The 288,358-nt window shown below is 37.8% G+C and overlaps 2 protein-coding genes across 2 annotated transcripts; one reads left to right on the top strand and one right to left on the bottom strand.

Moving 5' to 3' along the window:
* The first annotated feature begins 3,623 nt into the window (after window positions 1-3,623).
* IL15 (interleukin 15) lies at window positions 3,624-20,995 on the top strand. The gene is made up of 8 exons (XM_058803878.1): window positions 3,624-3,729; window positions 9,157-9,277; window positions 18,048-18,148; window positions 18,571-18,652; window positions 18,806-18,847; window positions 19,691-19,834; window positions 19,973-20,104; window positions 20,229-20,995. The coding sequence occupies exons 2-8, from the start codon at window positions 9,224-9,226 to the stop codon at window positions 20,286-20,288; spliced, it is 615 nt and encodes a 204-aa protein (XP_058659861.1). The 5' UTR covers window positions 3,624-3,729; window positions 9,157-9,223; the 3' UTR covers window positions 20,289-20,995.
* Window positions 20,996-60,457: 39,462 nt separating this feature from the next.
* Window positions 60,458-229,533, bottom strand: INPP4B (inositol polyphosphate-4-phosphatase type II B). Its single transcript, XM_058803042.1, has 24 exons — window positions 229,468-229,533; window positions 201,591-201,800; window positions 199,933-199,977; window positions 181,117-181,235; window positions 179,093-179,209; window positions 151,131-151,181; window positions 147,924-148,003; window positions 142,189-142,300; window positions 140,494-140,566; window positions 135,301-135,448; window positions 128,864-128,994; window positions 125,725-125,829; window positions 122,381-122,489; window positions 117,011-117,188; window positions 112,121-112,333; window positions 107,706-107,850; window positions 98,419-98,591; window positions 96,731-96,854; window positions 95,695-95,812; window positions 93,886-94,026; window positions 91,243-91,340; window positions 87,488-87,600; window positions 85,499-85,653; window positions 60,458-60,635 (listed from the first exon to the last, which is right to left on the bottom strand). The coding sequence occupies exons 2-24, from the start codon at window positions 201,679-201,681 to the stop codon at window positions 60,503-60,505; spliced, it is 2,772 nt and encodes a 923-aa protein (XP_058659025.1). The 5' UTR covers window positions 201,682-201,800; window positions 229,468-229,533; the 3' UTR covers window positions 60,458-60,502.
* Between the last annotated feature and the right edge of the window lie 58,825 nt (window positions 229,534-288,358).

Raw genomic sequence — 288,358 nt, forward strand, 5'->3', positions numbered from 1 at the left:
GTAAATTGTGGAAATCACCGAGTCTCCACCTGTGTAAATACATGGAAGGGTTTGCAAGAAAGGGCTATATCAGCAGGAATTAAATTCTATCCTTCCCCTAAGCCACATAATATTGATTTTTAAAGATAGAAAACTAGCTGCAATGGGAGCTGCACAAAAATAGATGCTCCCTGGTAAACAGCAGGAGTCACTTCAGGAGGAATCCTGTGGTTAGAAAAAGCAAATTACAAGATGTTTTCTTTAATGTGGGTGTCTGGGAAGTGACAAGAAATAGCATAGTCTTTCATACCTGAGATTTTGGACAGCCTTTCATATCTGAGATTTTTATTTCTCAGGGGACATCACATCCACTGTTCTTCTGGAGCATGCCTACATGGACCACTCATCCATGTCTTGCATGTTCACTATTTTCTGTCTTCATTACACAGGATTTATAGACTAGCACCACTGTGTGTAGTTGCACTGTCACAAACTAAAATCCTTCTGAGGCAATGTATTTCCCTGAGTTTAAACAGGATTTAATTCCTTGATTTGCTTTCTTTCCTAAGGGTCACCTATCACTACTGGAACTCTTGTCTGTCCTCTACAGTCTCTTTAGCTCTTTCATACTGTTAAAGTCTCAACTTTTTGCCAGTGAAAAACATCTTTGCCTCTATTGATTAAAGTTCACTGTATACGGGTTTTATTTATATTTCAAATATTTCTGGATGTTACTCTTTGGTTATATTTGACTAAGTACTATACAAGTACACAAGACAAAAAAAGGCAAAGCAACCATGGATGCTTTGAGTCTCAACTCTTCAAAAATGTTTTTTTACAAAAACCTGTGCTTTTTTTCTCCCACATTTTCAACTCTGCAGAGAATGTAATAATGTATTGAGCATCTTTCGTCTATTATTTTAATACACACAAACTTTGATCATAGTGGCAAAAAGTTTTGGCTTACTGTGTATATTTTCATATATTCTCTTTATATACCCTAGACATCTGAAAGCAATGTGACAAAACTAAAGACAACTTTGAATTTGGTATGACTCCTAATTTAAACTAGTTGGAGAAATCCCTTTCTTTTGGGTAAATACACTGTGTTGTGCAGTGTCTCTTCAATTTTTAGGTTTAGAATACCTTCTGTGTACATGATAGCTAAATATCTTATTTTCTCTGTTTATACAGAAATTAGTTTTCAAGAGGGGTTTTATACTTCTGTCACAAAAGCTCTGATCCTTAAAGAGACATTTGTATTACAGCATAAAGCATAAGGCAAGAAATTTGATACAAATGGCACAGCTATTTTACTTCGGTATTAAAGATGAAAATAAAGGAAACTATCTTGATGGAATGCACATCATTACCAAGTTGCATTCCTCTTTCATGTTTCCAGTCTCCCAGGAGACTCAGTTTGATTATTATAATGTAAAATTTTGACCCTTCAGCTCACTGCTCTGGAATTTCAGTTGAGAAACACTTGGAAAATGCTTGCTGTGGGCTCCAGCCAGCCAGTGCAGAGGGTGTCCAGTCCTCTCTGTTCAAGGAGCACAGCACCTGATTTCACAGCACGTAATTTCTCTCATTAACACAGAGAGAAGTGACACAAGGATAACTTGAGAAACCTTTAGAGTGAAGGGATTCCTTTTGGGATGTTAGCCAGCTTGTTTTTATTTATAGTGAACTTTAATCAATTTTTAAAATAATTAATTTATATGTAGAATTTTCCTGTAATGCAATTTGAAGAGCAACTTTCTTAGGAAAACTTGTAGGCTGAAATACTGCAAATATTTTGTTTAAATAGAGTAGAATTTGCTCACGTGACACTTAAGATTATATGCTCCTAACACAACCCCAACTAAGAGCTGCACATTTCTCTGTGTTAGCTTTTTTCACAGATTCAGAAAGCTATTTTAGACATTTTATGCATTAAATGCCTTTCCCTTTGTTTTTCTTTTGCTGACTTAGCAAGTGATGTGGTTTTGCTTGGAAACACTTTCTCTTTAAATAGGAGTAGCTCATTCTTAGTGGCAATGGTTGATAAATGATAACATGCCAGAAATATTGTGCATGCTTCTGAAAGGCGCAATAACAATGTCCCTCCAGATGTGCCCAGAAATTAAACACCGGGTTTGCAATGCCAGTTTTTAATAAGCAATCTGAAGAGTCTATAATTTAGGAAACATTACAATTTAGTATGAAAAAAGAGAGACAGATTATAGCCCTGGACGAGCCATGGAGCAGAAGTTGCCCAGATTCTCAGAGGATACACATTCCCACCCAGTAACACGTTTAGTACATTACGTGTCCTATTACAGGATTAGCTGCTCCACAGAACTATTTCAGTCCTGAATATTGGTATGTGTGGTTACAGCACTGGTGCAGAGCAGATACCAAATTCAGTTGTGTGTGAACATGGTAATTTCCACAATTTAGCTGCTCCTTAGCGAGAATAATTGCCAGTATCTTGCCAAAAAGCCTGTGTCCACTATAAATTAAACCTGCATCTACAGGGTTTCTGTAGATGCATGAATTAGAAATAATTATAAGTTATTTTGCTTTTAATAATCTGAGAACAATTTCTGCTATAAATAAACACCTTGGTATGGCTAGTAGCAAGCAGATGATTATAAAATGTCTCCTGTGTAATTAGGGAGCACATTTTTGTGTAATTAAGACAAAGAATGAGAGTTAAATTATGAGGGAGTGCTGGTGGTATTGCCACCCTACTGTAATATAATGTATAGTGACATCTGCATTACTTTTATATACAAATAATGACATTTTTTGGAATAGCTTTTATATTAAGCTAGAAATATATTCTAAACTTCAAAAAGGCCAGCTTGTTTTTGTCCATTTGCTTATAAATTTCTCCTAGTTTAGAAAATTCTGTCAAATTTAGCATAGCAAAATTATCTCATCAAAAAGAAAAAAAATGGAAAACACTCAATTTTCTTTCAGATTTAAACAGCAGAAAATATGAGACACCTTGGGATCCAAGTCCAAGTACTTACATGTAATTACACATATACTTGGTGTTATTTACTCTCACTCTTTGAGCTGGAGTGAGCTGAATAAACAGGTATTTATGACCACACTTGTCTGAAAATAAGTGCTCTTATCACAAGGCAGTTAGTAATCCTTTGGTTTAAATATTTATCCAAGCTGATGTTTTTGCTGCAACGCTGGTGCTTTTCATAATCTGTCATTAGCTGTGGAAAGTCTGTATTTTTATTTTCTCTCGCTTGTACGACAGCTGTTGAAGACACAGAAGTCTTGTTTATGTTCATAAATAGATTTTTGGCATCTTTCTGTAACAGAGTGTGCCAACACAGTGAACTGACTGGCATTGTTTTATACGCAGTGTTGCTGAAAAAAACCATTATTTCACCGAGAAACAAGAAGGAAATGCCCAGCTCCAGAAACTCATCTCTTCCAAGGTCCATGCTCAGACAGCAATCAGGCAGCTGCCTTTGGTGTACTGCACTCGCTCCCTGCCTTCTAAATTGTAGGCATGTGTATTTCCCCACGGTGCTTTCTGCCAGGAAGCGGCAGCAGGAAATCCCTGCAGCCTGCTCTGTGTCGTGAGAACGACTTCCACCTTATTAGGTACAAAATTATTTATGTCACAACTGAAAGTAAAACAGGACGGAGGAGGGGGTGGAGCATTTGCTGGTGTCACTGGTGCGAACCTTGTCCTGGCTTCTGCGCCGTGTCGGCTTGCTGCTCTGCACCCCGAGACTTGTGAGTATTTCACAACTTTTGACATCCTCCTGCTTTCTTTTTTCTTCATTCGAAAAAGGACTGGACTTAGAGCTTAGCTTCTTATGAAATACATAGTTTAAATACTGTATTTAACCTTGCACTTGGCACCTGTTTCTCCGTTTCTGCTGCATTAGAGAAATCAGCAATTAGAGAAGACTGGTGCTAGCTCGTGAAAACTTGTCATTGTTTGCTAACAAATTCACTCAGCAAAAACGAGGAGAAAACAAAGCTACTGCTCTGAGCCTGTCCTGGTTAACTCTGTCCTGGTTAATATAACAAGGACAGAGGCAAAAATCTGGGAGAAAAGTTATTTACTTCTTAGTGTATATGGTTAAAAGAGCATTAAATGCAGGCAGAGAACAGAAAATTTGCAGGCAGTGGAATCTTGCTGAAAACAGTGACAGGGTTTCTCTAGATGACAGGAGTGTTATAGAGAGATTCCACTCAGTAGTAAACAAGAGTAAACATACGCACTGGTGAGTCTTGTTAAAAATAACACTTTCTACCTAGCCATAGAATCAGACTCATATGGGTTGGAAAAAAGGGAAAGATGTGGGGAACAGAAACTTGTCACAGATTGTAAAGTCACAACCTGCAAAATTGTATCTGTGTAAGTCTAATAGGAAATTCTCCTTCCCATGCACAATCACTACCTTGCAATTCCTTCTGCCTAAAGACGATACTTTTAGGCAGCTTACTTTTACGAGAGTCTTACACAGTGGAAAAAACTCCTGGTGATAATTATCACAGCATGTTTGGCTATACTTTCCAAGTAGTACATAGTATGCAGTACACAGTACACAGTACATAGTGAAGTGCTTCCTTTGTCTCTCAGGATGTTTAGTTCTATTTACAGTTACAAATTAATTTGGCATGTACCAGTTAAATGAAAACATACCATTTAGTTATTTTGTCTTGGAAAAAGATAATTATAGATTAACACAGTCTAAACAAACAATATTTATAGCTCAATAGAGGTGTTAAATTTGGGAGTCTACTGGGCTGTTTGAAGCTTCGAGTATGACTTTATATCTGTGCCCTGCTCTGCACCAGCACCAGAGGGCAGCCCCTGGTGCAGGGCCAGGCTCTGGGAATGGGGATATCCAGGGGTGTGAGAGAGTCTGGAGAAATGCAGGCTTGGCCATGACCCTATCACTCTCTACAAGTCCCTGAAATGAGGTTGTAGCCACTTGGAAACTGATCTCTTTTCCCCAAGTAACAAGTGATAAGACAAGAAGAAATAGCCCCAGATTGTGCCAGGGAAGGTTCAGATTGAATAATAGAAAAAGTTCCTTCACCTAGAGAGCTCAGCATTGGAACACGCTGTCCAGGGAAGTGGTAGGGTTGCCAACACAGAAGATCTTTAAAGGGCACGTAGGTATGGTGCTCAGGTTAATGTCTGGACTCAATGATCTTAAAGGTCTTTTCCAACCTAAACAATTCTATGATGTCATTAGGAATGCATTATGTCCTGCTGTCATTATGAATGTTTGAGTTCTCCGGGAAAAATAAGATCATGGTCAGATGCTGAGGAGATCAAAGGACCCTGCGTGATTCAATGTGAATCAAGCAAAAGCTGTTTACTGTGCTTCTAAACATTGTTTGTATTTACTTCTTATGTTGGTCTCCACAGTCACACATTGTTTAATTGGTAGCTCTACTTTGTCCACACAGTAAGCAAGCATCTCTTTCTTCATCTAGTTTTAGATGCTGTAAGTGTCATTTTACTCGGGTTGACACCCCTTTGTCTGTCAACTTTTCTGTTTCTTCCTCCTTCTTGCAACATCAGCTTTTTTATCCACAAAGGTGACCTTGTTCTTTAGTTCCAGAAGGTTAGGCTGGTCCATTTAGTGCATGTCCATTTTCCTGTAAATATGATCCTACAAGACCCATTCCAGGAGCCAAAACCCAGAAGAGCGAATACTCATGCATTCCTCTTTTTTTTTTTCTTTGAGGCTTTTCTGGGCACTTAAACACTCAAAATGAAAGAGTGATTTTAAAGGTTATTTTAACTACAATTCTCATAATTATAATGCATTCCCAATTCTCTACACCAAATTATACTGCTAGGCAAAACAAGAACATCCCAAACATGTACATTTGCTCTCCATGCATGCTAATTTTTTTCTAATTTTCAAAAGTATTTTAAAAGTAATGGCTTCAAAATGGAGGGAGGAAATCCCTACTCTCAGTTACTTGTTATCAGCTACTGATTTCTCAGAGTTTATGCAGTATTTCATGCTATAACCGATGAGGTGAGTCCTTAGTGGCAGCAGAGGGTGATCATTCACCCTATACTATCTTATATTGTTGATACAGCTGCTATACATTATATACACTCACCAACTCACCATACTCTATCTTACATTGTTGATACAGCTGCTGTACATCAGAACTGAACAATTGAATAGTTTACCAATTAACTCTAATGTCAGTGCTTAAATATTCTTCACCAAAAGATGGTGGATGGAACTTTTTTGCCCACCAAGGAACTGCTTTGAAAAGACTTGTATAAAAATATCTGTAGACTAAAAGGGTTGTGCTCTGTGGTAGTTAAAAGTCTTATACTGAAGTTGCTAATCCAGCCCACTCATGCTGAAATTTATCAAATTTTTGTAAGTAAAAATAAAAGAGAAGAATATTTCCTGGCTGCAATTTATTTCTGAGTGGATGGACCATCATATTCTAAGCTGCTGGTCAGAAATGATTCCCACTGCACCTTTCCCTGGCTGCAGTGTCTTCCAGAAGGCACTGAATGGCAAGTGTGGTAATTTTCTTCCCTAGAGTTTAAGCTGTAAATAAGGACAGTGTGGGAAAGCTTATTGTCTCTGCAGGAGAAAGAGCCTGATCTCATTGACTGTGCTGTGTCACTGTCTGCCGTGGACTGTGTTTGTGAAGATACAAATTGGACAGTGCTAAAAATCTTGTGAAAAACATATATAGTAGAAACCCCATTTTTGGTAAAAGAATAACAACAGTGATGAGGTTTACTTCACATATCTTAGAACTAATTTTACCTGTTAATATGTTGTTAGCATACCATTAACATTGGTTCTTTTTTGGTTGATAAGCAACATGATAGAAAGTTGGGCATGAGCTCTGCAGCCTCTTTTGGTGCTGCATTGGCTAATTAAGAATTATGGCACTTGTACCAGAGGGGCCTGCATGTATTCTGGTGAGTGACAAAACTGCTGTTTTCTTGTAAGGAAGAAGCCCTGACTTGCCCTTCCAGAACTAAGGAATTCTCTATGGGAATCAATGTGCCTGACTTCTGAGAGCTGCAGCTGGAAGCTTTCAGTGAGCTTGTGAGAGGAAAAGCCATCAACACAAGCACACTCATGTGGATAGCTTTTGAGCACTTATTGCTCAAAAGTAATGAATTCTCTCTGTTAGTGTAAGCCATAAAGCCACCCTGCCTCAGGCTGAACGTCAAATGAACCTCAGGCTGAATGCCATGAAAATAACAAAGACAGACGAGGCATGGCAACTAGAGCAAGGGTGTGTGGTGTGCTTATGAGAACACAGGAACGTGAGTCACAGCGGCTCTCGAAGGCTCAAGTGCTGCAGCCTTTGCCAGAAGAGAAATGAGAACAGTTCCTTTTCCTGATGGTGTGCTTAGGCAATGGTGTAGCTCCTGGAGGTTTTCTTTGTGCTGCTGCTTGTAAGGGTAAATAGGTCACTTGCTGCTTCAATTGCTGCTTCACATTCCTGAGGTTTGATTATGCTGGCGCTATGATTGGTTATAATCAGGGCTGTCAGTGCAGTGGAGAGGCTGGGCAGCACAGGGGGTGACAGGAGGGTGACAGCTCACCTGGGCTTGCACTGGGGATCCCAAGGGTAAACCTCACCTGCAGTGACCCACACTGGATGCTGGTGATGGCCAAAGCCATCAGACTGGGGTTCACACATGCTGCCTCACTGCTTACAGCTTTCTTTCGCTCATTTTATTTCATTTTCAATAATTTTTATTGAATAAAAAATGTCTACAGCCTAAGCTACACTATCTTAGAGTAATTACATGGGCACACGAAAAATTAGATTTTACACTGTCTAGAGTATATACTTTTTAATATATATATATATATATATAAAAATAAATAAATATTTATATATAAATATACATATATACATATGGGTATGTATACATGTATACATACATACACATATATATACATATATATATATATATCACTTACCAGCATATTACCCATTTTCATCTTGATCACGGATTAGTTAATTTTTCTCAAAAGGATAGGAAAAGGATAAGAAAAGAGGAATTTTACTCTACAAATGCAAAAATATTGGAGGAACCTAAATATTTGGGGCCCAGTCTGTGATATCTGGAGATAATTTTTTTATTTTTAAGTGGTTGCTTAGCAGTCTCTAGGATTGTCTGTGTTCACTTTAGCCCCCCATGTGTTCTGGTGCAGCTGTGAGGAACTGCAGCCCTTTTGAAATAAGCTCTGCAAGGACACATTTTTCTTCACGCTGTAACATCTTCCCTGGAGAAACCTGAGCTAGCATCTGAGCTAGCTGGCTACAGCAACCAGAAATATTTTCTTGGGGGGCATGAGGCATCCCATCCTAGGGGCAGATATGCAAAGTAACTAAAAGGGAGGATTTCTGGTGAGACAGAGCTCAGGAAACTATTGCTGCTTGTGAAAAATCTGCGTTAAGGAGTCTGCCCAAGTCACAGAAAGATGGTGAGATGGAGGCAAGGAGAAGACTCAGGGCTGCATCCAGCTGCCTTTGTCATTGAAACCAGGTTTTTTTTCTGTCATCTTGTGTCTCCTTTTCTCCACACCTTTTTGGTCAAACAAAGCCATTTATACAGGGGTTTGGTTTGGTTTGGTTTGGTTTGGCTTGGCTTGGTTTGGTTTGGTTTGGTTTGGTTTGGTTTGGTTTGGTTTGGTTTGGTTTGGTTTGGTTTGGGTTTTTCCAGGGGCTTGGTCCACTCTGTGAAAACAATCCATTTGGTTCACAAATGGTGTGTGAGAAAAAGGAAATTGTTACATCATACTCTGATTAAAGATTTAATACCTTTTTATGATTATGAATCCATGGGAAGGCAGTGAGCATGGGATTGAGTTTTCAGTAGAATATGCTTTAGTGATCATAAACCCTTCTACTTCTGCTACCCTCAAACTTTCTCCTTCCTTTCACTCCCACCATGTCTTGACTCCTTGCTGTGCTCTCCATCCAGTCATACAACTGAAATTCCACCTCTGGGCACCAGCAGCATCCCTGCTGTCTGCCCCTAAGCCTTTAGAATATATACAGGGGACTTGCAGAAGTTACTCACAAAATTTAAGAGACTTCCTGCTTCGAATCATCTTAATGGATAGGCTGAAAGCCACTCAGAAATCCATTGTGGCTTTATACTTACGTTTTTTTCCCCCCATGTAGGCCCCAAAATGTAGTTTTCTGAACCAGATGCTGTGCTTCTCTTCTGAGTAATGGTCCAGCAGGCAGAATGCTGGGGATGGCACAAAACTCTGCTGGAGCACTGAGCGGGCTGCAGAGCCAGGTAAGCACTTCTTAAACAACATGACATTCTTCTGAAAGTTCAGGAAACCTTGTAATGGGATTTTGCAACCCAATATGAAAAGTAGGTAATAAAGAAAATTTAAGGCTTGTAAACATCTCTGGTTTTTTAGATTAAATCCTTATACTCTATAATTTTAAGTTGTTTTTTTCCACTCCTTGATGTTCAGTTGTACCAGAATTAACTGTCACACTATAAATAGGTCTGGGGTTTTTTCATATTCATATTTTTCAGTTGACTTGTGACACAGCAAGTTCTGGCCAGCTTTTCTGCTCGGTCCTAATCCCTGTGTCTGGCTGATATTTCACAACACGTGAGGCCAAACCCCTGGTCCTTGAGAGTATTTACTACACTCTTTACTGTGTGAAATTTTAGCAAGGAGAGGCATTAATGTTCATTGGCTACAAGTCACATAGTTCTCTTATTCATGTTAATTCTTCTTTTGGTTGATGATTCTTATGTTAATTAGTCTATGCTCAGTCTTTCTCATCTTTTCTGCTGGCTTTCCAGTTGTTTTCCTGCAGAAGTCACAGAACCAATTAATCATCTCAAATTTGAGTTCATTACTGATTATCCAATAGCTTTGTGTGATTTCATGCAAAGTGCCAGAATGATTGCATCACTCTAAGCTTTTATTAAAAGCGAGAAAATACAGACCTCCTGATTCTGGAGAAAATTTTGGAACTCAAGTGTCACCAATAAAAGCTATGGGAAGTTGGAAGCAGGTCCTGAGTCACTGTCCTGAGCATGCCAGTTCTTCCACAATGATTGCCAGTAGTACATGGAAATAACCTAAGGTTATTTACTCTTCCTAGGCTGTGAAAAAAAATCAAAAGCATGACAAGCAAACAAGTCTTTATTTTCACTGAGAATTTCAAATGCACATTCAGCCAGTGGTGTTTTGACTACAGGAATTACTCTTGTAGCAAGATGCAGATGCAGGATTGTGTGACCATCAGAAAGCAAGTTTGCTTTGCCCTGTGGTCATGCTAATGTTATGACTTACCTATTTAAATGCTTTCATCCTCCATGATAAATTAAAACAAGTCTCATGTGTTCTGGAAGCAATTCTGTTTGCTCCCAAAGCCAGTGAACATTTTAAAATACAACTATACCACTGCCCCTTTTAAAGGTATATGTAAGTTTGGTATTTTTGCTATTAACTTATCATCTCTTAAATTAACAATTTTTTTGCTGTTTTTTATATTTATACACAGTGAATGGTGTAGCTATGAAGGTACAAACAAAAAGACAACATCCTTCTCAATAAGGCTGAGTTTCTAACAGCAGGTGTAACACACAGCCAGATGTAGCATATAGGTGTAACATCTATGTTGTGTCTCTTAAAAGAATTAAAAGTGAAGATTATTTGAAAATATAAATCATAGAAGAATAGTCTACTGTTAGGAAAAAAGCTGAGGAATTCCAACCACTAAGAATAAATATATCGTTGTGCACTCTGTGATTGATTTGTACAGATTTCTTTTCCTTTAAATCTTTAATAATCATTAAAGACTTGAACTATACAATGATTTCTAGATGAGTTAGCTTTTCTCTTGTTTTCAATGGAGATTATTTATATAAAATAGCCTTTAAAACTACTGCACAAAAGCTAACATAAGTACATTCTGCTATCAGAAGTCTCAGAACATTCTCAGAAGCTGAATGAAGATGGGTTCTGTCTCCAAGTTTCCCAGATGGTGGTGGGAACAAGAGGAAGACCATCAAACAGACATTTCCATAACTTAGGAAAAACGCAATTTTCACGATTTTTGCCAAGCAGAAATGGATGTAATATTTTCTGTTCCCTAGCTCCCCAGTGAGGATAACAAACAAAGTCTCTTCCATGGGTCATCTACAGTCCCCTGAGATCCTCCTGGCTACATATTTTGTCTGCTGACTGAATCACAGGCACGGTAGTGGAGTGATATCATATGGGTGTCCAGCACAGATTCTGAATCACTGTTCTTTCACAGCATTCAGTGGCAGTTATCCAAGCCAAGAAATAATACTTTCCTGAATGAAGTTATACTGGGGAAAGTTTATTCAAATTGGGGTTTTTTTTTCTTTCTTTTCTTTTTTTTCCTGGAGGAAAGAGAGAAAAATGTCACCATGGCAACTTACTTTCAAATGAAAGCATCTTCGAGTGTAGTGCAGTGTACTAGCACTTTTTTTTAAATTAAGAAAATCTCCCCCTCTAAATACAATCTACAAGCTTTACTTCACTCTGAGACAGATGATTAATTAAGTCCTTTTATAGGGAATGTGGGATTTTGTTGGATTCACTATAATCACAATCCCCCAGTATTTTCTAAGAGAGATCCTTAGGAGGTTAGACAGTGGTGGAGGGAGGAAAAGACCTCACAGTGGCATTTGTATGTACTGACTTAAGAAAAACAGGTACAGAAATAACAGTCACTTCAATGAATTCTGTTAGCTATAAAAAAGTAGAGTTTATAGGTATATAAATAAATAAATAAATAAATATTTGTCATGAGATTCTCTTTTCTACGCTCTCAGACAGCTTCCAACTAAACTTCTAAAGAAAAGGCTGCCATAAATGTAGCTATTTCTCCTGCAACATGACACAATGCACCAGATTATTTATGTCTCCCAATACTCTTTGCAAAATAGAGCTGTTAACCTTTATGTCTTGGCTGAATTCTTGCGTGGGTATTTTCTCCCTTGAATCCTAAGTATGCTTTTTTCCCCATCTCCTTCTCTCACATTCAAGCAAACTTTTCAGCAGAGAGCCTTGATTTGCATGATTTGTGCTTTTCTTTTCTCTCTCCTTAATTCCTCTGTAATTTTTACTCATTGAGCCAGTTTGTGCTTCCCAGAAATCTGTAGCTGCATACAAGTAGGGAGACTGCTCCTGTGCCTTCCCATTTCCCACAGAAACAAAGCAGATAGCTGCATGCTTTTCCTCTTTAATTTTGTTTTATTGCAATTCCAGACAAACACAGTGTTATTTAATGGGCTACAGCTTTTTGCCTGCAGTTATGCTCCTTTTGTTTCATACAAAAGGGATGTTTCTCACCTCATTGTCCTGTTCCACACAGTTAGAGATCAATCCCACTTTCCTGTTCCCTTGCTGCTATTCAGAATGAACACTTGTGCCATAATTTACATTATCTTAGACTTTTCAAGCATATTTTGGTGGATTCAGTCCTTCAAAGATACAACTCTCTGGGCTACTAAGGATGCCTGGTTTTAAACTTTTTTGTAGTAAATGATGTGAGTTTCATTTTGCATCATGATGCTAATGCAAAGGGGAAATGATAAAATAATATATTGACATTAAGGTCTGGAATCATATGAATCAGCTGCAAGATTTCTCACTCTATCTGCTGCTGATTTGCAGGTAAAATTGCCCATTTAGCTTGAGAGGTATGCTGTGGCATTTTGGACTTAAGTTTCTGTCTTAATGCACTTGTGACTGGAATAGAGTTGATTTTCTTCCAAGTACCTGGTACAATGCTGTGTTTTGGAACTGAGATGAGAATAATGCTAATAACACTTGGGTTTTAGTTGTTGATAAGTAGAGTTGATGCTGATACATGAGGACATTTTATCCTAAGATTGACCATTTTTGCTACCATCTTCAAGAAAAAAATTCTCAAAGTGCCAAATAAATTAGGACTAAATTTTTGTTTAGTCTGCAGAAAACAACTGATTCAACCAAGGTCAGACATAATCCAAATTCAGTGGTTTAATTTACTTAGCCATTCTGCCCAGCACTTCCCCCTGCAGAAGCTCTGATGAACATGGAGTTTTCCTATATAGCATTTCAGTTCAACTTTTCTCATGTTCTCCTTTCAAAAAAATTCCTTCTTTTTCCTTTTTCCTTCTTTCTTTTATTTTTTGGCAAAACTCCCACTCATCTCCTGCCCTCTTATAGCTGAAAATATCTCTCAGATTCATAGGATTTTATGGTTGCTGTAGATTATCTTGCATAATTTAAATGACACATGAATATTTCAAGTCTCATTTTAAACTGTGTGCAGTTTCAGGACACACAGGTCACAGTGAGGACAAAGTGGTTTTCTAGTAGTTTTTCTCCAGCTAAAGATGAGCAACTTGAAATAGTGCAAATTTATGTACTGTGCACTGGTGACAATTTTAAAAAAGAAAATAATTTGACTGAAACTATGAGCAAGATCCAATGTTGATAGTGAACTCAAGCTCTATATTGCACTCAGTAAAAGTGACTTTTAACCAGCAATGTGGTTCAATAGGGGCTACAAGTAATTCTCTGCCCTCTTTGGGACCTGAGGGGTTTGCCAGCACCTTTCCTGAGAGTTCAGTGCTCAAACCATATCCAAAGTATGGAGCATCCAAAAGCTGGAACAGAATACTTCATCTCAAAGCAGCCTATGACACCTGCTTTGCCCAGACTTAAATATCAGAAAACAAAATAGCCTTCATTTAATTAATGAAAACTAATTTTTATTTCTGTTTATACTTTAATTATTTTCTAAAGGATCGTTTTCTCTAATTCATATAACCAATTAAAACTTTTGCAAATGGAAAAATCTTTATTTAAACATCAAAAACTAAGAGAGGAGGGATTTGTTTTCTCTCAGCTAGATTGCTCAGTTTTGAAATGATGAAAATGTTCTCACAGTGCCTGGTGAGCTGAAAGAAAAACAAAGAGCTCAAACCCACATGAAACAGGTCAGCAGGCCACTCCTGTGGCCACTCTGATGCAAAACCTTTGCTAGCTGTCTGTGCAGCACCAGATAAAGATCAATAATGTCCTCCAGGCTCTGCAAACAAAAGGTAGAAAACCCAGTGGAACAAAAGTAGCAACTTGGAGGCTTAATGTCCAAGTGTAAAACAAATGATAGCATTAAATGTAGGCCAATCAATTGCAAGAAAAGCTTTCTGAGACAGCCTACAGTAGTGACGTGAATGCAGAATAGAAAAATCAAAAAATCAGTTAGGAAGGTTTTTTTCCCTGGGTCTGAAATGCTGCTGGACCTGTTCTGGCCAAAGCTTGGGAAACTTCAAGGTGTGTGTTCTGAGGAGCAGTCCAGTGCAATAGTTCAGAAATTCAACTGCTGCAGAGTAGGAGCAGAAATGAGTGGGCTTGGAGGCTTAGAAATGTGGAAGTTCCTGTGTAAAATTCTTCAGCGTGCACATTTCAGCCATACTCTGCTATGCTCATCAGCCAGTTTCAGTGTCCTGTGGGCACAAGGAACATTGGAGAAAGCTTGTGATCTCTTGAGCCTTCACATAATTTTTTTTTTTTGCATTGTTTGTATTGGCAACAGCTCTGGTTCTTGTTTGGGAGTGGGTGTAATCTATCAAAGTAGCTAAAATGTGCTGATATGTTCACTCTGACTTCAGACAGATGTAACACTACCACATTTTCTTCTGATTTTTTTCCTCTTCTGGAAATAGGCAACCCATGCTATCACTAAAGTTTCTTAAAAACCCCAAAGATTAATGCTTACATGTACAGAGTCAGCTGGCTCCTTGTTTCGAATGAAATAAGATTGATTTCTAGCTTTACCATTCAAAAATTATGAAAAAACATGCTAGAATGTTTCAAACTGCATCATGCCTCTAATCCAGGATCCAGCAAATTCCAGTAAAAGTATCACTGTAGGAGAGGGCCATAGATTATAATTCTTTTTAAAAAGCTCTGGAACTTGCCTAACTTCACAATTTTGAGAACTGCTTTTGCTATTTTTAGTCTTTTATCTATTACAAGTGTGTTACAGATCTCTATCAGTGTATGGTCTTGCAGTCTTTAAGCTGAGTATTTTGCTAAGGCTGAGATATTATCTGTCCAGCAGCTGTTCCTGTAACAACTGTTTTTATGGCCTCAGAGGTTTCAATTTTATGCATCAATATGACATAATTTATAATTTTTTTGCTGTTCAAGTTTCCATGTTTAATACCGTTCTAGTTGTTAATATCCTACCCTAAAAAGGCACAGAAATTTAATCCATAATTGTGTTCTCATTCCCTGTTGGGTATTTGTTGCTATGATAAAAATATCACAAATAATATTTACAAGGAGTGCCTAACAGCAAATGTATAGATCAGGACACATTTTGCTAAACAAACTTTAGTTTTGGCTCTATTTTATGTGTTTTATTAATGCCCTTTACTTTTTGAATATGTTTTTATTCTCACTGTTTATTTATCTGTGAGAACTTATTCTGAAAGGCCTTTTAACTAGTTATTACATATTGCCTCCTGAAGGGTGTCATTTGGGGATAAACGGTCAAATCTCACCACCTGTGCCTTACAAATGAGTTTTTTGCTCTGTGCTTTTTCTTTGCTGTGTATTTGAGCTAAATTATTTTTGCCACTAGCAAAATTCAGGGAGTCTCTGTGTCAATTGTGTTTGGCAAGCTAACCTAGCATATATAATTAGTATTATACGTCCTTGCATCAAGAAAACATTCAGCTGGTCTTTCACAATTTGAGGAGGGATTGATACCTTGAAAAGACTGACATTGCATGGAAGGATGAAAAGAGAAAGAAGCATGAATTAGCTTTCTTTCCTGGCTGGATTTTGCCACCTGGCAAATATAAGGTCTGTAGCCAAGTACAGGGCACATCTCCACAAGGAAACAGTCTGAGCTCTGGGCCTCAAGCACAATCTGCAAAAGAAAGTAAAGGTCAAAAGAAAATATTTAACTTCTTACATTTTATGTTCTGATGTTTTATGTATTGAGTGGAACAGCAACGACTCTGTGACCTTTCAGCAAAATTTTCAAGCAGGCATTACAAACTTTACTCTCTGGCATAAATGCCAATTATCAGGAACAGACAGGAGAAAGGACTGCCAAAGCAAATCAACAAGTAGCAAACAAAGAACATATAAATACAGAATGTGATATAAACTGAGAGAGGCTCCTGCCAGGCTGATTACTGAGAAAACTCCCTTGAAGGTTAGCACTTCCCTGACACAGGCAGAATAAGCCATGTAGGACAGTGCCATTCTGACACTAATTCAAACTCAGGGCTTTTTTTCTTTGTTTCCCTTCAATTGTTTCCTATAAGAAGCCTAAAGTAACTCAGGGATGAAAGAGCAGAGAGATTCTTCAGTGAATCTCCTTCTTTGGCTTTCAGCATTTACCCCATGACAAGGCAGCTAGAATATGTCTTCTCTCTAAAACTTACTCATAATCCATGAAAATTTGATCTCAAAATGACTTATTTAAGGGCTGAGTATATGGAAACATCTATCTAGTTCAGAAGTGCTACTTTATTTATGGGCTCCATTCCTCTTAAAGCCACTTCCATTAGTTTATGAAACCTTTACTCTCCATGGCTCCACCCCTGGAAAAAAAAATCACAGAAGAAGAATTGCTGCAACAATGCAAATGAGTGGGTGTAAAATTTTACAAGATGTAAACAGTACTTGGATGCAGATCTAAAAAGACCCCTACTTTATGCATGAGACATTTCTTAATAAAATGCCAAAGGACTGGAGGGAGCTGGAGGTGATGGTAAGATTTCAGAGGGAAATTTGCTGCAGTAACAGAGAAAAGAAGATTTAAAGTACTTTGATGCACAGGAAGCCAGAGAGAAAATGCTGAGGACATATATTTTTAGTACAGGGGAGAAGAAGAGACCGACTAAAATAATAATAATGAATAATGTGCAAGAAGTCTATTGTACTACAGAGTGAAATGAGAAATGGGAAAATAGATTGTTATGAGAGAGAGGTGTTTGAGAAGGCTGATTTCTCATGGGAACAAGGAAAGGGGGCTGATCAAGGAAAAAACTGTATGCTAGAAGTCAGGAAGTTGAGAGAAAATTTGAGAATAATCAACAATGAAGAAGGTTAGACTTATAGGGTGAGACTTATAGGGTGAGAGTTTTTGCAAATGAAGTCTTTTGAAAGACTCTCAGGACATTTCAGGATTTTGAAAGAAGTGGACATAAAGTTCTGGCAGGGACACATATTGAGGTCTGAGCCATCAGTTGTGAAGAAAACACTGGCAGTAGTTCCCCTTTTCCCACAAAAACTGGAAACAGTATCACCGGTTTCCAAATCCCTCATTAGATCTGAGTGCACTGTATGCTTCTGGTCATTTGTTTTCAGGAACAAGGAAGCAGATGAGGAATAAAGATATAAATAAAGAATAAAAACACAGTTCAAAATAAGGAGAAAAAAGAACCAAATGGCGTAGCCTGGAAAGAAATTTTCATATTTATGAATATCTTATCTCAAGGATTCAAGGAGACATTTATAAGCAAATATTAATAAAAAAGTTTAGATATATGGTATTTAGGCAGAAGCATGTAATTTTAACTGTCTGCATTTTCCATCACATGTAACTTAAATACTGTAAAAAACCACAAATATTTTCTCTTGAGCAACTTAGATTATTGCTTCTGTGACAGCCAAATCAGCAAAGTCATTGGCTGTATCTACTTCATTAAAGAAAGGTTTTTTCATTTGCTTACAGATTTGCTTCTTTAAAGAGAAAACAATACTAGTGTACCTTAGATATCACTCAAAGGTAACTGCTCTTAAAATGCTTAATTTAAATTCATTATTAAAAAACAGCATTCCTTTCCCAAACATTGTGTGTTCCACCAACTGTCTGGAAAAGTGATTTTGTATTTCTCCAAGCTACAAATCAGCTGGTCCTTCCAGCTACACACAACAGGGTTTTGTCTTTGTTGGAAGTCTTGGAAAATTGGTTAATTAAGTCAGTACTAAAGCAAAATTCTGTGGAATCAGATGGTGACAAGGCATCACTTTGGTTGTGTCTTCCAGAAAACACACCTGAAGAGTATTTGTCTGCAGTATCTGCTTCTGAACAGCCACTGCTTTTACCTTTTAAAGAATGGAATGGGACTAATCATCTTCTTCCTATGGTAAATACAGAGCTAATGTCAATCAGACAGTAGTTACAAATTATTTATTTTCACTATCACAGCTGTTACTTGTCTCCAGTCACTTCAGAGAGTGGATTTGGAATTTTATTTTTACACTTTAAAAGAATTTTAGGTATTTTACATCAGGTAATTGAACCTCTCTCTTGCATTATGTTCTATAAATCTGGCCTTCTGAAAAACCCACATTGTTTATACTGTGTGTGACATGAGATTCTGTTTTTATGTATCTGTGTGATTTTATGATTTTTCAAATCTGCTTGCTTGCCCCAAGCACTTACCATATGTATTTACATGTAAACACTGTATCTCTAATATCTTACAATGCTGAGTCCTTTATTCATGGTAAAGGTTGTAGATCCCTCCTGTTTATCCTGATGGTCACTGTGCTCCTTCTGTTCCAGTGCTTATGTTCCAAAGACAGAAGCAGGACGTTGCAAGTGGGAAGAAGTTCTGCAGGATTTGCAAGCCATCAAGACATCCAAAGTAAGTCCATGAAACAGTTAGCTTTTCATGTAATCCTAGAAGAAGCCTTAATAAAATATTTAGCACTGCACTCAGCTAGGAAGTGCTAGTGAGAGGGAGAGGGATGGTGTTTGTTAGCTAATGCTGATAATTACAACTCTTATTTTCTTGCAGGACATTGATGTCAGTTTATACACTGCCAACGCAGATGAGGATGTAAGTAAACTTCACATGTGACCACAACTGATGTTTAATGCGGTGCCTTCATGGCCTTACCTGAACTATCCCCTAAAGCAGACTTGTTCTAATTTGATAAATGTGTCTAAAATCAAATAATTTGCCTTGGAATTAATAGTACTTCTAATCAATGTGCTTATGATAAACAATGCAAGCAGGTATTAATTATCCTTATTTAATCATCTGCTGCTAAAGTTAATCAATTGAAAGGGATGATTGAGGCCATGTTGGGTGGGGCTTTGGGCATCCTGGCCCACAGAGAGGAGGCTCTGTGCACAGCAGAGAGGTTGGAAGTACAGGATATTTAAGGTCCCTTCCAACCCAAACTACTCTGTGATCGTGTGGTTCAAAGTCATTTTATCAAGGCAAACAATGCTAAAATAATTCTGGGATTCATTTTTTAATTAAGGCAACATTACCTGCTTCCTCTGCTCTCTTACCCATTCTGAATTCAGGTCTCTGAGTTAAAGTGTTAAGACTACTAAGCATACTATTAAATTAATTCCACTATGGTTAGTTATATGCCAGGTTCCTATCCTCGTTAATTATTTTCCTGTGTTCTTCATGTTTCACCCCATCTCAGCAAACTGCTTGCTCTTGTTGTTCTTAGCTCTCACAGCCCATCTCTGCAGATATTCAAATGTATTTGAATAGTAAGAAAAGATGCCCAGTAAGTAAAAATCAGTCTCTTTGTGGCTGATTTTATCTTAGATTACATCTCACTTATATCATACTTGTGGTTTAAATTAGATAATAAATTATGACCTACATTTGCTTATTCCTTTTTAATCATAAACTATTGCAACTGCATGTTTTTTTCAGGAAGAATGCCAGGAACTTGTAATGAGGTGCTTTTTCTTAGAGACAGAAGTGATATTTCAAGAATGTCGTATCAAAAATTGTAGTAAAACACAGGATGTGTGGAACATATGGAAAAATGGGAATGACAGCTTCGAAAAAAATAAGGTAAGCAGCACCAATTGTGTGTGGAAAAAGGGCAAATCAAAATGTTTATTGGATAGCAGAAATACCTCTTTAGTTACATAAACTGTGGGATGAAAACTAATGAGAAAAACTAATGCCCTTTTTTTTTCTTTTTTTCAGTTGGCTTCCACAAAATCAGAAAAATGCAAAGAATGTGAAGAATATGAAGAAAAAAATTTTACCGAATTTGTACAAAATTTTGAAAAGGTTATACAAAGGGATTGCAAACACTGGTCAAAAAGACATAAGCTGGTAAAGAATATTCTTACATGAACACCCTCAGAGAAATTAGATTATCACCAAAAATAAACCAGAAAAAAAAATTATAATCCTCTTGGCTATCTCTTAATATATCTGTTTCTATTGTGGTTTTCAGGTAAGCTCAATTACTTCTTCCTCCCAAGAACTCAAAGTCAAAATTAAAATATTTATGTGAAGACTCTTCTTTGCCCTTTTGTACAATGCTAGCATAAGGGCATTAAAAATTATCTCCAGTTTTCTCACTGGAAGAAATATCACAAAAAAGAAATAAATTATTTGCCACCATAAAACATCAAAACCAAAAGTTTATTACATAGTTTGCATGAAATAAAATGGGTCCTAAATTTTAATTTTTTCCTTAATTCAGTGGTGTGCACTGAATATGATTTTTCCTTACCTGATGTCATGTGCACGGGAAAGGTAACACCAAGTTACAACTCTGGACTTTAGTCAAAGAGATAAAGGGACTTTCCTTATTTCTGGCTTTGAGAGGGAAGCAGTACACTGATGATGGGGGAACCAAAGAACTGCTTTGCTCAGAATTTTCTTTATCTTGACTACTTTAAAAATCAATTTCCTAATTTAATATTGTTTTTCATTAACTCTTTTACCCGCGGCAAGTATGATAAATACTGTGAATTTGTCTTTCCAAAGAATATTGCTAAATCTGTGACCACTCAGCTTGTCACTCCGTCAGCCACTGGCCATATCCCTTTTATTTCATTTGACTTCCACCTGGCCCAGGTGCATCTTCTGGGATTAAAAGAGGCCTCTTGCTAACCTGGATCTCCAGCATTTCTGTTAGGGTTTACTTTTTCCTGAGAGCTAAGCAGCCATCTGAAAGCTTTACTACATCCTGAATCCAATTGTTATAATAAATGATCTGGCTGGTATAAAGGATGGACTAAATTAAGGCCAGCTTGTTGTTTGCAGTTTTTTGGTTTTGTGTGGTTTTTTGGCTTTTTTTTTTTTTTTTTTTTTTTTTTTTTTAAGTTAGGAAATTCCTATGTGTTCCAGGGGAAAAGTTTCAATATGAGTAAAACGCAGACAAATCTGATCTGACCTGTTAGTCCAGCAGGCAGAACAATGGCTACTTTTGAAGTAAACATCCCCAAGGTGAAGAAGCTGTGTCTTCTAAAAACGCTTGAGTTATTTGTGTGGCATTTACTAGCTAATATTTTCTAACTGCTGTTGGCAGACATTAAGGAAAATATTAATACTGTGTTTTCTCCAATGAATCCTTGTCAGTTAGGGGATTAAGGCGACTCATAGCAGAGTGTTTCTGTGTACAGAAGGAACAATAACTACCTTTTGACACCAGAAGAGAAGAAAAATGCTCTTCCATCAAAGTTCTGCCCTACATGGTTCTGTTTTCCTGATTTGCAATAATTTAAAATCTGCTTTTCCTTCCCATTCCTTGTACTTAGTATCCACATTTCTTGTCTATGTACTAACAGGACAATGCAAGATGATGTCTGACATCCTCTTCCTTCTTGCTGTTTTACTGGACCCTGAAGATAAATATGAGTTGTTTATCCATAGAATATTGCCTCTAGTGGCTCCCAAATGTTTGAGCACCTGTTGATCAGGTACTGTTCAGATGATTTCACAGACATTTTAAATTCTGAACTGCAGATACCTTTCTTGTTAGGACCTTCAGTGTTTTGAGGAAAATAAGAAAGAGGGAATTCTTTGCCTGCCGTGAGATAGCTGGGGGATCAACAGCAATTGCAGATTATTCATCTTGTTCGTATGACTGTGTGAGCAAAAACATAGTGTAGAAATATTTCATTCCAGCTCCATGGGGAAAAAGCTCAGACAATGATTATTTGAGTCAGCCAGCCCAACGTAGAGAGGAATGGAGGGAAAACAGGATATGTGATATATCTATATATATAGAGAGAGAGATTTCAGCAGGTGTTCTCCATGGATACAGCAGGAATTTCTGCACAGCATCAGGAGACTGATCAACACAACACTTAAAGGGACATTCTGTAAAGTCTAAAGGGTTGTATCTTCTCTAAAGGCAGAGAAGAAACAAACTTTTCTCGTATGAATTCGATGGAATTTTAGTCTCACGCACCTAGGCAGGAAAAGATGAACAAGTTAGCATTATTTCAACAAAAAACTCAATTCAGCACCTTGAAACTGTCTCCTTTCAACTATTTTCCCTCAACGTTGGAGAATTCACCTATTCTTATGAACAGACTTAATTCAGCCAATAATTAATAACTTAAAGACAAGAGGAAATAAATATTTTTCATAACCTCACCCTCTTCTACATGCTTATTTAATGTGGTATTTTCTTGACCAAGTCAAGCCAACCAGGAATCAAATGGCTTTGTAAAAATGGGGGGAAAGATGAGGCAGTACAATAAAGAGTGAGAAATCTGTTGAGATAACCGACTTATCTGTGCCATGAGATAAGCAGCTCACTGCCTCTAAAAGCTAAAAAACGTATAGGGAAAAAAGGAATGAAGTTGGAACATAAAAAGAAATCAGGGAAAGGTTTTCTGGGAATTTTCTTGAGAAATACCAACAGCTAAAAAAGCTTATTTTAACTTTAACATACAAATTAGTATCCTATACTGGTTTTCTTCCTTCTGAGTCCTCAACCATACAAACTTTTACCCTTTTTTTCTTTTCCTAGTGCGACTCAATACTCCTCGGGGCTTTTCATTTCACTACATACAGAACTGCTTCTGATGAACTGCTTTTACAAGTTTTACTAAAGGAAAACAAAGAAATGCAACTAAAACTTCTATGTCAAGATACTTTCTTGAAATCAAATTATAAAATACATTGACAGTGCTGCTGAAAGAGCCTTCATTAGACCCCAATACAGTATTTTGTTGTGAGGTGAAGGGAAGCCATCAGGTGTGGCTTTGTTTATTTAATGCCTTTCAGGGGGATGCAGCTGTATTCAGCTTTGCAAGATGAAATATTGAAAGTAGTAATCCTTACAGAACCTTAATGGCTGCTCTACCACACATGAGAGACCCTGATAAACTGACAAAAGGGAATTTAAGAGAAATTTAAAATATACTTATGTCATTGGAATTCAACACAAATAACAATAACATTAATTGAAACAGTGTAGCTGGGCCACAGATAAAACTAAGAAATCATTACTTTTAAAAGTTGTCTTTCCCTGCTCTTCTAAGAGTCACATATATCCTGCAGTTAAAAATGTATTAAAAGAAATCTATCTGGAAATCTATAGTCTTGCAGTAATGCAGGACATGTTACCAATCCCATTTTGGTGGCCTTTTGAGCCATTAGTTTCTCAGTGAGTGAAAATGTTCTCTATCAAGAAAAGAAAAAAATTTATTATTTCTTATGATTGATAGAAGCTACAATTTTTCAGTGGAGCACTGAGAAGCCAAACCCTAGCTTTGGTCAGTCTCAAGGCATTCAGGTGAGTTTATTCCTTAGCACATGGAATCCCCAATCCTCTGAGGCAGTGATACTGAGGAGCAGGTATTAATCATAATCCATTGTGACAACTGGGAATTTCTTCTCCTCACTAACCTCAGCTGTAGATTTTTACATGTTGTTTTCCAAGAATCTTCTTTTTCTGGTTGAAGATACCAAATGAGAGATTTTTTCCTTTGGTTTCCTTGGTAACTAATTCAAAGATTAGATCATTATGAATAGTTCCTGCAACTATTTCTGCAGCAAGCCTCCTGCTTTCATGTACCATTTATGACATTTTAAAGTTTTGACTGAAGTCTTCAGACATCGTTTCTCCCTCCATACTTCCTACTGCAGGCCAGTGACTGGGCTTTATTTTTCCCCAGACAATCTTCCTAGCAGCAGGTATCAGTCATTTAGATAAGTTAACTTAACCAAAATCCCCTAGCTGTACTGTAGTTTTATTGCATCACATAAATCCTTTTTAGGACTTCATCCTCCAGTATTTTTATACCACTGATAAATTATGAAGATCTGCTTGAGACAACTTAGAAAAAAATCATTGAATTTCTGAAGTTGTTTGTAAGTTTTAAGTTTCTCTAATTAAATTAATTCATTTTTCCTTGCTATTTAACCTCAAAGATATTTGTAAGGGTCAAAACTAGTCATCATCTTTCTAGGCCTGCTGACATAAATATGTAATTTCTCTACTTACCCTGCCAGTCCTTCTTTAAACACATAATTGCTCAGGTGTGATATATCCAATATTAAATGGCAGAAAGCAGATAATGCACATACTACATGTTCTTGTCAGCTGTGAACTGTAAATTGCAGAGATTCCTGATCACACTTCACTGCATAAAAATAACCTCTCCATTTATTATTCCATCCTCAGCATGGACTACTCAGCATATTCAGTGCACTGAGCACATTTTGGAGTTAATAAAAGATTAACTGTGACAAACTGAACATTTCAACCAAGCATCCAAAGGGAAAATCCCAGTTAAGCAGTGCAGCAAGTTCCATGCAGTCAAAGCACGCGTTCAAGTAACATCTTCCCAAACCACATGGCCAGGAGTAATTTGTAAGCTTTGCAATCAGGTTTACAAACTGGCTATAGATTCTCCCGTGCTCCCATTTCTGTCTCTGTGGTTCCAGAGAGGGTCTCTTACCAAAGCCAGAGTCAATGAACAAATGTCTGCAAAGCCATTACACTGCCTCAGCCAAAAGCACAAATGTGTTTTACCTGTTAATATCCTCTGACCATCAAGAGGAAACCTACTCTGAAAGATTAGCCTGAGATCTCAAGAGTGTTGGGGTCTTGAGCTGCACATTAGTCTTCAGTATTTCACTAGAACAGTTTAAAAAACACCAGATGGAAAAGCTTTGCCGCGTTCTGGCTCTCCACATGTTGGAGAATTTCCCAAATAACTTCTAAGAAATTAAAGGGGATAGATCACAGTAATAATTGCAGTAAATAGAATCTAGATAAGTCTAGATCAATGAACTTTATAACATCTTGTAAGTGTTCAAGTGATACCAAGTTTATTAAAAAACCTTCTTGAAGCATATGCAACTGTGCAACTTCTTTGATGGAACAGACAGCAGGTGATAAACTATTACCTAAACCATTAGCCTAAATCATAACAGTGTCTCTCTTTAAACCTTAGACATAAGGTTTATTATTTTCCATAAAACGCTTACTAAACAATCTGTATGAGAAAAAAAAAAAAAAAAGGAAAATAGTAGCACTAACAAAACCAGAAACAAAAAGGAAGGCATGATTGGGCTGTGATCTAGCAACAGGATGAAGGAAAAAAGACCGTGAAAAATAAGAAACTATTCCTTTTGTGGGGGGATAAAAGGGACAAAATTAGCAGCAATGACTCTACAGTACTTTGAATATTTAAAATGCTATATACTTCATGCATTTATGAGGTTGATTACAAAAATCACAAGAACAAGTAATAGGAATGTGGTGGGCAGACTAATCTTGGGACTTGGGAGTCAAATTACAAATGCCTACAGATGTCTGAGCCTTGATTTCCACTGTCTCCTGTGAATTGATTCAGCCCAGTACCAGCAGGACTACTTGAACAAAGAAATACTCTCCTATTTAATAGGAGATTGCATATTATGTACTGTAGTTACTGCTGCTCTTACTTCTATAATCATGGAGGCATATTCACAAATATAAAATTCACAATTTGTGGTGATAATCTATTTTGAGCTAATAGGCTAAACTCAAACATAGCTGTGTCCAGGTTTCCACAATAACCTTCTAAACTTCACTATTAGTAGAACGTACTGTTCCTTACCTACAGATGCCCACAACTCACTTAGCCCACATGAGTGATACAGATGTCAGACATTCCTCTATTTGAAGACTGCACTACTTGCCATAGAGCCACATAAATTATAAATTGTAGTTGATCTCTCAGTGGTCTTAAATTCTACTCGTATCAGGGGACTCCCTGTCAGAATAAAGAACAGTGCTTCTTGCTGCTGTCAGTTCTGATATTACAGCTAAGAGTCTTGGCCGTGTTATTTTTTGAATTGTGACAGGCCTGAGTACTAAAAGGAAATACAATGTGAGGTTACTTATTTTGTATTGAGACAGCACTCAGAAGGCAAGAAAAAGCAGAGGCATGTTCTGCTGGGCATTGCACAAGGACAGCATAGGTAGACAGACTGTCCTGAGGAGATTGCAGTCTCAGCAAGATTTACAAAGACTAGGGAGTCAGTGACATTCAGTACTGTGATTCTCTTTCTGGGTTTACTGATAAATGACTGCATATCTGACCTAAGTTATTTTATTTGATGAAGAGATATTTCAAATCACCAATACAAAGGAATGAATTTTGATAATCCAACAAACCCTAAACTTCAAGCCTCAGACAACATCAAAAATGCTGTTTCTTATACAGAACAATTACTGTGTCTGCTGGCTTACATTCAGTGATGAATACCTGGGAGCTGTGCTTAAAACAACTTGTATAACACCTAGAGGGGGCCCAACACAAAAAATTAATAGGCCATTCCAGGCATCCCTGTTCTAGAGACAAAAGTCAGACCAAAAGGAACACTGCAAGTCTTAGCAATGCACATATATCTGTAAAAAGAAACTTTCTATCCCTTTCCTGTTACCCCTAGTATTATAAACAGCACTGCTAGTCCAAGAGAGGCCATGGTTTTTTTGAAGTGCAAATAGAGAAAGGTCAGGTGTTTTTCATACATAGAATTTCATCAATCTCCTGTGCAGAGGAAAATGGCTAATACTGCAGCTGCAGCCAGATTCCAATGCTGTTAAACTCCTTGAAGCTCACAATTACCCCAAGGAAATTTTTGTTTGTCCAGTTTCATAAATCTCTGTTTTCTTTATGAACAACAACGTGAGCAGCTGGGCCTGAGCATGCGACTTTATGGTCAGCAGGGACTTTGCCAATGACCTTTGTGATCCCAGGAGGAATAAAACCAATGCATACATGAATTCCCCTGCTTTTCACTCTTCACCTCTTGTATCCCCTTAAATGCTGTACAAATCAGAAACATTGATTTCCCTCAATGCCTAGGTCAGCATCTGTTATGATTTAATTAAAAGCTTGCTCTCTGAGGGGGTTTCTCTCTGTGATGATACCCTTCCACTCTGTTATTTCTTAAACTGAATGAAGCAGTAAGCTTCAGGCTTTTAAAAATAAAATTTTCTATTAATTTCATCATTATTAAATCAGATTTCATTTTCTACATATGTTGATTTATCTCAGATGGTCCAAATCCTTGCTGAGGAGTGAGGTTTCCTCCTGTGACTTACCTGCTTCTGAAACCTACACACAGCTTAGTCACATTTAAGGGTAATTAAAAATATTCCAGTCTCATTCTGCAGCGCTGAGCAGTTTGTGAAACATGAAAACTTTCCAATTTGCACTATTTTCTCTCTCAACTCAATTGCTCTCTTTAGTTTAAAATATGTTTTACCCTTTTACTGATACCAAATCATAATATCAAAGCATCAAATTCAAAAGCCGGAGGAGGCTGTGAATAAGCTGCTCTCCTTTGCTTTTCATGTGCCCACAGCCAAATTCTTTAGAAGGTCCCACTTCCACAGTCAGGCTTAGCCTCTGCCCTCATTTATGCCATCAAACTCAGCTGAGCCAAATTCAACACAAAATCTTTATTTTATCCCTTTTGAAAAAGCAAGTGTGAGAAAATTAGAGGACTGCTTAAGTTATAAGATTAAGATTTCTCATCAAGACAAGTTGCATCATAAAGTTTGATAGTCAAAGCACAAATCAAACTACCAAAATATCTCATACTCCTTCTAGTTGTCACCTGAAGCAAACGGCTACCATGATTTTCACATTTTAAAAGAAAATAAAAAGATATTTTAAACTGGAATATAATGGAAAACCCACAACATCTCTCTACCCCATAGCCAAATATTTTAATTAAGGTTGTGGAACAAATTCTAAAAGGACAGCTTTGTGAAAAATAGAATTGTTTTCTTTCTCCAAGAACTTCTATGAAATGGTGTTGAACCAGATAGCAATTTATAGGGTTTGTTGGTTCTTTTACTACAAGTGTTACTTTTTCTCTGTCAATAAATAAAATCAATTGATGGAAGTATACTATCTTGTATGTTTGAAACACTATGCTTTATTAATAAATACTTTTCTGCGATCCAGAAAAAAAACCAAAAGGTTCTAAAAGAAATTAATTCTTTTGTCATGCCATGGTCTGGGGTTTTGTTAGTAGTTTGTACAGAATATAGATTTGGTATAAAGCATATTAATTGTGTGTGTCTGTGTGTAACTACATACATGTTATAATGTGCATAAACCTACCCACATTATAACATACAGCAGTGTGTCTGTATGTGTAATGCACATGGAGTAGTGTGGATAGAAAAACATGTAAACCACTGCTGGGTTTTGAAGTATTGGGAATTAACTCTGTTCCTTACAGGAAAAAAGTCACAGATAAAATTCTATAATATGCCGAGACATGCAGAGCTACATAAAAACTGAAATACTTTTTGCATTATGACTCCTATTCCTTTGAATGTTCCCAAACGTGAAGTCCTCGGGACACAGAAAGCCCTCATGACACACCTAGAATATGTCAAAAAGGGAATTATAAAAATAAAATAACTGCCCAAAGTATAGTGAGCAGTCCACTACTATTTTGAGGATGCTTAAGTCACTGGACAGTGTGAAAGAGCTATTCTGAATAACCTTAACCCACTTAATCTAACAAAAAAGTTTTCTAATTACCATCAGTGTAGCTCTCTGACTCTTGCAGAGCCAAAGTTAAACATGAAGCTTCACAGACTGGTAGTCTCTGTTAGCGAACTTTTCAAGCTGACATTTGAAACTTTAGATCTAGTCCAAATTTCCAAACAAAATTTGTTTTGTCAAACATACATTGAATGCTGTTATTTTTTTGCCAAAAATATTTTTGGGGGAAAAATGGTCTTCTGGGTTGTTTTTTAAAACTTATTTACAATATTTCAATGTATGAAACCACACTATACAACTGAACTTTAAATGCTTTACAGGGAAACTGAAAGCATACAGACATGACGACCATCCATCACTGGAATTTATTAAAATGAAATCAAGATTAGTATTTTGTCATTGTATTTAATTCAAAGCATGTTTTGGTTGCTCAAATCGTTAATGTGATGTAGTGAATCTGTTCTGATCTATTTCAATGAGCCTTCCACTGGATCTCATATACTGTGGAATTATGAGATGTTTTAATTGCTCAAACATAAAAATCCTTGAAAGGGTTTCATTTTCTTCACTTGTAGTTTTCATTTTCTGCCATAGACAATTCAAAGCATAGCCTAATTTCAGTTGTTCTGTGACTGAATAGGAATTGTTGTTCTGTACTTCATACATTCTACGCTTCATAAGTACAACCCTTGGCACTATTACAAATTAATGGGCTCGTTCTCACTGGTATTTATAAGATAAGAACAGAACTTCTTTGCACTGCATTTATATTCTATGGAGACTGCTTAAAAGTTTTTAAATAACAAAAATAAGAACATTTCTTTTCCTAGTATTCATCAAATTCCTCTGTCTCTCTAACAAATTATTTTCACTCATGATGTTTAAAAAAACCCCTCCAAACACAAAAATCCCCATATCAACATGCAAGCAGGAGGGCCCTGAATTAGCTCTCAGTATCCCAGAATTGGTAGTCTCTCTTGTGATAATGGTATTTATTTACCTGCCTGCAGCTGCATATCTAGACATCAGTAGTCCAAAAAAGTGAGTTGTAAATGACATTAATTGTGCATTTCCTCTAAATTGAAACACACAGTAAGTCACAGCCTCCCATCCCTAAGAGAATGGCGAGAAACATGCATTAGTGGAAAAGGTTCTTTTGTGAGTCAATAATTGCTGCTCTGAGTTAATGCCAAATGCTGCTGCAGACATTGGCAAGCCCATCTCTTTGAGTCAGGTATCAGCTCAGAAGAGAAGCAGTGACTCCACCTGAGGGGCAGCTAAATTCTAAATCTAAAGTTTGCATGGACTACATGAGATCACTCAAAGGAAAAGCATTTCTGACTCTGCAGATCCCACTTCTAACAAAGGCTGTGCTGATTCTGTCCCGCCTTTCAGCATTCCAGAAATAATTTCACTGTTCTCAATGAATGATAAAAACCCTTATGGAAACCAGATGCCTCGGATCAGGATCATCGGAATTGTTTGTAGGCCATTTTTAGCCTCTGCAACTTTCCAAGATAAAGAAAGTAGGATTGAGGCTCACACAGCCTCAGACACTCTATCCTGCTTACACTGGTGTTTTCTGCCTCTGAGAATCTGGAGCTCCATCTCTTTTGATGGCCTTTAAAAATAAAATATTGATTTTATCTCATGAGGAAGATAATGGATATGATTATTTATGTCCTCTAGGGATCTAGCACAACATTTTTGCCTAAAAAGTTCACTTAGTTCTGACATGTTTGAAAACACTGTCAATCTAAATTAGCTCTAATTTTCCTGGTTCTTTCACTGTTTAATATATTTTCCCATTAAGCTATTCTTTTGGGGCATGGATTTTATTTTCTTCTTTTTTCTATTGAGTCCCTGCCAATAGAAAAATATCTCTTCCATTTGGTGAGAACCTCAGGAGCCTACAGGCAGTAATAAAGACAAGGGTCACAAGCTTATGCAAAAATTTTATTTTTAAGAAAATATTTCCCCTGGAGTTGTCTTCTAAAAATTAGTACATATCAAATATTGCAGAGGAAAATAGGGAACATGTCTTGAATAACACCAGTTTCTTCTCATTTGTGTTTTACCCTTAAATATAATGCCCTCTGACACTATTGGCTTTGAACTGTATTTCTGTAGTATATGGTAGAAAAGTTATTTTGTGATGAAAGTTTAAGCTGCCTTGTGAAAAAAGACTATTTTCATGAAATTGAAGGGGGTCTTTAAAATTGAAGGTTAGAAGGATACTGTGTTATGTTCCAGAATAATCAATAACCTTAATTCTTACCATTTTAGCGCAGATCTTGAGAATCTTACACTTTCCTCCCCATTCCCTCTTCTCAAAATTACTCCTTCATGTGAGCTTCATAGTCCTGCTGTGCTTTATCTTCTACACTATGCATTTTCCCCACAAAATTCTGTCCCAGCATTTACTTCAAATGTATAAGCTTATTTCCAGAACATAATTAATAAAATATAAAAAAAACATCCTGACAGTCACATGCTGTCAGCCAATTTGAGGAAAAACTTTACCTCCACTATATGGCTAAAACCCCACTACCATTTTCCTACAATTTGTGGCAAGTCTCCTCTCTTTTGGATGGTCTCAACTCCTGCCCTCCGGTCTCCCCCACGAAAATTCAAACTGAAACAGTCATTGTCATTAGTCATTGTCACTTTCTGATGTGAAAGGGTCCATGGAGGAGTAGGGCATTCCATGGTGACCTAAATAGAAAACCAAGATGTCAGTTCTTGTAAAAGAAATTCCTGGAGTTCCCACTTCACATGGAGTTAATGTTTTGCAGGAGAAAAGGTGCACACACCGTGCAGAACGGGGACCAGTTCCTGAGGTGAATTATTATTATTATTCACCTTTGCTTGCCTTCACTGAAAATCCTTGCTTGATGGCCGCTGGCACCTACACAGAGAAAGAATGTAGGGCAAGACCTAATTCAGCCATCCCTTTTCAGATCAGGAGTGCTTGAGGTCGTTGGGAAGACCAGACCTCTGTCGACAGCTACAGAAAATGGAACAGAATCTTTAGTGCACCTTTTTCTGTGCAGGCTATTCTTTTCCAATGAGGTTATCTGTGTGACAAGTCTCTTCCAGTTGTCAGCTCCTCATGTGTCAGAGGCACTACCACACATGCATTGGTGTAGGATTTGGGCTGCCCTCTTTGATCTGATGCTTTTCAGGAACAGGTATTTATTTTTGGAAGATTCACTAGACTCGGTGAAAATCCAAAACTGTCAGTGCCTTCAACGTCTGCACTGAAATGCTGCTTTCCTCTGTAGCCTAGTTTCTACATGAAAATGTCTGATGAGACTGAAAACACTCAAATCCTGAAAACACATACTAAAACCTGAAACGCATATCACAAATTGAAAGGAGAATGGGTTTTTGTTGTTATCCTTTTATTGATTGCCAAACTCCATAGTTAACCTAATTTAGACAATTCTTGTCTTACTCTGAAGGCCACCAGAAGAAATTTTTGAGCACTAGTCAGTCGTGACTTCTCCTGAAAATCTGTGGTGAAGTCATGCTGGGAACAGAGGCTACCCATAAAATAAAAATACTTTATCGACGCCTTTAGGTAAAGAAAGATGGATTTTTATGCCATGGAATTCTTTCTAAAATCAGTGGGTGTTTGAGAAACACAAAGATTTTATTGTGTTTCAATATGAAGAGTCCCAAGGCTCCACTTGAGAAAGGAGGATACTTCTTTTCTGAATGTTGCTCCGCTTTGAGTCCCTATTAATTAGTAAGGAGAAATGCACTTTTCACATATGTTTCATTAAAAATTGTTACCAAGATTTCTGGAGGGATGCTTTTTTCTCTGTCACATCAGTAGCTTTTGCTGCCCATGTGCTGTATTGATCTTCTCCTGAGAATATTTATGGTATGTTTGGTATGACATTTCACTGCACAGATTTTGAAGATAATAAATTGTCAATTATTTGTTTTGTTGGGGAACCAAGGTTGAACAGCTTGATGGTCATACAAGGATTGAGAGATAATCTGATTTAATGTGCTGAGTGATAATTTTCAACATATTACCTAACATTTTCTCACTCATGTTCTTTGATAAAAAGAAAATAGCATTTTTGAGACAGTGAAAATTACATTTTCTGTATCAGTTTAGTGTGTTTTGTGAAACTAGAAGGATTCAAAAGTTATCAGACTAGTAAGCAATAGTAATCAATTAATTTAATCCAGAAAGATAACTGGTAGCATTCAAAGAGCAGTTAACACAATGAAAACATCTTAAATAAGGATTTGAATAGCCAAAATTGCCATTATAGAGTTGGCTGCAGAAAAAGGGATGAATGAGTAAAATAAGTATGTATCAAATATAATAGAGCCACAAGGTAAATTTGAAAAGTGGATTGAAAAGATTAGTGAAACACAGTCGGTGAATAAGACAAAGATTTTATATGAACCTGTTTATTTTTACTTTGGTTTTGCACATAAACCCCACAGCTGATTAGTTTTCATTTGGTGATCAAAAGCAGACCTTGTATGACTTTCACAGTGATTTTGTCCTCTCAGTTGCAGACATGGTACTAAGTGATGTTTTTAGCTTTCATAAGGGAATTTGCCTAGATAGATCCAAGCCTTTTTAGTGTAACCCATTTTCTTTTCAAGCCTGGCAACCTTTGAGACATGACAGAACATTTTCCATAAAAACAAACAAACAAACAAACAAACAAAAAAACAAACAAAAAACAGACCTCATTCTTTTTTTTTGGCAGATGGATTTTTATGTTTACTGTACTTCAGGAGCACAAGGTGGATATCACACCAAGAACTGGCTTTATTAACTTCATGAGAAAGATCCAGTGGTGCACTGCCAGGGCAAACTGCATAGGAGAGCTTTTTCTCCAAATTAAATAAAGGTGGAGGACAATGTCAGGCCATCAGGGCTGACCCCTTCACATGCCAGTGAGTCACGCATTGCAGAAATGATCAGTGATCTAAGTCTCCAGCTAAAGCAAGAATGTCAGCTCTTTAAAAGAAGGCCTGCCAGTGCTGTTGATAGACCAGGAAAGATGAAACCTGAAAGCCATGAAATACCAGGAGTTCATTTGAGACATGCCAGGATAATCTCAGAAAAGCTACTGAATAAAAACCAAGAGGAAATCAGTAGCTCCCTGGATATTCCAAAGATATTTAGATATTTCTCTGTCGTATTTATTCCTCAGTGTCTGCTCCAGTGTTTTTCACAGAGCAAATTCTCACTGCTGAACACAACTTGTGCCATGGCATTAACCCTGCTGCCCCAAACCCATGGAAGATTAATGCCTTTAACACTACAGTTTTTCCTGCCATTTCAGTAAAATTAGCCAACAGTTTCTGAGATTATTGGAGGGAAAAAACCAGACATGATTATATGAACCTTGCTTTTCTAGGAAAGCAGATTAAACCATTTTTAAAGGTGCCTGACACTCTGACCTGCAGAAAAACATTATAGCCCAGGCATCCAATATCACTGTGAACATATTAGTAAGGCATGAAAAGCAGTGGAGAGGAGCCTCTGTCCCACCTGCCACCTTGCTTGGGATTCACTATGTGATCCACAACTCTAAGAAATCTTGAGTGTTTCAGAGAAGGAAAATTATAAATAAAAATGCCAGAAACCAAGTTAGTATGAGAGGAAGGATTGTCTCAGGCATCTGACTGAAGTCCTGATACATGACAATTAATTGTAGGCATTATTTCAATGTGGAGACATCACTCTGCAGCCCCAAGATACTGATAGGCTCTTCTGAGATCAAACCCCCACCATTCTCCCTTGTCCTATTGTAAAATATCTCATATCTTCATAATTAAAGACATCTACCTATATTAAAACTCTCTACAGCCTTATTGACTTATCTATTGAAAAATAATACAAATGGAATTCTATAAATCCACATGGTTGTTTTCTGCCTAATCTGTGTAGCCCTTTGTTTAAATTCCCTACTTTCTATTAACTTCCATTTCGCACAGAAAACAGAACTGAGCAGTGTTTGTCTCTAAAAATTCCATATGTGTTCATTCCAGGATGGCAACCAATGTTTTTCCCAGAGCATTGATGTGATTACCTACAATTTATTAAAAAAAAAAAAAAATCACCAAAAAGCACAGCCTAAACCAGACTAAATATTTCCACACCCCTTTTGCATAGTTTAGCACTGTAGTTTTATAATCTGGTTTAAGTAATTCACATGAGACATTCTTGTTCAGACAAGCCCTTCTCAGGACCATGATTTCAGAACAATATAAGTGAAACAAATAACAAACTGAAGCAAGATTTAAACCTGCACAAAGGATGTCTGCTAGCACCAATCCATTTATCACCACCAGGTTCCCCTCCAAGCCAGCACACCTGATTTTCAGTTATGGAATTCTATAATCTTTACAGCGCCCACCAGATTCAAATCCCACTGGAGAGCCTGAACTTTATTTTGCCATGTGTAGTACTGAAATCAATCTGTTTCCAGGACACACACTTTCAAGAAGAAAATGTATGGAAATGAAATTGAACGAATTAAACAGATGTTGAATACTTTTGCGTTCAACAAAGTATTTCTATATGAGAAAATTTTGTAATATTTTTTAAACGTTCATTCCTCTGTTTGGAATCTATCCCAGCTACTTGCACAAATTCACTGTGTCAGAATTTCTTGGCTGAGTCATTTCAAATTTCTATATATTTTCCTAGTTGCAGTCACTTGATCTTCTTGACACTTACAGTAAGTATAGCAATCCAACTAAGTGGATTTACTGTCCTAGTTGAATCTAGTTTTCTAAGAATTATCACAACCAATTAAATGTGTCTTCCCCTTAGGCTCAGGGGTTGTCCAGCTTTGGTAGCTGGAATGGAAGGCTAGAAAGAGAGGAGACTGCAAGCTGAGCTCCTTGCTGGTGGAGGGATTTCATGCAGTGAGGCCCAAGAATGTGGTAAAATACAGAGTTATGTATTTTGCTTTAGAAAAAGAGGATGTACACATGCCAAATAAATAGAACAGCTCTGCTGTTACCAGTGAAAAGAGTGTCTATGCAATCTGAGTTGAATATGTTGTAATAATGTAATAGAGATTTATTAGTTCATCCAGTGCTGCATTCTCTAACTCACCCACATTCCTCTTTACCCACTTGGAAAATCCAAGTTCTAATATCAGTGAAAATCCAATATCCTGTCTCATAAGATCATATCACATCAAACTTTTCAGGTCTTAGTTGATTTTCCCCTTTGTGCAGTTATTTCTTATATCTTCTGTATAGTAGTAGTGATCTTATGCAGAACACACAGCACTGCATTGTTAGTTCCATAACATTTCCCTCTTGATTTGGAGAGCATCTAGGGAAACCCTGAAGACAGAAAATACCTTTATCTTCATTCTCACTTTTAATCCTACTCAGATCATGGTTCTGCACTGTCTCTACACCTTCCCCCTCAGTAAAAAGAATAACTACTTAATAATAACATTTCTATATTTTTGCAATATTAATACAAACTATAAAGACAGAAACTCGTGTAATTTGCATCACAAGAACAATTTTTGGAGTTAGTACAAAACTTGCCTTTATTTTATGCTATCCACTACTACTTCCTAATTTTTACCTTTTTTATTTCCTGAATCCTTAATACCTTTTTGCAAAGATGTTATGTTTCCTATAGTCTAATAGCAAGGCTCCATTCCTGCAATTCATCAGCCTCCATCAGACACTCACAATTTGGGCTTCTGGTTTCCTCATGGGAAGCAGTGATGAAGGAGTAAAATCTTTGAGGAGAAGGAATAAAACCAAACCCACGAGCAGGTGCATATAAGGCAGTGCTCCACCCATGTTTATCTAAGCAGCTTTTAAAAATTCACCTGTTGGGCTCTTGCTGTGCATCAGCTTTCACAGAACAGACTCTTTGGTTTCTTTGCAGTTTTGTACAATGTCTGAGGAACTTTCCCTGCCTCAGGAATGCCGTTCATCCATTATTTGTAAGCTTTCTTCCTCAATTACTTCCTGTGCTATGTTTTGTGTTGGACCACACGTTTTTATCACAGTGCATGCGCTGAGGGCCACGAGTGAGGCTTTAACAGGATAATACTCCTAATTAATGTGTGTGTGCTGCAGGAGGCTCAGCAGACATCCCTGTCTGTCAGGGAGGCAGTGCAGGTACTGAGCTGGGCTGGAGGGCAATGAGCCAGCCCCTGCACGGAGCGCAGAGCAGGAGCTGGAGAGAATTTGGAACCCCCAGCTGCCTGTCCTGACAAGCCACAGGGCTATCCAGCTGTACTAGACTACTGCAAATGGATTCTCTAAGTGACCTCAAAGCACTGGTTCACAGCACTCTGGGGAGAATGAATGGCATTGTTAAATTGTGCACAATTGGAGCAGCCACGGGTCAGTTACCCTCAGCTGCCAAATCTCCCCGTGGAGCATCACTTCCTATCAGCATCAGGGCTCACTTCAGCAAGCTCCCTCTTGACACACTAAGCCCTAAAAGAGAAAGAGGGGTGGGACTTATTGCACTCTGAGAACTTCACTTTTCTGATGAAACACCTAAAAAGTTATCCTGAAAAGCAAGGTTATTACAGTCACTTTGACCCTTGAAGAATATAGGTTGTCAGTATAATCACTTCTAACTGATAGCATCAAATATAGTTTATACCAGAAATTGTAATTCCATTTCACGAAGTTTTATCTCCCAGCAATGCAAAAGGACAAGTAATTAGCCTGTCATTTTTAAAATTGAAAAATATGTACTAGGCAATTGCTTCATTTAATTTAAAACCACAATATTGACAAAGAAAACAAAAGAAAGAAAATAATTAGTCTTAAAAGTGTGAGGTTTTTCATTGAACACCTGTTACCACCACCCCTCCAAAAAAATAAACCTGAACATGAGATCAACCAGAACTTTATTTTATATTTAAGCCAGAGCAGTTGTAGTAGATTCAGAAATTAGTATAAGTGTTGCTTCAAGTCAAGTGCAGAAAGTCTACAACAAGCATAAACACGATTTTCTCCAGCAACATCCCCAGAGATTTCAAACAAATGCATTGATTAATCCTTTGTGAATTCTATATGAAAATTAACAGTGGCAGAAGCCTGAAAGAGTCCTACAAGCCACTGATTTTTCATCAAAACAAATGAAGGAATGTAGAAATAATTTCACCTGCTGCTGTGTTGTTGTTTCTCATCATAAAGGTCCAACAAGTAAAAAGAGGTTTCCTGTGAAACAATATAATGTGCAAAAAGGATAATCCACTGAGTGGACACTGCCAACAAAAGCAGTTTGCTTGAAGTAACCACAGCCTCAGGAAACCATAATTAACATAAACTGTCTAGACTTAAATACAGCCTGATCAACACTGCATCTCCCCACATATTTAATTTACAGAAAATACTTGCTCGTTATATTAACTTCAGGTTATTAATTTATGCAGAGCAGCCAGCCAGGAAGTCTAAAGAGCCACATTTCTCACAAGGAAAAATCCACTGTTTTTATTCTTTCCCCTTGAAGCTCTGTTTCCTTTTTGGCTTAGATAGGCTGGGTAGAGATGGAGGAAACTCCATGAGGAGTGTTATTTCAAACACAGAAATATCCAGAGCTGGAATTTAAACGGGATATTTTAATATCCACTGTGTCTTTTCTGCTGGCATCATCTGTGGGGTGGAAAAGCAATTATTATTTTATAACTGGCATAGTAAGGCAGTGTTACTCGAGTGAAGGCCAGCTCTGACAGCACATACTGTCAGCTGGACATGAGGCCACAGCCAGCCCTAGGACATCTGCACTCTGACACTCTCAAAGTCTCTAATTCCTGCATGTACTCCTTAGAGCTCATGAAAGGTCTCAAACTGCACTCAGGCACTGCATTTTCAGCTCAGACTGAAAAGCTTATTATTTCAAGAGGATTAATTTGGTATTCAAACCACGATTACTCCTTGGATAGTTTTCCTTTTCAGTATGCTGAGTATATTTGTGGATTAACCTGATTCTTTATTATTATTGTTTGCTATGGGCAGCACTATTTAATTATTTTTATTAAGTCTCCACCTGAAAACCTCAGAGAATACTGCAATAAAGAAATGACACAATAAGAGTAAATCCATATACAGTTGGGAGTACATGATACAAGTTTGGTTTATGTCAGAAGCATACTACCAAGAACAATTCAATTCTGAGCTTCTTTTATAGTAGTTTCAGGAAAACTATTAAAAATGGAGTTAAATTATAAAGACAATTACCACACTTTGTGTATTTCACTTCGTACAAGTTACAGCTGGCAGCTCACAGCCCAATCCTGGTTTACACAGTTTGGTGCTCTTTGATGGAGACACTCTCAAATTTATCCTGAAATCGTCCTTTCCTGCATGGAAAAGTCATCACCTCACTCTGATGAAAGGACTCCTGAATTTGGTACTTATGTCACACCAATTCTCTGTAGTTTTTAAATCTTTTTTTACCTTTCCAAAATTTTTAAGGGAATGGAGTGGGAAAATTCAGCAGTATTAGTTATTTGGGTTATTTATGCTCTTTCTGGGAATTTTTACATCTAGTCAGTCTCTTCACTGTGGAAATCCACCCTGCAAGTGCTTTAAAAAGAAGTGGAAAGCTCTGTAATACCAAAAACAGTGCCTGTCAAACAATTACCAATTTTAGTTTGGCTTGTGGATAAAAAGAAAGTCATACACAGGCAGGGTGGTGGTCTTTGCCATGGACTCATTACCATGGTTATATAAAAAAACCCCAAATTCCTTCAATTCCCAACTCACAGATTAGGGAAGCGGTTTTGAGATTTGAGCACAAATCTAATATGTGCCACTTTCAAAACAAATGTTTTGAAAACAAAAACTTACAGAAGAATTGCAATATTTCCTTTTATCACAAAACATCAAGGCAGACTGGAAAAGAAGATCATCCCAGTTTTGGATATTTTGACCAAACTTCAAACCTGGCCTGAAAATCCATTTTGTTTTAGTATCATTTCTGCAGGCATTTTGGTACAAGGGGTCTCTCTTCAGTGAGCTTAATTTTCAATTGGAAGGCAAAGAAAGATCTTAATTTCTGAGCAGTGTCAGCAGGAGTTATCACAATACAAATTAAAGTGTCTGACTTATCTTAGGGGAAGAATGGTGGAATATTCCTCTGGAGTTCACACAATGGTTTATTGAATGCTGGCACATCTGAAACTCAGAACCAAAGAGTTTCCAGCTGGGCACTGCTCAGACCTAGCTACAGAGAGAGGGATTTTTTACAATAGTTCCCTTATGTGAATTCCACAGACACTTGTATCAAACTTGATTGACCATCATGTAGCCAGTTATCCCATATATCTCCAGAGGTTTGGCTATGGTTTATATTAGCAGAATCTCTATGTCCACAGATTCTGTGATTTCTGAATTTGCTTATTTGACTCCTGAGAAATTACACTATACTCTCAATAAAAATCCTAGTTCCAGAAAAATAAATTAAAGGGAAAATTCTATATGGCAAATGAAAAGCCAGGATTTGCAGCTGATAAAAGACAGAAAATGCTGCCCTGGTCTAGTAAAATAGATGACCTTGCCCGTGGCACAGGGGTTGGGAGAAGATGGTCTTTAAGGTCCCCTTCCAACCCAAAGCACTCTATGACTCAATGAAGCTGCAGCTGACACAGAACACAAAAGACTGTGGGAAATAAAGTGGAGTAAAAGGTCCCAAAGACAGCACTGACATTACAAATTGTCAAAACGTGGCACCCTCACTGCACAAAAGCATTAGTTGCCAAAGTGAAAAACTTTCTCTGCTGGCAGGTGATTTCCTAAAGCACACATTAGCATCTCATAAAGGCAGAGTCCTTTTCCAATCACCTTTCTTATCTTCTTCCCTCTTACTAGAATTCTGCTAAACCACCAGGGGTGTGGGGAGGCAGGAAGAAAACAGTCAAGAGAATACACTTGTCATATATACCCTTACCTTTCTTTTTTACCTTTGGACAACACTAATAAAAGAAAGTTTGTCATTGTTGCAATAACAGCAGCACTGCAGAGCAGTATCCAATGGTTCTACTTAGTCAGGTGGAATGTACTGACATTCTAAAGACTGTCTGAACACAGGTCCCCACATAATCTTTGATAATGCTCTCCATTCCATACAGGCCACTAAGACTTGATTGTTAATGCATAGAATCTTCAAAGACAGTGTTTCTTGACTAAAAATATTTAACCATTTAGCTTATTGTGTGGTTTGATCTCTGCTGGTCACTCTTCCCATCCTTACTCCCAAGGAAAGTCATTGAAAGGCATGATAAATTCACTTTTCAGCTATTAAAGTAAAAGTTTAGATCTTGTTGCCTTTACCAAATTTGTATGCAGATTTTATTCAATAAGGTCACTTATACATTTGTCCACCAGAAGAAAATCTGAAACAAGAATTAAATAAAACAGAGGATTCCCTGTATAGAAACTCCTACTTCATTGAAAACTGTTCTGATTTTGCCTGGTTTTTTTTTTTTTTTTTTTTTTTTTTTTTTTTTTTTTTTTACTGATTTGAAACAAAAATAAATGTGGCTTATAATGAGGATCTGTCACAGCCTTTTAAAAGGCTGTCTGTGTTAGTTAAAGCACTTTTTGAATCATGTTCAGCAATACAACCTGTGCAGGAATAAATGCTTAGGAGGGCTTGTTTGACAGTGAATGTGGCACCTGAGGCCAAGAGTGTATCAGCTATCACACTTTCAGCAGCATCAGGAAGATGGTTCTGTCTGTGAGCATGCTCAGGCTTGCACTCACATTAACGACACAACTGGTGAGGGAAGTTTTGTTCCACCAACAACTCACTGCTCTGACAAGGTGGTAGGCTCCTATTTTGTCCTGTCCTGGAATCTGATTTCTTTTCTCTGGCATGCACGGGTTCTAAAAATGCCTTGATTGCTTTGTGCCATGCTAGGTTTATGCACTGACCTCCCTCAGCGCAGACCAACAGGGAGGGGGAATCAGGGGCATCCACAGAAGAAGTTGCACAAGGAAACATTGCCATTTGCCGAATATAGGGCTTATGCACTGAGGAGTATATAAAAAACAACATAAAGAATGCAGTGGGATCACATTTAAAACAAAATCCAACTTAAATTGTTTATTCAGAAAAGCTGTCAGGAAATAAAACATTTAGCAGTGTGCACCATTAGCAGATACCTTTTCACCAGCTCCAGCTGACAGCAGCTATAGAATGCCAGGGGTATTTTTTTGCCACTGTTTACTCCCTTTAGGGAACCAGTAAGCTCAGAATACACCCTGGCCCAGTCTTTCTCCACTTATCCCACAGAAAACCAGAATTTGCAATATATTTTTTTAGCTTTGGGCATCTGTGTAGCAACATGGAATATGACCTCTAGTGATACACTTTCCCCTCAAACATCTTCCCCAGGCCATTCTGCTGTAGCTCATTTGTTTCCTGAGAGATTCACTGTCCACAGCATTCCAGGAAAATTCAGGCAGATATCAGGAAAATCTTTCCAAGATTAAACACTGAAAGTCACAGGGAAAATCTGACTGGATTTTTTGGGGGGCAGAGGAAGGATGCATTGTTTTCCCTTCTGTCTGACATCTCAATGGTGTGCCAGCAGGTTAAATACCACTCAGGAGTGAAAGGAGGGAGATGGGCTCTGTCAGCCCCCAGTTTTCTATGGTTCAGTATGCTCTCTCACCAAAATGAGAAGTTATTTAAGGATCATTCACAGCCTCTTAAGAAGAATAAAAATTGGTTCTATCTGCAAAACTCAGATCCACGATTCACATACTAGCAAGAGCTAGAGGTAACATGGACAAAGATTCAGAAATCTTTTCCAGGATCCTGCCCTAAGAAAACTTTGTTGGTATATAATATGAACTCCTACAAATACTGGTATCAGTTCAGTGAAAAACCTGAAAGTTGCAGGTAGTGGATGTGTATTTATGGCTCAGAACCAAGTAGGCAGAGAAATCAAACCATTCCCAGTGGTCTTAGATATAAACAATGAATGAGCTGTACTAATTAGCTTTCACTTACAAGTGCAAAGCAGGTTAATTAAAAATAAACTTTACTACATTACAGCACTGAAGACATCCCTCACCCTAATTCAAGTACAGATGAATGGATACAGCAAATTGGATCTATATGTGTTCACTGGGTTAATTAAAAGTCACGCATGCATCTGCAGAACCAGACAGAATTTTTTATTTCTACAACGGCTGCTGGCAACTTGGGATTAAGCAAAAGATGAAGAAAAAAATTGTCTGGTATCTGTTGAAGTTGAAAGATCCTTTACAACAGAAAATCTAAAACACTGCTGACATGAGAAATGTTGACTCAAGCAAAGCTTTCCACACCCTATCCTCTGCACTGCCTTTTTTTTCCTATGGAAACTGCTGTGTCTATAGTATGATAAAAGCCTGAAGGCATGAACTCATTCTGAATTAGTTTACTGTCAGCCTCTTATTTAGAAATGTCAGCAGCACTGAAAGCAAAATTACTAAGAAAATCTCTAATTCTTAGGATGATCTTGTTGGCAGAGGCTTTAAATACACCTTCAGCAGTATCGGATTCTCCCTCACCTTTCCTGGAATATTCTTTGAAGAGATCACAAATTATGCATTCCTTAATGTGGTATATAATCTCTTCATATGGGAACCATGTTTCGGGAGAAAGTGTTGAGCAGATCCCTTCTGTGTGGGGAAGCCCATAAATGACCTCATTCATCAAGAATTCAAGCACAGCCATGTCCCGACCTGCCTCAGAGGCAGCAATTTTATTGTACTTTACATTCCTCCTCCATCCCCCTTCAGTGGCACGAAATAATGATTTAGATGCAAGAAAACACAATGTGTATGAGGAAATTGTTGTCAAGAATGCTTCCTTCAAAACACTTTTGGCATACAAATGGTTGTGCTTCCACACTGGTGGCCCCAGGGCAGCACCAAGCAGGATATTGGAATACCTGCCTTGCAGGACAAGGAGGCTGAAGGTGGGAGGACAAACATTTCCACTGCTCGGGGACCCCTCAGTCACCTTCAGTCCAAGGAACCCAATGCAGCACCAAAATGGCATTCACACACTCACACATAGTCAATTCTTGCTGGATTTCTGCCATCATAATGTGAAAGGACCATCAATGTCCACAAGAACTGCAGGAGCTGAATCAAGCCCAAGAGTAAGAAGCGGGCACTTGTAAACTCTGTGCCAATCTTGGTTTTTCCAGTGAGCTATGAAATACAGGTGATGAGGCTTCTCTTCCAACAAAGCTAAAAAGTCTGTGCTGGCTTATTCATAAAGCTGAGGTAATTAAGCAGTAATTCCACTGATATTTCAGCTGCTACTTTTCCTGTAAAACCTGCTGAGAAATATAACATACCCCAGAATGAAAAAAACCCAAACCCAACAGTGAAAATGTGCTTCTTTAAAGTTGCACTCTTCACTTAAAAGAAAACTGTTGGAGAGTATAAAACTAATTCTAAGTACTATCACAAGTATAAGAGAAGAGTAAACTTTAATTATCTCACTGTTATAGTTTTCAATAAAGATTTATTAGCAATCAGTTCCAAATGACAGCAGTTTGAAATCTTCCAATGCTGAACTTAGGAAGAGGAAATATAAAATCTGTTTGATTCCAAGGGAAAGAAGATATTTTTAAACAAAACCACAGCTGCAAAATACCCTGCATAGTCACAAATTGAATCTTTCTGAAATTAAATAATAAAAAAAAGGCATGTATAAAACAAAATAATCTAAATAGAGGTGTTACCTCTCAAAGTATCACCAAGGATTTTGCTATTATTAAGACACTAGAAAAGGGTTCAGTATGATTTCAGACAGCTGGTTGGGAAAAGCAAAAGGAAATTTATTTTTAACTCCTCCCATTACTGTCTCTTTCCCAAATGGTTTGATCTTAGTGAAATGGTTGGAGTTGTCCTCCTAAATCATATGCTGGGGGCAATGTCATAAGGTCAAATGAGAATCCTCATGGGAAAAAAATCTTTCTTCCCCTCAAGTCCCTCTGTGCAGCACACAGACCCACCTGGTACCTCAGCTCTGCTGCAGCACTCGGGGAAAGGAGTGGGGTGTGCTTTCAGATGGCAGAACAGCAAAGATTCAGCACAAGCCATCAGAGTGGGGTGTGCTTTTGGATGGCAGAACAGCAAAGATTCAGCACAGGCCATCAGAGTGGGGTGTGCTTTTGGATGGCAGAACAGCAAAGATTCAGCACAAGCCATCAGAGTGGGGTGTGCTTTCAGATGCAGAACAGCAAAGATTCAGCACAAGCCATCAGAATTCCCCTTACAGAGCCACTGCTGGAGCAGAGAGGACAGACAGACAAGCAGCACTGCCCTCCTCTGAAAAGGAAGCAGTCAAGGAAAAGGCAGAGAACAAACAGGAAGCTTGCTCTCGATTGCTCTTTTTCATTCTGCAAGTGGATTTTTAAAACAGAAAGAGAAATAAAGGTACTCCCTTTTACATGCTACTAGGTTACAAAATAAAGGATTCTGAAGTTGTGAAAGTCCTGATTTTTCCTCGCAGAGTTGCCATCCCTGGCTGTGCTGCACAAGCACGTCTGATGCAATCCCTCTTGGAAATAGCAATTCCCTGCTGAAATGATCTATGCTCTGAGGCCATGGGCACAACACAATCCCCTCAGGGACCCCACCCTGACCTTGCCATGGCTCTGAAGGGAGCCTGTGTCTTCTCTCCAAATACTCACCACAGGAGTAGTGGGAAGACCCTGTGCAACAAGTTTCACTTGAGAGAGCTGATTTCTTTCCTTTTTTATTTTTTTCCTTTTTTAAATGGATCTCCTATTCAGCTCATCCTGTCAAGATGGAGCCTTTGCTTAGTGGAGGATTTGCCTCAACTGGCTGATCAATGGCAGCTTTCTCAGGAGGAAAACCACCATCACAACACCAGCTCCTCGAGGAGAAGGTCTCACGCCTGTCATGGCCTCACTGGGTGTCCGTAGGGCTCCTGCAGCCCCTCCACAGGCCTCTGACACAATTCGGAAGAGCTGCCTTCCTCAAAGATACTCTTCAGAGTTTCCCAAAGGACCCCCTCACACCTTCCAGAGGGTTCTGCTGTCCCTGCAGTGAGACAGCCCTGAGGAACTGTGGCAGGAGGCTCACAGACAGCTGTGCTGGCCTGCAGGGTGTCCCCACTGTGGGCAGTAACACAGAACTCTGGAAAACCCTCCCTGGAAATTATCTTACCAAGATTCACCAAAACACATTGGTTTTCTGGATGTTAACAACATTCCTGCCTGTCCATGTGTGATGCTGATGATGAAGAATGTCTCTGTGAGGAATTGAGGGAAGTGTCGCTGTGAGGAATTGAGGGAAGTGCTTGGACTGATGGTTTTCCTCCATGGTGGTGCTTCCTCTGGCCCCAGACCCAAGGAGATCTGTTGTTCCCCCTGTCAGAGGGTTTACACTCAGGGCGGCTTTCATTAGTGGTTACACCTGAAAAGTGTCTTGAAGGGCTGACAGAGAAACAAAAACCCCAACCCTACCTCTACGAAACCCAACCCTTCTACACTCCCAAGATGTTTAATATTCCCAAGGAGAATTGATTTTGTTTGGAATGATTGCTAGACCTGTCTGTTTAAGCAGCTAATTCTGTTGCAATGACTGAGAAGTAGGTGCCATTAAAAGAGCTTTTTTGGAAGTGCTGATTATTCACTACTCCACTGACAGGCAGCAGCTTCTGAAGAGAGAATCGCCCCATTTATCTTTCTTCCTTCAAGACAAAGGGAAGCCATTTTGGCAAGGAGGAGACCAAGGGGTATTTGGGGCAGCCAATGTATGGCTGTATATTTGAATGCCATTGCTTTTTATAGCCATGCAGATGTGAAAACTGCCAGCAAACTTTTTGTCAGCACTGCTGTGATTATTCTGTGATTTCAGTGCAAGTCGCAGCAACTCCTTACATTTCCTCCAAGCTCAGAGAAGCATGTCTCTGCAGAGAGGAATTCAGGATATGGTATTCAAGCTGCTGCTGTATTTGTCAGCTTAATCTCACAATCCAGATGCTTAAAGCAATGTGGCTGTTGGTTCTTTCCCTTGAAATAGCAGTCTTGCGTCCCCCTCCCACTGCTGCTCCAGTCACAGGGCTGGCAGGTATTCCACTGATGGCCATACCTGCTGTGCTGTCAGCCTTGCTTTCAATAACAATGATTTCTAACCTTTCCAAGTTAAAAAGCTTGACCTTATGGCTCAGCACAGGCTTTGCTATTGAATTAGCCCAGAGAGAGAGAGAGAGCGCCACTAAGTCCCTACATGTAGCTGAAAAGTATTTTATTTACCTTTCATTTAAAAACTTCCTTTCACCAAGTAAAAAACTAGATAAGCAATTTGACCAATAGCCAACTTTCAATATTACAGTCTTGTCTGCAAATAGATTGAGGGCTACAGTCATAAATTACTTACTTTTACTGTCACTGCAGAGTAAATGTTGCTGCTGGCTAAATTCAAGATGCGCTTCTTGATTATTAAAAAGGATTTTTGGTACTGAATTTTGGCAGACTGGCAACATAGTACAGACATATCGAGACAACCCCATGTTCACTTCCTTAAAACAGCATTTATCTTGCTTTTCCATACCTTGAGCATTCTTGAAAAAGCTTTTCTAACACATCTTAGGCTTCTCTGTATTTTTTTAACAACAGCTTTCTTTTCCTTTCCTCAGTTGAACAACACTGACAGCTGGCAGCTGCTGTGACTAGGATTCAGAAATCCTAACTTTGGCTATAGGTGTCTAATTTAAACTGCTTTTCAGAGCTCCCTATTTAGTCCCTTCCTAACTTAGATAAAGACTAATATCTTTAGAGGACAGGTCACACATTCCTTAAAGAATTGGATTGATGATGTTTCTGGCTGTGGCCATTTTTCTCCTGGGAATGTAAATGACAATTAGACTAAATATAGACAACAGAAGTGACATATAAACCAAGCCTCCACTTTAACATAAAATCCTTGATTATATATTTCAACCTGCTGTTTTTGAATTGCCTGTCCTAAAACTAAGGAGTACCTCACATGAACCTGGCATGAACTTGTGGAATTCACATTCTCTGAACAGAGAGAGACAATTATCTCTCTCAGGCTTTTTCCTGGAGAAGGACAGAGGGAAAACAGTTCTTATCTCATGTGCTGCTCCTGTTGTTTTGTGAATGTGTGGAATGTGTTGGAAGATTATTTACCTGAAGGACTGTGGTAATAGGATTCTGGTGTGAGTGTTTTGTTTTCTTTACCAATCTTTGCAAGCTGAGTCTGGATGGTTGGTCAGGAGACAGTCACAAGATTTTGCTCCATTGAGTTCTTGTTCAGTTTCAGTTTAGATGCAGTGTAATAAAGTATAGATTAATAGTATAATAAAGTAATTAATTAGCCTTCTGATATCATGGAGTCCCCCTCATCATCCCTCCTGCCAATGGGGAGAAATTTCCCTGATATGAGCTAAGCTGCACAAGTGCTCCTTCCTTTACCTAAATGTGGCCAAGCTTCATCTATTTCCCATGCTGTATAGCTTTGGGTTCACTAGGCAACACTGGATAAAATACCCACTTCTGGTGAAGAAGAGCCCATGAGAAGTCTTGCAGTGATTCCTACACGTCCCCCTGAGGAGTCTGTATGCACATGTGGGTATCAGTCACAGTCTCTGAGAAGAACTGAACATCCAATGGCCTTTGGATTTGTATTGCTCTCAGGTATATGGGATTATTTGGCCATACTTTATGAAGCATTGAGGAGTTCATTATTTATTCTGGTCTCAAGTCCTAGGAAACTCTATTGAATAAAGAAATAGGATCTGACGTGCCATAGACCTGCATAACTAATTTTCCCCATATCCATCTATTTGGACCATTGTTTGTCTTGTTCTCTTTGTTATAGTAAGTTCAGATATAAATAACTTGTTATAAAAGTCTTTACAGGGAAAAGGAAGTGAATGAGTTATCAACTACCTATAAATATACTAAAAAATATGGAATTATAATAAAGACCCATCTTATAAAAAACATGCCATTTTAAAATGTGGTAGTCTTAATGATAGCTAATTTATCAATGAGAGAAATGCAAAGGTTTAATTTTCTTTTGGAAACATTTTGATGAGGAATTTATCACAATTCCTCCAGCAGGTCAAATGAAATAAGGCAGCATTAAATTTAGATTGCAGTCTCAGAACTGTGATGGCAATGTGTTACATCTTGCATCATTTGCAAAATCTCAATGCAGTTAGCAACTAAGAAAACTGTGATCAGTTCCATTTTCACTGCTGAAGAATGTATCCCTACAGTGATGGTAATTTGCTGTAGAATAGAGACAAAAAGTGTTATGTCTGTATTCCCACTGGTGCACAATATATATATATATATATATATATATATATACAGTCATTGTTATGAAGAAAAATACATATTACTGTGCACTACACCTTTTCCCCTTTTGTTTTATGTCCTTTTCTAGACAGTGGAAGAGGATGAAGATTATCAGCCAATAAAAACTGTAGCAAACACCAGGCAAAGAGATAGAGGAGTTTGACATACAGCCAGCATCCCAAGGTCAAGCTCCTGGGACATGGATTGCTGTAGGGAAGCACAGAGTAAGAAAATAAGTATGAACATCCAGCTGCCTCAAATAAGAATAGATATAAAACTCTCCTATCTGCCTTGTGTGCTGATCTGGAATTTAAGTTGCCTTAATTGCTATTAGTCTTCATTTTGCTGTTTCAATAATGCACTAGAGAAATGGGAGATATTATGACACATTTTCTGTCAAACCCAGTCATGAACTGAGCAGTACACTGGGAGAAAATGATTGAGGAAACTGTTGAAGTGGAATAAAGCTTTTAGTACCATGCAAGAGGGCTGAGCTTGCAATTCTAGTTTTTAAGTTTGAAGTGTGCTGATAGAAATGCCAACATGCAGGATACTTAGTTTTCCTGACCAATTTGGCTAATTTTATAACTGTTTATATCTGCATCCTATCTAATTTCAGATGGAATGAGTAATATTTTTTTCCAAATAAGAAGTACATTACATACAGATTCTCCACTGACTTATGGCCCTAGCATGACCTGAAAAGAAGGACTTTACCAGTAAAACTGTATTAGTTATTCCCCATCAAAATATCAAACGAAACCTTCCAAACTTTATTGGAGGACCAGATAATTTTCTATTAAACATTACATTAAATGTGCACCCACAGATGTCAAGTTTAGCTATGTTCATCCTGCCTTGCAAGACACAAGCCCAAGTTAAAGAAACGCAATGGAAGTCAGAACAAAAAGTGTTCTATACCTGATAGATGAAACAAATGTGTATTTTGAAGAAGATAAGTGGCAATTATACCTGAAATTTCCTGAACTGCATTATCATGCAGAAGATTAGGTGGGTACTAGCTGGTCCCTTTGCCTCATGATTGCAATTATTTTGTTACAGGTTTCAGACTATGGTTCTCTCACTGGAATTCACATCATAACTTTGTCTTCTTAAAAAGTTTAGTGAAAACTCAATTGAAGACCTAAATTTTACAAGCTTTGGATAAATAGATGCTCTTCTTAACCTAGCCCCAAAAAGAATAATCTGCCATGTTTTCCTTACTGCATAATAAAATCTGAACTGATCCAGACCCCTATGTTTTACTGAAGCACTCCCTATTTGCAATTGGCATATCCAAGGCAGACCTCTCCCACAGAATTTTCTCCTGATGGATCTGATTCTTGCTCTTGAGGTATAACTTGACTCGTACACACTGTTTGCTGGGAATAACTGCACTTTTGCCTTAGTTTTTAAGAGTTCTCTGTTGAGCAATTCTGCAGGGCTCAAAGGGCAAAGTTATACAACAGTTCTCCTGAACCAGTTCTCCATCCATCTTCTCAAGTTACCAGATGAGCAATGAAAGCAGGAAGCTAGATTGTAAAACAAAATTCTGGCAGAGGAAAACTAAGTACTAAAAGCTTCCTTTTGGTGTCATAGATCTATATTGCTGATAGTGGCAGGGATTTATTGACACAGAGATGATTCAGATCGAGACTCACCAGAGTATTTAATCCATAGAAGGAACTTCTCATGTGTCTGGTTATCTTTTGTAGTATCTTTTTTGAGGACATGAACTCATATCTACTTATGTAGGTTATTCATTAAATCATGAATTACTAATTAGATCATAACTTAAAAAGGAGATAGGAGCAAAACAAAAGGCCAGCATATTTAGTAGGTCACAGGATTATGACAGTATTTATGATCCATGAGGCTGCAATCACAAACCATGAAAATACCTGAAGGCCATCTGATCCACACAGTTCCCTTCCTAGCTAAGGTGCATCCACCCTTCTCCCAGACCCACCTCCCCAAAGGAGAGCAATCTAAGTTAATCTGTGTGTGAGCCCAAGATCTTGTTTTCTTCCTTACTGAGGCTCCATGACCTGGTGGCTAAGGGCCCTATCAGCCCTTATCAGCAATCCATCAGCCTTTAGGGCTTTTTAAATTCTCGGTGCTCAAATGCTCAAAGCAGTGTGGATCTGCCTGCTGCAAGCGGAGCACACCTCGGAGTAAGATGTTTGTAGGCCCATCATTAAAAATCAGTGAACTACTAGTTTTCTAAGAAAAAAAAAGGAGTATAATCACAGCATAATTGATACTGAAATATTTAAAATATTTGAAGATGCTCCTCACAGAAGGATGTAAGGAGAATGAAAACCCTCATGCCAAAGATGTGCATTACTGGTACAGAAAACACCTTATACTAACACTAAGCAGTGCTCAGCTGAAAAAAGAATCCATAATTCGGAAATGTGCCTTTCAGAACACTAATCATAGAAAAGTTTTGAATTAATGTCATATTGTAATGAAAAGAAAAATCAATTGACTCAGCTCCAAAATGTTCCATTTAAAACCTGTCACATCATAGCAGTCTTCTTCTCCAGACACCTAACAGCTATGGGGGCTGCACCTCAAGCACAGAAATTAGTGGGAGTATTCTGTAATGCTGGCTTTGCAAAAGTCAGGATCCTATATTTTGTGTGCTTCATGCTCTTGGACATAGCAACGACATTTTCTTAACTCTACAATTTTCCCTTGTGCAAATGGCTGTTTGTGTGTCTGTTTGTGTGTGTGAGTGCAGACAATTAATAACTTGACAGGAATTTCAGTGCATTAGTAGCGCCAGAAGTTGTCATATTTTCATTTTAATGGTGTCCAAACAAATTATCTGTTAAAAATAAACTGCATGGTAGCACAATGGGAAGCAGAATTTAGCAGGCGGAAGATCAAAAGGAATTAAGTTCCAGAACTCTAGCCTATGTGCTTGTAATAATTTATTTGACTTAATAAGTTTAATGCCAAAGGGAATTGCATAGTGTGCACTGCTTTCCTGTTGATTTTTAAAAAGTGTGGGATCACATCTCCCCTGCTGATGTCCATTAACCATGCCATTGAATATGTGAATATAAACTGGGTGCTCCACTTTTTTGTTTTTTAAACTCTTACTCAGCATTTTATACCTAAGTACACTAACTGGATTCACACACAAAAAACCTGCTAACACCTACTACTCCCACCCATGAAATGATCACTTCTATTTCCCATACTGATATTAAAAAAGCAAAAACCTTGATTTAATTTTTTTAAATTAATTCTGTCTTTCAACAAAGCATGGAGGTGGTGTATCATGAGGTAAAGGTAGTCATTAAAAGTATTCATTTATACTAGATGATGTTATTTTGTGAGTTTGGGAGTTGTTTTTAATTCCTGCTGAAAATTACCTTGATTTGTATAAAATATTCCTGTTGAACAGTGTAAATAATTAACCTATTAAAACTTAATTAAAAGTACTTAGAAGCAAGTAATTTATATTTACATTAGGACTTGCAATCAACCTCTAAAATTTTCTTAATTTTTTCTTTATCTAAAATGCTTTGTAACCTTTGGATGTGACTACAGTTTTTATCTATCATAAAAAAAACATTAAACCTTGATGCATTGTTACACTCCTTACCTCCTCAGCTGAGCACTGTCCTCTTCCCCTGCTGTTGGCAGAATGTACAAAGTAGAACAACCATTTTTCCCTCAAAATCATTTTACCTTTATGAGAATGTTTGTGCACAATACCTGTTTGGCCAATCAGCAACAGCCTTGTTTGAAAAATAGGAAAAGCCAGACTGTAATATTTCATACCAGAGAAAAGTTAAATTCAAATAGAGAGTATTGAGAATCTACCTAGATTTAAGTAGGAAACCAGACTTAAGCTCCTATTTATGTGATGTTTTTTAAATGCTGGTAAGTGCCCAAAAAAGTTGGGTATTAGATCATACTAACAAACCCAGACCCCATTCAGATGTTTTTGAGTATTTTGCTCCACTAAAAATGTCCTTCTAAAGAAAGTGTGTTGATGGCATATATTTCCTTCTGTGCACAAGTTCATTAGCATCAGCTACTTATTATTATAATTTACAGGAAACTGCCATCAACTTCCTTGCCACGACCATGAGTAAGTTCTTCCTGTGTGGGGCCTTGTACAAACAAAATGTTTTTTGCAGTTCTGAACCAAAGTTCAGGAATGCTAATGATTCTGAAAACTCTCACAAAACCTGCTCCTTGGAGTTTCTCACCTCAAGTGCCCCATTTCTGGTTCTGTGCCTGTGAAGAATGACTTTAGGACCAGAACTTAAACCTTTCTGCCTCTAAAAGGAAACTACTGAGGAACAGTATCACCCAAGGGGTGAATTCTGCTCTGGTTATCTCTGGCAGTTGTTTAAGTCAGCAGTCCTGTAAACTGCAGCAATCAAAATTATTGTTCCATGAAAAATGGATATAACATGTAGGCTTTGCTGGGGAAAGAGAGCAGTATTCTTTCCTTGTTGTTCTGCTGTCATTCTCCCAGCTTTGCACCTGTGGTCTGGTACTGGTCTTTCCCATTTCTCTCTCTGTTTTTTCACCAGAAGCAACTTACTATTAGAGTCACCACATGTCACCACATGTAACATGGCACAAGCTAAAGCTTTGTTCATTGAGCCTATCTTTGGTGCCACACTTCCAATAGCAAAACTATTTGATTGCTAGAAATATCACAAGATCCATTTTTCAACTGATCATATGTCACTGCCCTTTCCTATCCTACAACATATAAAAATATTAAAATGTAAATATAACATGTATGTATATACATGTAAACAAACACATAGAAGAAATCTTTCAATTCAGCTTCTTATCCCAGCTTATTTAGAAGCAGTTTACATCTACACCTCTAATAATGTCAAGAATTTTCCCTGCAGCAGAGCAAGTGTACTTCTCATTTATGCCCTGGGCTAGGACTGGGCACAGACCGCCTACACAGAAATGCAAAGGGTCAGTTTAGTTAGGCATAGCAAACAGCACACAGTCTAGTTTGCATCTAGAACCTTCTTGTCCTTAATTACATGAAGCCCATCTGTCACATACCCATTGAAGGCTGTGATTTGTACAAGATTTGTCACTCACAGGAAAGCTCGTGCCTAGCAGAAGCAGCATTTGTGAATACATTCTGTTACTGGCAGCAATGGTCAGCCCAGTGTGGAACCCTGCAGACTGTGGTTCAGAAATATTATGTCATATACTCAAGCATGCTCTGAAGTAACACTGGAAAGGGAATCAGTGAAAACATATTTTTGCTATCATATTATTCTATCATCTCACTTCAGCTGTAGGTTCTTTCTCCATTTCTGTCTTACATCGTTGTGAGAAGAAAGTGGCTCCCAGTTTACGAGGAAAATAAAATCCATAAACATGCAAAGTGAGACAAAGTAATTTTAAAATACTTTAACTTTTATTAGTAAGAGACAAAACTCCTAGGCTCCTGTTGGCTGAATGCTAACAGCTTTTTAATTTATTTCCAAAGAAGCACTAATTCCCAGTGTTTTCTAAAGGTTATCAAGAACTCTGCAAGTAATTAAAATCTCACTAAATATATTTTAGTAAAACTAAAAATGCTAACAGAGATACTAAATTATGCAACCACCTTCTACTCATAGTACTGACAGTACAGATGAGCCACATTTTATCATATACCAAAACAGAAGATCCATTTGCTACATTTCAGCCAGCCATAGGGAACTTACCTTTCATTGTGGTGAGAGACCATATAATAAATCCAGATTCCAACAGAAAGTCAAGAAACAGCACAGAAGCAATCCATAATTATTTCCCAAGGAAATAATTTGCTGAGATGGTGAAGATGTGATACCAGACAAAGCATGACACATCACCTTTTTAAAAGTCTTCATTATGAAAAGCCTTGATCCCACCTGAATTAAAGATCAACAGTTATGTGAAAGGGATCTCCTTATGGACATGTGAATGTTTTGTTTGCTTTGAACTAGAAAATGCATGACCCACCTGGTTCTGAGATGAAAGTTATGGTAAGACTAAGAAGAATATGAACTATTAATTTTTGCCCATTGCCGGCTTTTAAATGTTATTTCAGAACTTTTCGTAAATCCTTGCTCCTAGAGGTGATGAGACCTGTGAGTGGGCTTCCCCCAACTGCTTTAGGAGGGAACACACTCTCATCAGCATGGACAATCCTCCCTCTGGGCAACACCACCGCAATGACAATGAAAAATGAATAACGAACAAAAAAGTCAGAAACATAAAAAATAAACATTAAATTTATTTAAATAAAAACATACACATAGTGTACAATGGACATGGCTTACAGACAGCAATGAAACAAAACTGATAAACCCTGAAATATAAAAAGCATTGAATTTCTATAGTTGTGCTTTGTTTCTCTGGACAAACACATGCTGCGGACTGAGGTCCTGTTAATGTTACTGATACACAGCCCTGTGTGCTCCAGAATGTAAGACAGGAACATCACAAGGAACAGCTACACAAAAGGAAAACAAGTACCAAAGTAATTTGGGATTTGAAGTTTTAAAGTCAGACGATTCATAAACAGAAGTGCTGAAAACTTTTAAGGCATTTTGCATGCATGGAAGGAGTAATCAAACACCACTGCAGCGTGGTTCAAATCTCACTGCTCTGAACCTGGCATGGCCAGGGCACTCTTTCAGCATAGACTCCAACTGTAACCTTTTTTCCCAGTCAGCACACAAATCCTGTGCCTTATGTTTCAGCTCTTTGGAATAGGGAGACACTGGTTCACAAGTGTCTTACAGTTCATTTATCCCGAAGTATTTGCTCATATCTGAGCAAACGTAAGTTTTTAACTTGGATCATGAGTATCATGCTGATAAGTCATGGCTGTTATATTACTTATTCAGATGCTATGAAAGAAAGAGAAAATGTTTGAGTCCTGCAGAGTGCAAGCCAAATGCTTGGCAGCACAACAGTTGAGGTGTTGTACAGCTAAGGGAAAAACCCCAGTGTTTTAAGGACTGAAGTCTGTGACTTTTTTCTCTCTAAAAAAGCATTTGTATGATTTTTTTTTTGTAAACACGCAATATACAAGGTAAGTTTGTGTTTTCGAGAACAGCAAATTACTTTAAAGCATTTCCATTGTAAACATCTGCTTTTAAGCTGCAAGGAAGTGAAAAGCAAGATGCAAACATGTCTCATGGCACTACCTATACAGTGCACTTCTTTATAATAAAAAAGAGTATAAATATAAATATCAATAGTTTCAAGTTTACAACATAACCAACTGACACAATGTACGTATAAGATTGTTAAGTGATTACATACATTAATTCACACAAGTAATTTTGCTGCATAGTTTTCAATGCAATTCCTTTCTTTATTACACTGGTTGATGTTCAGTGCATTTTATGCTTTTTTTAAAATGGACCAAAGGATTTCTTGGAACTTGTGTTTAATCTAGAAATAAAAATATTTTTTTCCTGAAACTTTTAATAGGCATATTATAGAGTAGGCTTCAGAATGGAGTGTTGCACTTCTTTATACCAAAATTGCTAGTGAAGATTTAGAATATCATTACAAGTTATTCCACTGCAACTAAGTGAATTTTCATCAGGAGAGATTGATTTAGACAAAAAATTGTTTGTTAATTTCCTCATTTCACTTATGTAATGCCAAAATTCAGACAGAAAAAAATTAACATTGCAAAGGGCTTCATTAAGGCTACTTCCCAGTTAATATTTTGTTTCAGCTGTCCTCCTAATTTTTTTTTTTTATAACACAGACATTGCTAGGATTCCATCAAAATACATTGCTTCACGTAGACAAAAATCACATAACATGATTAAAAATTTTTGCTTTCTAATTGCTCCATAAAAGCCAAAGTATGAACATTAATCAGAATGTATTTTAAATTCCTCAAAAGACTTAAAAAAAAAAAGACCTGCCTGCTTAATGTCAGTCATAAACATGTATTATAAACAATAGATAATATAATGTCACTTATAGACATGTATTATAACAATATTACAATCATTTCTGGGGAAAAAATACTTTAACATTCCTTTCCTTATGTTTTTAGTTATTTTAGACTAGCTCTCTATTTAGTCACTACTCTGTGGTACAAAACCCCCATGTAAGTGTGTGATGCATTGTACAAATACTGAAAGCTAGAAGCCCTTATTTCAGGATTCCTCGAGACAGATCCTGATTTGATTTCTACAAATAATATCATCTCTAAGACAAGATTTGGCTTTAGATGCCAGATGTATTTTTGAATTTTCGTCTTCTAGCCCTTGAGAACTGCCCTCCTCTAAAAGCAGATTATTTGATACCTTACAAAAGTTTTAAGACAGCAGTTATGGAACAGTTTTTGTGGAGCCACCATCAAAATCGCTCTGCTTATCTTATCCCTCTGCAAGACAAACAATGTAGTTTGCTCATAAAAATTAAGTTGTGCACTGAAATGCACAGTGAGCTAGAAGATAATGCGCAAGACCCCAGGGATGATTTAACTCCTCTGTCAGACACTCAAACAACGCACAGGGCTGGGAGCAGCTGCTACAAAGAGTAAATGTACTCCATGTAACACAACCATCAACCTGCAGCAAGCCCCTCTTTGTTCCTTCATAAAAGGCAAACCAGAAAACCCCAAAATTTTGAATCCATGGCCAGCTGATGGCACAGCCTTCGCCCACAAGGACCACAGTAGCCCCAGCAGGCACTGACCAAACAACAAAATCTTTGGGCCTGTTTTGCTACTGAAGCAACGAGGTTTTTCCAGGAGACTTGGAGCACTTCTGCAGGTTTTACAAAGCTCTCCTGACCTACAACAAGATGTTCCAATCCAAATATTAGTGAGAAAAATTTCAGCACTATTTAGCACAGAACTCAGGCAACTCTTCTGTAATGGCCCAAGCACGAGGCTTCACTGCAGCTGACTGATGTATTTGTGGTTTTGTCTAATTAATTATCTTTAGCAAATAAGGGATTTATTTAATTTCACAAGAACATACTGTGAATGGATGTTAAAACAAAAAGGATAGCAATCCAGTGCCATTTTTTCTTTCTCCTCATCAAATCCATGGCTTCAGTGTGAAAAACAATTTCAACACAAAAAAAACATGGTAGTGATAACAGCAATTTAGAGCCTGGGCAGGGTTAAAATGCTGAGGCAAAATCTTGAAAGACTATTTTCCTGACAAGAAAATCTAAAATAATTTCATATTTTTAATTTGACAGAATGCCAATGGGACTCAGATAAAGAAGTCTAGGTACCTATAGCACCCAGCAAAGAGCACCATCTCCACTGAGATTTTTACAGACAGTTTCAGAATTACTGTGCAATGGTTAGCACTCTCTATTGCATGCCTGGGGGTTATTTCAGAGACCCATAAGGAATTTATCACTATCTCTAAACTGCATATGTAGGGGTTTTTTAAGCTAATAATAAACATGTATATAGTGAGGGTTAGTGCAGCAGCCTGACAGAAGAAAAATTACTTTTCTAGGAAAGATTATGTTCCATAAATTCACAAAAAAGTTTCACACAGATCAGCTACATTATATTAATAGACAAACACTAATTTATGCACATATCCAGCCACCCAATGAGTATTGTCCACTTCTACTGGTACATGACAAGAAGAAATCAAGGCATTATGTTCTCATCAGTCTGAGCTTATCTGTGATGCATTGTCAACTCTTCTGACATATACTGAATACATTCCAAGAAAAAGGAAGCAATTAATGACAGCATATTATATAATAGAAATAAAAAACTAATGCACCAAAACACTACTTACATTATCTACTTTTCTTGGAAAAAATCATTCCAATTAGTTAATGTATTGTATAGGTGAATTTCTGGCTCCACTGAAGTCAATGAGTATTAGAACAAGGATCTCTTTCTGATGTTTTCCTACAAACTCCAAAGCCTGATCTTGCAAATACACAAGATGGATTTAATTTTAGGCAAATGATAGATCAGTTCCATGGATCACCCAAATAGAATTTGCAGAATCAGGCTCTTAAATTCTGTTACAGTTACAGATTTATACCCAGTAATGAATATTAATGGATTAAAAAGAAGAAATTGAAAGTCACGGTGTATAGAGATTTCTTTGACTTCCATAGGAGTAAGCAAACATTTACTTCTTTATCCATGGCAATTACAATTTCCTACAGATGCTCAAATTCCCAGGGTAGTTTCATTAGGCTACATTTCTTATACTTCTGCTCTAGATATAAAAAGAAGGCATTGCATAAAGGTCAGTAACCAGTGAATACTTGGGAATTTTAAATTGTATTCCTCTCTGGGAGGCAGAAGAAGGTAAATAGAAGTAAATAGACACATTTAGAAAACACAAATGTTCTTTGCAAGACAAATTTCAGTATTAACACCAGCTGGCAGAACATTAACATTCATTTTTAAAGCTGATAGCTTTTCATCCTAGAGTGTCTACCTGCAGCATTACAAATTTTATATAAATCAGCTGTTGTGGCTAACTAGTCCTAGTACAGCAGTTTACTCATAACATTTATTTTAGGCTTTCTAATAACATACAAGTTTTCAGAGTCTAAAGATACATTAACTCCTGTATATACAACTTATTTTCCCTAGCACAAAAGAAAATTTGCTTTTAAGGATTTACACTAAAGAGGAGGTGAAATTCAAGTCACATTACTTGTGGAATTAATCGCCCTGATTTCAGTGTGATCTATGTGAAAGTGAAATAAGTGGTATTTGGCTGGGGTACAGAAAACCAAGAGTGATACATCCAAATGAACTGCAGGGAATCAAAATGGAATTACTGAAATTACAGTCTGCAATTACTAAAAACACATTATGAAGTTACCATGCTTATGTAAAGAAGCTAATTGTAATTACCAAAATTATATTTAGCCCAGGTATTATCATTAGCATCTTTCATAAACATTTCTGTGAAGGGTTTAATCCTTAGTGATCAAGACCTCAGTGCTCTGCTGGTTACAGAAAACACCTTTTCCAGCAGTAAAATACCCCTTAAATCAAATCTCAGGGTTTGGTTTGGAGTCAGAATGCCACCTTCCAGATTACTAATCTCTGTTCCTACAGCAAATGCCATTTCCCTTTTTAATCTTCAATCAAATGACCCCAGAAACTAATTCCAACTGGCTTATGAGTCATACTAAGCTTCAATTTCACAAAGATAAGTTGAATATATTTGATTTTCAGAATATCCAGTCCATTGCTTTTTCATGGTTTTATTTCATAATGACTAATCAGATTAATTTCAGTGTAAAATGATAAAACCTGCTAAAAATAACACCTCCACAGGTCATACATTCCCAATTCATATGTCATAAACAGCAGTTGTTATATTCACTAATTAGCATGATACATGCTCCTGATTACACTTTTGTTAAACTTAGGTGTCAGCTTTTCCATATGTCCCCTCTGGAGGTCTGTAGTACTTTGGGAAAGCCATCAGCTGTATCATGTTGAATGCATACTTTCTGCATTTGACATTCTTCAGAACATTCTCTATGCGGCATCCTTCTCTAGTGAAAGGGGGAAAAAGTACAACTTCATGAAACATAGAATAAATAAATATGCTTTATTTGTTCATTGCAGAGTTTCAGCAACAATTGAAGTAAAAATAACAAGGATTCAACTCTACATTTTTGTTTTCCATGAGTGATGATACATCTTACAGAATTAAATCCAAGGCCAGGCCCAGTACAGTTATTGCCCTCAGAAATAGGTGATAAGATTTTCCATCCCCCCTAATATATCTGCCCTTGCGGTTTAAAGTTCAGTAAAAAAAATTAAATACTTTAATGATACATTTTGTTCTAATTCCAGAAATATATTTGCCTTTTAAACCTTTTCATACCTTTTTTTTCAATTGATTTGCTATATATGTGTGAGTATACATTGCCCTAAAATGCGCATTCTAGAAATAAGGAATTTTATTAAGTCTGGCCCTAGAGATTAGTGAAGGAAAGTTTCATCTCTGCTTCATTTGCTGTATGTTCAGCTTTGCAATGAAAAAAAGAGAGAATAGCTTTTCAAACAGCCCAATCCACCTCTCTGCTTTATAAAGGAAGGATGTTCGTTCACATACAGTACAAAAGTCACAAGTGCCAAAGTGGTGCATCAAGACATAAACAGGACTTTGTTAAAAAGAATATAAAAGTGTATTGAAAGCAAAAGCAACTAAAGCAACAATTACAAACAGGCTAATTTCATTACAAAACAGAACTTAGTATATTCTATTTACTCTACAGAAAAGGGTTAGTTGTAGCAAAGTAATAATAATTTATTAAACGAAAACAATCCCATCAGCTAGTTACAATGAAAAAACACAACGGAAGATAAGTCTCACAAACCATTGCCCTGCCATATTTGTCTAGGGGTTAGTTTGTGTTGTGCAAATTTTTATTTATTTTTTTTGTCAGACTAATTACTCTGGAAAGAGGGATTCAAGCATTCAGGATTCCACAACTTCTATACAGTGACAGCATTGTAAGTGGGCTTTCTTTGCGCTAATTACAGTGGGAAAGCTTTACCATGAACAGAAAGAGCAAATCAATTCACTCAATGCATAGTATACTTCTCGGAGTTCAGAAAAAAAGAATGAAAACACAGTACATTTCAGACATTGGAATCTTAAAGATGAATCCTTGGGGTCTGAGACTGTAGAAATATTACAACATGATTCTTTTTTTCTAGAGTTAGTTCGTTGCTGTTTGTAGAAAAGAAAGGAACACAAGTAAAGTTTATTGATATTTGGCTAATAGCAAAGCAAGACTTAAAATAAGCCACACAACCAGCAGGTGTGAGCTGACAAGCAGCAAGGCGACAGGATAGAAGTGTCGAGAAGTTGGCTTGTTATCAGTTAGACAGCCTGTTTCGGGATCATCCGATTCAGTCAGTGCTCCCTGGGTCTGTCTGCTGTTAAACAGGGAAGTTAGGAACAGATAGAACAGCATTTCAGCAGCAAAGAAAGCCAACACGCAGGCATTTTGACAAAATGAAAGTACACAGCCATTTTGAGGAAATAGATTTATCTAAGTACTTCCAGTATAACTTTTGTGTTCTACAGCTGACATGGGAAGCATGATCACTGGGCAGCTACTAACATATTAATGCTACTAGGTGCCTTGGAGTAGTATTCACAAGTGAACATTAAATCACTTCCACAATGAACTACACCATCACTAAAATCACCACACACACTGAACAGAAACAAAATAAGGAGGTTTAAAAAAAAAGTTAAGGAAGCAAAGAAAAAAAGATCATGAGTACGTCATAATGCAACACTGAACAAATAATGTCTCCATGGTGTTCACAGGCTTTTCAGTCCTGCTTCAGTACCTATTAGGAAGTTTATTGGCAGAAATGAAAAGGCCACACACTAACAACTATTCTAAAATAGTATTAAATGATGGTAAACTGACTTCAAAAATTCATCACTGCTGGTGACTCAAAGTCAATAGCAGTTCTTTTTATTCAGAGGCTTGCGCACATTCCTGTAAGTAAATCACCTTGTATCTTTATCAGTCAACACAGGGAGGAGCTAATCTACTTACAAGGAAGTTCTACTGAATCACACTGGATTGTGTGGTCCTTGTCCTACCAGAGCAACAGGGACACTTCCACTGCCAGGCTTTCCTTTTGTATTCTTGACAGATTCTCTATAAGTAAAATTACTCACACTGCAACCACACTTCTTCAATTCCTCTGAAGCTTACTTGCATACACTCAGGAGTCCTGTTTATAGACTTCCTTTGGGCAGCAAGGACTGGCAAGATGTTTTTTTTTTTTTTTTCTATTTACTATGAATATCCTATGATTAAAAGATAACTTGCCATTTTTAAATGTGGACTTGAGAATATCCAAATATATCAGATGCCAATGCAGTGCCCTTTCAGAAGCACATGTCACAAGTATGCTCTTGCTTTCAAGAGAGAAAAAGCTGGCAGACATTATCTTTACTGTCCCACAGCTGCAGGTAAGATGAAAAGGATACTCTGAAAACAGCAGCAGCCACATCACCTTACAGAAAGCCTGCCTTCTGACTTGTGTGTTAAAGGGCAACACTACATTTCTTAAGCTTGGATAGCAAGAGAGGTGCAAGAACTGCATTTGCAGGTGGAACCCTAGGCAAGGGGGGTTGATCAAAACCTTTCCTTGCCCAATTTCTCTTTTGAACAAGCCTTCCATAATAAGTTCTTAGTCTTATTCTTTGCTTTGAACTTCAGTCTGTATGTTACACTAATAAAGGGATCAATACATACTATTTTAAATAGCAAAATAAGAGATAAAAAAATAAAATCCCTGCTATTTTCATCTAGGTCAAAGTAATTGATGGTGGCAGGGTGTTTGCTGCTTTTGTTCTACAGATCTCAAGTGTCCATGGATAGAACTTGGGTAGAACTCAGACTTTGCTGTAGACATTATCTCAGAAACTATCAAGAAATTAAGCTAATTGCATGATTTATTGGCCTTGTCAACACTGAAATAAGTAATTCTGTGTTTCTCTATCAGACTGCCCCAGCTATGCCTCTGTCCTAGGGCCCACCTACAGAACTTCCTTCCTCTTTTGCTTACAGTGACATTACTATTTGTGATCAGCTGGGAGGACTAACTTTATTGTTCCCAGTTAATGTTGTCCTCCATTATGTATTTCTATATACTTTTTAAAGAACCTGCTGCTTGCTGGTTTTCCTTTTTTATTTTTTTTAATCTCCACAGCATCCCACAGGTTTGTCCCTTTGACACTGTGCCCTCACTCCCTTCCAACTCTTCAAGGTGAGCCTGCAGGTTTCAGCTTACTCCCCTTATGCCCACAACTCATGAGAAGTCCAGCTCAACCCTCCCAGTCCCATCTCTTCCTTCCCAGTCACAGAGTCCGGGTGATTTTTGTTTGCCCTGCATCCCTTCCATCACAGACATCATGTGTGCTCCCATGGCTGAGTGGATGCACACACCAAACTTTTTTCTTCTGGAGAAATCCATCTGGACAGCAGTAAAGTTGAGCATTCAGCAGCTTGCACAGCCACTGCATTAATCAGATTGATTGTTTACATCAATCTGGAGAGCCCTGGCTTTGCACACCAATGGTTCATTCCAAGCAGACTGAGTCACACACTTGCAGGTTGTTCCTACAGGGATGAACCCTCCTGCTTCTGTGGTGTGCCTTGCTCTGTTGGACTCCACATCTCAACAGTGTCTGGCTTTTATCCGCATTGCTACAAGTAACATTAGCTTCAGTGAGATTTATGCAGGAGTAGTGATGGAAATATAAATAAAAGCCATTTGTTCTCTTTTTTTTTTTCAACAGAAAAGCCTACAGTACATTTGTTCTTTGATATGCTGAAAAGAATGATCAGTGTCTTTTAACATAAAAAGTTTATCTTCCCCCCAGGAAAGCAACCGTGAACAGCTGATGCACAGGCACTCTGTTCCACAAATTAGTCACATCATTCAATGCATGATTCAATAAGATGTCCTCAAAATAGAGCAAGAGGATCCAAGTCCATTATTAGCTTCCTAAGAACAAGCTGAGCAGAATAGCTACACATGCTTTTAATTGAGGAGGAATATTTGATCAGGGTCAGATGCCTTGCTAGGGTGTGCCAATATTTCTCAGTGCAGTGCAGTGCCAGTGCCTTCCAACACACCCCAAAGTGTCCTCTGCAGTGACTATTGACCAAAGCAAAGGCCTACACCCAGCTGTCAGCACCATAACATTGCTTCCCCTGGCTCACCCAACCCTGGAGGAGTTTTACTGCACACAGCAGAAATCCCACTAGTGCCCTATCAGCTGGATTCATTTGGCTTCTGACTGACAGCACAACCAGAACTGAGTGCTAAGAGTGCTACATGCTAAGGTGTGAAGATACAGCCATAGTTTCAGACGTTATCTGCATCACAAATTGTACAGCAAAAGGAAGGAAGAAAACTTGCAAAATAACCAGTAAGTTTCTATTTTACAAATAATTTAAACAGAAGTAGTGAAACCTTCTAAGTTTGCAACATCTGGAGTCATGAACACCCCACTAACCTATTATACAATTTTTATTAATTTACTCTCAAGTTGTTCATTTGAGACCTCCAGCACAGCACAAACACATTGTAGCAGCCAAGGGTTCTGTATGATGTTTTATCATCCTAAACTCCTGCTAGGAGTTGCTACATGCTTATCAAATGAGAAAAAGGCAAAACAGCAGGTATTTTTTGTTCTTTCAAATTCAGCTGATAAATTATTTGGACCTCAAAGTAGTGAAGCAGAGATGATGAAAATGGTGTGAGGAAAAAGCCTCTCAAGTCCTTAAGAGAGTCAAGCACACACATGAGGGCACATTCTGGCTTTTGATTATCAGTCACACTGATGTCCCTGAGCAAGGTTTTTGGAGGAGATGATTTTCACATTTTGGGATGTATGCTTATTTTTTAGAACTTTTCCAGCTACAGATATTAGCAACACTGGAAATGTTGAACTCTTCTACACAATTTCTTCAGGTGGAATAAATAGGCAGCTTTCTATTAACAGGTGTCTCACGTGCTAGTGGTGACTACAGTTTGAATTCATGTCCTACTGCACTTGTACTTTATGGGAATTTCCCTTTTTTTTGTAGACAGATTCAAGCAAGGTTTTTCTGGTCCTGATGTGTTTTTCTTGTTAAACTTCCGTGCTGACACAGAAAAATAGCAAAAGTCAGTTGCTTCTCTAGAGTGCCATCTGGTAATAGTAGAGACATTTCTTCAAATAGAAAGGATTGCTAACAGTTCTCAGTCTTACACAATTTTGATAACTTACCTATTCCTTTTATTTCAAGAGAGTCAAGTTCATAAGCAGCTTTCAAGAAGCAGCTTCTCTTAAGAAGTTTTTGGAATGAAAGCATCCTAATTTCTACATGATACATGTTACTGGGATTGACTGAAACACTTCAGAGAATAATCACCTGTATCAGTGTACAGCACTACAGTTCAAGAAGGCAGCCTTAACTTTTTCAAAGAGAAAATGTGGGATCCTTGTGAACATCTCCTAGCCATTACCAAGCTGATGCACTAGCACATCTAGAAGAATAAAACATTATGCAGAAGGAAATAAACAGGTATCAGCCTAGTCCTGAAGGATTTCAATATCAGAGCAGAACTCAGATAAAACATATAAAGGAATATCGGGAAACAAAATTTTATTTTGAAATATGAAGTTGATGCAATAAACCTCCAACAATTTTTAAGAACAAAAAATGGTTCTGCATTGTTTCAAAATAGAAGCTAAGGGAGGGGAATCAGCAGAGACATCTTTTGTATCAATGATCTTTAAAATTATTCTTTTTCTGATACGCATTTAAAAACTTAAATTTTTTTCCCTCAAATCTACATGGCATTAAATAAAGTAGAAGATGCTAGAAATCAATTTTTGCTGCTTACATGATCCTATAATCTCAGCTCAAAACAACTAGAATTGCTGAAACTGATAAGCAGTCTTAGATCTAAGAATACTGAGAAATTCAGTCAGTGATTTAGAAAGCTGCTATTTAAACATACACAAAAAACCCAGACTGTTTATCAAATCTGTTTTATCAAATTGTCACACTAAACTCCCTCCTCCTGTTTTACCTTTTGTACTGCAAGTTTTTCCCTGCTCTTGTTGCTAGAATAGAAATCCTCTATTTCCCCACTCCTTTCTTCTCTCCTTGCTTGGTTGTAACACATGACTTTTCTAATGCATTATTTAGGAAATAAAAAGGAAAGTAGATCATACAATATGAGGCTTGACCACTGAGTTGGACCATGCAGCACATTCATGGTGCAGTCATGATGATAGGACACCTAGATCTTGAAAATCACCTATTGTGAAGTAACTGTGGGGTTTGGCCTCAAAACTATTACGGAGTTTCAGTCTGTACAGAGCTAAAAAATCAGTTTTGAGGAGGTGGTCAGAGACAGCAAGCTACTGGAGGCTCAGTGCTGGACAGGGTACAGGTTTTAAGCACTATTATGAACAGGCCTTAACAGTCCACTACAGAGCAACAGATTAATAAAGAAACCCTATTGCAGCAGTATTTAATAACAGGCAAGGAGACACTTGGTACTACAGCCACACAACCACATCCAGGAAAACCCTGTTGTCTTATGTGCTGACATGGACAGACAGGGATCCTTTGGAAGGAATGCTAAAGTCAAAATTCAATTTACACAGTTGCTCTTTTGCTCTGCTGTGTATGTGTTCTCCTTGAAGCCAAAATAATTACAAATGTGCAAATTTATGACCTATTTTATCAGCTTAGCTGTGCTTGGATTTCCCAGAGCAAGTGAAAGAGGCACACACCCTGCACTGCCGGCAACAAAACAGCACAACTCACTCCAGCTTTGGGCCATGGAAACATCTCCCAAATTTTTGGGTCACACAGAGCAACACCCCTATATTTGTCTATGTTTACTTTTTAACATACAATTAACTCCGAAGAACAGATGGGAAAAGGGCAGTTTCAAGCTTTATATCTAATATGCATAAAACATGGTACTGGGTAATATACATCTCTACCAGTGTTAATCTTAGCACTTTAGAAATATCTGCTGATTGCAGAAGAATTAATATTTTCCTTTTTGACTGATACAGAATGCCTTCAAGAATGTTTTTCCCTCAATGTTAAAGACTATCTATGTGGTAAAAAAATAACATTGACAAAATTATTATAGTGAAAATACAAGAAACATAAATAAAAAATTCCAGTTAGAATCACAATTTTTGTCACTGGTGCATTTAGGACACGTACATTAGCAGGCTAAATTCACCCTCAGCATCTGAACAGCAAAGCCAAGTTGACTTTCTGTGCCTGTGTCCCTTAATCTGCCAAAATGGACAGCAGATACTGCCCCATGGGCACAGTATCCTGGTCATGCCACCTCCCAAAGTGCCCTGGAATCACTTGAGAGCACACTTAATCTGCCAAAACTGCATCCGGAAACATTTAATAATTTCACTGAATAAAATGACTGAGATCATGTTCTAGCATCTATCCCCAGAGGTTTTCAATTTACAGCTGTGGCCAGAAGCTTCAAGTCCTGCAAAGTCATTGTGGTGACTGTGTGAGAGATTAGCTTCAGAACTGAAAAGTGATGGGTTTGCAGAGGAGATTCTTCTTTACCTGTCAAGACAGCAGAGCAGTTTCTGAAACATGATTTTCACCTCTACTATACTCCAAGGAAAGGATTTGCTATTTCATTCTGCTTTTTACCGATAGTCCTCTGTAGTATTACACATCAATTTTACAAAGGTTTCTCTGTCTATCAAAAAGTATGGTTCTAATAATCTTCCTGGACACTCTTCTATAAAGTACTAGGATTACATGTGTATGGGAATTTCTCAGGTCAAAGTTGCAAAATCTTTCCTGACAAACTTCTCTTACAAGGTGTCAAATTCAGTCTAATGTACAACCAACACTAAAGCAAATGTGGTCTGTATCTCTGTGCAGGAAAACAACCAAGCAAAACCCCACAGGTTTGACCTTCACTTAAGCTCTGAATAGATACAACATTTCCCTTCCATAAGGGTATGGCACTGGCATAATTGGTTAGTGAGTCACACTTGTTTCCAGACTGTTTCTGTCACAGCAAGAGAGTTTTACTGAAGATGTAGTTATACATTTAGCTCACATAGCACAGTGAAGCATAAATCCATGATAAATTCTTTCATATGTCAAATCAGGTTTGAATACTTTCTGTTGACCACGAAAATAAATCTTCGTGAGTCATCCTTTTTCTTTTGGCAAAAAATTTTTTAGTCTTTTTCCCCATGCTGAGGACAAGTAGCAAAGCTGATTTAAGAGGCAGAAAGGGCTTCCTACACTAGTTAACAGACATGTGTGAAAGATGAAGCTTAAAATCTGTTATTCATTTCTAGATGTTCAAATCTATGGGTAGGATGACAGAATTAAGGTCAGAGAACTGCTGGTGTAAACAGAACATCATTTAATCTATGTTGCATCCCTAATTTGGGTATTTTAAGGGAGGAGGGTGCTGAACAGCAGGAATTCTAAATTTGAATGTTGTGACTTGCTGGGTTTTTTTGCTTGCAACTTCATTTTGAGATATATGAAAGGAGGAATGCAACTGCTTTTCATTAATGACACCAAGTCACATAGTCTCTTTGTGGGATTAACCAAAGTGTGAGTCATAAACTACAGACAACTGCTAGTCTCTAAATAATTCAGCTAAATAATGCCAGTTCATTAAAAACTTTCACCTAACACACTGATACACTTTTTTAAAACCACAAAACCAGTTTGAGATTTTATCTGTTCTGATCCCAGCTGTTCTTTCAGCAGCACACAGTATGGGGGTATATTTATACAAAGTGAATTTGTGCACATATAGATTCCCCAGCCACAAAGAAAAATGCATCTAAGTCTGATTTTAGCTGCTACCAGGAAAAAAAATGCAGCCCTGTTTTGGTTAGGTAGGGAGCTAACCAAAACAACCTATCCAAAAAATGCATAGGCTGGGATGCAGACTGCAGCAACCTGAAAATTGTGTCCCAACATTACTACCAATAAACCATCTTCTCCTCCCTTCAGCAGGTAGATTTTAAGAGAACTTTGGAAAATGCAAGAAAAATCCCATTTGAATCAGAAACACACTATTTTTCCATGTACTTCCTTCAGGGCAAATGACAAGGCTGGATAAAACTCTAATTTAAATGCCTTGAATGCATTTGTCATCTTTTCTGTTAATAGGTACAATGTGGAGACTTAGAGAAATAAACCTTTCTACGAGAAATTAGGAGTGAATGTAATTCTTTCATCTTGTTTTGTTTCAGTATCTTTTTAGAAGATGGCTGAAATTTTGGAGTCTGTTCTTCACTCAAGTACCAAGAAGGAGAACTGAAACTGAAATCTTTTAAACAATATTGAATACAAGCATTTTCTCTTTGGTTGTTAAGCTGCATTTGTAAGGAAATCTTTATTTGAATGCTACTGCAGATTTGTTAAGAAGTTCATTGTATCTCACAAAGACAATATTAGCACAGATCCACTTTTTAAGCAAAAATACCACTGCACTGACAGGGAGAATAAAGAGATGAAAGCCCATACTGTTTTTCCCCCAGTATCAAGAAAAAAAAAAAAAAAAAAGACTTTCAGAAGATTTGAGATCACTAAAGACTAAAAATTCAATAAGCCATTTATTTACCTTCTGCATTCCTAAATCTTTGCTGGCAGAAAGGAGTAAATAATTTATAACACAGGTGCAAATACCTTCCTCTCTGTAATAACAGTACATTTTTCTCACTGTTACAAAGAGCTGAAGGACATGGTTTTGCTCAGTGCAGTAACAGTAATTGTCAGTTTGCCAAAGATCAAAGATGCAGTTCTCAGGATAAGCTCTATGAACTATGCTCAAGACTCCCTGAGCACAAGAGGAGTTCACTACACTGTCAGCAGCACTTAACCATGAGCTAAGTCTCTGACAGATGAAAAAAATGGCAATTTATTTCCTGACCTGGACTGAACTATCAGATACATATTAAGTTTTTTATAAAGTCAGTCTTTCTTGTGTTGCAGACTGTGTTCTCTCAAGCACATGACCAGTGGTGCTGAAACATTATCACCAGAGTTCAAACTACAATGCCTTGGGACCTTCTACAGAACCTGCCAATTCCTGAAACTTTGGAGTCTCTGGGTTTGAGATATTTTAAGTATGAATGTTCCCAAGCACATGTTCAGCTTGTTCACATGTGCAACTGCCAAGCAGAACAGCAATGAGGCTTTCCACATTTGGTGGCAATTGCAAACACTGGGATAAGAGGGTGTTTTCCTGTGAGAAATCCAAAACATAAAAAAAAAAAAAAAGGAACCATCCAAGATTTTGTGGGAAACATTCATCCATTATTATTTTCTTCTGAAGAAGCAGCATGCCAATAGCAATGTTGGAGTATTCCTTCCTTCCTTCCCCAGGATAGGACACAGAAGATAGCAAGTGGGTACCAATGTCTCACTGGGATGGTAGAGAGTGACCTTTGTCTGCAGTGCATTTTTCTACTCTATTATATGCACTGCTTATTATGTGCACTGGAAGGAAAACAGTTCAAGGTACATTTCAGAGTTTCATCATCTCACAGTGCTCCGACTTTAGCTAAACACTGCTCCAATTTTCCAGAAAAACCCTGTATTTTGAAATAACTACAAAATATTAGACTACACAGATTGAGGTTGTGCTGGGGGCAATGCCAGTGCCTCTGATTTTACACTCTCTTTATAAGAATACAGTTCTCAACTATATTCTTATATGTATATAAGATTACATTCTTATTACATCTGTATTACATTCATATATTCTGGTATGCTCATGTTTCTGGCCATGCCTTCTTCAGTCACTAGGAAAACCAATAACACTTATTCATATGCTTCAGGGGTTTGGATCAAATAAATACGAGCCAAAGGCCAGGTGTTCATACAGAAAAATCTACAGTGCAGCCAAAAAGCACATAGGTTGTTAATGAGAAACATTTCATCCTCTCCAAATGCCTGTAATGTCAGGCCTTAAGGAATTCCGCTTTCTTTTCAATTTCTAATAAATGCTAATGCCCTTCAATTATATTGCAACTCACTCCACGTTAACCTCATTAGGAATAATACTGCCTTTCCAGGTGAGTGAGGGATGTCAGCACTCACAGTCCTCTCTAGCACTTGCTCATGGCCAGGGGACTATGAAAAAGGGCAGCCACCCTCCAAAAACGTCTGAGCAGGCTGATTCTGTCCCTGGTTTTTGGATAATGTTGAGCTTCTATGTCTGTTGGACAGCACTTACAGGCTTCTGGTAACTAAACAATTTTGGTTTGGTTTTTTTTAAAGATCTCAACTACTCTTATAGCTTTATTCTCAATTACCCTTTATTAAAAACTTATTATCAGTTCATATCACCTTGTCAGAGCCTGGTTTACACATGGAAATTAGTCCACTTGTCCCTTTTTATTAGTATTTAATTCTGTGTTAAATACACTATTAATGTACAGCTACTGATAGCTTAAATAAAATCTATAAAACACAAAAGCTGCAATTAAACAGCAAAAGCAATTTTAAAAAAATTATCTTTGCTGAGCTACAGGCATCTCTTGTTATCTCATTAATGTACACAGGGGACAGGCCTTGTGCACTCTTTATGTGGTTCATAATATCCTTCCTACTCTCTTAGAACACTGGAGTTGGTTAAAGCAAGCACTCTGAATTCCTTGAACTATTTCCTTTGGTTTTCCAGCTTGCATGAATTGCTAATGATGGCAGATATGAGATTCAAATAAAGCTAAAGATATGTGAGTGCAGGCCAGCAGCTGCACTTGTCAGACAAGAATGCTCATCAAGGCAGACAGAGTATTTTGATGTATGAAATAATAAATGACATTTTCCCATGTATGGTGCACAGTAATGAAGCACATGCAGAACACTACAGAATATGAAAAATATTATAATCCTCCCCAAGATGGAATTGCTCACAGATAATGGAAATTTCAATGGAAAAGTAATGGGTTTAGATTTGACCAATAATGTTCTCTTGAGTGCAGAGTAATTTAACAACTGAAGAAGCAACAGACAACCTGAGGGCAAGGAAAGAGCTCTCTATCAAACACTTGCTTCCATAAACAGGACATACTTTATTTAGAAAGCTTCCTCTCCCTCCCATTCATTCAAATTATTAGCTGCATATTTTTACTAAGGAACACTGATTATAAGTTCTTTTTCAAAAATAAACACATCAAATCACAATGGTAGAAAAACTAGAGCAACATCTAATGAAATACTGAAAAAGTGTTCTTCAGTATAGAAGTATAACTTCTGCATATGTATCTACTCAAAATGGCTAAATATCTGCAGAATTTATAATGTTGCTGAAATTATGCAAGCTGAAGTAACTTTGTCTGGAATAGTTATCAAATAAATTTTTTCTATGAAAATAAACAAGAATTTAGCATAAGGGCACTATAACTCCATCACTTGATGGCTATTGCTATGTAAACAAGGAAAGTAACCAAAGTGGACTTCTACCCTTATTTCAAAGCATGCAGTAGTTATCATATGAATTGAGCCAACAAGCAGCCTATATCTTGTAGCAGCTAAAGTTTAAAGATTAACTTAACAGTACACATTTCGTTTCTTACCCATTTCTTCTTTCTAATAACTTCTGGTTTCCTTGACCTCATGATAATAAATAAATTAGTGTCTAGTGACAAGCATATGTTTAAAAGCCCAGCAGGTTCTGATGTCAGCAAAATTTTCCTCATGCTAAGTTTTGCCCTCATACCTTTATTTCACCTTCAGGTATTTACTATGACAACTACAGAATACACTTCTGAGATCTGATCCAACTCCTTTAAAAGGCAACATTCCCTAACCATGAGTGGCAAGTCTTTGGCTGCCAAATTTAACAGCCCAGGCTTCCTCTAGTTCTACAGAACATCCCCAGGATGATTCAGGGCCCCTAAATCAGGCTACTAACCATCCTCCCCAGGACAGTATTGGGAACTTGAGTCCTTAATTGGGATACAATAGGTATCTAAAGTTTTACAATAGATACAGCTTGATTGTAAGTGTTGCACTGAATTCAGTGGTCTTTGGAAATAACTTCTCCAATGCCAATCGCCCAATGTTTTTTCCCTCTCATCTTCAAAGAGCTTTATAATCTCCAGCCCATACTTGCACTGCCACTGTATCCCCTAAAAAATGAACCTCACAAGCCTAGATTTTATCTCCAGCACCACAGACATAGTCAAACATGATGGATAACAACATAAACTTTTGAGCTCACTTGATGACAGAGTACTTTTGAAGGACAGACTTGATTTTTGTCTATAGTGTAAATAAAAGAAAAACCAAGAGATTTATGAGACAGGAATTGTCAGGTTTGGGCTACATTATGATGTGGTACAGAACATTAGGCTTTGCAACAAGATGAAATGTATTTTATTTCTCTTTTGGCATTCCATACCCAATGGAGTATGGATAGCAAGCTTCAAGTTTTTATTTTTGCCATATAAGATCATTTGACTTTTTCCACTCCATTGTAGTATATGTTTAATTTAATAAACCTTATAATTAAAAAACCCCTTCTAGTTTATTCAAGGATTACAATTCAGAGGGGGTTAATTTAATTCCAATGGTTTTAACATCTGTGGTTTAAGTTGCAGAAAGCTTCCAAAGTAGCTATTGAAGTAATGTATTGCTTCATTTACAAAGGAAATTGGATGCCTAATGCATTTTGTGGTGCAATAATAATGAAGCTGTAGTATTTGCATAAAGCAGCCCACAGTAATACCAGGTGTAGGTCCTGTCTGAAGAAAGGCTTTTAGACTTTTTCTAGCCCAGTGTGGACACATTATTCCATCGGGTTACACATTAGCATAGAGATCAGTGAAATCCTCACCACAGAGAGCCACATTTGGGGAGGATGGATATCTCATCTGTGCCTGAAAAGCTGAATGCATGGGGAGAAGTTGCCTTTTAATTTAACTGTTGGTGTGGACTGTTAGTGGAGAGCAGACTGGCCAGAAAGGGCTGATGGCAGCATCATAAAGATCTGCATTCCCTTCCCTACTTGGCATTCAGCTGCTGGAGCTGCTCAGAGCAGGGCATGGAACAAGGCTCACCACAGACTTCTGACAGCCAATCTCTAGCCAGTGTCATTCACTTTGCTAGAGCTATTACAGTTTTAGTTCACATAAAATAAAAAATTATTATTATATGGCTTTTTGTTCATGAGTGTAGCATGTGTATCGGGCACAAGCCAGTATTTTGGAGAAGAAAAACACGTCAAAATTCAAGGCACTTGAGGAAGATGGTCATTGTTATCAACACAGTACTCACTGGACTGCACAGCTGGGACTATGAAACGTGTGAGTTTTGCTTTCCAAATGGCTTTGATTGGTCTGATCAGAGGATCAGTCTCTTCATCTTAACAACCTATTATTTGCTACAATGATCTCATCCTGATAATCATGATGACCATTTCTTCTTCTTTTGGGTATGAATTTATGTAGACCTAATTCAAAACTAGGAGGTGAACTCCAAATGGTGTTACTGTATTCGCTGCAACAACAAGCAAAGCAGAAAATTTCAGGGTTTAATCTGCTCAAGAGAGAAACACTCTCAGAATAGAACTATGTCTCAAAAATATCTGTCTTGTGTTTGAACATCTGTGTAAGCATGCAGGAGGTAATCTGTACTAAGTTCAAGTTCATTACCACCTCATTGCAAGTTTTTTAGATTGGAATTAAGTTAAGACTGAAATGAGTTTTTTTTAATCCCTATTGTGCTGCACCAAAGAAGATGCTTTGTGATAGCAGGAAGAATGATTGCCTTTAGGATAGAAAACATAAAATTTGAGATCTGTCACAAAAAGATTTTTAAAAAGTCTGCTAAGCCTACAAATACTTTTCTACACTACTGTACCCAGCATTGTCTTGCCAGTGAATACCCTTGGTGTAAAAGTAAGAAAATGTGTCTGATTTGAAAAATGTTACTGCACTCAAGTTTCTCTGAAAACCAAGAACAAGAGCTTGATCACATTGTGCGAAATGACCACATTTTCCTAGAGCTTCTATCCCACCAAAATTTTCATTTACAAACAAAGATCATCACATGAAGATAATAAACCTACAGGGCAACACAGGACATGAAAATCTCAAGTGTTTCAATTACCTTTTAATTGCCAATCAGAAACCACAGCAATGCAGAAATAAAGTACTCTAAAACCATTTTCCTGTCTTGGAAAAAGATTTGCAAAGTTTGTAAGCCATTTTAAATAGTTCGCTTCATTAAGTCATCTAATTAATCAGCAATGTGACAAATACAATTCTGCATTTGTATATAATCATGTGTGTGTGTGTGTGCATATTATGTGCACTATAACACAGACCAACATACTTAGAAAGCAAAGCTTTGGTGTATGCAATGTTGCCTTGTCAAGCATCATCAAAAGGTGATCTCAATCCCCTTTAGCCAGAAAAACATTTTATTGACTTTTGCTCTACTAGATTGAAATTATGCAACTTACAGTCAGACAGACAATAGCCACAGTCACAACACAGTATTCTGTATCTCCTGGAGAGCAAAGACAGCCTGAAGCATAAGGCTGTGCTCACACTAAGGATTTCATGGAATTGTGGGTGCCTCATCCCTGGAAGCATTCAAGGCCAGGTTGGATGGGGCTTGGAGCAGCCTGGGGTAGTGGAAGATGGCCCTGCCCGTGGCAGGGGGTTGGAATGAAGTGATGGTTAAGGTCCTTTCTAACTCAAGCCATTCCATGATTCTATGAAGCATTGTACTTTTCCCTCCACAAAAGAACAGAAGGATGTGAGCTGCTACAAGAGCACGACAGCATTTACAGAAGGCAGCGATGCAATTTAACAGGGGAAGAACAATCCTACAGAAGCAAAAGCAAAATACCTCTACCTGGCAGCACATCTTGGGCTTCTTGCATGGCACAGGAGAGAAAATAAACAGCATCATAGTGGTCTGATATGTGCCAACTTACTTGAAAAATAAATTCAAAAAGCATCTTCACACGGCAAATGAATGTCAAACTAACTTTAATGTGGCTATCTACAAATTTGCTGATAATATCATTGTGATAGCAAATTTTTACAGAGAAAGGTGACGTAGGGAGCAGCCTTCTCCCTGAGGCTACCACACAGCAGGAAAGCCAGAGAGGATTTTATTCAGGATGATGTTGAGGGTAGACTATCCATCAGCACTCAAAAGCTTACTCACCAGTTCAGCAATGTCCACAAGGCAGAGAGCCTTGAATTGTGCAGCCAGTATTGCTGCATTTGCTATGTCAGCATGAACCCAAGTAGCAAGAAGGAGTGTGAAAACAGAATTAGTACTATGCAGAAAAGTGAATGTCAGGTAATGAACATTATTTACAAGCTTTGCTATTGCACATTCAAGTACAGCAACAGGACTCTTATTTAAAGCAAAACAGCCTATGAGAAGAGGCCCTTTTAAAGAAAAAGTAGATTCAAATGAAATTTCAAACAAAGGAAGGACTATGATGTCATAAAGGACTTGGCACCTCTGTACTAGTTTTCTCCCACTTTAAAATTGAAAGAGATCCAAGAGCATTTCTTTCTCTTGCCCTTTGGTTGTCAATTATAAGCTTTTTAAATCAAAAAACATTTGACTTTAAAAAGTGCAAGTGGAATAAATACTCAAACCAGTTATAGCCAATATTATCAAAGCAGTCTCTTGTGGATTTTCAGAATCATTTAATGGATCTTTGAGAATGAGATATTGTTGTAGCTGCTTGCCTCTGCCTGATGCTACTTCAATCACTTCAAAACCAGCCAATAATGCCTCTGCAACAGTGCCAGTTTAGCCATTTTTATTTGCTTTCCTGAGGCTTTAATGTAACAGCCATTTAGGAGAAATAAACTTAGAACAGAGACCATGCCAGTCTTGGTTAAACACCATGAGCTAAAACCCTAAAAAAACAAAACCAAAACCATATGAAAAACACTCCACAACAAACTACTCTGGACCCTCACATATTTTACTTACCACACACCACAAGGCAGTTTGCTGGAAGTTGCAAACCTTTCTGAGCTGATTACTTTGTATTCTGTAGATGCTCTGCTATCAACAGTTATGAAAGAATTATAAAGGAATTTAAATTAAAAAACCACCAACTTTGGAATGATTGTTGCAAAACAAATATAAAAGCCAACACTATTTTGACAGGAATTATATATTTTCATCAGATTTTCAGTTCACCCAGAACACAAACTATTAACCAGATGATCCTACAACAGGGTTTCATAAAATACATGACTGTGTGATCAGATTGCACCTTAGTCTTTTCAATGTTTTAGTAATCTAAACAAGTTCCTCAAACCTGAAAAATGCTGACTGGAAAGGGGCTGAAGAGTAAATATATATATTTTTAAGGTCAGGTGTATCTCAGTGATCTATTGCAGATAATATGATGCCTTTTCAGCCTTTCTCTAGAAGCAAAGGGCACATGCTAGCTCTTGGTGTGAGGGGAAGGAACAGCAATCTGTACATATCCTCTTTGGGCACAGGGACTGAGTTCAGCTAAACTGAAATGTGGGATAAGAAGGCTCACACATTCCAGTGTTCCCACAAGGGTAAGGAGACGTGCAGCCAAGGGGAGGCTGTAGCATGAAATTAAAGCTGATGATACATCAGAAAACCCATAGGATGAATGAGAGGGACAGAAAAGGAAGGTTTCTTATCTATGTACTACACAACAATTTCACGGAACAGTAAGTGAAGTTCCTGAGTAGCACACACAGAGGCATTGTCTCCCTCAGTAAGAGGCAACCTAACAAAAGAGGCTGGTTCACATACCAAAGGATGTCATCCCTTAACAGAAGAGAGAGGGAGCAGTGATTCCCTTCCCACGCTCTGATCTCCGTGGTGTAAGGGACTTTAGATCTTGGCTAAGCCTTGCCTGGAATCACAAGACTCTGCAGAGGCAGAAACGTGCTCTGGCACCTTCCTGGGGCATTAGGAGCATCTCCAACAGAGCAGAAAAGCCAAGGGCTTTTCCCACTGCTGGAAGACAACACACACATGGCAGCTTCCAGGCTGGGGAGAGGAGACAGGCTGGCAGGGAAGCAAACCCATACCAGGGCACGGGAGCAGATGCACAGCCAAAGCAGTGCCCAGGGATTTCGGCATTAGGGGTTTGGTTAGAACCACAGGACAACTGCAGCACCACTAAGCCCCAGGGCTGCAGAAACTACTTTAACTGTTCTATCATTAAGAGTCAGCTGTGGAGCTGGCTGTGCACTTTAGCAGGACTCCAACATTTCCTTTGCATTAACTTCCTTATAAACATGTGCTTTCTATTCATACAAATTATAGTAGAGACCTCCACTACTAAGAATGCAAATTCCCCAAATTATCTCCCAGCTTTATCTCTGGATGATCCAGAGAATAGGATAGCAATATAATACTGCTGCCTCCATTCCTGGGTTTAGTTCCAGCTGACTGCAGACAACATCATGAAAGTAGGAAATACATAATAGGTACATAATGATCCAAATGGAAACTCCTCTGGTCACTGCACTGCAAACAGCTACCAGGACTTGTATTGCAGGTTAATACTGAGAAACAACTTGTTGCTGCCAGGGATTCCAGTGAAAGGTCACCAGTGGCTGCTGTAATGGTAAGGATACACTTACAAAATGTCACTCACCAAACCAGAGCTGCCACAGAAAGCAACAAGTGGAAACTACTGCTAAAACTAAGCTGAGAAAAGCCACTGTCAGAAGAGTTTCTATAAAAATACCACACACTAAGATGTTACTGCAAGAGACTAAGAAACAGGGAAATGCTCATTGGAAAAAGAAAAAGCAGCAGACTGAAGGGAGAAAACCCCCATACATCAAAGACAGTTCCTCAAATTATGGTTATAAAATATGGGGGCTGATGATGACACAAAATTACATCTCTCCTTTTATTTTGGCATCCAATATGATTTTAGATTCTCTCCCTAAAGAACCCGAGATAGAAAAATTCAGATCCAGTGTCTGAAGCTGAATAGGACCCTAATTATTTGAAAGCACAATTGTATAACAGAATGTGCCTGGTCACCTTATGAATGCATCATAATAATAAATGGAAAAAGATAATGTGGAGATTGAATGCTGAATTCTCTCATGTCATGTACATCTTAAGCACTAGGCTAGCCCCCCGAGATGGTGGCTGGCCCTGAGCCAGTGTTCCATCCCAAAGGATGGGACTTAGGAAAAAAAACTGAAACCAGGCTGCTGTACAAGAAAAGATGATTATCTGAGCCAGAGAGCATTCCTACAATAGGAAACTAAGTTTATGAAGGGATCAAGGGAGTCTGAAATGAGAGGAAAGATAAACCTAGAAATGTATTTATCTGCTTCCTTTACAAGGCAGCCAGAGCTATAGCCTGACACTCCATCACCTTTCTCCTGAAGGAATGCAGGATCTGCTATCACAAAACCACCTTGTTTGGAAGAGCAGCTGGTTGCTTCTTCCTTGTGTGCCCCCTCCAACCTTTGGACAGTCTGTAGGTTGCTGGGACTGCAGACAGGAAGTCATGAGCCCTCCCTATCCAAGTTATATTACTCTGAGAAGAACACTGGTTTAGAGGCCAGTAACTTCGGGAAGAAATTTCATGTTTGATAGCTTTAACTAGCTATTGTGTGCTACTACTGCCCTCTTACTCTCATTTCCTGCTTCTTTCTTATCTAAATTTTAGACTTGGCAGTGTTGTTCTTCCTGAGATTTAGCTGAACATGGCCAAAGCCATGGTAATTCAGCTGTAGGAATTGGATTTTCAACAGATAATGAACATGCATACAGGACTTTTCCCACACACTCTTCCAGGAAATTTAATTAAAGTGAAATATAACAGGAAGAAACCTGGTATTACTCAGTCTGGTGATTATAAAACATCTGGTTGTTGATCTCTGCTAAGACCAAGTTTTTCATGGAAGCTCTTAATAAGCAATAAAGCACTAAATGAATGAGAAAATTAATGAAGTTTTCCATAAGCAACTAGAAAAACCTCAAAAGTGAACACCAAACAACATTTTACAATAATCTAACTACTTGCATGCTAGCTTTGTCTAATCACAACAGGTGAATTCAGTTTTAGAAAACAAGATGGATGGCAGTTCAAAGCACCAAAACTGGACCTTACTGTTACTTAATGCCCAGGCTCCTATCAGTACATCAGGTGATGCAAATCATCTACAGCTCCCACCTCCAAATAGAGATGTTAAGTTTCTAAAGAGCCATATAGAATGATGTAAAAATCTATACTGGAAGTCAGGCTTGCCTTTTTAAAAGTTTTGTTTGCACTGTGCTTATACTTTTAAATGTAAAAGGAAAAGGTGGAGGAGGTCAGATGGGCTGGGAAAAAGTTGGAGGAGAACTTGTGGCTCCTCTTGTGTGTGACTCCTCATGTGCTGCATCTCCTGCCACAAGCTCACAGGGGCAGGGTGAAAGCTGGGAGATGGGTGAAGGGCACAGAGGGATTTGCACATGGATCATCCCTGCCTCTAATCCTGGCCCTTTGCTCCTCCTTCCTAGTCCATGTAGCAATTACAGCTCTGGTGTTTGGTACAGGCTCTTCCCTGGCCAACACCCAGAACACCTGAAAGTGCCTGATTAAAGAGATGTTACAGCTATTCCTCCTCCTCAACTCACTCATTTTTAATGTCCTCAAACAGCTCTTTAAAAAAGGAGATATTTTCTTTATAATTGGCTCATCAAAAGCCCAATACTTGTTGTCCAGATCATTCATTCTTTGAACTCGTGCTTCAGGGAGATTTTTGATAGGCAATTTATCTAAGACACCCTGAAATATCCTTAACCGTTTCAAGTGGAAACAGTGTGTGGCACATTGAGTCAAATTTTGTATTCAATGTCAGAAACACGTGACGGGTGTTGTGCCCAGCTCAGAACAATGATAAGGCTGACAGCATGGAGGATTCACCATAGACAGTGGATTTGTCATGGCCTTTGTTACTGCTTTGAGGCTTTATTGGAAACATGCCCAATGACAGGAGATCCTGAGGTTATTCATACCCACAGCCTCCAAAAGGGATCCTGTCACTGAAACAATAAAGCTAAATAGAGTCACAAAAGAAATAAATTTTAAAAAGGGAAAAAAATCTATTTTTTTTACAGAGCTACTTCATTATGCGTTGCCCACCAGTCCATCCTCCCTTAACAGTAGTCAGCTCTAAAGACCAAAAAAATAGAATCATGTGACAGATACTGCAATGAACTCAGGTAAACCAGTTTTGTGCCTCTCTGTCTCTTGGAATAGACTTAACACTGAATGATAGGAAACATTCAGGTATGAGTGAAGGGAAAAATAAGAATATTGATGCCTGCAAAAAGAGAATTGGAAGTGGCAGAGACATTATAAACAGGATTTTAATACGATGTGAATTACAAGCACTTGATACAGAGGGGATGATATATTGATTTTCCTCATTCTGAACTATGCCTGTCACTAAGATCAATGGAAGTCACAAACCTATATCAAGGAAATTATAATATGTGGAATTATTTATAGAATGGCTGCTGCAGGTACACATCAATTGCAGCATCATAATGGCCAGACTTATGACTGAGGACAAAGCCATCTATTACATATTGTAAATGATAAAGTGTGCATTGCCATCATTGCTTCATTTTCCACATTTTTCGTAAGTGAAAGAAAGAACTAATAGAAGGATTCTTGTACAGCCTTTTTTTATAAAGAAGCAACAGACATTGTAGAGTTTATCACTAAAAGACAACAATTCCACTTACAAACTAAGTCATTAAAAGAACAGCTACAGGCAGTATTTTCCAAAACAGTGTTATGCAATGTACACCAAAGCAAATATGCTGAAACTCTGGGAATCACTTCTGGATTGCTCAAAATTCTGGGCACCCTGAAGAAGCTGAAAAGCAGCGGCACACAGGAGTCCAGCATCTCCAAGCTGCTGGTGTCAAGAAAGCATGAACCTGTAAACACCTGCTTCCCTTTTCCACTGCAAAAGCTCTGTCACCACTGGCAGACAAAGAAAAAGTCTAATGGCTACACAGGCACCTTTATAATTTTCATATCTCAAAATTATGGCATTTCCAATAAAGTCTGCTTTTGAATCACCATTTACTTCTACAGCTCACTTAGTTTCACAGCAGTCTCTACCTCCCACTGTTAACTCTTACAAGAAGCCTTTCAAAGGTCAACTCAAACTGTTAGGATTCTAGATGGTAAAATTGAATTTTTCATGTCTACTTGTTCTTCTGAAAGGCTTAAAAGCAATTTGTGGCAATCAGCACAAAGGGATTTGATTGACAAAGTTTAACAAAGTGATCTAGAGAAGATTCATTGGGAAAAAAACTGCTAAAATTGCAAATTAAATGGCAAATAGTTTTTCTCTGTCTGCCCTTGAAGGAAAATAGGTTCTCTTCTTAGATGTGAAAATTTGGAATTCGGGAAGGAAAAAGAGGAATTTGGCTGGGGTTTTTTTATATTTTATTTTTAAACCTCTAGTATTGTGTTAGACTGATAGCAACCAGCATAGTTAGAAGATTTATTTCTTTATTATCCTGATGGTGCAAATTATTTTGTATGCTACTGCCACTACTGCAAAGCCTTTGCTTTAGTCCTCAGACAATCCTATCACCCAAGTCAATGTAACTCATTTTTCACCTACTTTAATTCAGTTCTGAAATTCATATACAGGGTAAGAGCAGGATAAAGCTTTTGTCGGTTTGAAACTACAGCATAACTGATAGATTTTACATTTTTGTAATGGTGCTTCAACCTCATATACCCATTTGCTTGTTTAATTTTTAAGTATTAGTCTGATTTTTTTGCCTTTACAACATTCTTCTGTGACTTCAAATTACTGTTGCCTGCAAATATAACTAATGTGTTAATCTTCTCAACTTTCAAATTAGCCACATGACATAAACCCACTCAAAGCCATTTATATTTTGATCTACAAAAACCTACTAGATTTTTTTACTAAGAAGTTCAGGTTTTTAAAAATTATATTTATGTCTGTGAAAATTTTCCAATCTCCTACTCTACTCAAAGCTATTCTAACATCATGGTGATTTTATGTAATTAAATTATTTTCCTGTCTGGTAACTTACTGTAGCTTACATACTTTTGTATTTATTGGAGACATACCAGAAAAAAAAAGCATTTGAAATGCCAACAAACAAAATTCACAGAAAACTCAGAATTCATTAATGATAAAATATGTAGTTATGAAAGACTGCACAAAACTCATTCACTCACTGAATCACTACAGAGACTGAGGGATTTATGCAAGGTGCAATACATCCAAAACAATACAGCTCAGTTCAACACACCACATCTCACTGCATTAGTAGCACTTGTGAACTCAACCTACAGCTAAGCCATCTCAGCTCATTTACTCTTTATAAAATTACCTTTTCTCTTTAGAACAGCTATCTTTGCCAAAGGGTTTATGTGGGCAAACCTACTATATTAATCTACACATTAAGCACCTATTCTGGCAATAATAAATATGAAGGTCCAGAATTACCCATTACAGACCGTAAACAGGATTGTTTACTTGTTAGGATCTTTATAAATCCACCATACAAACAATTTGTGTTTAAGAAAAGTCCAAGATATGATTCAGTTACTTCTTTGCAGGCTGACCAAAATATTTTCTATTAGTTTTGCAGTGACCTTTGTTATATGTTATTCTAGCGTCGGCGATACACATTTTAAAACTCCTCTTGATAATGTAATTAGAACTGTTATTATATGATTAAAACTATATGATTAAGCTCATTAAAACCAATGATGAAAGTTTCTTTAAATAATCTAGCATGTGGATTAATTTTATGATTGAAATTTGTTTGCTCAAGAAGGTTCTTTTATTCATCAAAGACTCGGGTAATGAAAAATCTTTACATCTTTTAATTACACATTCCTGATAATATCAGCCTCAATTTCTGCATAGTTGCAATTTAGAATAAAACATGTTTTAATTCACTTCTTCTAAAGCGCAGTAAAGATTTCATCAGGTATTAGTGGCAAACACCACCAGTCCAAACCTACTTGGATGTTTCTTTTCAATAACGTGACTAGTAAGAATTGCCATGTGTAATAAATGTTTCTTTTGCTTTCTCAGTATTTGTGTAGATGTCAAACAAATAATTTAATGACTGTGCAAATGGTTTTTAAAATACCCTCAAAACTGAAATATAACTTTTTTTAAAAGCAACTGCTGCTCAGACTACTGCTCATATTCTACAGTCGGTGAGCTGACCCTTGCAAGATTTCACATATCTGTCTCACAAACTGTTAATGACAGATAAAACACACTGCTGCAAAGAGCCTGCCCTGAGGTGACCCAGCAGCACTCAGGCTGCTGCTCAGGCAGGCCTGGGCTGTGCTGGGCACTCAGAACCAGCCTGGGCTCTGCTGGGCACTCAGAACCAGCCTCAGGCCCCGTGCGCCGGCAACCCTGGCCTGGGCTCTGCTGGGCACTCAGAACCAGCCTGGGCTCTGCTGGGCACTCAGAGCCAGCCTCAGACCCTGTGCACAGCCAGGCCCGGGCTCTGCTGGGCACTCAGAACCAGCCTGGGCTCTGCTGGGCACTCAGAGCCAGCCTCAGACCCTGTGCACAGCCAGGCCCGGGCTCTGCTGGGCACTCAGAACCAGCCTGGGCTCTGCTGGGCACTCAGAGCCAGCCTCAGACCCTGTGCACAGCCAGGCCCGGGCTCTGCTGGGCACTCAGAACCAGCCTCAGACCCTGTGTGCCCGTGGCCCTGGGCTCTGCTGGGCACTCAGAACCAACCTCAGGCCCTGTTCGCTGGCAGCCCTGGCCTGGCTCAGAGCTCCATGGAGCCCCACCTACCTCCTCATGCAATCCAGCGCCCGGATGAAGAAGTCTTTGTGCAGCTGGTGCTCGTCCCTCAGGATGGAGCACTGCTCCAGTGTCACTGACATGGATGTCCTGTCTTTGGCACTCTTGCAGCAGGTGAAGCGCACTCCGTTCAGCTTGCGGCAAATCTGAAACACGGGCAGGCCCCACAGGTCAGCCCTTCCTTCCTACCAGGCTGTGCAGCCCTACAGCTCTGCAAGCCCAGGGAGGGCATCCAGACAGCTACAGCACTTCTCAAGAAGAAAACACCTTCTAGAAGTTAGTACCAGTGCACTGAATTCCTGAATTTGACATGGGACTTTTATAACTATAAAAGAAACAGTTCCTTCACTGTTTCCTCACCGAATGTAGCAACTGCCCTGTTCAATGAAAGCTAAATTGTCTGAATATCTGATGAATAAAGATATGGTAAGTCTTAACTCACAAACATGAATGTAGCAGACTAACTTCTTGTGAAAGTATGGAGTCAGACACATCTAACTTACATAGTTTTTATTTTCAACAGGTAAACTGTTCAATGTATGGCTCACAATTAATAAAGTTTAACAAATTGCTGCCATGGATTGTCTACTTTCGCTTATACTTTAAAAAAGTTATAACACATAAAGGAAACATGACATTTTGGAGGATGATTCCTCCTCTTAGGAATCAATCTGTGGTTGTACCATTCCATTAGTTTATACCATGGTTTCAAATGATATTTTACTAGAAAAAGAAAAATTGAAGGAGAGCTTCTGTGCCCAAATGTGGGTCTACCTTTCCCCAGATAAAACCTATCCTGAGAAAAGGTAATATTTTGCTTACACCTATCCCTGGGGAATCATAGGTGTAATGGTACGAAACCTCAAAATGTTTGTGAGAATGCAGCAAGGCAATAAACTACAGCAGGAATCACAAAAAGAAACTTCCCACATTGGCTATCATGGGAGAGCTCACAGGATGAACTGGAACATGAACTGGAACATGACCAGTGTCAGTTCAGCAAATAAGTGTTTCTTCATCTAATGCTAATTGCATTCTTAGAAATTCTATTAAAATCAAAAAATACTATTAAATTCTATAAAAATAAAAAAATACTTAGAGCCTTTAAGTTCTTTGTGATACCATGGTGAGGACAATCTCAAAAGTTTAATTTAGGGAATCAATTAAGGGAATCTTACTTAGAATCCAAAGAGGTACAAGATAGTGAAGGAGAACCTATGAGTGTTTCTTCCATCATATAATTTAAAATTTTAAAAGCTAAATCTGTTTCAAAATTTGAACAGTTGCACTGGGATTTAAAACAAGTACTATATGATAATCTTCTTAAATAATTATGTGAAAGAACTGTTTCATTGAAGAGATTAATTCTCTTTGCGCTAGTATCTTTGGAAGTCCCCGATTCATTGGGGCTATTTGATGTGAATGAGTCCTAAAAAAAATTTAAAATATTAAAAAATCATTTATAAAATACGGTAAAAAAATCCCAGGTAATTATTCTGGATGACTGATGGGCTCATATGTGGAATCTTGTACTTCCACTGCAATAAAAAAGTGATATTGCACAGCTACTGCACTGACAAAGTTTTCTTCTTACATCTTTTTCAATAAATAAATGGAATATAGAATAACAATGTGTAGATCACTTGGACAAGAAATACACATTTCAGAAAGTTAAAGTAAGGGAACCAAGCAATCATGTCCCACATCATACCTCAAGGACACTAAAAAAATTCTTTTGAGTAATTTTATATTATCAAAGAAGAGATATCAAACAAATCACTCAAATTCTAGCAGGTTCTACCAGTTTAAAAAGTGAGAAAAAGAAATTGTCTGCAAAAAACTATTACAGCACATCTGCCTCCTTTAACCAGTGAGTTTTCCAGTCATTTCCTTAAAATCCATTGCACTTACAATGTCAGCAAGCTTATGAAAATGAGTTTATGATTAGTTCATCAATTTCATTGAAACAAGAGAGCTCACCGTTGCAGCCAGCCACATGATTTCTACATTCTTTCTCTTTTTGGCCTGGATATTTTGATGAAGACTTTCTAGCAATCCCTTTAAATCATTTTGTTCTTGAAAATGTGGTAAACCTGGGAAAAAAGGACGAAAAAAGTTGCTCATTTTGATAAGGTTGGTGATATGATTGTCCTGACTAAAGAATGCTCATGGTAAAGAACAGGTCTATTATTTACAGCCTTGTTTTGGAACACAGGATAGAAATTACCAGCTAAATATTTAAGGAATAAGCAAACCTTATGTCTTTTGAGTATTGCCTTGTCGTCCCTAAGATCTTCATGTGGAAATTTAAAGTATCTTCAACCTTTATCTTATAAATGGATGGTGAAAAACAAAATCAAATCTCTGCTGTAGTTCTGTTCATCAGCTATTACAGACATTCAAAAGAAATCAGAAAAATAAAAAAACCTGAGTGTATTACAACCTGCTTTGATGGGATGATTATTTTTTAATTTTAAAGTCAAAAATTTTGGTTTTGTTTTCAAATTGAAACATCTAATTATTGTTTTAAAATGTGCCTTAGATTTTTCTTTAATGTAAGATAAGGGTTAAACAGCACTTAGTATCCCCTCTAAAAAGTAACAAAGTATATTTCTCCTGAAATTAGGTGGGGCTTTATTTTGAAGTAGAAAATAATTTCAAGTTTGCTTAAAATCCAAAAATTTACCTGCTTGTTCTGGGTATGGCATTTAAGTTGAAGTTTAATTTATACTACATCTCCAGCAAAAATTCAAGAGTAGGCAATTTAATTTCCCCCTCTGTTTCATATGTATATAGAGGAGGGATTTTTCTAATGTTGCATTTATCCTTGCTAGTTCTGAAAATCAATAAAAACATGCAGAATCTGTTTTTTGAAATTATTTCTTCTCATGGTGGCAAAGTAAAAAGAATTTAAATCATAGTTATCACCAAATAAAGGGGCCAGAATCAAGTGAAACAAAGTCAAACTAAATTGATCAATGGATTTCTTCAAGCAGAGAAAGTAAATTATCCATCCAGTGAGGGGAAAAAAACCCCACAACCCAAGCCCCAAACCCAAGTCCAAAGACTTATACTCAATGGAAAGAATAAAAATGAGGGAAGCATTAATGAAGGTCAATATCCATTCTCCTAACGTGATCCAAGTTGGAATGATCCCTCTCATCAACAGGCTTTTACCTTTTACATCTAATAAATTCTGTAGTTTCCCTTATCCATGATTCATAGTAAGAAGTACTTTAAATATATTCAAAAAGAACTAAGTTGCTTCAGTCATACTGTGCTGTCTAAAAAAACTCACAAACAAACAATTAAAAAAGAAGAAGGAGGAAAATGTACATCCAGAATCTGTTTTGCAATAATTTTAATGTGGATTGTTTTACCTCTGTATTACAAGCTCTGATTGTACATTAGATAATGTAGAGCACATAAAACCACATCACACTCTGCTAGACTATTACACTTATGGGTGCATCTGTTTCTTTAAAACAGAGAGCACAAAATGACAAAGATGCTTTGAGATGATGCAAATGTATCACTAAACATTCTATTGCTTCCAGCAGCTTTCCTTTGGGTCACAGCAGAAAACGTGACATCTCAGAGAGCCTCCTAATTCACAGTACTGCCAAATGGGTTGCACCTTGACTGGAAATGACCAATTGCCTAAACTCCTTGGGTCCCCCACAGTACCAAACCACCAAATCAGGCTAATAAGGGGGAGGAGCCTGGAAATACCAAACAGCCTTGTTGTTTTCAGGTAATTATGGACTACTAAACAACTATCTTACGTTTTTGGGCCCTTACTGTCTTAGTATTTCTATAAAAGCAGTACCATTTTGGTGCTTCAATCAGAGCTATATTTGTTCAGCATTTTTGGTAAGAACCTTGCTGGAAACATGCTCTTATTTTCAGTTTCTGCTAAAAGAATTTAAGAGGTTAACAAATGGGTAAATGACAAAGTGTATGTTCATCTTAAAGACAGAAAGTCAGTGGATGCTTAGTTACAAGCAAGACTATTATTGCCAAGGAGAAATACAGACACAAGAGGAAAACTAACAGCAAAGGTGGCAATACCTTTCAGGTAGTGAAAAATTGAATTCTTTGAAAGGGAATATATGAATGAGGCAGCAGGCCAGGGAGGCTGCCAAGGGTGGATCCAACACCCTGGCAAATAGGGCTGCAAATGCTCAAATTCTGTTGGGCTTTTTGAGCACTGTTTGGAACTGACAGCTTTGGGAACACAGTCCTGCATTTATTTTGTAGCACAGATTTGGCATTATAGGAAATTATCTGGATAGGTGGGACAAAACCATCAAAAAGCCATCAATATTGAATGCCTCTCACTTGGCCCCAGCACCAGCGTTGCTGCCAGCCTTGTATGGAGGTTTGTCTTCCAGAGGCGGGGGAACAGGAGTGGGATTAAGTCCTGCCACAAATGAACAAGTCTGAGAGCTTCCCTTTTTCCCCAGGGCTGTTTTAAAAGGCACATTTCTCCAAGGCAAAAGAGTGACTCTGTATACTGGCAGGCAGCTACTGGGAAGGGCAGTGGAACCAAAAGGTGCTTTATGTTCCATAAAAAATTGTATAAAGAAGAGACTGAGTTCTTAAAGGTAAAGAAAAAAAGCAAGAAAGTTATAATAACCAGAAAATACATGAACTAGACACAATTAGTTCTCAAAAGCCTTCACAATCTGAAAGAAGTCCAGGAACTGTGTGGCTCACTAATAATCCTTCAGGAAGGCAGTACAAGTTTAAATTGTATTAATGAAAAGTAGCCAATACTGTCTGCATGCAAATTTTTGCTTTTATAAAATAAAATCCATTTATGAGGTAGCAGATCTACCTTAGCCCTAACCTGCATGAGGTTAGTTTTTCGAGGATGTTTTCTTAGCAAGATTCCCCTCAATTAATCACCTAACTTATTGTATGAGTTTCTCTGTAGACATCCTGGAAATAAATACTAGGTCTGTGGGTGGATGGATGGGCATCCTGCCCACCATTTAGGAAGGGCTTTTGTTTCTGTCAAAATGATTAACAAATTAAAATCATCCTGATATAAGAGATAAACATGTATACATACGCATGTGATGTATCAAACTTTTACATAGCATTTAAACATCAGGCAGTTAAATCTCCCACATTTGGGACTATAGTTTGGGCATTAAAACTAACAGGATTCGATTGATGCAGATGTTTTCTTCAGTCCTTGCCTCTGGCAATCAGAGTAACAGCATAGAAATGTTTATGTTTATAATACAGAAGTGCTATAGAAGTGGAATACAGGGCCTATTCCAATGAAACCTTATCATTCATATAATGATGATGTGGCTCATTGCTTGTATTTGATCTGCAGATTTCTCCATGGTTCACCAAACCTCAACATATTTTCAGAATAAGAACAGAGGGTATGACTGAAGCTGATGAAATTTCCCACCAAGCATTTATGTAAAAATACAGTAGGTACAGACTGTCCTCTACATGAAATATTAAGAAACTTATTATTTTAATAACTTAAAATAGCTGTTCAGTTCATCATTCCTCTGTTTCATTTTCTCTGTAGTTTCTGCTGTGGCACAGGGCCTGAAATCACTCCTGAGCCCAGCGGGGTCATGTACAGGTACAAAATGTTTAAATTTATGGAACAAGTTATGGGATTCTGCTAATATTACTGTCTTATAACCTTCTAACTACTCAAAGCTTTTCAAACCTATTTGGACATTGCATTATTTTGTACTCACAATCAGGAGGCATTTTTTCTGTAAATAACTTGTAATATTCTTTGAGAAGTTCTAAGTTTTCCTGGTTAATGTTTTCCTGCAAAGTGGTATCTCCAAACCTATGAAAATACACAATAAATTATGAAAAAAACCCAAAACCCACAAACAACAACAAAAGATAAATTATCCTTCATAGTTATTTCTTTGCATAAAGAAATAACTTTGGTGCTAAATGCATTAGATTTTGTCAAACATGCAGTAGTTAAGTTCTTGTATGCTTTGGAATTAATTTTTGGAAAAGAGATCATCACTGATGCATACTTCTTCCAAAAGTTTATTAACAAAGCAATCTATTTACAAACATGCAATAAGGCACTTATTCTTTTCCCCTCACAAATCTTGAATAAATGGAAAGGCACTTTGGGGGAATTCCAATTCCAAAATTGGGTACCACAGGCAGAGAACACCAACTGCTCCATCTCTTAGTGCTGCTACTGCTTCAGCATATCAATTTCTGTAAGAGCTGGATAATATGGAAGTGACACAAGATGGAAGAGAAGCTTATCTACAAAATAACTATAGCTATAAAAACAAATATCTTTCTCTCTGAGATCAAGATTTCTACAACAGCCACATTTCACATGCCAAGAAACTAAATCTCATGGTACTACAGGAGATATGATTGTAAAGACACAAATGTCCCCATGACAGTTAGGCCAAAGTTTTGAAATTCATCTTTAGAATAGATTTGAAACAGGAATGGAGGAGTACAGGAAGAGAGGCATGGGCAGATAAGTGAGAAACTCAGAGAGAAGGGGACACAGATCAGAAGATACCAAATATGCTACTAAATTGGGAACAGGGGAAGCAAATATTTCAACAGGCCACAGGGAGAAGATGTAACTACTTCCTCAGTAGCCATTGCTGCACTGTCACATGAGAACATTTCTTTTAAATTGGAAATATTCAAGTGTATTCTATCAAAAAACAAATTAAACGATTTTTTTTCTAATAGAGTAACATTTCCTAGAAATTTGCCACAAAAATGTTTTTATATTCTCAGATTCTTTATCCCACAAACCCCTGCATATTTTTAGCCATAAATCATGTGTGGTGTTTTCAGTCTCAAAAACAAATGTACAACTTTAGGAGTTAAGCAGCATTTTGAATTAAGACAAAAACAGACTGTAACTGCATGCATTAAAGCTGCTTCTGCATTGAACTTATTTTCTTGGTAGATATTAGTATATATCCATATTTATAAATATGTGGCTATTTTGTTTTCTCCTATGGCTTTCTTTGCACACAATGTAAAATGACCACTGGGAACAACACTTCCTGCCACTTCACTTGCAAGCCAGGCATCTTTTCATACCAACTCCTCTACAAGCCCCCAGGTAACCAGGCTATTTCTAAATGTAGTCAAATTTTTCCTCAGACCATTCATAACTCAGTCCTTCCTGTCTATCTCACTCGTGTAAGCTCCCACCAGCCTGCTTCTTGCTGACCACATCATGTCTTATCTCTTATTTTTTGAGTGTCCCACTCAGAACCGTCATGACTGATTTTGTTGGTTTTGCACATTATGAGTTTGGCCACGTCACTCCTCTCAGCACTTTCCTCTTTATGGCATCAAGAATAACCTATTTTCATTTTCAAGAAGTTTCCAAGTTCTCTAACCAGCTATCCAGCTCTTTCACAGTAAAGTGCCAGATTTTACTGTCTTTAGATTCAGTCTATGTCTCCCATTTCAATTTTCTGCCTAAATTTTCTCACATATCACCACTCAACTTGGAAAAGTGTCCCATAAACATTCACAAAGCTACCTGATGGCATTCTTTAGTAGACTTCTTTAAAAGACTGGGTTTACTTGGCTGTCTACAGTGAACAGGAGATAAAATCCTGTGGTGTTTAGCTTCTTGCCTATTACCCAGGTTAAGGATTTTCACTGTCTCCCTCCATTACTCCAGCTACAGCTTTGCTATAAGCTTTTGGCTTAAAGCAAATGCAACCTCAAGATAAGCATTAGGTATTTTGGATGCTCTGTTAATAAAACTTCTTTTCTTCTAGCTGCTTTTAACAAAGTAGCTGTCTGTATTGACATCTTGACTTCTACCTTGCAGTTTTAGCCCTGCATAAATGTGGTAATTTAACATGACTGACAGATACCCTTCTCTTGGAAGAGAAAATTAATACATTGGTGAATCCATGACTATTATTATACTAATTAATTGGTTTCCAGCAATCTGTTGCAGAGGAGTACTAATTTCTCTAGCTTATCACTTGTTTGGTCTCTTCAAACCGATCTTCAAATGTAAGAACTTTGAATTTTCAAACTTGTGTGAGAATTTCAGAGTACTGCATACAACCAAAATTCTGCGTCTGAAATAGAAATCCATTTTGCATCTGTATCCAAGAGAAACATGGCACCAACTCTGTGAAACGAAGCCCTGCTTATGATCTTATCTTCATCTGGACTTTTTCACTGTTCTACATTGCTTCATAGCTTGTGTTTATTTCCTTTAATACCTTTGAAAATACACACTGAGTCAATGTGAGATTGTCTAAGAGCAAATAACAAAGAAGATTTGTTTCTAATCCTGAGAGATAGCCTGTACCAGCATGGAGTACTTGGACAGAAAATGCAACGTGACTTCCCCTTACCTCTCTGCCAGTGTTTGCTGCTCATTGATTCCAACATTAAAGAGCACTGGATACATGCGAAGAAGCTTTCCCTCTTTAATCTCTTGTGGCAGCAGCTCAAACATCTTTGCTGGGAGCTGGACCTCTATAATGTAATGTTCACTAGGAAAAATGAAAACAAGAGTGAGGATGGGGTTCTTGATTGTCAGGAAAAGTTTCTTCAGCCAGAGAATGGTTGAGCAGGTTGAACTGGCTCCCCTGGGAAGTGTCACAGCACCAAGCCTCACAGAGTTCAAGAAGCATCTGAACCCTCAGGAACAGGGTGTGATTCTTGGGAAGCCCTGTGCAAGGCCAGGAGTTGAACTTGGTGATGCATATGGGTCCCTTCTAACTCAAAATATTCTGTGATCCTGTAAAGAATGTTCCAAAAGCGCAGGTTTTGGCCTCTAATAAAAGAATGTGAGTTCCTGAACAGAATTTCACCTCCCCTGGGTGGCTGGTGTCTACCACCCACACCAGATGATCAGTGCACTGCTAGACAGTGCCACACACTTTTGATGGATTTGTTTGTGTACACAGAATGTCAGGTTTAAGCACTTTCCTAGAAAAAACAATTACAAGCAAATATGCTGACTCTTCAAGATAAGAATTTGTAGTTTGATTTTTCTGTCTTGCATTTCTACAGTCTTTCATTTATTGAGCCATACCATATAACAACCAAAATAAAAATGGAGGGTTTCTAAAAAAATTATTAGAAAATAACTAGATTTTCACCTTTTCATCTTTTCACGGTTGACTTCCAATGCTGTTTGATAGGAGCAGTCTCATCACAGCTCTAAGAAGAATGGGACTCCTCCACGTAAACCTTGTAGATTTTATTTTTTAAATTTTTTAAATTTTAATTATTCCTAATGTATTGCCTACCATATTCCAGCCTTCCTGTTATTTATTCAATCCCTTCTCAGAAAGCCCATATGATGAGAGTGAATCATCCAGATTAATTAAGTAAATCAGTGGTGAAAGCCCCCTTCAGAGGAAACATATATTTTCTAAAAGTTCCTGCTTTTAGCTGAATTTAATTTACAGTCATCTTAAGAGCAATGATACTATTAAGGAAGTGACTTTTGCAAAATAAAAGTATTTGGAGCTTCAGATTAGAATAATAATAAAGATGAAAAATCCATTCCAATCTTGTTAACCCTCAAATAGCCAAAATTAATGGAGTATTGCAGTTTATGTCCTGACATTCAGCAGTATTCACATGAGATTCATAAAGGATAAGTGATTTTGTGCAAGGATTTCTGAGACTGCCTATGTCCTGTGTGATTTTCAGCAGCTAAAAAAGGCTTCCATTTTTAAAAGTGACTACTAAGTTTTTAATACTAAGTGGCATCGGAGTTTTTTGGTTTCCATCTTAAAAGTAATCAAGGCCTAACTCTTGGAACTGCAATTTCATTTCTCATGCTGAAATACAAATTCAGGTCATTCAAAAGCAAAGTTTCTCAGTTAGAGACCACATTTGTAAATAATGGCCTTGTCACCTGTCCAGGATTCAGTATCCATGTGTGAATAATGCACCAGCAGCTCTGCACAACACAGACATTGCTCAGATTAATCTGTATTAGTAACTGGAACTTTGGCTTTTTATCAGCAGAGTAACCCAGAGCCTACTGGCTTTTAGAATCCCTACTAACTCACCTTCTAAAAAGTAAAACAATGCACTTTCAATAAAACAGAATTCAGCAACAAGAAAACCATTAGACGGGTTTCATGGGCTACAGATTAAGACTGCAGCTCAGTTTCCTGGGCTCCAAGAAACAAAATTCTTACCGCCTTCCACTTATAATAGGCAAAAAATCTTCTGACTTGGCTTCAATTACTCTAAACATTACTTTCTGCAAATCTGAAATGCCCACAGCCATGTCTTCGAGCATCCCTGCTTCTTCACCTACATGAAAAGATTAAAGAGACTATTAACAGTGTTGGCAGATCAGTCACTGTATAGGTTAGGGCAAAGCAATATATTTTCCAGTCTGTGCATCTAAAAACCACAGTTCTAAACCCACATTACAGTAACCTACATAAAACCAGACTAATTTCTTGAACTGCTGACAATTCTGTGGCCTAAATGGTAACCATGAGTATTAAGCAATTCTGAAAATCAGCCTGCTCTATATAGGCATAAAATAACCTCAGAAAAGCCATTTTTGTCTGTTCTGAAAGTTTTCAAAAGGCTTTCCTGCTGATGGAGGACAAAGGTTTTGAGAATAAAAACAAGCGTCATGCAAAATGGAGAAGACAGCTATCTCCAAATGAGCAATTGCATAAAAAAGCCGCACAAATGCTAAATTCCTCTACTTTAGTCAAAATCTCTGATTCAGGGAATGATTCCAATAGATCCAGTTCAAAGTTTGAAACATAAGGCAATTTCTCCCTCCAAATTTCCTTTTTAATACATATCAAATAATGGCATCTGTAACAAACTATCAAACTGTTTTCAGGCTATCTTCACATTATCAGCACTGGGGATCAGGGCCAAGGCTGATAAAAGCAGTAAGTGTTTAAATCTTCTGTTTGCATTAGTTTTATAAACCTGGTATTTTGGGTCAGGTCTGCATGGAACAATAAGCAGGCCGTGTTCTCTGAGGAACTCAGAATGAAACAAATTAATAACTTTTGCTGCAGAATTAACAACACAGTATCAATTACTTCAGCTGTGCTATTATGTGCAAGTCTACTGTCTTGTAAGGACAATATTTGATTCAGCAAGCCAAATTATTGGAAACAGAGCAGAGGTTAAAATAAGAACTTCCTGGGTAACTTCTGGGCAGGGAGCATAAGAACTTTGTCCAAGAGCAACACTTACTGTATGTACTAAGGAGTCCTTCATACTGCACCAGCAATCCAACAGTGTGAAGCTGTTGTAAAAATCCTTGATCATGTAAACCTGTGTGCAATTTGATTACAAAACCACAGACCAATCCAGCCAGCTGCAAAGATAATTAAAACACATGCAACAGTGTTACAAGACAAACAGATACAAGACAAACATTTTAACTGTTACAAGACAAAGTTAAAATGAGGCTTGCTATCATTATACACAAGAGAGGTAGCACCTACATATTTGAGAAATCAGCTCAGGTATTTCTGTTTAGTGACTAAGTACATGATTTCATAATAATGTATTTTGATGGGGTTTTTTGGGGGTGTATAAAGTAGTGAAATATTCTGTTAAGGTATATTAGATAAGCTTAATTTGTTTTGTATCATTGTGTGTTATTTACACTGACATAAATAAGACCAGAACTTCACTTGTCAGGCTTCAAACATGCAAGACTGTGAATTATGATGTGAATTATGTGAATTAAACATGTGAATTATGATGGATTTGAAAGTGGTTCAACATCTAATGCAACTTAATCTCCTTGGCAGCTGCAACATACAACTTAAGAGAGAAATTAAGTGAAATATTTAGAAAAAAATCTATCTGAAAAAAACATGATATACAGGAGAAGACATAAAGAGCTTCAGTTATTTGCCAAGAAAAGACAGTTCTAAGGAAAGACATGCTAATAGTATTTAAACACTTAAAACACTGCTACAAACTGAAAACAAATAATCTCCTCCCTATTTCCAAGGTGACCAGGAGAAAAAACCTCCCTGCCTAGCCAGTACCCAGTGAGGCCACATCTAGAGTGCTGTGTTCAATTCTGGGCTCACTAGGACAAGAAAGACAAGGCGCTACTGGAGAGAGTCCAGAGAAGGAACACAAAGATGCTTTGGGTCTGGAGCATCTCTCTTATGAGGAGAGACTGCAGGAGCTGGGCTGTTCAGTCTGGAGAAGACTGAAGGGGATCTCATTAATGCACATAAATACCTCAAAGGTGAGTGCTAGGAGCAAGTGCCAGATTCTTTTCAATGGTCCCCAGCAGCAGGATGAGGAGCAAAGGCCATAAGCTAAAACACAAGACATTCCACCTCAACATGAGGAACAACTCCTTTACACTGAGGGTGGCAGAGCACTGGAACAGGCTGCCCAAGAAGAATTTGGAGTGCCCCTCTCTGCATACATTCCAACCCACCTGGGTGTGTTCCTGTGTCACCTGCTCTAGGTGACCCTGCCTTAGCTGGATTGGGGGATCGGATTGGATGATTGCCAGAGTCCCTTAACCCTACCTATTCTGGGATTCTGTGATTATGAATATCAGCAGGATATATTCAAAGCTAGACTTGAGAACTATATAATCTAGGAAGTCTAAAAATAGATTTCTGGATATTATTTTGTGCAAAGGCAGGATTAGCCAACTTTTCCAGTCCACTGCACACCTGCTGCTCTGACTCAGTGATAGAAGCACCATGGATTTCTACTTACTATTTAGTTTCTTACCACATTATAAATTATTTAGGTGAATATCATGGAAAATAAATGAAAAAGCTGTATCAAATTGTAAGAAAAAAAAAAAAACAATGAGAAAGAAACCCACAAACACTGGCATGAAGAGTATGCTTATAATTAGAGCAACAGAAGGAAGTGAGTGACACAAGACAACCTACTGCTTGGCTAAAGACGATGTCTCTCCTCAGGGTCAGCATCAGGCACTGGGGCAAGCCACAGGCAAGTTCCTGGAGCAGGACAAAGGCCATGGACTGCTTGGCCCTGGTCACCACCTCTGCCATGCAGTCCTTCAGTGTGACCACCAGCGGGTACAGCTGCTCGTACCAGTCACCTAGAACACAACAGGTCATCTGCTCCAGAGTGGAAAACTTGCAGTGAAAAACCCTTCTTCACTAGGAAGGATGGCAGTAGCAGCTGTGCAGATCACCCTTCCCTTTAAAAGAACCCCTGCAGCTCTCCCCAGACCACTGTGGGACCACAAATGCCACCGGAGAACATACTTATAAGCAGGATTCCATCTTACCACTGGGAATGGGGTTAAATCCCTGGCCTGAATCCAACTGCACTCTGAAACAATGGCCTTTTCTACCAGTCCCAGCATCTCTGTAAAACTGGTATTTAAGTGTCACAAACAGAGTACACAGGGAAACACATAAAACCTCATTTAGCACACAAAGATTAATACAGTGGCAATGGAGTCTCCTTTCAGGACTTAGAACTGGCTATGTAAGAAATGAAATAGCATCAAAAATGCAAAACCAGAGAGAATAACCAAATATTTAAGAAAAGGTGGGTGCTGGAGGGCAAAACACAATAACAAATAGGTATCTGGAAGGGTATCACCTACTTAATCTACAGGCTGGAAATATAAAAAGCTTCAGACTATATTCCTTTTTTTTTTTTTTTTTTAGATTCTATGTTGTTCTCTTTAAATATTTAGAGATTTTGAACTCCTTTTAGCTGTTTCTATCAGAGAGATGCAGACTATTTTGAAACATGTTTTTCTCTGTAAAAATACATGCTAGGAATATTAAAAAAAAAACTTGTGAAATGCTTGAAAAATGTGATTCCTTAATACATTACAAATGAAATAGTGATAACTAGGAATGGAGGAGAATTGGAACACCTTACACAAACTTGCCCAATAATCCCAGCTACTCCTGAATTTTATACGATTTAATAAAATTGGACCTGCCTTGTAGCTGCATATGGCTTTGCTTACCCCTAAGTTGAGCAAATAATAAAAACAAATAAATAAATCCCCCTCCTTCAGAATCTACATCTCAGTTTGATTGTACAGTTTGAAATGAGGGAAATCAACACTCTAGAAGAATCGATATAAAAGTTGGGAATGCAACTGACAATGCAACAGTCTATTATTGGCTCATATTTTCTGTAGATCAGTGTAATTAAGAATCAATGATAATTAAAACCTGTTGTAATTAGGTGCAAGACAGCAGCGTGTTGTTTCAGGTAACATTCTGAGTCAGGCCAGTAAAACCTCGTTAGAACTGAGGAAGTTGAGGAAGAAGACAGCTGCCTGTTGCCAGTCAATTTGGCTGAGCTCCAGAAAAACACATAAATGAATAAAACTGCAGCCAAGAAGACTGGAGAGAGCTTTGAAAGCTGGGAGAAATTAGAGAAAGCAAGGAGCAGGAAAGGGGAACAAGGACAGAGCATGCACAGAGAATCGGATGAGCTCTTTGTTATCTTTGTGGTCAGACAACATGAGTTTTACCAGTCACACATATTTAACCATGAGTAACACAGACTGAGGAAGCATTCCCTGGAAAAAAGCAGTTCTGAAGTGAGTGTCATCCTGACAAAACAGACCACGAGCCATCCCCAGGTACAAACTCCAGGTGATTTTATACATGTCATTGGCTAACAGAGTGATGACACACTGTGTGCCAAACGCTGGTGTACATGTTTTAGAGAGGCTGCTGGAAAAATGGAGAGCTTGCAGTGCAGAGCTACCAAGATTTAGAGTTTAATCTCCTTAAGCTGATGAAAAAGTCTGAGCAGCAACTTGATTTCCCCTCTTCATGAGGAGAAAATAACAAGAACTAACTGTGGTGTTTATTCCAGGGAATAAAAGCAAAAGAACAACCAGAGGCTGCTGCAAAACACAGACGAGTTTAGAAATAAGGTAGACAAAAAAGTGTAACATACTGGAAGTCAGCGTAGACAGATCAGGCAATCTAAAGTCTCAAGTCAAATTACAATCCTTTATTAATTTAAGCAATATATATATGCCAATAAAAGCAACAGCAGCAAAGTAAGCTCAAAATTTGTAACACTCAATGAACCAATAAGCAGGGTTGTATGTGGTAAGACTACAGTTTGTTGGCTGCTTCTTACTTGAGCTAATAATGAAAAAGATTAGACATGGCCCCTTAGGCGCCATACAAGCCAAGTCTCACTTTTGATCACAGAGCTGAGGTGTGCAGGGCAGAGCAGTTCCAGTGTGTATAGTGTCACTTGTCTTTTGTGCATTATGTGTTGTTTGGGTATCTCATGTCTTTTACCTTAGCCCTTTGAGGGGCCTGTCAAAAACCTAGGCACCCTTCTTAGCATCCTCGATCTCAGTGTTCCTTGCCATGGCACCCATGCCATAGAACTTGTGACTGGGGAGCTCAGACAGGTATCAGAATCTTATCTCTCTTTGGAAGCATCCAGTCAGATGTCTTGTCAGGTCTTGTTCTGAGCTGTATGGACAGCTATGCCCCACCTGGATCCATCATGGTGGACTAGGACTTGTAAGAATGCGAGGTTAGGGAGAGGATTCTGACTGTAGGATTCTTGGGCATCCATCTTCGCAGTTCTTGGAATAAATCATTCAGTTAGCATCTTCTTCCTCCAGGGTTCTCTGAGCCTCATCAGCTCACCATCGGTCTCACCTCGGTCATCTCCTTTTGCATTCTCTCAGTCCTTGCAGCCATTTTCCTTGCTAAGAGATTTCTGTTCCTGTTGTGTCCCCATTGTCTGTCACATCCTGACAAAACCCCAAGACGGGCAAGAAAACCCCAGAAAACACACAGAGAAAACCCTGAAAAAAAACCCCCAAGTTGGGCAAGAAAAAACTCAGAAAAAAACCCAGAAAAAATCCAGAAAAAAACTGCAAGATGGGCAAGAAAAAAACACAGAAAAAACTGCCGTAAAGCGTGACTGTCGTAAAAAAGTGCCGTAAATAGCGACTGAAGTTTACGAAACAACAAATAAAAATTATATTTTGAAGTGTATAAGTAAATTCACTAGATTATGAAAAAAAGATTGTCTTGTATGCAAGGCATAAATATATAACAGCAATGCAATTCATAAATAGACATTATTTGCAAAGGGAGCTGACATGTCTAAAGTAGAGTTCTCTTAGAGTGACTCAGTAGAATCATATTGTATACATTTTAGAATATGATATCTTTCAAAATACCTTTGTAGAATCACTTCAGGAAAGGAATAATACAAATTATTGCTTTTAACACATTCATGGACTCACACACATTGAGCCTTCGGATCTCAACTTTCTTTTAAATTAAAATCACAGCGGAAAATTGTTTGAAGAAGGGGTGAAGAATTAACTGAATGAGTGACCATATGACAAAAGGAGATTAGGAGCAAGAACAGAAGCGACAAGGAGACTCCAGGATGACTGTCAGGTTGCTAAAATGACATGGGCAGCCTGTCAGTTTGGAACACTTAGCATCCAGAAGAACTGTCAGAGTCTCCTGATAAAGCAAAGAAACTCAGCACAAAAATAGAGCTAGTCAGCCATGGGAAACTAAAACAAGGCATGAAAACAAAACATATTAAATTAAAAAATGAAAGGATGAAACTAAAAGGACAGTACCACCGCTATGCAGTTAGAATGAGATTAAAATAAAAGTGCATGTTCCACAAAGCACTGAGTAAATATTCCATGTTCATTGCCAAGAGAGTGATGACAGCTCAGTCTGTGACGGGATTTGCCCTTTGGTTACTGGAAAATGCCCTTCAGCCCCATGTTCCTGTAATCAACAGGCTGTGCAGGCAAATGACCTGCTTAGCACCCAGCTAGTCAGTTCTGTGTGCTCATATCCAAGTTGCAATATGTCAAACCACATGTTAAATTTGATAAACTTTGGCAGAAAAGCAAGCTTCTGGTCTTTTCAAAGTCAGGCCCACTGAAATGCTCATTAAAATATGCTGGTAACCAAAAAGGATACTTCAGCATAGTACTCTTATCTCCTTTAGCCCTAGCAACAGAAACAAAAAGCCAATTTTGTCACTGCTATTTGTGCCAGCTAAAATCCATAAATGGCTTTAAGTCACTTCAAAACTTGAATGGTATGAAGTTAAAAAACCAAACCTTAAAGAAAAAGCAGAAGAATGCATAATGTTGTGCCCTTAAAGCAAAGGGGGGCACTACAGACATACAAATGTAAGAAATACAAATATAAATGTGACATATAAATGTAACAGCAGATACCCACGAGGTAATGTTTCACTTAAATTAATCACTCACTACCTGATCATAAAAATATTCCATTACAGAATTGAAATAATAGAGGTAAAAGAACATAAATGAGTTGTCTTTATATCACAAAGTGATCATTAGACAAACTCTGTTTTAATGAAAAAGGCAGGCAAATCAAACCAACCAATCAACACAGCAGAAGTAAATCCCTAAAATCAGCATGAAATAATTAACCCAGAATTTGATTTTACTGACTTAGGAAAGGAACAGTCTTTGAATTAATATATTTTTTTTTTTAAAGGGAGGTTTAAAAAGACAGAAGATTGTACGTATTCAACTTTGCACCATAAAAAGGTCAGTGCCTTATTTCTTTATTTTGCCATGCAGCTCTTGGAGCTCAGCTGAACTCCAGCTGAGGGCTAAGCTCTTTGAAAAAGGAGGAGGCTTTGTACTCATAATGCTGCAGCAGTTCTTGCAGGAACAATAAAAACCTCAATAAGATTTCCTGGTGTTCCTGCACTTTAAGGTAGCAGTTTGCTTTGCACAGTTTGGGAGACCAGAAATTTGGAATTCTTGGGATTTATTATTCCACTGCAAGCATCCAAGACTTTCTCCACTGTCACATGGATTAATAGCTAAACCCAAAACCATCCAATAATACATACATGAGCATCTCAGCATGCTTAGTCAGAGTGAAAACAGAAAGAGAAGACAAAGGTAATAAAAGACAAAGCTAAGAAAATCTAATACACTTTAAACATAGGAAGGTTCTGTGAATGCTGTGCAACTAAATATTCTTATATCTTGTCTTAGTTTGTTGATTCAGTTAAATAGTCTTTCCCTTACATATTTTTCAGCTTCTGTTTTTAGCCAAAGTACTCAGAGAAAGCACTGCTGTAGGGGATTGTCTTGTATGGCTGGGCTACATTCTGCCCAGATAAGGATCCTATCAAAAAGAAAAGGATGACACAGAAGAGAGGGAAAAAGGGGGAAAAAAAGCATAAGCAAAACTTATGTAAAAACAAGCTTCAAAGAAAAGGAAGGAAAAATGTGAGGAAGAGGAAGGAAAGAGAAAGCTTTTCACATGTGACTGCTCTAAATAAATCATGTCTGCTACTCAAGGACACAGACCACAGAAAAATTTTTCATCTTCATGACTAAACAATATTTTATAATAAAAGCTTTTCTGAAGATTCAAATAAAACTAGAACATGGCTTTATTTCCCACTTCTACCAGCCTGCATTGGAAGGGATGCAATGAAAGGATGCCGTCCCCATCCCCAGGGCAATGAAAGTCAGAAATTTTGAATCTAAACTTATATAGTCCCCAACAGGTATGAGATAATACAAGAAAAATAAACCCACATATGTCTGTAGCAATGTGAGTATGAACAGAGGTTTCCTGTAATTCCAGCTAAGAAATGTGGCAATGTTCCCCAGGTGCTCTTTGCAAACCTATGCTGAAGGTTATCAAAGGCCAGTTCACAGAGCTCATGATTCCATCATTCACTTAACGGCAAAATCCAGGTGCAATCACACTGGCAACTCAAATTGTTTGTGATGATAGGCAGATCCTGTGTGTATCAAATGGGGGAGTCCTCACCCAGAGGCAGCGAGGGAATGGCTGGGTGGGAGCTCTGATGGGATGCACGAGAAGCAGACAGAAACAACAGCCAAATTCAGCAGCCAAACACAGACATCTGCCAGGGGCTGTGCAAGCACAAGAGCCAACTGCTGTGTCCCACTGGCACCTCTAATGCTGCAGGACAGGCTTTCACATCCCAGCTCTCATGGAAAACGAAAAGGCAAAAGTGAAAAGAATTTAATGTTGTCACATATTTCTCCAAGGCAAACCAGACTAGAGTTAGAAGAACAACAAAAAAACCCCTATCCTTAAAAATCCTTCTACTCTACCTGATTTATCCTGCAGAGGATTCATAATCCTGCAACTGATGAAAACATAGCATGTTACCTTAGTAACTGTAACTCAAATTCAGTCTTTAGAATACACTTAAAGGTCAGACTGCATGAAAAGTTAAGGCTCAGGAAGGTATAATTCACACTGAAAGGCAGAGTACAGGAAAAAAATGTGCTCCAGTATCTCCAATTACAAAGATTCCAAACAACAAATATAAACATGTTTGAAAAAAAAAAGAGTAAGATCACACAATGCCATAGTCACTGAGACTGCAAATATCAACCTACTTTAGGAAACTCTGAATATAAGTTACAACAATATCTAAATTTATATGAAGATGCTATTGCATCAAAATATTGTCATAATATTTTCTATTTTCTAAAATGAACAGATGTGCATTTTTTGAAAGGTTTTTCATTGCTATATGCTACAAAAAAACAGTCAGGTTCACTAAATAAGCAAATATTTCATGTCATACTTCAAGGCATATTTGTTATTATTTTGTTCAAAACTCTGCGGTTTTTTTCTTACAAAAGCAGCCCAATTTCTCTGAGTATTAACTAAAGCAGTTTCAGACTCAAAGATCAATCTGTGCCCATATATTTGCAGTATTAATGAAATACATTATGCTCAAATATGCTCAAATTATGTATAATATATAAGCAAGATGTGGCAAGCTTTTCATTTATGTCATGTTTGTGAATTTTAAGTAGTGCAAAAGTCTGTTATTTTAGAAATGTATCTATGGGCGTACACAGTGTGATTTTCTATCTAGGAAAATGCTGTGAACTCATAATCAGGCTTCAAGTTTAAAATGAAGCAGAATTAAAGCCAAATTTGTAACTGTAAACTTGGAATCTCAACCTCTGTGTAGTTGCTTCACAGCCTTAACCCCTTAGGGTTTCACGTTAAATTTCAGAGAGGAAGATGCAGAGAAAAACAAACATCTACACCCACACTCTCATAGAGAAGTCAAGCATGAAAAATTCTGGCCCCAAAGTTTTGAAAATCATTAGGGAACCAACTTTGGCACACACCTGGAAAGCTCTTCGGAAAGCTCCATCTTTCAAGTTAGTCCTATAAAAGAAAGCAATTTTAAAACGTCTCCATCTCTATATGACCTTGAAAATCCTATAAACTGTCCAAGGCATTCCTAAAACGATGTCTTACTCAAAAAGAACATGAAAACACAGCAGTTTGCCCCACAAATCTCTGCAGCTCTCATGTGAGGGAGTGTTAGAGAACTTTCAGGACAGCTCAACAAAAGCACTGCTCTCACTGAAGGACACCTGTACTTATTCAAGAGAAATAGGGATGGCTCTGAAATGAAGAAAAAAGCAAGGATTTATTCCAGCATCATAGCAGTTGGATATTTTTTGTGTCTTTGGCCCACCAACTCATCAGCTGGATGAAACTCAGCTAAAATTTTCTAACCATCACTATTATCATTATTGCTAAGCAAGAGCTACTTTTCATTCTACTTGATGACTTGATGGCTGCCTTATTACAGTACTTTAAATGACACAACTTTGCTCTTCCCCTTTTTGTTTCTGGCTTGTGACCTAAAAGTTGTAACCAATATTTCATTTGCCTGTGCTGGTTAAATCCATAGCATGGCATATAGCAGAAGAGATACTCAGGGGGCTGAAGAGAGTGAAGGAAATTATGGGAAAGTCTGTAAAAGTCTGTAAAAGGTCCACCATCTAAGGATTCTCCCAAGTTCAAAACTACACCTACCTAGCTGTAAATATTTGTACTTTCTCTGAGGAAGGCAGGAAAGGTGTAGAAAGTGTTGATATTTTTCACCTGCAAGCCTTCACTAGAGAGCAGAGATTATATCACCTTCCTGTCTAACATTACATGCCTGGTAGACAGAAACTTAGAGAACCAAACAGATAAGGAATAAGTTGCTCTCTGAACAAATCATACAAAATCAAGTCCAACACATCTTGCACTGAAAACAAGGATGCCAGGACTCCAGCATAAACCTCTCACACTGGGAAAATGCAGATGTTACAGCTGCATTAAAAATCAATACTACAACCAGAATTCACAGATCTCACCAGTACTACACAAATGACATAAAACTTTAAAAGTAATTTTAATTCTTGTTGTGTAAGAAATAAATTACAAGTGAGTACTGATAACTTTAAAACTGTTTATACAAAATTATGTAATTAATTTCCGTGGAGAACATGTAAGGGAAGACACAGGATAAAATGCACAATGAAAAAAAAGAAAGTTGAAACTATACAAAACTCTATAAAATAAAGCAGTTATGTTGGATTGTTGTTTTGTATGGGGAGTTGATTTATTTAGCTGAAGAGTGGCACAAAGGTTGGCTCTGATGTCCTTGCATTAGGACTACCACCACTATCACTAAGGTTCTGTTTCATTTATGGCAACACACTTTCAGACTAGACTTATTAAGCAGATATAATCTATGCATCAAGAATGCAAACATGAATCATAGGAGAAGATCAGAAGAAGATCAGAAGATAAGGAGAAGATCAGAAGGTGACAAGGACCCTTGTCACAAAATTTTCTTTACATCATCCCACTGAATTATTCCACTTGACCTTTTGACACAGGCTGACAGGTATATCCAGGTAAACATGAATTTTATCAAATCAGAAAATAAAAATCAGTATATCACCTCAGAAAAGCAGAAGCATTTGCAGGAGAATGACGTTGATTCAGAATGTTCACCTTTCCTTACAAGTTTTCTATGGGGTAAGACATATTATGGGGTAAGTCCAATTTTTTTTTTCCTCAAAATACTACAGGTAAGTAAAATCTAAAGTAAATTAAATTACATCAGCCTACAAAAAGAAAAGACTGTAGTTTCAAAAGGTTTACACTCTAGCACAAACAACTGAGCATGGCAAGCAGTCTGAGCACACATTAAAGCTGTACTTTGATAAATAACCTCCCACACATGTGTAAACCTTGCCATTAGCACTCTCATCAAAGATACTATGGAGTCTTCTCTAGATGACTTTTCTGTAGCTGTGCAAATTTTTATTTACTCTTGTCAATGACTAAAAAATAAAAAATTAGTGGGGGTTGCTTACCGCCTGTATGCAACACCTTGCAATCTTCTGCTGAAGGCTCATTTTCACCCTCTTTGATGTTGCTGATGTTGTCCTTTTCAAGCAGCCTGTCCACCATGGCAATAAGGCAGTTCAAACTCTTTGCCACGTTGGCCCACACCCTGTCCTGAAAAGACCAGAATTATCACTGCATGTTACTGAAGAAAAAAAACAAAAAGGGACAATAGTAAGTTATTAATGATGTTAGCATATGACTGCTCCTCTCATCCTTCAGCCTATTACCAACCTGAGCCTTTTTCATGAAGATTCTCTTGCAGCGTAAATGAACCCAAACTTTTATGGTTTTAGACACTGGAGAACAAGTGCTTCAAACTCGAGGTAATGCAGACAAAATTTCAGGTCTAATAGCAAGGAACTGAGGAGCTTGCCTATTTAAATGATACCTTAAGAGTACAGACACACTCAAAGCTTGACAAATGAAACCTTGTGTGGGCCAGTTTTGTCACAGTGTTTAATAACCTCTTTTTGATTTAACATATCCTGTATTTTATCACATCAGTTACTCTGCTGAAGAAAATGTTAAATTCAAGGACTAGAATGAGAAACTTGCTGTCATGGCATATTTATTAGCTAACACAATTTCAGTTTTGTTTCTCACCTCTCACATAAACTGCAACCATCACACTTAACTGAGTTTACAATAGGAGAATTAGGGAAGTAATAGAAAGGTAGAAAAAATTCTGTACAAGCAGAGAGGAAAAGAAATCATGTGGAGCACAAGAAAGAGCTGTTATGGATCAGAGATATAGGGAGGGTCCTTCAGGTGCTGGATGCTGCAGAAATCAAAGCTTTTGCACCTACTTTTGCAGCACTGAATAAGAAGGAAGAAACCAAGCCATACAAGTAATGAGGCTGTACACAAGACAAGCAATCAGACTAAAACCAAACCATAACTCACTCACAGAAACCACCCTCCCCTCTCCAAGTACATGTTTCAATGCTGAGTCATTCTGAAAGTATTGCAGAGCAACCAGAGTTTGCTTGAGGGTTAAAAATGGGAATTTAACATCACTGCTTTGTTTTGTATTTTACAGAGCCAGAAGCATTATGTATTTGTCAGGTCTTCAGGCAGAAAAATGAAGCTGCAAAAATACCAAGAGAGAAGGTTAAAGAAAACTGAGAACTCAGAGAAATAGCATAGTTTCATATAAATGGCAACCCTTGGATTTTGAGTGGAGGCAAATCTAGAGCTACTGCTAAGGCAAACATTTAAATCTAATGTTGCTTTTCAACTATACACCTCACTTCAGCCTGACTAGAGGGATCTTATGCCCTGCTCCCTCCTCCTGAGGACACAAAAGACTGAGGGCAGGTATAGATTCCTTCAAAAGTTTCCTCCTGTATGCACTTCAAGCAATCCTGAAAAAACATTTACAATATGTGTGAACTACTGATTTTTACCGCCCACGAGCATAATTCTGGGGAGAAGGATTCTATGAAGAATCCTCCGGAGTATAAGGGAGCTTCAGAGCTTCCAGTCACTGAAGCTGCTGAGGAATATGCAAGTGAGGTTGCTCAGAGAAGTTGGAGCAATCTAATTTCCTTTTTCTTTTGTGTGATGGGGGAACTTAATTCCTGCACAAAAAAAGCATTAAGCTCTTAAAGAGCATCTGGAGTTATTGCACAAGCAACACAAATATGAGCCCTTGGAAAGAGCACTTTTTTCAAACCAACTATTAACCCAGCATTGAGATGATTTCTATACAATATTCCCACAAACATTCCCTGAGGGTTTAGAAGCGAAATTCATAAACATCTGTTGACAGAAAGCTCACTCTTATTATCATGTATCTGGCTTTTTTATATACAAGCAACTGAGAGGGAGCAAGGGCCTGTTTCACAGCCCCTTTTCTCCACATAGGAGGTTCCTGGGATTGTGGGCAGATAGAAAATGTAGAGGCATCTATTTATCATTCATTGAGATGTTATTCTGTCTGCACCAAAGGCAGTCACATTTATCTAAGAAGGCTGTTGAAATTCTGCAGTTTGGCAGGAACAATTTTCAAGTAAAACTGCAGTTTCCCATCACTGAAAATCAAGTGGCTTCTATGATTCTCCATGAGAAGAAATAAATCCACTTCTTATTGTCATCTTTTACTATTTCCAGAATATTTTCCTGTAGCCTAGCACTGACCTTTCATCTTCTTAAGCAGATGAAAAGATGGAAAGGCAGGCCTTGGCATCAGTGAAAGCTGGGCACCTCTCCTAGGACAATTAAAAATGAACCTGTAAAATAATTCTCTTTCATTCATCCAACTGAAAAAATTGTAATTAATTTCCATCTGATCAGAAAGTATCATTAAAAATTAGGACACCTTCCTCATTTCAGAGAGCAGCAACGGACACTCCTTTCTGTCACTGCACCTGACTGGATGTCTTCCTTCTAAACACTGCCAGCCAGTGGAGTCCCAGAGGCTGTTTCTGTTTTTAAAGGATTCTCAGCCTTTCTGAATTCACCACAGAGCTCCTCAGTCACTTCTTGTCCCTCCATACACATCACGTCAGTTGTGCGCTTTACTTGTGCCATGTTTGACACAGCATCTGCACATCCAAGCACTCTGAAGATGCTGTGTCTCCTTCATTTCAGTGGATAGTCAGATATTTCCTTAAGGCCTTTTTGTGCTCTGTTCATAGATAAAGGAAATATCTTAAGTAATGTGCATGATTAACACCCCCGTGGGCTGCTTCAAGGGTCAGCTTAAAGAGTTGTTTAAGGATGTAGATTTCAGGCAAAACTAAAGTTTCAACTGCCAAATGTAACACTAGTACTTATAACACTTAGTACTGATAATAGTGAGGAAAAAACTTACAACAGCGAAGGAGGATAGAGCATTGTGCATACAAAGCAACATATATTAAAGTTTTTCCCTTTATAGTTGTGTTTCACAGTGGATTAAGTGTTTTTTCAAATTTTACATGCCTTTCTTCTTTCTCTTTCCATCGTGCTAATCACAATTTGATTATTAAAACTCATATTATTTATCACCTCTACTGACAGAAATAACTGAAAAGTTTAACCATTCAAATGCAGAAAAAATCACAAAATTTATACTGTCTCAAGTTTGACAAGGAATCTGACTCAGCTCAATTCAGAAAACAGTGAAAGCTACATTTAATTTGAATCAAGATAATTTTACTAATTCAGCAGAAGAAAATGAATACTGTTTAAAATGACCTACTTATGCAGTTTAATAGGTGAGGACCAAGCACCTGGCAGCTTTTTTTATTTAGTTATGAATTACAGCAAAGCTATCTTCTCTTCAGAGATGCTAAATTGCAGTACTAAATTAAAATGCAGCTTTCACAAAGTGCCACTTTTTGCAGTGCAAAATTTATCTCTTTTACAAAAACTATTGTGTTATTTATATCTCTGAATGTTTCAACAGCTAAAAACAAACATTTTGGCTTTAGTTCAAGGAAAGAGCCTCCATTCCAGCCCTTCAGGTTGTTGAGAAAACAAGAAAAAGTGAATTAAAGGCTCTAAAACTGGAGGACAAATGAAATAATGAGATATTTATTGCTTAAATCTCACGACTACTTAATGCATGGGGCTGGAAATAATTGCCTTTCTTCTAGAAGAAATATAGTCTTCTACCTTTATTTTTGGCATGGAAAAAAGTTACAGTTTAGGTGGAATACCATAGCTCACACAAGTTATTAATTATTTACAATAGAGATGAACATGCTGACATCCTTTACGTCTATGAGAATACAGTGATGAACTCAAAGCATGAGCCTGGACTGAATAAAAATAGCTTGAGTACATATGAAATAAAGTAACAGACCTATTAAGAAGACATCCACCAAAATAATTTATTTATAAAATTTCAGCCATATAAATAATACATATCTTTGAAAGATATGCTAAGAATGTTAAAATCTAAACATTGTATTTAACTCTTTTACAGAACCTCAGACAGTTTCTAAGAACAGAGTCTAGGGGCAATGGGCTGAGGGTTAATTCAGTGTATTTAAAATGATTACAGCCTGAGGGCTGGAGAGGGGTGTTGCAGGGGGTGGGGAAGAAAAGAACATTTCCCTGTGAACAGCATATACTGTTCCAGTCCTTAAATCTGCCCAACTAGCAAAACCAACCCGAGTAAGAGCAAAGACTATTCTTCTGTCTGGGCAAGAATACACTCAACACCTTCACTGTTCTACGCACAAGTAGGCAGTCTCAGAGCAGCACACTGTACTTAGGCAAATCCTTGCAATTTAGCTTCAAAATCTGCATCTGCGATGCATCTGAGAAGCACAATTTTACAGTTTCACACCCCTTTCCCCCCTGCAACGACATGTGACAAGGACACTGAGGGCTTGAGCTTGCTTATGCCAATTTGTAGGGTTTCACTGGCCAAGGGTTTCTGTCTACTTACCCACTCCTCCTCATCATACTCAGAATGATGGGGTATGGAGTCCTGCCTTTTGATGTGAGCAGGATGATCCTGGTGCTGTGCATCAGCCCCTTCCTCTGCACTGTTCCTGGGCACAGCTGGTTTCTTGAGCACACAGCCAGGCCTGGCCGTGTACAGTGCTAAAAGGGCACTTCTCACCAGCTGGTCCTTGAATGTGTGCACAAATAACTCCGTCTAGGGAAAAAACCAAACGAATGGAAAGGTTAGACCAAAGAATGTGGTATGGCAGCAAAGCTGTGTAACACTGAATTATCCTTAGGCAGAGTAGGTATTTGTTTCAGGCCTGCCTGGGAGGCAGAAAACAAAGTAGGCCAACAAATAATGAGGAAAATTTCAAGAGTTTTAGAGATCACATTCTACAATCCCAGTGTTCTAAGGATTAACACAGAAGCACATTATCTGTCATAGAGATCATAATATTTTCACATTTTATTTGAATTCCAAATTTCACCTCAGAGGCGAGCCTCAACAAGAACCACTTCCAAGAGTAACCAACCACAGCACGATAATTTCTGAATAAGTGTAAGATAAAACACAATTAACCAGTTCAATAATCTCTCTAAATAAAACCCACCACTCTACAATGCTGAAATAGCAGTATCTGCAAAAGCAGTGTCTCCACAGATAAATTTTACTACTGGTAGGTGTCAACCCAGACGTCATGGTAGGTGACACCTGATTTCAAGCTTGATTTTGTGTATATTTTAAAGAAAGGAAACTCTGAAGTTGTCTTCTCGGGTCTTCTGAAGATGCTATTCAATCTCTGCATCATTTTTCTATGTTAACTGTTACAGCTGGCATTTTACCATATTTTTTAAATCCTTCAACCTCCCTGCATTATTCATCTCCCTTCCACCTGAACAAGGAAAGTATGCCTTTGCACACACAATCTTAATTAAACAGGGATGTGGGAAGGTATGTAGATAAGAGTCAGAGGATCCAGCCTCAACCAGCAGGAAATGCCAGAAATGAGGGTTGCCCAGCCAAACTCCGTTCAGCCCTTATGTGCTGTTTATGCAAAAACTGGAGGGAAAAGTAGCCAAAAAAACCCCAAAACAAACAAGTGTCAAGTGCCAGCACCTCCCTGGAACTCCTGAGAATATTCCTGGAAGTCTTTTCTCCCAGTTTCTGCACTTCTTATCCTATCCCTTCTTCATACTACCTGTTCATCTTTTGTACCCACTCCTACTCAACTTCTTTTTCTTGCCTTCCTGTCTCAAGACCCTCTCAAAAGTTTACAGATATTTAAGACAGAAAGGCTCTAAAAAAATTAATGGTTTTCTTAAGGCTCCAGCTGCTAGGTTAGGTACTTAAATGAGAAGTTTCTGCCTTTCCCATTTTCATTATGTTTACCAAAAAATACTTTCTGAATCGTTTCACATGGACAGGCTGAAAATTTTACTCCAAATAAATCTCTACAGTTCTAAAAATAAGAACTGCAGGCACATCTAACAAAAATTATTGATTTTTTAAAACCAAAATCAGACCTGACTTGGGATTCTTCAGACTTGGCAACACTACTCATCTCCCTGGCAATTCCTTCTCCTCATTACCAACTTGGTGCCTGAGGGAAAGGCCATTTTTTAACAGTTTTCTCAGGACTGTCTCCTCATTGTCCTGAATTGCTCTGCAGGACAATTTCAGTTTTCTACATTTCCAACCCAGATGGTGCATGCCTGGAGAATGACTTAGTCTTTGGGGAATAGTGCTATCACACCCCACCATTCTTTGCCTTACCATGGCACAATGAGATTTGAGGGGTTGTGCGGTAACAGCAAAGCTCCTCTTCAACACTCTTCTACAGTTCCATAGCAAGAGAGTTGAAACTCCATTACTTGTCTACCCTTAAAAACAGCAATATCATGGTTTTGCTGAGGTTTCATATCTACCTTCCCCACAATGTCTGTTTGAGAAAATTTCAGGTTTCTGGTTCAGAATAACACTCAAAAAAACTTTACATTTCAAAAAATTATGAGAATTGGATAGCTTGATGTAAATAATGCCCACTAGGACTGCAAAGTTTAAGTAATATAATTGAATAGAAATATTTTATAGGGAAATTTAGTTTTTAAAAGAAAATCAGTACAGAAGTGCGACTCCATTTTTCATGCAGCAACTAAAATAATTCTGTAATTAAATTCCATTCAGAGATCCCATTGGTTTAACAGCAGTCTATGTTTTAACTTCACTTTCTAACAGCTCAGTACAGCTAAATTTGCAGAACATCACTATTTATGAAACTGCACTGAAATCACAAAACCAGAAACAAAAACTCTGCAAATTCTTTCAGATACTCTACTAAAGAGTATTTCTGCAAACAAAGACAGGCATAGCTGGAAAATTAATTTATCAAGCCTTCTGCAAGCTGCAAATGCTGATACACTTGTCGATAGCTAAAAGCTTCCTTAATCAACTAACAAAAAGTGATAAAAGGTTAGTCTCAGGAAAACACTACAGTAAACTGTAAATTATATATGGAGATGCTTAATAGGAGAAAATAAGCTCCTTTTAAGAAGCAGCAGTGGAATTATTTAATTTTCCACTTTCAATCCATGCAGCCAGTCCTTCCATTTCCAACATGAACACTTAAATGTAATTCACATTATTGATAATTCAGATTTACTCACTGCTACCTAATAATTATAGAAAGAATTCTTATATATACCAAGTGATATGTTTTTTAATAAACTCGCAGAATTTAATCACCAGGCAAATCATTTTTATGACTTCAAACAGATGTTTAATTTCTAAATATCTATCCAGTTAAAACATAAGAGCATTTATTTTTTACATATAAAAAGTGCAGGAAAGATGGAACAGCAAAGCACTACATATGCCTCAGGAGCACAAGCAGATATCATGTAATTATACTCAGCAGAGCATGTGCTACTCTGTGTTAAATACAAGCAGGAACACTCTGGTAGTCTTGGCTCTCCAGTACTGTACCAGACTATACAGACAGAATATTTCAAGACAGCAATATAAGGCTTTGAATTAACCATGAGGGATCTAATTTCAATATTGTGTGGGTTCACTGAGTTTAGGGCTTTGAAATTGTATTTCCCTTTCCTGAAGCTGTTTCTTGGTCTCTCTTCCCCACCTCTCTTCCCCTCTTTACAAGCAGCTGTCTCAGCACACTTGCTTCCTCAGCAATCCACCCTATTTCTCTATTATCCACCTTTTCCTAGGAGTGCATTTGGTAATAGACAGGGAAGCAGGTATTGAACCACTCCTGCTGCAGTTGTTCAGACAACTGGATTTGTCTCTTCCAAGCAAAAGGTGGAGGCTAGACAGACACCCAAGGAGTACATGGGGCGAGCCTCCTTCTTCTGGGAACCTGAGCTCATGCACTAACAGCAATTTAATCCTGGTCCTGAAAAGCTGATATGAACACACTCAACTAAGTCACCAGCTATAAATGTAAAATACCTAAGACTTTAGCAAACTGAATGAATTGTCTTTTTTGTCCCTTTTTTATAGCCAGAGTCTCCAGCAAGCCATGGTTCAAGCAGTGCTTTAGTACCATGGCTGCCTGCCTCTGAAATCATCCCCTCCTCCTGTCCAGAGGCAAATGGCAGAGGAAATGCACATTCCTCAGCAACCACCCCTTGGATCTTCAGAACAAGCCCTTCTTTGCCTGATTTGCTTTGCCTGTGCATACAGATCTCTTTGAACTAACCTCTAACAGAGCAGCTTCACTCTTCTATGCACAGCTAAAAATGTCCTCCTGCATCCAGAGGTACACTATAATCACTACAGTCCCCATCCTTAAATTCCTCTGTTTCATTTCCAGGCTGAATTCTGCCTTCTTCCATCACCCCTGACACTCAGAGTGACTCCACATTCTCAGAGTGAGTGTGGATTCACACATCTGCCACTGAGAGCGATGTTCCTCTCCCCCATGCTCTTCTGGAATGCCTTCACAGCAAGTGGCCAAGCTCAATATTCACATTTGAAACCCTCCTATTGCACGAGGAGCTGCTGGGGTAATGGTGCTCAACAGACCACAGGGCTGTCACTTCCCAATAGCTGAAGATACATGGAAATGGTTATTGATCCTGTTATTAAGCCATACTGGGATCACACTACTGAAGGGATGGCCCATGGAGAAATGGGAAATTCTTCACAACCTCTCGGGTCACAGGGTTCATATTGTTATTCATATAAGGGTTCATGTTTTTATAGGGTAACCTATGCTGGGATGCACTACAGGCTTCAGCTAATCTCCATTATCAGTCTGTGAGACCAGCAGGGAACATTATCTTCTCTAATTTAGAACTAAAGGAACTAAAATGAGGAAGAGGTTACAGCTACAGACAGATATAATAGGAGAAAGAGAAATAAAATTTGAGATATCCTAGAGCAAATTTCCCAGCTTCTCCTTCCAGGCTGCATCACCATTTCTGATCATGCTGTTATTCTAAACCTTATACACCAACCTGGCTTGAACTACCTCCCATAAGCAGCAGCTTGAAATATAATAGAAAGAGAATTTAAAAAAAAAGACTTCTCATACTACAAAATTATTTATAATTTTTGATATTTTCATAAACTCCAGTATGTAGCCACTAGAGGATAAAGAAGCTACATGAAATTAAATTAATTACACTTTTAAATAAAGGCAATATTTATAGATTTCATTAATTTTCTATATGGAAGGCCTACAGAAATACTAAATAACATTATTTTTCTAATAACAACATTTTGATGCTTATTTTAGCTGCGTTTATTTAACATTTCCTGATGCTGTGAAAGTCAAATGATGCAGAACCCCCCCCCCACGCTTCCTCCCCAGCAGTTAGAGAGACTTGGTTACTCCATTTTCCATTGCAGTGAGGATTTGAATCTTACTTTTTCTGAAAGCATCTTTAAAGAGTTCTTCAAGCTGTCTGGAGAACGCTGGCTTGCAGAACTGAGCAGCAGGTCTGCATGGCTTGATATGAGAGGCTGCAGATGACTGATGTTGCTGAGAACTTCTTTTGCCTTGGCTGTGTTTTCAGGTGAATAGTAAATACACTGGTATCCAGTACTGTGATAACAGAGAGTCACATAATGTCAAATTCATTTCTGCCATTAACAGCAATGCTTATGGTGCTAAAAATCTTGCCACTACTTTTGCAAAAAAAAAAAAGAAAAAAAAAAAAGCCAGATGCCTGAACTTCATAGACACCACTGATCCTGCCTTTAAGGGTAAAAACAAACCTTTCCTTGAACAGTAAAAGCATAAACAGCATGAAACAGCCCACCACCACATGCTCCAAGTAATACAGTGCAAAATTCCTTTGAGTGGCTGATCTGAACATAAACCCCATGTTTTTATATGTTTCTTTTAAACACTGTAATTCTAGAGATAGAAAATCTTTGACAAAGTCAGGTAATAATATCAAAGAGCATAAGGCTCCTTATTCTTCCAACTGAGCTCCCCAAAAGAGAATTAACTGCCTCACTGAGTCTTTCCAAGTGGGCCATTAATGTTGAATTGATCAGCGGTCCACACTGTGTTTTGATTGGCCTCAGTGATGTCCAGGAATAGATGATAAACAGAGTTATCTCCAATAAAGAACAGGCGTCTGATTTGCAAGAAGAGACCCAGCAATGGGTGCGGAAGTGAAATACTTCAAAACCACACAAATGCACACTGCAAACTTCCTACTTTCCACTGTTCAAACTACTGCAATTATTTTGCAGGACTTCTCCTATCCCTCTTTCTTCTTTTCCTCCCTACAAATTATGCAATATCCTCTTACACCACAGTTCGCAAACAGCACTTCAGACAGCATGCACACACCCACTGGCTCTTGCCTGCAGCCCACAGCTCCTCACCTGAACCTCTGGTACGTAACTCTTCCTTTTATAAAGCCCTGGCTTAGTCTTTCAGAGAAACTAACCAAAATCTTCTGTAGCTTCAGATTAAAACAGGAAAAAAAGAAACCAAGCACCTCCTGGCACATCACCAATGCCAGAGGAATGTACATACTACTCCCAGCTGATACTGTTTGTATCTCCCTTCTCTCCTTTTTGTCTCAAGTATTTCAGTCCCTTCAGCCATTTCACCACTGATTTCTTTCTTAATTTGGCATACCAAGACCAAATACTGACACTTGTTCAATCCTCTGAACTTTATGCATTCCCTTTCATTTCAGTCTTTGTCCAGATCTCTTCACGACCCCCAGTTCCCCTTTGTGCCTTTTATTGAGTGAATTCTAGTTCCTTCTCTTTAGTTTTCTACAAATTAGAAACTAAATCTTGATCAGTCCCTTCCAATTCAGCATTTTCTATGATTCTGGCAAATAAGGGTAGCTTCAAGCAGTTTTAAAATTAAGGCTCTTGCTTACGTATTCTGCTGAGGTATACTCTCAATACCCAATTCTAATTTTCTATTCCCCAATATCCATTCTATTTTTCTGTCTTTCACCAATGTCTTCATTCCTAGATACAATTCTTTGTAGAGGCAATCAGGATTAATGGCATCTAACTGCCATTACTACCAGCCACATCTAAATTATGACGCATCTCCAACTTACATGGGCTACTCATGTCTACTAGAGCTACCGTGTCTAGTAGAAGTCATAATTCTGAGTATTTCAGCAAAGTGAATAATATAAACTGTCCCTCCTAATGAATTAGGAAAAACAAACAAACCTCTGTCCCTCTGAGTAATAAAGAAACTGTCACAGTTCTGCCTTTGAGGTGGATAGCCTGTTAGTGAGATGACTTCCAGAGTCAGACCCAGCACAACATCCACTGGAACCCTCAAGCAGCAGGCTCAGTAGATAGGGCAGGGACAAAGAGTAATAGTCTATGTTAATTGCAGGAAGACATAGTCTTAAAAGTCTTGACACTTCTCTAATTCCCCATCAGGCTTTTCCGTCCCTTTATCAAAAAGTCCTTTTTGCAGGCTGAATCTGGCTAATGCTGTTATCAAGTTCACTGTGCACATACTCCTTTCCAGGCTTTCCCTCAGTCTTTAAATCCTAGATAGTTTTCACTGATCTCCCACAGCTCTAAGCTTCACTGAATATTGCTGCAGAAAATCTACAGACACCACTTGTAAGAAAGAGGGCAGTGACACCAAAGGTGTGGGCAGTTCTCATTGCAATTAAGTAAATCATAGCTTTTAAGTAAAGGAATTAGTGAAGAGAGAATGACTCTTCAGAATGAAGTGCACTACCAGACTGGTAATTATTTGGACAATTTAAACATTTCCAGAACCCTAGAAAGCATGACACAGCTTCAAATATTTAGTTCCTCTCATAACTTGAGAGCAACTTCCTCAATCCCCCTAGAAGAATATGTAATTATTTTTCAGAAACAACATATTTGAAGTTTCTAACTGTTGTGTTCACACTGTTGCATGTATGACTAGCTGAGGTTTTCTGTGGCCTTACCCTTCACAAACAGATATTACTACTCACAAGTAAGTGACATTCCCTCCTCTGCAGCTACTTTTAAAACTTAGTGCTGCATACAGCTCTGGTATGTAAGCACTGTTAGGCAGAAGAGGCAGCTGCCTCTTACAGATAAACTTTTCACAGGTGTCCTAAGGCACAAACTGGATGAAACTTCTGCATTAGGGTAAAGGCCACATGGGTAGGTCCAGGGCAGAATAGCAGCAGCATAATGAAAACATACCTCTCATATGTAAATGATGACTCAGGTACCTTTTGAAAACTGTATAATAATGCTTTCTGGGTAAAGTTTGAAAGCTTTCACTAAGCATATAAAACCACACTTGATCATTTCCATATATTGGCACCATCATTAACCATGACCACATGACTGTCAGCGGTCATTTCAGTCCTAAACTTGCTTTAAGGACATTCTTCCGATCACATACCAGAAAATTTTCACCTAAAAGAAAAGCCTTTCTTGCTCTTATTTCAGGTCCTCTTTTTTTTTTATAATGTGCCTTTTATAAAAATTGGATATGACATTCCTGATGGTAATAAATGAGAGAAGAATTGCAAAACCACTGCATTTTTGTAAATATTTTTATACAGGACTTTCCCTTTGTGTCTGCACAAAGATTCATATTCTGTGTAATAGAAAAGATGCCAGAACGATCTTCACATACACATTTTCCACATTCTTCTGTTGGATAAACTTTCAAAAAACATATGTCTCAGTCTTGTTTTTGTTTTGCAACTGCAAATGCTACCAGATAACTGTTTCTCTTTGTCTGTTAATTCCACAAGTCTAAGACCGCGCAAGAAATATATTGCAATATGCTGACACTGTTGAATATTTTGATAAACTGCTCTAATAATCAGACTGAAGGTCAAAAACATGCAAGGCAATTTTGTCACACCTTGACAGCTGCTAGGATTGGCTGAGAACTAATCTCTTCCCACATCTTGCATTAGGTCTTCAGCTCAGCCTAGAGAAAACGGCTGCTGAATCTGCATTTTTCCTGTTCATTCTATATTCTGACTGATATCGCAAGGTGTCACTTCTTCCTTCAACAAAATCTTCAGAAAATTTAGCCCCATCATAAAACAGGAAATTCAAATTGCAAAAGGTGCCACAGGGGACACAAGGTGTCCTCAAAACACCTTTATGCAGCAAAATAAACAGGAGCATGCAAAAGTAGCACTGTTGTCACCAGAGTGAAATAAATTTGTCCATTATAAGATTGAGAATGTAGTAAGAAATGGTTCATTTTCTGAAAGCTGAGCACTGTGAGAACTGTAATGCTACTTTATATCATATGACTTTAAAGGATTATGTCTATTATATTATTTATATCTAGCAGCTTCAGTTATAAATTATTATGATAAAAACCCACAAATCACTATTGCAACTGCATTAATCAGATAGTGAAGGAGAAGATACTTTAAGAAATGTCTTCAGACATTTTCTTCAGCAGTAAACATGTACTTTGTAGGTCTTCATATGATGGGGAAGAGGCTGCCCATACCAGTTTGCTGACAGCAGAATATTAACACCGAGTTTATTGATGTGTCTTATGTGATCAACATGATGCACATGTTTCATTGACAGGTTTCAGCATCAGAGGTGGTCAGGGAAATGAAAGATTTTTGAAGATTTAACAGGGTTTTTATACTGTGTAGGGCAAGCAAGACCCCCTCAATAATCCAGCTTTCAAAGCAACTAGATCTGCTGGGGTTTGTTTGTTGTTAATATTAATGCCAACTCCTATTCAACCTAGAAGTCAACAGCAGAATTGAATAATTTTCCTTTTATTCTCTATGATATTTTATCCATGAAACTTTTTTGAGCATTGACTAAAATGGAATTAATTTTCTGTGGACTGTCATGATAACTTAGATCAGAGCACTCCCTTCCTGCTTTCCCTTTGGAATGCTGTAACACTGCAGTTGGCACCATCAGCTGGAGCACTGAGCAGTCACAACTACTGAAAAAATCTGAACAGCCATAGCAACATACACAAATACATCCAATTTTTAGGAAAAGATGTAACTAACACTTTGGTGCATGTTCAAGAGCGAACAAAGCATTTGAGCTCCACAATAAACCGAACCTTTATTTTTGATTAGTCTTATTTTGGCTTTCTGAAGAATAAGAGTAGTTTGTTTTTTCATAGTGTACTAAAAATACTTCTACCTTAGCATACACCCAGGCCTGTCAGAAATAAAGCTGCTACCTTAAGTTACAGTTTCTGTATTTAAAAATTGTCTACAGGTACATTCCTCTTAGCACAAGAATTGCCAAAGAGATATCTCATTCTGAACAGCAGGTTTTCAAGTACTGATATACCTCCAGCTTCCTAAAATACAAGGAAAAAAATCATAATTTTGAACCATTAAGGTTGCAGAAGACCTCCAAGATCATCGAGTCCAACCTTTGGCAGAACAACCACCATATCAACTAAACCACAGCACCGAGTGCCAAGTCCTGCCTTTTCTTGAGCACTTCCAGGGATGATGACTCCACCACAAGTCTCAATGCACAAAAACCCTTTTCATGAAGAAATCCTCGCAACCTGAACACCCTGCAGCACAGCTTGAGGTAATTTCCTGTGTTTATTCAAAATTAGTCTTAACACTAGAAGTAGAGCGTGTTTCAATTTTCATCAAAGCAGGGAAAAAAAGGGAATATTTTACGAATGCAATGTTCAATCCTACCAGATTTTAATCTTCCATTCATTCAGCAGGATAAACTGTTTTGTTATTCAGTGAGCTTAGGGCATTTTAATGCAACCTTAATGGTATTTTCCCAGCTACTGGAAAGAATACTTACTTTCGTCTTTCAGCCTCAAATTTACTCAGCAGTTTCCGGAGACCACCATTCTTAAATCCTTGGAAATGTGCTGCTGGGGCTCCCACAGTGATAACATCATACAGAGCATCTGGAATGGGGATAGAGGAACACAGACATCTGAATGCTTCTATCCCTAAATCATGGAAACACTATGACATCTATTCCACAAAAAGTAAGGATAAGTCTATATAATTTCCAGGGAATAATTGATAATCCAAGTCCCAAGAGGGCCCAAGAGCTAATCAATCTTTCTATACAGCCACTGCGCACTTTAAAAAGTTCATTTGATTTATGGCTATATCTAAATTATGTGCCACTGAGTAGAACAATATTCCAGCTCTGCAGTTTACAAAGCTGACAAGTAAATTGGCCCATTGCGTATTTCATTCTATTGCCCCTTTCATTATTTAACTTGTAGTCATGTTGAGATGCACAGATTCAAGCATTTTAGAGTCAAAAGAGACCATTTTGATGGAATAGTCTGACTGAATAATAGAGACTACTGAATCACAGCTAATAATTCCTGCATCAAGCTTGTCTCTTGGTTGAGTGAAGGCATCTCTTTGTTTAGGCATCTAATCTTGATTAAAAGATTTCAAGTGACAACAAATTCACCGCATTCCCAAAGAAGTCAATTAGGCTAGTAAAAATCCCTATTCCTTTTCTAGCTTGAATTTGTTTAGATGTAACGTTACTGTACTTTCAGATATAATGGTGTTTAATGCTAAATTGGTGAGCCCTGCTCTATGACATACACTTTTTATATATGTTTATAAACACAAAGTCAGTTGAGAAGCTACCAGAACAGGAAATAAATCAGACTAATGAAATGCTTGCTGAGAAAACAATCTGTTGTCACTTTCTGTATATACCTGGTACCTTATGACATAGGGGATGAATTCTTTGTGTGGATATATGCTTACAGAACTGGAGGTGAAACATCCTTTTTCAAAGAGCTTGTGACTGATTGTCAGGGCGGAGATGAAGATTTAATTACATCCCACACCACATAACTATTTTTTCTAAGTTTAAATTTACATTTACAGTAAGTACCTGTTTTGTACCTGAACTTACTGGAGGTACAAAAGTGCAGTTCCGAATGCCTCATCCTTAAAATGTATTTCTAAAGGAAACATTACAGGATGTTTTTTGAGAACTGTTTTATTCCTCAAAGAAGTTTCCCATGTAAATTAAAATCTAGATCTTTCCTAAAATAGAACTTGCATTCTGATGATAAATATGCCCAGAAGCATGAGCACTGTACAAATGACTCACAGTTAATGAACTATGCCTTACTTCCTGAGCTGAATCTCAGAACATATTTGCTCAAATTGATTTGAGCTCTAATGAGTTGGTGACTCTTCAATATCCACTTAAAAGGAGAAGTGACATAATTTCATTCGCCTAAGGTGAGCCTCAAGATTCTTAAATAGCCCATTCTTCTAGGTTTTTATACAGATTATCACTAATACATATTCTTCAGCTATTAGGACTCCACTGATACTTGACAATAAGAAGGAGGAGGAGGCAGTCAGTGTCTTAAACTGGCCAGATGCAAAACAAAAATCACTTCAGTTCACCAAATCTATTTAAAACAAGCACATATTGCAAACAGGAACAAAAGCAAAGCTATGTCAATATATAGATTTAAGTTCTCTAGTATGATGAACAGAGCACAATGTGGAGTTTATGAAATGGATAAGGATACCATTGACCCATAGGAAAACAGTATTTTTCCTCAAAGCTACTCCTACTGAAAGCTTAAGCACACTTTCTCTTCCATTTCAGTACTCAATGACAACCCAAACAAAAGTTCAGGAAAAGCAAACCTGTTATTATACATGTCAAACACAAAAAAAACCACATACCAATGTGTATATACAATAGATGGGATTAAAACCTATCTTGCATTCCCAAAATTAAGATATCTGATAGTGTAAGGGTTAATGACACCTCTATGGATCATTAGCTTGTTTAAATGCCACCTCCATGAATTTTTATTCTTCCCCTTCCAGTGTCATTCTCCTGGTTATATTCCAGGTGTCCTTTGATATATGCCAAGCAAAGCATGAGCTGAGAAAGACCAACTTCATATCAAAGTGCTGCCTATTCCAGATCAATTAGCAATTGCTACAAACTGCTTAGACTGCATATATCTAATACAAGACACAGGGAAGAACATTAGTTAAGTAACAGAGGCAGAGTTTTATAATTTGAAGATCAAAATTTGGAAGACAACTAGAACAATTCTAACATTTATCTCTTCCTGTACTCTTTTTGATTATCAATTAATGATGTGTGCCAAGCAAAATGGTTTTGGAGAAGAAGGGAGAAAATTCATAGAAAAGCAAAACAAAACTCCAGTACTGTAAAAGTTGTGGGTGCTTAAGTAAGTCACAGATTTCACTCAACTTTTCTTTTTATTTAGCAAATAGAACAGTGTCCTGTTCACAATGAGGTTTTCTTGAAAAGACCATGTTAAGCTTCTGGCCCCCATTACAAACCTAAAAATCCTTTTCAGTTAATTACCTTGAAAACATTAAAATCTGTGTTATCACATTATGTCACTATAAATCCCCATCTTGTTGAAATATTTGGAGGCACAGTTTTTTAGTAAAAGAAATAACAAAATATTGAACCAACCAGTATCTAACAGATAATTGGAAGCCCCTGTGTCCCAACTTCGAAGTGGATGTATACTCACACAGTACAAAACAGGAAATTTACCACTGTTTTTACTTACTGTTTTACAATCTTAGATGGAGAGAGTATTAATAAGGCAAAAACTGTATCAGAATGTAATTTCTGTGTTTGTAGTTACAGCAAATTTTTCAGATCTCAATTTATCAACAAATTATTCACTACGCCATTTGGTCATATATATGTATCAGTATGATATTTGATCTGTAAAGGAAGCTGCTAAAATCAGATGCAAGTGGCAACAACAGAATTCTGTGTTAAAAAGAACCACAGACCATGTTACAGAAAGTTATCCCCCTTTCCAGGAGATGTTGGAAGCTTGCAGTATTTTCACTCAACACTGAGTGAAAATAGCATATATTCTCCATTTACTTATTTGCTTGAAGTGTCATAGGAACAAAATGAGCACATCCTTAGAATCTGTTTTTAGAAAGGAACTTGGAAGAAATTTAGTTAACCAGCCCTTAGTTTTCCAAGATGTGCAGTAAATGTCCACAACCTGTGGCATCAGAAGACGAGGCAGGGAAATTCCTTGCAGAGCTTTGACTTTGGATGTGATTTCTAAATTTCAGTGAAACTGTGTTTCAAAAGCATACTTTGTCATACTTGGGGAATTTCTTTACCTTTCAATCGAGGACTATGCACATGCATTCTTTGCAGATGAAGATTTATTGGGATGAATTCTAGTGTTTTTTCTCCTTTGCTACAGCTTGATTTAAAGGAAGAACCTGAAAAACAAAAGTTTAAAGAATCATTGTCTTAACCACTCAGATGTTTTTGTATTCCTTTTAAAGGGAGACAATACTTGTATGTGAGGAGTTGTCTTTAATTTACCTTCAATGGATAATTATATATTAGGAGATGAAACGTTCACTGAGTCTCAGCATGTATCTCAGCATGGAAGCAACAAAGCAGCATTTAATTCACAGAGCAATCTAACTGTTTTATTCCAGGAGATAGATACTCTTCCCTGCTGTCTGAAATCAGTCTGTAGTCTGCTGGAGACAATGCAGCAGTTAATGCGCATTGTGTTTATTCTGTGCTAAAACTGCAAGGTTCCAGAACTATGATGGCACTGCATTTTTCCGAGTAAGATTATTTTCTTTGAAGAAAAGTATTGTATTGAATAGGCTATGTGTTCTTCCTAGAATGGTCAAATAAAGAAACACAAACTATCTTAAGGAAAGCTATATATTTGTTCACAGAAGGCATGATGCCTTGGAAAAACAAAACAAAAAAAGATTAATATGGCTGTATATTTCCAAAACATTAGATTTTGAGTAGTATTTTGGTAGTGTAAAGAAAAATAAAGTCTGACAGTATGAAAATATAATTTACCTGAACACATTTAATACAGAATCTGTATAAAATAAAAGGGTGTAGATTAGGAAAGAGAGGTGGCCTTGTCTTCCAACTCAGGCAGCCCAACGTTTACCTAGGCCACTTTTCCAACGTTCTATCATTTTGCCAACTATTAATTACTAGAACTAAAATTCCTCTCGTTCAGATAGATTTTTAAATAAGTTTTGCCAAGGTTCAGCCTTTTTTTGAAGCAAACACATAAAAAGATAAAGAAAATATTTTAAATTGTTTTTTGCTTGCCCAATCAAGACTTGCCAGTGTTTATCTGTTGAAACTGCCATAGGACCGAGCTCTGAGCCTCCCAATATAAACCACTCTGCCAGAGGGCACCAACGATGCTCCAGACCAGCCAAGCTTGCTTAGGCTGCTCCCTAAGTTAGGAACTTAAAATAATAATTTAATACAGATGAAGAGCAAAGCCAGGAGTCAAAATTTTAGATTAGACAGGAAATCCCATGATGCAGATTGAAACAAACAAATAATTTTCAAAGTTCCACTCCCTCCCAATATCACCAAATCTGTGCTTTAGAGTTACCTAAAATTACTGGGGTTTTTGTTTCCTAACCCTTATATCTTCCTGGTATGTTTCCTTACAATAAAATGCTTTACATGCTCTCAAATTCTCCCATTACTGAGGATAAAAGTGTTTGCCAAAACAACTCAAATCTGAAATAGTTTTAACTTTCTTAAACATCCATTTTCAATAAATATGCTGGTAAACCAAAATTGCTGTCTAACACTAATGTGGCTTCCTCATACTTCCACAGCAATCTCTCAATTTCAAAAAGAAATTAAGTGGTCTCCTAACAGCCTTCTCCACTAAATTCCCAAATAGTTTGGTTGAGTTGAAGTGGGTATCACTCAAAAAGCCCAACATGAGATTGTACTGGGGAAGCATGAGCATATTTTGGAGAAATTTTATTTGCCGGGGCTATCTGCCCTTCTGAACAATTCAACACAAACTCAGGCAATACTTCAAGATGAAGAAAGACACCTGCACTGGCTACACTGAAAAGCAAAATGGTTTTTGGCATGCCTTGAAATATGTTGACCTGAAAAGTCTGAATAAAAATTGTGCTCACATCCCTAATCTTAGCAACTTCTACTTCATAAGTACTTGAATTTCAATGTACTCCCAACATAACTATTTGTTCAACTACAGTATTAAATCAAATCTATGTCTGGCTCGCTTTTCTAATCTTGTATACAATCTTGTATTAGGTTGCTTTGTTTTCTGATTAATGTCCCTTTCTCTTTTACATGTGCTGATTTGCTCCTCCTGGATGACCTCAGTTTCCCAGGACCACATTATTTCTCTCAAGACCCAATTAAGATGGGTCGTTTAACATTATAAACCCTTTAGAACGTCACTTTGCACAATACAGGTCTTGCAGGGTTTATGTTTAATAGATTATATTGTCTATTTTTTAAAATCTCAAAATGTCCCCTCAATATTTTCCTGAATGCTACAATTATTACATTGGATCTGTCATTATCTGTATTTATTGGCCTGTTTATGACACTTTATCGAGCGCTTTAAAGATTAATTAGGCAAAGATTGAAAATACATATAGATACTATTTAAAACAGAATCACAGGAAGTGTCATACTGGGCTAGAGTGTAGATGCCAAAATTGGAACTGGGATATTCTGATGATGGCAAACAATCACAAATACAAGAAATGTCACTTCTGCCAACAAAATGGAAATAATTATACAACATTTAGTGCAACACAAGAGCTTTTTCCCCCACCAAATATTTAAGCAGCTGACCGACTGCTTTCAAAAAGGTTACTTTCAGTTAGAGACTGTTTTTTTTAATACACTAAAATCGGATTTCTCCTTTTCTGTGACCAAGATCTCTGCATCCAGCTCTGGGCTCCCAGCACAGGAGGGACACGGACCTGCTGGAGTGAGTCCAGAGGAGGCCACAGAGATGCTTATTGGAATAGTTCAACTTGGAAAAGAGATTTCAGGCTGATGCAATTGCAACCTTACTCCCTCAGTACATGGAGGGAGCTTACAATAAAAGCTGGAGCGGGACTTTTTACAAGATCATGTGATAACAGGACAAGGGGATTCAAACTTAAATGAGGAGATTTGGATTAGACATTAGGAAGAAATTCTTTAATGTGGAGGGAGGAGAGACACTGGAACAGGTTGCCCAGAGGAGCTGTGGATGCCCCATTGCTGGAACTATTCAAGGCCAGGCTGGATGGGAGTTTGAGTAACCTGGTCCAGGTGGGCTAGAACTGGATAATCTTTAAGGTCCCTTCCAATCCAAACCATCCTTTGATTCCAAGTTTTTTATGTATTTTATTCCCGCTGAATATGCCAGTATTTTATAGGTAACAATCTAGTAAGCTCTGAAACTTTCCAGATAAAATCACAGATTCCTACCTGTGTGCCTCCCAAGCTCTGCCAGAGTGTCCTGGTACATGCCCAGCATCTGATCACAGTGAGCAATTACACTTTTGCGCATGTTGTCCCAGTGAGGAGCGAGCTCTCCCAGGTCTTTAAGCTCCTGATTCCTGTACCAAAAAGCAAAAAGGGAAGGCACTAATTAACTCATTAATCTATTAAGATTCATCCAAAATAATCTAAAACAAGTTTGCTACAAAACATCAGAAAGATTTCCTAATTGAAATAAAATCCGTTTTGGACTGCTTGTGAGATCTGCTTTTCATCTCTCTTTTACAAGTACACAATAAATTATGTCAGTAGATAATGCAGTAACTTTTGTGCTCAAAACTCATCTGGTATAAATGCAGTAACCTTCAAAATGAAATACTACTTCTTTCATGAAGGAAAGAAGGCTTCCAGGCTCCAGAGAGCTCTGCTCAGAGTAAGTAACTTTATGTGAAGAAATATTAAACAACATTGGAAAGAATATAAAGTTTCTTTTTCCTGCAAAACTTTCAGTATGGTTGTTTTGATGCACTACTCTTTGTATACTTTCATAAACACTTCATAAACATATTTCTAGCACTGTTTCTACAAATTCAGTTTAATCAACACATCAGCTTTCACCACATTTCTTCAGGATTCAAAACAAAATATACACAAAAAATCCCAACACCAGCTCCCTAAAACGTCATGTCCAGTGTTCAACAGGTCAAAAAAGTACTGCTATGGTAACCAAACATGTCACTGGAAATCCAAAAGGAAATCCTTTAGTAAATTATCAGCTTTCCTGTACACTCTTGAGAGCTGACCTGAGTGAAATAGAGATCATCTGAATTTCCTGCACAAACAAGCTTAGTACTTTGGGCTTTCTGTTTGGTTTTTCCTCTTGCAGAGGAAGTTTCTCCTGTATCTCTCCCAAAGCCATTTTGTGGGACCTGCTTTTAAGGAAAATAAAAGATCTTCAGTCAGTCTTCAAACATCTGGAATTTGGCAGGAGAAAATGTTTGCAACACAATCAGTTTTCATTATTTTCCTTGGAGCATCAAGAAGAGTGTTCCACTGCAATTCTTGGAAGTCTCCAAAAAGTCTTCTAGAAGACAGTTCTTGCATACAGAAAAATTATGTAAGAAAAGGCAAAAATGGGGTAGAAGAGGTGGAAAGAGGGAGGAAAGGACCAGTAAGCTTGCAGCACAGGAACACAGAGCTCACTCATGTGGGCAGCAGATCTGACCATTAGTCAAAAAGTCTTAAAATGACTTCTTGAATGGAACAGCAACACACTGGTGATGCTTTCCCCATCATTATTAGCTTTGCATTAGCGTGAGCAGTGCAGTCAGAATAAGCTCCATAGGCAGACCTCTGCTCCTGGTGTAGGTGACAATCAAAACCAAAGAGACTGCACTGGAAGCGGAATTAAAGCATTTCATTTATAAATGTTCTTGAAAATATCAACATGGAAACAAAGACACAACACGTGAACTTGCTGACAGTCTATGTTAACGATATTATTACTTTTTGCCATTTAATTACTCCTGAAGCTGAACCAATTAAACTTTCCTCCAACAATACAAACTGGTAATGCTGTAGCATAAGAACAATCTGTCATGAAGGGATATGAGAGGATAAACCAAACATTCTCAGTAACTGTTTTCTTTGCCAGTTTTTAGCAGTATAACATGAGGTTCCCTTTCAATTAAAATCTTAGGGCTTCCTTCTCAGAAAAGTGTGTAAAATTTGTCAGGGTATGCAATTTTGTTTATGTGCAGTGATAATGTTTCGGCCCTTAATATTTATGGTGCCTGATTTAATAGTTTTAGCAACAATGTTTGGACCTGGCTGGCTTCCAGAACTTTACTACTCCTTCTGTATAGGAATAGAGTATTCTATCCAAGAACTATATCCCTGCCTCCATCTAAGCTCATGCCTGGAGCTGCTGGTCTCAAACTGAAGTTTGAGAGTTAACTCCACTGACATCAACAGCAATGGGAATATTAATTTTAATAGGTCTTCAAGAAATATCAAATCCTGCCCCCATTACTGGTGACAAGGTTGGTATTTGTTTCTTCTCAGAAACATGAGCAAATCAATGAAGTAAAAATTCAGTCTTCAATATGTGATGTGTCTTCAAAAAAAGACACATCAACAATGCTTAAAGTGAGAGTACAGTGCTACAGCAATCTAGAGCATACACAGCATGGAAATTTTAAAGACTATGATTTCTGAATTTATTTGCATTTTAAAATACAGCAAAATCAAAACCATTAGAAAACAGGATTATATGGCAGACACTTCCATAGAAAATAGTCTCATAGCCTCACTTTATATCTTTATTTCTTTTTCTAATGAAATTATAGAAGACAGAGGATTTAAATTGGATTTATGTCTTGTGGCCTTTTTACAGTTTATCACTGCTGTTGTTGACTCAATACAATTCTGAGTTATGAATGAAAAAAGAGTTGTCTTTTCTATATCTAAACTCCATCAACAACACTCCACAGTACCAAGCTTTATTATTATCACATGAAAGGCCTTTTCTAAAAGCAAACAGAGTGGAAAAACCATAATATTTTTCATTTTTGAAAAAGTTTATAGTTCACACTAATACAATTGTTGAAATTTTTAATAATATTTTAATACTTTAATGTTAACTTATTTCATTGAATAACTCAAAAAACCCACTTCAACCAGTAACTGTGTCAAACAACAATTGTGCTATTAAAAAGCACATAAGCTGAAAATGCTGTATGAAAGCCAAGTAGCAATTTTTTATACATACAGCTTCAAAAATCTAATGATGTGTTTCCTAGTAAAGCAAACATGACAAATTCAAAACCTAGAAAATTAGGTGATTTTGGCCTCCACTAAGCAAAATGAGCTTCTGAAATCTACTTTTGCAAAACATCAGAAGCAAAGAGCTTAGCAGGATTCAAAACAAGTGGAGACATTTCTGCAGATTATATTTGCAAAACTTCTGTAATATTGTAACAGCACAAAAATTCTGAATATTTATCAAACAGGAGCTTTGGAGTAAATATAAGCCATAAGCTTTGGGATATGACTCAATCATTCATACATAAAGGAAGTTTAGAAGCTTCTAAGGAAAGGAGCACAGGAATTATTCTTCCTAACAAAGTTCACTTTAAAATGTATGGATAACCGCTTCATCTTTTTTTTTTTTTAAAGAACAGAATCAGATAAAATTACTCTCATTTTTCTCTGCTACAAGATATGCTTCTGTGATATATAGGCAATAAACTCCAGACAAACAATATAACATTCCCTCCAGAAATAAAATGCTCATAGCTTTTTCACTCTGTTGTTTCCAAACCAAGCAAATAATTATAGAAAAAGAAAAAGAAAAAGAAAAAGAAAAAGAAAAAGAAAAAGAAAAAGAAAAAGAAAAAGAAAAAGAAAAAGAAAAAGAAAAAGAAAAAGAAAAAGAAAAAGAAAAAGAAAAAGAAAAAGAAAAAAGAAAAAGAAAAAGAGAAAAGGAAAAGAAAAAAGAAAAAGAAAAAAGAAAAGGAAAAGAAAAAAGAAAAAGAAAAAAGAAAAAGAAAAGAAAAAGAAAAAGAAAAAGAAAAAGAAAAAGAAAAAGAAAAAGAAAAAGAAAAAGAAAAAGAAAAAGAAAAAGAAAAAGAAAAAGAAAAAGAAAAAGAAAAAGAAAAAGAAAAAGAAAAAGAAAAAGAAAAAGAAAAAGAAAAAGAAAAAGAAAAAGAAAAAGAAAAAGAAAAAGAAAAAGAAAAAGAAAAAGAAAAAGAAAAAGAAAAAGAAAAAGAAAAAGAAAATGTTTTTCTTTCTCTACTAATAATCTCATTTTAGACTCTCTTGAAAACAGTTGCAATTTTTGTCTCCTTACAGAATTTCCCAAAATTATTTCAAGTTTTGGTAAGCCTGACCTGACAGGCAACTAAAAACTTCAATGTGAGTTGTGCTTACCTTTGCATGCCCTGAACAGTTGTTTAGAAACAGAAAAAGATAAAACAAAGCAGAAAAAAGAGACAAAAGAAATCCCACCAGAACCACATGAGCAAACTACCCACCCCAAAAATGGCAACAAATACATTTAAAATTATTTTAAAGCCTCTTTTCCTATACATGTGAGGAAAGCCATGATAAGATTTTATATGGTTCCTAAGAGATGAAAACTTTAAGTTCCTTTTTAATTTCTATCCACTACACTTTTTATTATACAAAAGTGTAGACATTTATAAGCTAAATTTAACTTGTTTCTCCCTTCCTACTTTAAGACCATTTTGCTTCCATTCCTGCTTTAAATTCTTTCCCTTAAAGTTAAAATAAAGTCAAATACCCTTAGCGGTTACAAATCTCAAAGCATCATGTCAATAAATGAAAGGGTTTGGTTAACAATGAACACTGAAGTTTTATCAAGAGATAATCTATCTTAAGATGGTGAGAAAAGGGAATTTAAACTGCAATTTTTAATGAATACTGAATAACATTAACACTTACTGGCACGTTTTTATAGGTAATTGCTTCAGACCTGACTATTGAAGCCACAATAAAAAAAATGAAACAGGCTGAGTATGATAAGTGGCTTCTGAGACAAAAATATTTATCCTTTTATACTAACAGAGGGGAAAAGACACAGAGAAGAATACTTGAGCTCACACCCAATACAGTAGCATCCTCCTCACACGTTTTACTGGACTACAAGTGTAAGGACTCCACAAGAACACACATCTTCACAATTACTTTTCTTGAAAAAGAAAGCCCAAAGCTGAAGCTCCAACCCACACTCTTATACGATGATAGATGACACAGATGCTCCTGTTCCCACCATCTGCTTGTATTCTACATAGTGTTGCTCATTTTGGTTAGTCTTATCTCCTCCTTCAGACTGCATCAATCACTTTGTCTCTTTCTCTCACACCCACACTTTCAACTAGGCTTGAGCAGCTCAACCACACCGGCAGTCAGGAAAATCAGAGGCATTTATCTCAATCTTTGTGCAACTTCTGTTTCTTTTTCAAATCTTTATTTTGGTGAAGAGAAAACCCCACCATGGTGAATTCTTACTAGGAGTTTATCCAGGGAGGTGAATTCTATAATATGATACAACAACAAGGGCTATTACTTGTATTATGCCTTTGGAGAGAATAATGCAGAAGTAGTAAAAGTGGTTGAAGTAATCCCCTAACATTTAAAAGGCATTTACCCATGAGGCAAATGAAAACATGGGAAGTGCATGAACTGTGAAACTCGGTATAATCTATTTTTATTGCTTACTACAAAAACCTTGCACATAAGTATTCTCAAACAAGATGAGGCCATAAATGCCTAAACACAGTACTAAATGAATAAAATAAACTATTATAACAATTCATAGGAATTTTATAACCCATCATCACCATGCATAAGGATGTATCAGTCCACTGACTTTATTAAAATCAAGATTCCAGCCTCCCACATGCTGTTCTATTGGCATATAAACATCACAGGGAAGCAACAGATGGGGCAAATAAAAAAAGGAAAGGAAGCTTCATACTGCAGAACAAACAACCACAACAGGTTGTTTTGGGATGTGACACAACAGGAAGGAATTGCCTCAAAGTGCACAGGATGGCTTTGGGATGCAGCACTGGGTCCCAGCATTACTCTTACACATGAGACCAGCTGCCCATCTATGTGTTAAGTAACTTCCATGAGGAAGGAGGCCATATCTTCTACATCATCCATTATCACTGGAAGAAGGCGGCACTGTCTTCAGGGTAGCCCTGGATTACTTAAAATAAAGGTGTTTCCCCAAATTTTATCAGCACAGCTTACAAGGATTCAAGGACAGGCTCCATTTTAATCACTGCAATGGCAAATTGGACATTCAAAGGCTTTTGGGACACCTGTGTTCTCTATTCTCCTTTTTCTTCAGGCCATGTACATTGTTATGATTCTCAGATATCTCTCTGGGTTATGAGGCCAAACATTAGGGTTTCAAACAAACATTGCTTTGGAATCCTTTTCTTATGCCAACTAATTTAGATTAGCTAAAGGAATGTCAATTTTATCCTCATTGCTCCTTTATTCACTATAAACTTGTCATTTTTCATAGCATAATGTTAGTCTATGTTATTAACTCTACCCAGACACATAGCCAAACACAGCACAATGTTGCTCAGCCCCCTGTCATTTTCTGATCCTTTATAAACTTTATAATGTTCCAGAATATTTAAATTGTTAATCAAATGGTGGTGCTAACAGGTTTAAAGTCATGACTGCACTTTAGCACAGTTCATTGCTCAGAACTTATGAAGTCACTGGAGTCCTATTGAGCAATCAATTCTGTTCAGTTACAGCTGTAAATTCTTAGCAGCTGTAAAGTGCCCATTTCATACTACAAATAAATATATTTTAGCTCCTCGTCTGCATGATTCAAAGTCAGAAAAATATAATTTATATTGCTGCCTCTTCCTTACCTTCTCATGTCCTCCTTTATGTGCAGATTTATTAGTTCTTTAGGAACATGGAAGGAGAGGGTAGTCTCAGCCATCTGCTCCCGGATCCGCATCCACTTGTTGTCAGAAGTAGGGAATCTATACAACTTACAAACGGGGTTTCTCAACACTGCAAAGAGCAAAAATAATTTCATTGCTTTCATGTGCTTATATGACTCCAAACATTTATGACAATAACCTGCATAATTATTGTATTATTTCCCCCTAGCTTACAAAATTAATTTTAGAATCATTAAAATTCTAGTAAAACCATTTAATTTCTATTTCCTTTTTATACCAGCATGTGGAGGGCAAAGTATTACTAGTACATCAATAAATCACATTTTACCAGCAGAGTAGGTAACTTTTGAATTTAGGTCTTCAAAGTAGTGAGAATGTCAATCAGAGTCTCTTTTCTTACATTTCTGCTGAAGTTAGGAAAACCAAAGAGCACAAATGAACAATGAACTCAATACAGCCACCACCACAGCTTGCCAGCACCACTCACAATTTCAATAAATTGCACAGGACTCAGAGTTCAGCTGCATCTTCCCCTGGACATGCACACACAAATCATTAATGCAAATTGAAGGTGTGCTTCTGCATTAAAGGAAACTTGACCATATTAGAGTTACCTGGATCATTGATCGGGTCAAAACACTGCCACTACATAGAAATAAATACAACAGCCCTGTCATTATGTTACATACACAGCTTTCAGATCACTATTGCAATGTGACATAAGAAAATCACATTTCTTTGTATTTTGGAAGATTATGTTTAAAACCCATCACTTTTTTATTTTACAGTTTTCATGTGTTGGCTAGATTTCCATTCAGATCTTAAAAAGATGCCATACAATCTACTCTCTCCTTTCCATCTTTTTATTTTCTTTTTTTACCCTCCTCTTATTTTCCAGAAAGATCAAAAAGGGGAAAAGCTGAGGAAGAAAAAGTTCTGTTTCACTAGTTTGGTAAGTTTACTTGGAGACAAATTATTGCCATTTAACACACACATCCACAATATCTTGACTTGGAATGAGTGACAGCTACTAACAGTGACAGCCTACTAACAAACATTTCACTGACACCATTAATGTTTATGTAGTCTGTATTATAGAGAATTAAAAATAAAAGGTACCCAAACTGCCTTGTCTATCTAAGCAATCAGGATTTTTAACAAAAATCCTTTAGGAAAGGCCTAAAAGAAGACCAGAGATTTAAATATACTGATAATGAACCTACTGCTTGCAACTCCAAGAAAGGAGCAATGTTTAAGTGGTCACACTGCTCTATATTCCCATCACTCTACTGAGATGTCTTTCATCAGCAATCTTTGATGAAAAACTGTTGTTGGATTATGCCCTTTTCTGATCCAGAGATGGAGCAACTGAGTTATAAAAAACTTTTATTCTACTTTCAATCTCTTGTGAAGGGTGAGACAATACAGATGTTATAATTTATGCCTTTACAATCAGAAGCCAACTATTTCTTAATTACAGTACATTATAAGCACTTCTTGCCATTTTATTGTCATTTTATGAGCCTTTTTAGAGTAATTTTGCCTTTAGTTCTTAGTGATTTTACTTTCAAAAACTAAATTTTCACTCAGTATTGTGAAATAAGCGAAAGAGATGCTTAATTTCTCTGACATATTAAAAAGAGCAATTTTTCTTTACTATCAATACCCAAAATATCTCAATGTTCAAACCTCAGGAAACTAAGGGCTAATTCAGGTCTGGCCTTAAACAGAAAACTGCCAAACCAGATGATAATTTTGAGTTGGTATTGTTTTTTCTGTTGTGCCCCCCAATCAGTATATTACCTGGACATTTTAAATGATGATGCCCCTAACACAAAGATTCTTTATTTTACCTTTTTATATCTACTTCCTAAGGAGTTTATCAAGGGATTTTTTCCAAGAGCAGCCCTTAAATTCACACTCAGAATCTACTACAATGAAAAATGCACATTAATCTGTGAGAACCTAATGCAAATATGTACCTGAAAAATCTCTTTCCTCCCATCTCCCCACTGTTACCACCATCACAAAGAAAAACAAACCCCAGAAAAGCCATCACAACTGCAGCAAGGGACAAAGAACACTAAAAATATGGATTCAAAGTTGTGACTTTTATTGTGGCTAGAATTATTAAACTCCTCTCCAGGTACTAGCTTCATCTTCAGGTCTTTGATTCAGGTCTGAATTTTCAGATGGGGATAATCTCAAGTGTAAGTTTTTTAAATGGTCAAATCCATGGGTTTAAGAAGACAATTTCATTTACTAAGTCAAAAAAAGCCTGAGCATTTTTCCCAAATAATCCCAATATGCAGTATTGCTAAAGCTTAAGATTGCCAATAAAAGCTGCGTAAGTACTTGATGTTTTCTTTATAAACAGAACTACTGAAGGCATGCAACTCCATAAAAATCTCAGAAGTATCTTCCCCTCCAACTGCAACAATAATTAATTTCTAACTGTAACAAGTTGTCTAGAACCAAATTCTAGAGGGCATGTACAATAAGAAGGGCAAGACTAGAATTGGTTTTCATAAAAAGTAGTGATTAAAATGAGTGAAAGTTTCATAAAGATAATCCTTGCTGTACTTAGACCGTGATCATGAGAGACATTGAAGAAAACCCAAAATCCACATGAACTGCGTGGTTAAAAAAGAGAAAACTCTGTTTCAAAAGCTTTTCTCTACAGCATCAAGCCTGAAAGCCAATGCCATATATTTACCCAGGAATATTTTTGTACATTGCCATTTTTAATATGAAGACCTCTGTGCTTTTTATTCCATGCAATATCCTTCACATTGCTTCCCCTGAAAGTACAATCAAAAATAATAAAAGATTGAATACTCTGGTTTTATTTTCATTCCCTATTGAACATAGATCAAAGCATATCTCTGCCATATATTAATTTGCTAACAGTGTTTCTATTTATATCTTTCTTTGTAGCATAGGAATATGATGTGTATTACCTCAGGAATAATAATTACAGCTTTCTTAATTTTGCTTAATTTCAATTACTTTTATTATCTTTCTTTTTTAATTTAGAATGCAATTTGTTTACATGTAAACAACTGGCAAACTCTCCAGCATTATAAATAAATAACTGAATTTTGAGACGTAAATTCAGTCTCTGGAGGTATAGATGGAATAGTGATAAGGCTCTGAAACACACTGCTTATTCCCACTCAGTTAATAAGCATCTCATAACTCACTGGAGGGATGAGAGTTCCCTATCCTAGGATTTAAATTTCACAAGAATGCCAGCATGCTTCTATACCTACAAGTTTAAGGATTCACAGAGGCAGTTTTTTTTCAGTTTCATCATTTTGAAGGCCTGGTAAACAACAAGAAAATACCAGAAAGCTTTACAACAGCATACACATGTACTAAATATGAATGTATATGGAAAACATACTGTTCTGGGGGCAGTTCTGTATGAGCACAGCAGGAAAGTGGAGGTGATGCTGCATGAGAAGAGAAAGTCACAAATATAGGAAACAGACTGAAGACTAATTATTTATCTGAAAAAAACTTCCTGTGAGTGCAAACTCTTCCCAATATCCTGCATGCTGTCATTTCTTGCATACGCACGTCTTTCCCCTCAATTCTTTAAAAAAAGCCTGACAACCCAAAAAATGACAAAAAAAAAAAAAAGCTCTTCATGGTATGTTTGACTTTATAAACCCGAGTAGTGTTGGGTGGGCTTTGGTTTTATATTGTATATGACAATAACAAATGTGAAAACGCTGTCTAGATACACGGTAGAATCACATGGAAATATTCTTGACAAATTGATCGAGACTTCAATATTCCTAAAACTGACATCTACCTTGGAATTTCCAACAAAACATATTCACAACCTACAGCATTTTTCTAAACAAAAGAAGTCAACAAAAAACCCCAATCAAACCTATACAACGGAGGCAACAAACAGAAAACAATCTGTTGTGAATCAGCATCGTTCTCTGACAGAAATGTCATTTCTTCAAGTCTCACTAATCTGGATGACATACAGAATCACAATCAAAGAACTGCACTGGGCTAGATGAAATCCTTCACCTGGCCTCTGTATCTTGTGTCCAAGAAAAGCCATAAATACACACCTGGAGACACAGGATACCCTCTATGCCTCCAGCTATTTCCAGTTCAGGAATTTCTGGAGCCGGATGTAGCTCTGGCACATTCAGAAATTCTCAATTAACATCTTTCTCGCTTTGAATTGATGAAAATAAATGGTATTTCTCTAGAACATATTTTTTCTGATTCTGATCTAATCTCAACAACTCACAGAAAAAAAATGCAATATTCACACACATATGGAAGAACTTAATTTTTGGCAGTTTTTAAGGCTTCCTTCAGACTGCAAGGCTGATTCAGGAAGTCTGCCCTATCAGAGAAATCAGATGAAAAAGTTTCAGGAAAGATTTTAAAAAGTTGTAAAAGTCTGGTAACATTCCTCCTCAACGGTACGTAACAAACCCAGAATTCTTGACAGTGCTGTGGTTTTAGATGACCCATATAACTTATTTGTGACATTGTTATTGCCGAGTAATGGAGATTCATAAACTCGGGCTAATAAAAGTTTTATGGCACAGCACATCAGCATGTAATACTTCTCAGCATAATGAAAGAAAAACAGATCTAGTTTAACACCATGCACTCAAGCCCAAGCTGACCTAGAATTGAGAATGCCTTGCCAACAGCTCCCTTCATTCTAGGACAGACAGTTCCCAGATCAATCTGAAACTGCCACTTCACCAGTTATGAATGAGAGAGATTGATTGTCCTGGGTATTCACTTACAAATAATGCAGAATTATTTTACAGAATGCCGTGCAATGACACGACAGAAACTAATGATGTCAATTCCATGCCCATGGAAGTCACTGACAGTGATTTTCAGTCACTGAAAATCACTAAACAGTAAAGATGCAGGAGATGGAGATTTCAGCACTGCTTCAGAAAGCGCAATTGACACACATTTATTCAAACTTCTCAGTGAAATGATAATGCCAAACACATATAAAACACTAAAATATTGAACTTGAACATCTGTGCAGCATTTGAAGAGACATTGATGAGCTCTGCCACAAATCTGTGTGATTTCTTCAGGACCAGAGGTGGAGTTGCAAGAGCTGTCTCTTACAGATTTTGGAGTTCTTACCTGCATTTAAGGAAGGCAGGTTGTCCTTCCCACTTATGCCCTCAGTGGCTGTACACTCACGAACCAATGCACACTGCAAAAAAATACAACACAGATGTGACACATTCAGGGGGTCTGAGATAAATCCATGGCAGTTTATAAAAGGTAGGCTGAAAACCATGAGTGATAATAATATAAACTTCCAAAGTCTTACTTAGAATTTACATTTTTCTTTATATTTCTGTTCCAAGATACTGTAAGACAATCAGAATTATAGCCAAGAAAATGAAAAAATATGATCAGCTGTTCCATAACAAAACAGAAATGTTTCCTACCAGTATTATGGCAGAAATGTTGAGAGATAGTAATACTTTCGCTTAATACGTTTTATTATAAAAATAAGGCACTTTAGTTTAAAACCATTTTTGACAAGTTCCATACTTTTGAAGAGGTTTCTTTAGACAAAGCAGTTTTCACATGCACAGTGCAAGAAAACACTTCATTAATTTTTAAACAAGGGAAAAGCAGGAAGCACAAAAAAGAATTAAAATGTGCTCAGATTTTGTGATTCACCAGTTCAAAACTTATTTATTTTTTATTAATTCAATGACTCATCATTCTCACAATTGCATCCTCACTATCAACATATAATCCAAGACTGTGTTGCAACTGATTTGTACAAACCAAGGACTCCTTTAAAGACCATACATTAGTCATGAGTCTGGTCTCTCTTTACAAGTATAAGAAACCCCTAGAAAGCTGCTGTTAAAGCCTTCTGTGTCCCCCCAGGCCTAACAGAGCTCAATAACTACATCTCCAATGACTGCAAGGAGTCTCATTCCACATTCTGCAGTGGAAGAAAAGCCAAATAAAAAGAGAAGGCTGAAAAAAGCAGCTCATGTTGCCTATATTGTGCAAGTTTTACAGGTCAAAATCAGGAAGATTTTGTTGGTTTTTTGGAACTGGTACCACTCATCTAAGGCATTGAAGTTCTCTGAGATAAGCAGTGAAAAAAAAGTGTGAAATTTACCCTCAGAATTTGACACAAAAGCAGACTGATTTTGCTACGCAGAAAAGATACTGAAAATAATGTCCTCTGCTCAAAAAAATAGTTTTATATGTAACTTCCAAACAAAAAAACCCTGCATTCCCTGTAGCAATATTTCCTTTTATTCAGGAAGAACAGGATACACCACAGTGTTAAGCAGTAAACTGTTGTATTATGGCTGCAAAAATTGTGTGCTCCCATTTAATGCAGATGAACCTGCCCCTTTGCAAGGGAATTTACCTCTTCTTTGCTTTGCCTGTCTGTCATTCTTCCAGCTTTTCAGTATTGTGGGCACAGATTGCACATAAAAATCAACATAAACAGGACTTCAAGGGCAGAAACCAGAGCAGCTGTCCAAGGAAAAAAGAAGCTGTATTTATGGCATCTCTCTGGACAGTTTTTATCAGAAGTGATCAAATATATTCAGTTGAGATAAAAATAAGCTATTCTTTTCTTCAAGAAGGAAAGGGCCTAGGAAACTCAGGTGAGAATATTACTCTGTACATCTTCATGAGTTTGGTTTTTTTTGGATGAGGGAGATAAGTTTACACAGTACTTGCACCAGAAATTTTGTTTTAAGTTCTTAACCCAATTTGGTAATTAGTATTTTAGACATCTGGTACAACAGATCATTCTAATTAACTTTGTGCAATAAACTGAGTTTCTACCTTTTGATCCTGAGCATCTGCTGTGATGTGATCTGTTTGCCCCTCATCCAGCTCTCCCATCTTCATAAGATTGACTTCAATGGTACCAACTGTCTTTCCACCATCAGATGTCCTGGAAAAAAAACAAACCCATGACACTGGGTCACTTGCAGCATCAAATTCTTTCAATTAGAATAACATCAGTAAATATTTAGTGCCCTCTCCATTCTGTAAGTGCAGTCACCGCTATTGAGCTGGCTATTTACCATCACAAACCAAATGTTAACAACAATGAGGCAACTTCTTCAGGACAATCAAAGTTCTCATCACAAAACTGAGCACAGCTAAGTGCTATAAATGGTGCATGAATCCATGAACACTGCCAAGTTCTCATTCTAGACCTTATCCTCTTTGTGGACCATTGGATAAAGGGCTGTAACACCGCACCAATATTCCACTTAGGATCTGCAATCCCAATGCAGAGTACATGGCTTTGTTTCCTAACAATCTGCAAAGAAGTTAGTTAGTTAAGTTAGTTAGTTAAGTTAGTTAATACAGAGTGTATTAACAAAATCCCTGCAAAACCAAAACAGTGAAGCTAATCTGAATATCACGTTTCCCTTAGTAATCCCTCCATAGAGAAATTATTCAGAATCCATCCCATTTCTTGAACTATATGGGAATGGTAGTATAGTTACAGGTGAATTCCTTTATTATCATCCCCATAAATAGTTTACTTTCAATTAATCACAAACAAATAATTCAGATGTACATCACCAAGAGAAGAGCATTGCTGACTTCCTTTTGGAAGAAACAAGGGTTTAAACTCCTGAAAGATACCAAATGCTTTTTCAGCTTTCACTGGCAGCACAGCACCAAGTTTATCTCCCCGGCTTATTCTGAACAGCTAGGTTTTTGTTTTTTTTTTTGAAAGGAAGGAAAGAAGAGTAACTGATAGTTTCATAATAATGAGGAAAGGGTAACAAAAGGCACCAAGCAAAACTAGGCAAAAAGGAAATGGCAAGAATAAGTTCAGCACAACTACAAAAACACAGCGAGGAAGGAGAACCAAAACAAATACGTGTGGGGCAATACTGTGTCTCTTCTGAGCAGTGGAAATCAAGAGTGATGAATCAGAAAAAAAGAATACATAGAAAACTTCAATGTCATAAAATCATAAAACCACAGAATTATTGAATATGCTGAGTTGGAAGGAACCCATTAAACAAGTTCAGCTCATACAGTAAAATCTCAAAAAATAGTTACCCCCAAGATTTCAAATTAAATAATTATCTTCCTTGAAAACCACTAGGCTTTACTATACACTTAGTAGAATACACTCATCTTGCAACTACACAAATCTGGTCTTCTATAAAACCTTGCAAAATAAACATAATTCTTCATATTTTACATGTGTAAAACTTCATCTGCTCTAAGCCAAATTAATTACTGACAATAAAGAGACTATTAAAAATGAACCAGTTCCAGATAGTTTTGCAATTGAAGAGGCCTATATTAATTTAAGAAGTATCCAGAAGAAAAGTAGTAAGGGTTCAGTGTCCCAATTGTGCTTATGAGCAGAAATACATAATAATATTGAAAGGGCCTTCTGAATGAAGAACTTTCCCCTGAGTTGCTACAGCCTTGTGGCGTGACTTCTCCTTCTTGTGTCAAACCAGCACCCAAACTAGGCTCTGTCAACAAATGCACTACAGCATTCCCAGCAGAAAGGGAATACAGCAGATGTCAGCAAATCACATATCTTTAGAAGCCAAAGTGTGTGGTTATGAGACTGACAATTTTTCAGGAGCTTAAGGTGTTCTGATCAAAGTGCCAAGCAAATAAACTGATCCAAACCAACAAGGCCTGTTGCTCCAGTAAAATGGAAATGCTAACTACACTTTCTCATCCTTGTCTCTTGTTCTTTAGAATCCTAAATATTTCCCTTGGTGCTATTATTAAAAGCTTGGCCTCAGTATGACAATGAGCATTGCACTGTTTGCCTGCACGAGGAGCAATATGTATTTTGTATGGGTTTAAAAAGAGTGATTGATATAATTTCACTTTTATATATTTTTTATTATTATTTTCTTCTCAAAATCACTCCTGTTCTGGTCTAATACATAGTTAATATTACAATCTGTTACAGGTGTTACCTGTAAGAGAAGGTAATGCAACACAATAAAACTAAACAGTGGGACTTGTTGCATTGTAGTTGCACTTCTTTCTCCAGTTCTTATCTTCCCACACAGAAACATGAAGACACAATTTAACAAAAAAGGCAACAACAATAAAATCAACAAATCCCAAAACCAAAGTTTCTTTTGAATGCTACAGGCATACAAATCAACAAAGAGCTCTATAAATGCCCAGGGTAAAACTGTAAGACTGATTTTAAAACACCAGCAGTGCTTGAGAGTCTTCAGCTACTTGAAAACATGTATTTCACACTTTCCAGCAATACCATGAGATTAAAATTTCATTTGAAAGAAAATTTAAAAAGAGAAACAGAAGTGATGGAATGGGAAAAATAAAAAAAGCTTAATGATCATACCTTAGTAGGATAAAACCCTGTATAATTTTACTTTGCACTAACAGTATTGAGCACACACACACACATTATGTATACACCTCATGTCCTTTGCTTGTAGAGATGTAAAAAGTCTCACATAGACACACTGTTCAACACAGCACCAGATCAGGAATTAATTGGTTTTAGGATACTTCATAATGCATTAGAAAGAGATCAGCTTACTTGCTGTAGTTTAATAAAGCTGAGAAGGGCACTCTGCACTCACATGGTGCAGTGAAGACGATCCCTGCATCAAATTTCTTTCAGTCATGAGTGAGGAGACATATCCCCACAAAACAAAGGACTGCACCTCGACAGCCTGCTTAGGGTGAGTTGGGATGGGGAATCTGGCCAAGAGAATAAAATCAGCATTGACATAAGAAGCCCATACACGGGACAAAACCCACCTGGCTTATGGAGATGAAAAATTGCTGATATTTTTTGGCACCCTGGGACAAGGATCAGCACTCATCTGATACCTGTCAGCAGAGCACCTGCATTTGAAACAGATTTCTCTACTATCCCAGGTCCTTAAGGATCCCCAGGTCAGTATTAGTTCCCCCAAATGTGAGGGAAGGAGATAGCCAGTAACACCATGAGCAGCAGGAATTTGTGCCCACCTTACTACTTCTGGCCATAAAATGCTGACCAAGGCATCCAGGGAGCAAAAAGGTAACAAGCTAGAGATGGAAAAGTAAGTGAGCAAGATGGACTGAGAACAGCAGGCATTTGCCTCCAATCTTCTAAAAAAAAATCAGCTTTTATTGCTAAATTAGCAGCCAGTATACCTAGCTCTTATTTAGAAAGGAAAAAAAAATGTGTGATTTTATTTTTTCATCAGACACACTGTATCATACACTAAATATTAAGAAACATTCTCCTACTGAAAAATACTTCTGTTGCATTCAACGGACCATTTTTTGCCATTCATCATCACAACTGTATGAGAAAGCTGGAAGCAAGTGACATTGGATTATCATTGCAAAATGAAACATGCAAGTCTATAGAAAACCTCTCTCTTCTTATAAATTCCATATTGGAAACTGCAATCCCAAATCTCTAATAACTAAATTCCTCTGCCAACATCTGTTGTGTACACTAAAGTAATTCTACAAATCAATCTTTTTGTGTTTTGATGATTACTGCACAGATCTACCAGAAACACTCAGCCACCAGTTTAGGACACCTTTATGGAGAAGAAAGGACAATCAAAATAAAACCTTCTTTTGCAGAGGTTTTGTAACTTGTGTCCCTAATCACTATTAGGGCACAATGGTAGGAAAACAGAGAAGTACAGTGCAGTGTGTCAGCAGTAAGAACTTGTAGACACAAGCCAGCTCTCCACAAAATAACACAAAAATACAAGAATGCTCCTTTGAAAACACTTTTATATTGTTACATTGTACCTCAGAAAGATAAAGCAAAAACATAACTAAAAAAAAAAAGGAAAATAAAAAGAAAACTCAGCTAAAAATTAAGCAGATTCTATAATTACACCAATCTTTACAGGGCACACCACAGAGCTATTTCTGGGTCCTTAAATCTCTACTTTAAATCTAACAAAGGAGTATCTCAATCACAGGCATGCCCTGATAAACTCCTATCCAAAGAATATCAACAAGAATTAAACAGAATTTCATGCTCTGACAAGTCCCTTGATATATCCTCTATCCTCCTGAGAGGTACTAGTACTGCAGGGTGATTAGAGGAAAGCAAGCTTAAATAAGTAGACTGCTCTGGTTAAATTGCCATCAAAGAAATGTGGATCATTTCTACTAACTTTCTGCTGCCCAATAGGCATAATCAGAAAACAATCCCACTTTTGAAAGGTTAGGATGTTTTTCTTAAAAAATATCCAATTGACTAAACCTTACCATTTAAAGTGTCTGCAAATTAAATTTAATTGGTATATTTGTATTTTAGTGTTAGCTGAACAAAGAGGGCAACCAAGACTAAAAATATTAATTAAAACCAAATTTTTCATCTATTTCTTATGAGTTTTCCATCTTAACTTTTTGCTTACAAATTGGATGGCTGAGATACAAAATATTTACTCTGAAACTGAAGTTTTCCGTTCTGTCAATTACTGTGCCACCTGTTGGAGACAATCTTCCAGATCAAATTTTCAATATGTCAGTTAGGGAAACCAAATTTATCCCAAAGAGCTAAAGACAACTTGAATTCCTGTAAGAACAGATTCTTACAATCACTAAGCTGGAGTTCATTTACCTAGCTCTGTACCCTGTCACTGATTAGAGTTCTGTATCACACCCCCTGCAGTCTCAGTATAGCTGCATATAACGAGTTTAGGAGACCACAAGCATTTTCATGTGGGAGACACCTTCATTAATTAGGACCACCTTCTTTAAACGTGCCTAAAAAAACCTGTACATTGCTAATTCTTTAAACCACACACACCAAACAAAACTGACAATCGTATGCTCCTTTCTAAAGGAAACTTTGAATGAATATTCCCTATGCCAAGTTCTCTGCAATTCTTCCATAGGTTATCATGGTATAAAATGACCTTTTCTAATCTGGCACATAGGAAGCTCCAGGTTATAGGGTTGATATTTCATTTTGGTGTTTAATTATGAATTTGTACATGGCAGAATTAGAAGCACTTCAAGTTGCCATCTGATATACCTGATGGAACATGGAGTTTAAAACACAGTCAAACAGCAGTCCTAGAATTGTATAGGCTGGAAAAGACCTTTAAAAGCATTGAGTCCAATCATAAATCCAGCACTGCCAAGTCCACCATTTAACCATGTTCCTCAGGGCCACATCTACATGTCTCATACATATCTCCAGGGATGATGACCACCCTCTTCCCTGGGCAGCCTGCTCCAGTGCTTGATAGCTCCTCATGTGAAGCATCTTTTTCATGATATCCAATCTAAACCTCCCCTGGTGCAACCTGGGGCCACTTTCTCTTGTCCTCTTACTTGCTACCTCTTGGGAGAAGAGACCAACCTGCACTTCTCAACATCACCTTTCAGTTAATTGTAGAGGGTGACAGGGTCTGACTGAGCCTCCTTTTCGGCAGGATGAACACTGCCAGCTCCCTCAGCCATTCCTTGTTTGACTCGTGCTGCAGACCCTTCCCTATCTCTGCTGCCATTCTTTGGATGAGAAATGCCAAAGGTTAGTAGTTAGAAAAACCATGATTTACAACACTTACCTGAGAGTGAGGGTCAACTGCTGCTCCTTTGACTTTACCAGATCACCCACTCTGAAAGTTGCACAGCCCAGGAAGCTTCGCTACAAATCAAAGCAGGAAGAAAAGATAATATATTCATTCATTTTTGTTACTTCTTTTGCTCTCACACTTGAAAATCTTTCTTTGCTACCAAGAAAAATATTGCATTTCAATATAACAGTTTGATACTTAATCCTCTAGAATTTTTTTGTGCAGCATGATTATCAGTAAACTGTTAAAAACTTTGGTTTTATGGGCAGGAACCTTTCTCTTTTCCATTAAGAGCAGTCTAACAACCTGACAAAATAACAGGTTGTAAGATGTACAGCCACAGGAAGATTTTCATTCAGTACCAGTATTTGCATTTTGCATATATTCCTTCCTATTTTTCTAATTTCTGGATTACAAGAAGTGCGAAGTTTTCAGTGTTTTACCAAAGTTGCTCTTGCTATGGTTTTTCCTCAAGCCATTGGCACTACCATCCATGTATTCAAAATATGAATGTATATGCTAGGAAGGCATTCTTAAATTGAGTTCAGCACAAGTTTATTAATAGAAATGTTTTATTTCTCTAGTTCTTGGCAATGTTTTAAGTAGTGTTTTCTTCTATTTCCATTGTAAGGTGAACTTATTCACTTCATTAAAATTGCAGAGAAATGTGTTAATGTAACTAGAATGCCTAAAGTTAAATTAGACTACACCACTGTATCTTTTTCTTCTCTAAAAATCACTCTTCACACATAAAAAAGTAAACAGAGGAAAAAGGGTTAAATCTTCTTTTGCACTTTGGCTATTTTTTAACCTCTGCTCATATCCTGCTGAGATCCCATTTTGTCAATTTGGCCAGCAGTAGTATTCTTGCCTTGGGAACAATGGGCAAGAAACTAACAGCCATCTTCTACCAATTTATCTTTCAAATGTACAACACAACATCACTAGCTCTAAATAAATTGTAAGATCATGACATTATGTTTAATTTTTAGCAATAAAACAATAAGAAGCACACAAAGTTTGGTTTTTCTTACATAACACTAAGTTTACTGTTGGAATGGCAAATTAGAATTCCAGGCTAAATTATATACATTCTTGGCTATACAAATGAAAGAAGAATCAAGTTGCTCTGAGTCAACAGAGACTGCCTACAGAGAGCAATGTTCTCTTCAAGGAAAACAGAAAAGAATTTGTCACTGCTGAGAAGAGTTACTTCTCTGGTAAAAAAAAACAAAACAAAACAAAAAACCTTCAGCCTGCTTTCTTTCAGGAAAGCCAGCAGGATGTTGTGTGCTTGAATGCAAACAATAAAGCTCTACACTAAGATAAGTTTTCTTCCATATACAACATACAGGTCAAAAACCAACTCTGAAATTGGGCAAGCACCAACAGTGCAGTTAGTAAACTGCAAACTGCATGTCTGCAGTTTAATAAACTGAGTCATGAGGTATGCCTTGTTCCCATCAATGGCACAGCCTTAGATTTCCTAAGCAGTATGTAAGCAGCAAAGGAAAAAGGACACAAGTTCAGAGTCTAGGGAAGGCTGGAAAAACATTGGATTTGGGAAGCGATGAACAGGAAGAAAGGAAGAAAAATAATACAGCCACACAAGCAAAGAGCACAGTTAGTTTTCAATGCCAAAATTAAAGGCACTTCTACAAAAAAAGACATCCAGGTGCAACACACAGCGATGCACAGCCTTGCTGGAGTGCACACACAAGTGGTTCTGTCTTCCTTTAGATGAGTCAGTGTGAGAGTGTTTCTGCACTAAAACTGTGGTCACACACACTTAGCCCAGATTATTTATCTTCTCCCAAGAGCATATCCTTCTCCATACTGCAAGAACGCGTTCCACAGCACTGTCTCTCCACAGCAGCCTTTATTCTGGCATTTCATGACATTTGAGTGTTTGTATTTGAAACCTGGCTGCTTGGAAAAGGGAAGAGGGGTATTTGGAATGAAACTGATATAAGGTTTGGTCACCTGGGGCTTCTTTCTGCAGCAAAATAGAACCATAAATATATTTGAGAATCCTAAGTCAGAATCCTCAAGTGACCAGGGCCAAGAGACAACTACACTGCTCTCTCATAAAGCCAAAGAGCTTTGGTCATTGTACCCGCTAAACATGTCTGAGCATCAGATCTACTTCTCCTGTGTCATGAAATTAAAGGTGAATGATTTTATTGGCTTAAAATGTTCTACTTAGTTCTCTGTTTCATATTCATATGCTTATTTAGAAAAAAAGAAATTCTTTGCTTGACAACACAGAGCAATGTGCAAAATCAAATAAAATTTCAAATGATCCCATGACCCAAATTAAGAGAGTTATGCTAATGTTCAAGGGGTCTAATATCAAACTGGAGAATACTTTTTCTATACTGATTTAGATAGCAATAGTCCACCCTGGGGCCTGAACTGGCAGTCTACAAACCAATTTAACTTTGCCCACATGACTTGGAAAGGCTTGAAAAGGAGGCTTTAAAACAAAATTTGTGCTGTAATGCTAATTGCAGAGTAATGCTCCTTTGGAATTTTGATAGTGTTCCAGACACAAATCTTAAGATACTCGCCTTGAGTAGTTTGATGAATAATCTCAACTAGCCAAAGAGAAAAGTCTCTGTAACAGCTATATGGAAAGCTAAAACACATTGATTATTTCACTAAGATTGAACTTGCTGCGAAGCTACAGGTTTTTCAAACACTAGCTGAAGTCTTGAAAACCATGCCAAGGAAGCCCTTGGAAGGCAGAAAAGTCAAACCCTTAGGCTAAAAAATTGAAACCACCAGGCGTTTTCCATGTTTGCAGACAGATCTGACTCCTGCACCAGGTGGGCTTTGTTCTTTTACTCAGCTCGAGCAGGACCAACCTTTCCCACTCCCACCAGGAGCCCATATTACTCATGAGGTTTTAGCCCTCTCAGAAAATTACTTCCCATCCAGACTGCTTGCATGATATTAGCAAGGGTTACAGGGTTGTGCTGGTCTCAGGATAGCTTCAGTTAAAAGAGATTTTCAAAAATATGTGAATGGGATTACATCAATCCATGAGACTACCACTCCTGCCTTGATTATTTTATTCATTCCACCAAAAACTTTTGCTATTAAAAAAGATTTTCAGCTCCTGTTGAGCACTGAGTGTTTGTGCCTGCCAATGAGATGGAAAAAAAAAAAAATCAATTACTGAAAATGATTGCTTACCCCAACATCTGCTCTTGGTTCCTTGTGATCAGGTAGGACACTGGTGCGGACCTGAGAGAAGGGAGGGGGGAAAAAAGGCAAGGAATAATCAAACCCCTTCTGTAAATCTCTCTGCAAAAGACTAATTTTTTTTCCATGCCCTCAAAAGTGACCCTCAATTCTTCTATTCTAGCTGCAATTTAGTGTACAAAAAGAAACACTCCTTTAATGTAAAGATAATTTAATTATCTGTTTGTTATTCTAAATACATGTTGTTATAAAGCACCAATATAAAGGCTACCACAAAGACTTGACAAAGCAGAACCACAGCTTTTCTCAGCCAGCTCTTATCCCTTGATTTCCTACAGTGAGAACTTTGCTTTTTCCACAAAAGCCTGGAGATAGTAAAAAAACGCTATAATTAATTTATTAAGGGACAGCATATTTTAGAAATCTGTGGGAGTCCTCACAGGGATGCAATTTTACATTTCGATTTTCCACACTAATGCATTAGCAACTCCAAAGCATTTGGAAATCTACAGAAAGCTAGTATAAAATGTTCAATCATGATATTTTTATCTAAATTTAACCTTTAAATGCTTCAAGCCCTGAATGAAAATGAAATTACTGGCATTTTCTTGTTGGTGATACCCATCTTTCCCCTTTGAAGCTGAGGAAATAACTTAGAGCAATCTGTTTCTTAAAAGAAAGATGGAGTATCAGCACCAAACCAAAATGCTGTGTCATTTTAAGATGCTAAAAAGCTGTTCTATGTGCCAGCCTCAAAGAAGTGACATCTGGCCCAACAACTGAGGTATTTATATTTTCTAATTATTATTATGGCTATTTATTCAAGAGAAATAAACTAATAATGTAAGAATTAACACTCCTTTTGATAATTTACTTATGTATTTGTAACCCAACAGCAGTTCATATTTTTAACAGTGTATGCATCTTTATATGATTCTACGTTGTATTTCACAGCAATAGAAAGCTAAAGTTTCTTTTACACATACTGAAATCAAAGAAATTCAACATTAATTTAGAATCAAAGAATATTAATTCCTTCTTTTGCTGGATAAAATATCAATTCAGGAGAACATATTTCAGCTTTTCTGACCCAACACAGGAGCAGAAAGGGATGCAAACACCTGACTAACCTAGAGTCTTCCATATAATAAAAGCATATTCCTGAATTTCAAATGGATTTAAAATACAGAAAAAACTTCTGCTGCATTTTGCAATACTTTTTGGTTCAGCTATGTTTGTTTTCATTTGGTTTTAACCCCTTTAAATTAGACTGTACATTAGACTGTACCTCTCTTCTTCCCAAAGTATATTTTGTTTGAAATTAAATCTAATGCCTCGATCCAAGTGTGTGCAAATATATGCAATTTCAGAAGCAGTTTTACTATTTGACATTTATCAAAAGAGAAGCCACATATGTGTATGTAAATACATACATGGGTGGTACAGTCTGAACACTATCAGGTTGCCTGTTGGTTGAGTTCCTGAACAAACTCTCTGAATGCTGCAATTACTGGGGTATCATTATGGGATGTGCACACAGGCCTCATTATAAACATCAGGTCAGCTCATAAAAACTTATAAAACATAAGAAACAAGTCAGTTCTAGTCCCAGTCCACAAAATGGAAGAGAAAAAATGGGAGATGAATACAGAGGATTTGAAATGTCAAATATCCTCCCAGTGTATTTCTTGATTAAACAAACTGCCACACTTTTTAAAACCATGTCATAAATCAACTTTTCCCCTCTGGCCCCATCCAGAACAACTATAAAATCTAAATGCAAACAGAAAGTCAGATTTTATTCTCAAACATCCACTACTCTGTTAGAATTTCAGTTTTCTCATTACTCTCTCTAGGTTTTCCTGTGCAAAATGCAAACCTCTGAGTGAGGAGCTCATTCCCAACCGGGGTAAGACCATGCTTGCAGGGAATAGCACCACTACTGCTTTACCTCCCCAGACACAGAGAGATCACAAAGGCACACAAGAAACACAGCTTGTGACCTGGACTAAATGCAGCAAAGGTTTTGGCATTTATCCATTCCTGTAATTTTGTTTGTAGAACAACACAGTTACCTTTTTACACCACAGTGGAGGCCTGTGGACCTACTGGGAAAAGGGCAGTGTGATGAAGGTTCGTGCAAGTGAAAGATGCAGAAGAGTAGAGAAGAATCTTAGGTGGGAAGAGATGATGGAGTGGCTTTAGCTGGACTCTTCTTGTCGTAGCCATGGACAGAACCAGGTTCCTTGTGACACAGAGACTGCATCCAGGGGGAGGCAATGGCTCAGAGCCAAAAGGGTTCAGTGTTGGTACCCTGCCTTTAATTAAAGCCTTTGCATTTCAGTTCACAATCAAAGGCCATGTTCAGAATGCACTCAAATTTCATAAACAAATAACGCTAGATCCTTCTCTTGGCTATTGTGGATTTATTCCATCAAATCAGCAGGGGCTTCCAGTGACTTCCAGTACTCACTGCTGGGAAAAGAGCACTGAACTCTGCTAACACAGCCAAGCAGCTGCACAGGCAGCTGTTACAGGCAGCCAGCCCCATCCTCACCACCACTGCCTGCCTGCCAGCACCAACACCCATCAGAGTCCAGGAGTTACGACTCCTTGGAATTTCTCAGTCAAACAAATTGCAGCTTCATGTGTTTGTGCTGGGTGAGCCTAAAACGCCAAAATTGTTATGGGGTTCTGCCACAAAATCAATCAGTTTTTCCAACAGTCCATATAAAACTAAAGAGAAAATATTTTCAAAATGGACATGCACGTGGTATTGCGGGATTTTACAGTTCCAATGGAAAACCTGACAGGCAGAGAAACTAATAAATGTTAAAACTTCATTAAAGATGAAAACTAATAAAGGGAATATAAGCTATATCAAATTACTGCAACATTTTATAATAACTGCATGACTTTTATTATATATTAATTAGTTTAAACTTACAAAATATATATATATATGCACGCCTGTGTGTGTGTGTATATATATATTTCCTACTACACATAGTAGGGAAAATATGTATGCCCCTATTACTTGCTGTATAGCAACTGACAGTTTCCCCTGTTTACTTATCCAAAAAGGTCAAACTGAAGGACAGGACTATGTGCATCCTTTCCATAGGCAGCGTTTGAATGTGACTCTTTTGCAGAGCGTAGAGTCAAGACCATTCACTGGGCAGCACTGACACTGTGTGCTACCTCTAGGCACACTCCTCAAGATGTAATGTGAGGATAATAGAAAATACATATTTCTCAGTCCCAAGGAATCTTCATAAATTGCTTTTCTTTCAGATATCTCTACAGCTCAGTATCTTTCTCTGTGCAGGCTGCATCTTTGTGTGCTTTCTAGAGAACACAAGGCACAAGAGAAGAATCACGAGATCCCCCAAGCAAAGACTGAGTTTAACATAAATCTAAATAATTTTAATGTGTTTTTAGCGTATGCAACAAAAAAATGGAAGGAAGAGTTTATTTACCTTCTTAACACAGCACACAGCATGAGACTGGATTCAATTTTTTTAACCAATTTGAAACAGCATTTTTTCTGCAGAGAAAGCTTTGTCATGTAAGGTTATGCAACAGATTAAAAGTGACAAAGAAAAACATGTATAACTGTGACAGAGACACTCAGGCACCCCAGTGCCCCACAGTGATGAGTGCTGACTGGCACAGATCCACTGGGGTTTTTTTAAGCAGTTGAATTTTTGCAATCAATGACCACTGGTAGCAAGCTAATGAGTCACAGGCTTTTTCTGCCATCTTTCAGGCTTTTTTGAACGAAGCCCAATGATGCAAAGTAGCCTTCTAAAGTCTTAACAGGTACTGAATATTCTAGGCATTTGGTCAGTTATAATTTTAATGAAATAGAACAGAAAATCACATTTAAGTCTGTAGCTGTTACAATCAGCCAGTTAGCCTTGCCTCCTCCCCATAATAATTCCCAGGAATGATCCTGTTGAAGTCTGTTTTATACTGGGAACAATCTGCAAAATCTGAAGAGTAAAAATACCCTTCAAAGTGTTTGTGGTGCCTCTTCTTCCCGGCTTTCTTCCACTGTGAAATAAAATTCACAAAAGGCAAATTCTGGCTTCTGTCAGCGAGCTACAGATGGAGCATTCCTAAGCTCTTCTGGCTCTTCATTTACATGGACCAGCCAATGGGGACCTGTGTTCCCAGATCCAAATACCTCAGCCTAGTTACTGCAATGGCACTATTCAAAAATCCCTGAGACAGACTCCACAATCCAAACAAGGCAGCAGTTAATGGCAGCCAAAGAAACCCAGATGTTCTAACAAATTATATCCCAAAAAATACTCAATCTAGAGTGATGAAGGAAATAGGAAACTTGAGAGGATGCAAGCCCAAGCTGGTAAAAAGCTCCTACAGTTGTCTGATGAACACCCAGGTCAGCTCCACCTCGCTTCAGTGTACGGCAGACAACATGAATTAAAGCAAGTATTACTGGAGTGATCAGATGAGCTCAATGGCATAATAAAATTTCCAGAACATGATCTTCTGCCTCAAAATTTCAGCAAAATTTAAAATTTGACTGTGAATATCTGACAAAATAAACTGAAATCCTATATTTTTATTTACTGAATAAACAGCCTTTTTTGAATATGCTAAAGTCTACGTTTCATAATTTGCATCTATTACCATAGAAGTTGCAGTAAGAAATCTTAGTATAAATTAAACATGATGCCATTTCCACTGATGAACCAGTTACAAGAAACAAGATTGATTTTATTCATTTTGTAGAGGTATATCCAAGTGTTCCAGTTCCTTACCAGATTGCAACATCTACTCAAGTGACAAAAGGTTATTCACATATTAAACACAGAAAAAAAGTCTTGCTGCCTTAAACAAGTCCAGACCCTTCAAGACTCTACACAAAATATCCCTGTCTTCTGATTCATGGCAGAAGCTGAAATGAAGAACTCAGAATTTAACTTGTTGGAGCAGTCTATGAACCTCCAAAGTTCCCTTGAGGAGCTGGTATTATCCCTGTGCCAAGAAGACCTGAGTGCATTTCCAGCTGGGGGCCTTGAGTTCAATATTTTGAAAGAGTTATTTTTATGTGAGGTACCAAACTAACCAAATATAGAAGCAAGCAATGGTTTTAAGATCACCCCCAAAAAACACTGAAGATTTGATCCCCCACTCCATGTTTTATGGTAACTTTTTAACATAAATTTTTAGATTCTAAAGTGAACATTTTCTAACTACACATTGAAATTATTTTAATTTCCTCTCCCTCTCTTCTGACTGGAAGGTCATTCAAAACACATGATTGCAATGATAGTTCAGAGTCGTTTCCTAATCTACAGCCCATCATTATTGATGGCAAGTTTATACTCCTTTGCCCTTCTGCCAACATGGTGTCTTAGATAAGTAATTCTTTTCTGTTCCTCATACTGGTCTCCTGATGAATTAATGAGAAAGGAATCATATGCCCTCTTGTACTTCATTTTGTTAGGATAATAAGCCGAGCTTTTCCAGTACACTGTCATACCATAAGCTCTGCATTCCCCAAATCACATCATCTGCTCCAGTCCGATGTTACACTTTGAACAACTAATTTACCTGTGTTTTCCTTCACACAATCTGTTTCTGACATATTAAGTCTTTGTTCACCCAAAAAACTTCATGTTATTCAAAAAGCACAGAGGCATGTACTGAGAGTCTACTTTATTTCATCCTGTTTGCATTGTTCCAGCTGGCAAACACTTTTTTTTTTGGAGAACTAAGGGAAATTTCTGCACACACCAAACTTTTCTCTAACACATAGAAGCTGAAGGACTCTCACACAAACACCCACAAAAGCAAAGAAAATTATATTTGCCAAGAAGGATTTTTCTTTTCTTCTTCTTACAGTTTGTGATAATGTTTAAAAAACAGCTGAGGCTGAGGTCTGGTGCTAGCATTACCTAATGGAAAGGATTTCACTTCTCTTTTACAGAATTAGGGGTAAAATTGCTCATCAGATTTACTGTGGCAGAAGGCATATTTTAGACAGATGAGAGGGAGTAGGAAAATATTCGGGGCTTCCTACAAGCTCTGTTTTCTTTGCCTTCATAGACAGGATCTATTTATTCATAAAAGTCTGTTCTAGCAATATTATAGCTGCACTTCCATAGTGAATGTCTCTCCCAGCCTGTGGAACTGCAGCATGAGAATTCATGGGAATTACTGCTCTGTCCAGGGCTCCCACATGCTCCATCCGCATTTCTAACAATCCACGCTCGAGGGGAGCAAGGAATTTTCTCTGAGGAGCCTCCAGAAGATCCTGGGAAAATAAATGTTGCCAGCTATCCAAATATAAACACTCCCAACTACCCAAATATAAACATTTCTAAAGCTATCTAAAAAGAAAAAATGTACAATTGGTTTTTTTTCATTTGAGAAAGCATTCTTTCTTGGATTAAAACAGTTAAACCTGCATAGCAAGAATTAAATTCTTAAGTACACAAACACTAAAACCCATATCCTCCTGATCAGCTATCTTTAAATAGTTTTTGCTAGTGCTCTGCCCTTTGCTCCCTGTCTTCTGAGATCAGAAACTGAAAGGAGTTTTATTTATTTATTTATCAAATAAATTCACTGCTGGCTTTGGAAGAAGTTTCCAGACAAATGTGTCATCTGTCCCACAATCTAAATTAGTTTCTGCTTTAAAGAAAGGAGGAGGTATCACTGGAAACAAGTATCTCTGTGGGACTATTTGACTATGCAGCAACCTAAAAGAAACTTTGTACCTACAAGCAAAGGTAAAAAGCAGATTTCACACAGTACCTTCTCTCTCCTGTACCAGACACAGGTTTGTGTGAAGAGAAGTTCATTTTTCCATCAGTGATACTGTATTCATGACTACATCCCCATTAAACACACATGATTTTGCTCTCAAAGCCTTTTCACAGGAAGAACAGCTTTCCTCACCAGAGTATGCATCATCATGCTTAACTGCCCCACAAAGATAAACCCTTTCCCTCCTCTACAGTGTCAATTTTACTTTTTTTAAAGCACAACTGCAATCTGCAAGACATGGTAATCCTGTTCTACAAGCATGATCAAGCTCTTGCAGAGATGTTACTTAAAACCAGGTAAGTAATGAGCTCCCTACTTTCAGACTGATAAGCAGGCTCAGGAAAGTTCGTAGTCACAGCTGCCTGAGATAAGTAATTAAACTCTTATTCTTATGAAGCACAAGGTGTGAATAAAGACATTAGGTGTATGTTTTTAAGCAATCATTTTGCCTCTTTCAGAATTAATGCAGAAAGATTCTAAGGCTCAGAGAGTCAAATATATTTCAATATTTTCACTACTTAGAAAAAATAAGAGTTCTTTCAGAACCTGAAAAGTGGCCTTTTTTGGGGGAACTGTTTCGGTGATGCTTTTTCTGCAAATAAAAGGATCTATTAGGAACAATATTGTTGGCAAAGCTGCTTAGGTCTGAAATTTGACCACCACACTTCTATTTCTAGAAATTACTTAGAGATTCTTTCTTCCTTTTTGTATTGCATCTTCTTATTTGGAAATTCAGCATGACATTGTTTTCTGGGAAAGACAGCTTTTCTGTTATCAGACAAGCTGATGTAAGATGGAAACAGGCACTTTTTTCTTGGCCCAAGGTTCCTTCAGGAACTAAAGAAAGCTCGTGCTTCTGAAAATTTCTATGTTTTCTCCATCATACCGCAAGAATAGGGGTTGAAAAAAGCACATGCACATTCCCACAGCAAGGATTTTATGTAATCTAAATTAGATGACAGAGTTGATTTCTCTCTAAATAAAGCAAAAGGAACAGATACATTTTGCCATGGACAAATCTAAATTTACATAACTTCAAATGGGTCACTACAGATAATGCAACATCTTGAGGAAGGACCTCTGAAAAACAGTGAGAGAGATTCTATCCGCTTAATAAACCACATAGTCTGTGCCTCCAAAAATGTGTTGGTAGCCTCATGTATCATAAGGCCACAGGTCACAAGTTATAGGTATCATAATTCAGCCAAGTACAGAGCAGCTTCACTCCTTCCACACTGAGCAGAACCTTCTTCCCTGACAAAGGGAGTCATTATTTGTAAAAGAAAACCATTTTAACACATGATGAATGATATGAACAGTAACTTTACATGTGAAAATATGGTAACCTCCTCAGCGTGAGGACAGCTGGTGATATAGCATCCTCAATAGCACACCATCCTATGTGCTGGCAGAATAATGGTAGTTCTAGAAAATTAATGTTTAAAGGCTTCCCCTTCCACAACTCAACTAAAAGGGAAAAAGAAACATGCAACAAGGAAGAGCTTATATGTGAAATAATGTTGTATTCACAGAACATCGTACAACTCATGCCATAAATTCTCTGTAAATTATTGCAGACCCACATTGCATCCAATATTACTATTATGGTGGAATCATAGAATCATCAGTGTTGGAAAAGCCCTCCAAAAGGAGTCCTCTAACTCAGCCATCTTACAGATGGGTCCTTCTGACAAAAATCAAAAGCAAGACAAAACTCCATTAGATAAAAATGCATTAATTTTTATCTAATTAATTCTAGGAAATATTTCAAGATATTAACTAATTTAGCATGAATGCCAAGGGTCACATGCCCAGTTTTCTAATAAAACCTATTCAATTTCCAATGTTAAAAAAGCCATATTCAGCAGCTGAATTGCACAAGTTGATTCAGAATCAAACCCCAAAAATACAACCCCAAAAACACAACCCAAAACACCTCCTACACACAGATTTATGACTTTTATTTGTCATACCACAGATAAAGAGGCCAAGTCCTCATCTACAACAGCAACAGCCACACTGAAAAATTACAAACAAAATATGAGGATGCAATGAGGTCAATGAACACTGGAGATGAGTAGAGAGTGTAACCTTAAAGGGAGACTGACAGTGTCTGTTTCACACACATCATTTGAAACACCCCATATAAAAGTTTATCACATCTTTCTGAAGACAGAAAAATCCCATTCTCACATATATGCCCCATTATAGTCATTACTTTGTACAGTACCAGTATCATCAGAATTATTTTGATATTAATCCTGAGTCTTTTCTCCACCTTTAAAACGTCCATAAAGTTGGCCAAAATTAATCGCTTCTAGCTTATTTCACAAAGGAAAGAATAAAAAGGGTCAAAATGCTTTTCAATATTTTGGCTAGCAAATCAAAAAAATATTTTTAAAATCAAAGAAGCTAATAATTTAACTTGAAAAAGAACCAAACACCAGCAAAATCACAATAAGTATTCCCATACACATCTCCTAGAATTTGCTACAATTTCCTCTATTTGCACATAAATATTAGCACCATTAAAAACCATTTTATTCAGATGTACTAGAATGAAAATGAGCAGTTAAACCAAAGTATACCAATTGTTTATTTATGCACCTTCAATAGACATGGCCTAAATGAGAATAATTTCTTTCTGTTGCAGTCTGTGATTTCATTAAGTCACTCTGCTCAGCTTTAAGCACTAAAGATCTTTAAATAATACCTAATTTAATACTGCTGCAAGAACCTTAACTCCAAAGCTGTCAGCACAGACCTCATCAGAGCGCCATTAATAAAATGCTCTTTATTGCCGTCTATCTTTTGCTTTTGAAAAGATCAGAGTGGAATAAAACCCACATTAATGATCTTCAGTAATCACTCCCTGCAAAAACTAAAACATGCTTGGACTTGAAAGTACACATTTAAAAATAATAGCTGAGCATTCTTTTGCAAGGAAGGCCCGGCACTGATCTAAATTTCATGTGAGGCTTCAGCTCAAGATTATGTTAGGATTAACAAAGTGCGCATGACAGGTGTGATTTAAAGACTGCAGCTTAAAATTCTCCTCCTTCCACACAAATGTCATGGCACAGAAAGGCAGTGATTTATATACCACTCTCTACCACAAACCTTTGAGCAATCCACAATTGCAAATACCTTGAGAGGGACAGTTTCAGGGCATGTGAAGGTCCCCAAAAATCCCAAGAATTCTCAAGATTGCTCTGAGTTAACAATACTTCCCTTTTCCCTTGTGTATGTAAGAATAAACCAAGAGCCCTTGAATGAAACCCATGAAGAATGTTTTGCAAACACAAGAGTGACAGACTTTCAGACCTCTGCAGGAAGGTTGATTGTGTGAAATAGCAAGCTCAAAAGCTAGACATTTATGGAAGCTGTTTTCTGGTCAATATTCATCTCATAAAAGCCATCCATGTCTATGTAAAACTAAATACCTTTGTCCTGCAGAATGGAGGACCTAAGATGCTGGAGCCAGGACATCAATTCTGTGCTCCACCTGTCCTCTCATTTCTGTCATGGTAATTTTTGTTTCCCCTACCCCAATTTAATTCAACTGCTAATTTATTTTTCTACCTAGCATCTTTGTCCTTAGCACACAGCAATTCCTTCCATGCTGCCACAGTGAAACTGCTGCTCAGTCCTTCCTGAGGCAGCACTTCCCTTAATTCCTCACCATGACTCACAAGAAGACAAAGAATGGCATTTTCAGCCTCTGTCAGAGGGAAGTCAGACTGCACAACACTCAGCATCCAGACCCTTCTTTTCTTCAAAAGCCATGTGCCAACCCAGGTGTATTTTCTCATGAGATATTTCTCTCCTGGAAGAGAGAATTACTTTTCCTGCCTAACAGGGAGCTGAACACAGTGATCTACAAAGCCCTGCTGAGGAAAGCTGGTATTTAACACCTCAACCTGGACAGCACCAGTATGGATCACATGTCATAAGCATTTTTCCAGGATTTCTGGACTCCCATGATCAGAAACTTCTCTTTGCTGGTAGGCCAAACTTCTACTCTTTTCCACTCTTCACTACCAAGAATTTGATAATGAAGTTTGCTGCAGAAGTTTCCTTTTCATGTAAGTCATTATGACGTTTTACCACTGGCATATGAAACAAAAGTTAGTTACTCTTTTTTATTTTATAGACATAAAAAGGAAACTCATGCAAATAAATGCCTTCATTTAAAAAAATTACCATTCCCTCTTTTTAAGTTTTATTTGTGAACACAGCTGGTAGAAGCCTTGGGAAAAGGCACACAGCTGCTGAAGGACTACTTTTCGGTACATGTCTCTTCCAAGTTCTTCCAAATGACAGAACCCGTTTTATTTCTAACTTCAGTTTCTACTTAAAAATACCATACCAGTTATCCATAACATATATTCACAGGAACTTGGTTCTTCCAAAGACAACATTAAGAAGCAGCAGCTGGAAATGTCAGCATCATGAGAAGTAGCAATAGTCTTATGGCCAAAAAATTCCTGTTGATTCTTCTGGTTTGCCATGTATTGATGATCATTTTACAATCATGCACTCCACTTGCCTACACACAAGAGAGCTCCTGCCAGTACTATAGCTCCCATAACCCCACAAATCCAAGTGAAGTCTGGAAGATTTTTTTTTTCCCCTGCTAAAAAGTGATCTTAAAAATGACAAAGAATTATTCATGGTTTAACCTTTTTGTTCATCTACTGTGTTGTGCATGCTAAAGATCTCTCAAGGGCAGAGCTACTATTCTTGTTCCATTTCACCAAAGACATAAGCACCGTGTCATCCCAGCAAACTACACTTTCCAGGAAAGAACATCTGTAGGCTGGCTTCCATTTTGTCTTGCATATTTCTCTGTAAAGATAAGCACCAGTGCCTGGTGAACACCATTTAAGAACACCAAACTTCCTGAGCAGATGCTCAGTTTGCTTCCAGCACTGCCTCCATATAGCAAAGCAACAACAAAAGCCACTTCCAGTTATGCAGCTCAATTGTATTAACAGCAGTATTTTTTCCTCTCCCTTTTTTTCTCCCCTAAATTTCCCACATCCTGTGCTGATAATAAACAGCTCCAATGCATTCTGTATAAATCCTGCTCTGTTGGCAACCCATGAATCATGTGGCACAATAACTCCTCGTGCCTGCAGGGCACAGATAAAGGCTGCCCTGTGGCACGGGGCCAGTGCAGCACATTCATTGGTTCCAGACACTAGGAGTCGGCATGGTCACACTGAACCCATAAAAGGGCTTTACTCTTTTCTCTGTATATGTTTTTCTTTTTTTAGTAACCACAATCAAACTAGGCTCTGTGCTTGACTCAGAGCAACCAGCTCACTGGTCACCAAGTTTGCATCACAAAGGAAAGTCATCTCTGCTTTTCTAAACTCCCACATTCACAGCCTTTTTATATTAAGGCCTTAACAAACTCCATCTGCAAAGTTTCAAATTCAAAATTATCAAAGTTCGCATACATGTCTTTTAACTTTCATATACATGTCTTTTAACTGTCTTTTAATACTCACCATAACACCGGCAAGTATATTCCTGGGTGTGATATACTAGCATTTATAATAGGATTTCACAGAAATTTTTTCTTGTACAAATATTTTCCGTACTTTAATATACACCACTTTCCATGAAGAGACACACACACACACATCAGACTGCACTAAGTGACTGTTCTGTTATCGACTCCTGACTTTGCTGCTCTTTATTTACTGAGAATAAGATTTGTTCTCTCCATATATGAAAGAAAATTATTCATAAATGGTTTCACACTCCTGCAAACTTCAGTAATTTCTGTACAATAGATCAGAAGAACCTGACACCCACATTTCAAATTTAAAAGAAACAAGCAAAAAAACTCTCCACTTGTTGGCATATTAAAATAAGCAACACCACCATACTCAAAATAAGTGAAAACAAGCTGCAGTGAATAGTCAGGGTGAAGCCCCCAGTGGCTGACTGGCAGTCAAGCAGGACAACAAAATATTTCAGCAAAGGTTACACACAACAACATTTAAATTAAAGGCAGCTCAGTTGGGTAACTAAACGAAATGCCAGCTCAAATCATATTCCTGACCATCACACACAGTAATATTCCATGGAACTCACTCCAGTGTATCTGCACCTGCAAAAAAGGGTTAATAAACCAAGAAGCTATAGAAAAGCTTTGGATCCCTATTCATTTCAGGTAGACAGATGAACTCTAGCTACAAAAGCATTAAAAGAAAAAAATCTGTTTCTATTACCTTTATTGCTGTGTACTTATATACCTTTGTGAAAGAAAAAGAAGGAAAAAAGAAACGCATTAAAGTTTTTTTACTTGGTTTAGCTGTTCAGAAATTGTTTTAAATTATGGCACTCTTCCTCCACTCTGGTCAGAATTCACCACACAAAAGAGTTGGGGCTGAAATGAGTAACTTTGCCTTCTCCCACAGCCCAAGACCCCCAGAGATAAAACGAATTACTTATGAGGAATTTACCTGCAGAAAACTAAAACCATTCCTCTCCACAAGTGATACTTTCACAAGGGGCATGAATAATGCTGCTTCAGAACTCCTCACTGGAGTCAGGAACTGCCTTTGGCAGTGGAATGCATGCTGGTTTGGGGAAGAGGTGAAAAAATTATGCGCAAATAAGTTGTTGCACCAGGATGGAAAATAAATTCTAAAGCCACTGGTAGCCCCCTGGCATCCCAAGAAAGAAACTCAACTTTTCTACTTAGTTAGAATGCAGATGGCTAATATCAGTAGAGTCTAAAAGCTGGGGTAGCCTTTAATCAAAAGCAAAGAACTGAAGCTTTTGGAACATTCCAAACACTATGCCACAGCATGTGGGGACACCCAAACCAGACAGATAGCAGTGTATTAAAGACTCCAAGCAGGTCTAAGTTTCTCAGCATTCCTCTATTTAGAACTAGTGACAAGAAAAGTGGCAGAACCTTACTAGAAAAGAGAACTTGCTTGCATCCAAATGCAAATAGATAAAAATAGATACAAGTCACTGTTTAAAGACTGAATAATACCAAAATAATTTAAACAATAGATCCCCTTGTGACTCAGCATAATTATTTTTCTTTCAGAAAAAGATTAATTTTCAACCTAACTGAATCCTATCTTCTAAATGACCATATCTTCAAATGTAATTGAAAAATTGCAAATTCCCTTTGGGCTGTACTCCTCTTGAATTCTTTTGGGCACTCCATGACTGCTGCTATGCTTGCATTGCCCTGGGGACCATGACTGCTATTCTGGACCACGGCAGACATACTCAGCTATGAATCTGGCACAGTTTTAACCACCTGGCCTGTATTCAGTGGCACAGGCTCAAAGAACCCAAAATTCCTGTTTTGTCCTGAGGTGCGTAAAAGAGTAAGAGCATTGCCTTGCTTAAAATAGTTACAGTATTGTTGTGCTAATTACATACATCCATATAAGCACAGGATCAGTACTGTAGCCCCCAACACAACCTTCCTCATTCCTCCTTACCCTATTCTTGCTAATTACTTAAAATGAACAATAAAAAACCCAAATAACAAAACCCCCCACAAAACTAACTCAGCCGAAGAACCTCTTCCAAACCAAACCATCACACTCAAGCACCTCAAACCAATTACTTTTAAAATTAATTTTAAAAGTAATAAGCATTACATATATTCACACTGTCAGAATAAGAGGTGCCTGTATAAAAATCATCTTTGACAAAAAACCCTGCAAGAGAATAGGAATTTTAGAAAGGACTTGCTGACAGAGCTGAAATTTCCTAAATGCATTCTTGTTGCTGTATTAAACCCTTACTTTCCTTTCCAGTGGTCCTTTATAACAAAGATTTAGAAGCAAAGGGCATCACAGCCTTCATAGACCTTCCTGTGACTGTAAGAACAGGAGTAATGAACACATGCTCATATTTCAGTTTAAGAGTTTTATTGCTAAGTTTTTCACTAAAAAAGGATGGAGAGTGAAGCAAAATGTGTTTGTTTTTCGACTCCCAGGAATGTGTTTCATCCAGACCCCTGATTAATTAATTCTTGGAAAGGTGCTTGGTCTTCCTCTCTAAAGTTAATGGAGCATACTGCTTTGTGTAGGTAGGCTGAACTCTGCATTCTAACAGAGATGCTCTGTTGGGCACCACTCTGGAGAAGTCAGGGTCACATTTTTCAAATGGAGTCTGAAAATGGTGCTGACAGATTTCTTCAAGCAGTTTTAAAAGTGCCTGAGGAGATACATGGGGCTAAAAAAAAAAGTACCTCAAATTTATTAAAAAAAATGGGAAATTGAATGTCTAATTTGATTCAAATCCATTGAGCAGCCCACTGACATCTCCAGGTGTATAAGTATCTCCCATCAGAATACCTTTATAAAATCTACCCATAAGAGTTAACATACTCTTCAGCTACAGCAGAAGTTCTAACATGAAGAAAAAAAATGAAAAAACATTAAAAACTCATGTTTCATTCTTAAAAAGCACCTTAGACAATCCAGTACCATTCCAGACCTTTCAGTCTTTTTCCAGCCCAGTGTATAAGCTATGATTTCCCCAAAGGCTATACAGCACATAAATAGTAACATCTACAGTCTAAGTAGGTTACATGCAAACTCTGTGTGTTAGGGGAGTAACTTTGTCATGCAGGATAAGCTGCCTTTTTTCTTTGCACTGCTGTGGTAAATCTATGCTTAAAGGTAAAAAAGTAGCAAATAGTGACATGCAACAGAGCCTATCACAAATTACATAAATCTAATTCTACAGGTGAATGAAAATTATATAAGAATCAACTGCCTTTGCAGCAGCCAACTGAATGAAAAATATTCAGTGAAATTTATGCCAGAAAGCTCTCTTTTGTTCAAGGGTATGATGTGTTGTGCTTTAAAAGACAAACAAGGTAGGACCGTGAAACAGAGGATGCCACAAATCATAAAGCCATTGAAAAGAAACCATTATTTTTTAGGGCACTTTTCAGAAATCTAAGTTTGTCAGCAGAACTGGTTTCATTTGCTACTGACCTGACTCTTCAACTTTCTGAAACTAACAGAAGGGAACTACAGCAGCAAGCACCACGAGCAACATAAAAAGTTCATGGCAAATTTAACAATTTCCATGAAGATCAGTGAGGAATCTACTCTTCCCTTTTTCTCTTTGCTTTTTTCAACAAATTTCCTTTCAGTTCCAAATAAGGACAGACTGATTAAGAATCCCATTATATCTGAAAAGACTGGATTCAAATACAAGTTCTGGAGCTGAAAGTAGGTAAATTTTCATGTACATTTACTGCAAAGAAAATTTTCATTAGCAAGAAATTTTCAGAGTTATGTGAACAGTAACACTTTTAACAGAACCCTCAGAAGAAAGAAGCGGGAGCACTCAGTACATGTTGCAAGCAACTCTGTGTTTGAAGTGATATCACCAGGGAAATCCTGCAGTCACACATCACTTCCACTTCCAGACAGACACTAGAGAAAAGGATTTATTAACAGAACTCGTACATTTCCAGCTCTGGATCTGAAGCTAACCAAATGTAGCCTCACAAGCACTACTTCAACTCCCTTCCCTAAAAACTGAAAGGTTAAGGAGAGACAGTGAACTTGATCAGCAGTAACAAGGACTATATAGATTTAGAAAGAGGAAAACAAACAAACAAACAAAAAATGTAAATAAAGATACCTGATACCGTAGCCTACATTCCAGCCTTTTCCTTTAAACATCTTGAAGAAACTATACCTCAAAAAGTAGCATCTTTTCTAAGACTGCATGATTCTAAATACAGGCATACAAATTCCTCCTGCATGAATAGGAACTGCTCTATTAATATGCAGCAGACCTTCAATGCTATTCATTGTTTTATCACAGACTGTTTTCATTTTTCATAGGACTTTGTTAATATTGACTCTAGAAGCAGCACACAGGAAAAAAGAGCACTAAACAGCACACTCTGCTCTTGGGTACAAACTCCAATCTTTACACCTAGCTTAGAAAATAATCTACCTATGCGTGACCTCCTTACTGATCTGAAAACCAGAAGAAGAAGTAAGAGATTAAAAGAAACAACTTAAGCTGCCTTCCAGAAATGAATGTAGAAACCTTCATGTAAGGACATGCACCTTTTAGAATTCTAGCCCTGTCTCCTGCAAATACCATTGTGGCTGAGACACTAACCTATATTCCAGGCTGCAAGCAGCACCCTGCCCGCAAACTCCGTGCCAGCTCAAGCTCCAGCAATTATACCACGTGGAAATTCTGACTCATCCAGCCAGTTAGACCTACGAGGTTTAAAGCCCTATCAGACCAAGGATCTTAATAGAAACAGTCCCTTTCCCCCCTAAAAGTATCTCCCAATCAAATCAAACAAAACCTAATTCAAGGGAAATCAAACACGTCAGGTGAACATTCTTGGAATTTTATTTCAAACATTTAAAGAGTACTTTGTCTAATATCACATTTTAGAACAGTTTAAATTTCATGGAAGACAAGAAAATGAAAGCATTTTAGAAATACGAGCCAAACCAAATGTCCCCATTAACCACTGTGTTCTTCAGGAAGGTGAGGTGTTATTAGAAGTGAATGGCCTTATAGTAACAGGAGAGGCTAACTTAAGATAAAGTGATGATCTGCTTAAAATAATTGCTAATAATAATGCAATATTATTACATTAGTTTAATGGTAATGACAACGTTTCCTTCTTTGGAAAAGCCAACTTAAATATTTTATTGAAAAATTAAATTACTTTAATAAAGTATTGAAGGCTTTTTCTCATATTTTGCCGGGCTAATCCTGAACAAGACATGAATACATCACATAAATGAGCAACCACAATAAAATGAAATAAAGTACTTGAATCACTATTTTGGTAGAGGCAAGCACACTAGACAATTTCATATTCTCTGAACAGGTTTTTAAGATATTAAGAAAAATACTTGCAAAATTCATCACATAGAGACACCTGTAGTCAATGGTTACTTCCAATTTGTCTTAAAATAAAAGTAAAAAAAAAAATCAGGTAACTCTAAAAGCAGCTTCATCTAGGAGTTTCAGAAACATCAAATAAACAGCATGGTCCATGCTGAGCATACAGAACAGGCTGCACACCTAGCAGGGAAACCAAACTGCAAATCTGGAAAAAAAAAAAAAATGAACTGGCAGGAAAAGGGGGGAAACAAACCAAACCCAGGGCAAATAATGCTTTGCTTTTTCAAACTGCATAACACCCCTTCACTTCTTGTTACTGTCTCTTCAACTCCTTCAAAAGATAGCTCATGGATTATGAGGAACAATAGTTCAGATGTTAACAATGCCAGTATCCTATTCCTGTGGAGTTTATGCCACTGGAGTCAACAGGCTTTTTGTCTTCATACTGAATACACTGCTCATTATGAGTTTCACCTGCCTGAAAACAGACATGAAAACTTCGGGCCCTGTGGTCCCTCCTAGAGGAGCCTTTTCCAGGGGCCACTGAGCTACTGCCTAAGGAACTTTAGAAAGTAGTAGAGAAAAGGAATACACCCCTGCCCTACTATCAAATACACTGTACAGGGCTAATTCTAAGTCCAGACAGAGTTATTCACCAGGAGAGGACTGCAGGCTGATAATGCCAAGGTCGTCTTAATGGGCAATGAAACTTTGGACATGAGTATTTTGTGTACACAGAGAAAAGTCTCTCAGCAAGCCTCTCAATGAAATTGGGTCTATGTGCCTATACTTTAATTTATACTGCAAGGACAGTCTTCTGTCATACCCAAGCCTGAAAGCCATTTGGACCCAGCTAATTATTCAGAACCTTCCTTTTCTCACAGGGATGATGTTATTTCAAAACAGGGTAGCAATAATTGGGCAGTAAGCATCCAGAGCTTCCATGTTCAGAGATAATTGCTTTAGCAAGAGTCTAGCAATTACTTCTTTTTGAAAAACTGCCAAGTTATTCAGCAGGAACAGAGGCAATGAGAATCTACAGCTATCACAAATCAAAGACCTCAGTGTTCGATTTCACTGAGGCAGCTGTGTGCCAAAATCCAAGCCTTCCAAGGACCTCAAAAACATACTAACCGCTGCCTTCTACAGGAAAAAAATCACATTTGTCCCTTATGACACAGATCTTCTGTTCAGAAGCAAACAAACCCATCTGAAGGGTTCTCAGAGAAATTATTTTTTCCAACACAAACTCATGGATCTGCATTTTAAGACAAAACATACCTACACACAACTACTCACAGTGTAGATGCTGTTGCAACGAAAGGAAATAGCTTGTAACTCTGGATGCACTTCTAATACACCCAGTAAACTTCTGTAAAGTAGGGAAAAAAACCCTGAAGCGCTGTGATACAATGCTGCTCCAACTGCTGCTGCCAGATTTTGATGGAAATAGTAGAGACAAATTTCTAAGACAGTTACACCTGCACAATTTGTTTTTGCTAAAAGACCCAGACTTCTACTCCACAGAGAGATCTAGAAATTTTCTTTCACTAAAAATACAGTAACAAATGCCCATGGTCTTACCTTAGAACCAAAAAGCTGAGCAATGTAGACAACCATATGCAACAGTGAGACACATGAAGTAAAAAGACTTCAGATTCCACCAGAAAGGGTTGTCAAGACAGATATCAAGTCAAACTAACATATAACACAGACACACTCAAAACCTTCATTTTATCTCACAAGAATACATATGCTAGAAATGTTCTAGTTATTTACTATTCCTGATGTGTGTGACAACATGTCTGCTTAGCAACTTGCAGAAGAAATACATTTCTCTATTTCCTCTCCAGTGAGAGACCTCTGAATTTCATTGACATTAGTGAGACTGTGTATACAGCAAGGGATTTAAGGATGATAAGACTGCGAGAATAAAGATCAACAGCTGCATGGTACTATAAAAGTATTCAACTATTCTTGCTTTAAAAATACCATGATTGCAATGAGAAGAACTCAGGAGGGTGGTGGAGGGTGAGGTGGGAAGGGAGGACAGAGGGGAGGGGGAACAAAATGCACTGAATTCTCATCACTGAAGAATGGTGAAAAAAAACAGCAAAAAAAGAATAAATAGAAACATAACCAATGTCCCCGTGCCAGTGAATCCTTGGTTATAATCCAAGATCTCACCTAAAAGTAATAAATTCAAGGTGAAAGGACATCTCAGACACCACAAATTGCCAGAACACTACAAAGCAGCTGATGCTCTGCTGAATGCAGTAACTGCTTTGCACACTGAAACCTTGGGCCCACAATTGTTGCTGTTGATAGTGCTCATTCACATTTATGCTGCTGAGATTTTGAGAGGACCACATGCACTAAATTCTGACCAAACTACAAGACTGCATTTGTCGTTTGTTCTCCTGGCTTTCTGGTCATCACTACGCAAGCTGCAAACAGATAGTTTAAAAAAAATGCATGCTAGAAGGCAGGGATTCTTGTCCTCTCTTTGTGATCACACAATCTGTGATGAACAGGAGAACAGATCAAAACAAAGAACAGATCAAAACAAAATCCTCATTTTTGGCATGAAGAAAGCCAAGCATGGAGAATTTCAGCCACATGGGAATTTAGTTCTGTAAAATACTGCATAATGATTACATAAAGAGGCTTTGATTACTGTAAAATACAGTGATACGTGCGCTTCTAACAGCATTGGAAATCCTAAATGATTACACAAGCCTTTCATGTTTATTCATCAAATATTTAAAATACAGCATAATACAAAACATTTAACTAGTTTGCTTTGAGAGCAATTTACTATGCTCTTCCAGCAAAAATTTGCTCAAGAAGATAAAGTCTCACATTACATCCAGTGCATATGTTTCTAATGTTATTCTTTTACTAGAATTATTTGCTCAGCTTTAGTTTTTAGGTACAAAGTTTCAAATGTAAACATTTACTGGTACAAGCATGGCTGTAACTGTAAAAGACACTTTTGTGAGGCACATGGCAGAGGAAGAAAAATCTGTTCTAACAGATTGAATTTGCTGCTTTCAATTTCACAGAGCACACACTCCAAAACCTCCAAAGAAAAATCTGTTTCCAACCTCTGAGTACCTGCTTTCATAGCACAAAAGAAAGGGCAGACTTACCACTGCTCCATACACCTTTCTTTTCATATTTTCAATCCTGATGGGATACTTTGCTCTGTTTTACATCAATCTCTACAAGGGGTGCAACGTCTACAAACCCTTCAGAAGGAGTAAGCAAGGAAGGAGATAGGTGGTGGGGTAGCCCCATTTGTTAGGAAGGGCTCTCATTGTCTAGAGCTCATTGATGGTTACTACAGGCTCAGGTGTTTACAGGAAAGGATCGGGGGGAAGGGCAACAAGACAGACAGATCACCCAGCCAGGATGAAGAGGTGGACAAATGCTGGGAGAAGTCATTCTATCAGCGGTCTTTGTTCTCACGGTGGGACTTCAACTTGCCAGATATCCACACGAAATTCACCCCAACGGAGAGGAAAGGGACCAGGAGATTGCTGGAATGTGGGAAAGAGGCATTCCTGACACAGCTGGTGAGTGAGCCAGCCAGGGAGGGCACCTCACTGGACCTGGTCTTTGTGAACAGAGGAGAAGCGGTGGGTGATGTTTTGGTTGGGGCCTGCCTTGTGCATGGTGATCACAAAACAATGTTTTGAAGTCTCAGCAAAGGAAAGGGAGTCAGCAGAACAGCCAGTTTGGACTGTAAGAGGGCAAGGTTTGGCCCATTTAGGAATGGGGTAACCAGAGTCCCCTGGGTAGCAGTCCTGAGAGGCAAAGAGGTCCAGGAAGGATGGACACTGCTCACAAAATCCTAAACACACAGGAAGGAGCAGCCCTCCTGCCATGCCAACAGACCTGCTGGTGGGGAAGAACACTGGGCTGGATGAGCAAAGAGCTCTGGCTGGGACTCAAGGAGAAAAAGAGAGTTTGTGGCCCTTGGAAGAAAGGGAAAGCAATGAAGGAGGACTACAAGGATTCCATGAGCTTATACAGGGAGAAAATTAGAAAGACCAAAGGCTATCTGATATTTCATTTGGCGTCTGCCATAAAAGACAGTAACAAATGTTTCTATAAATACGTTAGCTACAAAAGGAGGGCTAAGGAGAACCTCATCTTTAATGGATGCAGAGACACACAGAGACAAAAGATGAGGGAAAGGCTGAGGTACTTAAAATGCCTTCTTTGCTCCAGACTTAATAGCAAGGCCAGCTGTTGTCTGGGTACCCGTGCATCTGAGCTGGAAGAACTGATCAATAAATAAAAAACTGACAACAAATAAAAAAATTACCAACGAGAACATACAAATCTCATCCTTGAAGTGACTCCAACATTTCCATGTTGCTGCACTTAGCTCAAGGAAATCCTTCACCCCTGTGGTGCCTGGGCTCCCTATGAGGGCTTCAGTATCCAGCACCAGCCATCCCTCCTGAGGGATGAGCAGCTCCTCCAGTGCCTTGTCCAGTAAAATTTACAGGAAAATGTTATCATTTACTAATTTGTTCTTTTCTTGCTAAGCAATTTTCAAGGCAACCCTTTAAACTCTTAGAGAACACCATTAGTCTCATTGCTAGGTACTTCTACAAACCTTTGCCCAAATGTCAGCTCTTAGAACAAAACTTTGCCTGATGTGAGGCAGCAAATAACATTTGATTGGCAGAGTAGGTGGAAAAGGAAAAGAAAATAGAAAATTACCAAACAGTAGGTTACAATTTTCCCTGAAGATACAGCAAGAGGGAGGAGTTTTCCTCAATAAGAAAAGAAAGAAAGTAATAAAAGGGTAGGAGAAAAAGTAGTAGATAGTTTCAAAGGGAGAAAGATTTTTGCAAAACCAAATCCTCCCAATAAATTTTCAAAGGTGAGGTGCAAAGAGCAGTAAGGCTACAAATGGACTTTAAGCCTATAACTGTAACTTGACCAGTCTTGACACTTATCCTCAATTCTCTTACAGATAGACTAAGATATATGAAACCTATTGTACCTCAGCCACTTCAAAGAAAGAATTTATATAAATATAAACCCAAAGAAAAGTCAGTAGTTTGACTTTCCCTTTTTGCATCCAAGACTTTTAAAAACTACAGAAACAACTGACAATAATACTTTAGGTGGATTCAACATGCAGGTGCCTCAAAGAATCAAAAGACATTCCTCTCCTCCTCCTAATAATGATGTTTAGTAAGAACATCTAGCCTGATGCAAAAGGAAAACTAAACCTATCATCAAATATATATTTATGAAAAAAATAGATGATTTTGCAGAGAAAGATGAACATCTAAAGCTTTAATGCAAGTATTTCTGTGGGTAGCACTGTAGCAGTCTACAGTACTGCTCTATTATGGAGAATGAGATAATGGGAGTTTCTAGTTTAAGGCAATATTTCTCTGCAAATCTTGCAGAGACAGCAGGGAACACAACTGATAAAGGGAAGACTTAAGTGTTTTTGTCTTTAAACAAAGTATAACACTTTGCTTCAGCTTTTGAAGATAAACTGTTTTGGTATTTTTAGCATTCACAGGAATGAGGGACTGCGTGCACTGTGGTGCAGGCAGAGAACGGGAAGGCGAGGTAGAGATTTCACATTTATCTCTGCCAACGCATTTTACACACTGCCCTGCATTTTACACACTGCCCTGCAGCACTCCTGATGCTCCAGTGTCCCCCCAGCAGAGATGGCAAAGGCACAAAGACCAAACTACATGGTGGTGGTGTAACAGGGATCAGTGCCCACAAGGGAACACAGAACGCTGTCACTTCAGATTTGGCTTAACTCAAAATGCCTCTGTCGTGATGGACAGTCTTCATTTTCCAGCTCACCCCAGCAGGATTCAATTTTAACAGGGACGCTTGCAAAATCAAGAAACACACAAAGCAAAGCCTTTTGCAAAATTTCATTCCCAGTGAACAGGTTTAATAGAAAATTTAAACCCCAAGAGTTAAAAGACAAGTTATTTAAGGCCTAAGTAATCTTAAATTGCCACTTTACAACATATGTTCCGATATCAAAAACAGAACTCCTAGCCCCACGACTTCTAAAATTATCAAATTAATCTAATTTTATTCTGAGTGATTAAGATGAAATTTGTGGAGTGAAAAAAGGGAGACCAGACTGTCAAATGCAATATTTTAACAGCATTTTATACATCCAGTTTCTCCTTGCCCTCAGGAGATAACATTGGAGTGGCTGTGTGTAACTTTCAGTACTGCACATGAATTCCAATAGTAATATCCATCCAAAGGAGATTATCTTTGAAGGGATGATGCAAAGATCAGATATACAAAGTTCCCAGCAGGTACAGAAAGTTGCTCCTGCCTCTGTTCCCAGCACTTGTCCATGTGTGGATGAAACAGAAGTGGGCCAACTCACTGGGTATGAGGTTAATTTTTGCTGCAGGATACACATATTCCAAACAAAGAACAATACCCACTGCCTCCCAGACGAGGAGCAGAGGAGGAGGAGTCTACACTGAGTAGACTTCTCTCAGTGTAACACAAAACCATCAGCTTTGTATTCTCTGTGGCTCTGCCATGCAGCAGTGGTACCTGACTCGTGCTATGCAGTATTGTCCCAGCGAATGACCCCAGCTTCAGCTCTAAATCTTGCTAGACCAAACTGGGCTAACCTACATACCTATAAGAAAGGTAAGAACAGCATGCTTGTGCAAAAGTGGGACAGAGGTAATTTTTCAATGATTTATAAGCCTATAATTCTGATCTTATTTGACAATGACATAGAACAGATACAACCCCAGCATTACAACAAAACCCAACTTTATAAAATCCTAAAGACAGCGTAGCTCAAGTCAGCAAAACATAAATTTGCCCATGGCAATATAAGAAGAAAAATCTTTGTGATGTAGAAACAGATGTCACTATACATTTCTCACAATATGGCATTACCCACCGATCCGTATGCGTGGCTTCGCTGGAAATATTTAAAGGATATTTCATAAGCATTTCAACTACGTTGTTCTGAGTATATCTAAGTGAACTGGGAATACCATAGTCTTTCTTAAAAGTTTCTATTTACGTGAAAACTTACAGTAACTAATCACTTAGAAAGACTAGTCAAAACAAACAAAAACCCCCATTTCATCAACCTAAAAAGCTGCAATAACAGAAAATCTGACACAGCCAAGATATAATTATGATCAACATCAGACAGAGAAGCATAAAAAGTGAGAAGTGCAGTCAGAGCATTCAGGGTGTCAAGCAGAGTGAATGTGATCCCAGCTGCACAGTATTTCAATATAATTAAACCATACTTCCTACATAATGTAAGTTAAGTGACAGTCAAGAGTGAAGCAACTAAAAGCTTTCTGGTACAGGAATACTAGCATTGAAAGGTAATTTTCAAGATTCTTTTTTTTTAAAGAGCAGGCCAAAAATAAATTCTGGTGGTTTCTCAATGAGGAGCATCCACTTTCACTTTAATATTATCACTTGCGCGCAGAACTCAAGAAGTATTTAGTTAGTTTTCTACTATAGTAAAATTCCAGCAGATTTGAAAATGAGAGCAAATTCTCTTGTATAGTCAGAGCCAGGTTTGACAAAACCTAAGAAAATGCTTTACCCAGTGATGTACTCACTGCCCTTTCCCCACCTTCTCTACAGTCTTCTATTTGTGGTAGTAAAATCCTGCTGAGTTTAATTCATGCACAGAATTCACTTCTTATAGTTGCATCAAAATAAATAAGAAAAGTTAAAGTATTTATTTGTGACAAGGGATATTAACTACTTTGAGCTCATTAACTGATGCAAATAGTAGCACAGCCCTGATGCTGTGGGAATTATTGCTGTAACAATTTCTGCAGAACAGCTCACAGTCAAATCCAAGGTTTATTTCTGCTACAAATGCCCAATGATTTGAGCTCACATCTGCTCTGGAGCACAGCCTGGAAGAGCAGGGCACGCCTAGCAGGCCTGGATTCCCCCCCCCCCCCAAAACTGGATTACCTGTCAGTTTGGAGGAATGGTGGGACTACATTTGGCAGCTGTAATACGTGGCAGCACTTTTTGAGGAACAGGAAAGCCAGCTCTGCTGCAGACTGGAGAATCAGAGCTGTGACACCACAGCACTGGGAGCAGTTTCACTGCCAAAGGGACATATCCAGTTTGTTTGGTTTGATCTCCAAGCATGGAGAGCCGTGCTGTTGCAGCTATGCTGGTAATGATATCAAATTATAGCTCATTTTAACCTGACTTTTATGAGCCTACATAAACATCCAGACTTGAAAAAAAATCACCCAAACTAATAGAAAGCATGATGGTTTCTAATTAATTACAGGTAAGAAAGTCAAGTTATAGCATGACTGAGATTTTGGGATGTAAACAGAAGTCGAAATATTGCCACAGATGAAGTTGCAACTAGGGTAGCCTGGGGTCATTCACATATGCTGCAGCTCATCTTGATTTAAATCTTACATCTTATTTAATTTTTTATTGCCTACATCCAGCTTAAAATGGTTGAGTAGTAAAAAACGCTAAATGTATGTAAATCAGAGAGGAGATTAATACTTGCCCCCACAAAAAGATACTACAGTACAGATCTAGAATGTTTCACATAGGAACAATATAAATGCTATGACAAAAGAGAAAGGTATTCTCTCGTGATTTACAAGCTACATCAGTGGGATTCCCTGAGAGACTCTAGTCCTGAACTACAATTGTAAGGAACAGTTACAGAAAGTTCTTACAGGTTTGCAAAAAGCTTATCAAGTTATATTAATTCCCTAGGGTAGATCTTCTCTTTCATAAGTGGCAGTAGAGGAGCCTGGAGCTAGAAAAGCAGTAACACAGGGAAAAGTACTACCAACCCAGTTCACTTTTATCACTTACTGATAGGATATTATTTTTCAGCATCTGTCAGTCAAAATGAAACTGGAAGGGAAGGACAAAGTCCAACTCCATTAACTCAATGCCTGTTACCTCTCCACAGGTGACAACTCTATTGAATAAACAGCAGATCCCATTTTAAGTCCCTGTAGTCTAATCCAATACAAAATTTAAAATATATACATTATAAAATGCATATACATGTCCCTTCCCTTCTTAAACAGAGAAGAAATTCAGATTTGATGCTTAAAACACTCCACATATTCCCATGAAAGAGCATAGTGAGAGGACAGAACCAACCTGCTGGCTCACAAAGGTTGAAAATTTAAACAAATAGAACAATTTTCTACCTGAAAAAATTACAAGTTCTCAAAACATAGAACTTTACTTTTGTAAGCAGCTCAAAGACAGTCTCAAGCTTTAAATTATGCCTTTGATTGCATTCTTATAGATAATGAACATATATACAGTCAGGACAGAAGCTTGCACTTGCTTTCATCATGCTGGGTGCCAGCTACAGAGCAATTCAGTCAATTAAATACAGGTGTCAACGTGGCCATTCTTGATGTCTGAGAGCAAACTAATCAGCTGGACTCCAGCCTGCTGCAGAAGAAAAACACACATCTCCCACAGGTCCTGTTATGACATCTAGCTCTGTCCTAGGCTAAGACAAAGGCTTAGCCCTTGTCTAAGGCTGTCTTGGATTATCTGGAACACATAAAATAGTACTCAAGCTCTTTATTTGGCAGTTTAATCACTCAGATTGTTCCACTGACCTCCATATATCAGCCCAAGTGAGTAACTCCCAAGAATAAAAAGCTGACTCTGTATTCAAGAATGTACAACACTGGAACCTCAAAATGATTCACCTTTAGCTGTAGAGTTTGGACTGCTACAAATCAATAACAAAAGCAGCAACAGAAAGCTGCAGGTATCACCACCCAAGAGATTAAATATGAGTAGCTCTCTCCCAAGTTACAGGCTCCACTGTCATTCTGGTTTTATGCAGAGAAGTAAAATATTATCAGAAATATATTTCTGAAAAGTTATTCACAGCAGTGCTATCAGAGTCTATTCCATGTGTTCTCTGCCCTCAAAAAGCACACCAGAGCAATCTTTTATTTGCCAGGAATACCTGTGCTGACTCATGTAACTAGTTAAAAAGCCAATAGCAAAATGCCCACCTTAAGTGCATGGTTCTCTTTCTCTAGTCTCTAACATATCAACAACAGATGAAGTAGATTTTAGGCACAAGAGAACAACAAAACCAATTTTACATCAAACCATCTCCCCAATTTGCTAATGAGAGCCGAAGAACAACACAGCAAGAAACTCATTCCTCAGTCAGATCTGTGCAAGGACTGAAGCGAAGCACTTACCGTGTCTTGGGATTTATCTTTGACATCGTAGACCGTGAGTTTTATTTTAGTTTCCTCATAGATGGGGTATTCCGGTGGGAAGGTCACACCAGTCAGAAACAGAGGATCTTTTGTACCCTGTGCAACATGAGTAAACACTCAGTAAGGACAGCTGAGCAATGTGAAGGATGTCACTGTGGAGGTACAGAAACCCAGAAGGTGTCAGCTGTCTACAGCACAGAGATGGGAACAGCTCAGTTTTATTACCCAATCAAAGAGAAAAAACAAACAGCCTTAAAACTTTATCAGGAAAACTAAAAACAAACAAGCAAAACCCAAACAAAACTACAAGAACTTCCTGGAAAGTTTTTTTAACTGGGAAGGATATGAAGTGCTTCAGAGGCAGAGCCTGCTATCACATTTTTAAACAGCTCAGCCAGTACCAGGTTCTGGAATACAACCTATAATAACCAAAAACCCTTTCTTACTCCCACAACACTTTTTGAAAGTACCAAGATTTCATCTTAATTTAAATGAACTAAGGATTTAACATGCACACACATACAAAAAACAGCAATCTTCATTAAGCCACAATAAGTGTATAGAAATGCTACAGAGACTCTCATTACATTACATTAAGGATACTGTATTACATTAAGGATACTGATTTTGTGGAGAGGGGATTGAAATACTCCTCTTTAGGCAGTACTGCTATAAAATAAAATTCCTGTGCTTTGAAATATTATGATTACACTTAAAAGCTGTACACAGAAGTAACTATATTGTAGCTGTACAATTAAATGAATAATACAAGACCTTGTTTATAATTTCTTAATGTTTAATTACACCTAATTGCCAAAGATTGCCAGATGTGTATCCTTAAATTTTCCATTAAGTAATTAAAAAAAAAAAAAAGGCTTGTGCACAACAAAGGTAATTTATCTTATGGATTAAGTTTCTGTGACCCTGCCTTGCCGTCCACCAAAGCTTGACTACAAAGCCAAGAACCTTGATAAAACAAATTCAGGAATTTATTGAGGTCTAGGATATTGTATTAGGAAATGCCTCAACTTCTATTTAAAAAAATACATAGTTATCTATCCATCTTTTGCACAACATTATTCCAGACAGTCTGCAATGAGACATCCTGATCAGATACAAGATATTTGAATTAAGCAGTTTCAGGATGGTTGAGGGCTGAAACCATAATAATTTAATTAGTAGCTGGTTGAAAGTAATCACACAAAGACCTCATGAAATATTCTCATTGTATTTAAGAGCTAAAACAAGCCTCTGGTGAAATCATGTGTGTGTTTACAATGAGACTTTCCTGCTCTTAATGAATCTCCCCAGTAAGTTAAGCAAGTTACATCTACATTGCTCACCCTTCATTTTCTCTGAACCATTTTGCTGTTTCTGACACCAGTGCTTACAGGGCAAAGTGAGGACTAGCAAAGCAGCCTCAGACAACTTTTGCTCTAACGTATGATTCCAATTACTAATTCTTTCATGTAAAGTCACAGACATTACATACACACATTTCTTTTCCAAATTATAGATCTAGGGTAATATTTTTCAAATTGCAAAAGCGTCAGCTCTTTAATGGAAAAAAATAGAACAAAAAAAAATAGGATAATGTTTTTGGGAATGGTAAAAAGGACCATGTAATACACCTATGCTTTTCTGCATTTAAAAATACTTTCCAAACTCACTATACTCTTAATTAAGTTTTATTTTGCATTGCCTTGTCCCTTCATGAGAGCAACTATTCCCAGTTTCATTCTAAACCTGTGTCTGGAGAATTGGAATATTCTCCATGCCTCCACTTGGAACAACAGAGCTTTCATGACAAGCCAAGTGAATTTCTGTTTATCCTGGTTAAATGCCAAGAACTACAGCACACTTCAGTATGCTTTACTAACTGCCAGGGTGTGCTTGTCTTACCTAACACTATGCACCAACTTGTTTTATTCCTAACTCACTTTCTAAGGAAGAAATGAGCAATCCAACAATCAGCATGTTAATTGAGTAAGAAAGACTCTCACCTCCACGATTTCAGTGCTCGAATACCGCGTCGAAATGTGCTCTGCTGGATGCACCACTGAGACCTGGATAAACGTGCTCAGCTTCCGATCACGGGTAGCAGCCACTAGATCCTTGCACGCTGGAGACAGTGCAAAATAAAAATAAAATACTCAAAAGCAAACTCTAGGAAAATGCTGTCACAGGCACAGGACAAAGCAGACCACGCTCCAGCTCCAGTTTAAATCTCCAGAAACAAGTCCATTTAACAGAGGAAGTCTCTTGGAAGTAACCTACAGAAATAGGAAGTCACATGCCACAGAACTGAGCTGAGATCTCCTTTCCACTAAAAACATTTGCAGCTTCTGCAAAGCTCCCTGCCAGAGGCTCATCAGCCCCAGCCCACAAGTGTGCATGCGCATACGCTGCAATAGTAAGTAATTTTACATAAGTACTCATTTAATTTGCCCACAAAATCTCTTTTAGCAGCCTTATTGGATCTTCTCTTGTCTGACAATTTCCCCAGTTACACAACCTTTTCAAACACATTCTAAAACAGCTAATTGCTATCAGTGGTTAAGCTGGTTTATATCGTTTGTTAGTACTTGTGAACTTAGAGCTAGTTGTCAGGTATAAATCTACATACCTAAAAGCAGGCAGCAACAATCAATTTTTTTGTCAGGGACTGGTATATAAATGAGAATTGCATTCTGCCTATATTGCATCATTCTTAAAACTCATTCTTCCTCAGAGAGAAATTCTGTTCTGTTTTAATAACTCACTTTTATCCTGAACTCAGAGTCCCTTACCATGAGATCATTCTTTACACTTACACACCTTATGCCTTCAAAATGAAAGGGTAAAAGCACTGAAGAAAAAGAAGGAAGGAAGAAACAAATAAACGCATCATTAGCTACTCCACAGAAGGGACACAGATTAATGAGCCATGCATTGAAGTATATATATATATCGTACCTATATATATATCGTACCTATATATATATATATATATACACAGGAATATACAGCAGTGAAAACCACTGTGGGATCTACCCAGTGCTTTCTGCAGGGCAATAAACTATCCTGGGCTCACAGAAGCCTGAGGCAAGCAAAGACCATGGTCCAGAGAGGGTAATTGTCGAGAAAGCTGAGAGTATTTTCTATGAGCCTACATTGCCTACCAGGGGCTTCCTCAAGTGCAGCTGACCTTTAACTTTCCAAAAGGTGAGTCAGATTATCCTCACAGCAAGCAAGCTTGGTCTGATGAGAAACCAATGCTAGAAAAGCTCTGATACCTACAAAAGGCTAAGTCAGCTTGTTTTACACTTTTTTTTTTTCCTTTGGGCTTGAACCTGCTGCTGGAGTAAATAACAGAAAAACCAGATGAAGCTTTTTTTACCACTCTTTTATTACAGTTAAAAGAGGCAGGAAGACAATTAAATCTAACCTTCAGAGATTAAAGGTTTTGCTTTAGCCCAAATTGCCAATGAAATCTCCTGGTATATAGTTTCAAATTGACCCCTATTATAATTTGGCGGAAAAAGTGGGATAAGCATAAAAGTTTGTGCATGATGAAGCCTTTACAAAAGAGCTGATGTAACAGCACCAGGCACAAACAGCGAGTTGCCAGCAAGTCTTTGCTGCTAAGACTCACTGCCTTATTAAAATGACTGAATACTAGCACTACTTGACATCATCTTAAAAATTACAGTAGACTTCGTGCAAAGCAGTTGTCAAAGCACAAAAGGCTCAGCAGACACCTTCTGACACTATTTGACTTTGTCCTCTCTAAAGCTGATCACGAGTAGTAGCAGATTGCTGAGATTTCCAAATAGAGCCAGTTCCCCCCACAGAACCTGATCTCATGCCACCATACAACCCTTAAATATTGCACTCTATAATCATCTTCTTAGAATGTAGCACAGTTTCAGAGGAATGGCAAGAGAGCTCATGTTCACTGCCAGAGGCTGGAACAGAGAGACAGTCCAATTTTTCACACCTACCACACAGGAAGGCTAGCCAGCTCACAATTCACTAGAATGCAACAAAAGTGAGAAAAACAAAGACACACAGAGACACCTAGGAAACACAAAATCAGACCCCCAAAAAACCTTATCAGTGTCTCTGGTAGGAGCTCTGCAGCTGAACTCTTGGAAAAAGTACTACCGCATGATGAATCGAGGCAAAACCCTCACAAATAATAGTTTGATCTAGTTGTGTCCTGTCTCAAATACATTATCTAGATGTGACTAAATCTTTTAGCTGCCAAGAGCACAGGCTTTTATGCTACTGAGAAACCATTAACAATAGAAGATTTGCACTAAGTGGTCACCACCTTGCTGCTATCTGAACATAGGAGGCAATTTATTTCCATGACAGTACTGCAATCCAGTCATTAGATTATTTTTCCGGTAAAAAGGTGGCCTAGCAGCATGATCTTGAATTTCATTGGACAGAGCTGACAGAAAAATAACTCATCTGCATATCTCCAGTAGGGAGGATCAGCATAAAGCATCAGAACTCTTCGGGAAACACTAGTGCAGAGGATAAATGAAATTAAATGAAACCTGAATCTACTTTGATGACAGTGTTATTTATCTCTACTGTGACACTGGACTAGCGTTGTTCACCTCTCTCCTTTCAGTCAGAGAGGATATTCAATAAAGTTATCCCAGTAAAGAACACAGAAGTTGCCAGTTTGAGCCACAGTACATCACTTCCCTTCAAAACAGCCCAAATTAAAAGTTTAACAAAACAAAAGGACTACTTTTAAGCTGATGCCAAAGAATTGAAGCTTGTTATATCCTGTTCACAGCCTGGCAAGCTCCACAGCCCCATGCTGCATTATCGCCCTTTGAACAATTTTACTATCAGCACCTTAGGTCTTCAAAGAAACAAAGTGGACAAAGTGAAACATTACACAGTTAGGAAAGTATGCTATATATTTAAACAAGTTTGTTAGGTATTATAGGCATGCCCCTCAAAGAGAAACTGATAAAAACACAAGCATGAAAGGCATTCTGAGGCTGTTTCCTTAACTGCAAATGTAGCACCGCAAGAGCAGGTAACAACATCAACTCACTTTCCACCATAACCTACCCCCAAGCAGACCACAGGTTATGTTATTTCTCAATGCTTCAGAATGTCTGAATTAACTCTGGAAAAATTCATCGACAAAACACAGTGAAATGAAGCACCAGCTTGTACTTACATGCCAAAGTATGTGAATCTACTCATTGTGACTGTTGACTCAGAGTGCAAAAGCCTGAGTCATCCATTCCCCTGGTGACCAAACCTCTGCTGAGCCTATCAGCGTACAAGGAATGTTTAAGGAAGAACTGCATTAAGAATAATTTATGCTTTAATATCAACAAAGAAAAAAAGTTAAGATAGCAGGAAGAAACAAATCCTCTACTGATATTTCACTGTTCTCTGTGCTGCACTGACACGATGGCAGTGCCCTCTGCCCTTCTGAGTGTGTGCCTACACAAAGAAGTGAAAGACTGGTTACTGTTTCCTCATGGGACCTTGGAGGATTTTTGAAAAATGTTATTTCTATATTGGAAGAGAGTACAGAGAGAAAAACTAAAAAAAACCTATTAGTATATAACAGTAAGAAGAAAGGAAACAAACAAAACCCAAAATAGAAATAGCCTGGAAATTCACCATCTACCTTCCCTGAAACTGTAACACTTCTGACCAGGCATTTTGCACTCTCTGCTCCAAGCACAAAGCCCACTGGAGCAAAAAAGAATTAGTCTAGCAGAGAAACAGAGAGATGCAGCATCTCCCAGAAATGGAAAAGATCCAGTAGCCAGAACAAACAACACAGGCAGCGGGAATGAAAGACATTCCCAGCTCAGAGTTGTTTGGGAAATGAGCCAAGAAGGATATCAAAAATTGGGAAATGGCATTAAAACTGAATAGTTTATTTTTGCTAGTGAGGAAAATACAGTACACTGGTGAATGTCTTCTCATACTCTGGATTCACACAATGTATGTATCAGCCTACACCACAGTGTGCAAGGTAGCTCTTTCTTTAACCAGGGACAAACACCATTTCCCCACAGCTTCATTTCTTCCCATATTCCAAAGCAAAACAGATTCCAGGGGCTGGCTAGGAACAGGAATTCACAACACAGCCCTGTTGTCTCCAGGGTATGCTATTTTGTACACTGTCCAAACAACAGAAAATTAGTAGCATCTGATGGCAAGGGGCATGGGAAAAGCCTGTGCCTCACATGCACATTTATATGTGAAGGTAATGTTCAAATTTTTACTCATTCATCAACAGTGCAGAAGCATTATTATCCCAGAGCAACTTAGTTTATAAACAATAATGTACAGTCTGTCTTGATAAACTAATCAGTAAGGTGTAGCTATTCCTTAGTGGGCAAAAGGACCGGTTAGAGAAGGGAATGCCAGACTTGGCAATTTGCAATGTGGACTCCCAGAATAATTCACCATGCAAGACTAAATGGATGTGGCCACAAAAATTATAATGCCCATGCTATCACAAAATGAGAGCACAGTTACACAGCCATGCAACAGGTATGCATTAGGAGGGACACCTTTTAATTGTAGTGACCAAAATAGATGCTCAGACTCAGGTGAACTCTATAACGAAAAGAAACTCAGGGCAACAGAAAACATTGGAGCATATATACAAATAAGTAAAGATCCATTGATTTTTACCCATGGAGACATTCAAGATCACTGTTCCTGTCCCATGGGGTGAGAGGCTTCTATAAAAATAACATATCTGTTCTCCAGAACATACAGCTGGTTGCCAAAGTAACCTAGTTATATTTTCAAGGAAAGGTACATACATAAAACAATTAGTATCCTTCAGGGAGGTATGTAACAAACAGCAGGAAGAAAATTTCTACCAGTAATCCAAGGAGAAAGATGACAGGGAAGTCTTACCAAATTAATCATTAAAAATAATAATCTCTAAGACATCTCTACAAGTACAGGTTTTGGGGGAATAAACCCCCACAAGCACAAAACAATATTAACAGTACTAACCATAAATAATCTATCAGTATGCTGCCCAGAAAAACCTCAGTCATTAGCCACTTAATTTGCAGCTAAAAGAACATGATTATCTATGAGTCACTGAAGTAAGATACACATGAATGCTGCTGGGGAGAAATGCTGTACGCTGGTAAGGGATCATGCCCATGAGTGGAGATGCCAGCTGCACTCATCATCTCATTTGCAGATGAAGCGATTAATGTGGTTAGAATTACCAGGGTGCAAACCAGAGGTGATCTCTCTCAGACTAAGGTTAGAATTACCAGGGTGCAAACCAGAGGTGATCTCTTGCAGACTAAGGCCTGTGTGAGTGTGGGGGTGTATCTGCAAAGGAGGTTTGATCCCAGCCCAGGTGGTGGAGTCTCACTGCCAGACTGGTGCTTGGACTGAGAAGTTTCCTTAGCAGTGCACAGGCTTAATTTGTAACTTTTCATCCCCCACTGCCAGCAAAGGGGTTTAAATTCTTTTGACACGCTAGAACAGGCCTATTTCCTCTTTAGCTTTGCTATTTAGCCTGGACAGCCCCGTACACTTAGGGGTTTAAGCATGAGAGATGCAAGAGGCTCAGGAAACAGGCTGACTGGATCAACACAGCTCTCAGGCATCATCTCTGCACTGCAGGATGGAAGGCGTGCTTACGTGTGTTCAGCACCCATCCAGTGCTGCTCACATTTCACATTTGTTGTGCATTGATCTGCTGCTAACGTCAGACAATCGGTTCCTGCACATCCACAATCTTCCTCCAGCTTTATATACAGTTGTGGAGAACTGAGTTCCGTCATCTTCATGCTCTAGGCTTCAGCTACACAACAGCAACATGAGGAGAACTTAGAGCTTGGCTTAGAAAAGCTCCTCAAGTAATGAAACAAACTGGTTTTGATCAAAATTTTTAAACTTCTGTAATTTTTGAAAATGCATCTGAGAATACACATCTGCTTATCGCTTTCAAGTAATTGCAAAAATATTTTTTCCCAAAAAGATTTCCTTACTGAGCACATTGTGACTCTAATAGCACAGCAAGCTTTCTCAGAGATGCAGCAGACTTGTGACAGCAAGGCAGATCTCTTGCTGTTTGCTTTAGGTTATCAATTACCCTCTTTCCTTCTGTTCAAAACTATTCTTCGCAAGGCACCACTTCCTAATGATATTTAGGCTCTTATCTTCAGTTTTCTAGTGAGAGAAATTAAGAAAGAAGGGGGCAGGGGCTTGAAGCCTTACAAAAACTTGCTATACATTACTACTCCAAAATACATCCATATCAAAATAAAATTTGATACTGCAATTCCAAGGCTGCAATTTATTTTGGGGTTGTTGGTATTTCAGAACAGCACCTAAGGGTTTGAATCTTCATGGAAACAGAGCTAAATACCATTTTCTCCTTCACCTTCTCCTAATATTGTCGTATCAAGTACAAAGTAATCTTGCTGTAGTTTCTCTCACAGATTTCTAGCTATCCAAAAAAGAGAGTGGTTACAAGTTAAAGTACCAAATGAAGAATCAGAAGATCTGCAAATGGTAAGCAGAATTCCATTTTTCTGTGAACTATTACCTTCTTCATACTATAAGCTTATACTGGTAATCACTTCATCTGAAATAAGATGATGAGTGCAGCTGGCATCTCAACAAAAATCAATAAGAACCTATAACAATTTTTTTCAAATTTTATTTAAAATATATATTGTTCTGTTTGCTAACATTTTACATCTCTTTGGAAATAAAATAAATGTAAAAAAGTACATCAGCAACACCACAAGAAAATGAAAAGAAACAAAAGTGCCAAGTCTCAAAGTTTTCAGTCTGCCACATCTGTTTTTATTACAACCATTCACACTGCTTCCTTTGACAGGAGCATTTTTTCACTGCCATACCAGTTGTCAGGTGTAGTATTACATGGGCTTGATCCTCAGCCTGAAGTATTGACTGACTGCAGAGACAGAATTCTTTTCTAACATGTAAAGAAAATTCAGCTGTTGCTTAGCCTGGCTCCAAACCCACGTCATCATATGCATCTTCACAAGATATTTCACACTTGATGGGGAAAGCAGCTCCCCTCACAAAACATAAGTACACCTAAGACATGCTGCAGGCTTAGATGCTGCATTAAGCACTCTGTGTAAAACTCTCTGGAGACAGCTCTGGAATTAATTGTCAGCAAATTGATGTGTGGCCACAGCCCTGATACCTATGAGACTCTGCTGGTTAATAAAACTATTAATTCCTTCTTTAAGTAAAAATGCTACATATTAAAGGTAATCAAATGAAGGTGCCGGGACATGAAGCAGTAGGGAGCTATATTAACAACAGTAACTCACAAAATAAAAGACACACAATAATAAAAGCAAACTATAGGTCTACTGTCTTACTGAACAGCCTTAGAATTCATCTGTGTGAGAAGAGCTGTGCTCCTTCCTTTCACTGTGCCAAGTAAGGGGACAAGAAAGTCATGTAGTTTCAAATTCATAAGATTCAAACAAAACCCCCAAAAATAAAATAATTAAAAACCCCCACCAAAACCACCTCCTTAACATACCCTGAGGGAAGACAGCAAGAATGTTTGAGCCCTGTAGTATTCTCCATGTGTAGTGCTCAAAAGAGGTAAAATATGGCCTTTAAAAAAAAGTAGGTAGCCTATTATTTACCTGTATGTTTGTAATTTTTTTTTTTTCATTTTAACCCCCCACTCTGCTGGATTGCTAAATGTCAGGCTGATTCACAGTTGTTCTCATTGCATAGTGTCTGATGTTGAAAATGACCAGTGAGATAGCCTAAAAAGATGATCTTCTACAGAAAACACAATGCAAACCACTGACTAATCTCTCCAGTATGCCAGAGGTGACCTTTCAGCAAAACAAAACCCACACATCTCAAAGGAAAGGAGACTAAAATGTACTTCAAAGACAAGGCAAAGAAGAATAAGACACACTTTTAATCAAAGGAGAAAATAGATTTCTGCAATCCGGAATAATCACTTTTAGTCCAGTAATGATTAAATTTGCTGGTAGGAAAATGCTTGATAAATGTTAAATAATCTGCATTCAAGCTGTAGTTAAAAGGAGATGTTCCAACATAAGGAAGACTCGCTTGAAAAGACAGAAATTCTGGATTAATACCTAAATTAGAAGTCCAAATAAAAGACAATGATTAACTCCTCAGAGGATTTTGAAGCAGTCATTCTGACCAATAATTCAGATTGCTTTAGTACCGCAACATAACAAAGTAGAACTTCACAAGCAATTTTATAAAATGTAATATGGGTTTTTTTCCCATAAATGACAGAGTCCAGAAATAATAAGACCTCAGAGGTCAAGGATCATGTCAGAGGACGAGCTTCAAGGAATCCATCTCCCACGAACATCCTGCATTTGTTTACTTGTGTATTCTGGAGGAATAACCTTTACTCCTGAACTTCTCCAAAAAATGTACCTCAGCCATGAAAACTCTGGTGGTACAGACCAACACCCTTCTAAAAATACAGGGTAAAAAACACCATAGTGACTGTAGCTGTTGTCATTGCCTAGATGTTATTTCAAAGTAACATTTTTAAATGCAAATATATTTCTATGCGTAGCTTCTTCAATATCAAAACCAAGATCATTTCCTCCCCAAGACACTGGCTCATAATTATTACTCTAAATTTTCAACTCTGCCGTTTGCATTTTGAAGATTTTAAAGGGGAGACATTCATGATTTTTACAAAGGAGTAAGACCCAAAACAGAAAATTTAATCCTTGTACTATAAATACACTCTAATTTCCAGCAGAAGTTTCTTCAAGGGTGAACAATGGCTATTTACATGCAACAGTAATATATTTGAAACTGCCTTGATTTTGATATGCTGACACATGTAAAGACATAGCCGACTTCTTCAGAGATAAAATTTTAAATTATTTTCACTCATTTGTACAAAGAAATAATATTTTAGGATTAAGAGGACACAAAAAATGATAAAAACAACAACAATCACCCAAAACCAACAACAACCAAAAAAAACCCCAAAAACTTTTATTTGCCTCTTCAGAGATACCCCTTGGTAGATTACAGATCTGAATCTTGAATTACCTACGTATTGCAGCTCCTCATCTCAAAGCTGAGAACAGTGCTAGTCCACTTCAGTTTTTAAAGCAGATAATTCACAATCCTACAAAAAATCCTCAGCTTCTCAGGTATGAGGAATTCTCATCTTTAAGAAATGCTAAGACCAAATTCTTCTTAACTCATCACAATGAAATTCGACACACCTTCAGTCTCTCAGAAATCAATCTTAAAAGCAAGAGAATTCCAGATTGAAGTTTTAGCTTGTTTTGAACATTGGAACAAGACTGAAGTAAATTTTTAAAATGCTTCTTTATAACACAGCAGTTTTATATTCCACATAACAGGCAAAAACCACTCTGAAAATATGGCTGATAATAATAATTAAAGTGTCCATAACTGGACTATTAAAATAATAAAAATTATTTGCCACAGCAGGTAAGGGTGAAACAATGAAGAAAAGCATTCTTAAGCATTTTGCTTGTTTTCAGCAAAGCACCTCAGGTCAGTCTGCCAGTCATGCTGCATCGCCTGCTGGGTGGGATTTTGTGCTGCTGCTGCATTTAGGAGAATTTCAGCTTTCTCAGGGCCTGCAGAAGAACCTGATTCTTGAGTCAAATCTCACCACAGACCATGCATTTCAAAATTTCCAAAAATAAGTACATTTATAACTAATGTGTTCAAAAGGAGCAGATTACTTTAGTCTTCTATTAATTCAATGTTTTTCTATTTATGTAACTTCTGTTTCCACATATGCGGATTAAAAACAAGTCCACTGGGAAATGTCTTACAACATGAAAGTATTACCACAATTATTTGTACAGGCACATTCAGAGATGTATTTAACAACTGCCACTTGAAACACAAAGGTTCAGCTAATGCAGCACAGAGTGAAAAACGTCAAGAGCTATCATGCTTTGAGTTATTAAAAATGTTTTCAGTTAATATATTATTGGCCTAACAACAGGGAGCTGTTCCATTTCTGTTTAGTCATTACCATTCTGCACAAGAAGCACCAACTCCATGACTACTATAACCTCTAAATAATTTGCTTGCTTTTTGTCTTCCAAATAATCTCTACCCTTTTGCAATTATGAGGTGATTATACCTTCACAGAGAAAGACACAAGGAAAGAGACAGAAGGAATTCCCTAGGTAATTTTTCATTAAGTGCTCTACAGTCTGGGCTAAAGGCTAGAAAAGATCAACTGCAAAAAGTGACAGTAAAAAAAGTTGAAAAGTTCGCTAACAGAACAGCTGCAAACCACAAAAAGCTGCAAGCAAATACACAAGAGAGAGGGAGACTTGAGAGTCTGTTGTATCCACTCAAAGCTGTCTCACCTTGACTGCAAAAGAAGGGAGATTTTCATGTCAGCAGGCACAGAGGGCACAAAAAACAATCGTAATTTGGTATTTTACGTATGTATTTTTACATTCCAGTACCACTGAACTCGGGTTGCTGTCCATGATCGCTCCAGAACTGAGGTCCACCCCATTGGAAAAAGGGCACTAATCACTTAATAGCCATCAGCAGTTTATTTTGTCTTTGATGCAAATTCTTTTCTTTGCAGAGTTTAAAATCAGGGTAAAACTCCATTTCAATTTTATTCCTGCAAAAACCACTTCGGCAAATACAAGTTTACTATATATTTTTTTCTTCAAGCTTTCATTTTGCGAATATTCCATGAATAACTGTTCCTTGAAAGAATAAACAACAAAGATTTTGCACATATACAAAAATTCATAAAAATGAGCACCAGTAACATATTATCCAGGCCAAGAGCATCCACAAAACTATTTTAACAATTGCTGACTCTATCTAGTCCTGACTCTTTTTGCCCAAAAAGAAAGGCTATTCAGGCTGCTCTTAAACCCTTCATGATGTCTTCAGCGTGCCCCACATAACGGTTTAATTATGATGCAAGGTGACATTCCCTAGAACAGCTTGAGTCCACATAGCGAGCAAACATTTTAAATGGTCAAATTTCAACATAACTGTGAGTGATTATTTAGAGAACTTGAGAACTTTTTAGATCACAAGCTAGGTACCAACAACAGTAAGGACCAACAGACACCTTACTGTCCATACACAGTACAGAATGTTGGAGGAGTTCACATCAAACCAGTCACTACCAGCTGTAAGAAGCCACCAAACTCTTTCTGGAAAGTTACATGACAAATTCCAGGCACAGAGATTCTGGAATCAGCCTCAAGTTTAACAAGTCCAACCCCCCTGTCCAAGCAGGGTCAACCACAGCAGGCTGCATCCACTTGGGTGTTACAACATCCAAGGACAAAGACTTCAGAACCTCCTCCAAGCACTGCACCAGTGGCTGACCACCCTCACAGTAAAAAAAAATCCCAACTATCCCTGTCCAGTAATTCCAAATAAAAATTATTTTTCATTCATGCCTAGGAAAAAAATCCCAGGACTGTGAGGCCCAATTAGGCAGCAGCAGAGAAAACGAAGATGTCAGGCACTGAAGCACACAACCAGGGATACCAAAAACGGCTCTTCAGCAAACTTAGTGGTACACACAATTTCTTTTCTAAGTAGATATAAAATTTAATACTTTAATGCCACTACACTTTGCATTTTGATGAAAAAAGCACTGTTTCTAGAAGAAACAGTGTAGTTTTAAAAGATTTATGAAGGTGCGGAGAAGACCAAGGTCTATTGCTGAAAACATGCAAACACTGCATATCTTTTAAGCTTCCCCGACAACAGCACAGTTAAGGAGTTAGGACAAAAATAATCTCTTGCATTCTGAAGAGTTAAAATGTCAGCTTCCTGAGAGGCACAGAAAGGGTAGTAGGCAGCAGCAGGGCCAGGACTGCCATCCAAATCACAGTTGTGATGGGTAAGGAAGTCTTACAGATCTCTCCCTAACAAAGGAACACCTCATCCTTGTTTGTCTCTCTGAGTACAAATATCTCAATAAGGACCAATACAATATTCTCAATAAGGATCTAATAAATGATGCACACACATTTGTGTACGCACAAACAGCAAGTCAAATGTCCTGCTGAGATCTACCACACCCACGTGGGAGCCATCCTAGGGAATTTCTGAAGAGCCTCATTTGGGAAAATCAGGTTCAAACATTCAACTGGAGAGAGCAATAGACTGGCACGGCAAATAGGAGAAAGTATGCACAGTAGGAGGAATATTTTCGGGCAAAAGCAGGAAGAGAAAAATAATGATGAAAAAACAGCAGCAGCATGTGCCAAAAATAGCTTCTCTCTCATGCAATGATCTTTAATCCTATTTTCCTATGAACTAGTTTAAAAATACGCTTTTTCCATTTCATCAGAATAATTGAAAAATTAATGTCACATTCTCCAGAACGCCTAATAATTCAGAAGTCAAGCACAATGCTTGTGAAAATACTAAAGGACAAATTAAGGTACCCACTAGTTCTTTTTTGATGTTTTTTTAATACCTAAGTGAGAAAAAATTGAGAAATCTCAATTCTGAGAGAATTGCATTAAATCTCTACCTATATCTATAAATTCTTTAGTAATTTTGGAACCCTTTTCCATATATAGCTTTGAATCAGCCTTACAAATTACCATTATATTACTGATAGCTATGAAAGTTTTACATCAGAAACCAGAAATAGTTCAGGCAAAGCAGCATGGAATGAGGTGGATGAACCCATGCTAAGACTGAGCTCTTGTCATTAATCTGTTTCTAGCACTCTGCCTCACTGGGATACTGAACTGGAACCCCTCTCCACAGAAAACATAACTATTTCCAGCACAGACACAGCTTTGCCTCTGAAATTCTGGAAAAAAAGGAATTTTGCAAGCATGAGACAGCAATTGCAAAGTCTATAAGAAAAACATGCCATAGACACCAAAGCAGCATTTTCAATATCAAGAAAAATACCTGATTTTACTAAGAAGTCTACCAATTTTATTTAAGGTTTGAAAAAGAAATGTCCTGCCTAGTCTTATCCTTCTTTTTTTTCCATGGACTTATAAATGCAGCAGTTTTATAAGTGACAAGATTTCAGCATTTGTACATTTCTGACAGAATTTAATCCTATTATCTGCTGCATCACTCAAGAGCTAAGATGATAAACCCCTGTCTCTCAGAATGGCTAAATTCCAAAAAACCCTTTCAACTGTTAAACAGCTTTTAAAATTCAGGCATGTACAAACTCCTCTCTAAACAGATTAGCCACAGCTATTCAAAATTTATCTCTAGATAAGTGTTTATATCAAAACATGTGAAAGTCATTGTGAGAATCTTTAGGCTATTAGATTTATAAGCTTCCCTTAGTCACAGCCCTTATTTATACATATTTATATTTACAAGGTCATCAACCACTTTCTCCCAGTAGTTCAAACACTTTTTTTTTTTTTCACAAAAGCTTCTGGAAACAGAAAATACTCCAATGTCATGGAGCAGAATGGAAGAAAACTGCCTGAAACTCAGTTTGCACCTGGGTTTAATATTGATACTCAAAACACCCTCATGTTTCTTACTACTTACATCAGCAGATTGCTGTAAATCCATCACACTGAAATATACTCAGACAGTAATGATTTGCTCCCTCATGCTGGCTCATCCTCTGCTCTGACCCTGCATTTAACGAGCCCACCACAGGGACTAACTGCTACACAGCACCTTGTAATGTGGAATTTTAACCTCTAACACCTACACAGAAATTGAATTTACACAAGTCAAAGCTGGTTAATGAAAATCATTAAGTATCAATGGATGCTGACAAGTTGGAAATATTTCTGCGACTACTTCTATTAGGAATTGCTGCTTACTGACTCAGAAACAAAGTAGACAACAAAAATGAGTAATGCTACACAAGATGTAATGGGTTTTCAGCAACAAAAAAAATTCATATTTATGGACTACACAGAATAGCTATATATATACATATAACTCTCTATACAGATAATTTCATTAAGAACTCTAACTGTAAAGTATATATTATTAAAAAAGAATTTCAGTTTCTCTTAATATGCAAAAAGCACAGAGAGCACTAACTGTTCACATATCTTCCCAAGTTTCATGTTTGGAATTTTTGAGTCCTTGCATAGTAAGCCCTACAATTAGTACAGATTAATATTTAAGGGCTGTGACAGCATCCTGCTTCTCTAGCTGCAGTGCAAATGAAGACAATCCCTGCCCTAAAAGGGGCTGAAGGATAGATTTCTAGAATTACAGTGCCTACAGGTACAAATTTTAAAATTCACTAAAATTTAAAAAGTTACTAAGAAGAAATTGCATTTAAGGCATCTTATGCTGCAAAAGTCTCAAAGCAGCCAGAAGTCAAACCAGTAGCTCCCAGAGGAAAACAAGAGCATTCTTTCCAATCATGTGATAGCTTTTCTACATCCTGAATCTTTTATGATGAGTTTAAATTGCCTTTTCTTTACTATTTGTTATTGTGATGTAACAGTACCTAAGATACATCAGTAAAACTAAGAGGGGGAAAAAACAAACCTGACTAGCTGGTTTGGTGAAGACGGAATTTGTGTGGGACCAGAACAAACTCAAGCAAAATTCAGGAAACTGTTACAACAAAAAGAGCAAAATGAACAAATAAAATTAAAAACTCACAAACCCCGCCTTTATTTTATATTATTGCTGCTATTGTTTCTAACATGGCAAACACAACTTTTTTTGAGGGAGAAATATCCCTGAGCAATATGTGACACTGAGTTTGATTCACAGGGAGATGATCACTTTTTAGATTTACTCAAAAGCGCGATGACAACTTTTTTTACAATTTTATTTGGCCAACACAACAAAGCATCATTTATTCACCAACTCATAACTTGATGAAGCAGAAGGATAACCAAATGGGCAAATTCTACTGGGATCAAGACTGGCTTCAAGTTTGTGGTAAGGATAAAACCAGTATTTCTGCTTATCATTCTTCCAGGAACAGCTGCTGCTGAAAAAGCTCCAGATTATGTTTCAGAATTGGAAAAATCATTTAGTCATGCTCTTTGAGCAGCATCAATATACGATTTATTTTCAGTGGGCAGAGTTAAATCTGCTTCAAGACCTTTTCCAAAGGGATGGCATCACAATATCACTTGGGGAAAAATACCATCGTGGAGAATAAAAACTTCAGCATTTACAGGTAGACTGCTTTTGTATCAATTTGGTGAAAAGAATAAACAAATCACCTAGAAATTTTTAATTTTAATTCTTTCAAACACTTGCTCAAGTTTTCTGCGATTTGTGCACTATTTAGTGAGATTTTGTAAAAACATAGTCATAAGATTTACATTACTCTACACTTTGAAAAGTACCTAGAGGTCATTCAACAATAGAACAGTCCATCAAAATTCATGGATCTAATATATTTGCAAAAAAAAAAAAAGTTTGGAAATGTGTTGGAAATGGTTACTGAGAGAGTAACTAACAAACTTATTTCCTCTTTTCCTCTGATTTATTTCTCCCTATTAACACCATGTTCATTACCTAGTTTCTGTTTGAGCACCTTGACCACTAACTATACATTCTACCCTGTTCCCTCATTTTCCTGATTGTTGCAATTTTCTTGTGCTGCTTTGCCAGTTCACTATCAAATACCCTTACAAAAGCACAAGCTCTTGAAAACTTCACAATAGTGTTCAAAATGCACAATATAATTTATCTCCCATAACTATAACCTTGTACATCAGCTGGGCTCACATACTTCACATTGATATAGCACAGCCACTTTGAAGTCAGGAATCCACAACATATTTATTTAGATCTGGGACTCAAGGGCTGGGATATTTTGGACAAGCAACCAAGAAGAGCAGTTTCAAAATAAACATACATGTAAGATCTAAAACCGCACACTTCAAAGTCATGGGAAAGATTTTTATCAGTTTCACTGGTTTGTTATTCAGGCCCAGTATCTGGGTTCATTCCTTTTGCCCTGCTCCTCCTCTCTACTCATCACCCTGCATAGGCTTTCACATCCTCCTCCCAATGCTTCATGGAACTGCATACAGAACACAGGTTTATTCTTTGCTTTAACCTCAGGGAAAAAGAAAAAAGACAGCACTTTATTGCACTTTCAAATAAAATAAGAGAAGGCAATATTTAGACATTATATGAAAGGAATGCTTTCCAGAGTATTATGGACATAGGATGTTGCAAGGTAACTACCATAACAAAATACAAAACTCTAGGAAGAATTTTAATATCACTATTTCAAGATTCAGTTATCAGAACTTCCAACACTGAACAGCAGCACTTAGTTATAATGTCCCCAAATAAAACTCATGTATTTGGCAGCACTCAAATATCATTTAAAAGCTATACGTTGTTTTAGTTACTGGAGTTCCACTTCTGAATGTTATTTGTTGACCAACAAGTGACAAGAGACTTAAACTACAATTATGTTACAATTTTTTTAATGTATTTAAACACATTTGTATTTCAAATGCTAGAAGCAAATGTCTATTTGCATATATACATGTAAGGATGCTACTTAACTAATGCAATAATATTGATTACATAACAAATACGAATATGAACAATATGACAGTGCTGGTGACCGGGGCTGCTGGAGCTGGGAAGTGTTGGCATGGGAATGCTGATATTCCAGTCAGAAGGATAACTGCTAAGAATTTCATTGACTGTTCAGTCACTGAAGGTGGATTCCCCTAATGCAAATGTGTTATGCTTAAATATTTACTACTACTTAAGGTTCAAGACACTAAGAATCACCTTTATACAATTGCCTGTGTTGCCAAATATTCCTGACTTAGGACTCTGGACAGGACTATCAGCCAAAATCAAGAGGTTTATGCTGCTACTCCTAATTGTTACCTGAGCAGCAGCAGGATCCAGTGTATAAAATCACAAGTCAATCAATATTGCTGCAGAACAAACCACAGAACATAAATGCCAACTAGGAACAGCCCAATGCAAAACACAAACACTGACACTGAGTGAACAGAGATCCATCCAGCACAAGCCCAAACAACTCTTTACTTTGTTTTTACACTTCTGCCTGCTGGAGCACATTTATCACTGAAAGCAACTTTTCCTGAAGCACTGCTCATCTAATTTGCCGTCAGTGCCTGTAGCACCTTCCTCCCTCTCCCACCCTACACCTGAGTCATTGTGAGAGTTTGTTATTGCTGGAATGCTGCAATTACTGGCTCTGCCCAAATACTACAGTCACATCACCTATAAAATGTAAATAGAAATGCACAGAAAAGTTAAACCTGCTCTTAATGATTAAATAACATGGTGATTTCCCACCAACAGAATGAGGCCTTTGTTCCATGCAACATTCAACAATTTCTGCAGAAATAGTCCATACAGAAAAAACCCCATAACCTACTCGACAAAATTCTTTGCAATGCCATAACTACCTAATTTTTAAAAGACATAGAGATAAAAAATACACAGATAAAATGTAAGGTATTCTAAAAATAGCTGTATCAAATAGAACTGTGTCTGCCTCAAAGGGCACAGTTTTAAGGTGTCAGCTTTCCAACCAGTGTAGCTGCAGCAGCACACAAGCTGAGTGTAACCCAGTTCCAAGGACAAGGCCAGGAAAGAAGCCCCCAAAATGCAAGGAGCAAAAACAGAACCACAGGAGCCACATCACTCATGTTTGCTGTGTTTGGAGTTTCTGAAGGACATTTGTTTGTAGACTATTTAAATTCTCCAAATAGAGCAGTCTAATTCATACTTATATAATATTCTGCTCACAGTTATCTGTATTTCCCTCTCCCTCTTACACTTAAACGTTTTTTGCAACAGATGCCATAAAAGTTTTTATACCAGAGTGAATTTTAACAGATACTGAATAACACTGAGTAAAAGTCTCTTAGTGTACTGCTACACAACATCAGAGATATATTCACAGGTCATATGGATGTAAACATTGTAACAAATTTGACAAGTTTTAGTTCAGAAAGCACGTAGATTCAAATATTTGAAAAGTCACTATTTGTGACTGTGTTCTTTTCCCATACGCAGGAGCGGGGAGTAATCACAGGATCATTTCAGTTGGCAAAGACCCCAAAGAGAGTGGAGCCACTAACCAATGTTCTTATTTCCCACACAGAATTTCTGTGTTCACTGCTTCTACAGCAAATAATTATTTCACTTAGTATTTCAAAGGCTTCAAAGCTTTTGCACTGAAAGAATAGCGAAAAGTAGCCAAGCTTGCTTTGCACAGTTTGAGCTGACATATTGTGCTCCTTGGACTTGTATTACAAATATACCATTATTCAATCTGAATTATTCTGTACTTCTAAATGGAATGGGAAGCTTGAGCTGATAGAATCCATCCCAAAACAATTCTGCTACATGCTATAACAATATATAATTTTCATATACTAATTTTTAAGTACACTAAGTATTACTAAGTATAAAATGGCAAAGTCAGGTAAATATTTACATTGCCTCCACACTACCAAATAACATCACATTTAGATTAAAGTTTGTTCTAAAGCAACAGTCCTTTTATCTGGATATGGTTTCAAAAACTTCAAATTAAATGTCTTTTTCCAAATAAGTAGTAAACTACATTCACAAAGCTGTTGGGCAGATTTTCACCCTGGTAGAGCAGCACAGCACTCGAAAATTCAATAAACCTTTAGCCATTCCAACCAATTAAGAAACTAAAATCAGTGTTTAAAAAGGCACACACAGGCACTTCTCCCATCTAGACCTTCAATTTTTTAAAAAGGTCACATCTACACTGTATAGCACTATATACATAAAAACTTTTCACACACAGGCCATTATAATTTCAAAAATTCAAAATTGTATCTTACCAAGACTGAACTCCAGCTTTGGCTCATTTGCAATTCTCTGAATACCTTAAAAGGTCAAGAAAAAAAATATTAGAGATAAAAGGCAAGACATGGAAATCAAATTAATGCACAGCAAAACGTTGACATGCCTATAACTACTGCCATTGCCACTGAAGTAACATTCTATGTTAGAAACTCATGGTCAAAGCAAACTTGGATTAAATACCTGCCTGAAAAAAGGCTACTTTTGAAGAAGACTTCCTTCTTAATGGAAACTTGCTGCTGCTGGGAAAGGAAACTAGGGTAAAAAAACAGGTTTTCATGGCTGTGTTACTTGTAAGATTTCCAGTCACAGTGACTGACTATATATGAGTTGGGAAAATATTAAGTCTCATAAGAAATTTTTAAGTAGGTATGTCATCACATTAAATCAAACTCCATGTTTAGTGAAAGTAGGTAGATCAGGTTAATAGAGTAAAATATAAACACATTATTGATCCACAAATTGTATAGCAATGAGCCCAACTTCTTTTGTTGGAGAACAAACACATTAATTCCTCTTCTTACAAAACTGGGACAGTAACAGTTTAATCCATTGTGGAATTATGTTCTATTGCAAAGGGCAATATTTTCTTATGCTAAAATAAAGGAGTGAATCACAGAGATGCAACAAGAGAAAAGTAGGAAGCGAGGAGGGATAGGTGAATACCACTTTGGTGTTTACCTGATGCACAAACTAATTGGATCACAACTAGTTTCAATTAACTTGTAGAAGTTAAACTCTCTTTTTGACATTTTGTATTCTCTAGTAAGCATTATTCATTATTGGTCAGTATTGAAGAAATTGGTCTGATGGGAAGGATCATAGTTGGTATATGAACTGGAGTAAGATTTTTGTTTAAAAAAAATTGTAAAACCTACAAACAAAAAAAATCACCCCAAAATTATAGCTATGTCTGCTCCATAAAAACATTATGCTGCTAAGTCTAGATTCACACTGTTCTCATTAGTGTAGCTATTCATTCACATCTATGCGAGGGAAATTACAGCTGCAGAGCTTAGATAGGTCAAAAAGAAAAAAAAAGGGGGGGGTTTTTGTTGTTTTTTTTTTTTAATGGAGCTTTAATAAATTTGAGTTGAACTCTGCCATATTGGCCTGAAACACCTTCATGAATGCTGGCCACAGCATTAAGTGACTGGGCAACTGACATACAGCCTTCTGACTGCAGTGCACCACCAAATACAACTCAACATACAGGCACTTGCATTCAAATCCCCAGACTGCTTTTCCATCACATAGAACAGACCTGTGATAGTAGTTCAAGTATCACTAAAGATTTGTACATTCATCAACATTATCAGACTATATTTTAAACAGTAATTCATGTAGGACATAAAAGAGGAAAAAATGCTTTAATTCTTATAAAAGAAAATAGGTTAGAGAGAACAACTCAGAAACACAGAAATCCCACATTTGTTCCCCTGAAGGTTATGTGCATAAACCAAAACATATTGGGGAAAAAATGTAAAGACAATTTTCATCAGTTTATTTCCTCTAAACTGCACTCTGACAGGCAAGAAGTTGAACAGCATTTCGTACCCTGCTTGTGACACTATCTGAACTGCCACAGAGACTGGGCCACTTTTATTGTACCATTCCATAAAATACATGCACTTACTGGTAAACTGGGGCTCTCCTAGACTGTCTAACTGGGATGAAGGGAAAAACTGTCGTGCTTCATCTGATGGTCTCTCCTCTTTGATTTCCATGACCAGCCTCCGGAACTGCTGAATTTTATTCCGCCAATCTTCCGAGTTCACCTCTCCCAGTGCCACAGCACAAGATTCAGAGCCCAGCTTTGATGCAGCCTCGAGGCAAAGGTCCGGTTCTGCACTCAGAAAGCACAAAAGCAGCTCTTAGGGACTGTGCCTGGAAAGAGGGTGATGGAAATACTGATTTCACAAACAATCAAAACCACTACATACACACGTGCATTCATGGTCACAGAACTATGCAGCCCCATCTACCCTCTGGGGTCAAATCCCAGCTCCTTCAGAACTGGTGCAGTGCTAAGCATATCCACAGAGTAGTTCCAGGATTAGTTAACTGATGGCTAAATTAGGCAGCAGAATCAAACCAAAATGGGAAATCCTTTTCCAGCAGCAGCCTACCAGGCAGCTCTCTGAGCTGCTAATTTGACAAAGAATTTGATTTAGGGCAGCAGACACAGTTCTGTCAGAGAGTGGGATTCACCAGAATTAATGTGTCCATCATCTCTTCTAATAAAGATCTCCATTATGCTCAGCCTCTCATTCATCCTTGCCAGAATACAATCAGGAACACATGCAGATAATTTAGCATGACATAACTCCCCTGTGAAGACTCAACAGGTTATATGTGGGAGTTTCACCATTATCCATGTGTCATTTGCTGTTCTGCCTGGAATCTAATTGTTTAATGATCAAATTTTCTGAGAACAAAAGAAGGGGGGGAGGATGCTGAAGCTCCCAAGGAATCCAGGTAAGTAGCAAGGGCTGCTCATTTGATTAAGATTAGAGCAGGAAGAAAAAACACCTTGAAGACATTTAAAATTCTGTAGAATAGACAGCTTCACAGAGCCACAAATTCAATGTGGCATTTAGGGCTACACACACTGAGAAGAGCAAACTGGGAAAGAAAGAAAATCAATTTTTTTTTTTTAAAGAAGTTACTAACTAATTTAGAAACAAAAAACTCTATAAAACACCTGTGCTATTGTATTAACAAGGATTGAGGTATTTCATTGGGCCTGAAAATCATTCTGAGCTAAATCTGCCATATATCACTGGACAAAACAGAACACTGAAAGGTTTTCATACTTAGTTTGAAAATCCAAACAACGTAGAAAAGTTATTTTCCATACAATGTGAACTTAAATTTATTTTACTACTTTGAGTATCTAACCTTGGGCACTTGCACACACGTTATTCTAAACCTGTTTGCACTTCATAAACTGAGCATCTGCCAGTTACAATAACCTCTGTTTTTATGGTTATGGAGGGGATAAAAGATGAAACCTCAAGTCTGGAAGGCTCTAAAAACTGTGTACAAATCCCTGCGGAGGTCAGACAAGTCTTCTGTCTGGGCTGGATCTAAGGAAATCCAACTGTGTGGCTGCAGATGCTGCTGAAAATGCTGGGTAACATTAAATGTACCAGCTGGACCATAGATCTTATGAGGAAAGACTGAAAAGAGAAACTGGAAACATCTGCTTCAGGGGCAGATAAAAAGCTAATAAGGATTCAAACACTTGCCTTTAACCCTGACTCAGAAAAAACACGTATTCAATTCTTGAGAGAAGAATATCCAAAATCTTAGAGAGGTTTAGATGTTCATTAGAGCCTGTTTTCAGACAAGATCTTTTCTTGAGCGACCAAACCTCACCAAGATGAGCTCTGATGTTTGACCAAGCTGACTGAAGAGACAGGAGAGTCAGCTGTGAGCTCTCCTGGGATCTGGTACTCCATGTGAGCCACACTTTCATGAATAACCTTCATAAAGAGCAGTATTTAGGAGAGCTAGTAACTTTTCTGTTGCCCTGATAAGGTCTACACCTGCAGAGTGCTCTACTTCCTCCTGTCATTGACATCAATGTGTCTGAAGTCAGTCATATTTCATAGTATTTTGGAGCTAGTAGTGGAAAATTGAAAGGAAAGGTATGTAATAAACCAGCATCAAGATAAAAACTAACTAATTAAAAAAAAAGACATAAAACAACAACTAACCAAACAAAACTTTAAAAACTGAACAACCATAAAAAAAGAAACTACCCCGACACAAAAAAAAGCCACCAAAATGCACACACACACAAAAAACAAACCACAAAGTTAACATCTGCTTATACCATTCAACCTTTAAAAGCACAAAAGCACAGACAACTTTAATAAAAAGTTTGGAATCCAAAATTCCTTAGGTGAAAGAAAAGCTGTCAGAGAAACAAGTCAACACTTAACAGCCAAAATACAAATATACTAAGGTGTTCTTTTCTTTTAGCCCATTATCTTTAAATGGAAATAGGAACAGTAATCTTGCCTTGAAATATCCTACCACTAGCTTGATAAAAAACATCTGCTTTAGGAGGAAATCTATGTTTTTCAATTCAGGAAATCATGTTATTTAGATTTACCTCTTAGCTGTAAAAATCAGACTGCCAAGCTCAAAAGGCACACTGAATCATCATTAATATGCAGGGAACCAGAAATGGAGAGTGAAATGCAGTAGGAGTGGGCATAATTCTGATCTAGTGCTAGTTTTGAGATGTGGAAATTCATTCTAAACTAGACTTCAGAAACTACAGTCTGCTATATTTAGTGCCTTGGAGTACTCTGACAGCTAAGTTTAACTCTGAAAAGCACATGAAAAACCTGGAAAATACTCATCACTGCAAATGTAAAAAGTTTCATTCTGCAGTAAGAATGAAGGTATCAGTAGGTAGATCCACCTTCAGGTACTGGAAGGTTTGTGTACCAAAAGTCATCTTGCCAGAGGAAACAACACGAAAAACACACACTGGTAAAAAAGTCTGTTGCAATAAAGGAGCACACAGGTTTATTTATGTAAGAAAGATCATAATCTCTATGCTCTTTTCCTTCAAATAGTTGCTATTATTTTAAATCAGCTGTATACAGTACTCCCTAACAAGCTCAGACATTTAATTCCAAGTATAAGGGGAAAAAAATAATATGAATTTTTCTCAAAATGAAACTAACGGACCCACAAATGTAATGAAGGCCTCAAACAAATGGCAGACATATCAGAAGAGTTATATAAATAATTAAATAAAAATTGCTACTCCATGTTTTATTAAAATATTGACATTTAAATAAGAGATATATTAATCCATAACAATATAAATAATACATCTAAATGCAGTAGTATTTCATAGGTGGACAAAAGCACTTCATACTTTGCTGCTAAGAAGTTATTGTAGAACACAAGCACCTATGCCATACTGTTACTGCTGAAAGGAGTTACCACGAGTAGTTTTGGAAAAACCCTTTGGTTTTACATCTTATTCACTTGTTATTAACCTTTTTTTTAAGAAGATTTTATTGGTTTATTTTACTAAACAGTTAAAGGTGACAGGAAGACTGACTCTCTTTGGCTTGCTATATTTTCCTTCATGAGAGTTTAAGCATAACAAATGTTGAACAAGACAAAGAAATTACTGGGATAATTCAAATTAATAAAATGTACAAAGCCCATGGTCAATATCCACAATGAAAGCCTTGACTTTTTTAAAGGATCACTATTTTTCCCCCCATGCTAACGTGCAAAGTAGGAGAGTTCAAAAAGGTTAAAGGCTGTCTGTCTCTTTTCACACACAGCAGTAAAAAGCAATTCTCAGCTCAGCTGCTCACTCAGCAGAGGAAAAGGGTTAAGAATATCAGTGAGTCACTGACACTGTAAAATATAAAGCACCATCACAGCTAACCACCATATGCTGTAACAAAAGTAGAATGAAAGCTTTGATACATAAATTATATCCGCAGGATATTTCTAATACAGACATCAGAGGCTTTTAATTCACAAAGCTGTCTGAATTCTATATGCTGATGCATTTCATGTTCAAATTAGTAGTGATGAAATCATCCCATGGTTACTCATGATGGTATGTTAATCTTTCTTTGCAAGTTACATTTTCAATCAAAGATAAAGTACTTAATTAAAATTTTTATCTTCAGTGATTTTTTTTTAATTTTGCAATGCTGGAATAAACTTACATAAGTTACTATTATAAGCTCCATTTAAGTCCCTACAGAGCCTCACTAAGAGTGCATTTGAAATTAATACAGCATGATGCCCCAGGCTGACTACTGCAGTAGAACACAGTTTCTTCTCGTACCTGTCACCTTCCACACTGCTTATACCCTTTCATTAAATGCCACACCTATACTGGAAGCAATGCAAACCACACAAACATTGATATCTCAAAATGCCTGAACAAATACACTGCAGCATTCACTGAAAGTTCCAAGGGGGGCCTTTGCAAAGCAGGAGACTGCTTTTGCTGAATGGAAGCAGTTCATATCTCTGGCTGGACCATCAGTCTGCCTTAAAAAAGGCAGGATTCAGAGATCTTCTTGCTCTGCCTAGATCTGCAACAGAAACCTTTGAATATGCCTCACTTATTGCATCTCCAAAATATGGAATGATCCTGACCTGTCTTTCTAAGCCACCACAATTGAAACAAAAGTCTCCAAGTTCAAGTGGCTTGCATACTACAAATGGCAAAAGGGAATGCTTGCTGTCTTAGGGGTATTCCCACATACAGGCCCCTTTTTTTATTATTTTCCTGATTTATGAAATTCATCTAATATGATTCAGATGACTGACCTTGTAAGAAGATCTCTGTTTTCTTCCTTTGCTCCCTGCCACCCTCCTCGCCAGCCCTACCTGGATGTTCCAGCTCTTACCTCCCTAACTCTCACTAAGGGACCACACACAGTGAAGCAATACAGCCTTTCAGGAATTTCTCTTCCTGAATGACAGAAGAGATTTACAGATCAAGAGAAGGCAGTGCCTGCATGCTGTCTCTCACATCTGGTTTCATTTCACTGTGCCTGTGGGTTTTTCCTTGGGGACATTCCCAATTTTGCATTGTACACCATCATGTGGAGGAAAGGAAGCAGAGTTTTACGTGCACGAGGCTCTGTGCAACATAGTGGTCACCTTCAGATTGTTCCTGGGGTCAGCTTGAGCATTGAGTCACAGAGCTCCTACTGCCCCATTTCAGGGAAACACAACAGTGACCCAAAGACCACCCTGTCCTGCTAATGGTGAGCAGTTCCCAGGGCACATAAAGCCGTCAGCCACATGCAGAGTCAAAGTTCATCTAACAAATCCTTCTCTTTCCTTCCATGGTCCACTTGGAAGCCTTCTGAGCACTCGACTGGAAGCCGTGTCTGACTTCTTCTGTACAGCCCACCTGTTTCAGAGCCCACAGTGCCCTGAGGTAATCAGCAGCTCCACAATCACTAGAGGTTGCAGGAACATGTCCTTATTTTTCCCTCCATGCTTACTCCACTGCCCTTCATCATGTTCTCTTCCTCAATATCCCCACCAGTCTCCATTTCTCACTTTTACAGCTCCTAGGATTCAATACACCAGTCAGAGACACATGGAGACAACAGGACAAAGGCTCTCTCCAATCCCCCTTCATAGTTCCAAATTGAAGCTTGCAAGATAAAGAAAATGTCCTTTTACCACAAGTTAAATCTCACAGCCTCTTTCTTGGAGCTTCTGCCGTGCTGTGGCACAACTGTCCTCCATCAGTTCCACAAGAAATTTGACATTGTGAGCAGGTATGTCCTCCTATCCTGCATTTCATCTGAATCCTTTAAAATCACATATACACATTGTATAGCTTTTTTTGGCTCCCAATAGCCAATGGACCTAATCTTATGACAACCCAACTAGCTTTTTATGGTCAAAACCCCTACTGATAAAAGGCCTCTCTTCCTAGTTCCTGAGTTTGGCTTTTCTACCCCCTTTTGTCTTCTGAATTTCATTCTACCCTACAGTACATGGACTATTATTTCACTTCTTTTAGTATTTTATCCTCATTCTGTACACTGTATATCATCTTCATTTGTCTTCAGTTTTGTTCTAATACCTCATAATAGTCTGGCTTTCTATTTCCATCCAACAAATCATCAGCTAGGCTGTCATCCTTGCTCTCCAGCATAGGAAAACTGCCAAGCCTGAAATACATTTCTCCTCTCCCTGTCTTGTCTTTTCCTCTATCTTGTTTGGTCATGCCCCAGGAATTCATCATCATTTGCTGGCTCTTTTTACCCAGAGTTTCCTGCACTGTCTCCTATGTCCCCCTTTAATATGTTTTTAGAGGATGCACAGAATGGCTCCTACTGAAACACCATCAACCTTCAAAGCTTGGTTTTGGAAAGTACAAGCTTATTGCTTCCTCCACACATACCCACAGGCTCCTTTTTCTCCACAGGCAGCCTGAAGTGTTCAAGCACTGTAACACCAGGGCCAGAAGGGAACTGACATAACTGTATTAATACTCAAAGCTGGGAATTCCATGAATGAACTGGACTCACTGAGGGCACGACTAGAAAGTCTCAATTTGAGAGTCAGTGGGAAACACTCAGCTCTTATAGTCAAGGAGAGCAATACTTCCAAACCCAGAAAGAAATCCTTTTGGATGCAGTGCCTCAACACCAGGTACAAAATATATGACTTTGTTCCCTACAAAAGATAAAGGATTTGAGCTACTCCCCAGAATACCACCCCGGTAAGGATAAATTTCACAATGAATATAATTTAAGTCACTGCCTTCTCAAACATGATCAACCACTATGAATCACTTCAGTAGGTGAGGACAAAAGTCCTTTCTTAGAAGTGAGCTGGAGATTTTGGCACATAAAAAGATGTTAGGAGCGTCTACTGAATTTAAATGTATCCATCAAGCCCACAAATGGAGCCTAACTTTTTTACCTCTGGTCTTAGACCATCACAGCTAACAGAAAATGGCAAACTGTTCTAAGGACTTCAAAACTCTACAGAGGTATCAGAAAGAATTCATGTCATAAAAAAAATTGTAATACAATGGCTAATTCAGCAGCTCCTGCAGAGAAAACTGTCAGCACTTTCTCCAAATAAAATCTTTCCCCTAAATAAGGATTCTGATTTATATGAGATAGCTATGTTTTCTGCTGTTTTCAACAATTTTATGAATGAAGAATTGGTAAGAGGTAAGAAAACCAGAAAACTTGTCATTTAATAGGGAGTTTAGCAATAATTAGTTATTGAAGAATAAGATGAATTGACTACGCATAAACATAAACCCCATCTTGTACAAGATACCTGACAAAACAGAATCTCAAACTTCTATTTATTGTCAGAGAAACACGATGACATGGCTTTCACTTGATTTTACCATTTTCTTTGTAGTCATGAATTCAGAGACCACCAGTATTTAAGTGCATGCATCAAACAAACAGCAGGATATATTCTAGTTAAATTTCTAGCAAAATTCCAGTGCCTAGGTGACTGGGGTTTTTTATTTTCATTTTTGTTTGCAGAAATGAAAGTGACACACTGAACACGCTGAGATATGTCTTAATTACTGAGAACTACTGAAACATCTGTTTTACTCCTGAATTCCGCTACCCAGAAGCACTCCAGGATTACCATTCAGAGGCACCAGAACTCTGTGAAACAAAGATGGCAAAACATTAGGATTTGGAACCTGACTGGGAAGTCCTTCTGTTTGGCTGTTCTCACCTGAAGTGACACGGACACACAAAGATAACAAAGCATAAAGGCACTAGGCAGATGGACAAAGGCATTCTTTATTTACTGATCTGCGCCATCCTGCTTCAGATCAATGAGTTACAAAATGAGTAAACTGTAAGAAAAGACCCTGCACGAGACTTTAAAAAGTAACTTCAGAGGTTTTTTGTCATGCTTCCAGTATTCAAAAGTTTAGATGACACCTCATTCCTACGCAAGTTCGGCAAGCCCAGCTCATTCAAACTTTCATATTTTCTAACGAGGCTGAATCAAATGTCAGATTCTATTCACAGACCAGGATATTTTCAAGTGAACAAAATAGCACATAATTTTACAGAAGGCATTTCTCCTCCATTTTTATTTGAAAGGGATGGATTTATCAGCACTTGAAATTTCGAATATGGTCTGTGGCTATGAAATTCAAGTGACATTAAATGATATGGACCTATTGCTGAATGCAATAGGATTCAAATTACCACTATAATTTTTTGTGAGTGCTTTGCAGACAAGATGCAAACTCTTCTATTTAATAAGTGTGACTCATATTTCAGAAGAGAGAAGCTATCAATCACTCCCTCAGGATTAATATTTTGTCCCTTAAAACTCTTATTATCCATTTTTTATCCTGAACATCTGGTAACAAATAACCCTTAGACTATGCACCCATACACACCCTTCATACCAGGTTCCCAACATGAATGTCACAGAGCTCATTCTCAACTTCAGAGAAATTCTGCAGGGATTAATGCAAATGCTTGTTTTAGCACTCCTTCCTCAGGTAGTACTTTATTCCAAGTGATCCTAAAGATAAAATATTTTTCATGTTGTGCAGCAATTTTAAAGAAAAGCCTGAACTTTAGATTTAACATGTCTGCCACTTACTGAATGACTTCATAAAACAGTTCATATTTATAACACCTGCCCAATATCCACAAGTTTTCTTGTCTACCCCTTTCTCTGTATCTATGCTGCTTTATTTGGCCCACCAGAACAAGACCCAAACTTTTTGCCAAGGGTTTCAGGTTAATTTTCAAGTGGATGTCTTGATCCTGCTTTTCTCACAAAAGGACCTTTTACTTACATAGTGATACAGTCTTCCACGACCAAAACTGTGACAATTCAATACAAGACTGAAAGGTTGACTAGAAACAGAACACGTAACACTTCAGAAAGTCTAAAAAGGATTTCCTTGAAAACTCTCTATTTATTCTCTCTAACCTCTTACCACTTACTAAATGAGCACACCAAACCCAGTTATTAAACACAAATCAACACCCAAAGGAAACAAAAGGTTAAAATGAAACAGAAGAGTACGAAAAGAGCACACAATGTTGTATTGAAACGTACCAGAATTCAAGAGACAAGCTGTAGTACACTAAGAATAAACTGTCTTATCTAGAAACTACTTGTAAACTGATTTCTTTGAAAAATTATTCAGACTGGGCTGCTCTAAAGGGAACATATTGTCACACAGACAGAAAAACAGTGATTTTAATGAATGACCATGAGCAAGTTAAGGTTCAATAGCCATTATCTAGTCCTTCTGCATTTTCCTTCTTCAGTCATAAAAAGGCAGCTTACAGTTTCTGAAACAACTAAGTCAAATGCTGAAGTAGAGATAACAGCAATTAAGTTTCCCCAAAGATTTTTCAGCATAAAATTAAAGCACATTCATGACTATTATTAAAAGAAGAGTGAAGCTGAAAGCACTGGATTAAAGATGATGAAGCTGAACAGTGTTCTGGAAATGTCAATGTTTATTGCAACATAACTGCTTAGAAACCCTTTACAGAGCCAACTATAACATTCATAGGGGCTTCATATTCCAACTTGAAGCTGTAATTATAGGTATAAAAAAGAGAAGAAAAAAACTAAGCCCTAGAAGTCATAGTTTTAGCACTGTTCTCAAACAGTAAATCAAAAGCTTTCCAGACTACATTATAAGTGACTAAGGAAAACTTCAGCCATGGTACACCCTCCCTAAACCAAACACCAACTCCCCAAAAGAGCCACATACAACTCCTTTTTTCTTTATAGTAATCTTGTTTCTAAATCTGCTCCCATCTAGGTAGTGGCTTTCAGCTGTGTGTGAACACCAGGATGTATGTCCACAAAGCACTACAGACACACATGCACACATCCCCCTGCCAACAGGTACACGTATGATGCTGACACGGTGTTACACATTTGCTCCTCTGTGGTTTTAATAAGTTCTCCTGTGCTGTGCTGCCAAATCCTTCCAGACAGACTTTTACAAGCAGTTTGCACACAGACACTCTTAGTGAGCAGCAAAGTTTATGGTCTCAATCTAAAATAAATAGACCATTATTTCTCCTGCTTCCATTTACTAGTCGATTTTCCATCTAGAGCAAAACAGAAAAATGCTTCCCCCCAAAAAAACTCTTCAACTAACAGTTCTCTCATTTAGCAGCCTCATCAGTGCTCTGACATTTAGCCACCCTCAAAAAGGCATTTATTGTCTCATACACCATCTCACTCTAAGTTCTGTGCCCTAAACACTGAATGAAGTATTAGATATTCCCCAGGAAACTGATCAAAATGACACAGCATAAAGGGCAAGCACAATCTAGGGTATAATAAAATAACCACACATTAAAGAATTAGTACAATATTTACACTCTGTTGGATAGAAACCCTGTGAAGCTACTTACAACACTGACTTCCATACCCACTACATCCATCACATTACTAATAATTTATATGTCAAAGCAGCTTACAGTGACTTTACAATGTTACAGAAGGGCATGTTTATCACACTGAGATGCTGTAATGTGTAATCACATTTGATAAGGTGTGAGGAGAACCCACCAGCTGAACATTTCAAATACACATGAATAATGAAACCATTTTGTTTTGTCACATCTACCCCAGCTACACTTTAGGACACTGCGAGCTTACAGACAACCTGGTAGAATTATATGGCTGACACAGTAACATTGCTACACCTGCATCTTCAGCTCTCTTGGTCAAACACCACTAAATCTCCCCCAGCCAGGACCTGGAGATGAATGACCTCATATCACTCATGTTGTCAGGGGACCAAAGGAATACCACTCTCAACTGGTCCCGGATTTCTACTCAGAGTAGGAATGAACACCATTTCCTTCTCCCCTAGAATTTTAAGGGAAAAGGGGGATTCTCTCCCTTTTTCTGGTAGCCCTAAAGACTTCTTCCAAATTCCTGTTCTAGGGAAGCTTGCAGCTACGAGCTCTCTCTACTCCCCGAGTACATCAGGCTTGGAGCCCTATATCCCTAAGCCTTCACAGGGCACAAGCCCTAGACCCTCTACTGCCTTCATCTTCCTGGAGTTTGAGGCAAAACAGAGGATAAAGCTGTGCAATGTTGATTATGTCAATCTAGTCCTCAACTCAAAAAACTTCATAGAAAGCAACACCTTCCACTAAGTTGATGCTTGTCTTTATCACATTGCTGTGGACTTCAAACTAAAACAAAATTAGATAACTATATTTTCTAATATCAATAAACCAAAATTAGCACTTTAAGTTTTCTTCAGCTGGTAGCTGTAATGTCTCTCTAAGGGCCCAATATAAATGCAATAATTTCTGAAGAAGAGAAAATTAAATTAGGCTTGTTGCAACTAATCTTTCTCACTATTGTCAGGTATACGCACAATCAGTCTTTGTTCATTCTTTACCACAGAACTTCTCTCCAGGTAAGTTTCTCACACAAGGAAGCCCTTCAGTAAGGCAATCAGTTTTCCAGAACATCTTATCCACATTGATATATTAAAGATGAGAACTACAGGTACCATTTAAACTCTTTTGCTGTGAATGAATTTTAAGACATTGAGCACTTAAATGCAGCTAGAATTTAACCCAATAAACTGGCTAGGAATGTTAAGTAGCAGTATCACATCCACAAGGCTACACACACACAATCTAAATTTTCAAGGCTCACTCTTTCATCAGTAGTAACAGTGTTGGTACCCCAGCTCTGAAAAAGGAAACCACTGGAAACATATGTGCTCATAAGAAACACACATGCCATAAAGGGCCCCCTATCCCCTCCGTTTGTTTTTTTTTTAATGAGCACTTAAACAGGAAAATTGCTTTTAGGACAAAAAAGCAATATTTTTATGCCTAGGTCAATGTGTTCTTTTCATCACAGCTCTTGATTTCAGAACAGAGGCACTGTAGAAGAACACAGCAGAAAAGCCTTGAACAGAAGAACAGAATTTTTCTATTAAGATATTTCTTATATTCATTTTTTAGCTGGGTAAAATGTAAATAAACTTTTAAATAGCCATATTAATGTAGCAGAATGTGTTGTTTTTACTTGGAAACCCAAAATAATAATTTTCTTCCATACCAACCTTTTAAAATATCTTTTTCCTGGTTATGCCATAAAAACTATCCCAGGTAATTTAATCCCAAATTATTACATTTCTTGTGTCAATTTCAAGCTTCTTGTAACAGCTTTTGAATATATATTATCTGAAATTGAACTTTATACAATATTTTGATTCTACCTCATTATTTTAGGGGTTTTTTAGCTCTTTTTTTTTTAATAAACTATTTTTTAATATAGCACCCCAAAAAAGAGTTTCACATACTTTATCCTCAGGCACCACCATCCATCATGTCTTTAGACTTTATAGCAGCTGAACTCTAAAAGAAACAATGGCAAAGGTGAACCTGAGTCTAGAATGCCAATTATGTAAATAGAGTTTGCCCCATTCAGCCTTGATGTAAAGTGTTTAATGGAGAACATAAATCTCACCATCCTGCCATTTCTGAAGACATTGAAGTTACTTGAAACACAAATCTTAATTCAAAGTACAGCGGATGTTGTGAAATATGATTTCTATGACAAGCTTATTATTAAAACATACATCTACCCACAATTAAAATGAAAACATATCTTCTGTAAATATAAGAGAGTGAAAGCTGGAAATGCACACTATGGACATGTCCTAAAGTGTGCACATACTCCAGACCTCCAGCTGGTGAAATCATTCTGTCTAAGAAGGAACAACATTCCTCCAGCACTTGGTGGATCCGCTCCAAGTATAAGTTAGCCCTACAACCAGCAGCATCAGCACAACCAACAAGGCAACAAATGGCAGGATTTTGTACAAGCAGCACCACCTTCCAAGGAAGTAGTGCCTGGAGCTGCACCCTTACTGGCGGACAAGGGCAAAAAACACAGCTTGAGGTGAATGCCTTTAGAAGTTTCCTGACTCACATAAAGCTCCAGAGCAGCACAGCAGCTCTGCAGAGAGCTGGATCTAACAGAAGGAGTTCCCTGGTTTCCTCTTGCAGTTACTATCCAGCATCCCAGCACAAAGAACATGGGATTTAAACAGCCTATTTTAAGTATCCCAGATTTTAAGCACAGAGACAGGACTTTGCACAGTCTGAAGACAGGCTGCCATGCCCAAGCAGCTGCAGGCAGCTGGACTGAGCTCCTTTCAGCTGCTCCAGGCTCTGCACAAATGCCACTGCTGATAAACCTTCCTGAGAGCAGTGCCAAGCACTCCTTAAACTTCAAGAGATCATTCATTACTAATGCTTTGGGTGTAACAGAATTTTAGCCTTAAATGAAGCTATACTGACTATATGAGCCCCTCACTTTGACATAATGGCTGTGAGTTGATACATAGATATAATGACAACACTCATTTTGCCAGGAAAAAGTGGTGTGTTTTAGAGTAATTGCATTGTGAAATCACCTTTCTACAGTACAGTGCCTTGCCCCATCAGACCCCTGTTTCACCAAACACTGGACCCTTCCAGCATATTTTTATAAGCCCCTCCACTTTAACATAATACAAATAATAGAACATAATACAATATAATTTAACTATATCCTATTTTAACTTAACTTAACTTTTACCTATAACACAAACTGAAACAAACTGTGCCTAAAACTCAAGAGTTAAGTTACTAAAATTGCTATCACTGTCATGGCTGTAATACATAAAACAGTTTTGCTAGTTTGCAAAGACAGTGTTGTTCTGAAAGATTATTTATTATGGGTTAAACAACAGCACAAGAAGGCAGTAAGAAAACAGCACCAGTTATGTGTTAACATCTTCATTCACCAATAAAATGTTGCTAGGAATAAAAACATCTGAGTCCTAGACCAAAGACAGAATTTTCTGCCCTTAAGCAGTTATCAAAGACCATATTGGGCAAAACATGAAAAGATAAGAAAAAGGTCCCACTTGGCATTTCCACAGTGGGTTAAATAATAACTTGATATGACTTGGCAGAAGTAGAAGAAAGTGCTGTCATATTGAGATCACTCTGCATTGCCGGATGCAAGCTCCTGTTAAGCCTTTAGGCTCCCTCCATTCTAGGTGTTAATTTTGACCCAGTTCTGGCCTCATTAAATACAAATCCCCAAACACCCTATTTTGCATTAAAAAGGTAAGTTATCACATACAAGGTCAACAAATAAGCTCACTCTCATTTTCATATTAGTGAGAAATCAGGCCACATTTCAGCTCCACATGGTGACAGACAATTCTAGGATAAGTCTCTTATTCCCATTCCTGCTCCTCTGTGTTGGGCAAATGGGCTGCAACAGGAGCCAAAAGCTGGAAATTTAATCATTATTATTAGCCATGATTTCTATCAAGACGGACCATATATGATGAAATGAGAAAACTGTTTTTATCTCCAGAAGAACCCTCTGAATTAAAACAAACTGGGTACAGAGAGCAGAGAGATGGTGTCTAGTATATTACACTTGGAGAAAAATCACTCTATTAAAACAGGTAAGATGCCAAAAAGAGAAATCAAATTACAGCACATCAAGTTCTGTAAGAACATACTTGGCAATACTACAATACTTACTACAGATTGTTTTTCCATGATTAATGGGCAACATTTTGGAAATAAGTGGCAAAAACCTGTAGGGCCTTCATTACCTAAGCTGTTAAATTCTCTACCAAGTTATTTTTGCTTTTCTGTTAGCACTTATTTTACCACAACACCAAAGCAACTGCTACATAACTCTTCTAATGCCAAAACTCCAGCTTATACCTGTAAGAGTGCCAAACATCACAGCTTCAAACTCCAAAATGACACCCAACCTAAAAAAGCACTATAATGTGCAACACATAGAAATCCAAAAAAACACAGTTAAATTGTGTTTAAAACTGCTACAAGCTAGTTTAGTTACTCTAGTATGTAATCTATTATCTTTCACTCAATATGTGTTTGCATTTTAATTTTTCAAGACCAAGTTAGATTGGGCTTTGAGCAATCTTGTAGGGGAAGTTGTCTCCACCCATGGCAGAGGGATTGAAATGGAATGATCTTTAAGGTCCTTTCCAGCCCACACCATCCTACCCTTTTATGATTTCATTTCTTCAAAGCACTCACTATTAAACATCTAAAAGAGGCCTTAAAATTACTTACAAGGCTCTTAAACTAGCCATGGCAGAGATTTATTTGGAGTGAGGAATTTTGGAGCAGCCTGCCACAAAATCCCATAAATTCAGGGTGAAGGAATAAAGGTAGCTGTGCTGGTCTAATTGCCATCCATATGTAGATATACCACAATATCTAGGGTTTTTGTTCTCCCCCCGTATTGCCACTTTCACTGCCGTACACGAGACTCTCTATAAGCTATATCAAGTATTAGCATGAAGACAACTAACCCAGTAACACAATGATTTTTCTGGTAACTTGGTGAATAAATCAATTCAAAAAACCATCAGGAGGAACACAGAAATGGGCACAGAACCACACCATTGTGACCAAGAGTGAATTCAAGGAGCAGGATGACTTATTTTCCTTTAACAGCAACAAAATGTCAATCTGCTCACTGCACTGCTTCACCCACAGAATTAAACCACCAGTTAAAATGAACTGATAACTCAAATCAGTATTATTTCAAGCTTAGTATAGGGTTAGAAAAAATATTATTCATACTCCCTGTTCATATGTTATTGGTTCTCACATCTCTTAGAAATGTCTTTTTTTTAAAGTAAAAGCATAAGTTCAAGCCCATGAATTTTTCAGAAAAAAAACACGAATACACAAGAAATTGATTCCTTAATCAAAAGCACTGTACAGACACAAAGCAAGCAGGATTTTCAATTTAGTCCTTATCAGAATTATAATTAATTCCTGGCTTCTCTTCCAATAAAATTTCAATTTGGCATTCCATCTAAATATGTCCTTTCAACTTGGATATGATAGGCTTTAAATGCATTTCAAGTTCAGTAAATATTCAAATATTCTATTAAAAGATCATCATCAATTAACTGATGACCTTGATGTAGTTTGAGCAAACTTTTCTGGGCAAGCAGAACTTAAAAAAAACCCAACTAACACAAAGAAAACAAAACAAAAGCCCATGAATATACAAAAACCCTTGCCCAATACCTTTTACCCTTGGCTGGAATAAGCACCATCTCTAATTTCACCACAGATGCCAGCATATTTTGAATGTACAGTGCAGTTGTAGTTGTTTCAGTGACATTGGACCTTGCAGAAAAGTACTTCTTAATCCAGCTGGCTGTGAGAAGTTGTAAATTCAAGGAACATCTGCCTCACTGAACACACACAGAGTTCCATTTTGGTGCAAGGTGATGCGAGCTCGCAATCTGCTTTTGGCTTGACCTGTTTTTCATCAGGAAATAATCACCATATTAACATTCGGAACTCGCAAAACATTTGCAAGAAACAACAATTAACTTCAAGAAAACACATGCCAGCGCTAAACTTGACAATTACAGGGTATCAGGATGCTACAGTGCAGCATAGCTGAGACTGGAAGAAAGACTGACATGTCTGATTAAAGATAAAGATCGTTCTTGGTAGTGGACCTAAATCCCAGATAGTACATTCAAACACCACCTACAGTGGTGAAAGGCTTAGGTTTTATACTAAACTAAAAATCCTTTTCCATGCAATGTCTGGAATGAGAGCTCTCCAGATCCTTCAAGACTAACTGTTTTGCTCATGTTTAGAGACTCCCCACAATATAGAAACCTCAGTTCCGTCATTCTCAGAGAAAAACCCATAAGATATTCTATTTCACTGAATCTTTAGGTGATAGAATAAAACCAGCATCTTCAAATGAAAAAAAAAAAAAATCCACAACACTTTGAATGGTGCAATCAATAGATAGCACTCCAAACTAACCTCAGCCCCAAAGGTAACTGTAAACTCCAGGACTTGAGCCTGTGCTACTGATGATGTCCAAAATTGAAAAGACAGCTTAAAATAGTAGAATGGCAGCAAACAGAAAGCAGAGTCCTTATTCAAGCCAGTAGAAAAATAATTCTGGTTACTTCATGAGGACAGTTGTTGATTTTACTAACGACCTTTACCACTAGGAAGGAGTCAAGTAAATGTTCTGAGCAAACTACTTCAGCAACAAGGCTCCACTTGAGCAGTTTGAGATGCTGGCTAATTTTCAGAGCACCTAAGGGTTTTCTTCTTTGACAACTTCAGTCCTTGAGAAAGCAATCACTACAGGCAATATGATCACCACAGCTCAAGTTAGGCAAAGGGCTAGTGACAACTGGTGAAAAGATGTGCCAGATCTCATTCCAACAACTTATCACTGGATGTGAAACACATGCAAAAGTTCAGCTGCAAGGACAGCAGAACCCAGCTCTGCCTGAAAAGAGAGAGAGGTCTCCAGATATTTTCAACAAGGTCCCTTTTTTATGTGCTATGAGTCCCACCTAGCAAATGCACTGCTATAATGCTGCAAATATATAATACCAGCCAGCTGCATGCTCATCAAGCAGCTTGTGTCTCCCAAGAGTCAGCTTCCATAAAGCCATGAGCTCAGAGACTGTTAGGTTTCAGTAATACCCACTTGCTCTACTACCACTCTTCCCTACAATTAGCTCAGAGATGTCACAGATCTGCCTTCCTTTAGTATCCCTACAATCTAGTTACTTTTTCTATCTAGACTAACAGCTGTCTTCCCCCCTCCACCTGAGAAAACTTTATTTACAACATAAAACACTTGCACTGTTATCTAAGGATGAAAGGAATGAAAAGGAGTCCTTCAGCTTTCTCAAAAACTCAAAGCAGAATCGCTGCCACTGCTGTAGAGGGATCCAAGTGATATACCATAGTAGCTTAAAGAGAAGTTCACCTTCTAGAGAGATTTGGACCAATCAAGGATTTAAAATCTAGAGGAGGTTTTTGAAACACTTAAGAATTGGCAAACCATGGAGCGGGAGCTGTTGTTTGAGAAGTTGAGATGAGGCATTCCATTCTTTCTTCTTTTTAATTACTATTTTGATAATAGACATTTTCTCCTCACAAGAAGAGAAAAATGTTCATATACAACTCAAGTTCAGAGCAGAAAGCAGAATTTGGGAAAACATCACCTCTTTTAGAATTCAAAAACAACAATCATTTTAAAAATCCAGCTGATGCTTTCAAAAGAATAAACTTCATTTCAATTGATAGCTGATATAACTCCTTTTCAGCCCACAGCAATAAGGCCTAATCTTCTCACAAACTGGGTTGTTTTCATATAATTGGGGGAAGTCCCTTATGCCTCTACAAGCCACAGTGAATTTCTCATAATCTATTGAGGTTTAGCATGACAATTTTATTATATTTTTGCAAACATTGCAAGTCTCAGAAATGAATGGAGCACACCTATAAAGAGGGCACTCCAAATTACATATTGACAATAGTACCCCACAACAAGTGCTTAGGAAGGCAAAACTGAATGAACTGCAAGTGTCTCATTAGTTCATAAATTTAGTTCAGCACCACTGTAAATATTCCCACCCTCCTCAAGCAGGGAACCACACAAAACTGAGGATGCTTCTAGTGCTGAACAAGTAGGTACATGACAGTTCACCTTAACTTCTGGTAAGCAAATAGGAAAAAAAGAAAAAATACTGCTGCTTTTCTTTCCTGTATTTGAACTCAGTCTTTCAAATGAATTGAAACCAATATTTATGTGAACAACAAAAAACCAACTTAAAAGTTCAATAAAAAGAGAAAATACTTTCCCAGCAGCAGTGTGACCTCAGCCAACATGTAGCACATGGTGATAATGCTACTAAAAAAACAGCCCTGAAAATGGGCCTGAAAACTATGGCCTATTTTTGTAAATAAGCGTCTGATGTTTCCCTGTGTCCCAGTTTAACAACTCAACAAGATAGCTGATACTGTACTGAGCTCAAAAGTAAGAAGCTTCTCTAAAGTATATCCAGTAATCCTGAGCAAAACATGTGAAGCCAGCCAATATGGATTCTATCTTCCAGGAAGCATCACATTTTCAAATGAATTTGAAATTTGGAGGATAAAAAAAATAGACAAATACACTCAAGTCCTGCAATTCAAACTTAATAGAAGTTAATGCTAAAACGAACTGACTGTGAACATATACCTATAGACATTCAATCCTAAGGTCTGTTCTGCCTAATAATCTTTTGGAGAAGTATTGCCAATTTGTTTCAGCATTTTGTGTTAGAACACTCCAGTTTCCAAGGCAGGACTTCAGAGACATTACCAACAAGAAGTAGTCAGGACTCAAGTAAGTTAGTTTTAATCATAATAAAAAGCAATTGATAAGTGTATCCAGGTATCTAGAACACAAATTAGTTATCCTCATATCTTACCAATAATGAATTCAGTTATCCCATAATGCCATTTTAATGGTGTGGGTTTCGGGTTTTGTTTTGTCTTTTGCCAGCAGCTTTACCAGGAAAAATGCTGTTTACATGGCTTGGGCATCCCAATTTGAAGTCCAGTGTAGATCTTCCATGTGCAAAAACTGGTGTGAAAGGCTATTCACTCATTGTTGTAAACTCCTTCTTCAGCTGAAAATACTCAATTCCCTAGCAGCACTTTTTAGGCTGGGTACAGCTACAGAATAACTTTTCAGCTAGTTTTACATAACTTGATACAAAGAGTTTTCTGTGATGCACAGCCAAATCTCTTCTTGCAGAAGAATACCACAAAGAGCAGAACAGACATTAAAATACTATCAATAATTTTAACAAAGGGATAATCTCTAGATAGACGTACAACTCAGAGAAGCTGCGCTGATCTGGGACAATATTCAACTGCAGCCATAAATTAACATATTAAATATTTAATCCAACAGATAGCTAGCAAATCCATGTAGAAGCACATCAAAATCATGCATTCCTTATGCAAACAAGTATTAATATAGGCTACCAATTGATTCACTTTCAAATTGAACAGGAAAACAACTGAGACACATGCACAGAGTTAAAATACTGTTCTAGGGCTTTTTCCTGAAAACACACCTATGGGAATAGAGCATAAAATATAAATGTACTTGGTGAGAACTATTGTTTAGGGATTACAAATAATGGCAAGAACTCGTATACAAGTATTAAATGAGCTGCACTGTTATGGAAGCTGATTTGTGTGACGTTTTTGATGATAGGTAAGTGGGACATTTATCACTCTTCAGGGCTGTAAGAGTAGTGAAACTTTCTTTTCATGCCCCTTAAAGCAGCTCTCTGCCCCAGAAAAATAATTTTTGACCATTCAAGTAGTGTTCCATTGTATTACTTTTACTGTTTTTCCTACTATTTAAAGGGATCTTTTCACTTCAGCTCCCTCTTCTCCTGGCCCAAAATATACTGTCCTTTCCTTTCTCTTAAAAGATCATCAACCCATCAGAGCTGAGGTGAGAACTGCTTCGAAAATCAGCAAGACACTCAGTAGGACAAAAACTACAAAGGGGAAGTAAATAGAACATCCGTGAATGAACCCTCACAGGACAACAATCAGACAAAAAAACCTAATTCAAGCAATTCAAAAGAAAAGTGAGAGTCTTTGTAAAGTGCTTGAACTTTATGACCATATTTTTTCCCTTGGGGGGAAAAAAAAAGTCTTACAATTATAGTCAAGTTCTTTGCATTGAAATACTATGGAAATGACCTGAAAATTGCATCTAAAATACTCTAAGGTATAAACTCATTTTTTTAATTCTTTTTTATACAGCCTTTTAAATTAGATTAAGAATATGTTCACCACTTAGATGATGGATTTTAGACTACTCATTGAATATCTTTTTATACTTAAAAAAACCTATAAGTCTGAAAGGTACTAGAAATGCAGTTACATTGGACTATAAAGTGGACTAAAGTCTCCACTTTAATCATAATATCATTAAGCATTTCTTGCCACACCAAACAAATTTCCTTTCCTTTTCTAAAGGCATAATTGGAACACCAGCCCTAAGTTGTGGGTGAGCAGCACCCCACCTCCACAACTGGAAAATAATCAGAATATTCAACATGGAACTTTTGGAATATTCAACATGGAACTTTTAAAAAATTTGATGAAATGTAAATTACTTGTGCTAAAATATGCTTGGCACACATATAGAAGAATCCACATATTAAGAACGAGAAACTGAAAGGGAAAGAACGTATTTGACTACAAGACTCAAGCTTTGTAATTCTCATTTTAAAAAGATTTCTGCAAAGTACTAATTGATGAGAAGGATTGTTCCAAGAGGATGAATTAAGAAGTAAAAATTTGTTTGAAAACATGAACCACATTTGTTTGAGAATATGAACTATTTCTCTTTTAACTAAAAACTGTATTTATAGAGAGTTACACTGCTTAGTGACCCAATGATGACATGACAAACCATGTCTACTAGGCTGAATTCTGCACTGACATTGACCTTTGAAAATGCTTTAAAAATTAAAAAAATAAAAAAGCCAACCAATCAAAAACAATCACAAAACAAAAACAAGCAAAACAAAAACACCAAGAGGATGAATTAAGAAGTAAAACAATCTTAAGGCATACTGAGAAATATGATGGCTTATTCCAGGTTTTTCAGCTGCCAGCTCCACCTCTGTGGGTCAAACGTATCCCTTGCAATTCATCAGTGACTCAGGAATTACACTAAGAACAAGTTCATTTCACAGGTCAAATTTTGGATGAAGCCACAATCTGTCTTTTCCGGGAGAGAGCTGTGAAGTCCAGTTTTTACCCATGAAGACAAAATCATTATCCAATTAGATTTCTACAGAAAGCCATTAAATACAAAATACCTTCATTTTCCTCATGTAGTCCAATAAAATAGTATTCATCTCTAAGATTAAAAAAAGAAGAGTTTTCCTAAGCAGAAAAATAAGAGCATTTCTTAAGCATCAAAAATAGGTTAAAAGAGGATATAAAACAGTCAAAAAAGAAAACTTAATTGAAACTTGGACTAACATGATTTCTGTCTCTGTATGAGTTAAGTCTTTCTAAAAGAAAAAATTTTTTAAAAAGGTTCTTATGCAGGCTGTCCCTCCATTCTTTCTGAAGCCGTGGATTTTCAATTATATTTATCAACAGGAAGCAAGCAGTAATTCCTCTAGGGTTTGAACAGTGGTCTTGACAATATTCACATAATTTAGACTGCCTTTGGCTACAACTTCAATTTAAATAGAACACTTCAGAAACCTGACAATAGAGCGCAGTGCTAAACAGTACCATAGTAAAAATACAATAAAATTTCATAATAAATGAACTTGCTTCAGAGAAGGCTTTTTGCTTGTGCTGTTAGAAGTCTTCCTCAGGTTTGGAGTTTTTTAAAAAAAAGTTTAAAAAGTCACTACCATAAGGTTTCAAAATCAGATTTCCACACAGTCTTTCATTAGGAGTAGTATACAGAAAGTCTTAAATGGATCTGGAACCCCCAAGCCTCATTAAAAACAGTAGTCAGATCCAAAAGGATGTCTTACTGGCTGGCCTTAATAAACAGTTTCCATTCCAAGATCTAAGCTTCAATGAGTGAATTTGAGCATTCCTATCTCCACATGCAGTTTCCAGTCTCCAGTGAGCCACTTTCCCCTTGTCCAGGTCTGAATGGCACATAGGGGCCCAGTTTTAATTCCCATACCCAAAAGAGAGCAGCAAGCAAGTGTAAAATACAATTCCTTACAGTACTTCCATGGCAGCTGGGTAAACAGCATTTGAAGCTCTATTCCCACAGTTTTGCATAATACCCTACCATTCCATCAATGTACCTACAGCTAATACAGCTGTGATCTAATGGTTTTGTCTTTCTGAATAACTTCTCTTTACTGTAAAGAACCTCTCTCATTCCTTCATGTATACAACAAGAACAGTTCAACTTTGTTACTAAACAGCTGGCCTACACTTCCACCTGCAGGCAACTACCCCTTTAATCATCTCATCACAGGACTTTTTAATTCACATAATTGCAAATTCTATGGCCATTTTACCTTAACTACTTATGTTATGGTCAACATAAAACTCCATAACCCATCAAAAACAAGTTACTAGCAAAATTGAAAACTCCTGCAAGGTAAGCATTTCAATTCTAGTACCTAAGCAAATAAATACTACAAAACATGCTTTTTATTTACATCCCAAGATTTTAACATTGATGCAGCTCAAAGGACATCCTAGTTCAATGTGGGATGTTGCCAACAAAGCAGAGGAATCTGCAATCAAAACAGAATGAATCTAGAGCATCAGAAAACCAGCTTTCCAAAGCATGCAATGGTACTGTCCCTTATGCACTCCAAAGGCCACCATGCCACTTACTCACACTCAGAAACATCACTCGGGTCCTGCCCCTATGAAAGCTGAAGGCAGACAAGCAGAACACTGGAGTTATTGCCAGATGAAAAAGTTACTGGCCAGCATCATCTCTCGCATCAACAGGGTCCTCATGAACCATTGCACAGTGAACTCGATGTCGCAGAGAGAGGGGAAGAACATTTATCTCACCTCCTCTGTGACTGCTTCTAGTGATTTCATCTCACACTTGATTACCTCACGTGAAGCCTGACCTTAAGAGCTGCCTGGTGACAGAGGACAGTGGAGGAAGATCTCATCTCAACCAATGGCCACAATTTCCCCCTGAGTTTCACTTCTTATTAGCTCACCATCTCTGAAAAGTCAAATAAAATTATTGTACTAATTATTGCCCTGCACAGCTGGCAGGGCAAGGATTCAGGAACATGTCTGGTGTGTCCCATGACCCAAATTTTGCATATTTACTGCACAAGTCAAGCTTTTCCTGCCCCACCATGTTCAGTTCTGGAGTTTGCTCAACATGTACATTTCAGCCTCCTTGTGAATCCCAACAGTCTGAAACTTGGGGATTTGCTCAAAATGGAGCAGACAGACATAGAGGCAACAGTTAGCTTTGCCTGCAAAAAAAACTTACTACAAGTTTTTAACACTTTCCTTTCTGAAGGTGTTAGTCTTCAACAGAGAACAAAAAGACCTGAAATAGCAGATTTAGTGCAGCTAAAACCCTGAAAAACAGCCAGTAATATCCTTATAACCATTTGTAGTACAAAGAAAAAGCTACAAGAAATTTGGCATTACTCTACAATCAAATAATTTCTTGCTTCACTTAGAGTATTATACTCCTGCTGTGTTTAAGGAATGAAATTTCACACCATCAGTGACTGCCTGTCTTTTAAAGCTCTCAGACACCTGAAATCTTCTTTCTAGCTCTCTGTTTTGTAGCTTTGACCTGGGGAATAACACAAATGTAGCTCTATAGACTCAAAAAACTTTAATAACAGTCTTAGTCATCTGGTATGGCTTTGAGGGTTTTTAAAACGTATTCTTTAATAAGCAAAATCTACATTATCAAACACTTTATGTTTTGCTCTCTTCTGTACAGCAATTCTAATTTTAATTTCTGTTATTTCATTTCATAATTTTCAAATGTTGCAGAAAGCTGCATTACAGAAAAACTGAAATAGCAAACATCAGTGTCTGGCATCAGGGACAGGCAGTCACATCCAAATTCCTAAAACCAATAGAGCAGATGCATTAGGCAGCCATGTATATATTCAACCAACAGTTTGAAAACAGAGATGAAGTTTCAGTAACAAATCCCATTTGAAAACTATTTTGTGCTTTTGAACTCTCCACTAACAGATGTAGAAAGAAACACAAGGCAATTCTTTCTTTAAAATAAAAGTACATACATAAACTAACTGATAAATCCATCACTTCTGAAAGAAATATCTATGTAATTTACAACACTTTGCAAGACAGATGTGGATACCGTTCTGATCCAGGTCAGAAAAACTAAACTGACTAAGAGCTACAGAATCATTTACGCTGGAAAAGACCTTTAAGACCATGAAGTCCAACCCTTAATCCAGCACTTAAACCATGTCCCTGAGCGCCACAGGGGCACACAGATCTACACATCTTTTAAATCCCTCCAGGGACAGTGACTCGACCATTTTTGGTGAGTAAATTTTTACTAATAGCTCATCTAAACCACCCTGGCACCACTTGAGACTGTTTCTTCTTGTCCTCACCCTAGCTGTCAGGGAGAAGAGAATGACACCCTCCTTCCAGGTAGTTGTGGAGACATTTCTTATTTTAATAGCTCACCATTTTGAAAGACCAGCAAGGACAAGACAGAGCATACAACTTTGGGACTGCATACAGTGAAAAAGAATCTTCACAATCACAGAAGTTACAAAAAATGAAAAAAAGCTCATTTGTTTCACTTAGATTCCCCTTAAGGCTCAGTGCTGTTGAATGCAGCAGAACTACTTTTTAAGTTTCCTTTCTATACAGAGGAAATAACTCTACTAGCCTGGAGCAGGTTCTCTTCTCGCCATGCACACCCTTCCCTCTTCTAGATACACATTTTTCTCATGAGATACCAACTCTTCCAGTTTTGAGAAAAGAATATTACCCTTTTCTTCAAATAGTTACTCTTGGATAAAAAAGCCCGAATTTTGAATTAATTGCTCTGGTTAAACAAATAGATCATGGTTTCCATTTGCCAGTTCCAAGACCAACCTTATCCTAAATGATCAGAGTTAATAAAAAAAGTAACATAAGATTTTGGTAATGATTTTACAATAAATACACTAAAAACAGCCTGCAGAGCTCGCACTTTCATTACAATTATCTGCACCATCTTAAAACAAAGTAGAAAACCCTGTATTTGTCCCTTGGCCCGAACTTGGAACAGAGTTCATACCACTGTTGGACAAGTTTGAAAAGCAATGTTTCGTTAGAATACAGTTTCCATTCTACTCAAATTATTTACTCTCTCACTTTAGCTGAGGCTTAATTAGAGGAATAGAAGAAAGGGATATTTAGGTGCTTTTGGGGACCTAAAAATATCAAGTACAGAATAGTAAAAGTATTCTTAATTACAGCATATATTGCATATTAGGCCTACTGCACATTTTCACTACATTGAGAATTATTAGCCTTAATTTATCCACACAAGGAAGACAAGGGGCACAGCTCAGCTGAATGCCACGGGGGCAGGCTGGAGGAAGGAAAGATGGACTGCAATTACATTGGGGCACATATTGGAGCAGAGGTCTTTCCACTGCACTGGATTTTGCTGGCTTATTACTAAAACTGAAAGAAATGGCTCTGGGATCAGCAATTCAGTCCCATGTGCCAGGGCATTATTTGATCTGCATATGTCGATTTCCAGAGGTGATTCCCCAGCTATTGTCAAGGCCATTAGAAACCATCTTTCTTCCCTACAGCGCAAGTCTACTAGCACAGCAGTATTCTTATGAATTCAGACAGCCAAATCATGTGAAGAGCTGATTCCTAAAGCCTACTATAATATTTTTATTATCTCTTCACAAAGAAAAATTATCTTTTTGTATCCCAGCTAAATCTGTAACTACTCAGATTGCTCTCTATTTCTTTTTTAAACTTATCTATCCATTCTTCACCTGCAAAGTCCACAAACATAACTAGTGAGCATCCTTTCAAGGTGTCCTGAAGAAAACAGATCTGCTTGAACAGTGAGAGCATGAGTGTAACAAGTCAAAGTAAACCATTCCCCTTTTCATTTTCTGCTGGTTTCTAAATGTTGAGAGAATAATTCCCCCAAGAAGAGCTTGGGATACCTAATCTTTGGTTGGGTGACTGCTGCCATTTCTACCTGATAAATTTCAGAATCTCATTTTAATTCTACAAGAGGTTGACTCCAGGAGAAAAGAAAAAAGGAGGGAAAAACCCACCAAAAAACCTCCACACCTCTGAAAGTAAAATATACCAGGCTTCAAAAACAGCATAGCTACTATAAAATTTGTGGCTGATAATTTTTTGCTTTACAGTCCAGTGAACAGTACACAGAAGACACACACACGCACTCGCAGAATCTGAAAACAGGAAACCACGTCTCAATCCTTCCCACAGCCCTCAAAAACAGGATGGTTTTTCACTCAGGACATGTTCTTCTCCCCTGTTCACCCACTCTAGCACCACCTTCTTGATCTGAGCTACTCAACTCCAAGGAAAGCTGAACACAGGTGTATGATACACAGATTGGTGGGAGACACCCCCACACAAAGCCCTACCCTTGACACAAAACACTCCCAAGTGTATCAGCTCATTTACCTGAGGAAGAAGAGGCTGATACAAATGAGAGATTCAGACAAGTGAACTACTTTATATCCAGAAGGATTTTTCCTTTGTGCAAGGGAAATATCACCTGCTGATCCACAGCTAAAACCCAAGTCCTCTATCAAAAAGCAAAGCAAAATAAGGACTACACATTATTTCAAGCAATGAACAAGTCTACACCTTTGGAATTCAACATGACCAAAAGCATTTAGATATTTTGCACAGATAAATACTTCAGATAGTTTATACAGGAAAACACTAATGTTAAACATGTTAGACATGGTAAATATAGCAGGTCAAATATGACAACTTCATTTAATTGCCAGTTCTTAGGAGAAAGAGGCAGGATAACTATACAAGTTAAAGAAATGAACTTTGCCAGTAAATCATGAAGGTGCTTTAAGAAATAGGGCAATCTGAAAACACTTTAATAGCAATTTACAGAGGGTTAAAAAAATATACCTCAAATCTGCTCTCAGTCAATTAACAAAGAAAAGACCTTTTAGAAAACTGACTCTAAGCAGTATTTTCCATCAGCATTTCAGATGAAGAACATAACACAGAATCCCTTACTCCATGATGCCCTAAGAACTACAATGACTGTAGTATACCTGCACAGCACCTTCAGGGACACACAAACAAAAACTGAAAAATTCAGACAGGACCACAGAAGCACTCATATGTTGTAGCACATGCTAACAGCCTTGACCCTAAAAGATTATTTTAAGCTATTGATGAACATGGAGTAAAGCAAAATAGCCAATTTAGCTTTTTTAGGGTGTGTTTCAAAAAATAAAGACTAGCAGCATAGGGTGAGCTATGTGCTGTCTGGATCTCAGAAATGGGGAACTGTGGCATTTTGTTCCATATTGCTGTCTCCTTATCGCAAGAGTTCCATACCTCCTTGGTGTTTCTCACAGGCAGCTCCTCTAAGCACTGACTCCTCTCTTCTCACAGCAGCCAGCTGACTCCAGTTCCCCTCAACCAACCAACAAACCCACTCTTTTATAACGCTCTTCTTATTGGCTACAGCTGTGGCCTGTTAAAGTCAGGCCTGTTCCCAACCTCTAGTAATTAACCCAGCTGCAACTCCTTAGGGGTAAGATTACTTCCTACACCACCTTTATTTTCTTACACTCCATCCCCCTACACTGCTGTGCAATATGCACCACACATTGTTTTCCTGCAGCGGTAATTCTGAACATACTGTGCCATGCCTTCTCTCAAGTATTTCCCACACCTTCCCTCACCTTTCAGCTACACACAGTTGTTCTTGCACACGTGCACACAGAAGTTCAAATATCTGAATAAAAAAGCAACACACTGAGATGCCACATTTATTTTTTCAGGCAACCATTGACCACATAAAGGGAAAGCAGTGTGCTGCATGCTTACAGAACCTCATGGACTAGCTGATCTAGGGAAATAATCTCAAATCCCTTAGAGCAAAGATAATGATTCTCTCTCTAATGCCATCAGCATGTGCTTAGAGTGCAAATTTGCTGGGGTACTTGCCAGCAGAACCAACCTCATCCACTGAAATTTATATCCAAATCAGTATTTCAATTTAAAACAAAGATTTCTCCAGAAAAAATGACTGAGTTCAGAGCAGAGTTTCCAAATCACTTTGCTCAAGTTTTCAGAATGTTTAACATCAGTTTTTTCCACTTTGAAAATCCAGTTCCTGTGAAAATTAAACTCATATTCATTTATTTCTATTAAGAAGTAGGATATGAAGGCATAAAACATGACATCTATATAGAGATGTTCTACGTTTTCACTCACTACACCCGGCTTTTTTGCTGATGAAGCAGTGCTTTGTGCAATGGAGCAGACAGGAACAATGTTACAGTCTAAAGACCAGGGAACCTAGAGCAGCTTCTTGGGGCCACAAATTAGAAAGTACAACACAGCAGAACAAACTGTGAAAACTGTAAGGTTAGTTTGACTTGCTCAAACTTGGTCCTTATACTAAGGACACTACAGATGAGAATATGAAAGCTACTCAGTCCCACCTCTGTCCTTACTGCACACTTTGTTTATTGGCTTTTTCTTGTATTTTTTCACATCATAAGCTACATACTAATAATTAAACAGTGGTTTATTTAGGAGTAACCAAGTTATTTATAATATCTACTTATTCCTGGCAAGATTAGAGTATGAATTTGGCCTTCCACAGAATATTCCCTAATCAAAATACATCAAATTAGATAGCAGAATCAAAAATAAGTACAGTTGAAGAGACCAACATCTACAAAATTATTCCTGAGAGCAGCTGCCAAATTTTCTGTATTGCCAACAACTAAAGTTTCTGTCCTAGGTAGTTCAGACAAAATACAGAAAGGGGCTTTTAAAAAACAAAACCATCTATGAAGGCTGCAGCCTGTCACCTTCCTGGCCCATCCATGGCTACACGCTACCTGGTATTTCCCAAATTAGATCGATTTATAACTCTGATCCACATTTTTGTGAGCAGTTGAAAAGGTTTTGTAACCAATTCATTATTTTGACTGGTGTTGACAGATTTTTATCATGACATTCCTAATGGCTAGCTGAAAACAAAAATTTATTTCCCGTGTTGTTTTTCCAAAGAGAACCAAACCCCACCACAGGGAAACCTCAGGAGACATGATCTCACCCCACAGATGACTTCAAAGTTCTGCCTTTCTCCCAGAGAGCAAAACCCAAGCCATCTTCCTCCACCCAAGCCATCTTCCTCCTGCACAGCCTGTTTGGATTGATCTCAGTGCAAAGACCTTTTCTGGATAGCATTCATAAAACTTTAAATTGTGGAACTAATAGAATAAGATAGGTAAGCCTAATTCTACATCTATCTTTAAATTTTTGGGTTTGGGAACCATGGGGAGCAGGGGCAAGAGAGGAAAACTGGAAAAACCCCACACTTTCTCTGCAGGACTTGCCTTCTGGTCATGAACAAAGCATAATTACAGCATTCCTCTGTGATCCTCACCCAGCCTCTCTGGAAGTAAAACAAATTAGGACAACACAATACAAGCAAAAGACAATTGCATTTATACTGCAGGAAACTCCAGCTCCTTGAATTTTGTGGCAAATATAAGCAGAATTTTAACACAATGCTGTAAATTTGTTTTGAAATAGCAATAGCTTTAAATTCTTGAACAACTTTTCTTTATTGAAAATTAAATTTAGGACTCCACTAAGTATGAGGTCTATCAGCTTTACAGTTATTAGTAAAAAGTGAAGATTTAATTCCATGCCATGCCCTGTATTTAAACTGAAGGAAACTCAAGAGCTCCCTGTCAATAAGTCACCACGAGCCATACAAATTCTAGCAGCAATGTCACTATCAAGCACACAATCATATACAACCAATTTCCATTCCATAAGCAGCAAGAAAAACTACAGCAGTTTTGCAGCTGTAAGCCCAATAAACCCTCAGTTTCCAGTATTAAGAAATGCTCTATCTAAAGGTGAAAATTGGCTGACATAGTAAGATAAGGTACTGATTTTGCTGGTTTACTGGAAAATAACCAGGCTCAAAAAGTTAAATGGGTGCTGAATTAGGAGCAGATGGTTAAACTTTGATTTAGGAGGCAAAGTATTTCTTATTGTATGGTCAACAATGAGTGGGTGTTGAAGTCATTCAATCTCCTGAGCAACCAGGCTCTTCAGTAGATAGAAAAAGCAATCACAGTGCGTTAACTGAACCATTGTAATGTTTTACATCCTAACATACATAAAATATTTCCCACATAAAGTAAATAATAACTTACTTTAATAATGTGGCATGGAATTAGTTCATTATATTAGTTACTACTTTTTCTGTCTTGATTGATAGTTAGGGTTAATTATAGCATACAAGAGTAGGAGTCACAAAATATGTCAGGTTTAATGGCTTCTTGAAAATGCAGCATAATATTGATAAGCCTGGTGACACTGAAATTATGTAGCCTCTAAAACATGGATCACATGGAAGACAAGAAAAAACACTACTATAAAATGAGATATTATTACTGCTAATGCAGGAAGGGTGCTGGATGAAAATGGAAAAACTGAACAAAATACAAAGACAAAAAGCTAGAGGGAAAAATAAAAGTAAGAGGCAGATGGAGAACTGGGGGTTTAATACATAACTGGAAGAAAGAACTACATCTCCCTAGAAAATCAGGGAAAAGAAAACTAAAAGAGGTTAAAACAATGAACTGAAAGAAACAAACAGACCTGACTAAACCATACTGCTTTAAAACCAAGATGAGACAACTAGACTAAAAGAAAAGTTGAAACATATTATCCCTGCAACAATTTGACATGAATGAAGCCCAAGAAAAGTGTTAAATAATTCATGTACCAGGGTACAAAAATCCAGTTTGGAGCATTCAGGGGAAGAAATTGAGACACAACAACATACAGTACCTGCCACAATTCCAAAATTTTTTAAGACCGGCCTAAATGAAAGCTACAATGAAGAAATAATTACAGCAGTCACTGCTCTAAAGCTCTGAATATCAGATTTGGGACAGCACAATCAAACTGATACAGAGAATATGATTCTTACACCAAATCAGACCCAACCCAGCTGCAATTTCTGCAGTTTCTTAAGTAGAAGCAGTCACTCACTTTTCCTGAGAGAAGTCAGTATGCAGGAGGCAAAGCTGTTAGAAGAGACAGAAGGTGTTCTGCTACCAGTGAGGGAAAAGAGCCACGGAAGGTACAGCACATGATGTACAATTCGAAAAAGCACCCTTTGAGACATAATTGCACATATATCCCAATTCCACCTTCAGCAGGCAAAGAACCCATAAAAAGGATTTAGATATTTTCTTTCATATTCACCACCTTTTCAAGCTGCTCTTGTCTCTAGGCACCTTTTTTCCATGACCCTTACTGATCCTCTTGCCCTGTGTTTTACATTAACCAGCACTACTCCATTCATGTTCCTACCAACAAAACAAAATATTTTCTAAGTCCCCAGTAGTCATGAATGCTGTTACAGCATGATTTAGCAGTACATTCAGCACATATTTGGGAATCTCTGCTGCTGAAGAAGCACCTCCACCAACTACTGCTGCTGTGCCAGATGATGTCTTTGTAGTGTCCTCTGAAAAGCACGGAAGAGCATCAGCCTTCAGCTCCCAAAAACAAACCTGTTCTGGTGTTCAGCTCTCAGTTAGCTGCACCAGCAAAGCACACACAGTACAACTAAGTCCAATATAAATAAGCAAGAACAAAGAGACTTCAAGACCTGAAATTGAGGCCTTCCTGAGGTCTCTAGGGGATAAAACAAGGCTTACTAAAGAACAGTGTATCACATTCCAGTGCTGCAGTAATCCTTAATTAATCCACAACCCCTCTCCCTGCAGGAACAAGTATCTGGAATAATGCTTTCATTAGTATTGTTGTAACCATCATAACTATGCGCTTTTAAGGTAGCTCAGTTGTATTTCACACTTGTTTCTTTTCCTGAAGGATATTACTCTACCTTGCCATTGGTAAATTGCAATGAAAGAAAAGCTTGAACAGCTTTTTTCAAGCTAGTGAGATCAAAAGTTAGGATTTACAATGCTTTAAAATATGCTTTTCCCTCAAAAAAACCCAAAAAACCCCACCAAAGAAACAAAAAACCAAAAGCAAACAAAAAAGCCAAACGCAAACCCACAACCAAAAAAACCACAAAGTACACAAGTAAACTTATCCCTAATAAGCCTAGAAACCTATCCTGAAAATCTAGAAATAGTCCACCAAAATGTTCCTAACCTATCAAGGCAAAGATACAAGATTCCTAGCTCAACACAACACCCTGCCTTCTAAACAATTTCAATACTCATGTTCTTCTTGGCTTATTTTGATTAATCATCTCTCTCATTTATCCTCAATACACTTGATATAATAAAACACACTCAATTTTATCTCTGTGTATATATTTTCCATCTCCATAAATATATTTAACACATAACTTACTTTCCATCTTCCACTGCTTTAATATTCAGTCTTATCTTTGAAAAAATAATCTCAATTCTATTATTTTATCCGTTTTATGACATCTGAAAACAAGCATTTCAATTATGTGAAGGACTATCTTTCATTCACTTAGTTCTCTAATTTTAACATGTTTTGTGGTATTTTAGCATCTTTTCCACTTAGGAGAATACTTAATTAGTTTGTATGCAGTGTGTGCACAGCTCACTCATCTACAAAGTCAATGCAACACATCGCAATGCTAACTTTAAATTTGAGTTCTCATCTCAAATATGTCCTATACTAAGGGCATAACCTTAAAAACCCTGAGTTCACAGCACTCTCAAAGAAGTCAAAGAGAATAGCATCTGGCAATAGTTTGGGAGACTTGATAACTTATAAAGTTATAAAATTATATAACTTTATTATAATTCTCAGTTATTCTAACCTACATTACTGGTAGCGAAATAGGAATGGCACACAAAGTGAAAGCTGATGCATTGCTGACATGAAGCTATTAAACAAATAGAAAATCTTTGGCATAAAATTTAACTAATAAAACAGAGTGAATTGTACTACAGAACTTTGATCTTAAATAAGACTGCAAGCAAAGCTGCAATTTAATATATATCTCAATCACACCATCTGATGTCACCAATAAGGACAAAAAAGACAAGATAGCTGTGTGATACAGTAATTGGTATCAAGGAATGGAATGGAAGGAATGTTATTTTTGGCACCATGTGCTAATCCAAATAGAAATCATAGTAAAGTCAATGGGCTACATTTGCTGAACTTGGTTCTTATTAAACTCTATAATTTGAAAGAATTTCATTAGCATTCACCATTCCTCTTAAAATTTTCAAAGAAAAAAGTATATTGACAATGATTGCAAGATAAAGTTGCTAAATTATGCCTTTGAGAGCTGTGCTTAAATACAAACATTTGCTTAATAGAAAGTTAAACTGAACTAAACTTGGAAAATTCTAAATATGCTTACTTTATATTAACTTTAATATAATGGATCCCTTTGCCTACCAAACAGTCAGCATTATGGAATTCCAAAAACATACATAATCATTAAAGAAGGGGAAAAAATTGTATTCTTTATTTCTTAAGATAACACTTATGTGAAGTACAAATGACACTTTTTGAATTAAGAAATGTTGAGATAATACAGAAAAATTTCTGTATTCTGGAATGGACTTTTGAATCTCACTTCACCAGGTCTCAGAACATCAAGGTTTCACCTCTAATGAAAAGTACCTAAATATTGTTCTGATCCAGCTTTTAGAGGCATCCAGACCAACAGCTTAATAAAATCTCAAATTGATTATTGAATTCAAAGGATGTGTCACTGTCTTCCTTCACTGAAAATCTGAAGAAATTTAAGGAACCTTACTGAGCTGTCTACATAGCTGGCTAGTGCTTGATAAGTAATGTCCGCTTAAAGACTTCTCACTGAGACCATTTTCTATTTTTAATTAATGGAGGAATCAGAGGCAGAAGTTGTCACCATGATGGCAAATGATGTAGAACAGTTGTAGGAGTAGTTGAGAGAACAGTCTGGACCTTTCTTCCCATTTCCAGTCAATGTTTGCATTGATGCACACAAATGAGCAGTGAAGTGGCCATCATGCTGCTCACTTTATATATTGCTGTTTGAGAGCAATTTCTTTTGTTTTGTTGATATTTAATCAGAAATACTGTGTTTACTCCAGTTTTATGGAACATTTCACTCTGAATTTCTACTCCATGCCTCATTTGTAAATATTTGATTACTTACTGAACTTGAAGATGTTTCTGTTTCAGAGTGGAAGAAGACAGAAAGAAAATCTTTGCCCATAATTTGTCTTTTTAATTTGAAATGGAAAAGGTCATTTACTACAAAAAATAATAGGGATATATTAATGCAAGGGGTGAATCAAAATGGAAACACCTGACTCTGAACATTTCTAAAGTTTAATTTATTTTAAACCATTGCCAAAAAGTAACATTTTTCCCTTGACATTATTCTCCAATTCACACTTAAGTTTGCCTTTTATTATTCTGAAAGGAGTAACAGCCAGCAATACATCAAAATGAACACTTCAGTTTCACATATTCCATTTTCCCATTTTATAAGCCACGAAAATATTACTTAATAGGCAAGAGCTGACTTCCTTCAACAGTTTTCTGTCCACTTTGGATCAGAAAAATATATATTCCTGTACAAGTAGAACATTTGAGTATTTAAAGCTTTGGAACTCCTGCAAGACTGGAAAGAAGAGAAAGAGTCAGCAACATTTAAGAGCAATACTTTGTTGAGGAGATATTTCACACAGTTCCATATTTCACTGCTTGTTCTAAAAAATTTAGAAATTCCCCTTGGGGAAAAATTAAAGCAATAAACAAAAATCACAAACAAGGCTCTATACTAGGCCTTCTTTCTTTTAGCTACACAACTCTAAAAGTCACTTCTGACTTTAACAGTATAGGCTCCTAACTTTAAATAGGAAAAGTCTTAATATATCTGAAAGGTGGACAGTGATATTTTAGTTTTCCCATACATTTTGAGTTTTACACTCAAAAAATACCATCTTCTAAAAGGAAGGTGGAGAATAGGACATATAATTAAAAAAATAAATGACTATGCAATTAAGAAATCAAGTAACAAAGAAATGGTAGTTTTTTTCCTCATTCTTAATTTACCTACTTTATATAAATTAAATAATGTATTCAAAACATCTTTTGAAAAAAAAATTAGAAGAACATTTCTTCATTCACCAAAAATCACATTTAAAATACTGTAGAATGGAGCTGAAAACATTCAAATTAGCTTGCACATATGCAAAAAAAAAGACTTGGATTCCTTTTTATTCATGTGGCATCTAAAGAGACATCTTGGAAGAATATTTCCAGTTCCTTCCAAATTTTGGAATCCAATGCTGCAACCCTTTAAATTAATAAATTTTCCCCAATATTCCATCTAAACCTTCCCTGGCACAACTTGAGGCCTTTTCTCTTATCCTACCACTTCCCAAATGTAATTTTCTCCAATATAGATTACTGAGCATTTAAAAGAATTATTTAAAGATTTTAGTGGTAATGTATATGAAAACATTCTTTTCCCTTCAATTCACATCTTTTTAAATAGGCTAAACACCTAATTCTCATCAGTACTAACTCCTTAAAATCTATATAAAACTTGCTAAATAGAAGGAAAGTAGTGTCAATACATATAAAAAGAGGAAGGATGCATCCACAAAAACCTATACCACCCAAATGCTTCTTCCCATCTCATTGTCTCTCAACTGTTTTCATTTCTTAAAAAAGAAAATTACATTTCCTTGTTGCTGCATGTATCCCAAAGAAAACATCAGTTTATACACTGGCTTTACTCAAGATGGTCACACATGGTATTGAAACCATGTTCAGCAAAGTTGAAGTTACCAAAGCTTTGTTAAAACCCAGACCAAGTAACAGTGATTGTGACCGTGTTCACAGGGGTCTGAGGATGAGGGAAGAGACGAGGATCTGACTCCATGTTACAGAAGGCTTGATTTATTATTTTATGATACAAAAATCAAGGGCTGTGTCAGCCAAAAGCAGTTCCACCAACTAATTTTGAAATGGTGGTGTGTTCCTGGCTATTTAAATGTTAATTTTACTATTTTCTCCTTCTACTTCGGCTGTGTAGCACATCAATAAACCTACGTCATCCAAATGGCTCCTTCAAAACAGCAGCACTGCTGCATGCCATGATCTCTCCAATGGAATCAAACCACCTGTGGTGGGTAGGATATAGGAGCTTGTCACTCGCCATACTGCACTGGTATCTGCAGTGCACTGAACAGAAATGGAATTAATTGCAATTCTCTACTGAGCTGATCCATTAGCACTCGAGTGTAAGGCTGTGAGAAAAAAGGAGACATTAGGGCTAATGCTCAGGCATATCTTCCCTCATGGGAATACTTCAGAATGTTTTTATATTAGGAAGGCTTTTATACCCTTCTGAAACAGTATATAGATATCCTTTTTTGTTTCAGGAGCTTTTGTGTTCCACTTTGGTTCTAGTCTTATAAATATTGCTCTAAAGAAAAGGTCAATGGCAAAAGTCTACAGATAAATTCAATAACAGGCAGACATTTCACACAGTGAGGGGAGACAAGGTCTAAGAACTTAAGTTCTAAAAGCCAGATGCATGTGATTAAAAAAACCCAAAACCACAACAAACCAGCACACACACAAAACCAGCAACCAAAATCCACACAAAATGAAAACACAGTACCAAAAAAACCCACTAAGATATTAACACTAAATTTAAAGCGAAGGCTAAAAAAAATAGAAAAAACAAAAACATCCACAAGACCACATAACCAAACTCTCCCAAACCAAGCAGCTGTTTTGATGTATTAAATCTGCCATTGTCTCCTTCTTGCTACAAAGGAAAATGGAACATGTAGGATTTCAGCTACACATGGTTTTCCACATCTTTCACTCCCTTTGAACTCCTATTATATAGCTAGAAAAATGCTCTAAATATGCCAGTTTTTGATTAACCTAAATAATAAATTCCATGTCAAAAAGAGTATTTAACTTACCCTAAAAAGCTACTTTGGCTAATAGGATATTAGCCAAATGCTTGCCAATCCTTGCCTGTGGCTAGTATTACTAAACTTCTACAAGCAGGCACATAATAGCAGACTTCAAAGCTTTCTAATGAGGAACTCCACTGCGGTGTACTAATGGGTGGAAATTATAATACTGAGTTAAATAAGATAAATTAATAAAAATAAAATAATAGGAAGGTGAAGAGTTAACAGGTTTTGTAGAAGCCACATGTCACAGAGTAATAAGAAGCACTGTGTAGCATTAATTAACACCCTTTTTTAAAAAATGTTTACAAAGTCCTCAGCCAATTGCTTGGAAAGGCATAAAAGGCAAATATCTTCTATTAATAGATGCCCAGGTACAACCATGTGTATAGCACCAGCATCAAACTGTGACACAAGGTGATAACTGAAGGCAGAGCTAAAGGCTCTCAGTGTCCCCACCAAGTTCAAATATTAAATGAAATTCAGTGCTGACAAGTGCAAACTGTACACATTTGTCAAAGCACAACCATTTTTATAACAGTGGACTTATAATTAGCCCTCACCACTCACAAATAAGTTCAGGTGGCACTGTGGAAAGTTCAGCTCAGTTCTTAGGGCTGGTCAGAAAAAGAATGGGAACAGTAAATAGTGTTCAGTGGAGATACTGAATGAGAGGACACCATTTTTCCCAAATGTGAGGGTAGGATAGCACTACAGCCATTCTTATAAATCAGAGGTATTCAGCTTCTTTGGGGAAAAATGAAAATCTCATCCCAGAGTGAGAGATGGGTAAAAAACCTGGCCTTTTTCTTCTTGGCACAAGCAGATGGCTGAAGCATGGCTGCTCTTCACTGCTGACCTCCTCTGTTTGGTTATATCCCTGTGCTGGTGCCGAGACAACTCAGAGGGGTTATCCTTCATCCCCACAGCACCCAGACCGGGGCACAAGTTCCTAGGGCTGACTGCCATCAATCACTCTGCAGCTGCAAGATGTCTCTAGTTGCACTTAAGGCTCCTTTGGCTTCCCTTCCTCACCCATCAGCCGGCTCATGAAAGCCTCAACCTAAGCCTAAATCTAATCAGCAGCCCCTGGCTTCAAAATCCTGCTGTAGGCCAAGAATAAAAGCAAGTTTTGCCCGCACTGAATTACTTTAGTAGAGTGTTTTGCCTTAGGATTAGTTAACATTAATGTAAGACGTTCATTTGGCTGGTAACCTGAAACCATTATGTGAGGAGATTGCTGCTGCCATCTGCTGACAGCTTCCCTTATAAACAAAATTTAAAGCAACTTAAACCGAGGTTAGAGTCTAAAGTGAGACAAACTGGTGCAATAGAAAAGCCCAGCATGCACAGACTGGCAGCCAGACCACACTCTCCCTACAACAGAATAATGAAACACGAATAATACTCCAAACCAGGCAAAGATCACTTTCAGTGAAGGAAGAGTTTAGCAACAGTATCTTCACAAACTAGTTTACTGCCTTAAACAGAAGAAACCTGATGCAAGCCATAAGTTTTTGAGGCGCTTTATTTTCTTAATAAAGTGTGGGGGCTACTTTCTTTGATTACTAATTACTCAGCAATAAAGAAATGCCAAGATCAATCTCTCTTTGACAGCATATTCTCTTAGAGTAATATCGCAGTTTAGATTAACCTTATCAAAAGGACCAGTTCTGTGCTTGGTTTGACACAGTTTTGTTTTCCAAAGAGGTCCTTCATTGGTATTGTGAAGCAAAAAAGTTTCAGAGACCGAGAAGCTTTTCCAGCTACAGTCAATACCAGCTTCAAAACACAAACCACAACATTTCCATTATTCCCTCATGGACTGCAGCAGCAGTCATCTCTTAATGCAGCATGTACATACACTGGTATTTTCAGCCTTCCTCCATCCCTAGGTTTCTTTCATGTGTTAAAAGCTAATTATTAATAAGATAAATACCAGGTGTTTCACTTGCCATCTACTCATAGACTGTTCCACTACAGGACTCGTGCACAGCATTTCAAAGCCTTTCTTGTCTCCAATATAGCTATGAGGTCTTCTCCAACCCAAACCAGAGAGCTATTAGAGTCCTCTCCAAAAACCATAGCTTGCATTTCAAGAACTGCCACCCAAGTCCCCCAAAACAGCACAGTATGGAAAGTTAATCAAGTTCTGATCCTGTAAATTTGTCTCAAATAAAGAATGCACACTCATTCCCAGGACTCTCTGCAGCCATGTGAGAAGCTGTTCAACATCAACATCTGACAGACCCCACACTCTGAGAAACACTTCAGAGCAGCACAAAATCCAGTAAGAGCCACTGAACTGAGACAGAACCACATGGGGATGCTCAACAACATTTTTGTTAAATACAGTTATCTAGACAATTATCTAGTGTAAATGAGACTAATAATTGATTACCATCAGTTATGTAACTGCAACACATACAACTCTATCTATTACACAATTATAATACAGCAATTGCTTCAACAAGTTTTTAAAATTTAAACTGAGCTAATTCTATTAGATAACACTAATTCAGGGATTTGCTCTGATTAAAAGTTTACATTTATCACCCAGGGGTTTACAAATGCAGGTCAGGGATCACAGGACCCTATGACATTAACCACTGATACAGAACATAGATGAAAAACAAGAAAGCTGGAGAGCTTACACACCACAGACATGCAAACCTGCATCAGACTACACAAAAACCAATCAATATTAAAATAAAAATATTATTGTTGTGAATTTCTGGCAGGCATTACAGCAAAGATTATTTGTAAAGGCAGAACTTTGGGTATGATAATGAGATCACATTTCTTATTAAGTGTTTTCTTTTGATACTTCCTTGCTGGTTTGACAGATCTATGAACATATTTGTTGTATGCTGGACACAACTCGGAATCAGAATTTTAAAGAAAACTTCAGGAAAGAACAAGAAGGGTACTGGAGACTGGGAAAAATCTTCACAGTAAAAACAAAGTTTACAAAAGGAAGAACACAACAATCTGATGCATGATGGTCAAAAAAAAGATAAAAACTGAGGAAAATTGGTTTTGCAAGAGGTCTAATGGATACAACCAAATGCCTTCTTTACCAAGAATAGGAGAGGGATATTTCAGTAAATGAAAATGCAAAATTAGATTATTCCAGTCCAAACTTCCGGGTGATACAGGGTGGGAAAGAGTTGTCTATCTTAAAGCATCTGTAAAACACAAAGATAGCCAGAACACAAATACTTATAAACACATCCCTTGTTGAAAGCAATGCTAAAAATTATATGAGCAGCAGGAAGAGAACTGATGTTTGCTTCAGCCATCAAAAGCAATGGGAGAAAGAATTTGACATAAAAGATTAAGCAGCTGTTTGATGCTCACTGAAACTGAATTCATGGCCAAATGCACAGGAAGAGGTCTTTGAAAGGCAAGATGAAAGTGCAGTTTGGAGAAACAGGTATTGAGGCAAGTCTAGATGCAACTTGGTACTGAAGAATATCCAGTTTAAAGTTACATTTTTCTCATATATGCTTTGACTGTAGGTACAGCACAGCATTAATCCCTCAAAAGAATAAAATCAGCGGGAGAAGTTGAAAATGTCTGTTGCTTCCAACACCAGCTCACCCTCTGACTGAGGCTCCTTTCTCCCCTAGTCAGTCACATGAACAAGAGAATCTTATCTCTCATTTAGAAGAGTTTACTCAGTGATTAATAAAGGACTGTTCTGTAGAGAGCAAGGAATAGCAACAGGACCAGGGATATTCTGGGATGGACACTGCAAACAAAGCAATGCTTCAGATAGCAAACCAAGCAGTGGGCATAGCTGAGGAAGCAGGCAGGCCAAGGACAAACAGACACAAAAGAGGAAGGAGTAAAGCCTGCTTACACCATGAAAAAGCTAAAGGAAAGGAAGGCATGGCACAAATTAAGCAAGAGGTGAAAGCAGACACAGAGGAAAACCAGGAGATAGAAGGGATTATCTGAGAACATATTACAAGAAATGTCTGACTCCAACAGCAGTGGAAGGGAAGAAAAGGCTTTACTGTGTGCAGGAAAAGTCAGTCACATCTGGAGCGGGGAAGAAGAAGCAGCAAGAAAATGGAGGTAATCAAATGGCAAAAGGGCAGTAGGGCTTGCCTGGAGCCTGTCAAGAAGGGAAATAAGAAAAAGTCCCAAATAAGAAAGATTTAAAGAGACACCTCAATTCTAAGCCAGAATCCTCTTATAAAGCTATAAAAATTACATAATTAATACATCAGACTGTTTTTTCCTTGTAATTTTATGAAAGATGAAGCATTCAAATTATAAATATGAACCAAAGTATCTATGCTAAAGCAAACAGGTATTAAAGTATCTGTGATCCCATAAGAAGTTTGAACAGAGAGAGAGTGATAAAGACCCTTTACCCCAAGGAGAGAAGAAAACCTCATTTTCCAGAGATAAAGATGATCTCAGAGATAAATAAAAAACCCCTTTACTTTTAAGCAGCTCATCTTTAAAATAATACCCCATAAGTTAACATAGCCCATAGACATAGCTATTTTAAAAAGCTGTAAAAAATAAGAGAAGCTTCACAATTGCAAGATTTCTAGGCAGCTGCTATTCGTAAAAATTAAAAGCTACAAAAAACTGTTTTCTTACAGAGAAGTCTCCCTAAATTGACAAGAGAGACTCCTCTCCCTAAGCAAACTAAAAAAGACTATTCTAAAAGTAATAAACTAAATAACTAAATTATTTCTAGACATTGTTAATAATAAAAATAGTTATAGGGAAAAAGATAAGTATTATAAAAATTTTATTCCAATTCTTATTATTCTTTTAATTTCTATTAATAAAGTTTTCTTTATACTCTTCTCAAGTTTTGAACCTGCTTTGCTGTGAGGGCTTGTCCTGAAGGAGATGGGCCATTCTAATAAGTGCACTAGGGTTTAGCCAGCAGTAAATCCAACACATTAATTAGTGCATTAACTTAAAAATCTCAAATTAGCAAACCAAAACAACTACGCATTCAAAAATGCCTTCACAGCATAACACAAGGGGAGCAAAACTGGTTCTTTAAAAAAAGACCAAAGGTAAGGAAGGGACTTTAAACATATAAGATGTCTCAGTGACATGAATGCAAGACTGCAGTAACAGGAAAATAATTCCCCACGAATGCAGATTCAAAGCCTACATGGCAACATCTCTTCTCTCAACACAACCAAATTGAGTTCTTCACTAAACACTGACTGATATTTACGTATTTCTGCGTAGCTGCAAATTTACATGCACGTGTATATTGTTTTACACCTAACATTCCAACAGTCAGAGGACAACTCACATCCCAGTTAAGGGCAGGCAGAAGCACAGATGACAATGGAGCTGCAAACACTCAAACACATTGGGAATTCTGAACCATGAAGGGGTGATAAGGCTTTCAGAACCACCTGTACCACAGTCCTGTAATTCTTCCACTTTCTTCTCCGTTTAGCACACTTCCAACTGCAAATCAAAATCTTACCACCACAGCAACATACTGCACTGAAACTTAATGGTCACAGATTCACTTACCTGGTCCTCAGCTGGCAGAATGTGTTCATAGCTAATATCATACATGTAGTTTATAGCCAGAGAAAACCCACCTTGAGCAACGACATTCAATCCTGAAGCTATGCTACACTGTGCAGCAGCACTTACTCAGTTGCTCCATCTTTAAACTGACAGAGCATGCTCTAGAAAATTAAAATGACGGCTGAAAAATGGTTTACAATAAGTACATACTTAGCTAGAAGAGACACTTTCATTTCAAGATGCCCTGGAGAGATCACTGACTTACAGAATGCTAAACCACACACACACAGAAACTTCATATTCTAACAGATCAGAAATTACTCTGCAGCTTAAATACGTATAAAGCAATCTCATTCTGTAAGAATATTTTTAAACTATCAGACTGGAGAGAAAAATACTAAAACTCTACAGCAATGAAATGGTGAAAATACATTGTGTATGCCTGCCTGATGCAGATAAGATTCTATGATACATTCACACATTTATATGGCAAAACTCACAACTATGCCATGTAAATTCAAATAATATTTTCACAGATGCATTATAATTAAATTCATATACAAAATTCAGGAGTATGCCATTATTCTATTATTTCTACCTTCCATAGGTTTCTCTGATTATTGGTTTATAAGTCAATCTGAAATCTTACTTTCAGGCTATTTTTGCCAACCATAAATAACACATTACACTTGCAATAAATGCTGTAACAATTTATGTTAAGCTTCCACATACATTACAGGAAAGCTTGTTTTTATTGACAGCATAACCATTCAGATTTGCTCTTTAAACTCATCTACAAAATCTCAAGCCCATCAATGCACTTGGTTTAACAAAATTTAATTCATTACAAGAGGAGTCTCAAAATATTCACCACCTTTTACATAATTCTCTCTGGAACTGGGTCTATCACAGCATTCTAATTTACATCTGTGTAGTCAAGTCCATGGATTCGCTCTGGCCAATATAAATCCCTTCAGGTTTAGGGCAGGTAATGAAACAAGCATATGGATTTACTACAGTATCAACGTGCCATACAAGTTTGCTACCACAACATTGTTTAGATTTCGATTACGGGGGGAAAAAAAAATATAATTTTATGAAATAAGACTTCTAATGCAAGAAACTTTCATTCAGCATTCATAGCAGCTTTTACTTCAATTTCCAGCGCTGTCATCTGTAAACTAATTTTTTTTTTACGTGATAATTTTTAAAAATCAGTTCCTCACAACAATCTTAAAAGGCAACTTCTCCTACACAAAAGCAGAATGAGTTTGTTGAGGTGTTGCATGGACGAACTGACCTAACAGACTGGAATAGTTCCCTCCACAGGATCATTAAACCACAAGCCACACAAGATTTACACAGTGGACACTAATGATTCCCCTAGAGGATTCACTACAGACCATTGATCAATAATCCATTTTTAAATAAATTCCTACACATATTCAAAAATAAGCAGCAATGTCAACATGTTAGCTCAACAGAATATAATGGGCCCTCTGGAACTCTTACTGGGATGCAAAAACATAATTGTACTTCTTAGTGTATCTTTTTTGTGACTAGATTGCAAAGTAATTTACAAATCTGCTTAAGTGTCAGCACTACTACTTGGGAATATTAGGATATGGGGAAAAGAACCATGGGTGGGTTGGTACCTTCTTTCTTTACATTACTAGCAATTAAGCCAAATTCACACATATATAGCAAATAAGAGTTTAGGATGAAATCCAGCCCTGAATTGGCATAAGCATTAAGAAACTGAAAAAAGCCAAAGCTATATGTTTATTCCTTTAGGGAAAAGAAAAACACAAAATTATTCTGAAGAACCTATGAACAGAGAAAAGGCATTAAACAGCATGATAAAAATACACTCTGCCTTCAAAAGCAGCTTACACTGAGCATGTCCATAGGATGCAGAGGCACATCTGCCACTTTTTGCAAAGGGGACACAAAGCCCACACACACAGGCTCAAGGTTTGAGGACTTCAAACATGGAAGGATTAGCAAAATATGCTTCCCACAGGGGATCATATCTATGGTTGGTCAGGCCTCCTCTTAGCAGGACTGGGCGAGAAAATAAATAAAATTTAAATGTTAATGAGTTAAGATGAAGACAGGGATGTTACTTGCCAATAACCATCACAGGCAAAACAGGTTCAACTCAGAGATAATGAATTTAAGTTTATACCAATTAAAATAGAGCCGGACAATAAGAAACAAAGACAAGAACTAAAACAGCTTTCTGCAATCCCCTTCTCCCCAAGGTACAGTTTCACACTCCTTCATTCTCAACTACTTCACCTCTTGTCCACACCTGTTAAGTGGCACCAGGTTGTGTCTCAGTTCAGAATAACTAACTGCTAGACCAAAGAAAATAAATGTCCTTAAGATGCCTAATGGTTTATTATCCTGCATCTGAATTTGAAAAAGTGGGAGAATGAACCATATTTTCTCCCTACACTGAAAATTTATTCCTAAACTACTTAAGATTTAGAGCACAGATAGGTTGGGAGGCATTCTTTGCAATTTCATTGGGAAGATTCTTCTTATACAGGTAGTATAATTTATGAACATCTGACCTAAAATGAGTGTCTGCCACTAAACTATAAATATTTGTATATACAGACATGCACGTGCCCCTGGGAGCAGTTAACAAATACTAACAAATCAGTCTTTACTCCACAGAAGTGACTCCCAGAGTTAATTGTTCAGCATTCAAATGATCTTCCAAAACATCAAAGTTACTTTTCTTCCATGTCAAGCGATAAGCCAAGTCAGATTCCAACAAGAAAAACAGGAACATGTCTTCATTAGTGCTGTTTGGGACATATCTCACACACCACATTAGCAGCCTATTGAAACCTTTGCTAATTCAAGCAAAGAGCAGAAAACTGACAACCATGCTTTTTAAGATGCTTAATACATTTCATCATAAGACTATTTTTTGTTTTTATACTGGCAAACTAGCTCTCAAAATTTAAACTGTGATTTCATGTCACCAATCTGCTTCGGATGAGAAACCTATTCATTTCTAGGATGATATTAGAAGAAAAAAAATACAGGATACACTCCCTTCTGTCCTCACAGCACACAAATGGCTTTGGTTTTATTTAGTATGTCTATAAATTACATCTTTTGAAACAAGGTTATGAGATTCAAGAGAGGTCTGTCTGTGTCAATGAAGCTATCCTTTACAGTTCCCAACAGATGAAGCCTCTCAAAGTGACTGTTTTATAAATTCCTGGGATATAAGCTGACTAGGAAGTGCTACATCATTTAGTTTGATCCATCGTAAGACATTGCCCTTTAATCACTCACTGGTCTCTGTACTGAGTCTGGCACCTTGTGGTAGTTTAAAACTAAGCACGTGCTTTATCTAACCCCACTTGGGTCAGTGATCAGATTCATTTGTCTGGCTTCCATTTCCAAGTTGCTCTCTTATTGTGATCTCCCTAATTAAAGAAAGTACCTAATAAAATCACTTTTTGTCAGTCTCCTGGTTCCTTCCTTAACTTCTGCAAATTTTGAAAACTCGTTTAAACAAATCAGAATAAGATACAGTTTTCTAGCACTGACCTGGATGTAGAGTGAAAATCATCCACCTACTTAACTGGTTTCATCAAACTGCAGCATTTCAAGAGGAATTCACACTTATTTCCTGCAAGCTTAAACCATTTCAGCAACTAGCCATTAATTTGTGTCTCACTCTCCAAGTTTCTCAAGAAGCAGCTTTGAATTTCAAAAGCCTAAGTGGACCCAGCAGTTGATTTCTACAAAACTCACCCACTCCTTTCTTCACTGTCGCAAAGTTGATCAAAACATTTCCTTAAACTGCTTCACTTAAACTTAAAGTGCCAAGGTTCCCATGAAAATAGGGCACTTGGAGGAACGTGGAGTAAAGGAGAGTGGTTTCAAATTTAAAGCCCTTCACTAAAAATTTCTGCAAGTCACACAGCAGAATGATAATGCATGAAGGTGTGACAAATGTCACCTACATTAAAGTTGTCACTATTTACCACCCAGGGGAATGCAGCTGGATCAAACTCCAGCCACAGAACCCTTCACCTCCTACTGTCTCCTTTTGTTTGCAAACACACAGAAATCTCCCAGGCTCCTGAACAGTGCTTTGAAAGCGAACGCTGCTTTAAAAATGTACCATATGTGCAAATTCATTGCTACATTAAGATAAGTCACTACATCATATTGAAAAATCTTTCCAACAAAATACACAGTCTGCCCAGCAGTTCAATCATTTCCATCCAACTGCTGGTCCATACAGTACAAAAAAAATCCTGGAGGCCAATTACAAAGTCCTTACTGTTAACAGGTGAGCATCTCAAGCTGTATGCTACCCTCAATTCTTTCCAGTCCAGTGCTATTTTCAGACAATTATGGAAGCATGTCCATAGTATCCGACAGAAAGGGTAAGAAAAAGGGCAATTCCACACCTAGTGCTTGTTCACTGCAGAAGACGAGTGGCCTCAACTCCCAGTACAGCCAATGACAGATGAGGGCACTCAGCAGCTTGTGCAAGGCTTTCCAACGCCTGTCAAGGGCAGAGCCTATTCGAACAAGTCCTTCATATTAGGCATGTAATTGCCTTTTACAACAAAGGAAGAGAAAATAGCATTCTCTATAACAGATTTAGTTACAAAATGAAATGAAAAAACTGTAGTCAGGGTCTGAAATTGCATCTTGAACATTTCCACAATGCCTCATTTAGCTGTGAGATTTTGTTTCCATTATTCCATGGATTGGTGGAATAATTCTGGATTTAGACCTGTGTATGTTATAAGCAGACCCTGGGTACAGACTATTTATGAGTCAGCTAAAGGATGTTGATATCATAAAGAGCCAGCATTACAGACAGCCAACAATGGATTTTTTTCATTTCTACTTTTCTAATAATAGTGATTTATATTTTTTGTCCCTAAAAGCACAATAACAATATACCTATCATTAAAAAGGATTACTCAAGTTCTCACGTTAGACTAGAGCATCCAGAAAAGCAGTAGGAAAATGAATTATCTTATTTTTCATTTGAAAAAGCAGATTTCCTTTCAATCAGCACCACCTCACCCCTGGTTCTGCATGCGAACAGGTAAGAGATTAATAAAACCAACCTTTTTTTCTTCACACACTAAATGTTTCTCAAAAAGGTGAATTAGTTATAAGGTCAGAAAAGAAAACCATTATCAACCAAAACAAGACATCTTAACACACTGGCTGCCTTTGTCAGATGTCAAATAACTTCCCAGAAGGTTTCTTCTACTCTGCAGCTGGGAGAATTGTGACTGCAGCACACAGTCAGCACTGTTTTCTCAGCTTTTCCCCCTCTTCCTCACATGGCAGCAGAAACTGGCATTTTAGCAAGGAACACCTTTTGCTCCCATCATTTCAAGAGGTCAAAACTAATCCATGTTAAAACAGAAAAACATTCACTACTGCACTTATATTAGAACATGCTAATATGAATTTACAATTTTCAGAATATTAAAAAAAAAAGAGTAGAATGAGGCCTAAATATTTACAGCCACTTTGCTTTACTATTTTGCCACACTTTTTAAAAGTGCTCAACCAGTGGGAATTACATTTTTGTTTGTAGACACATGCAGGTATGTACACAAACTTTTGAGAATGGGGAATGTTTCACAACATCACAGTCAGTAAGTAGGTCAAAAAACTTTGAAAAGTTAGTCCTCCATAAACAGATTATTTTTAATATTTCATTATTTTTCTTTTAAAAAACACACTTCTCGATGCATGATAGATACATATAGATACATAAATCTATTATAAACATACACTGATATAAATCTCAGAGACAAATGTGATCTCTTTAGAGATCACTTGTTAAAAGAGGAAGAACTCTTTTTTAACAAGCTGCATTCTTTCACATTTTTGAGGGGGCACATGAAATCCTGTACCTCCAGACTGCAGCCAGACTGGAATTGCTAGGGAGCTGGAAGCAAAGCTGCACATTAAGGTCATGCTATTCTATAGCTGCATCTGAGAAACACTTGTATTTTCCTAAGCTAGCCACCACTAAAATCATTATATTGAGCAGAAGGAGGTCTTGTTGCAGTGAATAAATACAATAATGAATCATGATTTTAAAAGTTAAGATTTTAGCTAAGGGATAGAAACATCCTCTTTTTCTCTTGATCATTTCAATTAAGATGTTTCAATAGGCAACAACATCTGAAAAACCAGAGTACCTTTTTCCCCACCAGTGGGAGGTTTACACTTACAGGTACTGGGTCTTAGAGTAACTGTGTTCAGTAATAACCGGGGGGGGGGGGGGGGGGGTTTCTTAGAAAAGGAGTTGAATTTCCTGCATCTTTTCAGACCTGCTAGTGCAAGGACAACACAGCAAATAATGTAACGTGAAATGACACGCATCCACCAGCTGAAAAGTTCAAGTTACCAGATCCAAGTATGTAGCTTTAGAGTACAGGTGCAGGATGCTGCTAAGACTAAATTCCATCCCTCAGAAGGAATCACATCCACACTGCAGCTTTTTCAGATAAAAGATATTTTTCTGTAGGATTGGGAAAGTCATTACCGCGTACGTGTGACAAATAAGCAGGTCCAGTGATTAGTCAGACTAACAACGACAAGCCTGCCAGTGAACAGGACGCACAGTGACTAACATGCCCTGACAGAAAGGGCCCTTCTCCTCATCATAGGATTGCTGGGAGCCAGAAGGATTCACTCAGTAACAGGAATATCATGCATAACTCCTTAAACACTTTCCTGGAATCTACTGCTGGCCATGGCACGGATAGCTCGCAATACTGGGCAGCAGAAATGTTTGGTATGTCTCCAGTTAAATACAAGGTTTTTAACAGTATTAGCAGTAACAGCACTCAACATAACCATCAGTAACAGAAAATTCAAAAACCTCCTCAGAGCATCAGGCAGTACTTGTTATGATGCCTGCAGTAAGTACACAGGGTGAGTAAACCTGGTGAGGAACCTCAAGGCACACCAGAAGCAAATGCTTCCTAAAGCCTCCTGCCCAGTAAGGTTGCTGCACACTACACAGGAAATTGTGGCTAATGATCATTAGAAAATGAATGTTGTGGTCTTGTATAAAATATTCTGAAGATGTGGCACAGAACTTGCTCTGCTCCTTGTAACTGAGTCTGTGCTGGGTTTGAGCTTGTTTGGGGCTTTTTCCAACAGAATAAAAGTAAATACAATCACAGTGAAGATCAGCTGGGACAAGTGAAGATAAAACATTTGCTGTTGCCAAAATTATTGCGTTAGGACTGATTTTACCACTAAACATGAGCTATTTTCTAACAGCCACTGAGGGAATAGACATTTATTCAAGCTTACTGGAAATTGAAAGACATTTAAAATATGGTCATAAAAGCCTGAAGAAACCTGCAAAGGAGGTGTAAAGTGAGTAATGGAAAATATATACTGATAAAGGAACACAGTCTTTAGAGATGGGAGAGGTAAATTCTGAGGAACTGGTTATCTAATTTTTAGAACATGGCAATCAGTGACTAGTTACTAGCAGAGAAAAACCAGTCTTTGTTTACAGGGAAAAAAAAATCACGTTAAGGACTTTGAACTCTTTCTCAGGTATATGCAAAGGAAACTCGAGCAAACTAGTTTTAGTGTTTCATTAATTAGAAAGGTATTTAGTTCCAGTCAAGCACTAGTAATGAAGAAAACAAAAAAGTGAGGTGTATGTGATGAGTGAAACCAAGCTAACAACTGCTCAAAGCATGCACAGCAAGCAGGGCCAGTAGTTCCACAGCAGTAATAATCAAGGTGCCTGTTCCCTGGAAGTTTGCCAGAGAAGCTAAACTGATCTGACAGTGTCTGAATATTATTCAGACTTAAAACATGTAAAAGATCCTGGGATTCAAACTTTGGTTTAACTTAGAGACTCAATGACCATCCAAAGGCTATCACAACCAGTGATCACAGCAATGAAATTAAAGGTGAACCGCCCCAAACAACATGTCTGTCTGCAGGGGCAGGACTGGGTCTCCCTGAAGGACCAGAAAGACTTTCTAGCTCAATAATCCCCTTCCCTTCTGTCTCCATTTCAGACTAAAACTGTCAGTCAGGGAAACTACTCAGTCATATAGTGCCTTCAAATGTTGGTCCTAGGTAATTTCTTTCCTAGCATGAACTCAGATAGAAAAGATATTATCTTCAGTTTTTTAACACCAGTGGCTCATGAGACAGGCACTATTTATGCTCATGGTAAGAGACAGAGGCATCCTGAATCCAAAGTCCTTCTCAACATTCTTCCACACACAATCACCACAACCATAATTTATAAACAAACTGGACCAGTCAATTACTTTGTGAGTGGCAAGGAGAGAAAGAGGTGGAGTAATCTGTGTCCTTGGAGGCAATAATTTTAAAAGAGATGACCATTTTGACAGCTCATAGACCACAAAATTTATCAAGTTCTCGGCTGGACATTCCCTGTCTCCCTGTATTTGAAATCACAGTTTTCATGATCACTTTCTATGGACAGGATAAAATCAGAATTACTTGATGTAGGTGACACAGAAAAAGAGCTGCAACATATAGTAACTGTAAGCCTTGAAGCTGCACATCTCTGATTAGCACAAGGACAAAAAGCACATTTTAGATCACTTTCTTACACATCATAAGCCCAGATCAGCATCAAATCAGTGCACAATACCTTGCAGCTTTAATTAGTACTGCATCTAATTCTAGATATTCTGGTAAAGTGTTAAATTACAAGCTTTTAAATATTGCAATCTCCTAAACCTCTGAAGTAAAGTCAGTAAAACTGACTGCCCAATTTCACTAGTTTAGCTGTTTCAAAAAGAAAAATACCAGAACTCACATCAAGTCCTCAGAGACTAGCAAATACATTCAAAACTCCCATTCTCCTCCTTTGAAAAGGTACGATATTTTTAGTTCACATCATTTTGCATTAAGAACTTCTCTAATCTTTGCAACACGCAGCACATGAATCAGCCTTCAAAAGGCATGCTGCAAAATTAGTCCATAATTTTGTCTTCACAAATTATATTTTTTCAAGCAAAGAGATATTGCTAATTTCTCATACTGTCTCTTTATTAGGTCATCAAAAATAAATAACACATGATGCTTCCTCATTAAAAGTCTCCATTCTATCCCTGATCCCTGCACATTGAAACAAAGCACTAGGTTTTTCTGCCTCAGACTGAGGAAATAAGAGTACAAGGCAGAGTCAGCAAAAAGAATTAATACATGGCAGGAGTTTCAAATATACAGATATAAGGATATTTATAGGTAAAAATTTCAAAAATCTGTATTTAAATCTATATTTAAGTTTTACCTTGAAAATCATTAACAGCTGATCAGCAGGGAAGAAAACTCTTGGCTGATGTACTTTCAGGGACTGCATTCCAAAGAAGGTTTCAGAGATTTGCAAAGGCAACCTTAACATAAAGGGGGAAAACAGTAGAAAAATTTATCTTACAAGATAATCTTCTCTTTAGGTCAGGGTTTTTCTTTTTTCCTCACTGAAGAAAGACAGGCAAGACCTATATACCAAGTGTCACTAAGTACTTACTAGGCTATCTACAGAATATACCGATTGGCATTACAAAGTTATTCATGCCCTTCTACATAAAGATGCTTATCAGCTGGCTGAACACAGTCAAGCTAACTGACTATACCTAAGGAAAAATTCAGTTTCTTTCTGCTGCTCAGTCTCCTCACTTTGTCTCCTGGCTCTCTTATTTTCTTCCAGCAAGGTCAAAGCTAGGGCTGATCAAATGATGCTTGTAGCTTTCACTGATACTTTGGTAGGCTGAGAGTACCACAGCAATCTATTTGAACAGATTATCACCCTTAACTACTTCAAATGTTTTTCCTACAACTTATCAGCCATTGCACCTTTCAAAAACAATTAGAATCAAAAAATTACAGGCCTGCAATATTCAACAAGTTAATAATAAGTCATGTCATTTCCTAGGACACCCTTTACTGAGCATTGAAAACAATTCTGATTTGTTTGTATAGAAGAAAGGTAACAGAAACGTTAAGTAGTTATCCATTTGCACAATAGTACCGGTGTTATTTCAGTTTTATTTTATGCTAAATCACACATAGCATTTTGTAATAACTTTATCCTCTGTCAGTTTTCAGTTCAGTCACCCTTACCTCATCATGCCCTGAAAAACACCACAGGAGCTCCAGCTGACACGGCAATCCCTGACCAGAACCAGAGTTCTTCCAAGAGATGCATGACATAAAAATGGCATTATTGAGCGCCCCATAAACTAACCAACACCCTCATCCACTATCACTGCTATTTGCAAGTCCCTTTTTAAAGTCTTAACCCAAACACGACCTTAAAAGCAAAGTATCTCCTGAGAATAAAGGCACTTAGAGGTGAGATACTCTAAATAGAGACAGATAATGAAAAATTAAATGCTGGCTTGCCTTGAAGGTGTTCCCTTCAGCTGAACAAAATAGCAACCAAGCAGAACAGTTCTGTCTTCCCTTCAGCTGACAGATTTCCCAGTCAAGAAAATTCCTAAATGACTCATGTAGTTTCCCAGTATTCATTCCCAGATCACATTCAGACATGATCTTCCTGGGGAAAGGGGAGGGGGAGGAAATCTTGCCTTTTGTTTCCTCTAAAAGGAATAATACAAATAAGCACTTAGAGCACCTTCATTCCAGGAATGAAAATGCAGGAATCTGTAAGCTGTCCTTTCAAACAAAACAAAACAAAAATCCCAAGTAAATGAGTGGCACAGCTCAATTCACATGGAGCTCCTACACACAAGTCAGCAGTAAAACCAGACTAGGGAGGTGGTTTGTTGGGAACACCAATCCCTTAAAGAAAGGAATGAAGGTAGGACACAGTAACCAGTTCCAAAACATATTGCACTTTATTTCCCCATTCCACAAGATACAGTATCTGAGTGTAATAACTGGAACTTTTGCCTCTAGAAGATTTATTTCCTCTCTCCTCCAATATCTTTAAACATGCAAAATCTAGAAGCAAACTTCAAACACAAAATTGCTGTAGCATCAGTTTCAGTGGTCACTTCTGCTATAACAGACAAATTACTGTAGTAAGACTACAGCTTTTACTCTCTAAGATACAGGATTTTATCTTAAGTTTGCAGTTCCCAACACCTTTGAGTTTCTCAACCATTTTGGTTTGCATCCTAGAATGAAAAAATATCATCAGTCCTAACACACACAGATATATATACACCATATTGCTGAGAAAACAGAGTTTCTCTCTACTTCCCCCTTTTCCTAAACTTGTATCTGAGGAATAACCAAACTATACATATTGAAAAATTTTAACAGTGTATTTGAGAGATTTGGAGTTCATTTCTCGAACAAATAAATCTAGGAAATGGTGACTTGGTACTTTCAATCTAAGAAAGAATGATAAAGCATTTTGCCTGCGTCTCAATAATAATGATTCAATTCTATGTGCAACAGAAGTCTCAGTTACAAAGAAATTATTATTTCATCTGGGGAAGGGAATAGATGCAAAATAGATACAGGAAAAATAGCAACAAAGCTCATTAATCATGAAGACTACTAAGAATGTTTCTGCTTTATGCAGCAGCAATTAAAGGTCATTCATTGACCATTTGCTTAAATTGAACAATAGATCCTCAATTAGAAGATAAGAAGAGAATTTATGTATTTTAAAGGATAAATTAGATGTACTAATCACAGTAACAAACTTCACAATCTTTTTACTCTAAGTTACTGCTATGTCTCTAAATTCATCCAAAGTTAAATACACTTTAGAAGAAACTAAGAGGTGATACTTTTGAACCACAACTTGAACTTCTTGTCAAAGGATGATTGAGAAGATGATCAGACTCTCCCCCAAATACCTGTTTCAATTAAGACTAGGACAGCTCAAATTGCACATGTGCACATAGTGAAGCTCTCCTCCATGGCTCATTCCAGAGTGACCTATGTGTCTGTTGGTTGTGTGGCTGCAGAATTTGGTGCTAATACAGCCTGTAAGCAACAGAGACACCATCTGCTGGGAGTCAAAACCCACTAGCACCTTTCCATGCAGACAGGCATCTTGGGAAGTGTAACACTTCACTCAATAAACCTAAATTTCCTGTCCATGTTTATCCATTACTATGCTACCTGTTTTTACTAATATGCAGCTTTTCACTATATAAAAACAGTGATGAAGTACAAATAATCCTGAAAAATAAGTTATATCTTATTAAGTTATTAATTAGGCAATAGAGCCAAATACTTAGCTGGATTTCTGCATACAGTTATCTACTCTGTATTGCACCCTGCTCTATTCAATTAAAAGGGTCACGGGCAAATGCTTTTATAAATATTTTATTCTAAACCTGAGTAGCCTAAGAAGTTAAAATTAAAACCAATAAATAGCCCAGCTACATAAAACCTGCTAAAAGTACATGTTTTGCAGATTAAACTGCCATGCAAAGAAAAACAGTGCACAACAACAACTTAAATTTAAGGCTATCACAGTTATTTACTATAAACAAAATCCAAGAGTTGGTTTCATAAGATATTCATTCTCCTCAGGTACAGACTTATTTGGGTAAAAAGGCCATGACTGCAGTGGTAGGATGCAATTATACAGGTATGTCTGTATAATGTGGTATGATGCAAAACAGGTATGTCTGAATTAAATAAATGGCTTTATATAAAACGTGAAACATAACTGATTTTTACTAGAGGCTGTACAGGACTGAATGTTTCTGTGATGCCAACTGAAGGTGCACAGTAGTGCAAGCCAAATCCCCTGACAGAGAAACAGCGCTCGCCTCAGGATGTGAATGGTTGGTAACAACCTCTTTTTCATGCGTAGTAAAATTGTATCTGATTGCCTAGCCCAGAATAGCTGTTCAACATCTAGCTGAGGGATTATCACCTACATTCTAATCAGACCTGCATGCTTTGAAGGATGCTCAGCTTCTAAAAGAGCCTCTGGGCAAGAATTAACAGGGAAACTAGCCTGAAGCAGAGAATCAGAGCTTAGAAGGGGACCAACAAACCCAATGCACCAAAAGATCTGACTCTAAGAAGGCTAAAAAGAAGAACACCTCTCAAAACTTCAGCTTGCAAAGCTCTGCAGTGGTGATTACGAACAGGCTGTTCCTTGGCCATACTTGTGCTCTTTGCTTTCTTTCCTGTCATCCCAGCACAGGCTTAAAGCAGAGCACCTAGAGTCTGGCCAGAGCTTGGAGCAAGCTTCTCTCACCAGCCTGGGTATCACTGTGTCTCTGATGTGTTTTCAGTAGGCAAAAATAGAGCAGTAAGATCTCACAGCCCATGGAGAGGTGCTTCACACAGTAAATACAGTCAGAGGAGCGTGCCCTCCAAGTAAAAATAGTGGCTGGACTAAACTCCATCCTAGTCAGCACTAGAACAATTATCAATGTCACTAATGACATAGAGCCAGATACTGAAGAAGAACATACCCCATACAGACAGAATGACTATATGAAGTACAATAAATTCAGCACAGAAATAAATTTGACTAATACCATAATTCCATTACAATGCCATTGCACTGCTGCAGACATGCAGTTATTTTGATCTTAACTACATTTGCATACATTAAAATATGTGAATCTCTTAAGATCTAAATCTTTCAGAATGAATGCTTTCTTTCGTATTGAATAATCAGGAATATTGCCTAACTTATGAGATGAAAGTGTTTCTCAAGAAAGAATTTTCTAAAGAAATGCAGCTCCGGGACATACTTCTCAGAGTTAACTTTAAGACTGCAGACTTTGTGCAAAGAGCCACTAGAGAGGCAATTGAAATAGGACACCACAAAAAAAAGGAAAGTTGGGGGACAGACTTTTTTCCCCTCCTGTTCTTGAATTCTCAGATGTTAGCCTAAACAATTTTATTCATCTTACTTCAAGGCAGAAAAGCAATTTGTGCAGGAGTTTATACAAACAAGTTTAGGAAACTTAAATTCTCCTGGTAAGTAGCTTCTGCATTCTTCTGAGAACATCTTTAAATTTTCAGACTGCAAGCACACACATGTGCCCACAAACAGTATTTTATAAAAGCATTCCACTCATTTTATCGACTGCAGGTTGTTGTGGCTACCCACCCCTCCTCAATTCACCATGGCATATTAGCACCTTGTAAGGGTGACAAAAAACCTTCATAAATTATTCAAAAACTGATTTCTTGATTGCCTTAAGGCAGTTGGGCAATTAGGAATATGGTAGTTGGAAGATACAACCAGAGAAACTTGGCTTTGTGCTATTTCTTAAACTTACCTGTCTCCTTCCTTTCCCAGCACTTATAAGACAATATTTTAAATAAACTGTTAAAATAAAAATTTCAAATAAATAAATAAATCAAAGGAAGACTGACATTTTGCTTGAAATGCCGCTATGTTGGCACTTTCTTTGATCATTCACAGTGAATATGGCCAAAGTTTTAACTTCTGCCCAACATTTATCTTTTGTTTTAAAAAATTTTTCCCCGTCTCCCAGCAGTAACACAGACACACACAACTTCTTTGTTTAGCGGCTTTTTGTTTATTTTCTTCCTCAAATCCAGCTTTACTATATTAGTCTATGGAGGTATGATCTGACTTCTCCTTCCCTAGCAAAATACGAAGATTCAACCTTTATTTTGCTCTAGAAGAGGAGTCTAACATTCATTTAAGAACCACTATGTATGGAGATGCATAGACAACTCCCTTGCCATTAGCACAAGTGTCAAGACCAGTCACGTCAGATTCTTTCTGCATGTGGATGGAAGAGGTGTGAAGTCTAAAAGGGTAGCAGGTGAAGCAGGGAAATTGTCATCTTGTTTTTATATGCTGCTGCTTTTGAAGTGTGCGGGAATGAAAGACTGTTCCTATGATTACCTTTCAAGCACAAAAAAATTACCAAGGGTCAAAACCAGTCAGCTACAGCAGTGTCAGTTTTAAAGACATGAAGTCCTTTAAACTACACATTCACTACTTTCTCTTGACATGGAAATGAAAGGTTTAGGGCAGCTTTTTTTGTGTGTGATGCCCTAAACCTAACATTTCAACTTAATTGGATATAATTCTCAGAAGAAACTGTTAACAGAAAGTTACTCCTTGTAAAGCCTGAACTATCTCAGCAAAGAAAGAGACAAATTGACTCCAAGAAAATTGAACCCAGAAATCACATTCTGGGGACAGGATTAGTCCAACACACTAAAAAACAGAAAGAGCCCTCTGAGTTATAAGACCTATGACAACATGCAACATCAAAATCTAATACTTTCCACAACATATTATTTAGCTCAAGCCCAAAAGTATCTAGATATCTTTGTCTCTATATTCCCAGAGGAATGTCGTTCTGGTTTAACATCAAGAATCTTCTTTCATTTTCAAAGTAAAGGTCTTAATGTCCAAATTAACCACATTATTGTACTAACACTGACCTTTATCTTACATGTATATTCTCTTTTTTTCCATTACTGGAAGTGATAAAAGAAGCCAAGGTTTGGTGTTGTTTTCAATCCTTAATTCATCCCCTGCAGGAAATGTTTTCCAGTTCTCATAATCCTTCCCTGAACCCACCTCTCAGGAAAACATATAAGACCAAACCCATACAAATCCTCAAGATATACAAGTCTGAGTTGAAACGACATTACTCAAAACCAGTCTCACCTGGTTTTGGTCCCATGATTTATTTTCAAATTTCAAAAAATGTCATGCATTTAAACCACACTATCATAGCCCAACCTACCTTTATCAGCAGCACTTGTTTTCCAATGGATATTCACAAAGATGGTTTCTCTTGTGATGGGCCCAGTAATTTTGATCTTTACTCCATTACAATTACCTATTTCCAGATGCAGCCCTGCAGAACTCCACCACTGCTCCAGCAGACTTAGCACCTTTCATTGAACTGACATCAGTCCAAGTGGTTTCTGCTTCACTAGCATTTCCTCTAAGTCCTTACAGCAACACTCTAATAACATTATAACATCATGCACTATAATGCCACTCAATAACGTCTATTTCTAGTTTTCCATTGTATCCTTCAATATTCATGTTCTGCTATGCTATTACCTTACGGCTTCAATATTCAGTCTAATATTTTGCAATTCAAATTATTCATTTTTACACCCCAAGATCTTGGTATTTGCACAAAACTGTTCCAGCTTTCCTTGCACTTCAGCTAATACACAGTCTTAACTGCACTGAAAGCTGGTATAGTCATAACTGGTAGTTACATACCTGACTACTATTCTCAGAAATATTTAATGCACTTAACTTCTATTCTAATAACTGTCTATTGTTCTGTACAGTTACATCACTTTATCTGCTATGGTATCCTTGGGTTTCTATCTCTTTTCATGCACACTTTAAAAAAAAAAATAAATAGGCACTATGTAAATCTATCACATGCCTCAATTTCAAGTTCTTCTTCAGAAACAGCATAAATTCTCAATGCCAGCAAGCCATTTCTCTGGAGAATGCAGTTTGATCTCATCTTTTCAAAGACTCATCTTCCACTAAACACATTTTAAATGGTCAAAATTTTCAAATCCTCTCTGTAGGAAAAGATCTCAAGTGACACATCTCTGTTATCCTGTTACATCTTTGTTCCGAGGCCTGGGAGAGCTGTGCTCAATGCCAAGTAAGCCCGCACGTGTGCCATGCAGCTTTTCCAACCCCACTGCACTCTTCCAAAAGAAACCTTCAACATCTCTGCTGTCTGCAGAGTCACAAACATCTTACCCTCCACTAGCCAGATTCCTCTTCCGCATTTTTGTTTCGCGCCCCAGGATTATTGAATAGATGGGTTATATTGATTTACCAGCGGAGTTACCACTCTGTCCAGTTCATCTGCAGACTTAGAGTTTTGCATATGCCTACCTCTACATTTACACACCTTTATCTACATACATACCACTATGCCAAAGTCTTATGTGGCCTCAAGCCTGCAAGCTTTTGGTCTCTCCATGACAAAGCAATAAAACAAACAGAAGAGGCTAGCAGTCTTGGAAAAGAGGTTCATAGCCGCTTAACATTTCTTTCACCTTCCCCCACTCCCAAAGTAAAATGGGGTATGACTGTCACCAGCATGGGTTACATGAAGCTTCTGGTGACTCATTTTCTAACCATGAGTAACAGGGGTGGGGAATCTCACAGGAAAACACAGGAGTGATCTCTGAATATTCTCTCTTTTTAAAAGTTAGCAGTCACACTCCTCTAGATACCAAAATTCAAGTATCCAGCTAGAAATTTAAGGCAGTAAACATTCAAAGCCACAGAGCAGGACGAGACACTTGTTGTCACAGCAAAGCAATGAAGTCTCAGGTGACAAAACTTAAGGGTACTACCATAGTAAGAAAGCTCTGAATCTCAAATGGTGGCTTGTCACTTTTCTTAAGCAACAATAAAGAAAATAATGACAAACCATGAAAGCAGTAGCTACAAATCAGTATTTCCATCCTCTTCAAGTGTAAAATGAAGTCAGAAGTAATTTAGAATAAGAAACAATAGGTAACACTATCTCTCTCACTAGGAAATACTGACAGAGAAACAAGCTCTGCTTTCTGAAAGAGAATGTGAAATATTAAAAAAACCACATGCAGAATACAAGCAGCAAAGACAAAGTTTCAGTTTCTCATGTCACAGAACAAAAAAGGTTGATATAGCAAATCTGTTCTGGATCCTTAAGAAAGGTTTCTGAATAGTTCAGGTAACACTGAAATTCCTTTGTGATTAAACTATTTACAACAGGCTAAACTTAGAGTTCAGAGAGTTATGATGGAACACTAATTCTATTTGGCATAAGTATGAAATTATGTCTTTCCTTCTATAAGGACAACAAATCTTTTTAGCACATATTTTCTGAAGATATTTGGTCTTCATGTTTTCACTGTTAAGCACTAATGCTATTCACACATACTTAAGTAACTGCAAATATTTTGACTCATTTTACATGCTCTCTCAATCTTCCTAACACAGCTTGTAATAACATTGTGTGACTCCTCAAGAAACACAGCACCTTTCTCTTTTCCATTGAGCACCTTATCCTATTCATTATGGAAAAGAGATGGAGCAGGAGCTGGTATACTTTGCTTCTTTCTACTAATATATCCTGCTCAAAAATGGGGGGAGGGCAAGCAAAGCAGCAGTTGCACACAACCATGAAGTTTCTTTTATCAGCACTAGACTTTTTCTACAGAGAAGATGCAAATAGGAACGCTATCAAAACACTACATGAATTCAAAACCAAATGTATTTTTGTGCAGAATCCAAAGTCTATGGACACAATTACTTTAGCAGACAGTTACTTTACACCAGACTAAGCTTCATATTTTCATCAGAAAGCTTAACATACACAGATACCTTTCTTTAAAAGCTTTAAACTGAGCTACTGCAAACACTGAACATGTTCTCTCAGTTCAGACCCAATCACAGAAGCTTAAGATCCTAATCCCAAAGTTACAAGTGTATCTTTTGAAGTACTAAAAATGCCAATGTTGATTATCTCCATCTATACCATAGCATCTAAGAGCCATCCATTGATTCACAGAACACAACTTCACTAATTTTACAGTAGAGAACCAGAAAGGCCAGACATGCTCATATTTGAAACGCAACCATCCCCATTTCTCTCATGAGCAGTACAGAAATGCAGCAAGTGCTACAAACACAAGAGGGAACACAGCTTCTGCCACATCTCCTAAAGGTGCACAGCACTTCTTCTGGCAAGGCATTTAGTAGCCATCAAGTGAGTCTATCAAGGCAGTCTGGCCCCCTTGCAAGCATTAGCCCAACCCTATTTCTTGTCTACTCGACCTCCCTTTTGTAGCAGCTCATTGTTAACGAGTGTCCTTTTTCGGACTTTTGCTGCCCAGAAAAAGGTACCCTGACTCTTTGTCTATAGAGTCCGTAACTCTTTGTTTCTATTGTCTCATATTGTCCTAATCCAAATTGTCCAAATTATTATTACTCTAATTGTATTACTATTTTTATGACCATTTTACTACTATTAAACATTTAAAAAATTAAAAACAAGTGATTGGCGTTTTTCACAGTCAAAAATTACTTCTAAAGGAAAAAAAAAACAATTACACCCCAACTACCTTACCTGAGCTTAGGCTATCAGGTCAATGTCTTCAAAAAACTCACGCTCATTGCTTCTGATTTTTTCCCCTCTTCCCTGGAATTTTCAATTTTCTACAGATTTTACTCTCTCCCTCTGCAACAGATAGCATTGAATTTAGCAGTAACAGTCTAAAACTGCTGTACTTCTGGTTGCCACTCCTCCTTCCTTGGGGAAGGCACCACCCCCATGGCAGGAGGACAAAGAAAACAATGAGCTAACTCTCAACATCTGCTGTTCAACACCAAGCAGAACACCTGGCTGGGACCAGTAACAGCCAGAATATCATTTGTTTCTGCTGCCCAGCACTAACACCACAACAACCCAGTCAGGGAGAGTAACTTCCCCAGCAACTTCAGCAACACACAGCAAAGCTCGTCATCTGCCTTCCACTCCTGCTTTCTGTCCTGCTGCACAAAGCCAGGGGACAGGGACCTCAGGATGCTCAGCAATATAACTTGTATTTAATGTCGGTGTGTTCCTTTTAAAGACAGATGAATCATAATCCCTGAAGGTTATGGTTTTCCATACTTGAAAGACTGCTCCTGATGGGATTAGTCATTGCAATAGCATAGCTGATCACCATCATTAAACAAATACAAAACTCATAATCAAGTAGATGAATGCATGCAAATAAACAATTTCCTACAATCTGAAGGGACTCGGCGCTATGTCTAGAGAGTGGCAGAGTCTTCTTTCTTAACCTAATATTTAAGCAAAGCATTCAAAACCAAATTTCTCCAGCCTCCTGGAGTACTGATTATCTAAGTCCAGCTGCTTCAGTATCTGTGTTGATTTTTTTCTCCAGCCATGTTTACTTTATGGGAACACCTAATCTGCCCCACTGAGTATAACTACAGACTAGACACAGCTTACTATAGACTAGTGTCATCTTGTCGGCAAAACAATAAATCATTCCTCAGAGAGCTTTTTACAAGGAGGCTCTGTATTCCTAAAATAAATAAACAAAACAGGCCTGGAAATCACAGATAGATGGATGTTAGTGCTGGGATCCTGCAAAAGCTTTTCTTTTCAATGACTGCTCACTCCATCAAACACTGCACAGTTTCACCTTTGCTTCTCTTACACTCTAATTCTCTGCCACAAACATTCTGATTAACCAGGAAAGGAAAGAAAACACCCAAATCCTGAGTCTTCACGTTGAATCAGCCAATGCATACTATATGTGCAGAGTAAACATTTCAGACATATCAGAAAGGGCAATGATTTACTTAATGAATTGTGAAACAGGGAGCTCTCCTTACTCACAAGATTTTCATCTCAAAGGGACAAAATTAGAGCCCTGCATGTTGAGCCTTGGAAGACTCAGACTCTTGGACACAGATTATAGGCCTGACAGCTCGCTCATTTTCCTAAGGAGCTGTGTGGTGGTTTTAAACTTGCAAAGACATTATTGTGTCTGAATACCCATGCCACCCAGAAGGAAAGCAATTCTCCATTCCCAGGATGAAAATGGCACTCTAAGTGGTATGTTCTCTCACTTTGATGAGGAAAGCCATTTCTGTACAGGTTGTCCTGACTAGAACAATATGAAGAATGGAGCAGATAACTAACACTTCTGTGGTAAAGAGACAGCCAGCACCAGCAATTCATTTTTCTGCTCCTTACACTCCACTGCTGCTACCAACAAAAATCAAGCTGAATTGAATGGATGAAGGAGCAGAAAGCAACAACTGATCAACTTCATGAAATTTCCTTCAGAAAAAAAAAAACTCATATCAATGTATTATTGATAGAGGACACAAAAAACCAATGTGCGGAATCAGCCAAATTTAATTTTAAAATATCATCCTGAAGAAAAATTGGATGTTTCATTCTGAGAACATTTTCTAGCTGAATTAGCATTCTGAATAGAGTATTAATGTTGAGATGAGTGACAACTTCACATACATTTGAAAAAGATATTTAAAACTACAATGGTGAGTTAAGTATTTTGTCCACTGCTGGAGCAAAATCTGAGGATTATATTGGGTAGTGTATTATTTATTCTGAGAAGTAAGGAGATCAAAAAAACACAAGCAGCCCAAGAGTTTCTGGGAGCTCATCACTGTGCCATTAAAAGGCTTCTGGGTACCCACAGCTCCTCACACGGCAGGCATCACTCAAGATGATTTTAGAAAATGCTTTTGTTCATTTGTTTTGCTTTCATTCATAAGTCTTCAGGTTAAGTGAAAGGCTGAGTACAGACTCAAGTATTACTTAAATATATGTCAAAATTTTGAAATGCCACCATAACAAAATACTTCCATCAAATCCCTCATCCATAGGAAAGGAAATAGAAGGAGGCCTAGCTTGAGGTGAAATTTCACAGTTATTAAATGCATACAGCTCCCACTGACAGCTGCATTCTCTGCCATTTTATTACATTTCCATGGATGCTGAGAAAACAATATATTTGTCTTTAAATGCAAATTGTGATTTACATTTTAAACTAAAGGAAGAAAGCAAAATAAAAGTGATTCATGAAATACAACAGTAAGTTCTGACTCCTAGATCATTGGCTAGAAATGTGTTAGACTGAAAAATTACAGACACATGGAAAGGAGAGACTGGATTTATTTAATTTTTTTTTACTATTACTTGCACAAGATTTTTGATAGTTGTGCCACTAATTTGTAGGCTACCTAAAATAAATTGCATAGAACTTGTTAACAGAAAAACCTCAAAAACTGAGGAAGAAATCCATGTAGACAGCAAAATGAACCAAGAGACTGTGTCACTTCACCTCCAGTGGCAACCCTTCTAATCCTTATAAAATATTCTCATCCTAATCCCTCACACCTACCTCCCACTTCAATTACACCTCGCTGTCATTACAGAAACTACCTAGTTTTCTTCCCACAAAACTAATTTCCACCATTTCAAACATCACCATTCTCTAGCAAAACCACTCTGTTCCCAAATCTTTCCCAGTTTCTCAGCATCTTAGAATGCTTGAGGCAGACATCCCCTAAAATGCTCTTAAACAGTTTAATCTATCTCACTATTAAAAAACAAACAAACCCAAAGAAACCCAAACACTAACAATCTTATTTCAGCCAGAAATGCCTTATTTTTAGTTGTAAAGAAAGTAATTAAACCTCCTGCACTCAGTATGAAGAATAACACTGCATTTTAGATTCAGGCAGAAAACTACCACTGCAAGAATGAAGAGGAAGAAATATTTCAGTATGTGGCAATACATAGTCCTAACCAGATCATTAAGTAATTCTTAATGATAGAGTAGTACAACTAAGCTGAAGAAAGGGAAACTGGGCTGGTGAGGAGTTACCAGCACACAAAAGTGCCTCTGCAGATGCACAGGGGAACCAGAAGAAATCTTGCCAAAAATTTTTAAAGGAAGAACTCAAATTCAAACCATAACTCAAAGCAAGACTTTTAATAAAATCAGCAATATGGTCTGGTTTTAATAATAATGCAGATTTAAGACTTTTCAGCATTAACCTTAACTGAGGTTAATTTCTTGATCTGATCTGAACCTTCTGTTCCAGAGAAGTCACCAGCTCTGAGCAGTGAGCTGCCCTGCAGAGTGAAATTCAAAGCACACACCCAAGGAGACAGCTCTGCCACTACATCCCACTCCAATGAATGAAAAATAGAGCTGCAAAACACCAAGTTCCAGCTCAGAGCAGCACAGAAGTGAGACCTGTGCCAGTGCAGAGCTTAACATCGTGCTGACACTGATGACAACTTTCAAGCTCTGTTTTTCCAGATTACAGTTATTTCAAGAACTACAAATATGAATGCTAATCTAAATTCCTTCCAACTCAGTGTTTATTTAGTTCCAATGTAATCTAACTTCTGGTAGTTACATACAAAGGAAGATTTCATGCCTTATCCGTTAAGCAGAGTGATTAAGAAGCACCAAAGTTTGAAAGAAATTATGAGAGATATCTTACCTATTTCATCTGCAAAAATGACTGTAAGCTATTTCTTATGACATCAAATTAAATATTAATATTATTTAATGTTACTCAATATTAAGAATCCTTGAGTGTTAAATATTAAATCCACAACTAAAAGTAAGGTTGGAAAATTACTTGCAAAAACTGTTAGAGAATTATGCCCTGTAATGTATGAATTTGAAGTTAAATTCAGTTTCTATTACCAGGAATCACTGTCCCACTGAGCTAGAAGGGATACACATACTCTGACTCACAAATATTTCCATCTTTGACATTTCCAGACCGCTGTCAGAGAGGCACATGGTAGCTCAGCTGGACACAACAGGAAAAGTTTTCATTCTTTATAAGCACAGCAGCAGAAACTTCTATACGAGTCTTTATTTCTGCCTTCTGGTTTCCATGTTTTCCCCCTCGCTGCCCTTTTGGCACAATTTTATATATGTCCATTTATACAAAAACACTCAGTTCTAGGCTTTCCCCCCACAACTTCAGTGATGTGACTAATGCACATACGTAGGCCAGTAAGAACGGCAGTAATTTATGAATTATTATTATATAATTTACAAATTATTATTAATACCATGTTGTTGCAGTCCGGCTCGCTGTGACCCCAAGCCCAGCCCAGCCAGGGGGAACGTGGTAAAAGTGGAGGGACAGGAAGGATGGAGTTGCCCAAAGAATAAAGAACTTTAATAGAAAAATAACAAACATAGAAATGCAACCGGGCCTTGAAAGCTTCCAGGGATGAGGCATCCACAGATTTTCTGAGCAATCTATTCCAGTATCTCACCACCCTCACAGTAATGAATTTTTTCCTAATATCTAATCTACACTTGCCCACTTTCAGTGTTAACTAACTACCCCTTGTTCAGCCACTCCATGCCCCAGGGGTCCCACTCCAGCCCGCTTGCCCTAAGGATATTCCAATAAATTGGGAAAAAAAATGCAGTTCCTGCTATAGACCTCAGCTTTCCCCTTACTTAGAAGTGAAAAACTAAATATTTCGTGATGAAAAAACAGTATCAGAAAATCGGCATAAAAGGTATTTTAAACCCACATGTTTTGGAACTCATGCTGTTTGTACATTTTTAAAGCAAAGCCAGATAAAGTTTAGAAAGTTTCTAAAATGCTGAATTTATAAATAAAATGTTAGTATCTGTAGAAAAACTAATGGGCTTTCAATATTTTTCTTTGGTAAATGGGTTAACTAAACTAGAATTTTAGGCTTGTCCTTTTTTTTTGGCCATTGTTTTTAATTAAGTTGGTCCCTTGGATGGAGCAGCCAGAGTTGTTTACCCACAATGGCCATGAAATTCCCTGTGCTTGATGGTATAATTATCTCCTCATTGCCTGCTAATTCTTTTAAGCTTTTTTTTCTTCTTTTTTTTTCAATGTGGCACAGCAGACCAGAAGAATCATCTGTCTGTCTCAGTCCAATCCTACAAACTCACTTACTGTCCCTTCCTTCACATATGACGACTTCTAAATTGATGGATTAAGGCAGTGTCTATTTCCAAGACAGTGTGAATTTTGTTTATTTTTTCAGGCACCTGAGCCACTGCAGCCCATGACCTGCGCAAACACCTACAGACACGACAGGATCTGAAATGTGTTTATTTGTTTGGTTGCATCACCTGGCAGATGCAGAAAACTCCACTGAGAAGAGCAAGTTCCACGCACCTCCCACCCCAGCACTGATTCTGTCAGTGGTCTGGCTGTGAGGAGAGCTAGGTCTGAAAGCGCTGAACAGCCTTCGCTGGGCTGGAATGGGAGCAACGCCATTTGGACAGAAACAGAACACGCCAAAAGGTAAACCATCCATGAGGAAAAAGGAGAATCCAGCTCTGCTGACAAGGGGGCGAGTCAGCTGTAGTATGACAGAGCCTTTCCAAGTTCGTGATACTAACACTTCTCATTAAGTTCCAAAAAAACAACTATATGCACCTTTCATTAAAAAAAAAAATTCAGAATCAACATATGAGCGGCTAAATTACTGCTAAGTTTTAAAATTTCATTTTTAAGTGAAAATTTTATTTATTTTTAGGAAAAAAAACCCCAAAAGCCAAGATCTTCTAAAGTGCTTCCCTGAGCTGCAGCAAGCCAACAGCACTGCAAATTGGGTCAGAATCTGCTCCCGTCACTTGTGGGAGGTGAGAGATGTGTGGCATTGCTGACTACACAACAAAGGCTCTTTTGAATTATTTACTACAGGAGAACTAACAAATCATCTGGCTGTAAAGCTGCAACACTCTTCCAAATACTGAAATTAAAAACTAGGGTCAAAACCGGCAGGCTGGTATTGTCTTTTAAAATTGCTTAAAAATACATCTTTTTGCACTTTATAGTTCAATTTCCAAAAAAGTATTTCTACCTTAACCTTCAAACTTTAGTGAGAGACATTGCTCTTCCAGAACACAAAAACAGAGTCTCAAAGCTGATGTTTTTTCAGAACTTAGGAAGCATCTGCCAAGAAAAATTCCCACAGACATGGGCTAGATCTTCATCAGTATTTTATTTTAAATAGGCAAAATATTTTATGTTTATATTTTACAGTGTTTTGGCCCTCCCCCCTACCACCCATCTGGAACAGTTCATGAGGATAAAGGTAGCTCTTCTTTTTCTATAAGGGTAAAAAAAAAAAGCCCCAAAAAACCAAAGAGAAGCCATAAACATCAGATCTCTGTTTCAGGTAAAATTCAAAAGCATGCAATTATTTTAACATACCAAAGTTGATTGTTAAGCACTGATTTCAGAGCACTGAAAATGAGTAATCATCATTTTTGTTTTGAAAAAGAGTACAGTTTTTCTATATTTTACTCTTGATATAAATCCTAATAAATATTCATAGATAACTCCAGGACACCTCGTTAACATGCTGTTCAACAAGTAGAGCAAGTGCTCAATTTTATGTTTAAATTAATTGTTATAAATGTATCTTCTCACAGTAACATGGAAACAATTGTAGCATGTTTTTTAGTGAAACATTAGATTTATTTAAATATAGTAGCCAATAAGTGCTAGCACCTTATTGGAAGAAGACTCCAAGGTTGGGTTCTAGTTGACAAAACAAGCAGTAAATTCTGGATGGGTTGATTTCCTTTTTTCTCCACTGCTCAGGTGAGAATTGACTTGGTCCCAGAACCTCTGCAGACTGTTTGCTTTGCTTGGGCTGGGGTTCACCACTTTGCTTCCCAGATCAGCATCAGTAATTCCTTCAGGTTCCACCCATGGATTATGAAACACAGCCCAAACTGAACCAAAGGATTTAATTTTCCTTATAATCATGGTTGGCAGTGACATCTTGGACAGATCAGACAGTTTATTTCTGTCTGCATAGGAAAGGTGCATAGGAGACCTATATTTTTATACAGGTCTAAAAATTAGCTACCACTTAATCTTGCTTCAGTGTCCTTATTCCTTTCACCCCATGACTCAGTCAGTGACTTTCCACAACCTGCTTTTGTCACAGATCTGCTCTCTCAGGTTCCCAGACATCTTTACATCAATCTTCAACTACAAATTGTAGGACAGCTCCCATTAACATTAATATTGCCATCCACAATCCTTTTTTGATAAACTGGTGCCTAGCATGCTTTTACTTTTGTGCAAGATCACCACAGTTTGCCATTCAATCAAGACCAGTCAAAACAAACAAAAATATCCATGAATGCTGAACCAAAACAATCCAAGCTGAGACATGATATCTCAATTTACAGCTGGAGTTCAAGCAACAACTAAGGAGAATTCATCCCAGGTTTCCTTTGCTGAAACTGTGAATGATAAAAGTTAAGGCCAAATTTCCCAAATTTCTCATTTTCCTATGTTCTACATGAACATAGAGGGTCACTACTCATGGTGCCCCTCCAGGACCCTTACATACATTGAGTAAGCCTGAAACACAGGTTTACTATCTACATTTTCTGCTAGTAAATCTTTCACATTATTTTCAAAACATTGATATGACAGATATCAATAGTACTGAACATTTTCTTCTGTGAAAAGCTTAATACTATGAGCAAAAAGCAAGGAGGGGGAAGTGTTTCCTCACTAAATACTCCCACTGCTTCATAGTATTTTTGTGTCTGCTGCTTAAAAGAAGTCATTATCAACAGTTGGGATTTTATAAAATGTTCATTCTTCAAGCATATTCAGCATATCCTGAATTGTACCTTATATATGCACAATCTTCTTCATTTACCATCAGATTAATTACTGATCAATTTTGGTGCAAGGTACTAAATATATTTCCATGCATATTTTGACAGCCTAAATTCATTTAATAACCTCAGCACATGGACAGCTTGGCTTTTGGTAGTACACAGCTCCAAAGAAGCTATTGTGACCAGGCTTTTTATTTTTCTCAGAGAGAAAATCCAATTTATAAAAATAAAAAGCTTTCATGGTGTTACATCAAACTGCTTTCTCATTTCACATAACAAAGCAGAGTTCAGGAACTCTGCACATAACTTTTACAGGCTGGGTCCTCTGATCCCTCTTGCTTTTCATGCTTTAGTAGGGAAATCTATCTATCTATCTGTAGGCTATCACATCTTGATGGCACAGAAACTGATTTAAAGGTTTCTGTAAATGTTATTTCTTCCACCCTGATCAGAATTTTTGTATAATCAGGCATTGCTGAAGGAAAAATTTGAAAGGACTCCACACTTTACTACCCAAGGATGTTCTTTGCTCACCGACAACTGTCCAAGCTCCCACTGTCACTTAAGCTCTCTTGCAATGCTTGAAGAAGATTAAGATGCATTTGAGCTTTTTAAGACTCACACATCTTACCATTTTTAAGCAGACTTATAGCCACAGCAGTGGGGTGGGGGGTGTATATATACATATATCAGCTCACACATATACACATTCTCTAAGTCAAAGACAGCAAACTCTCCCAGTACATGCAATTTGACATCAGATTCTGTACAATTCCAGTATTTTTGTTTTAAAAACAATACATGCATACCAGATCATCCTAGATAAATTATAAATGGCTATAATACAGCTATGAAATGAAGTCTCATCCATCCTTGTTTCATCAGATGACAGCTTCTGTACTACAGTTAACAATATAGATCTCACATAAAATTCTCAACTGCGTACGGTTTTCCTAACCAATAACAAACCACAAACACAAGCCAGCTACCCACAATAAAAGGGTAGACTGAATTTTCAGTATACCAGCCACCTTACAGTAAGTAGGGGTCCAAACATATTCCCTGACTCAAACAAGGTCAAGTCAAGAAAAATTAGGACCGTGAAAAGTAAGTGACCGCATATCTAAGGGGAGACGATGCAGTAAAAATAGTCTTATCTACAAAATGAGCCATAAATGTGGCAGCTTCTATTGGGTTCATAAAGAATTCCAAATGTTTTTAGGCTTCTTCATATTTTACACTGCCACCTAGTGTAGGCTGTATTGATACATTCCAAGCTTCCCACTATTGCCACCTGTGGTATCCAGAACCAAGAAAACTCCCATAAAAACAGCAGTCATCATTTTGTTTGTCTCACCTGGAAACTCTCAGTTCCTAGTAGAAAATGTCTACGCTGGCAGCTGAACTTAAATAATCTGACACTGACAGCAGGAAAGCAAAACAAAATTCCTAGAGTTAAAAATATATAATTCCTAATTGTTGCAACTCTATGGCTGAACAATTATCAAAAATGAATCATTTGGAAAAAGTTTAATGCAGATTCACTGAGTGAAAATTAATGCAAGTTAAGCATCTGTGCTTGTATAGAAACTACAGAACAAATTGAACAATATTTCTCAATTGCAGGTCAGAACATGAACTTCAATGTTTACTTTGTTTTTCACCAGGTGCTTCTTCCTCATTTACATCCTCTGTCTTTAATGCAAGGTTCAATAGCTGCATCACCATCTAGATTATTCATTTGAAAAATGAATTGAAATCAATTATCATCAATTGAAGGTACTATATTTTTAAAACATATTTTAAAAATATGTTTATGCTATATCTTTAAAACTATAAAAATAGCAGACTGAGGTTATTGTGAACACCAAATGCAGCATCTCCTACTCTGTGTACCAAACCCTGTTCTCATTTACAGAACATGGAATAACCCACTAAAGATATTATTCCAAAACTACATTTCTGTAGGAGACAAAGTTACTTCATCTTAGAAAACTCAGTTTTACTGACTGCTATTTTCTTTAGCCACTCACACAAACACAACCACATAACCTGTTACTGCTGCTGCAGAAACACCGTACAACACCAGAGCTGATGCATTCTGCACAAACGTGCAGGATACCAAGCCACATTTCACACCTACATTTTACACTCATTTGCATGTTTCTGAGGCATTTTCACAACAGAAATATGCACCCTAGGTTTAGTGCATCTCACTAGCATTGCTATAATGCACTAAGATCACACTTGATAACGCAACAAACAATACACAAACTTGCTGGTACATAAGCAGCTGGCAAAATACAATAAAAGCTTATTCCCCCTAAGACTTTCTTCCTCTTAATTGCCCTTTACATGTCCACCTCTTACAGTCACATTAAAAAACAGGGTCTTGATAGCACTTCATGTTAAGAGATTTCACTCCATTTGCCAAAATAGTGGTTTTGCAGCAAGAAACTCCAACTGGCAGGAGTACAGATAACAGAATGAAATAGATACAAAGGAAAGTGGTTTAGTTATTTAGTTATTTATTTTAAGAGAAAGTTCCCCCCCCCCCCCCCAAACTGACTTTACTGCCATACTCAGGATAAATTTCCACTGGGGTCACAGGGTGAAATTTCATAGAAACAGAATACAAAACAAAACAAAAGACATCCATCAAAAAAGCCTTGATAGATTTGATTTTTAATGCCATGGCACCCAGTAACCGAGCACAAACTCAGCCTGCCAAAGTGACCTTGATAAACAGCATCACATTTAACATTTTGACATGGTACTATGTCAAGTAAGCACCTTTAGCTTGAGTTTTCTTATGTATTTTGATTAAATAGAGCCTGAATCAACATTAAAAACAATCTAAAGGAACCTGTGGGGCAAACAGGAAATAGGAATTTCCATGACAAATAGGAAGACACTTAGTTTGCCAGACTGAGACAAAAAGGCTTTTAACATCCAAACCAAATTTCAAACCTCCTGTGCAGAGACAGAGCTGAAGCAACTGTAAAGAGGATACTACAGCACAGCCTCTTTGGATTCTGAATGCTGGCAAGTTCTTTAGACCTTGGATCTATAACACTTGAGAAGCAGAAGTAATTCTACATTTCTTAAAGGTCACACAAACTATACTGACATCAAACAATTCAAAACCCATTACTGAAACAGGTAAGCAAACTTTTATCATTGTAAATTTGAAAACCCTACAGAATAAGCAGATACAGTTTGTTCTACTCACTCCCTCTCAAGACAAATTAATATCATACCATGTAGAGCATAAGATGTTCACTTCACTTTTCACTATGTGATTTCAGCATACCTTGCCAAAGAAGTACACAAGACTTGGAAGACAGACAAGCTATCCTGTCTCCTAACAGCAATTTTCATAGTGGAATGGATTGTTTAAATATGATTGGCTCTTTGAAATTCTGTCCATATTTAGTTAATTTATGATGACAACAAAAAAGAAAGGGGGAAAATTCTACCCCAAAAAGAACTGCTACTGACCTGACCAAATCAACTGAACCTCCCTTTGCAGATAATGGAGAAAATGGACTAGAGAATTCTATATCAGTAGCTCATATTTTTTCCCCCTCTTCTGGCAAGCAGTAAAAGCACAGCTCTCCAAACAGCAGGAAACTGAAATCCACAAACCTCAAGCCCTCTTTAGAGCTGTCAACATGGACTTTGTATGAAGACAAGCAAGTCTCTTTAATTAAAATCCTGTATCACTGTGAAGACATCTGTGAGCTGAAGTCCAGCACCACACTCAAACCTTGTGCAATCCAGCTCCCCTTTCACAGTTTGCCTCAGGTTTTCTGCAATATAACTATCCAAGCCAGGAGAGCCTGAGAAGCTAAGGAAGAATTAGGCATTCCCTTAAAAAAACCAAAACAACTTCTTAAGAGAGTGAAATCAGCTGTGACTGCTGCTGGATAAAGAGATGGAGAGCTCAGGACAATTTGTAGTGAGATTGCCAGGTTGGAAGGTGAAATCAGGAAGCATGGGGAGGGCCCCCAAACCCAGGGTAAGCAGTAGACAAGATCCAAGACCTGATGAGGCCAGGACTGCTAACTCATCCCAAATAACATTTCAGCCTTCCATCCAGCTCACATTTTGACAATCAAAGTGAGATTTACAAGTAAATTAAAAAATCCAGGGAAAGGTATTTCACAGCCCAGACTACTTCAAAGAAAGAATATTTTCTAAAAAGTATAAAAAATAACATTCACCATTCATCAATAATAAAATATTAGTGTAACACAAGATATTTAATAAGCCAAGCAAAACTAGCCCTTCCTAAAAATTTCCATTGGTCAGAGCATTTGACATATAGGAAGAGCTATGAAAATATAAGATAGGGAGAGACATGTAGCTAACTGTGTTAGCTACACAGTGTCAAAGCTGTTTATCCAAGTGTTTAAGCATGCAGCCTCATCAGAAGTTTTGAAGGAACTTTAGTGTTGGGAGTAACTGTCCACCTTCAGATTTGTCTCAGTAAATGATCTTACTTCCTCATGTAAATCTGTTACATAAATTGAACAAGTATTGTCTTCATATTTCTCTGCAGAAGTCATATGCTAAAATATATATCCATAGCAAGCTTAATAATTCAGCATACCCATCAATCCCACTACTTTGCCTCCAAAATTCACAGTGAATTCAGGTCTAGGCCTATTCAAACAATTACTTCACCTGCAGACTCTCTCACAGCCTCCACTCATCACTGGCAGCCAGCAGCACTGTCCTCTACAGGCTGACTTCAATGCTCCAGGCAGGTCTTCCACTCCTGTGGCTTTTTTGGGGTGTTGGGTTGGTTTTTTTTTTCTTCTTACAGTACAGTAGACTTCCAGGCACTAAGCAGAGTATTAATCTTGCATTTTTGGTTCACAAAAAAACCTTCACCTAATGTGAAATCTTTCAGTCAGATCAGAAGATAAGGAGACTATAGATGATAAAGGAGGACATGTAAGAGGCATTTGGATACACCTGCTCAAACAGATATACCTTAGGCCGAGGAAGACAGAATTCTTTGATCAAAAAAACTAAAGCAGCCTCAGGGATAAGTCTCTGCAGGGAAAGAGAAATCCAAGCAAAAGTAGGATCAGCCGCACTTGCAAGGTTTGGGGAACCAGTGGTGAACTGGAACTGGAAGCTTCAGTTAGTCCAAGAAAGCCAGTAAAAGAAAAGATGTATTTTCAGGAAAGATTTAATCTTATATTGAGGGCTGTAGAAACTGTCAGAGAGCAGAAGGGGAAAAAAAAGCAAAAATAGGGCTCTGGAGTAGTAACACTGCCACATGCTGCCACTAACATCATCAGGGCTGTACAAATCTCACAGGACTAATTACTGCTCAGATTAATCTTGTGACTTGTATCCTAATTCTGGTGGAATTATCAATTTGTGTGAAGTAAACAGCATTCAGTCCTGCACAGATAGATACAGTTACTTACATAAACCCCGTTCAATATACAGGTTCAAAAAATCTGAGATACTGCAGGGGTTTAAAGCCAGCTCAAATCTAACCAAGTAAAATAAAAACAATGTTGAAAACAAGCAAGTGACTAGAAAACTGCCTTTTTAAAGACTGCTATGGCATTTGCAAATACTTATCCAAACAGAAGTTTTGTTAGTAACTAATTGTTTACATACTTTTTCTCTGATACAGAACAAGAAAGAGACATTCTCCCCATTATTCTTGCTATGTAAGCATCATTTACATACAGAGAGTGCCTGTAAGCCAGTAAAACCTAAAAATATTCTCATCTTTGAGATTGAAAGTCAGATTTAAATGGCATACATACGGCCTGATTTTAGTATATCTATTTAACACATCATTAATGGGTAAATAAACAAGTAAATTTCTTCTGGCAAGGAAGATAAATGGAAACATAATTAGGCATCAGATGAAAACACAGCTCGACAAAGACTTGATCCTATTATTTCTATTTTGGATAAGGTTCCGGGTTAGTTCTGGGGACCAAGATGGGACTCCCAAGCTCTGCCATCCACGCTTCAAATTCTCTGTGTCATTTCAGAAAAAGAAAACAGAGCTCTACTCGATTGTAGATCAGAAATTGAACATCATCCCCCGCCCCCACCTTTTCTGGTTAATTTCAAGTTACAACTCTGCTCAATTTCATTCTCTGTAATACCTTTTTTGCGGTTTCCATTACATCTCGGCAGACGCTGCTCTTTGCAAATGGGGATCCCACAGCTCAATTACTCCATCAAATTAACCCTTAGCGTCGCCCACAGAAGCCGCTAATCCCACCCGAGTACTCCCAACTTCGGAACGCGACACAAAACCTTTACAGACGAGATCCTCCAGGCCCCCGGCACCGCTTCGGCAGGGCCGCGACCGCAGCTGCACGGCGGGGCCGGCATCCAGGCTCCAGCGGGCAGCGCCGGGAGACACCGGCCAAGATCCCCGGCACGTCCCGGCTGGAGGCTGCCCCAGCAGCCCGGGATCCCCGCAGGACGGCTGCGTGGGCTGGGCAGGGCTCTCCGGGGCAGCCGGGCCACCTTCCCACCCTCAGCGCCGGCCCTGAGGGGCAGGAGAGCGGCAGCCGCCCCCGGCACCGGCCCTGAGGGGGCAGGAGAGCGGCAGCCACCCCCGGCACCGGCCCTGAGGGGGCAGGAGAGCGGCAGCCGCCCCCGGCACCGGCTCTGAGGGGGCAGGAGAGCGGCAGCTTCCCTCAGCGCGCTCCAGCCCGGATCAGCCCTGGCCGGCGGCTCCGGCAAACGCGCCTGCTTCCGCCGCCACGGCTGCGCGCCCGGTGGGCTGTGACCTTAAGAAACTTGGTAAGGGAATAAAAGGGAGGGACTTTGCCGGATCCGATTCTCGGCTTCTAATCGCTCCTGACGCGCCGGTGCCCGAGGGGAAAACAAGGAAACAAAACCCTGGCCAGCAGCAAAAGCCCCCGCGCCCCTCGCAAGCGGCGGTACCTGTCCGGCGGCGGGGCGGCCAGCGCAGCACCTTCCCCCTCTGGCTGCGGGAGACACCGGGCGAGCGGCTATTTATAGCGCGGAGCCTCCAGCAGCGCGGCGGAGGGCGAGAGGAAATGAGGAGCGGCGCCTGGGCAGCCGGAGCCGAGCCCGCCCTGCTCCCCGCCGGGAGGGAGAGGAGAGGAGAGGTGCGGCTGGCTCCGGGCACCGGCGCTGCTGCCCCCAGCGCCGCCCCCGGCAGCGCCCTCCTCAGCGCCAGCCGCGGCGGCAGGTAGCGAGGGAGCCGCCAGCCTCCTCTCCTCTGCGGCCAGCAGGCAGCGCGGCTCGGCTCAGCCGCGCAGAGGTGACCCGCTACTGCTGCTGCTGCTGCTGGAGGAGGCGAGACCGACGCTGGGGTGTGGGAGGGAGACGCCGGCGCTTGCCATTCACCTCCTGCCGCCCAGAGGGAGCCCGGCCGCCGCTGCCGGGGGCTGGGAGGCGGCGGAGCTCGCCCGGCCCGAGGGGACGGACGGACAGGGCTGGGGGCGCTGCCGAGGAGGCGGCGCCGGCTGGACCCGGGATGGAGAGCTCCGCATGGGCACCGCATGGGCACCTCTGTGGCTCAGGGGAGGGCAGCAGGACCGGTGGGAAACGCTGGTCCCTTCCCTGTCCCGGAGCTGGAAGCAGAATCTGCCTAGAAGGCAAGCGAGCGGTTTCTCGGAGCCGCCGGGCTGGCTGCCTTCCAGCTTCAAAACTTGGCGGGGTGGGCGATAAGGGATGCCTGGTCCCGCCAGGGAGGGAGGTGGGAGCGCTACACCTCGCCTCCGGCCCGTGCTGCCGCTCCGGAAAGTACCAATGGCATCCACGCACCCGGCCTTTGATCCATGGCATCGGAAAATTGGGTTTGTATGTATGGCAACAGAGGAATTAGTAAAGGACTTTTCTCACTTGGTAATAATCTTTTTTAATCCTGTTTTTTTTTCCCACTTCTTTTGTAGTTGGATAAATTCTGGTATTTGAAGCTTTAATCAATCCTTTTGAGACTACTTGTGCATTATTGCAGGACACCGTCTGGGATTTGAGCATCATAACTCACTCCTACACCATCATTCTCCAAGCAACTGAAGTTAATAGAGATTAGATAGCTACATTAGCCTACTCAATATCATTTGTTTCAGGGTTGGATTTAGTGTTTCCTGTGTTGTAATAACTGCAGTCATCTACAAAGTACCAGCACAAAGCCTTACAATGATCTGTGCAGAGCAAGACTGATTCAGCTTCAAGAGCTTGAAATCAAAACAGAGATACAGAGACACAAAGAGGGGAACTAAAAAAACAGCATTATAAGCTGTTTTGTTATACACAAAATTAAAAGGAAAAGCCTGAGAAGGCACAAGAGATATTTGACCTTGTTGTTATCTTGCTGCTATATTTCATATTTCTAAAGTCCCATACCTTCTCAGCAATATTTCTTGGGGGCAGTTCTTCACAGCACAGACTTGTTCTTCTGCTTGTTGCTGCCTCTCAGCCAGGGCTCCTTCCAGGCTCTCCCTGCCTGGCCAAGCCCACCCCCTTTTATCCCAGTGATCTTCACTAGCCACGGCTGCAGCCCAATGAAGGACATCAGAGCTGCAGCCCATCAAGAACAGCCGGGGCTTACCAGGGCAAGGCCTGTATACAGATATTCAAATATAGTACAGATATTTTACTAGGACTCCTACTATATGCCCTTGTCCAAACACCTAAACAAAGTAATACAGAAAAAAAATCTATCTTGATGGAACTACCCACTCACATAATGCTCCTCATGCATAAATGTTTGCAGAATAAGGATCATATTGAACAAATCATTGTAATGAAGTTAAACTACCTTTTCAATTCAGAGATTAGTCTTCGAGCATCTCTCATGAACAATATTTGGCTTCTCGCAAGAGGAGTTTCATCACAATCTTCCTTGTTAAACTTTTAATGTTCCACAGTGTAACACACAGCAGGAAAGATCCTGCTGTCTTAGAAACTGGAAGCAGTAGACCCAGGCTGCCACCAATGACAATCCAGATGGTGAACAGGGAACTTGAAAAACTTGGCTATGTGCAATTCCATTGCATAGGTTGTTTCTTTCTCTGTGCTCCCTTAAGAGCCAAATGCTATTGGGGTTTAGTCTGTGGTTGCTTTTCAAATGAAAGCAATGCCAAATGCCTATATAAGTTCAGAACAGAGTACTGAGTCTGTAAAATGGATGTTCTGTTAGATTTGGAGGGAAATGCAATGACAGCCCCTGCTTTCTTTTTTCAGTAATAAAACCTTGACTTTGTATAGCACTGAACTTTATTAAGAGCAGTTATCAAAAAATATTGTCTTGAGGAACACTTTTTCTTGGGGCAAGACTTTGTTGTATAACCAGTCATACTGCAGACCACAGGAAGGAAAAAGGCTAATTTTTAGATTAGTCTTATGTTAAGACTCAAGATGTTACTTGAAAATGGGTGTTCAGAAATCTACCCTAAGTCAGAATGGAAAAAAAATATATTAGATAATCAGTTTCATTGAGCTCCAAAATGTTTTATAATGGATATATAGTCTAAAGCTCTCTTCTGTCATGTAGTCAAAATTTTCAGAGCTTGAAAATACACTTAAGCATAAAAAATGGTATCTAATGCTCAAAAATACTATCCTCAAAATTATTTTGAATGTGTTTCTATGCTCCCTACCTCTGAAAATCACATTTCCTAAAGTGCCTAGATATGGATTTAGGGCATCTAACTGCATCCACTCAGGCTTGAAAATTTTAGCCTACCTCTACCTGTGCTTCATAATAAATGTATCAGAAAGCTTCAGACAAGCTATAAAAGTATTCTCAAAAAAGCAATGCAGACTTCAGCCATTAGAAAACAAGACACCGACCTAAGAAAGTGCTTGATTGTATAATTCAGCTCATTCTGGTATATGGAAAGTAGCATCTGAAGCCCAGCTTCTAACAGACATCTGTAGTAGAAGGAGAAAAATGAATATGAATCACCTCCATAATATGACAGTTTTATTATTAATATCTTTCCACTGTTCCCAATCTTCAAGGAACGGCAAAAGTCTCAGTAAGAAGAAATGCAAATATTTATTGTTGTAGGTCTTTGCACAGAGTACATTTTGATGGATAGGACGGGTTTGTTTTCGAGAAGCTCTTTTTGCGTTATCTTCAATTGGCATTCAGTATAACAGTTTACCAAGGGAGAGGACTGAGTGCACACCAAATGCAGCTGGGGCTATCATGCTAACCCTGTTGGGAGGCAGGCCTGTGTCAGGCAGAGAAGTTTAATTTGGGCTCAGAATCAGAGGGACTGAAGAGGATCTAGAGCATACTGTATTCCCAAGCAATGAAATATCTTTGAAGGCAGAGTTAGGGTAAAACTCGAAGGCTGCTCACTCTCTGGACAGTTGATATGAATAACTGCATGGGATAATTGCATTGCTTTTCCATACTACCCACAGTACAGCAAATATTGTTGAATTTACGCCAGTTTTTTAGCTGCAAAAAAATAGGGAATCAAAAATTAAATCTTAATGAAAGCATAAACCTTTCTTCCATCAGTGCAGGATCACTTCCACCCCTTAAAGTCATCTCTTGCTGGAACCAACAACCCTGCGAAAACCAAAGGATGCTTCTGATACTGAAAATAAACCTAGAGCATTAAATGAAAATCAGCAAAAACCACATCCTAGCAGAAGTGAGCTTGACTGGTGGGGCTTCCTGCATAGCAGTGTCACTCTAGATTCCTGCACAGAATTTAAATGCTTGCACTGTCACAGAACTGGTGACCATAAACTTCATTTAGCTCTCCGTGCCCCACACCTTACCTACGCTGATGGTGGACATGTGCCAAAAAGCTACCTTGATAACCTAAATATTGCAATTTATACCAAACATACATATTGCAGTGCAGCTACAGAACAACTGCAGAAGAAGCCAGAAGACGACCTGGGTTCTGCAGGGGAGCTGCAAACCATGACTCGCTGAACAAATCAAAGCCTTAACTTTGCAGGTTATTCTGTGTGGGCAATAGATTGTACCAGTGTCAACATCAAACAACTTGCAGGATCAACACCCACCAGAGGAAGAGCTGTGTAACTAGTGACACCGAGGTGAAACTGAAACTGAGAAAAATACCTTACTACCAAATACAGAGGAAAGCAATGTCAAAGAAAAACACTTACTCAGTTCTCTGAAATTATCACATACTTTTCATCAAAATACCTGGAGGAAAGCCAATACAGAATTGCTGGAGAAAGCACTGCAGAGAGAGCATCACACTGTGTACTAAATAAAAGAGTTGGTGTTGGGCAAATAATAAAAAAATCCCAAACCAAAATGATGTCTTATGCTGCCTAGATTGAACCTCCTGCAGAAAGGTAGGCAATATTCACATTTTGGCAATATTTACTGTGTTGGTTGTACAAGTAGGGAATGATTGTAACACAGTAACCCTAATGTTTTCCTGTGCATTGGATAAAACATGCAACTGTTTATCATCAATCTAAACAATAACTTCACTTCTTGCCCCACTGCCAGGAAAAAGGCAGTCGTAGAAATCCCAAAGCACTATTGCACTATTATTGTTCTTTTCTTCAATAGCATTTTCTCTCAGTTTCAACATTTGTTGCTGTGCAAAGTTTTGTGTAAAACTAAGGGACAAGAAGCAAAGTTCCTAAGGACAGAAAATATGATTTTATCACTAATATGAACTTGGAAACATCATGTTCATATGACACAAAATGCTAAACAGCATGAGCCTTCTCCGTTGTTTGACACGGAGTGGTTTGTAAAACCACTGGATGGTGTTCCTACTCTGACAATAGTGCAGCTGTGTGCCCAGGCCAAATCTGGATCAGATTTGCCAGGCAAGACAGACATGTGCAGTTCTTTTAATAAATACTGTGGGGCTGCTGCTTAAAAAAGCCCTTCCAAAACAAAAATAAAAACAAACAAACAAACAACCCCGAGATGGAGTTTTAATTTCATTTTCTGCTCCCTTTGCATCAGTATAAATGACTAGATAGCATGCATGTTTTAAAAGAGTCAAGATAAATGGTTAAATTATTGGACCCAGTTCCACTAATGCAAACTCTGTAGACTTCAGGGTCTTTTGCTGACCTATGCTTAGGGCAGAAGCCATAGTTTTTATTAGGTCTACTCGTACTGGACACCATTTTTCAGACCAAATGCCCTGTTACTTGATGTTGGACACTTAAAATCAAACAGTGTGATTTTCTGGCAGAGGTTATCTCACAAGGCAAAAGCACTTCAATATCTTTTGGCAATACTTTTTTGTCACAGAAGGTGGAAGGGCAAGCCAGCTGATAGTTTACTGTCTAAGGCTGAGGTGGATGCTATACATGATTCCCTTCTGGCTGAACAAGATTTCACCATCACTTTTTTCACATTTTCTATGTAGGCTCAATTTCAAGGAAGGTTTGTACATTGCCGGAACTGACCTGTTTTAAAGTATTTTGTTGCTCTCCACCCCAAAACAAAACAAAACAAAACAAAACAAAACAAAACAAAACACATTCCCCCTCAAAAAATCTAATAAAACAAAAACACCTGTCAAGAACATTCCTTTAAAAAAAAAACTCCAGCCCTCAAATCCCCAAATCCAACCCCATTCCTATAGCTTTGAATGCAATTCATGGCCCTTTTTATTTCCCTACAACCACCCCCTTAAATTATAGTTCAGACTTCCACTTTCATTCTCAGAAGTTAGAACTGTAACTATTTCCTACCTACAAAAAAGAATATTATTGATCTTGTCCCTTTATAATTCTGCCAAAAATTCAAGAGAATCTGGCCTTGTTCTAAACTTAATCCCACATTCCCTTTGCCTCTGCATCCAGAGACAAAACAGTCCTCTGGGACAGCAGAGCCTACAAAAACAGGTGTCCCTGCCAATGGCCAGCTGTTCCCAATTCTGTCATTTTTCAAAGGGACAATTTTTCAGAAAGTAGCCAAGTTCACATTTGCATTGCTCTCCACTGGTGTAATTATTTATATCATGTTATATTGAAACAAATTTCTCTCAAACCATGACAACTTTTTTTTTTAATTCACATGGTGAAAATGAAAAGATTTGATGCAATAGAGTATGAAGCCCTTAGAGCTGTCCAGTGCTTTTGTTGAAGTACTTCACACAGCAATTCGCACTCTCCTTTGAAACAGATTTTGGCTTCACTTGTGGCACCTGGTTGAAGACAAGCAACATCTAAAAACCTGAAATTTCACAAATGCCTGCCAGGTTGAAGTAGCAAGATGATAGGATACCTTTTCATTGGTAGCTTGATAAAATCATTATGAGAACTCCATTCTTATTTAATATGTATCTGCCTTTACAGCTGCATAAATATCCTTTTATGTATACCCTGTGAATTCACAGCAGGAGGAGTCCAAGAAGTTCCCACACTTGTCCGAGGAAAAGTAAACACTTAAAAATTAAAGAAAATAATTTAAGCTGAAGCTTTAAACAGATACTCTCTTCCGTATAAAAGCGGGTTTAGAGCTTGAATAGAATGTTCAGAAATATGAAAATAAAAAAATAACCTTTGGAAGTTACATTCTTTTCTGTTTACAGGCTATTCCCTCTTGCCCTGAAAGGGGGCCAGGTATAGGACAGGTGCAGTTGACAACTGAGGGAACACTTGTTCCTCAGCAAGTCTATTACTCTGCAGCATTTTTTGCCTTTAACTTGGATCCTGACAAATTTTTCAGGGCATAGTTCATGTAAAGAAATACTGGAATATTAAATTTCACAGTTCCTAGGTGGATTCCTGACATGGGTGCTAACAAAAACCTTAAAGCTGGGGGCAAACCTGGTGCCCTGTGCCGTGACTCTCCAAACCTCTGACGTCCATGTAGAGCAACCATTGGGGATCTCCCTCAGAGAAATGAATATACAGCTTCTAGCACGTGTGTTTCTCTCACTGTGTGTCATCCATACATCAAGAGGATGTCACAACACAAGCAGATTACCCACATCAAATACTGACTTCAAAAATCAAGGACTCATGAGGCAGCACTCAAGTCAGCAAGCAGGCAGGTTTGAATGGCAGGTAGAGGGACGCTGCAGGTATTGCAGGATGCTGCACCCCAGGGCAGAGCAAGGGGCTGGTCACTGCTCCCTGTGGCACCAGGAGCAGCAGGAGCAGAGAGCTCTGCCTCCCTGCCACAGAGGTAACATGCCCCCACTCAGCTAATTAGCAGCATCTCATCTCTTGAAGGGAAAAACCCGTCTTTGCTCTTGCTGAGCCTCTGCCAAGTTTCTGCTGTCACGCTTTTCTTCTAATTTGGAAAAGAAAACTACAGTTCTGATACCCCTTGTTTGAAAATTGCTAGCCCCTGTTCTAATCAGGCAAAACTTTAAATCACAGCCACCTTGATTTCAGAAAAGTTTAACTTGTAGGATAACTTTCTATCACCATTTGGTAGTGCCTTATTAATGTAACTGTAATGTACAGCCCTGTCTTGGACAATGATTCTCCTTCTGTTTCCTACATGTTGGCAGACCACATGCAGACTCTCATCCCTGATCATTTTATACTGGCCACAGCAGGACTTTAAAGAGGATATATTTTACTACACAGATGAGCAATCATTTTCAAATCCTTTTGCAGTATTTTCCTACCCACTGTGCTTCAATTCACAATCTGATGCCATTCAAAAACAGCAGTCTCTTATCTGTGTATGATACTGCAGCCTGTCTTAGGGTAAATGCTTGATCTTAAATCATCACCACTTAATGGTGTATCTCTTTCCCTGTACTGCAATTTAAAAGAGTGATACAAAGAATATTTTGGAGAGCTTAGTATATGCCTGGCTGATTATGTCACTCACTTCTCATCTCCTGATCTTTAATATATTTTGGATTTTGACCCTGTCTGTCCTGTAAAAATTTGTGTGTAACATGAATCAACCACCTAAGGCTAATGATGTTCACTCCTAAAGTGGGCTCTCTATTCTGCTGGCTGAGGTCTGTGTTTAAAAATATTTTCTGCCTTTCACTGTGAAGCAAATGAAACAAATGGAAATAACGACTATGTGGTGATTTATGGTGAGGACAGTGGGGTTAGTTTCATCTATGTCACTGATCTTTTACTTAATTTTGAGAGTTTAACTTAACTTACATTAATCAGAACCACTTGTAAAATAACTACAATACCCTTCACTGACATCACAAGGTAAGTTAAATTTGGGTCCTGGCTATAATTAGCCTTTCAATATTTGTGCGCCTTTCAGGGTATAAAAAAAGATTTTTGTCCTGTGTGCCTTAGTTCGACCAAGGAAAATTAATTAAGTCTGGGAAAGTGTCAGGGGAAATTCTCCATTGTGTACCATTGCTCAATTGATTACCTCAGAGAGCTAGGAGAACGTAGAATCATGTGGCATTGCTGGCCCATAAAGGTTTAGGAAGGAACCATATTCCCTTTGAGCCTGTCTCTCCATGTCTGGGACAGTCTGGCCTTTAATTGTGTGGTTAGGACAAGTTAAAATCCTCAACCAACAGACTCCAGGCAAGAGTAAAGTGTTATTATTCATTTTAAGAGGGACACATTTAAGATAATTTAAGTCATGTTTAAGGTCATATGAGAAGTCAAGCCCATTTTTATCGGGGAATTAATATCTGTCAGTTTCTCTGGTTAGCAGAAGGTTGGTTTCCAGAACTATTCCCTGCTCCTTCCTCACTTTTATCTAGGTCATCTTGATATATGCAAATATTACACTGAATTTAATGTAGTTATTCTCATGCAGCTTTAGGACCTCATTCTGCAGCTTGACAGTAAGAATATTTAGCTCTATGCTTTATGTATTTGTTTGCCAACATTCTAATATTTTGCTGCTATCACAAAAAATCAAGGATTCTGTGTCCTGCAGCAGAATCACACAGAGAAGATAACTATAATTGATAGAGCACATATGGTTAGAAAGAAACATTTGTTCTTGATCCTTCTCAAAAAAATATTTTGGTAGGTACATAACTCCAGAGCATGTTAATTTGCTCACTGGCTACAGATAAATGTCCTCAGAATAAATACTACTTCAGCTATTTCAGGGTAAATTGACCTATGAGACTAGCACTAGTTTTGTTGAGTCTACTTAATAAAAGGCAATTTCCACAGGTGAAGTATAAACCCATTACAATATAATATTTGCATTCATGAGTTTGGGGCTTTTTTTCGTATGGGGGAAGATCTCTTTTGCTAGTTAGCTAGCATTAGTTGCTAAGATGTTAACTCCAGAGTAACAAAAACATTTTAGCAAAGGTGGATGATGCTAATAACTTTTCAACCACTTCCTCCCTTTTATTTTTGAGGACAATGTGGGGTCAAGTGGTTTACACATTTATTACTTATAAGTCAAGCAGGAAAAAAATTAAAAGTACAGCTTCTTACAGAAGTATTAAGTTAGCTGCATTTGATCCACTGTGTCAGAGTCTGTTTATTTTTTCCCCCAGTGACAAATCCAGAGAATTTCTGTTGGATCCATCTAAAGTGTTCTGAAGCTGCAGCATCTGACTAAGAAGAGGATTTGCCCACCCTGCAAAAGATGCACTTGCAGCAGCCTTCCATCCTATCACAGGTGGAACTGACCTTGCACC

Source organism: Ammospiza caudacuta, chromosome 4 (assembly GCF_027887145.1).
Source record: "Ammospiza caudacuta isolate bAmmCau1 chromosome 4, bAmmCau1.pri, whole genome shotgun sequence".
Lineage (NCBI taxonomy): Eukaryota > Metazoa > Chordata > Aves > Passeriformes > Passerellidae > Ammospiza > Ammospiza caudacuta.

Excerpts from the sequence above, each read along its gene's own strand:
- IL15 (XM_058803878.1), top strand. The coding sequence starts at position 9,224 with ATGCTGGGGATGGCACAAAACTCTGCTGGAGCACTGAGCGGGCTGCAG. Across the intron at positions 9,278-18,047 it reads TGAGCGGGCTGCAGAGCCAG|AAAACACACCTGAAGAGTAT; the intron begins GTAAGCACTTCT and ends TGTGTCTTCCAG. Across the intron at positions 18,653-18,805 it reads AAGCCATCAAGACATCCAAA|GACATTGATGTCAGTTTATA; the intron begins GTAAGTCCATGA and ends ATTTTCTTGCAG.
- INPP4B (XM_058803042.1), bottom strand. The coding sequence starts at position 201,681 with ATGGAAATCAAAGAGGAGAGACCATCAGATGAAGCACGACAGTTTTTC. Across the intron at positions 94,027-95,694 it reads CCTATTATAAGTGGAAGGCG|TGAACATTACATTATAGAGG; the intron begins GTAAGAATTTTG and ends CATTTTTCCTAG. Across the intron at positions 87,601-91,242 it reads AGAAAAAATGCCTCCTGATT|GTTTACCACATTTTCAAGAA; the intron begins GTGAGTACAAAA and ends CTTTTTTCCCAG.